Source organism: Osmerus mordax, chromosome 2, assembly GCF_038355195.1.
Source record: "Osmerus mordax isolate fOsmMor3 chromosome 2, fOsmMor3.pri, whole genome shotgun sequence".
NCBI lineage: Eukaryota > Metazoa > Chordata > Actinopteri > Osmeriformes > Osmeridae > Osmerus > Osmerus mordax.
This window is the reverse complement of record NC_090051.1, coordinates 83,008-366,910: the sequence shown is the minus strand read 5'-3', so window position 1 is coordinate 366,910 and position 283,903 is coordinate 83,008. Positions and strand designations below refer to the sequence as shown.

The window sequence follows — 283,903 nt, the reverse complement described above, 5'->3', positions numbered from 1 at the left end:
AATAAATGTTAAGTACGACTAAAAACCTTCGTTCTTGCAGTCGTCCTAAGTTTGCATTTGAATTAATTTAAATAAAGTAATTTGGTTATTTTTGTCGTTTAATACTGTCTTCCATCACATCCAATTTAAATCGCCTTCTAATTGAATGAGATAGGCTATTAAACTAATTCTGTCATGCACATAATGTCACATTACATGTGTTAGTTTTAACAATAGGCCTAGTTGTATTATGTGGACTAATATGTTTGGGACACGTGAATAGGCAATAAAGATTTGTTCTGCAATCTAGTCCTGTACAGTTCAAGTGAGTGTGTTGGTGGAGTAGGACTACATCATCTATCCAAGTCTACAGTGTCCATCATCACGTTCCACTTTATGAGCGCGTATTGGAATGAAAGATTTGTAGTTCTGCCAGTGGCAGCTTACTTCAATAATTGTGCAACACTGCCATCTGCTGACACGTACAACGTTGTTTAGGTATCCATTGATGCTATTATGCGGCCTGTAAGCATAGGCTACATCTACTCAGACGAGAGACGTACTTTCCTTTTTATAGTTTAGGCCTACTATTTATTAGCCAGGGGAGTCTGTTGGCTGAGCGGTGAGGGAATCGGGCTAGTAATCCGAAGGTTGCCAGTTCGATGCCAACTGACGTTGTGTCCTGGGGCAAGGCACTTCACCCTACTTGCCTCGGGGAATGTCCCTGTACTTACTGTAAGTCGCTCTGGATAAGAGCGTCTGCTAAATGACTAAATGTAAATGTAATGTATTTGAACTATATGAGATGTTCACACAAAAAACATGAATATGTCATTTGAGCATGAGAAAACGTATGAGATTCCTGAACGTTGAACTCCACAAGATGCCAGTGAAATAATTCGCAGATTGCTCACTTCATTACAATAGTGTTGGTTGTAATTCACGGTGTCAAACTTTTAGGCTAACAGAGATCAGGTATATGTTTTTCCAAATAGACTAAATACTACGTGTGTTACCGGTCTCTCCTTTTGGCTGTTCAGAAATAAACCTGGCGGTGGCGCTATTGCTTTATACGCCTGGTGATGGCAATGGGTGACGACCGGCGGGCCAACCATTCTCTCCATGGTGAAATGGTTTCACCCAAAAGGTATAACAACCAAGGGTTGCTATAACACCATACATGCGCGCTGGAGCTGGAAGAGGGCACTTACAAACCTCCAGTAATGCGAAGTCAAAGCAAGTTCATACACCCGAAAACAGCCGCAACTGAGAAAAAGGTAATTCAATCTTCTGTATTTCCACACCCATCTTTTACTTCACTTGTGAGGAATATCTCTGGGATTTTGTCTAGTTTTTTCTTTATCAGCTCAAATCGGTGACATTTTAAAGTTGAGAAGTGGAGATGAATTCTACCGGATTCAACCAAACGGACAGTGGGCTGTTCAACAAGACAGAGGATATATTTTGCTGTAACTTTTCGTCGGTGGTGACTGATAACGGCTTTGTGGCGACAGCGCCGGATGAAAGAAGTCTATTTATCATGAGAGTGGTCCAAATAGCGGTGATGTGCGTGTTATCTCTCACAGTGGTGTTTGGCATCTTCTTTCTGGGCTGCAACCTTCTCATCAAATCAGAAGGAATGATAAACTTCTTGGTGACGGACAGAAGACCATCTAAAGAAGTGGAAGCAGTTATTGTAGGGGCATATTGATTAAGACTGCTTTTGCAAAGTTGTTATAAAAACTGTCCGCTTGAGCGAACACGCCCGACGAGGAGTTCAACAAGAGAAGAGAGAAAAGAAAACGGTCAAGTAATCACATTCGAACCTTTATCTGATTTCTGGTGTAAAGATTGTCAGTTGTTGAAAACAGGAAACATTTGGAATTCAGATCAGTCAAGTTTCTGAATTACAGGTTTTTCATGATAATATTTTTCAGATGCTGAAGTTTAAGAAAAAGCTCATTTTCAACGACATTCACATCTTCATGAATTGTCTTATTTAAGATCTTATTCTTTGTAAACGTTACGCATTCACACATCCCTGTACGCTGTGTAGAGGTCATGTAGCACATATTGTCACGCAGTAGCTTATTCCCACGATAGTGGCAGATGCCCTTTTTACTGCAAAATGCAGCCGTGTTGAATATTGTGGGGCAGATGAATGTTGAAATTGCACGTTGTATGTGTTTTTGCATACAATATGCAATAGTATTTAAACCTGTAAACCAATTGTTTCCTAATGAAAATTGTACATTTCAAGAGTGTGTAATTGCATGGGTGGTAGAGATAAAGTAGATCTTGTTAATTGGAATAAATTAATCCTGTAATTAAAACTCTTTTAAATTCAGTACTGGTTTATTTTAGAGCATTATCATAAATAAAAAAGCCCTCAAAATCAATGTTCCTTTGACAATACACAGCCTAACACACTACGTCACTTAAACAGATGAAGCTTGTTGCCTGTCGTAAAACATTTTTTTTTACTTGAACTAAGTCTATATTTATAGTTCTTCTGCATATTTCTTGTTGTAACATTTATATATGAAACATGTAGCATGTGACTTGTGTGAAATATAAATTGTGTGACAGAGAGTAGTGCCTTGCACCATGCAGACTACCAGACCTGGGTAACCTACCTGAGGCAAGGCTCTCCTGTGGAGAAGGCCCTCTCACAGGGTCACAGGTCATATTGATCATCCTGTGACGTAAGTGACGAGTTTGTGGCACGTATGGGACTCAGCGGGACATGCAGTGTTGTCATGGGATTCACACCCTGAGAGTGTATCGATCTGCAGACTGCAGGCTGGGCCCTACCCCCATGCCCCCAGGCATGAATCAGGTCTATTCATGGGAGTGTTTTCAGAATGGGATTGCATTTTGCAATCTTTGACCCGATTCATAATATTAAAAAGCACAGCAGATGTGTAATTAAAAGCAACTCACATCACATTGGTGTTCAAGGTATGAGGTCAGCCGCCTAACATTTTAGTCATTACGTACGCTGTAGAACATGAGGGGTCGTAATGTGTCAATATTCTGCCTTTGCTCATCTTTTTTTCGTTTGCATCCAGTTATTTAGATTTTACATTTTCTATTCTCCGGGGAAGTTTTGCCTGTGGGCATTCAACCATTTTGAGTCCTCTTTCCCCTCAGCAAAAGCATCTGTTGTGTTGGGGTCGTGGTTCACCTGGCTGCCCACGCCCAAGGGGAGATCCTTCCTCCAGAAATGCTTCATCCTGTCAGCCAGGACAAGACCCTGCACAATCTGCTGGAGTCTGATTGGCCACCTGTGCTCCGCATGCGGAGGTAAATGGTCTACCGTCGACTCCCTCCAAAACGCTCCTGTTCACTCGCCTGCTGCAGAGGGCAGGCCAAGCTGGTAACCCATCACAGATTAGTGAATTGCATTTGACAAGACCCTCTGCGATGTGTTGTGACGGATGGTCAGTGTTCGTGCCTGCTGTACCTGTGACTGCATGACCAACCATCAAACCTGCTGTACCTGTGACTGCTTGACCGACCATCAAACCTGCTGTACCTGTGACTGCGTGACCGACCATCAGACCTGCTGTTCCTTTGACTGCGTGACCGACCATCAGCCCTGCTGTACCTGTGACTGCGTGACAGACCCAAAAAATAAAACGTTTTTATTTGAATATATATGTTACATAGGTTGGTACATCTGTTCATTAAGGTGTTGCATTAGCGAACCAACCGAAATCCTCTGAGTCAGACATACATTGAACAGACCACCACAGCTGTCACAGCTGCACCTGGGTGAAGAGATTCAGCACTTGAAAGTAGTTGAGGTAGATTAGATATGATAACACAGGTTTCTTTAATAGAACTCACTCCTTGTCCACATTGCAGTGGGTGGACCAAATCAAATGCACCCAAAGTATTTGGAAGTAGTAAAATGGAAGTAGTAAAATACCCAAAGTATTTGGAAGTAGTAAAATGCCAGGAAAGTCTGCAACATAGTAGTACTGCCAAACACTGTACCTGTCATGTTCTGCTGTCCATGAGGATGCACCAGGAGGAACTCTCTTTTACAGACGCATGATCAGCACCTGTGTAGATTTTATGGTTACATTACCCTTAATAAGTTAGTGGCTGGAGTAAACAGCTGGTAGGAAACTGACCTTAGAGTACCAAGCTTGGTGGGCTGAATCTGTTATTAAATAAATACATTCAATTATAAAAATTAAATAAATACTTTTAATTAATGTTCGGTCTGTTTGACCAACAGACTATTTTCACTGTTGAATTACATTCGGTGTTAATAGTTCAGTTAATTATCTATTTAGAGAGAGAGAGTCCCCAAATAACTGGCGCAAATGTTACCACACACAAACACGTTCAGTAATTATGCTCTACTTTTAAAGCTTTGCTTATGTCTATACTAGCAGTGAATTATTTTGATTTATTTTAAGTCGAGTCTCTCCAAGGGCAGACAGCAGACTGCAGATCAGACCTATTTCTACCAATCTGTGACAGGGTGTGTACGCATGAACATCACACTGAATAGATAATCAGTGAAGAGGCTCATACTGAGATCCCATTTATAGCCCCTTAACAACCCAGACTGGGAAGAAAAGTTGGACGTTTTGTTTTTACTGTCTCCCTTTCAGTTTCCCTTTCAAACACCGATAATAACCATGTTTCCCTGAGGGCATTGCATTGTTGCACTGGTTATTTTCCTGTAATTTTTTTCCTTGTCATCTTTGAATATTTGTTGTTGGTTTTGGTGCAGTAGTGAAGCCCTGTGACACTACCTGTGAAAGACTCAAAGAAATTAAACTTAATAGAATGTTATACAATGAGCGTTGAAAGCAACTTTGCATTTTTATATTTTCTTCATGATGCTTTCAACAAAGTGGAGCCTCTGGTGGAAGTAATTTCACCACCTCCTGTTTCGGGGAAGACAAAACCACAGCAATTCCACTTTATTGATAGAGGACTTTATTGATCAAGGACTTGCTCATTTGACAGCCACATCTATTATGCAGTGATGGCGCTGCTGAAAGTAGTTTTAGGTCAAAACAGCAGGCTGCATGATATTCAGTGTTTTCCCCAAGCACAGTGTGATTGTTTCATTAACGAGCACTGGGAATAACTCCCAGGATCGTCTCACTGCCAGTTTAATATCCCGCAGTGAAACACATTCCCCGTGCTCCAGCTCCCAGTCTGCATTGCAGGTGGCAGCCTGGAACACAGAAGGCCTTCTACTTCCTAGTTTCTTTAGATATGCCAGATTCACACCTCATGAAGTTTTAGACTTTTGATAAAAACAGATCTGTATCATGACACTGTTGATCAAACAAGATAAATATTCACACTCATCCTGGACAAGTTTAATGTAAATTCTTTTGTATTTTAAAGAGGAAAAACAACTGCTGGGATGAACAAGTACATCAATATGAGTAAGACCAATTTTCTGTACTGCTCTGTAAACGGTTGATAGACAGACACACCAGATTCCAATCCACAGCAAAGCTCTCAGAGATTAGTGAGATAAGTGCCCCAGACAGTCAATTGTACCTCCGGCACTTCTACTGTGGACACACACACTCGCCAGCCAGGTCTATGACTGCCTGCTCCCTCAATCTACCGGGGATCCTCAGCTGGATTTCAGCTTCTAAACAAAGATGGGACAGAGTAATGCTGTTTACACAACGACAAACGTCCACGTCTGTGAACTTTATATTTTTCTCTAAATGGAACACAGTGTTTGGAATGCACTAAAGATGGGTATATGATTTTAAATAAAAGAACATTTATAAAAATATTTCTGGACAAGAAATGTATTGTCTAATGTGGGATTACACTCAAGACAAAGAATCACAAGAATCTTGCTTAAAGAACAAAACATCTCAGCCCGGCGAATGACATCCCAGTCTCTGCTGAGCAGCGAGGCTGAGCCCAGCGGCGGGCCAGAGATCTCCAGACTCAGCTGTGCGATGCAGGCTGCTCCACAGACAGAGTGTCTGCAGGGTGTTGATTATAGGCTAAAAAAGGCCCTGGGACTAGAGGAGCTCTCTCTGTGCTGATTGGCTGAGAGTGGTGCTGGTTGGTGGAAGTATGGTGGATGAGCTGGATTGCCACTGACAGCTCCAAATTACAGCATGACACAATCATCTCTCCTGGTACTGGGGCTAAGGCTACACCTCCCAGGGGCCAGTCATCTCTCCTGGTACTGGGGCTAAGGCTACACCTCCCAGGGGCCAGTCATCTCTTCTGGTACTGGGGCTAAGGCTACACCTCCCAGGGGCCAGTCATCTCTCCTGGTACTGGGGCTAAGGCTACACCTCCCAGGGGCCAGTCATCTCTTCTGGTACTGGGGCTAAGGCTACACCTCCCAGGGGCCAGTCATCTCTCCTGGTACTGGGGCTAAGGCTACACCTCCCAGGGGCCAGTCATCTCTCCTGGTACTGGGGCTAAGGCTACACCTCCCAGGGGCCAGTCATCTCTCCTGGTACTGGGGCTAAGGCTACACCTCCCAGGGGCCAGTCATCTCTCCTGGTACTGGGGCTAAGGCTACACCTCCCAGGGGCCAGTCATCTCTCCTGGTACTGGGGCTAAGGCTACACCTCCCAGGGGCCAATCATCTCTCCTGGTACTGGGGCTAAGGCTACACCTCCCAGGGGCCAGTCATCTCTCCTGGTACTGGGGCTAAGGCTACACCTCCCAGGGGCCAGTCATCTCTCCTGGTACTGGGGCTAAGGCTACACCTCCCAGGGGCCAGTCATCTCTCCTGGTACTGGGGCTAAGGCTACACCTCCCAGGGGCCAGTCATCTCTCCTGGTACTGGGGCTAAGGCTACACCTCCCAGGGGCCAGTCATCTCTCCTGGTACTGGGGCTAAGGCTACACCTCCCAGGGGCCAGTCATCTCTCCTGGTACTGGGGCTAAGGCTACACCTCCCAGGGGCCAGTCATCTCTCCTGGTACTGGGGCTAAGGCTACACCTCCCAGGGGCCGGATCATGTAGAGGGAGTTGTGTGCATGTGTGTGTGGATATGTGTGACTGTGTGTGTGTGGATATGTGTGACTGTGTGTGTGTGGATATGTGTCTGTGTGTGTGTGTGTGTGTGTGTGTGTGTGTGTGCTAGTCTGTCTCCAGTCTGTTAGTCTCCCTCCAGTCTGCTAGTCTGTCTCCAGTCTGTTAGTCTCTCTCCAGTCTGTTAGTCTCTCTCCAGTCTGTTAGTCTCTCTCCAGTCTGTTAGTCTGTCTCCAGTCTGTTAGTCTCTCTCCAGTCTGCTAGTCTGTCTCCAGTCTGTTAGTCTCTCTCCAGTCTGTTAGTCTCTCTCCAGTCTGTTAGTCTGTCTCCAGTCTGCTAGTCTCTCTCCAGTCTGCTAGTCTCTCTCCAGTCTGTTAGTCTCTCTCCAGTCTGTTAGTCTCTCTCCAGTCTGCTAGTCTCTCTCCAGTCTGCTAGTCTCTCTCCAGTCTGTTAGTCTCTCTCCAGTCTGCTAGTCTCTCTCCAGTCTGTTAGTCTCTCTCCAGTCTGCTAGTCTCTCTCCAGTCTGTTAGTCTCTCTCCAGTCTGTTAGTCTGTCTCTGTCTCCGGCCGTGCCAAATGAAGTTGTGTCCTTGGGCAAGGCACTTCACCCTACTTGCCTCGGGGGAATGTCCCTGTAGTTACTGTAAGTCGCTCTGGATAAGCGCGTCTGCTAAATGACTAAATGTAAATGTCTCCAGTCTGCTAGCCTGTCTCCAGCGGCTAGTTTATGTCGTGATTCGAACACTAACCCTGACACCAGTAATTGTTTAATGATGAGTTAATGATAAATCCCTGCAGACTGGTGTTGGAGGATAATTCCATGACCTGTCGTCAGCCTCCGCTGGGCTCTGGGCCTGGTCTGAGTCACAGCCAGTGCTGCTGTGTTGTTGATTGTCTCTTAAATATCACATTTTACATTTTACATTTAGTCATTTAGCAGACGCTCTTATCCAGAGCGACTTACAGTAAGTACAGGGACATTCCCCCGAGGCAAGTAGGGTGAAGTGCTTTGCCCAAGGACACAACGTCAGTTGGCAAGACCGGGAATCGAACTGGCAACCTTCGGATTACTAGCCCGATTCCCTCACCGCTCAGCCACCTGACTCCCAACCATCCACCCCTGAGCGCACGTCAACAGACCCATAATCCTTTTTGTGTGTGTTGTCATAACTTTACGGATGTTCCTTATCAGTTGTGGTTTGAGACAATAAGTTACCAACTCCCAAGCTGTACTCACTTCCTGAGAACGTTCGTCGGAGGGGACAATAATGATATCAACACAGAGTTTGTGTGAATATTTCTGAAACAGATCCTTGGTTTCCAGCCTCTTTTATGGTTTTTACATACTCTACATGCTAAGTCCTCTCTCTACTCATGATTCTGAGGTCAGCTGTAAGCAGGAGTCAAGTTCAGCCAGGCCTTCAGACCAATTAGAACTCAAGTTGCTCAAAAACAAAAAATCTGTTTTTGTGTGTCAATCCATTTCAATCCTGGTGTCTTAGTGTTCAGAGTTTTACTGACCATCTGGGTCTGCATTGATCCAGCTACATCCTCACAATGACCTCATCACCTACTCTTTACTTTGAGAGGAATGTTTCTGCATATAAACAAAAAGGTCTAACTTCTCAGACTGGATGTAAACCCAGTGGAACCTTGTGATGCTCCTCAGGGGGTCATTTTGAAATCCACTTTACGAGACCAGCTGATGATTGAATGTTCAGTAGTGTTTATCTTGTCCCAGCAGAGGTCTGTTTATAGTTTTCAGGGAACATCAGCCAACTGTTTACTTTCTCTTCCTCAGGTGGTTCAGGACGTTTCTGAGCTTGAAATGGAAATAATGAAAATACTCATGTTCCAAAATGCAGAAAACAACCTCATATTCTCAAATTAAATGTATTTATACCAGCAGCTGTCCTCACCTCCCCTAAAGTGCAGAATCCCTTTCATAAGAAACCCAAAACTGATCTCATAGCCTATTATACAAGTCCTAAACTGATGATTGAAAAGTTACCAACTTTGTTGTTTTAGTAAAATTGGAATCCTGAAGTTCTTGGCTCAGCAGCAGAGACAGGTATCAATAATGCATGCTCGGTTTGAAGACCTGCTTATCAGACAGTGTCTTGTTTAATAGAAATCTGCATTATTTATCCTCAGCTTGTCTCAATGTGCAGGTCCTCTGTCTTTCTGCTCTTTCTGCACCCGTTTATGGATGATTAATCACTGGTGTCGTCCAGTTCTCATTAAAATATTATAATTCTGTTGTTGTTCATGGTGTTGTTGTGCGTAGCTAACACTAAAGGCACTGTCATCTTTCAGTACAGACCTTCCATTTGATGTGTCAGACGATTCATTATCTTTTCAAATTGAGACAAGCTGAGGAGACCTGGGCAATAATAAAAGATAAAACCGTTGTGTTCCATCACACTAGCAATAGTTTGTTCCTTGTTTCTGTCTGACCCCATCAGGCTGAGATGGCTGGCAGGTATTTGGACAGATCTTAAAGCCCTTCTTGGTTCCTCCTCTCGCCACCCTGGGCTGTACTCAGAGCTGTCAGACTGTCAACATGACTCAGCTGTGTTGGAACATGTTCTCCTCATGCAAGCGGTTCTCCTCATGCAAGCGGTTCTCCTCATGCAAGCGGTTCTCTGAAGCGTGTCCTTGTAGAGGCGGCAGTGCCGGCGGCAGGTTCCTAGTCGTGAGTGGTGACAGGGTGTGTCGGTGTGTTCCTAGTCGTGAGTGGTGACAGGGTGTGTCGGTGGGTTCCTAGTCGTGAGTGGTGACAGGGTGTGTCGGTGTGCTCCTGGTCGTGAGTGGTGACAGGGTGTGTCGGTGGGCTCCTGGTCGTGAGTGGTGACAGGGTGTGTCGGTGTGCTCCTGGTCGTGAGTGGTGACAGGGTGTGTCGGTGTGCTCCTGGTCGTGAGTGGTGACAGGGTGTGTCGGTGGGTTCCTGGTCGTGAGTGGTGACAGGGTGTCGGTGGGTTCCTAGTCGTGAGTGGTGACAGGGTGTGTCGGTGTGCTCCTGGTCGTGAGTGGTGACAGGGTGTGTCGGTGGGCTCCTGGTTGTGAGTGGTGACAGGGTGTCGGTGTGCTCCTGGTCGTGAGTGGTGACAGGGTGTTGGTGGGTTCCTGGTCGTGAGTGGTGACAGGGTGTGTCGGTGTGCTCCTGGTCGTGAGTGGTGACAGGGTGTGTCGGTGGGCTCCTGGTTGTGAGTGGTGACAGGGTGTCGGTGTGCTCCTGGTCGTGAGTGGTGACAGGGTGTTGGTGGGTTCCTGGTCGTGAGTGGTGACAGGGTGTGTCGGTGTGCTCCTGGTCGTGAGTGGTGACAGGGTGTGTCGGTGGGCTCCTGGTTGTGAGTGGTGACAGGGTGTCGGTGTGCTCCTGGTCGTGAGTGGTGACAGGGTGTCGGTGTGCTCCTGGTCGTGAGTGGTGACAGGGTGTCGGTGTGCTCCTGGTCGTGAGTGGTGACAGGGTGTGTTGGTGGGCTCCTGGTCGTGAGTGGTGACAGGGTGTGTCGGTGGGCTCCTGGTCGTGAGTGGTGACAGGGTGTGTCGGTGTGCTCCTGGTCGTGAGTGGTGACAGGGTGTGTCGGTGGGTTCCTAGTCGTGAGGGGTGACAGGGTGTGTCGGTGGGCTCCTGGTCGTGAGCGGTGACAGGGTGTGTCGGTGGGCTCATGGTCGTGAGTGGTGACAGGGTGTGTCGGTGGGAGCGGGGCTCCGGCCCCCAGACTTCTGTTTAACACCTCAACTCCTCACTCCCCACAGAGCCTGCATGTTGAGGCTAACCCTAACCTTAACCCTGCATGTTGAGACTAACCCTGCATGTTGAGGCTAACCCTATGCATGTTGAGACTAACCCTAACCCTGCATGTTGAGGCTAACCTTAACCCTGCATGTTGAGACTAACCCTGCATGTTGAGGCTAACCCTGCATGTTGAGGCTAACCCTAACCTTAACCCTGCATGTTGAGACTAACCCTGCATGTTGAGGCTAACCCTATGCATGTTGAGACTAACCCTAACCCTGCATGTTGAGGCTAACCTTAACCCTGCATGTTGAGACTAACCCTGCATGTTGAGGCTAACCCTAACCCTGCATGTTGAGACTAACCCTAACCCTGCATGTTGAGGCTAACCTTAACCCTGCATGTTGAGGCTAACCTTAACCCTAACCCTGCATGTTGAGGCTAACCTTAACCCTGCATGTTGAGGCTAACCTTAACCCTAACCCTGCATGTTGAGGCTAACCTTAACCCTGCATGTTGAGGCTAACCTTAACCCTAACCCTGCATGTTGAGGCTAACCCCAATCCTGCATGTTGAGACTAACCCTAACCCTGCATGTTGAGAACCAGAATCAGAATCAGAAAGGGATTTATTCGCCATGAAAGTTTGCACAGACAAGGAATTTGCTTTGGCAGGAGGCCCTGCATGTTGAGACTAACCCTAACCCTGCATGTTGAGACTAACCCTAACCCTAACCCTGCATGTTGAGGCTAACCCTAACCCTGCATGTTGAGGCTAACCCTAACCCTGCATGTTGAGACTAACCCTAACCCTGCATGTTGAGGCTAACCCTAATCCTGCATGTTGAGGCTAACCCTAACCCTGCATGTTGAGGCTAACCCTAATCCTGCATGTTGAGACTAACCCCAATCCTGCATGTTGAGGCTAACCCTAACCCTGCATGTTGAGGCTAACCCTAACCCTGCATGTTGAGGCTAACCCTAACCCTGCATGTTGAGACTAACCCTAACCCTGCATGTTGAGACTAACCCCAATCCTGCATGTTGAGGCTAACCCTAACCCTGCATGTTGAGGCTAACCCTAACCCTGCATGTTGAGGCTAACCCTAACCCTGCATGTTGAGACTAACCCTAACCCTGCATGTTGAGACTAACCCTAACCCTGCATGTTGAGGCTAACCCTAACCCTGCATGTTGAGGCTAACCCTAACCCTGCATGTTTAGAGTAACCCTAACCCTGCATGTTGAGGCTAACCCTAACCCTGCATGTTGAGGCTAACCCTAACCCTGCATGTTGAGACTAACCCTAACCCTGCATGTTGAGACTAACCCTAACCCTGCATGTTGAGGCTAACCTTAACCCTGCATGTTGAGACTAACCCTAACCCTGCATGTTGAGACTAACCCTAACCCTAACCCTGCATGTTGAGGCTAACCCTAACCCTGCATGTTGAGACTAACCCTAACCCTGCATGTTGAGACTAACCCTAACCCTGCATGTTGAGGCTAACCTTAACCCTGCATGTTGAGACTAACCCTAACCCTAACCCTGCATGTTGAGGCTAACCCTAACCCTGCATGTTGAGACTAACCCTAATCCTGTTTCATGTGTTGTATTGTTGTGTGGCCTCAGTTCAGAATCAGACACCCATCAACCTAGCGTGATGTAACCATAGCAGACGACACACGCAACAATAGGAAGGCTGTTCAACAGCTGTTTTCCTACTCCCCCTGCTCCCCCCTGCTCCCCCTACTCCCCCACTCAGCAGGCCCCCACCCACTCACCCTTTCTTCGCCATACAATTCTGTATGGTGAAGTGGATTCCCCCTGAATTCCTATTCTCTGAAGACATCGAGAACATTGAATGTCTAAATTGTTCTATTGTTTGACCATGACCATTAGAATCTCAATGTGATGAGTATAAACATTATCAATGCTAGATCATTTTGCGACATTTTGTGGTGCTACCTTCTTCTGGAAGGAAGTCTGAAAGGGTGAGGCACGTTAATGCCCGCATGACACACAGTTTCACCAGGTGAGCAAAGTGTCTTGGAGTGAACTATGCTACCTTGGGAATTCCTGCTTAATAGTGTGCTGCCTGCGTCTGTCACAGCACATACTGTTCATCTGAGTGCCTCATGATAAAACATGAGGGTCATGACTTATTGAGCTTCCTTAAATTGCGTGACTGCAGCACCGGAAGCTGTCCTGTCCTCAGCCTCCATTACTGTCTGACTCTGCCCAACATCACTCTCTGCCTCCATCTGAACCAGGGAGGGGCTTCTTGTTCAGGACCAGGCCCTCTCCACATGCTCCTGGTCACCAGAGGAGGAGGAGGATGTGATGGGAGGAGGTGGTGGAGATGGATAAGTGTGTGTCTAGTAGTGTTGTTTTTGGCGGCCTGTTTTAATTTGAGTTTTAGTCTAGTCTTTGTGTCAAGCTGTCATTTCAGTTTTTATTAGTTTTAGTTACATTCAGAATCAGAATTTGGTTTATTCGCCATGTATGTTATACAAACACAGAATTTACTGTGGCAGGGAGGTGCAAAACACTAAACATATACAGATCTTAAATTAAGTAAAAGTACAAAAGTTTAACTATTTCTAAGAACTAAACAATCTAAGAATACAACAATTTAAATATAAAATAAAATATATATGAAAATAAGAATAGAATGAGGAGCGTGAATGGTCAACATAGTGCAATCGGATACTGAGATAAAGTGGCTTATGCATACTGAATTGCCATTAGATGGACTTATAATAGTTAAATAAGTGAATGAATGTCAATGGGAGTCCTTGGCCTTGTTGAAGAGGCCAGTAGCAGATGGAAAGAAACTGTTCTTATGGCGTGAGGTTTTGGTACTGATGGACCGCAGCTTTCTGCCAGAGGGGAGTAGCTGGAACAGGGAGTGACCAGGGTGGGAGGGGTCGGCCACAATCTTCCTCGCACGCCTCAGGGTCCTCAAGGTGTGCAGGTCCTCGAGGGTAGGCAGATTGCAGCCGATCACCTTCTCAGCAGTGTGGATGAAACGCTGCAGTCTGCTCTTGTCCTTGGCAGTGGCAGCAGCGTACCAGATGGTGATGGAAGAGGTGAGGATGGACTCAATGATGGCTGTGTAGAAGTGCACCATCATTGTCTTTGGCAGGTTGAATTTCTTCAGCTGCCGTAGGAAGTACATCCTCTGTTGTGTTTTTTTGGTGAGGGAGCTGATGTTCAGTTCCCACTTGAGGTCCTGGGAGAGGATAGTGCCCAGGAAGCGGAAGGACTCCACAGTGTTGACTGGGGAGTCGCACAGGGTGATGGGGGTGAGTGGGGCTGTATTCTTCCTGCAGTTCACAACCATCTCCACTGTCTTAAGAGCATTGAGCTCTAAGTTGTTCTGGCTACACCAGGTCACCAGGTTGTCAGCTTCCCACCTATAGTCAGACTCATCCCCGTCAGAGATGAGCCCAATGAGGGTGGTGTCGTCCGCAAACTTCAGAAGTTTGGCAGACGGATGACTGGAGGTGCAGCTGTTGGTGTACAGGGAGAAGAGCAGAGGGGAAAGGACGCAGCCCTGAGGAGATCCGGTGCTGATGGACCGGGAGTCAGAGACTTGTGTTCCCAGCTTAACGCACTGCTTCCTGTCAGACAGGAAGTCTGTGATCCATCTGCAGGTGGAGTCAGGCACGTTCAGCTGGGAGAGCTTGTCCTGAAGCAGGGCAGGGATGATGGTGTTGAAGGCAGAGCTGAAGTCCACAAACAGGATCCTGGCATAGGATGCTGGGGAGTCCAGGTGCTGTAGGGTGAAGTGGAGGGCCATGTTAACGGCGTCATCCACAGATCTGTTGGCTCAGTAGGCAAACTGCAGTGGGTCCAGGAAAGGGTCTGTGATGGCTTTGAGGTGTGCCAGCACAAGGCGCTCAAAAGACTTCATTACCACAGAGGTCAGGGCGACGGGTCTGTAGTCATTATGTCCTGTTTGCCTTGGCTTTTTGGGCACAGGGATGATGGTGGAGGACTTGAGACAGGCTGGCATGTGGCATGTCTCCAGGGAGGTGTTAAAGATGTAGGTGAACACCGGAGACAGCTGGTCAGCGCAGTGCTTGAGGGTGGCAGGAGAGACAGAGTCCGGCCCAGCTGCTTTGCGGGGGTTCTGTCTCTTGAAAAGTCTGTTAACTTTGCCCTCCTGAATGGAGAGAGTTGTCACTGTAGAGGGGGTGAGGGAGGAGGCCTCGTGGGTGGGAAGGGCAAAAACACATCCATCGTTGCAAGCCTTTGCATTACATCGCGAGCTACTGAAGCACATGGGTATGGAAGGAATTCAGTCACGAATTTATTAACTACGTTGGCCTTCAGGCAACATGTCGTTTTGGTTATTCTGAATCAACTAGTTACCGTAGACACTACCCGAATGTAGGCTACTCATCACGTATTTGGAGTAGCCTGTATATGTAGTAATATTCTACCCGCAACACAGTACTGAAGGTGTCAAATTTATTTGTGACCAGCGTCCAGGAAACTTTGTGAGGTTTCTATGATACATACATTTGTATTTTATGTCAAACAAACACACAACACTCATGTAATGCCATCATATTGTCTTTATTATGTGAAGCACTACACGTTTGTATGAAGTACTATAAACAATTATTACATCTCTTTTGAATATCCCTTTTTACAAGCAGTGTCACAGAGGGCTTCACATGTGCCCATAGAACTGCCCCTCAACTTGGGAGGAGCAATTCAGTGAGGGATCCCCTCCTCCAGAGATGGTTGGTGAAAGAGAGGTGCAGAACACAGGTTAAACATAGTTATACATTAAGAAAAGTGCCAAACACAGAAGTCCAAAGGTCAACTCGGGTCAGAGTTGGCAAATGTCAGTTTAAGCAACGGTAGCCACAGACTGGTGCCATGTGATTGGCACAACATAACAGGGAAGCCAGGTAGATGGATGGACTGGAAGGGACCGATGTCCACCAGCCGTGTGTCACACATCTTTTAAATGTCATGTTGCTGCATGTACTCTGTTCCTTCACAGAGTACATGCAGGACAATAGAAGTCCTGCCCCAATGGTGGCTTCCCAACACAAAGCAAATGAAACCAAAAGGCTGCATGTTGTACACGGGATCTTTCACTTTTGGTGAAGTTTGGAGGATAGATGTTCTTCAACTTCAGTGAACCAATTTCTTAGACTTTCTGAGGATGGTGGTGTAAAGCAATGGCCTTTGGTGTATTACGTGTTTTGCTCTAGTGCGATCGAATCCCACTTCATGTGAGCCTGCAAAATATGTTTTTTTGTCTCCATTTATTTTGTCGTTAATGGTAATGTAGTGCGTACGCAGCTTATACTTTCATATTCGCCGCAGCAAATATGAGATCCGACTTGAAAATAGACAGTAATATGTTTGTGAATTTGTGACGAATCTGGTGATAGAGGCAGACTGATAGATGCACGCACCGCTGGGAAACCAGTAGGGACACAACACCGGGATCAAATCGCACAGCCATGTCTCCGTGAAGCACAAAACCGAAGATGAAAGAAAGTCTCTTTTTCACCATCAGTAGCTGAAGTTCGTCCATTTTATTGCACAGTGAACGTACGTTGGAGAGGAAAAAACTTGGAAGCACTGTTCGGATTCTACATCTGCAAAGCCGAACTAGCGCTCCCGCTCGCTTTCCCCTTCTGCGGCGTTTCAATGCATGAGCAAAGCCTAGCGCGCCACTGGCTAGAATTCCCACTAAATCTGCCGCTGGAAGCAGAAAAGTGGGAAACAAATCCACAGGAGTTGTAGTTCTGATGTTTAGAAGTACTTCTCTTGTTAGAGAACCCCGTAAATCTTGGCAGAACACTGAATTAACAGACAAAACAAGACAAAACAGAGCGCACCTAGCAACCGAGGCAGCCATCATCGGCGCCATCTTGGATCAACACCATCATATTCTTTTTAGTCTAGTCAAGTTTCAGTTGACTAAAAGTCTTTCAATTTTAGTCTTATTTTAGTCAGACTTATCCATGACTATTTTAGTCTAGTTTAAGTCAATGAAAATTGTATTTTAGTCTCTTTTTAATTAAAACAGAAGTAGTCTAAGCAGTAATCTCGGGAGGCATGTTAATGCAAAAAACATTTGTTTAAATGTATGTATTGGTCTAGAATAAAGTATTCAAGGTCATGTTGATGCCAAATTCAGTTCAGTGTGATTGCTATGTGAATGACAAAACAAGCTACAGTATTTGGCCAACAAGGGACGCTTAGTACACATGCAGTCAGTCAGGTAGGAACTAAGAACCCACTTTACACTCTCTCACAAACACACACACACACAGCCTCATGAGTTGGCTAATAATAATAACGCGACTAAACGACAAAATAAAGTTGTGACATTTTGTCTAGTTTTTATTTTGCAAACCACATTTAGTCTCGTTTTTATTCGTCAACAGTATTGTATTATACATTTAATTATATTCATCGTCACATGACCAGCATTTACGTTGCGTCTCGTCTCGTTTTTGTCACGTGATAAAGGTTCGTTGACAACGATATTTAGTCATAATTTTCGTTGATGAAAGCAACACTAGTGTCAAGTACAACACACTGTTGTTGTTTAGGGTTACCTAACCTTAACCTTAACCCTGCATGTTAAGGACTAACCCTAACCCTGCATGTTGAGACTAACCCTAACCCTGCATGTTGAGACTAACCCTAACTGCATGTTGAGACTAACCCTAACCCTGCATGTTGAGGCTAACCCTAACCCTGCATGTTGAGACTAACCCTAACCCTGCATGTTGAGGCTAACCCTAACCCTGCATGTTGAGGCTAACCCTAACCCTGCATGTTGAGACTAACCCTAACCCTGCATGTTGAGACTAACCCTAACCCTGCATGTTGAGGCTAACCCTAACCCTGCATGTTGAGGCTAACCCTAACCCTGCATGTTGAGGCTAACCCAAGTACAACACACTGTTGTTGTTTTCCCATGAGCTCCTCCAGGTTGTTGAGCCGTTGAATGACAGGATGGAGTCTGGATCTATATGGACATTTCTGTGTGTGACAGGATGGAGTCTGGATCTATGTGGACATTTCTGTGTGTGACAGGATGGAGTCTGGATCTATATGGACATTTCTGTGTGTGACAGGATGGAGTCTGGATCTATATGGACATTTCTGTGTGTGACAGGATGGAGCCTGGATCTATATGGACATTTCTGTGTGTGACAGTGATGGATGGCAAATTCGCTGGCGAAGAGGATTCAGGGTGTGTCAAGGATATTGTGTAAGTGCATTAAGACAATGCAGACAGGAACACAGTAGATGCTCTTTTGTCTTTGAGGGAAGCAACATTTTTACTCGTTAGAAAGTGAGATTGTACCAGACAGATTCCTTTGCAGGGAGACTGTGTGGTATGTGATAAGCAGTTATACTGACAGGGGGAATTTATCACAAAACTGTGTTAGAATGAGGAGCAAGCAGGAGAGAGAGAAAGACTGAGTAAGATAGAGTGAGGCAGAGACAATATGAGAGAGAGAGAGAGAGAGAGAGAGAGAGAGAGAGAGAGAGAGAGAGAGAGTGATAACTTGTCCCGTACAAATGGTATAATCTGAGCACACAGACAGAGGGTCAGTCACAATCAGTCTCTTCCAGTCCTCCTAGCCATTATCCACAGACGCCACCTGACGAAAGTCAAACCATGTATTAGTCAATAAAACATGGTACAAAAAGTGCTTTCCAAAAATGCCATTTCATATCTGGGAATAGTCAGTGTACTAAAAGCTCTAAACTACAGGTGGAGAGAAGCAGAGACATGCCTTCATGTAGGTGTCACCACCACCACCATCCATGTCAGCTCTGTCTGAGAAGCCCAGCCTGTATCAGGGTGTGTGCATCAGAGTGTGTGAGGCCCAGCCTGTATCGGTGTGTGTATCAGAGTGTGTGTGGCCCACCCTGTATAAGGGTGTGTGTATCAGAGTGTGTTTATCAGAGTGTGTGTATCAGGGTGTGTGAGGTCCAGCCTGTATCAGAGTGTGTGTATCAGAGGGTGTGTATCAGAGTGTGTGAGGTCCAGCCTGTATCAGAGTGTGTGAGGTCCAGCCTGTATCAGGGTGTGTGTATCAGAGTGTGTGAGGTCCAGCCTGTATCAGGGTGTGTGTATCAGAGTGTGTGAGGTCCAGCCTGTATCAGGGTGTGTGTATCAGAGTGTGTGAGGTCCAGCCTGTATCAGGGTGTGTGTATCAGAGTGTGTGTATCAGAGTGTGTGAGGTCCAGCCTGTATCAGGGTGTGTGTATCAGAGTGTGTGTATCAGAGTGTGTGAGGTCCAGCCTGTATCAGGGTGTGTGTATCAGAGTGTGTGAGGTCCAGCCTGTATCAGGGTGTGTGTATCAGAGTGTGTGAGGTCCAGCCTGTATCAGGGTGTGTGTATCAGAGTGTGTGAGGCCCAGCCTGTATCAGAGTGTGTGTATCAGAGTGTGTGAGGTCCAGCCTGTATCAGGGTGTGTGTATCAGAGTGTGTGAGGTCCAGCCTGTATCAGGGTGTGTGTATCAGAGTGTGTGAGGTCCAGCCTGTATCAGGGTGTGTGTATCAGAGTGTGTGAGGCCCAGCCTGTATCAGAGTGTGTGTATCAGTGTCTCTGTATGTCCACTATGAGCCAGACTCCATCCTCCCACTCTCTGTGACACCTCTGCTCTCCCACAGTATAATACACCCTGTCTGAGGCAGAGGTGCTGCTGTGACCAGGGCAGTTACAGACAGTGTCTCGAAGTGTGTGTTTGAGAGACTGTGTGTTTGTGTGTGAGAGAAAGAGAGAGAGAGAGAATAGGTTATAAGAATGTGTATAATATGTATCCATCTGTGTGTACGTGTGTGGGAGGGTGTTGTGTGTGTGTTGGTGCATGTCTGTAAGTGTGTGTGTGTGTGTGTGTGTGTGTGTTGGTGCATGTCTGTAAGTGTGTGTGTGTGTGTGTTGGTGCATGTCTAAGTGTGTGTGTTGGTGCATGTCTGTAAGTGTGTGTGTGTGTGTTGGTGCATGTCTGTAAGTGTGTGTGTGTGTGTGTGTGTTGGTGCATGTCTGTAAGTGTGTGTGTGTGTGTGTGTGTTGGTGCATGTCTGTAAGTGTGTGTGTTATAGCAGTGAGTAAGAGGGGATGGGCGCGATTGGGTGAGTGAACTCAGTGGTGCCACACCTCAGATGTGTAACAGCTAGGGTTAGGGTAACAGCTAACAGCTGTCACAATTGATCAGCGTTGCAGCGTGCAGCGTGGTAGCGTGCAGAAGAGGCCACTGAAGAAGAGATCACCGTTGTTCTACTGTCTTGTGAGCTCATCCTCACAAATGAAAGGTCAGAAGCTTCATGCATCCAATCAGATGGCTGCCTGACAGTCACACTTTCACCACACGTGGAAACAGTCCTCAGAGACGAGTGACTAAATTAGTTTTATCAGAACAGGATTGACAAATGAACAAAGCTAATTAAAATAAAATCCACCGAAGGTGTCTTGTAGTCCCACCAGGCAGCCAGTCAGGCAGGCAGACAGGCAGGCAGGCAGGCAACCAGCCAGCCAGCCAGCCAGCCAGCCAGCCAGCCAGGCAGACAGACAGACAGCCAGGCAACCAGATAGGCAGCCAGGTAGCCAGCCAGACAGACAACCAGGCATACAGCCAGGCAGACAGCCAGCCAGACAGCCAGGCATACAGCCAGGCAGACAGCCAGGCAGACAGCCAGGCAGACAACCAGACAGCCAGGCAGACAGCCAGGCAGACAGCCAGGCAGACAGGCAGACAGACAGACAGCCAGACAGCCAGGCAGACAGCCAGCCAGACAGACAGCCAGGCAGACAGCCAGACAGCCAGGCAGGCAGCCAGCCAGGCAGGCAGACAGCCAGGCAGACAGCCAGCCAGACAGCCAGGCAGACAGCCAGGCAGACAGCCAGGCAGGCAGCCAGGCAGACAGCCAGGCAGGCAGCCAGGCAGGCAGGGCTAATCAGCCTGGTCTAAATGCAGCGGGTGGTGTAGCACGGTATTGTCTGCAGGACAAGCAGTCGTTTGAACATGTAGATGAAAGCTGCAGCTCTGCACCTGGCTGTGGGCTGGGCTCCTTTCATCTCTGTTTCGTTCGTTTCCCACCTCTTTGTAACCATTATCCAGCACACTCTCCCCAGGGAGGGGGTCAGGGTGGAACTGATCCATGCTGAGTAGGGAAAGGAAGGAAGGAGTTAAGAAGAGAGTGCTGAGTGGTGCCGTATGGATGAGGGGAGGTGGTGTTGGGTAGAGGTGGAGGAGGAGAGGGGACAATGTGGGTAAGAGGAGAGGAGGGCAGACTGGCTGTGACAGAGTGGTTAGAGAGGTGTTTAGAGTGATGACAGGCAGGATGACACAGGCAGGATGACAGGACACGGCTGCTGCTGTACTGCTGGGTCAGCACTCGTGCTCTCTGCCTATAATCTGCCCTGCAGTCCCAGGCTCGCCCGTCCAGAACCAGGGACGGGCTGTCCTATCTCTGTGGCCCTGCCTCTGACCTCCACCTCCTCTTCCTCCACCACCTCCTCTTCTGCCTCCTCCTCTTACACCTCCTCCCCCTCTTCTGCCTCCACCTCCTCTTCTCATTCCTCCCTCCTCCTCCACCTCCTCCTCCCCCTCTTCTGCCTCCACCTCCTCCTCTTCTTCCACCTCCCCCTCTTCTGCCTCCACCTCCTCTTCCCATTCCTCCCTCCTCCTCCACCTCCTCCTCCTCCTCCCCCTCTTCTGCCTCCACCTCCTCCACCTCCTCCTTTTCCACCTCCTCCCCCTCTTCTGCCTCCACCTCCTCTTCCCATTCCTTCCTCTTCCTCCACCTCCTCTTCCTGCTCCTCCACCTCCTCCTCCTCTTCTGCCTCCACCTCCTCTTCCCATTCCTCCCTCCACCTCCTCCACCTCCTCTTCCACCTCCTCCCCCTCTTCTGCCTCCACCTCCTCTTCCCGTTCCTCCCTCCTCCTCCTCCACCTCCTCCTCCCCCTCCTCCCCCTCTTCTGCCACCACCTCCTCTTCCCATTCCTCCCTCCTCCTCCTCCTCCACCTCCTCTTCTGCCTCCACCTCCTCCCCCTCTTCTGCCTCCACCTCCTCTTCCCATTCCTCCCTCCTCCTCCACCTCCTCTTCCACCTCCTCCCCCTCTTCTGCCTCCACTTCCTCTTCCCATTCCTCCCTCCTCCTCCACCTCCACCTCCTCCCCCTTTTCTGCCTCCACCTCCTCTTCCCATTCCTTCCTCTTCCTCCACCTCCTCTTCCTCCTCCTCCACCTCCTCTCCATCTTCTGCCTCCACCTCCTCCCTCCTCCTCCCCCTCTTCTGCCTCCACCTCCTCCCTCTTCCTCCCCCTCTTCTGCCTCCACCTCCTCTTCCACCTCCTCCCCCTCTTCTGCCTCCACCTCCTCTTCCACCTCCTCCCCCTCTTCTGCCTCCTCCTCTTCCACCTCCTCCCCCTCTTCTGCCTCCACCTCCTCTTCCCATCCCTCCCTCCTGCTCCTCCTCCACCTCCGCCTCCACCTCCTCTTCCACCTCCTCCCCCTCTTCTGCCTCCACCTCCTCTTCCCATCCCTCCCTCCTGCTCCACCTCCACTTCCACCTCCTCCCCCTCTTCTGCCTCCACCTCCTCTTCCACCTCCTCCCCCTCTTCTGCCTCCACCTCCTCCTCCTCTTCCACCTCCCCCTCTTCTGCCTCCACCTCCTCTTCCTCCTCCTCTTCCACCTCCTCCCCCTCTTCTGCCTCCACCTCCTTTTCCCATTCCTCCCTCCACCTCCACCTCCTTCTCTTCTGCCTCCACCTCCTCTTCCCATTCCTCCCTCCTCCTCCACCTCCTCCTCCACCTCTTCCTCCCCCTCTTCTGCCTCCACCTCCTCCTCCTCTTCCACCTCCTCCCCCTCTTCTGCCTCCACCTCCTCTTCCCATTCCTCCATCCTCTTCCACCTCCTCCCCCTCCTCCTCCTCCACCTCCTCTTCCACCTCCTCCCCCTCTTCTGCCTCCACCTGCCATTCCTCTCTCCTCCTCCACCTCCTCTTCCACCTCCTCCCCCTCTTCTCCCTCCACTTCCTCTTCCCATTCCTCCCTCCTCCTCCACCTCCTCCCCCTCTTCTGCCTCCACCTCCTCTTCCCATTCCTCCCACCTCCTCCTCCTCCACCTCCTCTCCATCTTCTGCCTCCACCTCCTCCTCCACCTCCTCTCCATCTTCTGCCTCCACCTCCTCTTCCCATTCCTTCCTCCTCCTCCTCCTCCTCCTCCACCTCCTCTTCCACCTCCTCCACCTCACCACACAATCACCAATCACAGCCCTGCCGCTCAAATAACTGAAACAGCCAGGACAGTTCATGTCAGCTGCTGTTACGTAAGACTCACACAGCCGTTCATCTCATCTGCTCCCCTGAGCAAGGATATATGAAGTCCTCTGGTCATGGCTTTCCTCATAAGTAACACTGCACTGGGTGTTTAGCTCAGCTAAACTGTATCATGACTTCTTCAGCCTGATGATTGCTCATTGTGATGTCCGTCTGTTTCTCAGAATCATTTAAAAAGTCATCACATTTCAAAGCAACATGGACCAGTGAGTCCAGATGCCACAGTTCACCCGTTTCATTTCAGAAATGAGCCAGTAAAGAAATCGATGCCCATGACTCCAAACCATTTTCCCCCACAGTGAACAGCACAGCGCCAAATCAGTCAGACACGTGTTAGCAGCTTTGTCCAGCATGCCATCCTGACATCTTCAGACACATGTTGGAAGACAGGCTTTAGAAAGACAATATCACACACTTTAGTGGAAGATCTTATTGAACCTGTAGGTAATTAACCTTTCACAATAAACTCACATGGAGACTTAGGTCTCTTTGACAGGAGAGGCATCAAGGCCGTAGCCATGGAGTCAACATTGGGGGGGACAAATGAAATTTGTTATGATAATTTCGGACAGCGTGCGCGGTTACCTGTCGTAGCGTAGCACATTTATATTTTTATATAGATATATTGGGGGGACATTTTGACCAGATTTGAAATTTGTCCCCCCCAATATGTATGATGATTACGGCCTTGCATTTATGTCCCACAGAACGAGCAGATGTAATGGGCACTCAGACATGTGAACAAGCCAAGAGAACACACTTTTACAGAGCTGACTTTGTTTTAGAATGAGGACTGTTGAGAAGGAAGAATTTTGCAAAAATTCGAATTTGCCACTGAGGACAAACTTGCTAGTTAGCTCATGCAGGTTAGACGTGTGGGAGGCAGACAGGAGCAGTCTGAACTGTGGTAGCTGCAGGTCCCTGTGCAAGGACTCCTACAGTGAGGAGAAGAGTTATACTCAGTCCCGCCCTCTCTGCCTCCCTGCCTCCCTCCCTCCCTGCCTGTCTGCCTCCCTCCCTCCCTCCCTGCCTGTCTCCCTGCCTCTGTCACCCCACCACACGCATCTGAGCATCCTGGTCCAGGCAGCTCATCAGGGGTCCATCTCCCCCCTCCTCCCTTCTCTTTACCCCTCCCCTCCTCCCCTCCTCCCCTCCTCCCCTCCTCCCCTCTATTTACCCCTCTCCCTACCTCCCCCTCTCTCTCCCTCCACCGCCCTTCCTCCACCCTCTTCCTCCCTCGACCCCCCTTCCTCCCTCCACACATGTCACACTGGGACATTATGCTGTCTGAGCTTCCGAAAGATCATTGGAGAAATAAATTGGTTTCCATGGGTTTCCTATAAATAGCTCGCTCAATACCACAGCTTTCCATGTGGGCTATTTTTACAGCGCAGATGCAATGTGGCACGGGAGACGAGTGGTGGTTAAAACACAGTATAGATCAGGTCTGATATGAGACTGACAGACAATAAGGCTAACCCATTCTCTCAGAGCACATTAACCCTAGATAACAGAGACACAACATTATAATTTTTCTTTCAAGGCGGGATGTTGAACATGTCTCTGTAGACTAATATCCTTAGACAGCTAAGTGACAGCTCTGATCCTTACAGCCCGGAGCTAAGGGCACATCGGGGATGGTGATGTAGGGAGTGGAACAAACACACACATTCTTACACACACACAAATACAAACACACTTGAACGTCAAACGTTCAAAATCAAACGTTTTTACACATACCCTTAAATATTCTTTCACACACAAATAGGGACTCATCCCTCCTCGTCCGTCAGGAGAGGACTCATCCCTCCTCATCCCTCCTCATCTCTCCTCGTCCCTCCTCATCCCTCCTCATCCCTCAGGAGAGGACTCATCCCTCCTCATCCCTCCTCATCCCTCTCATCCCTCAGGAGAGGACTCATCCCTCCTCATCCTTTTTATCCCTCCTCATCCCTCTCATCCCTGCTCATCCCTCAGGAGAGGACTCATCCCTCCTCATCCCTCCTCATCCCTCTCTTCCCTCAGGAGAGGACTCATCCCTCCTCATCCCTCTCATCCCTCAGGAGAGGACTCATCCCTCCTCATCCTTTTTATCCCTCCTCATCCCTCTTCATCCCTCTCATCCCTCAGGAGAGGACTCATCCCTCTCATCCCTCCTCATCCCTCTCATCCCTGCTCATCCCTCCTCATCCCTCAGAAGAGGACTCATCCCTCCTCATCCTTCAGGAGAGGACTCATCCCTCCTCATCCTTCAGGAGAGGACTCATCCCTCCTCATCTCTCCTCATCCCTCAGAAGAGGACTCATCCCTCCTCGTCCCTCAGGAGAGGGACTCATCCCTCCTCATCCCTCCTCGTCCCTCAGGAGAGGACTCATCCCTCCTCATCCCTCCTCATCTCTCCTCGTCCCTACTCATCCCTCCTCATTCCTCAGGAGAGGACTCATCCCTCCTCATCCCTCCTCATCCCTCTCTTCCCTCAGGAGAGGACTCATCCCTCCTCATCCCTCCTCATCCCTCTCTTCCCTCAGGAGAGGACTCATCCCTCCTCATCCCTCTCATCCCTCAGGAGAGGACTCATCCCTCCTCGTCCTTTTTATCCCTCCTCATCCCTCTCATCCCTGCTCATCCCTCCTCATCCCTCAGGAGAGGACTCATCCCTCCTCATCCCTCCTCATCCCTCTCTTCCCTCAGGAGAGGACTCATCCCTCCTCATCCCTCTCATCCCTCAGGAGAGGACTCATCCCTCCTCATCCTTTTTATCCCTCCTCATCCCTCTTCATCCCTCTCATCCCTCAGGAGAGGACTCATCCCTCTCATCCCTCCTCATCCCTCTCATCCCTGCTCATCCCTCCTCATCCCTCCTCATCCCTCAGAAGAGGACTCATCCCTCCTCATCCTTCAGGAGAGGACTCATCCCTCCTCATCCTTCAGGAGAGGACTCATCCCTCCTCATCTCTCCTCATCCCTCAGGAGAGGACTCATCCCTCCTCATCTCTCCTCATCCCTCAGAAGAGGACTCATCCCTCCTCGTCCCTCAGGAGAGGGACTCATCCCTCCTCATCTCTCCTCATCCCTCAGGAGAGGACTCATCCCTCCTCATCCCTCCTCATCCCTCTCTTCCCTCAGGAGAGGACTCATCCCTCCTCATCCCTCCTCATCCCTCTCTTCCCTCAGGAGAGGACTCATCCCTCCTCATCCCTCTCATCCCTCAGGAGAGGACTCATCCCTCCTCATCCTTTTTATCCCTCCTCATCCCTCTTCATCCCTCTCATCCCTCAGGAGAGGACTCATCCCTCTCATCCCTCCTCATCCCTCTCATCCCTGCTCATCCCTCCTCATCCCTCAGGAGAGGACTCAGCCCTCCTCATCCCTCAAGGGAGAACTCATCCCTCTCAACAAGTCTGACAGTGGTGGTCTCCCTTCCCCAGCCCCATATGGAGGATTCATTCCTGATTAGCCTCCTGCACGTGCTAGCTGATGTCAAGGAACATCACCATGGCTCACAGGAGCAACAGTGAGCACGCAATTACGGATGACATTTGGAAAAGGGCTCAAAGGGGAGCGTCTTTACAGCCACTGCCCCCGTGTCTTGCTTTCATTTTTTCAAAGACTGAAAACCCCTCCATGTCCAAACTTCCCTCTGACTTTCAAGACTTGAAAAGGTTCCTGCCTCTTCTGACAGCTGCAAACAAAAAACATGGACCATGGTTGTTAAGGTGCCAGAAAATTCTACAGCATTTCTAACAAGACTGCTGCAGGACAGTGCTCTCCTGCCTGACGAGCAGTGGTGATGTCATTTAAAAGGGATGTATTTCACTCAACAAAAATGAATGTGTGTGTGTTTGTATGTGTGCGTGTATCTGTGTGCGTGTGTATATAAATGTGTGTGTGTTTGTATGTGTACGTGTATCTGTGTGCGTGTGTATGTGCGTGTGTATGTATGTACATTTAGTTTAGGTTTGTTTTTCTTTGGTTCCTCAGTAACATCCAGTATTGATGTTGCTCGGAGGCTCATTCAACCATCTCTAGAAGTATGTGTCACCATGGTGACATGTATGTGTTTCACAGGATTCAATTTGGGAGAATGTAGGTTGAACCCATTATCATCAAATAATCATCTATTCCATTAGATGCTAACTTTAACCACTCCGAAACACTGGTTCTCTCTCTCTTTCTCTCCCTCTTTCCCTCTTTCCTCCCCACTCTCTCTCTCTTTCTCTCCCCCACTCTCTTTCCTTCTCTCACCGCCCCACTCTTTCTTTCTCTCGCCCCCCTACTCTCTCTTTTTGCTGGCTTTCAGGCTGTATTTTAGTGACAGTCCTGTCACAGCACTTCAGCAGGTCTTCACCCTGGCCTCTCTCTACACACACATCAACCCCCATCCATCCTATTCACCCACCCACCCTCCCACCACCCCACCCTACACCCTCCTCTCCCCCACCACCTACCCACAACATCAAGGCCAGCTCCACTTCCAAGCATTGTATTCACTAATGCTTTCACCTCTGTGCTGTGCTGAAAAGAACATACATTTACTTTAATAATCCCCATAAATGGGATACTGTGTTTACTCAAGAATGACAAGACTGAAGACATTCTGTGTTCTGAAAACACCAGGGAGAAGTCCAGTCACCCACACAGCAATGTGCATAGCAACAGGATCCACTAGAGACTTGGCAAATGAAAGATTTATTATAAATGCTTTATATCTTTCTCTCTATTTCACTCACACTCCCTCTCTCATGTTCTCTTAATTGTCAGATCACATAAAAAGCTAGTCTCACTGGGGAGATCACATGACTGATGTCAACACGTGAAGTGATGCATTTGTTTTCCTAGTATTTTGCCCTATGTGTCATCTCATTCGGCTAGGGAGAAATTGAGAAATTACATATCATTCCAGACGTGGTGATATCTGGACAACTCTGATGCTAGGAGCTAGTCTGGAGTACCTAATTAGCATCATAGCCAGACTATTTTGCCCTGGGTGATGCCAGTAAGTGAGACAACAATAGGACCGTGTGTCCCAAAGCAAGCTTCAGAATACTCTGCTGAGTTCTAAATGTCCATTCCTGGAAGCTCTTCTCTAATTGGTCCTCAGTGGTTCCTGAGGTGGTGACGCTCCATTGGTGGAGCTTCATCTCCAGGGTTAGAAGCAGCAGAGGATACGAGAGTGTCTGTCAGCCTCACCCCAGTCCCTCACCCCAGTCCCTCACCCCAGACCCTCACCCCAGACCCTCACCCCAGACCCTCACCCCAGTCCCTCACCCCAGTCCCTCACCCCAGTCCCTCACCCCAGACCCTCACCCCAGTCCCTCACCCCAGACCCTCACCCCAGTCCCTCACCCCAGTCCCTCACCCCAGACCCTCACCCCAGACCCTCACCCCAGTCCCTCACCCCAGACCCTCACCCCAGACCCTCACCCCAGTCCCTCACCCCAGACCCTCACCCCAGACCCTCACCCCAGACCCTCACCCCAGTCCCTCACCCCAGACCCTCACCCCAGACCCTCACCCCAGACCCTCACCCCAGTCCCTCACCCCAGACCCTCACCCCAGACCCTCACCCCAGACCCTCACCCCAGTCCCTCACCCCAGACCCTCACCCCAGACCCTCACCCCAGACCCTCACCCCAGTCCCTCACCCCAGTCCCTCACCCCAGACCCTCACCCCAGACCCTCACCCCAGTCCCTCACCCCAAACCCTCACCCCAGACCCTCACCCCAGTCCCTCACCCCAGACCCTCACCCCAGACCCTCACCCCAGACCCTCACCCCAGACCCTCACCCCAGTCCCTCACCCCAGACCCTCACCCCAGACCCTCACCCCAGTCCCTCACCCCAGACCCTCACCCCAGACCCTCACCCCAGACCCTCACCCCAGTCCCTCACCCCAGACCCTCACCCCAGACCCTCACCCCAGACCCTCACCCCAGACCCTCACCCCAGTCCCTCACCCCAGACCCTCACCCCAGTCCCTCACCCCAGACCCTCACCCCAGTCCCTCACCCCAGTCCCTCACCCCAGACCCTCACCCCAGACCCTCACCCCAGTCCCTCACCCCAGACCCTCACCCCAGACCCTCACCCCAGACCCTCACCCCAGACCCTCACCCCAGTCCCTCACCCCAGTCCCTCACCCCAGACCCTCACCCCAGTCCCTCACCCCAGACCCTCACCCCAGACCCTCACCCCAGTCCCTCACCCCAGACCCTCACCCCAGTCCCTCACCCCAGACCCTCACCCCAGTCCCTCACCCCAGTCCCTCACCCCAGACCCTCACCCCAGACCCTCACCCCAGTCCCTCACCCCAGACCCTCACCCCAGTCCCTCACCCCAGTCCCTCACCCCAGTCCCTCACCCCAGACCCTCACCCCAGTCCCTCACCCCAGACCCTCACCCCAGACCCTCACCCCAGACCCTCACCCCAGTCCCTCACCCCAGACCCTCACCCCAGACCCTCACCCCAGTCCCTCACCCCAGTCCCTCTCCCCAGACCCTCACCCCAGACCCTCACCCCAGAGCCAATGACATGGCCATCTTACCAGACGTTAATGAAATCATGTGGGAGTAAATACGCTGGCTAATGACTGGAGGTGTATAAAAAGCACCAGGGTCTGACTGCAGGAATAGGACCTGAATCAGCCTCCTTCTCTGCTTCTCGCAGCAGCTGTGCTGTGGAAATCAAATTTAACTGAGGCTAATTACAAGACCTGCTGCAATTATCTGTTCTTGGATTGTCTCTATAAAAGAGTTTGAGATATCAGAAACACTTTGTACGATCTAGGAATAATTCCTGCATTTTCTAAGATATAAAAGTCTCACACCACCTCTCAAACTGCTGGAAACAGTCCTTTGTTCGTCCAGTAGGATGAGGGCTCTGACATCTGTCTTACGCTGTTAGCTTCTGAAGGCCGTCTCTGATTACTGGCAGTTTGGTCAGATTTGACAGAAGGCAAATTACACTTTGAGACTCATGTTTGGCTGGACTGGAACCTGAGGGGAGCTTATTAAACATTCAGCAGTGACCACTCTATCTCCCTCTCTCTGTCTCCCTCTCCCTCTCCCTGTCTCTCTGACTCTCCCTCCCTCTCTCTGTCTTTCCCTCTGTCTCTCTCTCTCTCTTTCTCTCCCTTTCTCCCCCCTCTGTCTCTCTCTCTCCCTCTCTCTGTCTCTCTGTGTCACCCTCTCTCTGTCTTTCCCTCTCTCCCTCTCCCCCCCCTCTCTGTCTCTTTGTCTCCCTCACTCTCCCCCCTCTGTCTTTCTCTCTCTCTCTGACATCCAGTTTGTGATGAGCACCAGCACATGGAGAGACAACAGATGTTTTCACCCTGTATTCAGATTTGGGGTAATAGAAAAAAGGATTTTTAACTGGTAAAATGTTGCATGAATATAACCTTGAGCTTACTTTGTGGGAAATGATTTGGTCTGATCTAGTCTAGAAGCTGTCTCCAGCCCTCCACCTATTTGAATGGGCCAGTGGATGCCCCAGTCTGAACAGCAGCATCATGCATAACAGCAGCATCATGCATAACAGCAGCATCATGCATAACAGCAGCATCATGCATAACCAGGGTCCTCGTATGGAAATGAGAGTTTGAAGCTGACGCACTGTTCCTGGAGTCTGGGAGCGTTAATAACCGTTCTAATAAACAACAGCTGCCACTCAGCAGAGCAGCACGCTGCAGCCATGTCTGATCAGAGAGCACCAACATATCAAACTATTATGCTAAAAATCTAATGACAGTCTAGATACCGTACAGTACAACCAATCACAAAACATGTCCTCAATCTAGGAAAAACTCACACATTAGGCTGTGTTCACACTTGACTTCTTTTTTTAGAAAAAAGCGCTGCCTTCAGCGCCTTTTGAGTGCCTTTTGAGTGCCTTTTGAGCGATTTCAGCGCGAGAATTCTGAAACCTGAACGGGAATCATACATTATTAGCCGTTATTTTCCGTTCGTTATTTACCGCTCAGCCACTGACTCCCTGACACCTGAGTTGAGAAAATTGAACTCAAAAAGGCGTTGGGCGCTGCGCTTTTTTAGAAGTTTTTAAAAGGCGGCCGCTTTTTTAAAAGACGTCCGCCTTTTTCCTTTTCCCATAGGGTTGCATGTAAAAAGGCGCTGAAGGCAGCGCTTTTTTCTGAAAGAACAAGTCAAGTGTGGAAGTCAAGTGGATGAGCGGTTAGGGAATCGGGCTAGTAATCTGAAGGTTGCCAGTTCGATTCCCGGCCGTGCAAAATTACGTTGTGTCCTTGGGCAAGGCACTTCACCCTACTTGCTTCTGGGAAATGTCCCTGTACTTACTGTAATCGCTCTGGATAAGAACGTCTGCTAAATGACTAAATGTAAGTGTGAACACGGCCATATTTGACATTTATCAGGCAGCAGTGACATTTACAGCTACAGGTAGTGTGTTCCCACCTCAAGCACAAATGTGTCTGAATTTTGGTTATAATCATAATAAGAGCCAATGTTCACCAGGGAGACAAGGTATTATGTTTTTTATACCTATTTTCCAGCAGTCGTGCCCATGACTATCCATTGCTTTCTTCATTTAATGTAGTTAGGCCCTTCATTGATGGGATCTCACAGTAAAAGCCTTTTTCTCCTTTACGTAACAGCCTTGGTTCCTAGCGACCAGTGTTGAGAAAGTACAGATTCTGAATTTATAAGTTAGAATCAGAAATAGCACATCAAATATCACGTTCATATTAACCCTGATAATAGTTAAATGGTTAAAAGAGTTAAACAATAAGCAGTCAAAACAATTACACGTGTCCAATATAAACTCTTTCGTATGTGTGTTAGTTGCAAAGTTGTGTTTTAGTGTAGAAGTTGCTGTTGGTTGAAAATGAATGAACACTGACAGACTGTCACCAGCAATTAAACTTTAAGTCCTTCCTGGAGTAGAAGTAGAAGAACTGCAGGTGGACTGAATGCCCTAGAAAAACATGAAAGACATCAACCATTTTTTCTTCTAACTCCACTGACAAAACGGTTTGTAATAGGGACAATCAATCAAAAGATATGTTTTGGAATGTGAACATGTCCTTAATAGTCTCTGGCAATGCAAGCAAGGTTTGTTTCTCTAAGTATCGTGTCCCAGGGGAACTCGAACTCATCAAGTTTCTTCTCTATAAATGGAACAGCCTTGTGAGACACCATCATTCCTTTACTTTTCAAGATAATACTTAACGTTATTTTGTTTCTGATGTAAAAATTAAGCATGTGAGTTTCCTGATGTGCTTCAAACAATGAACTTAATCTCAGTCTAGTGAATCCCATCACTGGCTACAGCAACAGCATCCATGGTGCCTTATCTTCAAATGGTGATGATAGCAGAGGAGTTTGATAGTCTGAGAGACATTTGATCATTCATACAGAGGATTACTGAGCTCTGACATCGTAAACAACCAACACAACAGTATATAACTTTGTGGGACAGCATGGCAACACAACAGTATATAACTCTGTGAGACAGCATGGCAACACCACAGTATATAATTCTGTGGGACAGCATGGCAACACAACAGTATATAACTCTGTGAGACAGCATGGCAACACCACAGTATATAACTCTATGGGACAGCATGGCAACACAACAGTATATAACTCTGTGAGACAGCATGGCAACACCACAGTATATAACTCTATGGGACAGCATGGCAACACAACAGTATATAACTCTGTGAGACAGCATGGCAACACCACAGTATATAACTCTGTGAGACAGCATGGCAACACAACAGTATATAACTCTATGGGACAGCATGGCAACACAACAGTATATAACTCTATGGGACAGCATGGCAACACAACAGTATATAACTGTGGGACATCATGGCAGAGAAACGAAGGCTGTGAATGTAGATAATTCCTTCCTGTCATCGCAGACAAATCTCTTCTCTCTCTAATGTCATTTTCTATATCTATATATAGCTTGGAATCAAATTACTTTTCAACACATATTCCTCAATGTGCATAAGATAACACGTGGCATTGTTCCCTTATTTTTGTTTTCTAATTTAAAACTGATACACTTGTTAAGCAGATAACAATCAACTTAGTGAGTGTACAAACTGTAACCTGTCTCTGAAACAGGAAACTATGAAATAAAAATGAAACGGTGTTACCTGAAGGACCGTTTTTTTTGTATTCAAATGAAATTATGTTTGATTAAAGGGGGGCAACAACAACAAAAAGAACTTAGTGACCAAAAGTCTTTTAATTATGGTCTGTCTCCAGTCAGACTGGGGAGCCCTGGTGTCTGAGGTGCTGCAGGAAAGGTGGCTCCATATGTGAGGCCCACAGGACATGTCCAGGCTGAATGAAGGCTGGCAGAGTACTGGCTGCAGCCCAACTGTTTCCTGGAGATAAGGGAGAACAGAGCATTTGGGATTAATTCAACCATTAAGGGAGGCTGACAGTGACATTTTAACATGCTATCTAATTAACTATCTGGAATCACATGACACAGGCAGCTTCAAAAGTCTCCAACTTGTTTGAAATGTGACATGAGGGAAAACTGAAACCCCCTGCATTGTCTCTAGTTATTTCACAGGCAGTTTAATAAGGAGCTCTGTTGCAGCTATGCAGAGGACTTCATGAAAGCTAAGCATTCACGTATCAGGGAGTCAGATGGCTGAGCGGTGAGGGAATCGGGCTAGTAATCCGAAGGTTGCCAGTTCGATTCCCGGTAATGCCAACTGACGTTGTGTTCTTGGGCAAGGCACTTCACCCTACTTGCCTCGGGGGTATGTCCCTGTACTTACTGTAAGTAGCTCTGGATAAGAGCGTCTGCTAAATGACTAAATGTAATGTAACGTATCACATTCAAGTATTTTCACATCTGATTACATTGTAAGAAGTGGTTAGGCAACCACAACCTCATGACCAGAGTACATGTAAAAACAGCTTGGGAATTATAAATAGTTAATATAATATTTTTTCCTATCACCCTCATGTCCCATGAGTATTGTGATACAATGTTATGCCGTAGGCCACTCCATTAGTCATATATTTTACTCAGTTAGTGAGGCGATGCATAATACAACTCTCATCTGTAGAAAATACCTCTTCACTTGAGTTTATCATCAACTGAGGTGTTGCTGTCACAAAATAATAATAACCCTTATATTTAATCTGGAGGAATTGCATCTCAGGGTGAAATTATTCCAGAACATAACCTGACAAGAACAGAGAGAGCATTCTGTGACTTAGGGGACATGGGACCGTACGTGACTACCGCTGGCATGCAAAGCATCTGCTGTAATGAATTATCAAAGCCTGTTGAAGTGTACCCTCCCTCCCTCCCTCCCAGGGTGGCTGCCCACCTGAGCTGCCAGAGCTGAGGTTATTATTGTTCACTTCGACGGAAGGAGCCCATCAGGGCTTTTTTTTACCATTCAGTTGACGAGAGCCAAAGTCGGCCGGCTCATGGAACTTTTGGGAGCAGGTGCTTTCAACTACTAAGTGAATCATAACCAAGCATACACCAAGCTGTGTGCATCTCCCAGAGCACAGGCACTCTGTCTCCCAGGAGGCTTCCAGGCACGCCATTGAAAGGATAAGATACGGCAGACAAAATCCCTAGATAACCTTTAGGAGGAATAGAGGAGGAACAAAGCTGCAGAAGAGAGAAAAACAGGTCTCATGCCCTCATGGGAGGGAAACGGGGAGATTGCTGCCAAATGGGATTTGTCATATTCCCAGTTCATAATTACATATATTAGTTTTCAATCAAGGAAGCTGAAACACCTGAATATTATGAGCACTTTCCAGATATTAAGATTCTAGTGTTGTGCTGTGTTCAGGGATGCTCTGTCTTATGTAACAGACACACCTCCCATGTGCATTGTGGGTATTGTTTTCCTTTGCTAGACGCGGGTCTCATTAAGGCAGGAAACTACTCGCTCTCGTCCCAATTTACAGTTCACTTCCAAAAGCCTCTCAGAGGAAGCGTCTCCCCTGCAACACCTGAGGCAGCACCTGGTCTCGGCTTTCATCCAAAACAAAAATATTATTTTCAGGAAAGGTCAATTTTCTCAAACTTTGTATGTATCTCAAACAAAAGAATGCAGAATGTTTGAAGTCAAATATAATATTTTTTTTACTCTAGCCACTTGTTCTGGTAGAAAATGTCAACTTATTGTCTGTTTGTTGACCTGTCCCTGCCCCCCAGTGCTGCAGAGGCTTGCTGTCTGATGGGCAACTAAGACCTGTCCCTGCCCCCCAGTGCTGCAGAGGCTTGCTGTCTGATGGGCAACTAAGACCTGTCCCTGCCCCCCAGTGCTGCAGAGGCTTGCTGTCTGATGGGCAACTAAGGTGTTATACAGGGACAAGTTTGCAATATTATTGCTAATTGACTGCCCACTCATGTTCCGAGCACAATATTCTGGGGCCACAGTGAAAGCACTGTGCCGCATTTGGTAAAGGAAGTCAATGTGTTGATTGATTCTGTCTATTTAGGTTTTCCTTTTCCGTGAGAATAAAGATTTAATTGTTTTTTTAGTCAGTTCCTTGAGGAAAATGATAGCTGCTTCAGATTCAATAAGACTCAACACACACACACTCAACACTCACACACAGACAATCACACACTCAACACACACACTCACACACACACACACATACAATATGTGACAACTGAAGCTGCGGATGAAGAACATAACCTTGGCCGACATCACGGAGAGAATGAACTACTTGTATAATCCTGACATGCATGGGATAAACAACAAGCATTGCAGTGTTTGTTGTGAATATCTTCATGGAGAGATACATTTACCATATTAAAATATATCATGATGGAATTCTTGATGTGCTTTTAAGAGAACTCAAGCAATACATTTGGGAAATTTGCATTAGAATTATTTGTATTGCTTAAAAGCCATGACAATAAAGGGTACTTAAAGACATTAGGTTCAGGGAATATTTTAAACACGATTAACAACATCTAGCATAACACAGCACACTGCTTAACAAAAAAAATTGAAGAAAGGTTTTAATAAAACATTTAAGTAAAGTTGTGTCAACTGCAAAAGTGAAAAAAAAGACCTTTTTCAGAGGCTTGGTCCCTTTGTACACAAACTGTCTGAGAAAGCCCTGTGGTCTTATCTTAAAACGTCCAGGCACACACAAGACCATCTCCAAAACCAGACAGCCTTTGAACACTTTACAAATGGAAAGTCCTCACAAAGTCAGGATGTTCTTTCACGCAGAAAAGTTCAAAAGCATTAGTGTAAATCCAGCAACAACGCCTCTGTTCCCTGACAGGGCTTCTCTCTGGTGCTCTGCTCCAGCCGTGGCAGCACCAATCACACCCACCAGCTGGACATCAGTCTGCAGCCGTGGCAGCACCAATCACACCCACCAGCTGGACATCAGTCTGCAGCCGTGGCAGCACCAATCACACCCACCAGCTGGACATCAGTCTGCAGCCGTGGCAGCACCAATCACACCCACCAGCTGGACATCAGTCTACAGTCGTGGCAGCACCAATCACACCCACCAGCTGGACATCAGTCTACAGCCGTGGCAGCACCAATCACACCCACCAGCTGGACATCAGTCTGCAGCTGTGGCAGCACCAATCACACCCACCAGCTGGACATCAGTCTGCAGCCGTGGCAGCACCAATCACACCCACCAGCTGGACATCAGTCTGCAGCCGTGGCAGCACCAATCACACCCACCAGCTGGACATCAGTCTGCAAATGGAAAACAGTCCCTCTTCACTTCTTCTTTGAATGAGGAAAAAGAAGGGACTTGATGGGTTCAATGTTCAAGGTTATCTTTACTGTCCCTATAGGGAGAAATTGTACTGCAGCCAGGGTTTACATAAGATCAGAACCCACAGGACAACATCAATGACAACATCAGACTTGATGGAACTTTAGGGTATGCATTTACTGTGTGTGCCTGCACTGGATTACAGTCCTGGTGTTCATCACATATTACAGTATTTTACAATCGCTATTACAAGTTTTTCAATACTTTTAACAAGTTATCTCTTGGAGGTTGCTTTGGAGAAAAGCGTGTGCTAAATGCATAAATGTAAATGTAAGTTTCCTAAACACTTGACACAGTTAGCACAATTAAAATAATACAATTAAAACAATTCTTCTTGCTTTTACAAAAAATGCATACAGTAAACACAAATTTAAAATGCTTGAACTTCTTTTACACAAAAGCTCAACCAAAACCATACATTTGTACTGCACAATTTACCAATGCTTTCACACTGTATGTCTTCAACAAGGCCAAGGACTCCCATTGACATTCATTCACTTATTTAACTATTACAAGTCCATCTACTGGCTATTACAGTATGCACAAGCCACCTTACCTCAGTATCCGTTTGCACTATGTTGACCACTCACGCTGCTCATTCTTATTTTTATATATATTTAATTTTATATTTAAATTGTTGTATTCTTAGATTGTTTAGTTCTTAGAAATAGTTAAACTTTTGTACTTTTACTTAATTTAAGATTCGTATATGTTTAGTGTTTTGCACCTCCCTGCCACAGTAAATTCCGTGTTTGTATAACATACATGGCGAATAAACCGAATTCTGATTCTGAACAGATAACATCACGTTCGAAACCTAACTTATTGGCTAAAGTCAGAGTGAACAGCTGTTCATATATTTTATTCCATTGCTACTGAGAAAAAGATGGTTGAAGTTATGCAAACAAGTCACAGCTGAGTCCCATCTAGGAAACACTCAGGTGTTGAGGTTATTTCAATCGCATGACCATATGGTATATAAAGAGGACCTCTTTGGGCTGATCTTGTGTGGAAAAAGAACAATATAGAGCAACACAAAGAAAATAAGAATAATGCCTGCACGAGGGAGAGGAAAACAAGTACCAGGGCAAGGGAGAGGAGAGGGACATGGGCAAGGGAGAGAGAGAGAGAGAGAGAGAGAGAGAGAGAGAGAGAGAGATGAGTTAGAATGCATGGTGGCGTTCAAAGAAGGGCCAGAGGTAGGGTAACTGATGAACTATACTGTAAATGGCAGCTATATTGCATATTTCTGTTATCTTGCAGGAATGTCCTGTTGCAAATGAAGCCTTTACTGCAGCAATTCTCTGTCTTCTTTTTTCATAAACCTTACATTCTAAACTCAAAACTACTCTGAGATGTGTCATAAATTTTTTGTACTGAATTTCTGAGGCAAAAGAAACAAAATGTGTGCATTTACTAAACCCAACAAAACAAAAATGTAGAGGCTTCAAAAGAACCTGCAGTGCAAAACACAATATATGATCAAAATACTTTGAAAGCTGACAAATATACAGGAATGAAGTTTCGGTAATTCCATCTGATGTTAATGTTTTGGTAGACATAGTGGGTGTCATGTACGTACATTTGCGAACGTAGGGTTATTAGCGCCATGGCCAACCCGCAGATTGCGCACTCTGTGATACTTCAGTTTATGTCGTATTTACGAAACCGGCAGTTCATCGGGTAATCAGCGCCTTTCTCCGCCCACTATACCGTAAATTGCGAGCATTAAAACGCGCAATTGAATGGGCCTCCTTCTCTCTTTGTATCATGGATCAGCCACGTAAGTCAAAACAGCGAAAACAAAGATTTAGTGATAACGAAATTGATGTGCTTGTTCATGAGGTAACAGCAAATTTCAATATGATACAAGGCCGGAATTCCACACCGACAAAAAAAAAAATGCAATCTGGACCGAAATGACAAATTCCAGTAGGCCTAACTGATATATTGCATGGCTGCTTAATCTGTAACGCATAATGATTCGTGTTCACTCAACTGAAAAAGTGTGATCCTTGTGGCAAAAATCCTTTCAGATCGTCTCTTCCGCCTATGTCTTCGTCTTCGGATTACTGCTGTCATTTCACCAGGAGGCATATGCGAGGGAACCCGCGTGCATCCAGGTTTACACCTGCTTTTAAGCAGGGGCGGACTAGGGGAAAAAAGTGGGGCCGGGAGTTACTGTCAGACCGGTCCACTCAATACACGGCGCGCGGCCCACTCAGTACATCATAGATAGCATATACATTTTCTTACGTTGAACTTCGTCCGTAAGAACACATTTCAGAAGACACTTAAGAAAATTTTCCAAAAATAGGCACCATGACTGTGAATACAGATCGCGAAGTATAAAAGTCAGTCCGTGATTTTAGACTACTGAAGGTTTTAGGCCGAATCCCAATACTCTGTCCCACCCCTAGCCCTTATTTTTGCGCGTTCCGTTAGAGTAAGAGGTGTCCCAATACTCTTTTTGATCGGGGGCTAGGGCTAAGACGAAGGGGTATACACCCCTTAAAACCAAGTAAGCTCAGGAGCTTACTTGAAACCTAGGGGTAGGCCTATGTGAATACTGCCTACCTGCAACAATGGCGGACAGATCATCCAGAGTCCCATAAATGTAATATTTTCGGCTTAAATAATTGACATAAACATTATGACAGACTTGTGCTCTACACAGTCCTATACATATGTATTTGCAACCATGTTCTTAATTGAAACGTTTTTAAAAATCGCTAGTCTGCTACGCTAATGTTACATTGCTGATTTGCACAACAGTCCCGCATTTCTCTGATAGCTTTGAATGGACTCCATGCATGTCTACAGTTAATTAAACTCCATTAGCAGCGAATTTCAAACGAATTTCGTTTGATATCAGTGCCTAACACTACCCGCTTTGGAGACATCGATATAGTAACTGTAACCAAGTGGTGTCTCATTTCATAGACTATGTAGCTCTTACCCCTCAGTTTCGAGACACAAGGGCTAGGGGTAAACTAAGGGCTAGGGGTAGGGGTAAGACAAAAGTATTGGGATTCGGCCTTAGAGCAAATTGCGTTCAAGCTGTGTAATATGGAAAATAGTTGGAGGTGCTGGCGATGTCAGAGGGAGGGCCGGTTGGTGGTGGAAGTGGGCCGGTATTTGGACCATCCCAACCCCGTCGGCCCACCGGGGGATTCCCCCGGTATCCCCGGTGGCCAGTCCGCCCCTGCTTTTAAGGGGCGCAGAATTTTCACCTCAAAATAGAGGTGCACTTTCACGGGCGGTTTTTGTACATACTGCGGAATACATAATTAGGCGCACTTTACCCACCCCTCCCATCTCTTTATGAGAAACTCCCACTTTCCCCTTGACCCTCTCGTGAATGCAAATGCATGACACGGAAAAGCGCAATTTGCCATTTTCAGTTCCCGCGACAGGCAGTCTGTGCTTTTACCTCAGTGCGGCATGTTTGTACATACCTCGCCATGCTTTTACACGCAAATTGCAAAACAAATACGCCTGAAGTGGCCGCAAAAGCGTTAGTACATGAGGCCCAGTGTATTGTGTTAGTGTATTATGTATTATGTTACGAACATTTGTGTTGGAGTTTAGTTTACAATGTGTGATTTTGAGCACTAAATTAACCGTTTAGCAAATTGTGTGTTGTAGGTGTGTCGGTGCGTTAAGAGTTGAGGAAAAAATTTAAAAGTATTGAAAAAAATGTCACAGCGATTTAAAAAAACTGTAAGTGAGAGGTATTTGTTCACCCTTTTGTCCTGTATCTCTGTTTTTTTCCTGTAAGTACGGGGACATTCTCCCCGAGGCAAGTAGGGTGGAGTGCCTTGCCCAAGGACACAACGTCATTGGGCACGGCCTGAATCGAACCGGCACCGTTCTGATAAATAGCCCGACTCCCTAACCACTCAGCCATCTGACCTCTCCCTGTTGTTGTCCTCTATCCCTGTTGCTGTCCTGTGGCTGTGTTGTTGTCCTGTAGCTGTGTTGTTCTCCTGTATCTCTGTTGTTGTCCTATATCTCTGTTGTTGTCCTGTATCTCTGTTGTTGTCCTGTATCTCTGTTGTGCTGTATCTCTGTTGTGCTGTATCTCTGTTGTGCTGTATCTCTGTTGTGCTGTATCTCTGTTGTTGTCCTGTATCTCTGTTGTGCTGTATCTCTGTTGTTGTGCTGTATCTCTGTTGTTGTCCTGTATCTCTGTTGTTGTCCTGTATCTCTGTTGTGCTGTATCTCTGTTGTGCTGTATCTCTGTTGTTGTCCTGTATCTCTGTTGTGCTGTATCTCTGTTGTTGTCCTGTATCTCTGTTGTTGTCCTTTATCTCTGTTGTTGTCCTGTATCTCTGTTGTTGTCCTGTATCTCTGTTGTTGTCCTGTATCTCTGTTGTTGTCCTGTATCTGTGTACATGCAGCTATTTATGGGTGGTGGGCTAGAGGTCTGTCCTCATAGTGAACCTAGATGAGGACTCATTTGACATGCACCAATGCTTTCCCGTTAACAGTGCTTTCAGCCTTCTCTGAACATGTAATCTCCTTGGTACGTCATACCACCATGACTGTTCTGTTTTATCAAGAAGACTTGAGGAATTAAGAACACAACTAACATGAGGTGAAACATACTAGCATACAGCTAACTCTGCTACATCCACATAATACAAGATGTGTTGGATTGACTTAACTAACATGTTATCGCTCTAAAACAAAAAATGCATTATTGATTGACTGAAAGGATTTTCCATCAAGTGTATTGATTTGTTTTTCACATGACAAATCATATATCTGTAATGGAAGCCGTCTGGCAGACTTTTACACAGGCTCCATTTTGTTGCTGTCCCTGGAGGTCTGAATGTGGGTATGACGTCCTGCTTTCACTGGAATCACTCAGCCTCAACAGACGAGGGGGACAGTGACATCTCCTCTCTCCTCTGAGTGATAACCTGTCTTTAAAACCCTTTGACTCTGTCACACAAGTGAGTCATCATCATATATTCTTTGTAAGGGTCACAACACAGTGGTCTATTGGTCTACAACCCTTACAGCTTTTACCTTTTAACCACAAATGTTAAAATAGATTATAGAATTCATAATGGCTCTAGCCTGTTGGGGGTGAGAGAACATCAGACAACAGTAAAGAAGGGTTTTATTCTCATGGGCTGAATTCAACTGTACAGTACCCCTTGGAAGAGAGGAAAGATTGGAGTGTAATTCCTTTTGACAGAGGCTGTCATCCTCATGTATCTGTCGCCGGGAATGAATGCACTAGTCTTCTTTTTGCAACAAACATTTCTGTTTAAGGGATTTTTATTTTGAGATTTGGTCTTGTGTGCTTTACAGTAACACCACATTTTGATCCACAGAGCTGACAGTGTCATGTCACCAGTGAAAGTGTTAAATCTCTATGGATCACTTGCGAATGTGTATAGGTATGTGAAAAGGAGGGATGCACTTTCTATGATTAATATTCATGAAATCAGTCCCACTTTCAGAACAAGAGACTAAAAGTAGCTGTTGCTCTCCAGTAATCAGCAGCTTTGTGTAAGCTCTGCAATTGAGAACCTGAAAAAAGCAATGACACCAAAATGGTGTCTCTTGATCGGAACATTCCACTTGTAGGCATGAGTTTCTCTGAGAGTGAGTGGGTTTCAGTTTGGTTTCATCACGTATGTTTACATGTTTGGGTTCCTTTGGCTGTTCTAAAGCCTGTTCAGACAAGTAGTTAATAATTGATAACAGTTTAGATTTTCTTGATTTAACCGGGAAAGGTTCATCTGAGATAAATGAAAATTATGAAGTTGAAGGTAAAAACACAAAGAGAAAGAGATGCTTCGGTCATCAGATTGGTAAATTGCTGATGACCTGCTTTGGTGGATCAGTGGAACTGTAACTGGCACAGGTCAATATTATCCAACAGGACCAACAAGCTTTTAGACAAACACACCCCTAGTTTAATAGTTTAAAGCAACATCATCCATGGCACTGTAGCTGGGCGATGATTCAATTACATCTTACATATACATTTAGTCATTTAGCAGACACTCTTATCCAGTGCGACTTACAGTAAATACAGGGACATTCCCCCGAGGCAAGTAGGGTGAAGTGCCTTGCCCACACAACGTCATTTGACGCCAGATAATTATGTTTGTGACCACAGGACTTTTACAAGACAACTTACCTTTCCATTGCAATACAGGACATATAATCTTGTGAGGAACCATGCAGGAATTGACATCATGAACATGGACAACAGCAGGCAAGAGCTCCAGCTGGTAGTCAGATGAGCGAGCAGAGCCTGGGAGGCAGGACAGACGGGGAATCGCAGGCCCAAATCTATCGACTGGATAAGACCTGGGGGTCTCTGACAGGATGACTGTATTGTGAATCAATGAGGCACATGACAGATGTAGAGTTGAAAACGTGTGCTAGAATTCTCACATAGAATGGCAGTAATTATGAATGTGTGGTAAACAAACGTATACAATGGGCTGCCTCATGCTTCTGAATTGAAAAACCATTTCAAGACTCATTACAGGGAGGTTATTATCCAGAGGCAATGGCAGGGGATGATGGCCCAGACCCACAGCTAACATGAAAGAAAATGAAAATAGACACCAAAATCATTCTTGAAAGCTTTTATCGGATTGAAGAGCCTGTCTGTTCGCAACAATGTGCTCACATGCTCTCGAAATCACTACGGGCTAGGAACATCAAAAGGTCACCCAGTGCTTGAAACCAAGCAATGAAATGTACTTTTACATGCACATGAAGGCATAGGAGCCGATTCGTCATGTATTTGCCTTCTACTTCAAAGGGAAGACAGAAACAAGTGCCTCACATCTTTTCGACTGAGTCTTAAAACTATTTTCTTCCTTGCACTCAATTTATCCTAGAAACCCTTCAACCTTATGCCGTCTCCACAACCTGTTAAGTAAATGGATAGGGCAGCGAAACCACTCATCAGTAAATTGATCAGAATATTTCAGCATGGAGGAGGCAGTTCTGTTTCAGCTCCTCAAAACACAATGATTAACTTCATACATGGCCGGAGCAGTTTTCACTTCCAGATCTTATCATTATATAACAGTTGAACTGTCATGGGAGAACAATGTGTTCTTACAACGTCTGAGTCAAAACACTCAGGATCCAAACCCTCCCACCCATACAAAAATGATTTTGATGTTCTGAAAGAAATCAATTTATTTATCGGGTCATTTAACTAATTTTATGTCTGAACAAATTGCACAATTGTGAGGTGCTTCTTGACCTGTTTGTTTTTCGGATGTTGTGAAACAGAAATCATCAGGCTCCTGCTGATACGATCCCCAACATGGACGACAGGCTGTGCGCTGACCAACAACCTGTTAAAACTAGCTGGAGAACCGGCCATGCCAGAGTAATTGAATAAAAAATGTTCGGATACACTTTGTTGGTTCTCCGTGGGTTGTGAGTGCTGAAAACAATTCACCGCCAGAAGAGTAGGTGGCGCTGCACTGCAATGCTAGCTCGGTTATCGAAAACTTGGAGCAAATTTACAAATGAGCTGTTTCATCAATAAAATAAGCACATTTTCAGCAACTACACTGCCCATTTCTCGTCACATTTTAATTCAGATGCTGATTTACATGTACTGTTTAGCTGAAATATTAATTGTAAAAATTTGCGCAATGGCGGTCAAAGGATTCTGTTCGTCTTGTTTATCACGGCAACCCCGCCCCTGACGCAAGCGGTTCTTAATACTGACAAATCACAGCCAAAGGGGCATCCGTAACTATCCGAAATTACGACGGATATTTAGGTAATTCAGGAGGTGCACGTCGAGCTCTCCGGGGCTCTCCGAGGGCGTTCCACGTAGACAAGGGCGTTCCCATGTGTCCGTTTTTTGGAAAACGGAGTAGCATAATTTGGCCTTAAGCGAGAAGGGGCGAAGTAAGGGCTGCACAGACGTTAATTTGGAATAGACCAACCGGCCTGGGGGAAAGGGGGTCCGGTTGGTCTATTATAAGTTGAGCGGCCCTCCGGCCCAGAAGTGTTTCGGCCCACCGGGAATTCTCCCGGTGCTCCCGATGGCCAGTCTGCTACTGGTCTATGATGTACTCGTATTAGTGGGTGTGTTTTGCACTTCAAGGCCACCGTACATAACATTTAATCAGCTGCTTTCAAATGGTTTCCTTTATGGATGAAATGCTGGCTAGTTAAAGTCGCTGTAAAGCAGAACTGAAAATGAGTTTTAAATTCATCACACCACAGAAGAATGTGTTGTTAACTACCCAACCCAATTCGAATGAAAAAAAACACAGACAAGTATGTTAAATTTACATTTAGTAGGCATGACTTACAGTAAGTACAGGGACATTCCCCCGAGACAAGTAGGGTGAAGTGCCTTGCCCAAGGATACACCATCATTTTGCACTGCCGGGAATCGAACAAGCAACCTTCGGATTACTAGCCCAATTCCCTAACCGCTTAGCCACTAGACTCCCTTAGGCTTTGATCGTGAGAAAAGCAGCAGTCTTCTCTGCTTGATACTGGGGGGGCGTGTCGCCTGAAGGACTCCAAGGTTTTTTGAAAAGTTGGCAGCGTCTCTGGAGGAGGGGATCCCTCACTGAATAGCTCCTCCCAGGGTTTTTTCAAATTGTTCTCCTTTTTCTGGGAGTTTTCCTTGAGGTTTGGTTGAGGGGCAGTTCTATGGGCGTATGTGAAGCCCTCTGTGACATTGCTTGTAAAAAGGGCTATACAAATACATTTTTATTTGATAATAATTTGCATGAATGTACCAGAGCATTGGCAATTTGTTTAAAATAATGAGAAATTGCTTTTTGACTAGAAGAGATGATGTGGAGGTTGAACAAGTACTTCAGAGATGACAGAGAATTTCAATTGTGATCTGAGAAATATAGGTATCAAAGCCACTGAGAAGAATTGTCATCACCAGATACATCACGGGCACTGCACTATCTATCTATAATTCCAGGAATCTGTGAGTGTGTGTGTGCCACCATTTTTTTTCATGGGCACTGTGCAATATCTATCGTTCAAATAATCTGTATTTGTGTGTTTCACTGGTATTTTAATCACCGACTGCGTCACGGCCACTGTGCACTCGTGATTAAAAGAAGAAAAGCCTGATGCTGCAACCTAACACGCCGAACTCAGATTAAAATGCACTCTGCGCAATCTTGACGCAGCTTCTTTTTATCTTTCATTCCGAGGGAAGCCAAGACCAATCAGAACGCTCGTTATTGAAGAGTGCCCGTGCCCGGACGCTCACTACTCAGTCAACATGGTGAGTTCAGTATATTCTAAGCATTTTGTTTCAATACATGCTGTTGTTGCTATCTCTATAGTGCATATGTTAAGGTGTTTACGATCATCTACATTTCTTATGATCTCCGAGGACTAAATAATAAAACGGAAGTAATATATCTCGTCAGCTACCGGCAAGCTGGTCTAGCTAGCCTAACTAGCTAGCCTAGCCTAACTAGCAAGGTACCTACACGTCATGAGCTGGTAAAGTTCGCTAGCTGCCGCTAGCTTCCTTTACTCATCCAGCTAGCTAATGTTTGCTAGCCATGTCCGTGCTATGAAGCTAACTTCGCTAGCTCTGTATACTTGCCTTTGTAGGCTGGTAGCGTAACTATGAACATGTTGAAATAACCTAGCTAGCTCTATAGACTTACCTATGGCTTTGTAGGCTGGTAGCGTAACTACGACCATGTTAAAATAACTTGGCTGGCTTGCTTCTAATTTGCTAGTTACGTTTTCGAGCTTGCTAGCTCATTGACTGGCGCGGTAAACGAATGCTAGTAGCTACTCAATTGCTTTTGTCAATAACGAACATCGTTTTAGGGACTGCTACGGTATGACAAATTGCTAGCCTGTCCAGAGCCAATAGTGTAAATCTACGACATCTATGATATCCCTGCTTGTTAAGTAGCAATAGCGAGATATTCCAAAATCCAAACTATAATTTTATACCATATTAGACCTCCCTTGATCTGGGTAAAGGAAATCCTGGACTTGCAGTGGCGAATACCAGCCTCATTGCATATCCCTTTATAAGCTACTGGTCAAGAATTAAAATGAGGATGTCGTGACGTGAGGTCCTAAAGATAATATCAAGGCCAGTCGTGTTGGGGCCTAGATGTTGTTAATAGCTAGTTATAGTCGACACCAGTAGTATATTAGGAGTAACTGTATGAGGTCTCTTGTTCATGACAGTCTTCAGCTGATGCTAATAATGGCTCGAGCCAAGCAGCACCTTTTCCTGGTGTCCCACCTTCGGGAATGCCCCCATCTTTTGTAAGTTGGTGTTGGGACAGTCCACCATCTCTTGTGTTGCACCCTATGGCTTCTCTTCATGACATGGGTCACGTTGGGGATCAGAGCTGGGGAATCTGATTGGTTGCAATTGTTTTTTGCTGTTTTTATAATCGGCTGTGTGTAGATGGGACCACCAGGAATGCCACCTCACTTCCCCCCAATGGGAATGCCCCCCATGGGTCAGAGGCCGCCCAGCATGAGCCCCATGCCCCCAGGGATGATGCCCCCAGGGATGATGCCCATGGGTGGACCCCAGATGGGACAGGTAAGCACTGTAGCTCTCTCTTGGAAGTCGCTTTGGGTAAAAGCGTCTGCTAAATGAATAAATGTAAATGTTTGAAGGATGAGTAGTGAGGGAGTCTCCATCAGCCCACATTTGGCCATTTGGCTTGGAGTCCTTTGTTGTGTTGATCCAACAGGACAGATCTTATCCAATGGAGCGATGCAGGCCCTGGATGGAAGTGTTAGTGTTGTTAGTGTGGGCTGTGTCTTTGAGTAAAAGATTGTCACCAGTAAAAAATAAAAATACTAACAAATATTATAACCCTGGTTGTGCTAATTACTGTAAGCATACGTGTTTCTGTCTGTAAGGTGAGTGAAAGGGTGTGACGGTGTGGGGAGCGGGGAGCCAGCTGCCAGTGTAGCAGGGCTCAGGAGGGGGAGATATGCTGCTCTGCCTCCTGGTTGGTGCACAGGCTGCTTCACAGAGCTCAAACTGGCCTCCCTCCCTCCCTGTCACAGTCTCACACAGGGTATTAATACCGTGAGGGAGACAAGCCAGTGCCTCACATGAATATGTAATGATCCTCTCTCTTATTAGATGCCAGGTATGATGCCCCCCATGATGGCTGGGATGATTATGCCCCCTCGTATGCCCGCGGTGGCCATGCAACCAACAGGACCGGTAACTGCCAGCCTAACACCACTCTCCCAGCCTCACACACCACACTCTCCCAGCCTTACACCACACTCTCCCAGCCTCACACACCACACTCTCCCAGCCTCACACACCACACTCTCCCAGCCTCACACACCACACTCTCTCCCAGCCTCACACACCACACTCTCCCAGCCTTACACCACACTCTCCCAGCCTCACACACCACACTCTCCCAGCCTCACACACCACACTCTCTCCCAGCCTCACACACCACACTCTCTCTCAGCCTCACACACCACACTCTCTCTCAGCCTCACACACCACACTCTCTCCCAGCCTCACACACCACACTCTCTCCCAGCCTCACACATCACACTCTCCCTGCCTCACACCACACTCTCCCATCCTCACACACCACACTCTCCCAGCCTCACACACCACACTCTCCCAGCCTCACACCACACTCTCCCAGCCTCACACACCACACTCTCTCAGCCTCACACACCACACTCTCTCCCAGCCTCACACACCACACTCTCTCCCAGCCTCACACACCACACTCTCTCCCAGCCTCACACACCACACTCTCTCCCAGCCTCACACACCACACTCTCTCCCAGCCTCACACACCACACTCTCTCCCAGCCTCACACACCACACTCTCCCAGCCTCACACCACACTCTCCCAGCCTCACACCACACTCTCCCAGCCTCACACCACACTCTCTCCCAGCCTCACACCACACTCTCTCCCAGCCTCACACCACACTCTCTCCCAGCCTCACACCACACTCTCCCAGCCTCACACACCACACTCTCCCAGCCTCACACACCACACTCTCTCTCAGCCTCACACACCACACTCTCTCTCAGCCTCACACACCACACTCTCTCTCAGCCTCACACCACACTCTCCCAGCCTCACACACCACACTATCTCCCAGCCTCACACACCACACTATCTCCCAGCCTCACATACCACACTCTCTCCCAGCCTCACATACCACACTCTCTCCCAGCCTCACATACCACACTCTCTCCCAGCCTCACATACCACACTCTCTCTCAGCCTCAAATACCACACACTCCCAGCCTCACACACCACACTCTCCCAGCCTCACACCACACTCTCCCAGCCTCACACACCACACTCTCCCAGCCTCACACACCACACTCTCCCAGCCTCACACACCACACTCTCCCAGCCTCACACACCACACACTCTCCCAGCCTCACACACCACACACTCTCCCAGCCTCACACACCACACACTCTCCCAGCCTCACACACCACACGCTCTCCCAGCCTCACACACCACACGCTCTCCCAGCCTCACACACCACACGCTCTCCCAGCCTCACACACCACACTCTCTCCCAGCCTCACACACTGCAGCCCAGAATAGATCTTGCTGCCTGCAACAGCCTTAGCTTCAGCACACTTAACACCCTGAACGTAGCAGCGCCGCTGTTCCAGACCCAGCCACAGCTAGCTGATACCCATCTCACACGCATCACACATCTCCCTGGAGCGCTTTTTAAAATCTTTAAGTTAAGTTTTAGAATGTAATTTCTTTATTGAGCAGATGCTTTTAACCAAAGAGACATACAAGTTATAATCTATAATCTCTTCATCTGCAGGACAAGACCTCTAAGCTATACTTATTCCCCAAGTGTTTGGGTTTGGCTAATAAACATATTTAAGAAAAAACAATTATCAAAGTTTCTTATTAGTCCTGTATCTATAACCTAATGAACTAACTAGAGTTACACATTCCAGAGGTCCTTCATGTGTGTGACTTCATGAGACAGCCCAGGATGTCCTCTCAGTTGGACTCTGTACATATGAAGAGCTGTATGGTTGAAAAGTTACTAGTCGCTAAAAACCAACGTCCACTACAATGGACATCCACTGACCCGGTGCCTCGGGTATCTTACAGCTAGGGTCATTTGTTAGTGTTTTTGTGACTTGTAAAACGTGCAATTTTAGATAAATTAGGGAAACATACTGTACAAAATCCTCATGTAGTCGCTCTGGATAAGAGCGTCTGCTAAATGACTAAAAATGACTAAATGTAAATGTAGTGTCAGGGCTTCTCTAAGACAACACACAAGGGCAACAAGGAATGTTTTGGTGTAACCATAACCCCACTTAAAAATCCACTGTGGGTGTTGTCAGCAGTGCGACCTGCTAAAGAGGAGGTAGTACTGGTTAGTTTGGCAGCAGTCAGATGCTGTAGTGATGCAGAGGAGGTAGTACTGGTTAGTTTGACAGCAGTCAGATGCTGTAGTGATGCAGAGGAGGTAGTACTGGTTAGTTTGACAGCAGTCAGATGCTGTAGTGATGCAGAGGAGGTAGTACTGGTTAGTTTGACAGCAGTCAGATGCTGTAGTGATGCAGAGGAGGTAGTACTGGTTAGTTTGGCAGCAGTCAGATGCTGTAGTGATGCAGAGGAGGTTGTCACCTGTCACGTGAGGTGTCCCCAGGCCTGATGGTTGATGCAGCTGGAGGGAAGCAGCCTGGTTGTCTTAATGAGTCCTGTCAGCTTCACACACATCACAGTAGTCAGCCATGTCTCGGAGTTTGCTTAACAATGAACTACCTCTGTTAATATTGTCTTTAGAAGCCTTATGTAAGGATGGTGCCCTAGAGCCAACTGTTATCCTGTTTATGGAGCTGTTTTTAAGCCTGGTTTGACTAATGGTTGTGTTCTCTCTGCAGCCTGGAGTGGACACTGGTAAGACCTTTTCACACACAATTACTAATTAGGTGAAATCGTTTATCCTGTCAATGTTTGAATGACTAACCTGTGTTTTTCCTCCTAGCCACCACTACAGCAGGAACAGTGGTGAGTACATTTTGTACAACTTGTATATGTGTGTCGTGGTCATCAGTGGCATTAAATTAGCATATTAATTTAAATCTTTCACACACAAAGTTGTTTTGTTTAACTTATGTTACATAAAACATATACTGCATACGTTATATATGTGTGTGTGTGTGTCAGGGCTGACCGGAGTGTTAGATATGCATGTCACACAGCAGATTCAATTTTGTATTGCTTCCATTCCCTCCCTCTGTCAATAATCAGCCCAGTCTAATTCACCGTTGTTTTGTTCAGGGTACAGCTAATGGCTCTCCCCAGGACGAGCAGCCCAAGAAGGTGAGAACCTCCCCGCTCCTTCCACCTTTCTGTTCTCAGAAGCTTTGAATGCTGACAATGATTTCCCCTGGAAATCCTCCTTCATTTTGCTGCTTGCCATCCATGTGTCTGTTGTGGAGACATGTCATTAAGGCTGGTATTGTCTTCTGTAGAAGTCCCTGTGGACAGAGCACAAGTCTCTGGATGGGAAAACTTATTTCTATAACACAGAGACCAAGCAGTCCACCTGGGAGAAGCCAGACGACCTCAAGTCTCCTGCAGAAGTATGACGGTGCTACCCTCACTTGAGTCAAACCTCAGACCATCCTGTATCTCTCTTTCTCTTCTATTTCTCTCTCCTTCAGTTTCTCTCTAGCTCCATTGCTTTCTTTTTCTCCATTTCTCTCTCGCCAGTTTTCTGAGATGTTTTTGTGTTTCTAGCAAATGTTGTCAAAATGTCCGTGGAAGGAGTACAAGTCTGACACGGGGAAACCGTACTTCTACAACTCCCAGACCAAGGAGTCCAGATGGACTAAGCCCAAGGATCTGGAGGATCTGGAGGGTGAGTCAGGGCAGCGCCTCTGTGCCCCTCCTCCGGGAGAGGACCTGCTAGCCTGTCCTCCTCCGGGAGAGGACCTGCTAGCCTGTTTTAACATCCATCTCTCTGCTTTCTTTCAGCCATGATCAAAGCCGAGGAGAATGGGTGAGTAGTTTCTCTCCCCCTCCAAGTGTTCTGCGGTCTGCAAGGCCGGACATTTACTCACTATTACTCTGAAAATTGATAATAATTGCTTATTATCATCATGCCAAAACAAATGACAACCTATCTAAAGACAGGATCTCTTTTACATCTGTGTGTCCGAGGCCTGCCTCTCTTTCAAATGAAATGCTGGCTTTAGTTTGGGTAGTGTTGGCCTTGTGGGTTTGGGTAGTGTACAGGCCTTGTGTTATAACTAATACTGAGATTCGAAGGAGAGGCTAGTGCTGTTATACCTGTTAATACAATGACTGAAGGTAGACACCTAAGCACTTATCATGTTTAATACCCAGAGCATCTGTAGTTTGCTGTGTGTATTTATTTGTCCAGTGCTGCAGTACAACACAAGGTCATTCTGAGAGGTGGGATTCTGATGACACGGCAAACAGCAGCTACGTGGAACGTATAAAAAGAGAAATGTCTCCCCCTCTTCCTCCTGTCTCCCCTCCTCATCCTGTGTCCCCTCCTCCTGTCTCCCCTCCTCCTCCTGTCTCCCCTCCTCCTCCTGTCTCCCCTCATCCTGTGTCCCCTCCTCGTGTCCCCTCCTCCTGTCTCCCCTCCTCCTCCTGTCTCCCCTCCTCATCCTGTGTCCCCTCCTCGTGTACCCTCCTCGTGTCCCCTCCTCCTCGTGTCCCCCCTCCTCTTCGTGTCTCCCCTCCTCGTGTCTTCCCTCCTCCTCGTGTCTTCCCTCCTCCTCCTGTCTCTCCTCTTCCTTGTGCTCCTGCTGCAGGACTGCAGACGTCCCCGCCCCTGGCACCGTCCCCACGCCTGTCCTGCAGGCTCACGCCGCCGCCGCCATGGCAACTATGATGGAGGTGGAGAGCGTGGCGGTGAGCGTGGCCCTGCCCGTGGTGGAGGAGCACCTGACCCAGGGGGGCGTTCAGGGGGGCGAGGGCAGCACCGAGGCTCCTCCAGCTTCCACAGAGAGCACTGCCCCAACAGAGCTTCCTGCCAGGTAGGAAGAGACCACCCGCGCTGGGGCACATACACATACACGCACACACTCTTGACTCTGTCTCACTGACTGTCTCTCCCTCTGACTCTGTCTGCCTGCTGTCTGCCTGTCTTTCTGCCTGCCTGTCTTGCCTATGGTGTTCAGCACTGAGGGCTCCAAGGAGGATCGTCCAGAGATCCAGAAGAAGACATACAAGTGGAACACCAAGGAGGAGGCCAAGCAGGCCTTCAAAGAGCTCCTGAAGGAGAAGGTGAAGACCCGCCCACTGCTGAATCCAGGGTTCTGACCCCGCCCACTGCTGGGTCCAGGGTTCTGACCCCACCCACTGCTGGATCCAGGGTTTGACCCCGCCCACTGCTGGATCCAGAGTTCTGACCCCGCCCACTGCTGGATCCAGGGTTCTGACCCCACCCACTGCTGGGTCCAGGGTTCTGACCCCGCCCACTGCTGGGTCCAGGGTTCTGACCCTAAGACTGCTGTACAGCTGACATGAGCGGGTCGTGTCAGAGTCCTGTCTGTCAGCTGAACCCCCAGCTAGAGCTGCATTCAGACGTGTCCTGGCTGATTAATAACAGCTTGTTTTTGTTCATATTGTCCGGACGACATGTTCTTATTGGTTAGAGAAAATGTTGTTCTGAGGGATCGTACATCATTTCACTTCACCTACAACCCCACCTGTCTGGTGTGGCCTGTTCAGAAGGAAGGGTGTTTATGATGCTGTGAGGCACTCTTCCACCATCCCAGACTTCATGTGTTGTGCTGAGTGTTTCCCTAGGCAGCAACACTGACCACACCTCCACTACTGTGGGAAAGGCCTGGTTAGGCGCTCCCCCCCCGTCTATACTATACTTATGGTTCCAGACGCTTCCCAGTATTGTGTGTGTGTGTGTGTGCTCACGGGTGTATTTAATCAACTTCTCTCCAGAGCACTCGGAGGTCTTAGCATGATTGCTAAGTCTCAGCTCCCTGTGTGTGTGTGTGTGTGTGTGTGCACAGACACACACGTGCACGTGTGTGTCTGTGCAAGGTGGCTCAGTGGGTCTATATTTAGGTCTTTTTAATTTGGTGCACAAAGCCCTCCTTTGAGATTGCTTGCTATTTGCCTACGAGATCTTAATGGCTCTGTCTTTATGATTAGCGTTGCTGGATGAAGGCGAGGGGGGGCTGGATGAAGGCGAGGGGGGGGCTGGATGAAGGCGAGGGGGGGCTGGATGACTGCGAGGGGGGGGCTGGATGAAGGCGTGGGGGGGGCTGGATGAAGGTGAGGGGGGGGCTGGATGAAGGCGAGGGGGGGGCTGGATGAAGGCGAGGGGGGGGCTGGATGAAGGCGAGGGGGGGGCTGGATGAAGGCGAGGGGGGGCTGGATGAAGGCGTGGGGGGGGCTGGATGAAGGCGTGGGGGGGGCTGGATGAAGGCGAGGGGGGGCTGGATGAAGGCGAGGGGGGGGCTGGATGAAGGCGAGGGGGGGGCTGGATGAAGGCGAGGGGGGGGCTGGATGAAGGCGAGGGGGGGCTGGATGAAGGCGAGGGGGGGCTGGATGAAGGCGTGGGGGGGGCTGGATCAGGACCACACAGTATGTCATGCCTCACTGCCTCACTGACTTAAAATAACTGTTGACAACTGACAAGGACACACAGCGAGAGTTCTGTTCATAATGTATAACCCTCCTTCCCTCTCTCTCCGTCTCTCTCTCTCTCCGTCTCTGTCTCTCTCTTGGTCTGTCTGTCTCTCTCCGTCTCTGTCTCTCTCTTGGTCTGTTTGTCTCTCTCTCTTGGTCTCTCTCTCCGTCTCTGTCTCTCTCTCTGTCTCTCCTCCTCTGTTCATGGTAGGGGGTTCTCTCCAGCTGTTAAACTCTCTTCTATTAGTAATTAAGAAAATGCATTAACTTAGTATGGACTGGAACATCCCTGCCCACCTCCATCCCTGCCCACCTCCATCCCTGCCCACCTCCATCCCTGCCCACCTCCATCCCTGCCCACCTCCATCCCTGCCCACCTCCATCCCTGTCCACCTCCATCCCTGTCCACCTCCATCCCTGCCCACCTCCATCCCTGCCCACCTCCATCCCTGCCCACCTCCATCCCTGCCCACCTCCATCCCTGTCCACCTCCATCCCTGTCCACCTCCATCCCTGCCCACCTCCATCCCTGCCCACCTCCATCCCTGTCCACCTCCATCCCTGTCCACCTCCATCCCTGTCCACCTCCATCCCTGCCCTGCCCCTACATATCAGAACCAGATCCCCTACAGGAGCAGGGTTGGAAACCTGCATCTGCAGATGTTGGTGTTGACAGAGGCTGATTGGGACGTCCAGTGATCTGGCTGCTTTACAGGAGGTCATCAGAGAGCTGGGGGCTGTGAGGTCATCAGAGAGCTGGGGGCTGTGAGGTCATCAGAGAGCTGGGGGCTGTGAGGTCATCAGAGAGCTGGGGGCTGTGAGATCATCAGAGAGCTGGGGGCTGTGAGGTCATCAGAGAGCTGAGGGCTGTGAGGTCATCAGAGAGCTGGGGGCTGTGAGGTCATCAGAGAGCTGGGGGCTGTGAGGTCATCAGAGAGCTGGGGGCTGTGAGGTCATCAGAGAGTTGGGGGCTGTGAGGTCATCAGAGAGTTGGGGGCTGTGAGGTCATCAGAGAGCTGGAGGCTGTGAGGTCATCAGAGAGCTGGGGGCTGTGAGGTCATCAGAGAGTTGGGGGCTGTGAGGTCATCAGAGAGCTGGGGGCTGTGAGGTCATCAGAGAGCTGGGGGCTGTGAGGTCATCAGAGAGCTGGGGGCTGTGAGGTCATCAGAGAGCTGGGGGCTGTGAGGTCATCAGAGAGCTGGGGGCTGTGAGGTCATCAGAGAGCTGGGGGCTGTGAGGTCATCAGAGAGCTGGGGGCTGACTGTCCATCACCCCTCATCTTCATCCTTCTGTTTTTCACAGGGTGTCTCGTCTAATGCATCATGGGAGCAGGCCATGAAAACCATCATCAACGACCCCCGCTACAGGTATGCCCCGACCCTCACCGGTCCAGTCATTGGCCGTGTGGACACAGCCGAGCTGGGGCTGTCTGGCAGTGCTGTCTGTGAAGCAAATTAAACTTTAATGTCACTGATGTGTGACCCAGGTCGTGTTTAATGAACTATAAATGTCAGCCAGCTTCTCAGTCTCCTGATCATCATACATACCAGATCAGACTGCCTTAACAACCTACTGTGGTGTGTGTGTCTGCAGTGCCCTGCCCAAGCTGAGTGAGAAGAAGCAGGCGTTCAACGCCTACAAGGTCCAGACAGAGAAGGAGGAGAAGGAAGAGGCCAGGATCAAGTACAAGGAGTCCAAGGAAACCTACCAGAGGTTCTTGGAGAACCATGACAAGATGACCTCCACCACCAGATACAAGTATGTGGCTCCTGATATCATGCCAACGTGTTATTCCTGGAGTCACCTAGATGTGGGTTTGAATCCCCCTCAGCTCCTGGAGGGGCAGTTCCTCCCTCAGTGTGGACATCGTATCGTGGGTTTGCGTCCCAAACTCTTTGCCGGTTGCACTCCTTTGTTAAATGACCTGGTGGGTTAGGGTGAATGCTACTCTGGATGTTGTTAGTTCATGGGGTGCCCTAGTGGCTCTGGTTAAGAGCACGATGGATTCTGTCATTGATGTTGGCTCTGACATTATGATGCCTTTTTATAAAGGACTGGTCCCTTAATGCACACTGTGATGTGGCCCGTCTTCACACCTAGCATTTCCCCTGGAAGTAGTCTAGATGCCATCAGTGTACTTCCAGTGGTTCTTCACCAACCCAGGTAGTTAGAATAGCTTAGGGCCTTTGCTTTTCCTTCAGTCAAGAAACGGGTTTGAAAGCAGAACAGACTGTCAGTTTCATCCCAAACAAGTTCACTTCCTGCGAGTGGCATCCCGGTTGTGCTGGCCGTGTGTCCGGGTGTGAGTCACTGACACCTCCGCAGGGGACACAAATCCACTGTCAACCTTGACCTGAGGCCAGTTTGGCTGTCGTGGTGGCGGTGACAGGGTGAGTGACGTCACAGGCTGGGCAGCTGGAAAGAGGCAGCGAGGTCGTCTGGCTCCTGCTGTCCACCTGCAGGTCCAGAATGTTCTGCTCAAGCCCGGCTGCCTTCTACTGGTACCTCCAGCTTACACCCCCTGTTGGTGCTGAGAGACACGGTCTACACCCACTTACAGAGAGACAGACACTGGGTCTAGACCCCCTGTTGGAGAGAGAGACTGTTTAGATACTTTCATTAGTGCCTGGTATCATACTGCTCTCTTGTGGAGGGAAATGTAATTGCTGCATGAAGGGTGTCACTCAGCTCCAATTTAGTGTGTGTGTGATGCTCGACCCAGGAAAGCGGAGCAGATGTTTGGGGATCAGGAGGTGTGGAGTTGTGTTCCAGAGAGGGACAGACTGGAGATCTATGAAGACGTGCTGTTCTACCTGGCTAAGAAGGAGAAGGTTAGCCCCCTCCAGCCTTCCACCCTCCACCTAACCCCCTCCACCCTAACCATAACCCTCCACCCTAACCATAACCCTCCACCCTAACCATAACCCTCCACCCTAACCCCCTCCACCCTAACCCCCTCCACCCTAACCCCCTCCACCCTAACCATAACCCTCCACCCTAACCATAACCCTCCACCCTAACCATAACCCTCCACCCTAACCATAACCCTCCACCCTAACCATAACCCTCCACCCTAACCCCCTCCACCCTAACCCCCTCCACCCTAACCATAACCCTCCACCCTAACCCCCTCCACCCTAACCATAACCCTCCACCCTAACCATAACCCTCCACCCTAACCCCCTCCATTCTGGCACTTACAAACACACTCACACCTGTTCCTGTTCTCATGGTCTCCAGGAACAAGCCAAGCAGCTGCGGAAGAGAAACTGGGAGGCCCTGAAGAACATCCTGGACAACATGGCCAACGTGACGTACCGTACCACCTGGTCTGAGGCACAGCAGTACCTACTGGACAACCCCACCTTCGCAGAGGACGAGGAGCTACAGAGTACGCTAACACACTCGCACTCATACACACACACACACACAGACTCATGCACGCACGCACGCACACATACACACGCACTCGCACACACGCACTCGCACACATACACCTTACGCACACACCTTACGCACACTCTTCTCACACACATCCCCTGCCGCTCAGTCACACATACTCGTTAGTGGCTGTGTGTGTGTTTGTGTGTTTGTCTCAGAGGAAAGTGACTGTTGTTGTGATTGTGTCTTTATGTATATGTATCAGTTGCTTGGTGTATTAAAGTGTGTATTATGTTTGTGTTACTGGATGAATGTCTCCCCATCCACTGTCTCTTCTAACACCCTCCTCCATCCCCCCTCCCTTATCCTTCTGTCTCTCCTCCCTGCCCCTCCTTCCTCCCCCTCTCCTCTCCCTCCTCCCTCTCTTTTCCTTCCTCCCCCTCTCCGCTCTCTCCTCTCCCTACCCTCCTCCCTCCCCCTCCGCTCTCTCCTTCCTCCCCTTCTCCCTCTCCTCTCCTTCCTCCCCCTCTCCTCCCTCTCCCCTCTCGCATCTCTCTCCTCTCCTGTAGACATGGACAAGGAGGATGCTCTGATCTGTTTTGAGGAGCATATCCGTGCTCTGGAGAAGGAGGAGGAGGATGACAAGCAGAAGTCTCTGCTGAGAGAGAGGAGACGTCAGCGCAAGAACCGCCAGTCTTTCCAGGTTCTTTTAGTTACTGTTTTATCACCCTCATTTCCCCTTGGGAAGTACTTATCTATGTTAATAATAATATTAATAATGTATTTTATTTAAAGTGCGTCCTTCATTGTCGAGACAAACTCTGGGTGCTACTGGTTTGAAAAGGGGGAAAAAACGCTACAAATAGAAGTGAAGGGAATAAAAAGTACATATATATGGTTCATGTCTTATCTGACATATCTGCCCCATACCTTATCTGATCAGAAAGTCCTGTTTTGTATTGTGTGTGTCTGAACAGAAGTAATGTGTGTGTGTGTCTGAACAGAAGTAATGTGTGTGTCTGAACAGAAGTTTCTAGATGAGCTCCATGACCACGGTCAGCTGCACTCCATGTCTGCCTGGATGGAGATGTACCCCACCATCAGCTCCGACATCCGCTTCTCTAACATGCTGGGACAGCCTGGTACGAGCAGCACATGCACGCACCACGCACGCACCACACACACACACCACACACACACGCCACACACACGCCACACACACGCCACACACACACGCCACACACACACGCCACACAAACACGCCACACACACACGCCACACACACACGCCACACACACACGCCACACACACGCCACACACACGCCACACACACGCCACACACACGCCACACACACGCCACACACACGCCACACACACACGCCACACACACTGCCACATATGCCAGTACAAACTAATGGAACACAAACACGCACATTGCCACTAACGTAGAAACACACTTGCATGCATGTACACTCATATTGATAGTGACAGTTACTTCAAGTGTATACACACACACACCTGCAGAAGAAGCATGCACATTCTCAGTGATGATCTTGCAGCCTAGCTAGTGTGTCCGGGCCTGGCCTGGTCTAACTAGTGTGTGTGTGTGTGTGTGCAGATAATCTTGTGTTGCCAGAGCAGCTGTTGAATAACTTGCGGATGTTAGTTTATGGTGTCTATTCTGCAGGCTCCACCCCTCTGGACCTGTTCAAGTTCTACGTGGAAGACCTGAAGGCCCGTTACCATGACGAGAAGAGGATCATCAAGGACATTCTCAAGGTGAGAGCACACAGCTGTGTGTGTCCGTCATGTGGGAAAGCTTGTATAGCATTCTCCTGTGAGTGTGTTTGTGTGTGTGTGTAGCTCAGTTGTGGGCTTTAACAGGGAAGATAACACAATCGTGTGTTTGTGTCTGGCGACCCTTTCCTCTTGCCCCTCTATGTGAGGCCCACTGGTAATCTCTAGCAACTCTCACATGCAGGATAATAAGATGGCTTCCTGTATGGACCTGATTATTGTCCATAATAAGCTCTCTCTTTCTCTGTGCCGCAGGACAAGGGCTTCCTGGTGGAGGTGAATACTGGATTTGAGGACTTTGGTTCTGTTATAAGCTCAGACAAGAGAGCCACGACGCTGGATGCTGGCAATATCAAGCTGGCCTTCAACAGTGTAAGTGCCCCGACCAGCTGCAGCCCTGCTGAGAGCGGGCTCACAGTAACACAGTAACCCTGACCAAGGTCACAGTAACACAGTAACCCAGTAACCCTGACCAAGGTCACAGTAACACAGTAACCCTGACCAAGGTCACAGTAACACAGTAACCCTGACCAAGGTCACAGTAACACAGTAACCCTGACCAAGAACACAGTAACACAGTAACCCTGACCAAGAACACAGTAACACAGTAACCCTGACCAAGAACACAGTAACACAGTAACCCTGACCAAGGTCACAGTAACACAGTAACCCTGACCAAGGTCACAGTAACACAGTAACCCTGGCCAGGAGAGCGGGCTCACAGTAACCCAGTAACCCTGACCAAGAGAGCAGGGTCACAGTAACCCTGACCAAGGTCACAGTAACACAGTAACCCTGACCAAGGTCACAGTAACACAGTAACCCTGGCCAGGAGAGTGAAGTCACAGTAACACAGTAACCCTGGCCAGGAGAGCAGGGTCACAGTAACACAGTAACCCTGACCAAGAGAGCAAGGTCACAGTAACACAGTAACCCTGGCCAGGAGAGCAAGGTCACAGTAACACAGTAACCCTGGCCAGGAGAGCGGGGTCACAGTAACACCAGAATCTTCTGGCTTCATCTGGGAGGCCACACATTGTAAAGCCCTCCACTGTGGCTCGCATAGCAATATAACAGCGTTTGTCACCCTGGTAGCTGCTGGAAAAAGCGGAGGCGCGGGAGCGGGAGCGGGAGAAGGAGGAGGCCAGGAAGATGAAGAGGAAGGAGGCAGCGTTCAAGAGCATGCTGAAGCAGGCCACACCCCCTCTTGAGCCAGAGGCCACCTGGGAGACGGTACCTTTTTATGTCACTTCCGGTCTAGTCGTACACCTGGTGTTGTGATGTGACTTCCTGATTATTATCATAGAATAGTAAACTTGGAAAACCTTAAACTGGTTCGGAAGCCTGTTCCATGAAACGAGTTTACCGAATAAGCCCGGCTTCTGTCAGTTAGTCGTACTGGAAAAGGGGGGTCCAAAGAGTGTGTGCCAACTACAGGGGTATCACACTTCTCAGCCTCCCTGGTAAAGTTTACTCTGGTGCTGGGTTTGGCCGAACAACGCAGGTTTTGTTCTGGACTTGGAACGATGGACCAGATCTTCACTCTCGTAAGGTTCATGGAGGGGGCCTGGGAGTCTGCCCATCCAGTCTACCCTTGTTTTGTGGATCTGGAGAATGCGTATGAGCGGGTCCCCCGGGAGATTCCATGGGAGGCTGCAGAGTATGCGGCTTTGACCGCATAGTAGCCGCATAGTAGCCGCATAGTATCCACATAGTGACCTCTGGGTCAGCAGTCAAATGCTCTGAGCTATACCCATCCCCATGTTCTACCACTTAGCTACACCCATCCCCATGTTCTACCACTGAGCTATACCCATCCCCATGTTCTACCACTGAGCTATACCCATCCCCATGTTCTACCACTGAGCTGTACCCATCCCCATGCTCTACCACTAAGCTGTACCCATCCCCATGCTCTACCACTGAGCTATACCCATCCCCATGCTCTACCACTGAGCTATACCCATCCCCATGTTCTACCACTGAGCTATACCCATCCCCATGCTCTACCACTGAGCTATACCCATCCCCATGTTCTACCACTGAGCTATACCCATCCCCATGTTCTACCACTGAGCTATACCCATCCCCATGCTCTACCACTAAGCTGTAACCATCCCCATGTTCTACCACTTAGCTACACCCATCCCCATGCTCTACCACTGAGCTATACCCATCCCCATGCTCTACCACTGAGCTATACCCATCCCTATGCTCTACCACTGAGCTGTAACCATCCCCATGTTCTACCACTTAGCTACACCCATCCCCATGCTCTACCACTGAGCTACACCCATCTCCATGTTCTACCACTGAGCTATACCCATCCCCATGTTCTACCACTGAGCTACACCCATCCCCATGCTCTACCACTGAGCTATACCCATCCCCATGTTCTACCACCTAGCTGTACCCATCCCCATGTTCTACCACTGAGCTATACCCATCCCCATGTTCTACCACTGAGCTGTAACCATCCCCATGTTCTACCACTGAGCTACACCCATCCCCATGTTCTACCACTGAGCTACACCCATCCCCATGTTCTACCACTGAGCTGTACCCATCCCCATGCTCTACCACTGAGCTATACCCATCCCCATGTTCTACCACTGAGCTATACCCATCCCCATGCTCTACCACCTAGCTGTACCCATCCCCATGTTCTACCACTAAGCTGTAACCATCCCCATGCTCTACCACTTAGCTACACCCATCCCCATGCTCTACCACCTAGCTGTACCCATCCCCATGCTCTACCACTGAGCTGTACCCATCCCCATGCTCTACCACTTAGCTACACCCATCCCCATGCTCTACCACCTAGCTACACCCATCCCCATGCTCTACCACCTAGCTACACCCATCCCCATGCTCTACCACTTAGCTACACCCATCCCCATGCTCTACCACTGAGCTACACCCATCCCCATGCTCTACCACTGAGCTGTAACCATCCCCATGTTCTACCACTTAGCTACACCCATCCCCATGTTCTACCACTGAGCTACACCCATCCCCATGTTCTACCACTGAGCTATACCCATCCCCATGTTCTACCACTGAGCTATACCCATCCCCATGTTCTACCACTTAGCTACACCCATCCCCATGCTATACCCATTTGTGTTTTGATTCAGGTCCGAGAGAGATTCCTCAAAGAGTCGGCCTTCGAGGACGTGACTCTGGAGTCAGAGAGGAAGAGGATATTTAAAGACTTCATGCACGTCTTGGAGGTAACCTGCTTCTGCCTAATCCAGACATACCACGCTACGACAACAGAAGGGAAGTTATGTCACATCTAACCCATGTCCTGTCCTGACAGCATGAGTGCCAGCACCATCACTCCAAGACCAAGAAGCATTCAAAGAAGTCCAAGAAACACCACAGGAAGAGATCCCGTTCTCGCTCGGTCAGTAGGCCAACTCACCTGTCTCCCCCTACAGGACAGGAGTAATGACAGTGTTTTAGTTGTAATAATAATTCCATGAATCCTGAATCCAGCTTTTAACTGTCAGCTCCTCTGAGACTTTGAGTTGTGTATGTTGAGTGTGGGCAACTTTGAAGCCATTCGTGACATACAGTGTCAAATATATTCGACATTGGGCAGTCTGATGTAATCTTAGGTACAGGCAGGGCAATGCGTCACAAGTTATTTGCACAAATGTTCGGGAGGTCGGCAAACTTCTCCCTTTTGGCACACAGCTGCGTCGTTTATTCAAGTTGGCCTACAAAGACTAAACTTTTTGAACAAAGAACTTAGCCAACTACCCACAACGTGGCCCACACCTCACTGCGCCCTTAAAGGTGCAGCGTCCCACACCTCACTGCGCCCTTAAAGGTGCAGCGTCCCACACCTCACTGCGCCCTTAAAGGTGCAGCGTCCCACACCTCACTGCGCCCTTAAAGGTGCAGCGTCCCACACCTCACTGCGCCCTTAAAGGTGCAGCGTCCCACACCTCACTGCGCCCTTAAAGGTGCAGCGTCCCACACCTCACTGCGCCCTTAAAGGTGCAGCGTCCCACACCTCACTGCGCCCTTAAAGGTGCAGCGTCCCACACCTCACTGTGCCACACCTCACTGCGCCCTTAAAGGTGCAGCGTCCCACACCTCACTGCGCCACACCTCACTGCGTCCTTAAAGGTGCAGTGTCCACTTGAACCTGTCCAGTGCATTATTTACAAGTAGTCTGCTAAACTCCCAAATATATTTTGAGGTCGCACAGATTAAATTACATTTGGAGACTTAAGAAATGAGAAGTCAAATATGAGTAAGTACTTTTTAATTGTTCAAATAGTCTTTTTAATGGTCATTTTATATAAACTATTCATTGAATTTAAAGAAAATGTGCCATATCGTGATATGTATCGTTATCGGGATATGAAAGGATCTATATCAGGATATGAGATTTTGGTCATATTGCACAGCCCTACTGTGAACTAAAATAAATGATCAGTAACGCATTTAAAATTGGGAAAATGTGAAAAATTGCATTGCAGGTCTATTTAAGCCCCTAAATGTTCAGTTTGGGGTTACAGTGCTCCTCATAAAAAAGGTGGTCTGGAGCCCTGAGCTGGCTGAGCGGTTAGGGAACCGGGCTAGTAATCTCAAGGTTGCCAGTTCGATTCCCGTCCGTGCCAAATGACGTTGTGTCCTTGGGCAAGGCACTTCACCCTACTTGCCTCGGGGGAATGTCCCTGTACTTACTGTAAGTCGCTCTGGATAAGAGTGTCTGCTAAATGACTAAATGTAAATGTACAGGTATGGTTTTTGTCATAGTTGACCTGTAGATGGCGCTCATCCCCCCCCCCCCCCCCACTGTCCACAGGGTTCCGAGTCTGAGGAGGAGGAGTACCACAACAACAACAAGAAGAAGAAACGCTCCCAGTCCAAGTCCCTGTCTGAGCGCTCCTCCAGCGGGGAGTCTGGTGAGACAGGAAACACTCAATACCATAACACTTCCAGCCACTCCACCAGCAGTTCTGGTGCAGCATAAACACCAAACCACCTGTACATACAAGTACAAAAACACTACACACAAGTTTTTTTAAATTATATATTACCGAGGGAACAACAGGACATGCATACACTGTAGTTGATGGTTGTGTGTGATGGAGAGAAGCGCTGGGACGGCACCTGACTTCCTCCTTCCTGTGTGCAGAGAGAAGTTATAAGAAGTCCAAGAAGCACAAGAAGAAGGGAAAGAAGAGGCGACACAAGTCGGTAGGTAGTCACATGACCATCTGGACCGGAGGGGGTAGGAAGGTCAAGGGTCCCCGGGTCAGTTACTCACCCTCACCTGTGTGTGTTTACAACCCTGACACCCTCGCGCAGGCTTCCCCTGAGTCTGAGGGAGAGAAGAAGGGGAGAGACAGGGACAGCAAGCGGGAGCAGGAGAAGGAGAAGGAGAAAGAGAATGACAAGTCCAGAGGGAAAGGCCGCTCCGAGTCCAAACAGAAGTCTCCCAAAAGGAAAGCTACCAAGGAGGAGGTAGGGGCTTCTGAGGCAGGATGAGTCAGACTCCTGGCCTCGGCCGCTGGGAATATAGAGTCAAAGGAACACCCCAAAATTCAAACCATACTTCTAGAATGTTCCGTTCTAGTAAAGACAGCTTAGAACCTAAACCATTCTGGGGCCTGGATGTTCTAGGAACACCTGGTGATGTTCTAGGAACACCTGGTGATGTAGTTGTGTTCCTGCTCCTTCAGAAGATTGTGGAGTGAGGTGAGTCGTGACGTCTTGTTCTCTGCAGGGCGGCTGGGACACGTCAGGCAGTGAGCTGAGCGAGGGAGAGCTAGAGAAGAGGAGGAGAACACTGCTGGAGCAGCTGGACGCACCGTGAAACACCGACTCCCTCCCCCCCCCCTCCTGAACCTCCCTCCCCGGCCTGCCCCTCCCTCCATTCCGCCTGCCCCTCCCTCCCCCGGCCTGCCCCTCCCTCCCCCGGCCTGCCCCTCCCTCCATTCCTCCTGCCCCTCCCTCCCCCGGCCTGCCCCTCCCTCCATTCCTCCTGCCCCTCCCTCCCCCGGCCTGCCCCTCCCTCCATTCCGCCTGCCCCTCCCTCCATTCCGCCTGCCCCTCCCTCCCCCGGCCTGCCCCTCCCTCCATTCCGCCTGCCCCTCCCTCCATTCCGCCTGCCCCTCCCTCCCCCGGCCTGCCCCTCCCTCCCCCGGTCTGCCCCTCCCTCCATTCCTCCTGCCCCTCCCTCCCCCGGCCTGCCCCTCCCTCCCCCGGCCTGCCCCTCCCTCCATTCCTCCTGCCCCTCCCTCCCCCGGCCTGCCCCTCCCTCCATTCCTCCTGCCCCTCCCTCCATTCCTCCTGCCCCTCCCTCCATTCCCCCTCCTGGCATCTTTTCTCATCTGTCCACCTCATCCTACATGCATTCCCCTCAGCGTTCGTCCTCTCAGCCTTGCACACATACATGCTACACTCTCACACACACACTCTTCATAAGCTGCAGGTGAGGCAGCTGGCCTAGTGTTTATTTGGAGGGGAGGCTGGGCTGAGATGGAGAGCGTACATGGCTGTTTGACATGTCGCCACGCAGCCACCTGGTATAACTAGTGTATGAATACAAGCAGGCCTGGGGCCTTTCTGATCCCACCTTGTTCTTTTTGTTGTCTTTTCTAGTTGTACATGTTTAGTTTTTCCTTCATTGCTAATAGTTTGATTTTGGAATAAAAACATATCTCAACACCCTGTTGTTGACTGACTATGCAGGATCTGTATACTTTTCATTTAGTAGAATAGTGGCAGTTTAGTCTGACATTTATAGAATCCACACACTGGTGTCTGTTTTTTAATGATCCCTTACCACTGATGAGGGTTGGTTGGATATTTCTTCTTTCGGGCGATTGTTAAAATCAGACATGTAATAATAAACAAATTTCCATTACTATTGTCTTTGTGTAGCTAAGTGGTCGGTGGGGAGTCCACCGGCCAATGAACAAGCACATTCCTTTATAAATCACAATCAACGTGAGATAAACCATACGTGAACGAGCCTCCCCGCCTTGCCTCCTCCCATAAATGAATATGCAGATAGCCTATAAATGTTTGTCTAAATTAAAATGGCTTTACACGCAAAAAAGACATTTCACAGACTGTGAGATCGAGGTTCTAACAGAGGTGGAGGCGAGAAAAATATGTCTTGTTTTAGCGGCCTGTCATCAGGTATTAGCAACAAAATAAAGTCCTTTGAGTGGAAAACTGTCACTATTTGCGCCCTCTCTTGTTTTTAACCTAGGTATAGCACTTTGAGATTTATCTAGCCTAAATGTAAATTGCATTACAAATAAAACCATTCCTATTAGGCATGCATCGTAGTAGCGCATCGTAACAGCATGGCAGCTATATGGTTAGCGTGACATGCATTTCCTGAGTGATTTTGTAGTTCGTTTGACCCCCTCAAGTTTAACAGAAGTTATTAAGTAGTGGTGGCGGATTAAACAGTGTATCATTTCCAGTTTTTGATTTTGGCATTTTGATGTGATCATCCACATTAATGACCAAACTTTTATTTTTATGTTTTTTTGAATAGTCAACGTCAGACGTATGACAGTAACTGTAGTGGAAACTTTATTTTGTAATGTTTGGTGAGTTTCGGCACTTTTCAGTTAGAATTCGCCATGTTACAGAGCCAGACAAGACTTTGCGGACGGTCCGCACATTCTCACGTCTGCTCAAAAGTTTCCGTGACGGGCACATTCTCATGTCAAGTAGGCTACATTTTTATACATCACACCGTGTGCGTGAAAACTAGCGTATACAAGCTTTTGGTGCGTACGCAACGTTTATACATGAGGCCCCAGGCCTCTGGTAAAGTGATCACTGGTTAAGTGTGTACCATGTAGAGGCCTTACTGCAGGATCCCTCTGGAGCCAGCACAGCCACACTTCCCTTTCTTTGTATATCTTCACTGATCCCAAATAAAGCAGAAATATGCAACATTAAAAGGTATCTTTAAAAAAAGCCCACTTTAAATATGTATTTTCAGCGTATTATATTTTGGCAGTGTGGTCAAGTTCTTTTAAAGATCCTGTAAAGTAAATTCCATGTTTTGCTTCTAAGTACATTATATACGTGTGAAATGAGTTCCTGAAAGCATGTGCAAAGCGCTAAAACTTTGTCGCACTGAAATGTGGAGTTAGACCGAAGAACAGTTTCTCTTCCGTTTTCAGATCAGATTTTAATGAGCGGAGCCAAAAAATTCCCTATTTACGTCATTTGGCCCCATCTACGTCAGATCACTGAATGGCTCCTCCTGCTGTACTGTTATTATAGCTTACATCAGCTAGCTAGCTAGCTTCAGGATGTCTCCCACCACCCGCAACTGCATCTTGCCTGGATGCAAGAACTCCAGCTGCGCTGCAACGCCATTTAACGTTAAGTTCCCTGTTGATAATGAAAGGAAAAATAGGTGGATAGATTTTGTGAAGAGCCACGCTCATGGAAAGCTTCGGATCAACTCCAACAGCAACCTCTGCGCCACTGACCATTTCACGGCGGACAGTTTTAACATGGCCCAGAGACAGACGTGGTTCACCAACATACGGCTTCTCTTGCAGCGCGGAGCCGTACCGAGCATCGCCCCCCCGGCCGTTCATCCTCCGGTCGCACCTGGACCATCCACCGCCGCCACCATTACAGCTTGTTATAATTATACTACATAACTTTTCCAGAGGTATCTCTGCTATAATTAGTGCAAACCGCTAACTTGATATTAGGCTACTCGGTGTAGAATGGTATTTTGGTGAAATGGTAGCTAATGTGCTAGAAGTAGTTGGAGAGCTCACTGTCTGCTGTCTCTGCTGTAAATGTTTATCATTTATATGCATCTGTATGTTTCACTCATTGAACAAATACATTCTAATTCTATACTGTTTTGTTCGGCTTGACGTAGCGTCCATTATCTGGGTTGTAGATAGCTTACTTGAGAGAGGCGGCGCCTTCCAGCGAGGGGGCCGAGCTTCAGCTCCTTCAGGCGACACGCCCCCCCAGTCTCGAACAGTGAACATTTAATATTAATTGAAACAATAGGTTTGGAGGTGATGTAGTTAAACCGCCCCAATGGCAAGCATACTTCACAATTTCCCCAGAAAATTATACCCGATCTAGTTTCATCATATTCATTCAGAAACGTGGATCATATAACAACGTTTTAAAAGTATTTTGTAATAAGCACACAATGCCTAAAATAAATTTCTGATGAGAGAACCCAACCATGCTGGTATGATCTCGTCCAGAGGAATGACATCAGTTTCTCAGAAGCAGAGGAGAAGGAAGGCAATGCTACCATCAGGATATCAATGAAGACTACAATTCAATCATTACAACAGAGATGGGGCACAAAGCTAACTTAACTTTCACAAAGCTTTTACTTCAATTCAGGGGTCAATTCCTTATAATTCAGGGGTTGATAGAGTATCAATTCTTGGAGGACAATGTTTTACTTGACAGTTATATGAACATATATCATGATGTAAATAAAAATATATCATGTTAGCTGGCTAACTCAGATAATTACATATTTGACATATCTGGGGAAAAAAGCCTCCAGCGTGTTGCCAGGGTCTTGGACACTAGAACTAGTTAATGGTAGGCAGCCACCTAACCCTAACCAGCCGTTCTCTGGTTTACTAGTTAATGGTAGGCAGCCATCTCTGGTTTTAGCTTAGTTAAATATACAAAATGAAAAATAAAAACTAAGTTAAAACAACGTTCAGATTGTATAAAACAGGGTGCTGCAAACATTGTTTAAACAATATGTACATTATTAAATGTGTTAAATGAGAAGTAAAAAAAATGGAACCTTGTTTTTTTTGATGGTAGCAAAAAATCTGTACATTTAGAAAACTTTGTGCTGTTTGTTCACCATGGTTTTGATATGAAAAACATCAAAAACAAAAACAGTCTCTCGGGACAAGTGGGACACAAGTAACTGACAGAAAACAGTTCAGTGGTTAAATACTATACATTAAAACTTACAAGTGAGTAGATGCCACTAGCATTTAAAATAGTAAAAAGGAATCCAGTTTTCAAAGCAAGTTCCCTAACTATCCCAAAGTGCCTTTCGCACAGTCCAGCAACACTCCCATAGAACCTTTAAGCTAACCTCTCACCCTAACCAGAGAACCTTTCCTTCTCTGAGCTTGACCCCACTAGGCAGACCTGTGTGTGGCACTTGGAAATCTGCATGAGCAAGCAGTGTTGTTGAATAGGTAGTATGGATGGTTAGCTAGCTACGCTTCACATTAGCCTGGTGTCTACGTCCTTGCTCCACTCAAAAACAGTATCTCCAATGCTTCCTCTTAACTGGGGTAGTAACACTGTAGTTTCATTAATGAAAAAATACTTTTTGAATCACTTTATCCAAGACAAATCGTGTCCTCTTTAAAAAGGTCAGTAGCCCTTGAGTAAAACATTGAACAGGTGATGGGTATAAAGTGCTATTGATGCACATTGTGTATTCCAATTAGAATGGTGATAGCACCGGAATGTTGTGAGATACTATGGAATTTCATATTCAGTCAACAGCAATGGAACCTAATTTTCCGTACATTCAACACATTTCCCACAATGCATTTCTCTGATGGTCCTTACTACAGACATTTGTGTTTAGTTAAACACAGAGGGAAATATTCTATATTAAAGCCTTGTCAAGTTGTATTGCTCGAAGTAACAAAAAAACAACCACAAAATACAACAAACGGAAGACATCCGACCACATCATTTCAGGCACTTGGCTTTCTGAGGTTCCCTAGAACTGACATTTTTCTCTCTTCCCCTTCCTCTCTCTCTCCCTCTCTGCCTCTTCCTCTCTCTCCTTACTCTAATCCTTACACAGTATCAGACCACAGACATGGAGAAAGATATGTACCATAGAAGATATGTATTCTTATTTAGTTTATACATATGCTTAATCTATGACTGCTAGGCTCTCTTTCATCACTCACTTGTCTTTCATTTCAAACATCCCTCACCCCTTTCTTCACTTCCCCTCCTCCCCATCACCTCCCTCTCCCCCCAGCACATTCTCTGTCTCCTTGTCACATGACCCAGCACATCCTCTGTCTCTTTGTCACATGACCACTTCAGCATTGTTGACGGGCCGCAGGTTCTGGTCATCAAAGCGTCTCCGGACACTCCTCCTCACCGCATCAGCTCTGCGGTAAGGCTGGTTTCGAAGATCTGGGAGGATGAGGAGGAGGAAGAAGAGGAGGAGGAGAGGGGATAAAAGAGCACTCAGTCATCTTGCAGCGGCTTCTTGGATGAGCCCACAGACTTGAGTGCTGACAGCCAATCAGACAAAGCAGCTAGAGTTCTACAGGGGAGGGTCGGTGCTCGTCTTCCTCTGGGTTGTGGAAAGACACCAGCAGGAACTTTAGACCTCGCTGATCTGCAGAAGATTTCATACATTAACAACTAGCCCCTCTGGAAAATGTCTGCGAAACCCAGAGCTACTTTACAGTATGTCTGTCCCTTTATAAGACAGCTAGAAGGCTTCTTATTATATCCATGGTTACATTTTCACTTTTGTTCAACACTCCCAGAGGTGAGAAAAGAACAAGGTGTCGGTGGACTAGGACAGGGCGTTCAGTCTAGGAAGGACAGGCCTCACCATTAGACAGGCTACATTTCTGGGACTGTAGGAAGTGGTAGGTAAACAGAGGCAGGGATGGAAGAAGGGATAGAGAGAGGGGGATGGAAGGAAGGAGGGATAGAGAGAGGGATGGAAGGAAGGAGGGATAGAGAGAGGGATGGAAGGAAGGAGGGATAGAGGGAGGGATGAAAGGAGGGAGAGAGAGGGATGGAAGGAGGGATAGAGATAGGGATGGAAGGAGGGATAAAGAGAGGGATGGAAGGAGGGATAAAGAGAGGGATGGAAGGAAGGATAGAGAGAGGGATGGAAGGAAGGAAGGAGGGATAACGAGAGGGATGGAAGGAGGGATAGAGAGAGGGATGGAAGGAGGGATAGAGATAGGGATGGAAGGAGGGATAAAGAGAGGGATGGAAGGAGGGATAAAGAGAGAGATGGAAGGAGGGATAGAGAGAGGGATGGAAGGAGGGAGGGATAGAGAGAGGGATGGAAGGAGGGAGGGATAGAGAGAGGGATGGAAGGAGGGAGGGATAGAGAGAGGGATGGAGAAAGAGGTCCCAATCCAGCCATGGGGGTGTGAGTGGACAGTCTGATTATAATGGAAGGAGTGAAAGAAAGAAGATGTAAGGAAGATGGGAGGAGGAGAGGGGGGGGGGAGAGAAGGAGGGAGAGAGAAGATGGAAGATGGAACGGAGGAGAGGGAGGGAGAGATGGAGGTAATAAAGAGGATGTTTGGCAGGTTTAGTGCACATCCACTACAGGGGTGCTCTTGGAGAAGTCCCTTACCCTCAAGTGGACATTGGGAAATTTAGTAATGTTATTCTTCTTTCGGGCTGGATGAAAAGAAGACAGAGGTTAAATGAAGTGCAGCGTGACCAGACATCCCAGTCCCTCTAGTGCTTCGCAGTGGCCTGGCAAGGGCAGCGCTGAGTGGGCACAGCTGCTATGAGGAGCAGGGGGTGTGGGGCCAGGACCAGGGGCAGGCCAGGACCAGGGGCAGGCCAGGACCAGGGGCAAGGTCACAACAGGTAGGGCAGGGTAAAGCAGAGCAGGGGTGGGTTGTTCGGAGCGGCAGAACTGAGACTAGTAACTAACACAGCAGGTACAGGAGAGATCAGATGAAGAGCAAACAGATGTCTCTGTTTCCTGTGTCACGACTCAGGCTACTTTGTGCTGACCAGCTTTCAGCTTGCAAGAATAGAGAAGAAATCTAAACTTGCATGAATACCTCATTAAACAGCATGATTTTCAGAAAACATTTCTGTTTTGGAAAAAGAAAATAAGTAAAATCGAACGAACGCAAACCAAAGTGCCCGCCTCCATGCAGCCAGCCAGGAATGTAGGTGTGGATGGACTCTTGTGTGTGAGGACACACAGCAACAGTCCACAGAACACCAAGACTGTGTGGCTGGCTGGTGATTAGTGACGGTTGGAGAATCATGCTTCATGCAACAAGTTAGTTAAAGGTGACCCTGATGTCCACTGCCGGGCATCTAAGCAGAGCACAGGGTCAGAGGCAGCAGAGAATAAGGGTGCATTGTGGGTAGGGAGCAGGGAATAAGGGTGCATTGTGGGTAGGGAGCAGGGAATAAGGGTGCATTGTGGGTAGGGAGCAGGGAATAAGGGTGCATTGTGGGTAGGGAGCAGGGAATAAGAGTGCATTGTGGGTAGGGAGCAGGGAATAAGGGTGCATTGTGGGTAGGGAGCAGGAGACCGAGCAGCACAGGAGGAGGACAACGTTTCCATGGACACAGATGAACACAGAAGCGGGGTATCATGTCGATACAGAATGGTTTACTAGGTCTAGATCACACGCCTGGAACACATTCTGCTCAGCATGGAATTTTAATTTTGGAACCCTGTCTGGGGTCTAGTGTAGATATCTGTCTAGAGAGTAGAGTCTTCATAGGGCAATGATGTTTACCAGAATTTAGTGTTTCACTGTAGAACTGTACTTCTACTAGTCCACCAGCAGGTGGAGCTCACCATCCTACTGTGCACACTGCTGCTTGTCCTGTGACCAGCAACAGTGTGCCGGCATGTGTGACTGGGCAGCCACTGGGCTGGCTGCTGCATAGCCTGCTTTCACCTTCTGTGCTCCAAAAGGCTCAGGTGACGGCTGGGACATCATGGCTGCTTCAGGATATATTAGGATGCACACTCACATGCAGGTGAAAGAGGGAGGGAGCCACCACCACCCCACACACCCCCACCATGTCTCCCTGCATCCGCATGCTTGGAATGCAGGGTGGGGGACCAAACCTGCCCACAACCCATGCCAAGAGAGAGAGGGACAGAGAGACAGGGGGAGGGAAAGAGAGACAGACAGACAGAAAGACAGGGGGAGGGAAAGAAAGACAGACAGAGAGAGAGAGAGAGAGACAGAGGGAGGGAAAGAGAGACAGACAGAGAGAGAGAGAGAGAGAGAGAGGGGGGGGGGGAGGGAAAAGAGACAGACAGAGAGCAGAGAGAGAGAGAGAGAGAGAGAGAGAGAGAGAGAGAGAGAGAGAGAGAGAGAGAGAGAGAGAGAGAGAGAGAGAGAGAGAGAGAGAGAGAGAGAGAGAAAAGAGACAGACAGAGAGAGAGAGAGAGAGACAGAGGGCAGGAAAGAGAGACAAACAGAGAGAGAGACAGAGAGACAGAGAGAGACAGACAGAGAGAAAGGGGGAGGAAAAGAGAGACAGACAGAGAGAGAGAGAGAGAGAGGGCAGGAAAGAGAGACAGACAGACAGAGAGAGAGACAGGTGGAGGGAAAGAGAGACAGACAGAGAGAGAGACAGAGAGAGACAGACAGAGAGAAAGGGGGAGGGAAAGAGAGACAGACAGAGAGAGAGAGAGAGAGACAGAGGGCAGGAAAGAGACACAGACAGAGAGAGAGACAGGTGGAGGGAAAGAGAGACAGAGAGAGAGAGAGAGAGACAGGTGGAGGGAAAGAGAGACAGAGAGAGAGAGACAGGGGGAGGGAAAGAGAGACAGACAGAGAGAGACAGGGGGAGGGAAAGAGTGGGCTGAAAGAGAGAACAAAGGAGAGGGGAGCACCACCATAGTCGGGATGGAGATGGAGAGAGTAAGAGAGGAGGGCAACCTTTCAGACAGAGAGAGTCTACAAGCTTAGTAATGGTGGTCCTCATTGAGGGCGAGCTCGCAGAAGAACCAAGACCCTCGCTTGGCCGTGCGAGCGGTAAAGGGCACCGTCTTCAGCACTGCATCAAGACAACAACAACAACAGCCAAGACAAGACAAGACAACACAGAGGTCAGGAGCAGCACGTCTACAGGGTTACAGCACAGGTTAGCACACGCCCTAGTAGTAAGGCATTATTAGCAGATGCACAGCACTCATTCTAGACTGGCACACTCTACACACTTTAACACAGGTCTCTCAGGCCGCACAGCTGCTACGAACCCTGTTACTAACCCTGCAACGAACCCTGTTACTAACCCTGCAAGTAACCCTGCAACTAACCCTGTTACTAACCCTGCAACGAACCCTGTTACTAACCCTGCAACGAACCGTGTTACTAACCCTGCAACTAACCCTGCAACTAACCCTGTTACTAACCCTGCAACGAACCCTGTTACTAACCCTGCAACTAACCCTGCTACTAACCATGTTACTAACCCTGCAACGAACCCTGTTACTAACCCTGCAACGAACCCTGTTACTAACCCTGCAACGAACCCTGTTACTAACCCTGAAACTAACCCTGCAACTAACCCTGTTACTAACCCTGCAACTAACCCTGTTACTAACCCTGCAACTAACCCTGTTACTAACCCTGTTACTAACCCTGCAACTAACCCTGTTACTAACCCTGCAACTAACCCTGCTACTAACCCTGTTACTAACCCTGTTACTAACCCTGCAACTAACCCTGTTACTAACCCTGCAACTAACCCTGTTACGAACCCTGCAACTAACCCTGCAACTAACCCTGTTACTAACCCTGTTACTAACCCTGCAACTAACCCTGTTACTAACCCTGCAACTAACCCTGCAACTAACCCTGTTACTAACCCTGTTACTAACCCTGCAACGAACCCTGTTACTAACCCTGCAACTAACCCTGTTACTAACCCTGCAACTAACCCTGCAACTAACCCTGTTACTAACCCTGTTACTAACCCTGTTACTAACCCTGCAACGAACCCTGTTACTAACCCTGCAACTAACCCTGTTACTAACCCTGCAACGAACCCTGTTACTAACCCTGCAACTAACCCTGTTACTAACCCTGCAACTAACCCTGTTACTAAGCCTGCAAGTAACCCTGTAACTAACCCTCCAACTAACCCTGTAACTAACCCCGCAAGTAACCCTGTTACTAACCCTGCAACTAACCCTGTAACTAACCCCGCAAGTAACCCTGTTACTAACCCTGCAACAAACTGTTACTAACCCTGCAACTAACCCTGTTACTAATCCTGTTACCAACCCTGTTACCAACCCTGCAACTAACCCTGCTACTAACCCTGTTACTAACCCTGTTACTAACCCTGCAACGAACCCTGTTACTAACCCTGCAACTAACCCTGTTACTAACCCTGCAACTAACCCTGCAACTAACCCTGTTACTAACCCTGTTACTAACCCTGCAACGAACCCTGTTACTAACCCTGCAACTAACCCTGTTACTAACCCTGCAACTAACCCTGCAACTAACCCTGTTACTAAACATGTTACCAACCCTGTTACCAACCCTGTTACCAACCCTGCAACTAACCCTGCTACTAACCCTGTTACTAACCCTGCTACTAACCCTGTTACTAACCCTGTTACTAACCCTGCAACGAATCCTGTTACTAACCCTGCAACTAACCCTGTTACCAACCCTGCAACTAACCCTGTTACTAACCCTGCTACTAACCCTGTTACTAACCCTGTTACCAACCCTGTTACCAACCCTGCAACTAACCCTGCTACTAACCCTGTTACTAACCCTGTTGCTAACCCTGTTATTAACCCTGCAACTAACCCTGTTACTAACCCTGTTATTAACCACTGCTACTAACTCTGTTACTAATGTTACTATCTCCACTACTACCCCTGCTATTAACTCTACAACTGTGACCCAGTGTCCACCAGACAGCCTAGTTCATAACTAAATTAAGTGTGCAACTGGAGATTTTCCACTGAAGACTGGACTTGGTCTGAGGAGGAGAAGCGTTTCCTGATGAAGCAATACGGAGTGATGCGCTCCAGGCACACTCTCGCTGGCTGAACTTTGTCAGCTAAATACCTTAACGTTGGGATGAAGGGTTTTGTATTGATGTAAAAGATCAAAGCACACTGTTCATAGCCCAGACTGGTTTGGGTACAACACTGTTAAAAGCAGACATAAACAGGTAGTAGAAGATTGATCATAACACTCATCTTGAGCTGGTAGTTAGGTTGTAATTAGATTAGCTAGATCACACTGTCCAGGTTACTTCTGATCATGGTTAATGAAGCCTTGGTTCTGATTCACAGAGACCTGAGCAGTTAGGTGGCACATGGTTGTTATGCAGGATCCCATGTTAATGACTGGATGTGGAGTTTAGGAGAGGGCCTGCATGCAGCGTACCATGTGTGTGTGTGCGCGAGTGTATGTGTATTAGTGTTGTCACAGTACCAACATCTCAGTAGTTGGTACCAATACCAGTGAAATGTCACGGTATTTGTACATTTGTATTTTTTGTAATATTTGTATTTTTATATTGTAATTTACGGCAACTTATATTTTATTTTATTGAATATTTATTCAATTCTCTATTCTAATCCCACTTAGTACTGCTAGTTTATGTACCCTTAGTATAGTTAGTCCACATATTTAAATTTTAGGTATATGTTTATTGTAAGCACCTTCCTGCCAAAGCAAATTCCTTGTCTGTGCAAACTTTCATGGCGAATAAATCCCATTCTGATTCTGATTCTATTCTATACCTTTTTCGATACCAAAACAAAAAAACAAAAATAGGTTACTGAACAACTCTCATTAAACCATAAAGGACATGAACGGTGATGTATGCAAATTGATTTCTGGTGATCATAAACCGATATTTCTCAAGGTCATCTGTCTGACGCCTTAAGTATTTCCATACATAGCTCTTCCACTTTTCTTGTACACAATTTTTAGTGGAGCCCCTGCAGCAGAGGCTGCTTGTCTAGTGTTACCAATTTAATGACTGTCGCTAGATTTAGCAACTTTTCGCCATCCCTCGTGAAAACCCCCCTGAATCTAGCGACAAATCTGTTGACTTTAAGCAACTTTTCAGAGAGCCACTAGTGACTTCTGGTGAGACTTTTGGGGCAACACTGTGCTTATCAGCGTCTTATTTGGCACTCCATACTACCATAACTTCTGAACTCTAACTATTTACATTTAGTCATTTAGCAGACGCTCTTATCCAGAGTGACTTACAGTAAGTACAGGGACATTCCCCCGAGGCAAGTAGGGTGAAGTTCCTTGCCCAAGGACACAACGTCTTTTGGCACAGCCGGGAATCTAACCAGAACCGATTCCCTAATCGCTCAGCCATCTGACCCCAAAGTGTATATATATATATATATGTGTGTATATTTCTGTGTATGTGTGTGTGTATGTAAGTGTGTGTACCTGTGATGATGTCCTCAATGGCACCGTCCTTCCCCTCGTACACGTGGCGGCTGTCCTTCACCTGCTTCTTCCTCAGCTCTGCTATGAGCTCCTGCTGCTGACGCCTGTTCTTCTGGGACGGAGACTAGGGAGGTCACACACACACGCAGACACACACACACAGACACACAACATACACAACACACACATGCATCAGCTGGTGATCTAGAGCAGTGTGTTTCTCAGCTGGTGATCTAGAGCAGTGTGTTTCTCAGCTGGTGATCTAGAGCAGTGTGTTTCTCAGCTGGTGATCTAGAGCAGTGTGTTTCTCAGCTGGTGATCTAGAGCAGTGTGTTTCTCAGCTGGTGATCTAGAGCAGTGTGTTTCTCAGCTGGTGATCTAGAGCAGTGTGTTTCTCAGCTGGTGATCTAGAGCAGTGTGTTTCTCAGCTGGTGATCTAGAGCAGTGTGTTTCTCAGCTGGTGGGTCACGGACATGTGCTTCAGTTCCAGCAAAAAAACGAACTTTTATTTTTAGAAGTTACCGATCTTCCAATGTTGGCTTTTATTTTGAAAGGCGCGTAAGCTCACCGCCCGCATTGTAGAACACAATCTAAAAAGTTTGCAGGGCTCACAAGTCTCAAGCATTTCAACCAGTTCACATGCTCACATGACACACCTTCTCACACTGAGAAGTAAGGGATATATCATATATATATTGAATATATCCCGCTATATACAATTTAAGGACGGGGCACAGGTATACAGAGTCAAGTTTTCTGCCGACTCGATAGCCAATAGTTGAGAACCACAGATCTAGACTGACTTACTGCTCTAGGAAGGAGGAGGGAGGGACAGAGAAGGAGGTGAGACAGGGGAGGAGGGAGAGACAGGGGAGGAGGGAGAGACAGCGGAGGAGGTGAGACAGGGGAGGAGGTGAGACAGGGGAGGAGGGAGAGACAGGGGAGGAGGGTAAGACAGGGGAGGAGGGAGAGACAGCGGAGGAGGTGAGACAGGGGAGGAGGTGAGACAGGGGAGGAGGGAGAGACAGGGGAGGAGGGTAAGACAGGGGAGGAGGTGAGACAGGGGAGGAGGTGAGACAGGGGAGGAGGGAGAGACAGGGGAGGAGGGAGAGACAGGGGAGGAGGGTAAGACAGGGGAGTAGGTGAGACAGGGGAGGAGGGAGAGACTGGGGAGGGGGTGAGACAGGGGAGGAGGTGAGGCAGGAGAGGAGGTGAGACAGAGGAGGAGGTGAGACAGGGGAGGAGGTGAGACAGGGTGGGAGGTGAGACAGAGGAGGAGGTGAGACAGGGGAGGAGGTGAGACAGGGGAGGAGGTGAGACAAGGGAGAAGGAAGAGACAGGGGAGGAGGTGAAACAGGGTAGGAGGTGAGACAGAGGAAGAGGTGAGACAGGGGAAGAGGGAGAGACAGGGGAGGAGGGTAAGACAGGGGAGGAGGTGAGACAGGGGAGGAGGTGAGACAGGGGAGGAGGGAGAGACAGGGGAGGAGGTGAGACAGGGGAGGAGGTGAGACAGGTTACCTTGTGATCCTCCAGTTCCATCATGGCCTCCTGCTCCAGCAGCTCCTGCCTCCTCCTCTGGTCATTATCCTGCTCCGCTTGCTGATGGAGCAAACACACACACACACACACACGCACGCACACAGACACAGGCAAGCACACGCAAGCACCAACACACAAAAGTGTGCACTCAAATGCAAGCATGCGCACACATAGATACACTTTGAGTAAGTACCTCAGTGAATTTAGAGCCAAATATGTTTGTGTTTATATATGCCTACAGACACACAGATTGACCAGAATGTGCACAATTGTGTGTGTGTGTGCTTGTGGCCTGGTATTGACCTATGTGTGTGTGCTAGTAACAGGACCACCTCACCCTGTAGGCTTTGATGAAGCGTACAAACACAGGGAAGAAGACCGAGGGAGGCGTGGTCTTGGAGTTCTCGCCAAAGAACTTCACCGCCTCATCAAACGCATCCTTCAGGAAGACCACACTATGTTACACACCACTTCACACAACACGTGTGTGTGTGTGTGAGCGTGTCTGTGTGTGTGTGTACCTGTGCAATCTTGGCTTCGTCCTGCAGCTTCTTCAGCTTGGCCTCGTTGAGAGTGATGAAGTCTTTGAGGAGGGTGTTGTGTCCATGCATGCTGTACTCTCTCCTGCTCAGATCCATCCCCCTCTGTAGCTCCCGCATGTCCAGGAGAACGTTATCCAGCGACACTGAGGTCACACACACACAGGACAACGTTATCCAGCGACACTGAGGTCACACACACACAGGACAACGTTATCCAGCGACACTGAGGTCACACACACACAGGACAACGTTATCTAGCGACACTGAGGTCACACACACACAGGACAACGTTATCTAGCGACACTGAGGTCACACACACACAGGACAACGTTATCTAGCGACACTGAGGTCACACACACACACACACACACACAGGGAGGGAGGTTTATGTTCACATACTACAAACCCATCACACATATACAGTGCAGTATGTACTCTGTAGTATGCAGTATGTACTCTGTAGTATGTACTCTGTAGTATGTACTCTGTAGTATGTACTCTGTAGTATGTACTCTGTAGTATGTAGTAGGCAGTATGTACTCTGTAGTATGTAGTATGCAGTATGCAGTATGTACTCTGTAGTATGTACTCTGTAGTATGTAGTATGTACTCTGTAGTATGTACTCTGTAGTAGGCAGTATGTACTCTGTAGTATGCAGTATGCAGTATGTACTCTGTAGTATGTACTCTGTAGTATGTACTCTGTAGTATGTAGTATGTAGTATGCAGTATGCAGTATGTACTCTGTAGTATGTACTCTGTAGTATGTACTCTGTAGTATGTAGTATGCAGTATGTAGTATACACTGTAGACCCACCAGCAGCAGCCTTCTCCACATAGTGCAGCTCGTTGTAGAACAGGGACACCTGCTGGTATTTGTCCTTCACAACATTGGCAATGTAGTGCAACAAGGTCATCTTGCGGTCTGTCGACTTTGTGTCTAACAGCTGAATTAGGACAGGAGGGAAGGAAGATTCAATAAAAACGATGTTTAAAAAAGTGACACCCACCATCAGGCATAGAGAGTGACATAACACAGAGGAGAGTCTCACCAGGTCTAAACTCTGCAGCTTGAAGCCATACACTGCTCCTCTTCTACTGCTGTTCATGTAGTTTCCTAGAGCCAAGATGATCTGATAGGGAGAACACACACATGCACGCACGCACACACACGCACCCATACAGGCCAAGATTATCAGAGGGGGGAAACCTCCAATCAAAGACAGTCTAGTGTCAACCTATAAACTCAATTTCTACTGGAGCAGCTGCAGGTGAAACTTACTTCCAGAATCTTCTTCAGTTTCTGAGACGATTTTATTGACACAGATGCTGCAATGACTGCGTGGAGTTGCTGTCCAGAACAAAAGAACAACAAACCGAGTCAGACACACAACAACAACAATCAAACAATTTAGTTGGACAAGAGTAGCCTTCAACCAGCTCCCCTGCCAGAATTCCAACAGAATAAAGTCCTGTGACCTGTGGGTGAGGTAGGGGTGCTCAGGGGTCATGACCTTTAACTGAGTCAGGGGTCACGACCCTGGGGGACGGCTCTCACCGGGGTCAGCATCTGCACGCTCTCACAGAAGTTTCCCACAAAGGCCATGATGGTCATCTTCTGCATGAGCCGCTCAATCCTGGAGAACTGCATCATGAAGCGATCCTCGTCAGTCAGCACGTCCAAAGCCTTGCGTTCCTTCTCGTACTGACGCATGATCTTCACCTCGTTCTCCGTGGGTAGGAACCGCATCAGACACTCCACAAAGTCCACCGGCAGTGTGCGCAGGTCGAACCTGGGGGGGGAGGGATAGGTATAGTATACACATACGATCACAAACCCAAGCATACACACAAAACACCAGGAGACACACCAGACACACAACGTCAGTGGCTTACAGCTGGATGGCCTTGCAGATGTCCTCGGGGGGCTTGCCCACCTTGCGCAGGGTGATGGCCAGGTTCTTGGCTCGGTTGGAGTCGAGCAGCGACACCTTGTGAGGGACCTTCTGGATCACCTTAGTCTTGCTGGCGGTCACGTCGACGGCTGGGCCCTGGGCTTTTGTCTTAAACATCTCCTCAAACTCATCCACATTCAGGTCCTGCATGGGAGCGGTCAGTCATGTTAGGTTCCCCTGATGGGTTCATTGTGTGTGTGTTAATAGTAAACAAACTTTCTGGACTCAGGTTAGTTACCTGACCTGAGAGGAGGGACCAGGGATGCACACACCAGGACCATGTATGGATGGGTAGGGTTAGTATGTATGAGTTACATTTACATTTAGTCATTTAGCAGACGCTCTTATCCAGAGCGACTTACAGTAAGTACAGGGACATTCCCCCCGAGGCAAGTAGGGTGAAGTGCCTTGCCCGAGGACACAACGTCATTTTGCAACCTTCAGATTACTATCCCGATTCCCTAACCGCTCAGCCACCTGACTCCCACCTACATATAAGGAGATTTGTGTGTGTGTGTGGTGATCTCCTGTGTGTGTGTGTGTGTATGTGTGTATGTGTGAGGTGTGTGTGGTGATCTCCTGTGTGTGTGTGTGTGTGTGTGGTGATCTCCTGTGTGTGTGTGTGAGGTGTGTGTGGTGATCTCCTGTGTGTGTATATGTGTGTGTATATACTGTGGCATCAGGAGAGGACGTGTGGTAGAGGGGCGGTATGTTTCTCTCTGTGAGTGGCTACCATGCCACAAGATGGCTGACGGGAGAACTACGCCTCCCAGAATGCACCACGCCGACAGGTACAAATGCCTCAGTCCTCTGATTGAGGCGAGAGCTCAGGTGGGGGAGGGAGAGGCCAAAAGCTGGACACACACACCAAGTAGGAGAGAGCGTACCTGGCACAAACAGATGTCGATGCCAGAGGAACTTTGAGTTGAGGATACCTAATTTTATGTTTTGCTTCCTGACCTACCTTTTTTTGTTGGTGAATAAACCGGTTTATTTGTTTGAACCCACTTTTGCCTGCTCTGTCCGGTTTTGACGCACTGCCCTACACCCCGCACCGTGGTCTATCCTCTCATGATACCACAACATATATGTGTGTGTGTATGTGTGTGTGTATGTGTATGTATATGTGTGTGTGTGTGTATGTGCACGCGCGCAGGCACACTCACTTCCAGGATCCTCTCATCGTCGATCTCGTTGAACACGGTACCGTTAATCTGGTTGGGTTTGAGGGCGACCCAGTTGAAGACGGGCATCCGGAACTTGGTCTTAATAGGCTTCTTGATCTTCACAGCTGCTCAGGAAACAAGTGAGTCAGTAAATGGACTGCATTTATATAGCGCTTTTCTACCTTAGCGACACTCAAAGCGCTTTACAATGTTTGCCTCTCACTCACCCATTCATACTCTCACTCACACATACCGACGGCAGCGAGCTACCATGCAAGGCACCGGCCCAGCAGGAGCAACTTGGGGTTCAGAGTCAGAGTCTTGCTCAAGGATACTTCGGCACATGATCTAGGAGGAGTCGGGGATCGAACCGCCAACCTTGCGATTAACAGACAACCCTCTCTACCCCCTGAGCCACAGCCGCCCCAAGTCAGTCCTGGAGCCCAATGTCATAGATGACTCACACACACACACACACATACATACATACATACATACATACACACACACATTATATATATATAATGTGTGTATGACAGAGATATGGCTTGGAGAGCTAACAGCATTCCAGGCTTTCACAACACAGTCCTTTCTCTCTATCTCTCTCTGTTATATCTCTCTGGAATAGTGTGTGTCTCAGTATGCAATAACTGTGATTCAGACATCACAAAGACTCACAAACACACACACATTAAAAACACACACACACACACACACACAATGGCTAGGCATACAGGTGGATAATGCAGGAGTTAGAAACTTGGTATTTTCAGCGTGATCAGAGTGTGTTTATACAGCTCACACGTACAATACAGCACCAACCTCCCTAGCGCCACTCCAGAACCTCACCATCAGGTATCCTACTGATGAAGAACCATCAGGTATCCTACTGATGAAGAACCATCAGGTATCCTACAGCAAGTACAGGCAGCACAGAATCTTAGAAAGTTTGCTTGTGATTTTTGGGTTCTTTGCATGTGAGCGGTATTTGCGTGTGCTCATGCTTTTTACACTAGAACATATTCTGGGACTTTCAAAGTCTTGTGGGAGAATGGAGGCCAGTCAGTCTTTGATCTCAGGCATAGCTCAGTCCTGTCCAGTCAGACACCTTCCCTCCAACAGGAGCCCCGCCCCACAGGAGCCCCGCCCCACAGGAGCCCCGCCCCACAGGAGCCCCGCCCCACAAGAGCCCCGCCCCACAGGAGCCCCGCCCCACAGGTGCCCCGCCCCACAGGAGCCCCGCCCCACAGGAGCCCCGCCCCACAGGGCTGCAAACCACCGTCTGACAGCTGAAAATACCAAAGACTTTCACTTCCAAACTGTGGGGAGGGGAGATACAGAGAACAGCACGATCACATGACAGAGAGAAACCTACAGAAGAGCTTGATGGGTCCCTCTGGGTGGCAGAGAACAAGAGAGAGAGAGAACAAGAGAGTGAGACAGAGAGAAAACAAGAGAGAGAGCAGGAGAGAGAACAAGAGAGAGAGAACAAGAGAGAGACAGAGAGAGAACAAGAGAGAGAGACAGAGAGAGAACAAGAGAAAGAGCAGGAGAGAGAACAAGAGAGAGAGCAGGAGAGAACAAGAGAGAGAGACAGAGAGAGAACAAGAGAGAGAGCAGGAGAGAGAACAAGAGAGAGAACAAGAGAGAAAACAAGAGAGACAGAGAGAGAACAAGAGAGAGAGAACAAGAGAGAAAGAGAACAAGAGAGAGAGAGAACAAGAGAGAGAGAACGAGAGAGAGAGAACAAGAGAGAGAATGAGAGAGAGAGAACAAGAGAGAGAGCAGGAGAGAGAAATCATTAAGAACAAAATAATGTTTGTTCATTTAAAGAAAAAAAGTACAAATAGCAAAAAGAAATAACATCAGAAAAACCACTTATGCAGAAGCTGGTCTTTGAACATGATTAACAATCAGCCAAAACGGTCTAGAATCTACAGACCATCGGTTTTCAAACTGGGGTACACATGTACCCCTTGGGGGGTATGGCTGCTCTGCACTGTATGCCTGATGGGGGGTATGGCTGCTCTGCACTGTATGCCTGATGGGGGGTATGGCTGCTCTGCACTGTATGCCTGATGGGGGGGTATGGCTGCTCTGCACTGTATGCCTGATGGGGGGGTATGGCTGCTCTGCACTGTATGCCTGATGGGGGGGTATGGCTGCTCTGCACTGTATGCCTCATAGGGGGGCATACAGTGCCCTGTTACTGAACACCTTAACGATTAGCTGATGATTAAATTGATGTTTATAGCTAGGTGTACATTGGAATCATGGAACTGTTCTATGTTATTGAATGTTTCCTGTATCGTGAACTAGATATTGATGTCTATGTTTGTTTCAGTGATGGACTATATGAGGGGTATGGAGATAGTATCTGACCCAGGGGAATAATCACGATTCTCTGACCTGCTTCAGACTGATGAACACCCCTGTCTTAAATCTGAGACTTCTTTCATTTTCTACGACAATGTGATTCATCATTCTTACACACACACGTTCACAGGGGCACAGACACACTTACACAATACCTTGGCACAGACACACACAGAAGCACAGACAGCCTTCCTGCACACGCACACATCCATGCAGGAGGCTGGGCTACGGGCGCGTTGACCTTACCTGCTAACCCTGCGTTAAAGATGACGGTGGGAGAGCCGCAGCCTGGCAGGGGGGGTGCCGCGGGGGGGGGCGGGGGGCCAGACATGATGGTGGGGCCCGGGGGAGGGGGGGGAGGGGGGGGAGGGGGGGGAGGAGGGGGAGGAGGGGGAGGGGCTGTCAGACAATTTGGTACTGGAAGAGAGGAGGGGAAACATCACCAGATGACCAAACAAGAGAGCTGACAGAGGATGTGTGTGTGTGTGTGTGTGTGTGTAGCAGAGAGAGAGAGAGAGAGAGAGAGAGAGAGAGAGAGAGAGAGACAGAGAGAGAGAGAGAGAGAGAGGGATGGATGGAGAGACAGGGAGTGACAGAGGGATGGATGGATGGAGAGACAGGGAGAGAGAGAGAGGTTGAGTCACACTCATACCCCTTTTCCACCAACGCGTTTTGGGTGCCGGTTCGGAGCCGGTGCTTAATCGCGAACCAGTTCTTTCTCTTTCGACAGATTGAGAACCGGAAAAGTGGTTTGTACGTGGTTCGCAAATAGCACCACTTCGGAGCTGGACTAGATTGTGAACCAAGTAAGAACCTCTTGGGGCGGGGTTACCGTGACCAACAAGACCAACAGAATCCTTTGACCGCCATTGCTCTAAGTTTTTACAATTCATATTTCAGCTAAATTGTATGTGTAAATCAGCATCTGAATTAAAATGTAATGAAAAGTGGGCAGTGTAGTTGCTGAAAATTTGCTTATTTTATTGGTGAAACTGCTAATTTGTAAGTTTGCTCCAACTTTTCGATAACCTAGCTAGCATCGCAGTGCAGTGCAGACACTAGTTGGTGGAAATTTTGTATCACTGCGACATGCTCCAAATTCCACTGCAGTTACAGTAACAGTACACCGATCACAGGGTAAGGCCTGAACTAAGGAAGCCCTGACTATTCAGTAACACGCTGTGATTGGTTGAGAGCTCTGCTTACCTGACCCAGCAGCGATGGGGGGAGGGGGAGGGGGCGGCGAGGGCACCCCTGGGACCCCCCCAACGTTGTCGTGCCCCGCAGGGCCACTGCCAGTGCCATTGGACATGCCTGTGCCCCCCTCCCTTCCCGGGAACAGGGTGGGGGCCGAGGGAGGCGAGGCCAGGGCGTCTCCTGGGTTCTTCTGCATTTCCAGTGCCTGGATCTTCCTCTCCAGGTCGCCCTGCTTCTGGATGGCCTCGTCCTTCTCCTTCACCATGCGGCGCAGGGTGTGCACCTGCGAGCTGGCGTCTTTGTACACTTCCTGTCCGGGCAGGATGTGTGTGTGTGGGGGGGAGGGGGGGGGAGGAGGTGGATGGTGAGAAGGCTATCAATCCACAATTTAGTAAATCAATCAGTCTATATATCTATCCATCCATCCACAAATCCATCCATCCATGGGTTCCAGCTGTGAGGAGAAGATGGTCTAACCCTAATGCTCTCCAGGTCATTGTTCCTCTGCATCAGCTGTTTCTCCAACTCCACAATCTTAGCCATGGCCTCGTTCTCCGTGTCCAGCAGCTTCTCTGTCATCTGGGACATCAGGTCAGAGGTCAGTAGGACAGGGATCAGGTCAGGGGTCATGTCAGAGGTCAGGTCAGTCGTGGTCTACACAGAACCCATATCATCAGAGAGAGAGTGAGGGGGAGATAGAGGGAACGAGAGAGAGAGGAGAGGGAGGGAGGTTTGTGTGTGTGTCTCACATGTGACACATTCTCCTCCAGCTCCTCCACGCGCTCCAGCGCTGCATTCTTGGTCTCTGCGTCCTCCAGCAGAGCGCCAACATCAAACACGTTGTCCAGGTAGGCCTGGATCTGAACCTGCAGTTTGTCACTCTCTGTGTGTTTCAGCTTCTACACGCACACACACACAAACAAATACCCACACAAACAGACACACACACATGCAGGCACACACATGCAGGCACACACACACACACACACACACACATATGCACACACATAAACACCAGAAAAGGAGAAAAGATGTTTCCAGTTCAGTTCATCTAAGAGGAGGGCAGACAAACTTAGTCTCTCCAGCCAGGAGAACAATATGTGGAGGGTGTGTGTGTGTATGTATGTATGTTTGTGTGTGTGTCTATGTATGTATGTATGTATGTATGTGTGTGTGTGTCTATGTATGTATGTGTGTATGTATGTATGTATGTATGTATGTATGTGTGTGTGTGTGTGTGTGTGTCTATGTATGTATATATGTCCCAGTCCCAACACAAACTCTTCTCCTGTCTGGCCCCCCAGTGGTGGAATTAACTCCCCACCTCCATCAGAGATACTGACTGTCTCTCCACCTTCAAGAAAAGGCTCAAGACGCACTTGTTCCGGGAGTACAACGGTACTTAGGAATGGTTCGCTTGACCCGATGTTAGTTTCCTCAAGGATCACAATGACTCTTGCTTAGAGACTTGTTGCTCTTGTGGTTAGTGGTAACTGTTTTAAATTTTTGTTCTCGCTGTGATATATTGTTTTTATTACTATTGCTTGCTTTTTTCCACAGGTACACTTACATTTACATTTAGTCATTTTTTACACACTTGCACTTATAGCGGTTCATGTTGTTTAATTGTAACTTGTTTAACTACATGCTCTTATGGTTCTTCCCTTTGGCACTTACTTTGGTTGTTCGCAATGTGTGCTTCATGTTTTGGCTACTCGCGATGTTTTTTGGCTATCTTGTTGTTATGATCAGTGACCTATGCACTTTGTAAAGCTCTCTCTTGGAAGTCGCTTTGGATAACAGTGTCTGCTAAATGAATAAATGTAAATGTAAAATGTATGTATGTATGTATGTATGTATGTATGTGTGTGTGTGTGTGTCTATGTATGTATGTGTGTATGTATGTGTGTATGTATGTATGTGTACGCTCCCATGTTACCCAGCTCTTCATCTACCTCCACTGGCTACCCATCACGGCCCGCATCAGATTCAAGACCCTGGTACTGTCCTTCCGAGCGGTGAACGGGACTGCTCCCGACTACATCAAGGCTCTCCTCCAGCCTTACACCCCCCCCCGCCACCTACGGTCTTCTTCTGACAACCGTTTGGTGGTCCCACCTCTCAAGAGCGCCCTCTCCCAACCCAAGTTCTTCTCCTGTCTGGCCCCCCAATGGTGGAATCACTTCCCCAACTCGATCAGAGACACTGACTGTCTCCCCACCTTCAAGAAAAGGCTAAAGACGCACCAGGAGCTGTTCCGGGAGTACAACGGCACTTAAGAAATATTTGTTTGATCAGATGTTAGTTTATTTCCTGCAGGAACACAATGACACTTATTGAGGGACCTGTTGCACTTGTTGGTTAGTTGTAACTGATTTAACTACTTGTACTCGCTGTGAATTATATTATTGTTGCTTGCTTTCCTCCAGGTACACTCTAGCACTTTCGAGGATCATGTTGTTTAATTGTATCTTGTTTAACTACATGCTCTTCTGGTTCTACCCATTGGCACTTATTTGCTTTTCACAATGTATGCTTCATGTTTTGGCTACCCGCAATGTTTGGGGCTATCTCGTTGTTATGATCATTGACCTATGCACTTTTTGTAAAGCTCTCTCTTGGAAGTCGCTTTGGATAAAAGCGTCTGTTAAATGAATACATGTAATGTAAATGTGTGTATATATGTCTGTGTGTGTGTGTGTATGTGTGTGTGTATCTACTCACGTCCAGGTACTCATCAAGACACAGCTTGGTGAAGTTGTACTGCAGATGGACTCTGAAGTTCATGTCCTCCACTGAGTGGACCACGATGTTGATGAACTGCATACAGGCCACCTAGGGAACAGTGCTCCAAATGAGCCTGGGGACACACTGGTCTACAGTACTGTGACTGACTGCTTCCTGGCTGGATGTTAATCTGGATGACTATCTGATCTACCTCTCTCTGAGAGCGGTGCATCTGGGTGAGGCCGCGTACACCGACCTCTCCGCTGTCTAAAGTGAACATCTCCATCAGCCGTCTCCACTGGCTTAATGGACTTCCTTAAGAAGTTCAACGTCAGCCTAGCGAGACGCCAGCTCTGACCACTGTGTCCACTCATGCTCGTGTCAGATGCTCTCATGCTCGTGTCAGATGCTCTCATGCTCGTGTCAGATGCTCTCATGCTCGTGTCAGATGCTCTCATGCTCGTGTCAGATGCTCTCATGCTCGTGTCAGATGCTCTCATGCTCGTGTCAGATGCTCTCATGCTCGTGTCAGATGCTCTCATGCTCGTGTCAGATGCTCTCATGCTCGTGTCAGATGCTCTCATGCTCGTGTCAGAAGCTCTCATGCTCGTGTCAGATGCTCTCATGCTCGTGTCAGATGCTCTCATGCTCGTGTCAGATGCCTGGCTGCAACCCAACAGCCTGGGGGAGAACTTGTGACCTGTGGCACACAAGGCCCATTCAAACACACACAGCATCTGCTGGGTGCCCCAAGCAATCAGCAGGAATATGTGGAGGGGGAGAGAGAGAGAGAGAGAGAGAGAGAGGGAGAGAGAGAGGGAGAGAGAGAGAGAGAGAGAGAGAGAGGGGGGAAGGAGAGAGGGAGAGAGGGAGAGAGAGAGAGGTAGAGAGAGAGGGAATGAGAGGGAGAGAGAGAGAGAGAGAGAGAGAGAGGGGGAGGGAGAGAGAGGGAGGGAACGAGAGAGATAATCATGTTGGCCTAATTACTGGCACGGTTCCCTCACAGTGCAAAACTCATTCATCATGTTCAAGTCTTTTTTTCCTCCTATTTCTGTTGAAACTTTTGCAACTCTCAGAATTGTAACTTGTTGAGAGTTAGGAGCACCAGGTGGAGTGTGCTTGTCTGAATGTTACCATGAAGTCGATGTTGTTGTCCTCGTTCTTGAAGTGTTCCATCAGCTTCTCAAACCTCTGGTCCTCAGAGCACACCTGCAACACAACCCCACCCATCATCTCATCTGAAACACAACCCCACCCATCATCTCACCTGCAACACAACCCCACCCATCATCTCACCTGCAACACAACCCCACCCATCATCTCACCTGCAACACAACCCCACCCATCATCTCACCTGCAACACAACCCCACCCATCATCTCACCTGCAACACAACCCCACCCATCATCTCACCTGCAACACAACCCCACCCATCATCTCATCTGCAACACAACCCCACCCATCATCTCACCTGCAACACAACCCCACCCATCATCTCACCTGCAACACAACCCCACCCATCATCTCACCTGCAACACAACCCCACCCATCATCTCACCTGCAACACAACCCCACCCATCATCTCACCTGCAACACAACCCCACCCATCATCTCACCTGCAACACAACCCCACCCATCATCTCACCTGCAACACAACCCCACCCATCATCTCACCTGCAACACAACCCCACCCATCATCTCACCTGCAACACAACCCCACCCATCATCTCACCTGCAACACAACCCCACCCATCATCTCACCTGCAACACAACCCCACCCATCATCTCACCTGAAACACAACCCCACCCATCATCTCACCTGCAACACAACCCCACCCATCATCTCACCTGCAACACAACCCCACCCATCATCTCACCTGCAACACAACCCCACCCATCATCTCACCTGCAACACAACCCCACCCATCATCTCATCTGAAACACAACCCCACCCATCATCTCACCTGCAACACAACCCCCACCATGTAGAGACAGAAATGGGAGTCAGGTGGCTGAGCGGTTAGGGAATCGGGCTAGTAATCTGAAGGTTTCCAGTTCGATTCCCGGCCGTGCCAAATGACGTTGTGTCCTTGGGCAAGGCACTTCACCCTACTTGCCTCGGGGGGAATGTCCCTGTACTTACTGTAAGTCGCTCTGGATAAGAGCGTCTGCTAAATGACTAAATGTAAATGACACGCCGTCGTGTAAATAAGATAAATAACAAGGCCATTTAGTTTGTTTAATAAAAGAGCAAGCTATAGACCTGTTTTATAGGAAAGGTAACTTTAAACGACTTGTTTTCTGATCGGGCGCTATATACATATATATATATAGACATTTAAAAAAAATCAATAAAAAAATTGTAAAAACATTTTTTAATTACTATTATTAACTTGACCTTCCAGGGGGGGCGGGGGGTGCCGTTGGGGGGGCGGGGCGCCCCCCTAATATAATGGTAGGGGAACACAACCCCACCCATCATCTCACCTGCAACACAACCCCACCTGCAGCACAATGCATTTACACACACGTAAACCCCCCCCCCACACACACACACACGCTGTCGTACCTCCTTAAAGTTGTCGAAGGCGGAGAGGATGATTTCGTGTCCTCCCCTCACCAGACACACAGCCGCCAGCAGCTCCAGCACCAGGGCTTTGGTTCTGAGGGGGGAGGGAGGTCAGGACAGCAAACAGCATCAACTACAGTACATACCCACATCTAATGTCCCATATAAAACCTCCCTCTCATATTTTCTACCTGACAGGAATCAACAAAACCACCATGGAGTCTGTAGGACTTCTACCTGAGGTAGTCTGTCTCACTATAATGACAGGGGATGGAGCAGGTTTATAATCACACAGCACAAATGATAATGCAATTAGTCATAGCTTCTATCTAATCTAAGGATTTAATGATAGGTCAATAAATGGATCCTTCAGATATATCTGTGTGTGTGTTTGTGTAAGGCTGGGTGTCACCCTGCCCCCACCTTTCATATGATAAAATCTGGAGTTGTTGGACAGAGTCTCTGCTTGATGGGTCTCACACCTCATTGTCGCATTGCTAGTCATATGTTGATAAGTAAGGGTCAGGATATGGTGTGATTGGTTGTTCTTGTGTATAAAGGGAATAGTGAAGCATTGTTCTGTGGGTTCTTCATCTCCTGAGACCTTCTCCTCAGCTCTGACTTGTCCCATGGTAGAGTAGTATGATTTAAAACTTTCATTTTGTAACATGTTTGCCTTGTAATTGATTTCATTCATTTGCAATGTTATTAACATGCCTGGCAGCCTGGCAGCCAGTCAGTCAGCCAATCTTAACAAGTCAGCCAACCAGCCAGCCAATCTTAACAAGTCAGCCAGTCAGCCAGCCAGTCTTAACAAGTCAGCCAGTCAGTCTTAACAAGTCAGCCAGTCAGTCAGCCAATCTTAACAAGTCAGCCAGTCAGCCAGCCAATCTTAACAAGTCAGCCAGTCAGCCAGCCAACCAGCCAGTCTTAACAAGTCAGCCAGTCAGTCAGCCAATCTTAACAAGTCAGCCAGTCAGCCAGCCAGTCTTAACAAGTCAGCCAACCAGCCAACCAGCCAGTCTTAACAAGTCAGACAGTCAGACAGTCTTAACAGGCCTATCGGGGGGGGGTCATACGATGTCTTCAGAAAACTTGCATGAATTCATGTAGATCAGGGCCCTGTACAACGTAGCAGGGTTTGGGGTTAGCGAGGTAATTTCAGGTTTATCCCTGCCTGGGTTTTCAGTGTCACCACCCCTTCTTATCAGGGTAGATTGCCATGGTAGCTCATGCTGCACACTTAACCTGCTCCGGTTATGTTATAGATAACAGATCAACACGTATGAAAGCTCCGCCTACTGACCAACCAATCATCTTGGAAAATGGCTTAATCCTGAAAGTGTTCAGAGTTTTTAGAGACACTTTTGCTTTTCCCAACGAGTATCTTTGTAGCTTATGTAGCCAACCGTTATCCTCCTAAAACAGGAACTGATAAAAGCACCAAAAGCCTTGTACTTGTTGACCTTATACGATTTGCAAGGAAGCCTATTTTCCGGTTTGATTCATGTTTTATAAACATTCTTTATTTGCTCTCAAGACCATTGTAACTGTTGTAATCTTACACACCATAAGCATACACATAAGAAACACATACATTTAATGGAATACACAATTGTAATTCTAGTCAGATCTACTCGTGCCTTAATGATGGGGCAGTGATCTTGATAAACGTATGAACTTCCTTCACACAGTTGGCCCTTTTCCCAGCTGTCCTTCCTGTCTTTGGCAACAGTGTTGCTTTTACCCGTCATTACATTTTTGAATTCTTCATAAATGTTTAATAACATAATTTCCTCATCTTGTGTAAAATGTATGGCTCTGGTAGACTTGTCCATGTTTGCGATGGGTCACATGGTGCAAACCCCGCTCTTTACGTGAACGTGCTAATGGCTAGATGGGGGAAACCGTGACACCACTTATGTTAGATTGCGGTTGTTAGGCTTAGTGAAGGCAGCTAGCTAAAAGATATCCTGGGTTTGTTGAACTTCGTAATTCAGGCCTCTGGTGTGCACACAAAAACACACACACAGCACACACATGCACACACACACATGTAAGGGGTTAAATATGGGTCAAACAACCAAAACTATTCTACGGTTTAAAGGAAGAGGGGAACCTGAACAGTGTATTAACATGAACCAAATTATGCCAATATCAATGGAATTACAGTTATTTGACTCTATGGGTTAAATCAGAGCAAGAATGGTCAAACTAAGGTTAAATTAAATAGATATTTAAGACGGCTGGCTGGCTGACTTGTTGGCTGACTGGTTGGCTGACAGCCCTGTTAAGACTGGCTGGCTGACTGGCTGACTTGTTGGCTGACTGGTTGGCTGACAGCCCTGTTAAGACTGGCTGGCTGGCTGACTTGTTGGCTGACTGGTTGGCTGACAGCCCTGTTAAGACTGGCTGGCTGGCTGACTTGTTGGCTGACTGGTTGGCTGACAGCCCTGTTAAGACTGGCTGGCTGACTTGTTGGCTGACTGGTTGGCTGACAGCCCTGTTAAGACTGGCTGGCTGGCTGACTTGTTGGCTGACTGGTTGGCTGACAGCCCTGTTAAGACTGGCTGGCTGACTGGCTAGCTAAGCTTGGCTGGCTGGCTCGAAGAGCAGGTGTACATTTGTCAGTGAGTGGAGAGGCTGACCAGTTCACAGATCTCAGCAGCTTCCACACCTGCTGATAATAACTACAGGGCCAGCCTCTACCCCAGCCTCTCACCTGCTGATAATAACTACAGGGCCAGCCTCTACCCCAGCCTCTCACCTGCTGATAATAACTACAGGGCCAGCCTCTACCCCAGCCTCTCACCTGCTGATAATAACTACAGGGCCAGCCTCTACCCTAGCCTCTCACCTGCTGATAATAACTACAGGGCCAGCCTCTACCCCAGCCTCTCACCTGCTGATAATAACTACAGGGCCAGCCTCTACCCCAGCCTCTCACCTGCTGATAATAACTACAGGGCCAGCCTCTACCCCAGCCTCTCACCTGCTGATAATAACTACAGGGCCAGCCTCTACCCCAGCCTCTCACCTGCTGATAATAACTACAGGGCCAGCCTCTACCCCAGCCTCTCACCTGCTGTTAATAACTACAGGGCCAGCCTCTACCCCAGCCTCTCACCTGCTGATAATAACTACAGGGCCAGCCTCTACCCCAGCCTCTCACCGGCTGATAATAACTACAGGGCCAGCCTCTACCCTAGCCTCTGACCTGCTGATAATAACTACAGGACCAGCCTCTTCCCCAGCCTCTGACCTGCTGATAATAACTACAGGGTCAGCCTCTACCCCAGCCTGTCACCTGCTGATAATAACTACAGGGCCAGCCTCTACCCCAGCCTCTCACCTGCTGATAATAACTACAGGGCCAGCCTCTACCCCAGCCTCTCACCTGCTGATAATAACTACAGGGCCAGCCTCTACCCCAGCCTCTCACCTGCTGAAAATAACTGCAGGGCCTGCCTCTACCCCATCCTCTAGCCCAGCCTATAGCCCAGCCACCACCCCAGCCTCCACACCTGCCTCTACCCCAGCCTCCACCCCAGCCTCTATGAGGCCCAGCCTCCACTAGACCCAGCCTCCATCCCAGCACTACTAGAACTTACCTAGGGTTCTTATTGTTGAGACTAAGTGCAATTTCATTCACAGCATGAGGGTGCGACATGACCATGTTGAAGCCATACTGGAACATGACAGGAGGGATGGAGAGAGAGAACAGGCCAATTAATATACGGGGGGGTGCCTCCTTTTACATCATACAACACACTTGAGAAATGATGGGGTTAGAGTCAGACCAAACATGGCAGGATGACAAATGACATCTGGCTGAAGATGAATGGATGTGTGTTTCTGTGTGTGAGTGTTTGTTTCTGTGTGTGAGTATGTGTTTCTGTGTGTGGGTGGCATGCTTGTCTGGTGTGTGTGCATGTTTATGTGTGTGTGTGTTTACACACAGAGAGAGAGAGAGAGAGAGAGAGAGAGAGAGAGAGAGAGAGAGAGAGAGAGAGAGAGAGAGAGAGAGAGAGAGAGAGAGAGAGAGAGAGAGAGAGAGAGAGAGAGAGAGAGAGAGAGAGAGAGAGAGAGAGAGAGAGAGAGAGAGAGAGAGAGAGAGAGAGAGAGTCACCTGGTAGTTCATGATGGCTCGGAGGCACATGATGCAGACGTGGACGTCGTCCTTCTTACACACCAGCCTGGAATTCTTCAGCGTACGCCTGCTGGGGAGCGTGTTACAACTGCAACACACACGGACACACACGGGGACACACACACACAGACATCAGTTAGAATCACTGGGTTCCTACATACACAGAACACATGGACTTTGGGCAAACAACTAGAAAACAGATGCCGTTTGCAGATTGCAGCCCCCTATATCTGACACTCCAGCCCACCTCTTAAAGAAACCTTTAAGAGCAGTCCTTTAGCTCCATGACACCTTACACCAACAGCCACAAAGGCTGTATTATCTACAGCCCTGCTAGAGGGTGCAAGGCTGTCCGCGCCATTGTTTTAATTTAACTATGCAACACAAAGATATCACTTTCAACTGGTACAATAGCCAGCCGTCATTTGCATGCAGGGCAGAGATGAACTCGGCTCTGTGGAGACTAAACCAGAGGGGGCCTCCTGGTGCAGCGCTCACAATCAGAGCAGAAAACACACACACACTCACATACACACACACACACACTCACACACAAGCATAGCACTCACACACACAGGCACACACACAAAATCAGGCACTCAAACACACACAGAAACACAGGCACACATGCAAACACATACACACACACAGCTGCGTACAGCCTAGGGAACACAGGGTTTATTTTGGGCCGTCTCAAGGCTCTACCAAACAGGACTTCTGGTAAACAGTCAAACATCCTTCAGACCACAGAGCGACACTGTGATGCCACCGGGCAGTGACCTGAGTCAAGACATGGGGAAGAGAGAGAGTGTGTGAGTGAGAGAGCGGGAGAGAGAGAGAGAGAGCGGGAGAGAGAGAGCGGGAGAGAGAGAGAGCGGGAGAGAGAGAGAGAGAGAGAGAGAGAGAGAGAGAGAGAGAGAGAGAGAGAGAGAGAGAGAGAGAGAGAGAGAGAGAGAGAGAGAGAGAGAGAGAAAAAACTGGGATGATCTACAGTTCCTCATGTCCCTGTGGGTAGAAAACTGACCAATTAGAAGAGCCGCACCCTCTGTCTGGTCCTGTGTGGAGCTCAACAACATGCAGTAACACTGGCCTGTGTGGAGCTCAACAACATGCAGTAACACTGGTCTGTGTGGAGCTCAACAACATGCAGTAACACTGGCCTGTGTGGAGCTCAACAACATGCAGTAACACTGGCCTGTGTGGAGCTCAACAACATGCAGTAACACTGGCTGGTGCAAGCAGGCTGAGAATGTGTGTGTGCTCTTTTATGAGTGTCTTAGTGTCTGCGTTTTACAGTGTGTTGTATGTCTGTGTAGCTTGTGTGTGTAGCTTGTGTGTGTGGGGGGGGTTAGGGTATTTGAATTTGTGTGTGTTTGTGTGTGAAAGAGTGTATGTGTTTAGGTGTGTTTAGAGTATGTTATTTGTTCTATTGAGGCGGATGTGAAGCCATGTCTCCTCACAAACTGTTCAAATCAATCAACTCAATTCACATTTCTGATGCAGAAGGAAATGTAGGAGTCCAGGTGACACCGTGTACAGTTCCAGAATAAGTACAGAAGTAATGAGTAGAAAACACAATAGCACTGAAATATCATTAATAATGAAGGGACTGTATCTGCCTAAGACTAGACTGTATCTGTATGAATATATATCTACAGCATGCTCAAGGGAACATCTGCTGGAACACTGCCTCATAAACACTATTGAACACAAAGGCTATTATTTAGTCAAACGTCATTACAGGTAAACATCCTGTCAGCAGGTGATATAAGAACAAGCCTGGAAACCACATCTCCATATTAAGATACCAATCACGGTGAGCAACACTCAATGACAAAACAGTTCATTGTTATGATGCAACAGACAGGCCTGCTTTGACAAGTCCAGCGTTGCTCACAAACCATAAACATTCCTCTCAGGCTTCCAGCTATGTTTTCTGTGAGGTATAATGAAAGGATGGGCTTTTCCAAATAGCATCTGACTACAACACAACTAGAAGGACTACAACCCAACTAGAAGGACTACAACCCAACTAGAAGGACTACAACACAACTAGAAGGACTACAACCCAACTAGAAGGACTACAACCCAACTAGAAGGACTACAACCCAACTTATCTATGTGGACGACCCACACACTTGTAGAAGCACAAACACTAAACGTGAGCTCTACTGTACCATCTCCGTGAGCACTTCACCAAGCAGGGAGTCCTTTAGGCAGCCGGAAAAGGTTTATGAAAACACACAGGAGCATACCTTTAATGAGGAGCCACAGACACAACACAGTGACAGAGTTTTTGTATATTGGAAACATGAATTTAAGTGAATAACTAAAAGGCTAGTAAATACAAATCTATCTTAATCCTAACATCAGTGTTAAATTACCTTGACAGCTCTCGCTGAGTTTGGAGGAAACTAAAGAATCGTACAGAGTTTTAGTAGATGTATGAGAAGTCTTACATAATTGTACACATCTATATAACTACAGGCTATCGAGCATCTGAACATAGCAATGTTGAAGCACACCGGCGGCTTCACAGGAGCGCACCCCACCAGAATGGGAGATTTGTGTTTGTAAATTGGTATAAATAGGGTGACCAGACGTCCTCTTTTACCCGGACATGTCCTGTTTTCGAGACTTAAAAAATGCGTCCGGCAGGGATTCCAAAATTTTGCCTCGTCGGATATTTGTGTTTCTCTGGGTCTTTCACAAACTATTATGCCCTTAAAAGTTTTGGAAATGGTATCTCCCTTAAGTTCCACCTTCTTGCACAAGCTCTGACTGTAGAGAGAACTGTCATTTTGATCAGATAGTGCGGCATGCAATACACGACCAGCACCCAGCATTCTGTAGATACAGCTGTAACACTGATATCTCTTCTGTAGATACAGCTGTAACACTCTGATATCTCTACTGCAGACACAGCTGTAACACTGATATATCTACTGTAGATACAGCTGTAACACTCTGATATCTCTACTGTAGACACAGCTGTAACACTGATATCTCTACTGTAGACACAGCTGTAACACTGATATCTCTACTGTAGATACAGCTGTAACACTCTGATATCTCTACTGTAGACACAGCTGTAACACTGATATCTCTACTGTAGATACAGCTGTAACACTCTGATATATCTACTGTAGATACAGCTGTAACACTGATATCTCTACTGTAGATACAGCTGTAACACTCTGATATCTCTACTGTAGACACAGCTGTAACACTGATATCTCTACTGTAGATACAGCTGTAACACTCTGATATCTCTACTGTAGACACAGCTGTAACACTGATATCTCTACTGTAGATACAGCTGTAACACTCTGATATATCTACTGTAGACAGAGCTGTAACACTGATATCTCTACTGTAGATACAGCTTCAGCCAGTCTCCCAACTCGGCTACTTGGTCCCCCTCCAGACCGTAACCTCTGTGGTCAACTCCAGTCTGGACACCTACACCCCCCCCCACCAGTCGCCCATTGCTGTGTCAGCTATAGGGTTAGGGTTAGGAGATATAGGAGAGCTAACACCAGGGACACCGTGGGATCAGCTCTTCTAGAGTCTGAGGTGTAAGGAAGCCAGACACCATGAGAATGTCAGGATTAAACCAGAGTCAAAAATAGGCGGGATCTATTGGATGAGATTATGTTTTACACAGCATTAACTGTGTTTGGCGACCTAATCCCAATGAAACCCTGTTTCATTTCAATGTTTTATTACTAAATATAATAGTCCCTTTCATTTAAAGAGGCATGTTAGAGAGGGACGCAACGAGACACCAGATCACACTTCATGAAAAGGTCATGTAAAGTCAGCAATCCTTAGACGGGCGGAGAATGACCCTGGCAGCCAACAGACACTTAAGTCATTTATAGATTTTCAGGCCTTATGACTTTATAAAGGGTCTTTTCAGACATCACATGAAATGAGTGACCACATGACAGCAGGGCCTTGTGTTTAGACTGGTTCACCACCACAGTCAGTATACATCAAGCCATTGGTAGGTGTGACACATTTGTGTGTGTGTGTCTGCATACGTGTGAGTGTGTGTGGGGGTATGTGTACATTTAAGTCAATGTTCAGAAATATTATCCTTGAAAGATACAAAAATATTTGACCAACACTGAGATGTGACTGGTAATTATGATCCATCTTTGTTTTGTTTATGTGTCTCTGTTTTATGATGTTGTGTTTCTTATTATATCATTATTATATTATTTTTCTGTTTGTTTATCTAATTGCTTTCCTGGATAGAGGAAGGGTAAGGTTGTTAAGTATGAAGGGTAAGTACAATAAGCTTCAGCCTACACCTTTTGTTTAGTTTTTTGGTCATAGAATATTACGTTTGATTTAGTTTTATTGTTGATGTAATGATTTGGAATTGATGTGTGTGACTGACGTGTGTGTGTGCGAGCATGTGTGTGTGTGTGTGTGTGCGAGCATGTGTGTGTGTGCGAGCATGTGTGTGTGTGTGTGCGAGCATGTGTGTGTGTGTGTGTGTGCGAGCATGTGTGTGTGTGTGCGAGCATGTGTGTGTGTGCGAGCATGTGTGTGTGTGTGATGCTGGTACCGTAGAGTTGAGTGGCGTCCTACACGGGACAGGTTGTTGCCACTGGTGGGGGGGGTGAGGAGGGGTCCTCCTCCATGGAGGTCCTCTATGGAGCGGCTCCAGGGTTTGGTCTTTTCCACTGAGCTGTCTGTACTACTCTCAACACCATCCCCGTCAAACCTGCAACAGGGACACACTGTGTGTTTGTGTGTGCTTGTGAGTGTGTGTGTGAGCTTGTGAGTCTGTGTGTTTGTGTACTTATTCCCTAACCCTAACCCTTATTCACAATGACAGGATGATAACTGACAGGCGCGGGGGTCCAACCAGGGGATTATCAGCACGGCGGGTCAACACACTTTTACTGGCGGCCATTAAAGAGATGTGGACAGGTCCTTATAACAGCGCCAGAGAAGTGAATTACAACTTTAATTGCACTTAAAAAATGAGGCCATTGCTTCTGAATGGAAACCCTGTGACTGGTATCAACTCTTCTATGAATAGAACATATGTATACCACGCAGCAAGAAAGAGAGGGAGAGAGAAAGAGAGGGGAGGGAGAGGAGAGAGAGAGGGAGAGAGACAGAGAGGGGAGGGAGAGAGAAGAGATAGGGGAGGGAGAGAGAGGAGAGGGAAAGAAAAACTGATGATAGACAGAGAATTTGACATTTACATTTACATGTATTCATTTAGCAGACGCTTTTATCCAAAGCGACTTCCAAGAGAGAGCTTTACAAAGTGTATAGGTCACTGATAATAACAACAAGATAGCCACAAAAACATTGCGAGTAGCCAAAACATGAAGCACACATTGTGAACAACCAAAGTAAGTGCCAAAGGGAAGAACCATAAGAGCATGTAGTTAAACAAGTTACAATTAAACAACATGAACCGCTATAAGTGCAAGTGTACCTGTAGAAAAAAAAACAAGCAACAATAGTAAAAACAATATATCACAGCGAGTACAAAAATTTAAATCAGTTACCACTAACCACAAGAGCAACAAGTCTCTAAGCAAGAGTCATTGTGATCCTTGAGGAAACTAACTAAGAGGAAACTAACTAAGAAATATCTTTACAATGTACAGAGTCAGTGCCCATACCCTGGCAATAGAGAAAGGTTGCCATAGAAACACATGGTTGGCTAAAGAACAAAGGAAATGCTAACACTGTAGTTCAAATGAAAATGAAATTGAACAACATTTTCTCCTACAATGCCCAAAGTACGAAAATACTAGAAAATGTTACTTCCCACAATTTGCTTTTAGAATTACAGGGTTTAATCAATTAAGTTTAGATGAGAAGACTTGCATAGTTTTGGGCGAAGATGTAGCAACAGTGGAGCTGGCATTGTATTTAGTGTATGCCTTGCCTAGCTTGAGAGAGGCAGAGGCTCACGCTGGACCAGGTTGTTGAGGCCCCTTGTAGTCATGTTAACTTATGTGTTGTCACAATTATTACATGTATTTCTTGTTGTAATTCATTTAGGTTATTATTACAATTTTTCTTCTTCATTTTAACAAATGTAAATGTATCACAATTTTGATAGGTTCAATCTTATATGGCTTTTGCAACAATGCTCACAAATTCATGCCAATAAAGCATAATTAAATTTAATTAAAAATTAAAGGGGGTCAGATGGCTGAGCGGTTAGGGAGTCGGGCTATTAATCAGAAGATTGCCAGTTCGATTCCCGGCCTTGCAAAATGACGTAGTGTCCTCGGGCAAGGCACTTCACCCTACTTGCCTCGGGGGGAATGTCCCTGTACTTACTGTAAGTCGCTCTGGATAAGAGCGTCTGCTAAATGTAATGTAAATGTCAAGTTGAGAGAGAGAGGGAGAGACAGACAGACAGACAGACAGTCTTGGCGTGACGGGGCCGGCCCCAGTGCTGGGTGCCCCAGTGCTGGGTGCCCCAGTGCTGGGTGCCCCAGTGCTGGGTGCCCCAGTGCTGGGTGACACAGTGTTTTTGACAGCTAAGCAGTGTCGTGTGGATGCATCAGTGAATCAGCAGAAAAGGGCCTTTGTGAGCTTTGTGTCCAGGCTGCGTGTGTGAGGGCATCTGCCAGCGAGTGACTTACGTGACAGCGTACTGTGCAAAAGAAAGATATTCCACCAGAACATCCAGACCTTTGTTGTCCTCGTTCAGGAACTCTCTCACCCACCTGGTGGAAACACAGACACTGGGCTTTACTCTAAAGGACAATGTGCATTTAACAAGCTTACATCCTGTGGTAGGCTACATCTCTGTATGCAAACACCACCCTGACAGACAGATATTAATGGTATCCAGTCATTTACCAATGAGATAAACAAGGGGTTAGAGAACCGAAGAAATATATTTGCAGTTATAAGAAAACACACACACACACTAGACTACACACACACACAGGTGCATGCAAGCACACACACACACGACTACACACACACGTGCACGAAAGCACACACACCAGCTACTCTACACACACAGGTTACACTGTGTCCGCACACACAAACGTATTGAGCTCTCGTCTTCCAAGATGGAGGGAGGGGGGCTGAGGATGATCAAGGCTCCCTCCCCTTCAGCAGAGCGACAGTGAGTCCCCCATCCCTAACCTAACCCTTCAGCAGAGCGACAGTGAGCCCCCCATCCCTAACCCTTCAGCAGAGCCACAGTGAGCCCCCCATCCCTAACCTAACCCTTCAGCAGAGCGACAGCGAGCCCCCCATCCCTAACCCTTCAGCAGAGCGACAGTGAGCCCCCCATCCCTAACCTAACCCTTCAGCAGAGCCACAGTGAGCCCCCCATCCCTAACCCTTCAGCAGAGCGACAGTGAGCCCCCCATCCCTAACCCTAACCCTTCAGCAGAGCCACAGCGAGCCCCCCATCCCTAACCCTTCAGCAGAGCCACAGTGAGCCCCCCATCCCTAACCCTAACCCTTCAGCAGAGCCACAGTGAGCCCCCCATCCCTAACCTAACCCTTCAGCAGAGCGACAGTGAGCCCCCCATCCCTGCCCTAACCCTTCAGCAGAGCGACAGTGAGCCCCCCATCCCTAACCCTTCAGCAGAGCCACAGTGAGCCCCCCATCCCTAACCCTTCAGCAGAGCCACAGTGAGCCCCCCATCCCTAACCTAACCCTTCAGCAGAGCGACAGTGAGCCCCCCATCCCTAACCCTAACCCTTCAGCAGAGCCACAGTGAGCCCCCCATCCCTAACCCTTCAGCAGAGCCACAGTGAGCCCCCCATCCCTAACCTAACCCTTCAGCAGAGTGACAGTGAGCCCCCCATCCCTAACCCTAACCCTTCAGCAGAGCCACAGTGAGCCCTCCATCCCTAACCCTGACCCTTCAGCAGAGCCACAGTGAGCCCCCCATCCCTAACCTAACCCTTCAGCAGAGCGACAGCGAGCCCCCCATCCCTAACCCTTCAGCAGAGCCACAGTGAGCCCCCCATCCCTAACCCTTCAGCAGAGCGACAGTGAGCCCCCCATCCCTAACCCTAACCCTTCAGCAGAGCGACAGTGAGCCCCCCATCCCTAACCCTAACCCTTCAGCAGAGCGACAGTGAGCCCCCCATCCCTAACCCTTCAGCAGAGCGACAGTGAGCCCCCCATCCCTAACCTAACCCTTCAGCAGAGCGACAGCGAGCCCCCCATCCCTAACCCTTCAGCAGAGCGACAGTGAGCCCCCCATCCCTAACCCTTCAGCAGAGCGACAGTGAGCCCCCCATCCCTAACCCTTCAGCAGAGCGACAGTGAGCCCCCCATCCCTAACCTAACCCTTCAGCAGAGCGACAGCGAGCCCCCCATCCCTAACCCTTCAGCAGAGCAACAGTGAGCCCCCCATCCCTAACCTAACCCTTCAGCAGAGCGACAGCGAGCCCCCCATCCCTAACCCTTCAGCAGAGCGACAGTGAGCCCCCCATCCCTAACCCTTCAGCAGAGCGACAGCGAGCCCCCCATCCCTAACCCTTCAGCAGAGCCACAGTGAGCCCCCCATCCAGCTGCCATCTCAGAGCACTACCGCTTCCACAGGAACTAGCAGGATTCTGACATGAGCTGCAGACTCTCAGACCGCGGCATCCTCGCCTCCACAGCTCTCGTGGTGACATCACAACTATTTATTGGGCCTATTCTTTGAACTGGGACTGACAGGATTGTAATTATGGAGACGTGAATTTAGAAGTAAAACATAATAACACACAGGCATGGGTTACTGCTGTGAGACTGTGAACTATAAAGCTACACTTGTTAGCTGCTGATTTGGGATGGACTGGCTGCAGGTGTGTCAAGCAGCCACGTGGGAACCATTACCTGCCCAGCACAATCCTCCTGTTGACACCAACAGCTGTTGGTGATGAGGGGGACAGCCAGTGGAGCAGGCTGTTCTGGACTCAGCAGTGACACTAAAGAAACAAGCTGCCCATTATACGTTTATCATCAATAGATTTGTCTTTGTCACTTCAGAAAATAAAGGCACATTATTTACTGTTGGCACTGCCCCCCCCCCCCTCCTCCTCTTCTGTATATCTTTCTACATCCCTCCTCCTCCCCCCTTCTGTCTGTCTCTTCAGAGGATCATGCTTCATTCCATGTCTCCCCCCTTTTTCTCTCTCCTTCTATCTCCATCCCTCCTCCTCTCTCTCCCTCTAATAGCTAATACTTCATTATCTAATCTAGATTAGGTAGATTATGTATGTAATCTAGTTTAGTAACATAAGGTCGCTAAAACAGGCCAGGAGATAATCTACATAAACAATAGCTGTCCTTCAAAAAGCACATACTCTATGGGTGCCACTAGACATCCTTTACTTCCTGAGACATGACTCCATGCTCATCACATGCCGGGGTGTTCCAGTGTTGCCGGGGTGTTCCAGTGTTGTGAGCTGCCATGCGTGTGTGTCATTAAGATCCCAGGACTGTAGAGTAGTACTCCACCTCCACTCATTCCACCTCCACTCACATCACATCACCTCCACTCACTCCACCTCCAGTCACATCACATCACCTCCACTCACTCCACCTCCAGTCACATCACTTCCACTCACTCCACCTCCACTCACATCACCTCCACTCACCAAACCTCCACTCACATCACCTCCAATCACTCCACCTCCACTCACTCCACCTCCACTCACTCCACCTCCAGTCACATCACCTCCACTCACTCCACCTACACTCACATCACATCACCTCCACTCACATCACATCACCTCCACTCACATCACCCCCACTCACATCACATCACCTCCACTCACTCCACCTCCACTCACATCACCTCCACTCACATCACCTCCACTCACTCCATCTCCACTCACTCCATCTCCACTCACATCACCTCCACTCACATCACCTCCACTCACCAAACCTCCACTCACATCACCTCCACTCACTCCACCTCCACTCACTCCACCTCCACTCACTCCACCTCCATCACCTCCACCTCCACTAACATCACCTCCACTCACTCCACCTCCACTCACATCACCTCCACTCACATCACCTCCACCTCCACTCACATCACCTCCACTCACTCCACCTCCACTCACTCCACCTCCACTCACTCCACCTCCATCACCTCCACTTCCATCACCTCCACTCACTCCACCTCCACGCACATCACCTCCACTCACATCACCTCCACTCACATCACCTCCACCTCCACCTCCACTCACTCCACCTCCACTCACTCCACCTCCACTCACTCCACCTCCACATCACCTCCACCTGCACTCACTCCCAGGACTGGAGTGTAACCCTGTTCAGCGTCTCTGTGTTGTCGTAAGAGGACAGGGACGTTATCGAGCGCAGGTCTTCCTGTTCCTGACAAGGTCACATGCTCTCCTGTCAGGGCTGTCACCCAATCACCACTGACCTCGCTCCATCCCATCAGCCCCTGCACCTTCCTGCTGTCCCTCATTCTGCCTCCAGATCCCAGCATGCATCTGACCTCACTGCCACCCCTCACCCTGAGGGTTGATAAGCAATCAATCACACTTCCCCCAAAACATGACTTCCTGGAATCTGTGAATCCCAGCAGCCCGAACGGCACAGGAGGATCAGACAGCAGGACAGCACGGACACCTTCACTTTGAGATGCTGCACATCAAGTTCAATCCTGTCAGCTGTAAATCGTCTGACTTGTGGAATGTTCTCACGTTATCTGAAGAGCGATCACTAACATCGAAAACCAGAGCTCTGGAGAGGAGGAGGAGGTGGTTATCTTCAACATTAGTCTCTACATGCTTGTGTGTTTCCGGGCTTCTGGAATGCCAAGATCTTCCCTCCGACCTTCATACTGCTTCAGGCCTTCAGACATTCAAAGTTCACACAACGCTGCACAACTCACCCGATGTGATTGGTCCGTAATGAAATTTCCAGTTCCCTCAGGACTTGTGTGGACTCCTGTACTCTCCGTCTGAATTTCTGAGGAAAAACAAGGAAAGGTGTATGTCATCACGCTTACAGCTCCTCAATCACCCTAACCCTAACCCTAACCCCAAACTATGTACGACAAGCAGACATCATTTGAAGGTGCTTTGAGGCAGTGAAAGGTAAAGGCAGACAGACATGCAGCACATCTACAGTATTGAGGTCTGTGATTCCCAAACACAACAGTCGGACGAGGTTGAATGATTTATGGAGCATTTCCATAGTTGTTGTGACATTATAAATGCTATTCATCCAAGCGTGTTATGGGAGGGGGAGATTCTCTATAAACAGGTTGGGATATGGAAGATTTCATAGGGAGTCAGGTGGCTGAGCGGTGAGGGAGTCGGGCTAGTAATCCGAAGGTTCCTAGTTCAATTCCCTGTCATGCCAACTGACGTTGTGTTCTTGGGCAAGGCACTTCATCCTACTTGCCTCAGGGGAATGTCCCTGTACTTACTGTAAGTCGCTCTGGATAAGAGCGTCTGCTAAATGTAAATGTGAATGTTCTCTTATTTGCTCATGTTGTGCTTTTAATAGACCAGGGTTTCTCCTGGCTGCTTGATAGAATAAACTCATTAGAACCTAGCACACACGCACAGACACACGTACACACACACATACACGTAAACACACACACACACACACGTACACACATGTACGTGAGTGAGTACTGTATATATGTTGATACAGGGGGTCTCTTATTACTTTCATTTTCAGACAAAAAGACATGTGAATCCAGTCAAGTCCCCTTTGGCAAAACCAGCGAGCGGACAACCACCCTGGCCTGGTGACTGACAGGAGCGTAGCGCTGGCAACCACCCACCCTGACCAATGAGAGGATGCACCGCCCTGATGACACACCATGAAATCATTGCATCACAGCTGTCAACAGGGGTTTCCCCCCCCTCCCCGTATGGTCGGCTCAGACCATACGGGGAGGTTTCCACTGCGCGTCTCTATCAGGCAGGAAACAGCCCTAGGCCCGCTGCATGTGCTGGAGAAACATGGAGAGGATAGGGCTGTTCCCATGGCCCGGGTGGTGTGTGTGTGTCTGTCTGTGTGTGCCTGTGTGTGTCTGTGTGTGTGTGTCTCTGTGTGTGTGTGTCTCTGTGTGTGTGTGTCTGTGTGTGTGTGTCTCTGTGTGTGTCTGTGTGTGTGTGTGTGTGTGTGTCTGTGTGTGTCTGTGTGTGTGTCTGTGTGTGTGTCTGTGTGTGTGTCTGTGTGTGTGTGTCTCTGTGTGTGTCTCTGTGTGTGTGTGTGTGTGTGTGTGTGTGTGTGTGTGTGTGTGTGTGTGTGTGTGTGTGTGTGTGTGTGGCACATGAGGAGATGAGAAAAAGTGTTTTCATTACGGTGGAGCCTTTTGTGTGTTTGTGTAAAGCGTAGCGCAGCCCCACCAGTGCCCCTCCTCTCCTCCCTTCTACCTCCCCTCCTCTCCCCCACATCCCCTTTGCACTAAGTACTACCAGCTGCAGCATTGAACAGGGGAGAAAAAGAGAGAGATGAAAGGAGGGGGAGAGAGCAACACATTTAAGTAAAGAGAGAGAAAACAAAGATAGAAAGAGAAAAAGAGAAAAAGAGGGAGGGTGAGAGCAAACAAGAGAGAGGAGGGGGAGAGGAGAAGGAGGGGGGAGAGGAGGGGGAAGAGGAGAAGGAGGGGGAGAGGAGAAGGAAGAGGAGAAGGAGGGGGGAGGGGGGAGAGGAGGGGGAAGAGTAGGGGGGAGAGGATAAGGAGGTGGAGAGGAGGGGGGAGAGGAGGGGGGAGAGGAGGGGGAGATAAGAAGGAGGGGGAAGAAGAGGGGGGAGAGGATAAGGAGGGGGAGCGGAGGGGGAGAGGATAAGGAGGGGGAGAGGAGGGGGGAGAGAAGAAGGAGGGGGAGAGGAGGGGGGAGAGGATAAGGAGGGGGAGAGGAGGGGGGAGAGTAGGGGGGAGAGGATAAAGAGGGGGAGAGGAGGGGGGAGAGGATAAGGAGGGGGAAGAAGAGGGGGGAGAGTATAAAGAGGGGGAGAGGAGGGGGGAGAGGAGAAGGAGGGGGAGAGGAGGGGGGAGAGGAGAAGGAGGGGGAGAGGAGGGGGGAGAGGAGAAGGAGGGGGAAGAAGAGGGGGGAGAGTATAAAGAGGGGGAGAGGAGGGGGGAGAGGAGAAGGAGGGGGAGAGGAGGGGGGAGAGGAGAAGGAGGGGGAGAGGAGGGGGGAGAGGAGAAGGAGGGGGAGAGGATAAGGAGGGGGAGAGGATAAGGAGAAGGAGAGGAGGGGGGAGAGAAGAAGGAGGGGGAAGAAGAGGGGGGAGAGGAGGGGGGAGAGGAGAAGGAGGGGGAGAGGAGGGGGGAGAGGAGGGGGGAGAGGATAAGGAGGGGGAGAGGAGAAAGAGGGGGAGAGGAGGGGGGAGAGAAGAAGGAGGGGGAGAGGAGGGGGGAGAGGAGAAGGAGGAAGAAGAGGAGGGGGGAGAGGATAAGGAGGGGGGAGAGGAGGGGGGAGAGGATAAGGAGGGGGAGAGGAGAAGGAGGGGGGAAGAGGAGGGGGGAGAGGAGAAGGAGGGGATAGAAAGTTTGGGGGGTGTATACTGGAGGGATCATCCTGGAAACAAATTCATGCCTGATACAGTCTTGGGGACTTGGAATGGAACTTTTCCACCCTGGTAGTGAGCGGATTGGCTTGGAGCAGCTCAGAGGAATGTACCAAAGCAGTGGATTGGCTGGGATTTGCCGGAAGGAATGTACCAAAGCAGCGGATTGGCTGGGGGTAGAGCAGAGGAATGCAGCCAGTGACCACTACTCACACTCAGGCACAAAGTAGCAATTGTTTGAGTTTGAAGAAAAGGGGAACAGGAATGTGTCAACCATAACTCTCCCACTCTCTCTCTCCCTTTCTCCCTCTTTTAATGATTACCTCCATCCATCTTTCCTTTTTCTCTCTTTCTGCCTTTATTTCTCTCTCCTTCTCTTCAGAATCAGAATTCGGTTTATTCGCCATGTATGTTATACAAACACGGAATTTACTGTGGCAGTAAATGTCAAATCCTGTCAATCCTTCTCTCTATCCATCTCTTCAATCATTCTCTCTCTATCCATCTCACAAACGCTCAGATGACCAAAAAGTGCCAAGAAATATGCTACAGTTAGCACAACTATACAGTAATAACAGTCATAATAGTGTTAAGAACAGAAAATAATAATTTGTAAGACACAGTGACAACAAAACCGAAACAAAATCAAAACAAAATCAAAACAAAAATAACTAAAGTGAGTAGTTACAGTGAAATGGACAATACATATAATAAATAGAACGCAAGATTTTAAGGCTGGTTACAGTACACTCAGGCTTTCCCTCATTTCATGGCACTCTTTAAGAAATTGTCCATATAGGGGGGCTGTGTGTCCCTCCCCTAAGAGTACTTCCATCTTTTCATCATCGGACAGTGTGGTGAACGATGGTATAAGGGTTTCAAATTTATTAAAGAAATGCTGTCTGGTATTTCTGTAATGTTGGCAGTGTAGTAGAAAGGGCCTCCATGTCTCTACCCTCACCTGTCGTACAGTGACCACACTCTACCCTCACCTGTCGTACAGTGACCACACTCTACCCTCACCTGTCGTACAGTGACCACACTCTACCCTCACCTGTCGTACAGTGACCACACTCTACCCTCACCTGTCATACAGTGACCACACTCTACCCTCACCTGTCGTACAGTGACCACACTCTACCCTCACCTGTCGTACAGTGACCACACTCTACCCTCACCTGTCGTACAGTGACCACACTCTACCCTCACCTGTCGTACAGTGACCACACTCTACCCTCACCTGTCGTACAGTGACCACACTCTACCCTCACCTGTCGTACAGTGACCACACTCTACCCTCACCTGTCGTACAGTGACCACACTCTACCCTCACCTGTCGTACAGTGACCACACTCTACCCTCACCTGTCGTACAGTGACCACACTCTACCCTCACCTGTCCTACAGTGACCACACTCTACCCTCACCTGTCATACAGTGACCACACTCTGGATTATTTTGGTAACCAGGTTTTTTTGTGTCTGCCTTTTTCAATGGCTAGACTGTGGTCACTGATCCTGTACTTGGTCAGGATCTGTCTCTGTTTTATATCTTTAACAGTATAAAAAACATGTAGCCAATTCATAATCTCTGTTTAGGGCCCGATAGCCACTTAGTTTGTTTTGTTTTCTGGTTCGGTTGTTCCAATGTTCCAGATAGGCCTTTTTGGTTTGTTGAACACTTTGGTTTACTCTGATTTGTGATTGTAAAGCAGTGCTGATATGAGATGGGACAATGTCAGGTATTAGCTGGTTAGTAAGTCTCAAGACCAGTTGACTGAAAGGACTCTTTTTGGGGTTTAGTTCTTGGGTTTGCAGTGCTTCAAATTGCAGTATATCTTGGGGACTTGATTTGAGATGCATCCAGAATTTTAGTGTTTTTCTCTTGATGTTTATAATTAATGGATATCAACCTAATTCTGCTCTGCATGCATTGGTGGGTGTTGTCCTTTGTATGTTCAATATAATTCTACAGAATTCAGGACAGGACAGCGGAGGCAGTTATCTGAGACCCTACAAACACACCCACACACACGCACACACACACACACACGCATGCACACACACACAGATTTCCTGCTGGGAAGACAGAGGTGAGATCTAAGGGTTAGGGTTAGATAGACAGTGGGATCTAAGGCAGTGGAACAGTGCTTCCTTTCTCTTTTTCCCTTTTTTCTATCGATCTAGTGGTTCTCTCTCTCTGTATATATCTAGTGGTTCTCTCTCTCTGTATCTATCTAGTAGTTCTCTCTCTCTGTATCTATCTAGCAGTTCTCTATCTCTGTATCTATCTAGTGGTTCTCTCTCTGTATCTATCTAGTAGTTCTCTCTCTCTGTATCTATCTAGTGGTTCTCTCTCTCTGTATCTATCTAGTGGTTCTTTCTCTGTATCTATTTAGTGGTTCTCTCTCTCTGTATCTATCTAGTGGTTCTCTCTCTGTATCTATCTAGTGGTTCTCTCTCTCTGTATCTATCTAGTGGTTCTCTCTCTGTATCCATCTAGTGGTTCTCTGTCTCTGTATCTATCTGGTGGTTCTCTCTCTCTGTATCTATCTAGTGGTTCTCTCTCTCTGTATCTATCTAGTGGTTCTCTGTCTCTGTATCTATCTAGTAGTTCTCTCTCTCTGTATCTATCTAGTGGTTCTCTCTCTCTGTATCTATCTAGTGGTTCTCTCTCTCTGTATCTATCTAGTGGTTCTCTCTCTCTGTATCTATCTAGTGGTTCTCTCTCTGTATCTATCTAGTGGTTCTCTCTCTCATACCCCTTTTCCACCAAAGCATTTTGGGTTCTGGTTCAGAGCCAGTGCTTAATCTCGAACCAGTTATTTGTCTTTCGACAGCCTAAGAACCAGCTCCCAACCAGGGAAAGTGGTTCTTAAGTAGCACCAAAACATAGCTGGGCTAAAGTAGGAACCAAGTAAGAACAGCTCGCGTCAGGGGCGGGGTTACCGTGACCAACAAGACGAACAGAATCCTTTGACCACCATTGCTCTACGTTTTTACAATTTATATTTCAGCTAAACGGTATGTGTAAATCAGCAACTGAATTAAAATGTGACGAGAAGTGGGCAGTGTAGTTGCTGAAAATGTGCTTATTTTATTGATGAAACGGCTAATTTGTAAATTTGCTCCGACTTTTCAATAACCTAGCTAGCATCGCAGTGCAGTGCAGACACTAGTTGCTGCATTTTATTATAACCCTTTTAAATGAGTGAAATGACGAACACTAATGTTAGGAACTATTGAGCCTATATTTAACACAAATGTAATACACAAGCACTATACAGCAAAGCTTTATACAATGTTTTAAAATGTTGCGCTGATAATGCCAGTGTTGTCATACTGCTGCGAGTCCAGGGTATTGCGCAATAGCCAAGAAATCCCGCATCTCAACCTCGCGTTCTTCGGATTGATAAACAGCCATTAGGTGCGCTCGACATGGACTGACTTCATGCAGCGCTGCAGCCGGCTGCAGGCGGCTGACTTGAAACAATGGCAATTTTTTCCGTTCTTGTGTTCTTGCGAACTCGTTTGACGTCATCTTTCATTGCCCAAGTACAGTTCCAATCCAAAGAACACAAGTCAACAAGAACGCCAAAAATACCCGGAAATGTTCCTGATCCGCTCCTTTTATCGAGGATGCATTGGATGGTGACTTGACCAGCGAAAACGCTTCTGATTTCCCAGAAGTCCTTGCGGACTTGCAAGACCATTCTCGCAAGGACGCTTGCAAGAACGTTCTTCAAAAGAATGTACTTGCGTTCTCAGCGTTCTTCGCATTGATAAACAGCCAGTGAATTCTGGTTAGACTTTTTGTCAACGCAGCAAACCACGAGAAGCTGGAATGTCCGACTTCACAGAGACGTTTTCAACTCCGCCCCGACTGCAAGCGGCTACTCTCGCCGGTCGTTTCATGCAGCCGCAGTCCATGTCGAACGCATTTATATTTTATTTATAATTAAACTTTAAATTAGAATCCGTGCAGTTGCTCTTGAGAAAATGCGCTCGTCTACACCATAGATATATATAAAGTCTAGATGTCTTATGGTGGAGTTTCGAACGTCCGCACATGGCGGCCATCTTGCAACAGTCAACTCGCTCACCCATGACATTGTGTTGATGCTACATGCACTTTTTAAATGACCATAACTTGCTCAATTTTCAACCGATTTTTAAACAGTTTGGTTTGTTATCAACGTCAGAGATGTCGTTATGCCACTGAATACTTCTATTCTTAATTATTTTTTTATTTTTTTTATTATTCATTAGTATGCAGTGGAATAACGACATCTCTGACGTTGATAACAAACCAAACCGTTTACAAATCGGTGTAATCTGTATCTATTTAGTGGTTCTCTCAGTTTCTATCTAGTGGTTCTCTCTCTGTTTCTGTCCATCTCTCTCTGGAACAACAGTATTTCATTCTTGTGTTTGTCTGTTTTTATCTCACCTTGCTGGTGACGGCTGGGTCCAGATAACCTCTCAGCTTCTGAATGTATGTGTGAGGGGGGTTCTTCACCTGGAACCTTTCCTGTTGGGGGGGGGGGGGGGGGGTGCACAGAGAACAACACATTACACTACATTCATTACACGTGTAAAAAGTACACTCACACAAATACGTACACACAAAAACTTGTGTAAAAAGTAATACAAACACAGACACACACTCAGTCATACAAACACACACACTCTCAGTCATACAGACACACACACACACTCTCTCAGTCATACAAACACACACAGACACACACACACACTCTCAGTCATACAAACACACACACAGACACACACACACTCTCTCAGTCATACAAACACACACACAGACACACACACACACTCTCTCAGTCATACAAACACACACAGACACACACACACACTCTCAGTCCTACAAACACACACACAGACACACACACACTCTCTCAGTCATACAAACACACACACACTCTCATTCATACAAACACACACACAGACACACACTCTCAATCATACAAATACACACACAGATACACACACACTCTCTGTCATACAAACACACACACTCTCAGTCATACAAACACACACACAGACACACACACACACTCTCAGTCATACAAACACACACACACTCTCAAATACAAAGGAACACAAGCACACACATAAACACACACAGAGCCTCAAAAAGTATGACGCAGAAGCAGTCTCTTCCCGTTTCAGCAGCAGGACAGAGCAGGCCGTGCCGGGTGACTGTGTCAAACAGACAAGAGGTCGATATGACAGGGTATCTAAAGGACATGGACAGTCCAGACATGTGGCTATGCAGAACAGGTATGAAGGTCCCACCTGGTCACAGATGAGTTCCCACTTCTTCTCATTGTCGTACTGACGCAGTAGTCTGGCTTTGTCTGGAGGGAGGTTCATACAACTCTGAGAGAGAGAGAGAGAGAGAGAGAGAGAGAGAGAGAGAGAGAGAGAGAGAGACAGTGAGAGACAGAGAGAGACAGAGAGAGACAGACAGAAGGAAAGAAAGAAAGGTCATATTAATTAATGTTGATCGATGACATCTGGTTTGATGGTTTGACTTGGTAGTCAAGTTACACACTCACAAAAAGGTCAATAACTCCAAACATTTTTATGGTCTTCATTAAAGCATCAGATACACTATGTCTGCTCATGTGACACGGAGGGTGTCTCCCTCTACACCTGCAGGGAGGGTCCTGGGTGAGGGAGGGTGTCTCCCTCTAGTGAGGGAGGGTGTCTTGGAGGAGAGTAGTGTAGAGAGGGGGAGGGGGGGGGAGTTGATCTAAGTTGATCTCCACCACTCACACAATACACACACTGGCTACTGCATGCAGCACAACCTTCCGCCACCCACACAGCACACACACTGGCTACTGGGAAACAAGAGAGGAAAGTGTGGTAATTTCCAGAGTGTGCTGCTACTGGAGGTTCTGTTCTCCTCACAATCCATCAGCAGAACCTTCTATCAGGGTGACTGTTCAACCAAGAGACCCCAAGTTTGTTCCGTCGCTGGATTTTCCGAGGCTGTGTCCGGTGGGGAGGGCGCGAGGAAGATGGATGAGGAAGATCTTCAGACTGACGTCTGTGTCGCACTAGCAATGCATATGCCGGGATACCCTGCTATATACCCCGCCCTATTAGGAAGGTGTGCCCCGATTGCGTGATATGACGAGATGCTCGTGATGCGTGATGTCTCGCGTCCCCTGCATGAACCAGCTCCGCTGGTTGTTTTTCCATGACTGAGTAATAACAGGATGCAGTCTGAGTGGCGATTATACCATACTTCATGCCCGTGTGTAAACACTGTGTGTCTGTGTCTGCCACACCCTCGCTGCCACGCCCTCTCTGCCACGCCCTCTCTGCCACGCCCTCTCTGCCCTGCCCTCTCTGCCACGCCCTCTCTGCCCTGACCTCTCTGCCATGCCCTCTCTGCCCTGCCCTCTCTGCCCTGCCCTCTCTGCCACGCCCTCTCTGCCCTCTCTGCCATGCCCTCTCTGCCCTGCCCTCTCTGCCACGCCCTCTCTGCCCTGCCCTCTCTGCCATGCCCTCTCTGCCCTGCCCTCTCTGCCATGCCCTCTCTGCCACACCCTCTCTGCCACGCCCTCTCTGCCACGCCCTCTCTGCCACGCCCTCTCTGCCCTGACCTCTCTGCCATGCCCTCTCTGCCATGCCCTCTCTGCCCTGCCCTCTCTGCCATGCCCTCTCTGCCACGCCCTCTCTGCCCTCTCTGCCATGCCCTCTCTGCCCTGCCCTCTCTGCCATGCCCTCTCTGCCACACCCTCTCTGCCACGCCCTCTCTGCCACGCCCTCTCTGCCACGCCCTCTCTGCCCTGACCTCTCTGCCATGCCCTCTCTGCCATGCCCTCTCTGCCATGCCCTCTCTGCCCTGCCCTCTCTGCCCTGCCCTCTCTGCCACGCCCTCTCTGCCCTCTCTGCCCTGCCCTCTCTGCCATGCCCTCTCTGCCACGCCCTCTCTGCCACACCCTCTCTGCCACGCCCTCCCTGCCACGCCCTCTCTGCCACGCCCTCTCTGCCATGCCCTCTCTGCCCTGACCTCTCTGCCACGCCCTCTCTGCCCTCTCTGACACGCCCTCTCTGCCATGCCCTCTCTGCCACGCCCTCTGCCACGCCCTCTGCCACGCCCTCTGCCACGCCCTCTCTGCCCTCTCTGCCACACCCTCTCTGCCCTGCCCTCTCTGCCACGCCCTCTCTGCCACGCCCTCTCTGCCACGCCCTCTCTGCCTGTGAGGAGAAGCAGCTCCAGCACTCATCAGCTGACTGGAGAACCAGAGGAACCAGGCTGCAGCTGACTGGAGAGAACTGTCTCCAGGGCTACATTCTAGTCTGTCCAGACACATACCACCACTGCTCCGCCACCTTCCTCAACACATTAAACAGAACCTGACACCTGAGCACACAGTCCGGGGGTATTCCACTAACTGGAGGGTAAAATGTAAACCCTGTCAGATGCTCTGGATCACAAGTCTGGGTTAAGCTGGAGAACACCTTCACCTAGCTTCTCTTCTGCTCTGGCATGTTATGCCTGGAGCCCATTAGCTCTGCTGGCCTTGGGACAGATCTGTGGTGACCTCACAGACAGGCTGCGTGTTGGTTACTGGCTGGCTGGGTGGGTGGATGACTGGTGTTTTCTGTTTGGTGATTCTCCTAGTCAAGCAGCATTGCTCTCCAACCTCTCCTCCTGTCTCCTGCTCCTCCTGGATTGTGACACCCACTCAGTTGTCAGGGCTCTGAATTCACCATTCAATGACCTGGAGAATGTGTGTGTATGTGTGCATGTGTGACGGGTATGTAACAGATTTAGCCACGCTCCGTCACGACAAAGTATCGTTCGCCACTCGCGGGATTCGAACGCTCGACCTCCGACTTGCCAAGCGCAACCACTACCAACTACGCCCAAAAAAAGCTAGCTCTTCGTTGACACGGGTGGCCTGCTACATACCTGAGGAGTGAGTTTCCCACCGTTACACATGTATGAGGTTTGTGTGTTTATGTGTGTGTACATTCACAGTGTGTGTATTAATGGGGTGCTGGTGACTAGGAGAGGAGCAGATCAACTGGCTCTACCTGACCAGAGAAGACCTGCCTGGGCTTAGATCCACCCCTCACTAGGGACCCCTCCTGGTTAGGGGTGGATATTGAGGTATTGGTTAGTTTTGGATGTGGATATTGATTTAAACTCTCCATGCCACACCGAGCAGGCCCTGCAGGGAGAGCTGTGGAGAGGTTCCGACCGCTCTGGAGGTCCCTGGTGCGTAGCTCAGCTGGAAAAGGAAGCAAATACTTGAATATCATGATTTTCCTTCCTCGGCTGAGAGTCAATAAACCTCTAGATTCGAAGACGGACATCAATATTCCTCAGGATGCACATCATCACACTTCAGGATGCATATCATCACACCTCAGTGTGACATCATCACACCTCAGTGTGACATCATCACACCTCCTCAGTGTGACATCATCAGACCTCCCCAGTGTGACTTCATCAGACCTCCTCAGTGTGACATCATCACACCTCCTCAGTGTGACATCATCACACCTCCTCAGTGTGACATCATCACACCTCCTCAGTGTGACATCATCAGACCTCCTCAGTGTGACATCATCAGACCTCCTCAGTGTGACATCATCAGACCTCCTCAGTGTGACTTCAACAGACCTCCTCAGTGTGACATCATCACACCTCCTCAGTGTGACATCATCAGACCTCCTCAGTGTGACTTCATCACACCTCCTCAGTGTGACATCATCACACCTCCTCAGTGTGACATCATCACACCTCCTCAGTGTGACATCATCACACCTCCTCAGTGTGACATCATCGCACCTCCTCAGTGTGACATCATCAGACCTCCTCAGTGTGACTTCATCACACCTCCTCAGTGTGACTTCATCACACCTCAGGATTCTCACTTCAAAGAGTCCGCCCTCTCTATCCTGTCTGCTCTCTGCCCCCCCCTGTGCCTGGATCTGGGCCTCGGTCTACAATTTCTCTCACAGAATTTCATTTCTTAATAATCTGGCTAATCCAGTCTGCGTTTCAGACGATCTGACCGCATGACAGAAACTTTCCCAGCAGCACAGAGGCAGTGAGAGGACTGCCTAACATGTAACAACCGCTCTGTGTAACATGTCTAGTAGTCAAATCAAATCTTCTTCTATCACTATCGCTTCTTTTTAGTTGTCCTTCTCTTTTTAGTACTCTTTAACTGCAGTCTTTAACAAGAAGCAGGCAGGCCACAGCATGTGCCTACAGCTGTTTGGGTATTAACAAGCAGTAATACCAGTCATAAGAGTTTCTCAACCTTGAGGATATGATTGCCTGGTGATCTGTTCTCTCAGATCAACTTGGCTGCATCTGTCCCAGCTTCCTGCCTGTGGCAAACGTTTCTTGCTGACTCTGACATGATGAAAGTGTTCCTCTGGGCTGAGTCGTATTAACACGACATGGGGAAGAGGGATGTTGTTCAGAGGATGTCCTTGTGCAAACTCAGCCCACGCCATCAAACAGTCCCCAGCCCCCATACTGCACCAGTCTCCAGTTTACCAGCCTTGGGGATTTGAAAGCCAAATAATTTGCAGAAAGAAAAGGAACATTTGCACACATCACTTCATTATCATCATAACAGGTTCTCTATTAGAGCCAGGGGGGAGGTGGGGGGGTGGGGCACATATGCTGCCCACCTAAACACACATCCCCTCCTCATTAGCGCAGCGTGGATCCTTAATCCCTGAGCTGGGTTCTGAGGGGGCACAGGTGTCCCTTGTCTGTCCTCAGATTAGCCGGGTAATCCCCAGGACCCCCCCACTGGGCGCCACAGCAACCTCTTCCTCCTCGCTCACTCGCTCGCTCGCTCACTCACCACCACAACAATGGCAGTGTTTATGTTTGCAAAGCTGCTCAGTGGAACTTGTGCTTGACAAATGTTCGAGCCTGACCGAGTCAGCGTTTCATGTAACCTACATTACGTCCCGATTGGACAACTGTAATGTGTTGTTCTCTGGCCTCCCAATTACCTACCAAAAAAATTTACAGCGGGTGCAAAATGCTGCTGCTAGACTATTGACCAGAACAAGAAAGTTTGATCACATAACATCTACTCTTGTCTCTCTACACTGGCTCCCTATCCAAGCCAGAGCTGACTTCAAAGTTCTACTACTAACCTACAAATCTCTGCATGGATTGGCACCACTGTACCTCTCCGGTCTCCTTGCACCCTATTGCCCCGCAAGGACACTTAGATCTCAAGATGCCGGCTATCTGGTGGTTCCCAAAATTAAGAAAAAAACTGCTGGAGGTAGGGCGTTCTCATATAGAGCACCTCTTCTCTGGAACAAATTACCTGTCTCAATTAAGGAGGCTGATACTGTTTCGACATTTAAAATTAGGTTAAAAACGTTATTGTTTAGTAAATTCTACGATTGTTAAAGGTAAGTATGTGTGTATTTACTTCTATGTAAATCTGGGGTGTGTGTTTGCCTATGTGTGTATCACATGTAACTTTTAAATTGTAATTATAGCTTATATGTTCACATTGCCCCATCTGGATGTTACATCTAGATGTTACAAATAAAGTAAATCCGTTGCTGTATATTGTTACTGTTAATGTGTCTGTTACTACAGATTTCATGTTCCAACCGAGGGGGGCTGTCGCTGTCTTGGTGTGTGGGGCTGCATCAAATACCCCTTTTTTTGCTCTGTTAAATTGCTGCACCAGTCCACACTTGACCGGTGGGGATCTCAATCTATTATGACTGTAACTGTTAGCTGCTCCTGGCATTCTCTAATCCCTGCTCTCCTCTCTCTGCCCCCCCCCCCCCACACACACACATCCCTTGTGGTGTGGGGGGTTTGAGCTGTCAGCACCTGTCTGGTCGTCGGTCGGCCAACTCTGGACCTGGTCGCGAGTCTCCCGGTCCTGTCCTACATCTATAAAGTTGAACAATGGATTTTGGTGTTTCAAAACCCATCGACACTGTATGACTATGTTTAGCCTGTGTTCTGCTCTTCTCTCTCAACAACCGTCTCTAGAGGAGGGGATCCCTCTCTGAATTGCTCCTCCCAAGGTTTCTTCCATTTTTTCTCCTGTTGGGAGTTTTTCATTGTCTTCCTTGAGGGTTTAGGTTGGTTGAGGGGCATTTCTATGGGCGTATGTGAAGCCCTCTGTGACATGCATGCATGTAAAAAGGGCTATACAAATCAATTTGATTTGACCCTGATACCACACCTCTAGACCTGGTGACTGACCCTGATACCACACCTCCAGACCTGGTGACTGACCCTGATACCACACCTCCAGACCTGGTGACTGACCCTGATACCACACCTCCAGACCTGGTGACTGACCCTGATACCACACCTCCAGACCTGGTGACTGACCCTGATACCACACCTCCAGACCTGGTGACTGACCCTGATACCACACCTCTAGACCTGGTGACTGACCCTGATACCACACCTCCAGACCTGGTGACTGACCCTGATACCACACCTCTAGACCTGGTGACTGACCCTGATACCACACCTCCAGACCTGGTGATTGACCCTGATACCACACCTCTAGACCTGGTGACTGACCCTGATACCACACCTCCAGACCTGGTGATTGACCCTGATACCACACCTCCAGACCTGGTGACTGACCCTGATACCACACCTCTAGACCTGGTGACTGACCCTGATACCACACCTCCAGACCTGGTGACTGACCCTGATACCACACCTCTAGACCTGGTGACTGACCCTGATACCACACCTCCAGACCTGGTGACTGACCCTGATACCACACCTCCAGACCTGGTGACTGACCCTGATACCACACCTTCAGGGTGTTTCCTGCTTTGAAAAGGCAAAGACGGCCTTTGGCTTTTCTCACATCGCCTAAACCTTCAAGCAGAAATAGCAAAAACATATATAACTAGAGAGGGTACAATTTCTGGGGAAATTGTAGGGTGTGCTTGCTTGCGTATCCCATCCCAGAGAGGGGGCTTTCACACCTAACCTGTTTGGTCTGTTTCAATAGAACCATGCTCCGTTTTCTCTGTAAGTCCCATTCGTTTGGAGAGGTGAGAACACGCATTCAAACTCTTCTGCGGACCAAACAATCAAACCATTTAGGTTTAGTTGTGAACGTAATCAAACGTAATATATTACCTATTATAGAAAGCAAAGCAAAATGTAGTTGAATTGTGGGTTGAAAAGGATGTTGACTCTTGACAGAGACAGGGGACAAATGGAATTCTCATGGACCTGTATATAAACCTGGGTACAAGACCAACGAGCAACCCAAAAGACGTGGCCGTGCAACACCAAATCATAACAATTAAGGATAGTATCGCAATCGCAATACGCTGCTGTTGCTCCATTGTTGTTCGTTACAATGTGATTGAGTTTTTTTCACACAGCTGCAGCAGGTTTGCTCTGTTCACCTCACTGGTTTCAGCCATTTTTGATTCATCTTCCGAAACCAAAAAGTAGTAGCACCAGTGAGTCTGATGATACTGGTTGTGGTATTTAGAGTCCGGGGGCCCTCTCACCAGTGACGCACTCGCAGGCGGCTAAGCACACGTCTTGCCCCGCGTCTGGGACCGCGTCCGGGACCGCGTCCGGGACCGCGTCTGGGGGAATCCCTCTCTACACTGGGACTGTGAGCCACGTCTGTGCACAGCATCACTTCCAGAATCTGTCAGGCCAAGCATTCCTTTCAGAACCCTGTCCATTACGTCATCCCTATCTTGTGTGCCGTGCAGCAAGGCCTTGAGAGAGGCAACACTGCTGGGTGGGACCATTACAGACATGAGACAGAGGACCCTCCATCACACAACTCTTTTACTGGTGGGTAAACAGGACCGGCTCCGAGAGGCTTTGAGCTCTAACACAGGCCAGTCAGGCAGCCATGTTGGCATGTTGGGAGTTCTCACTTAGACGGCAACATCACTGGGTTAACTGGAGGGTCAGTAGAAAGCTGGGGGAAATATTTGACTGCAACACACCCTTCAGGGAACTATAGGAACACACAGTGAGTTAACTTTGAAATGAATCAGCTAATCGACTGATCCTTGGTGTCATCCTATACTGTAGATTGCATGATTTTCCTGTTGTCCAATTACTCAATCTTCAGGCCGTATTTTTCTATTTACAGGGATGGCATTGAGTGTGTGAAGAAACCTAAACATCTGCCTGATCTCTCTAGGCTGGTTCCCTGGCGTGGAAGCCCCCAACATTAGTTTGATCCCAACGTCATTGGCCAACAGTTGTAGGCCTACATCTCAGTTTGACAATAACATTAAGGCTGAAACCTGAACAATGACACCGGCTGTGTTTCCAGCGTGTGCATGTCCTTGCGTGTGTGTGTGTCTAGGGCTCCAGTGTGTATGTACATACATGCGTGTGTGTGTGTCTAGGGCTCCAGTGTGTATGTACATACATGCGTGTGTGTGTCTAGGGCTCCAGTGTGTATGTACATACATGCGTGTGTGTGTGTCTAGGGCTCCAGTGTGTATGTACATACATGCGTGTGTGTGTCTAGGGTTCCAATAAACCTGTTGACAATAGATTTCTGCCTTCTTTGGATCCTAAGAAGCTAGCGGTCACTGAGGCGTACACACCTCCCATTTGGCACCACACGTGTTGCTTCTGGCAACAGACTTGCAACCCTAACCCTCCTGGTCACTCAGACAGCCTCGTGACACAGCCCACCAGGACCCGGGCCGACGGTCGTGCGACAGTCGCAACTCCAGTCAGAGGAAGGGAGACTGTGTGTCTGTAAAAACTTCAGCCGCCAGCATCAGTGGAAGCAGAGGTTAGAAGCTGTAGCAGCACAGTGACCCTGAGGTCTGACTGCAGGCTGGAGGTAGCAGCACAGTGACCCTGAGGTCTGACTGCAGGCTGGAGGTAGCAGCACAGTGACCCTGAGGTCTGACTGCAGGCTGGAGGTAGCAGCACAGTGACCCTGAGGTCTGACTGCAGGCTGGAGGTAGCAGCACAGTGACCCTGAGGTCTGACTGCAGGCTGGAGGTAGCAGCACAGTGACCCTGAGGTCTGACTGCAGGCTGGAGGTAGCAGCACAGTGACCCTGAGGTCTGACTGCAGGCTGGAGGTAGCAGCACAGTGACCCTGAGGTCTGACTGCAGGCTGGAGGTAGCAGCACAGTGACCCTGAGGTCTGACTGCAGGCTGGAGGTAGCAGCACAGTGACCCTGAGGTCTGACTGCAGGCTGGAGGTAGCAGCACAGTGACCCTGCCTGGTTACGTGGAGGGAGCTCTGTCCCTCCAAACAGGTGCATCTCCGACAGTGGAGGAAGTATTCATATTCAGATGTCTCAGAGGCAGTACTGAGGAAACTGTCACTAAGTAAACACGCCTGATAACACACCGGTTCTTGGAATCACCACAGCAACAAAAGAACAACTAAAAGCCTCTGGTGCCATAGCACTCACACTCAGATTGGTCGAGAAGTCTGTGTGACATTCTAACAGGTGCACGCCTACGCTGTGTCCTATATTGTTTTCCTGTTTGTCAAGGGAGCCCGGTCAAGGCGAATCGTTTTATTATGAGGCCAACACAGAGGACATAAAACAAAACCCCCTCTCTTCCACAGAACTTACAGGCTGACGAATCACATTATCTACCACAGCTGTCACCTTGGACTCTGCACAGAACCTGCCCACAATGCACTTCACCATGGGGCAGCGTGCCAGTAGTCAAACCCTAACCCTGGGCTACACTACAGGCTGGCTGGACAGACAACAGGCAGGATTGTTTGGTTCTACATAAATCAGCCAGGCCGGGCCTATAGGGGCCTTGACCCCACACCTGCTCCTCACAGCAGAGGGAAAAGATGTAACAACAGGCTACTCTGGACAGCAGACCAGACTGGTGCACAGGGCGCTGGTCCACTGTGTTGTTAAAGTTCAGTCACATGATGACGACACTAGGAGACATCTGTTTGTTTGGGTTTTTTTATTCAAGGCCAGACAACGATTTGACTCGTGCTTCAACAGAGGAAGGCCAAGCCGAGAACTTGTTTAAATGACCTCAGTATCCTGGAGTCTTGAAGAGTGTAGTCTAGCAAGCCAACACTGCAGACCTGTGTGGGCAGGAGACACCAGGTAGGAAGAGAGACGCTCAGTCAGCCTGGTCCTATTCCACCACTAGACAACCAGCATTAATATAGCTTAGCTACACGTGAAGCAGGAGTCTAACACCACCAGCATTAATTTAGCTTAGCGACACGTGAAGCAGGAGTCTAACACCACCAGCATTAATATAGCTTAGCTACACATGAAGCAGGAGTCTAACACCACCAGCATTAATATAGCTGAGCTACACATGAAGCAGGAGTCTAACACCACCAGCATTAATATAGCTTAGCTACACGTGAAGCAGGAGTCTACGCCACTCGGCCTTCCGACCACACAACACCACCATGGAAAATCAAGACAAAACCAAAAACACCCCCAAAGGTGCCAATGTCCAAACTGAGAGTGCAGCGATTCAGGAGCCGAGATGATGCAGCTGATCCTCAGGCAGCAGAAAAGGGGGTTCCAGGGCCTGATGCAGGCTGCTTGGAGTACGTTACACACAGACACACCTCAGCAGGCCTTGGGATGACCCTGGGCTGGTGGCTGGTGAGGCTTTATCACTTGGCTAGTAGCACTGTGATTAAGTCCTTGTCTGCTGTGGCTTATTAGGACAAGCAACATTACTGGCCCAGGAGTACCATGTCTGACTGCTGGATGCCTCTTGGTCATGTTTGTGGCCTCTCTGGACACTGTGAAACACACATGCTCACACACCCTAGGTTCTGGTACTGGGTCTGAGTTGGGTTTGGTTCTGGGTCTGTCTGCAGTGCCAGGCTCCTTGGTGGGTCTTCTCAGAACAGCTGTGTTCCTGTGGCCTGCTGCACAATGCTCTGATACTGCTCACCCTGTGTTCCACAGAGAAGCACCATTGTCCTTGTGCTTTGTGAACAATCCACATGATAATACAGAGAGCTGTGGCTTATTCACGTTCCTGTGTGAACTTGGCTGAAGTCTAATGTGTCGTAACAAGAACCTGAAACGGTGTAAAAGGCAATCTGCCAACTTTACTGATTGAGGAATGTTGACGGTGGATAATATCTAAGATCAGACTGAGTTGACGGGATACTGACACCGGAATCCCAATAAATAACTGAAAATGAAATGCTGAAGGGCTCAATTTGAAGCATTTCCACTTCACAACAGTATCTGAGAAGAATAACAAAAAGTAGAATAGATCCTTTGGCTGCCTTTAAACAAAGCAGCTTAGATGTAATCTGAAAAGACTATTGAGAAGACCAGCTATAACAACAGATAAGCCCCTCAACCCCATATGGCATTTAAACATGTCCCAGTAACAGCCACAACAGTCTCCACTTCACTGGCCGCTCTGACAAAGTCAGCAAAGCCTAAATGAAGATGCATGACTGTGTTCAAAATAGTGAGCACATAGTGAGCACTCAGCACACTATTTCCATTTAGTCATTTAGCAGACACTCTTATCCAGAGCGTCTTACAGTAAGTACAGGGACATTCCCCCGAGGCAAGTAGGGTGAAGTGCCTTGCCCAAGGACACATCGTCATCTGGCACGGCCGGAAATCGAACTGGCAACCTTCTGATTACAAGCCCGCTTCCCTAACCACTCAGCCACCTGACTCCCTTTGAGATCCAGTCCTAGAGGGTGCCTTTTGTAGCACTGACTCATCTTCCTGTGTTGCACACACATCACAATCACAATCAGAATGGGATTTATTCGCCATGAAAGTTTGCACAGACAAGGAATTTGCTTTGGCAGGAAGGTGCATACAATAAAGTTTTCTATTCTAATATATTCTAATCCCACTTAGTACTGCTAGTTTATGTACCCTTAGTATAGATAGTCAACATATTTAAATTTTAGGTATATGTTTATTGTATGCACCTTCCTGCCAAAGCAAATTCCTTGTCTGTGCAAACTTTCATGGCGAATAAATCCCATTCTGATTCTGATTCTGATCTAAACATATAGGGACCTAAAATGTAAATATGTGGACTATCTATACTAAGGGTACATAAACTAGCAGTACTAAGTGGAATTAGAATTAAATAAAATATAAGTTGCCGTAATTTACAATATAAAAATACAAAAATACAAATATTACAAAAAATACAAATTTACAAGATACAATTTTGTAATGCAGTGCAAAAAGCAGTGTGTTTTAAGTGTGTAATCTGCCTGAGCCCTCTCCAGACAGAAGCAGTCGTTTGCAGAGAATTGGTGTTTTAGTCTCTCCGAATACAGTCGTTTAGCCTCCCTCACCGCCTTGCTAAACCTGTTCTTCGGACTCCTTGAAACTGTCTTTGTCCCCACTCCTAAACGCGGCCTCTTTCGCTGACCTCAACCTTCTGAGTTTAGCTGTAAACCAGGGTTTGTCGTTGTTGTAGCTCACCCTGGTGCGTGTTGGTATACAGCAGTCCTCACAGAAGCTGATGTATGATGTCACAGCCTCTGTGAGCTCATCCAGACTATTGGTAGCAGTCGTGAACATGTCCCAGTCAGTGCAGTCCAAGCACACCCGCAGATCCTCCATAGCTTCACTGGTCCACTGTTTTGATGTCCTCATAGCAGGCTTACAGCGCTTTAGCTTCTGCCTGTATGCAGGAATCAGGTGGACCATGGCGTGGTCAGAGTGACCCAGTGCTGCTCGGGGGACCGCATGGTATGCTTTGCTGATTGTAGAGTAGCAGTGATCCAAGGTGTTTCCTTCTCTGGTAGGGCATTTGATGAATTGTCTATATTTTGGGAGTTCTTGAGTGAGATTGCCTTTGTTAAAGTCGCCTAGCACAATAACCAAGGAATCCGTATTTTCATGCTCCACACTCAGTATCTGGCTGGCGAGCACACGTTGAGCCTCGTTGACGCTAGCCTGAGGAGGCATGTAGTTAGACGCCAACCAGAATGAATGATGCAAACTCTCGTGGCGAGTAAAAAGATCTACAGTTAATAAAAAATTATTCCAGATCAAGAGAACAGTGCTGCAGAATCACTGTCACATCTTCACACCAGCCACTGTTAATGTAAAAAAATACAAATACCACCGCCTTTCGTTTTGCCAGAGAGCACAGGGTCACGATCCGCTCTCAGCAGTTTGAAACCTGCTAGCTGTAGCGCAGTCTGGGATCAGTTCACTCAGCCATGTCTACGTAAAGCACAAAACGGAAGATGAATGAAAGTCTCTGATTTTCCACCCCAGAAGCTGAAGTTCATCCAGTTTGTTGCTCAGTGAACGCACGTTGGAGAGAAATATCCCCAGTAACACTGTGCGTGCCCCACGCCGACGGAGTCGCACCAGTGCACCGGCTCGTTTGCCTCTCCTACGACGCTTCGCTGCTAGGACAAAGCCGAGGGTGGCTTTGACTATAATTCCCACAAATTCTGCCGCTGGAAGCAGAAAAGTGGGAAATAAATCCACAGGAGTTGTAGTCCTGATGTTTAGAAGTATTTCTCTTGTTAGAGAACCTCGGAAATCTTGGCAGAACACTGAATTAACAGACAAAACAAGACAAAAAAGAGCGCACCTAACGACCGAGGCAGCCTTCATCGGCGCCATCTTGAACCTGAAGCTACTCACTTCACCTGAGAACATCCAATGGTTCCAACTTAAGCAGTGTGGCAAGCCAGCGTGGAAGACACCTCAGACACACTGTGCTCCAGGTGGACGGGTGTGTCAGTGGATTGTGTTTTAGGCTAGTTGTTGAGCTATATCACACAGCATAGTTGAATCAGAGTAAACTGAATATTGAGGACCATGGCTACAGGCCCATGCTAGGTAACCTAGGGAAACACTACAATTCACCATTCAAAGCTCCAGTTCAACCCACCTCTCTTTGATCCTGTTTTCCCTGTACAACATCCAACTGCGGTGTCACGGGTGCTATCGCAACCACGCTAAAGCTTACAGACATGCTTTGTAGTGAAAGAGATTTACAAATGCCAAACATTCACTCAGAAACTTCCTTTCCCTTTTGGTCTAACATGAATATGACATAGTTGACATTTATTTGATGAAAACTGCATCTTGTATCATGTGAAAGCTGTTTTTCACATGACAGAGGCTTTGCCATTGCTGTCCGGAGTCAAGACTAATTACAAACACCCATGTTCATTATTCCACGCAACAAAGGTAGGTAAAGGACTGATACATAGTTTAGTGTGGAACTAGAGAACAAACTCAGTCAAACTATCACCAACTTACACTCCCAGGCATTTGTGCAACTTGTGAACGGATATTAAATTCCTGCTCATGGGAAACATCACTAGGCAGTCCCCTGGTCGTAGCTTAAACAGAGAACGTTTACATTATGCCTGCTCTTCATGGTCAAGGTCATATGTGAGAATCTTTGTCTCAATTTGGCAGAGAGCCTTGTATGATATCTACACCAGGTCTAGGGGTCCTTGGTACAGGGGTCTGGTTTATTTCTGTAACAAAGACAGATGATTCAGGCAGCAGGAAACCTTGACTCTCCAGTTGTAAACGACTGATCTTTGTTGTTGATCAACTCTACTACTCTTGTTCTCCTTTTTGCCAGACAATCAATTTATAATGGGTCCTAGTGTTAAATCAACATGTAGCCTAATAAAAAGGTATTAACAGTCTATAGCCTACGTCTTAAACAGGGATAATGACCATTCAACTCAAATATACTGGTCTAGTTACCATGAATACTCCTCCTTTAGGCTTTACTAGCCTACAGGAAGAGGTTAACGAATCACGGAGGACAACTCTGTGGTCCTATATTTCTCTCTGGAGATCTCTGCCTGCCTGGGCTGCCAGCAGGCACATAAGCCTGATGAGATGAGACACACAGGTGACCACAGAAGATGCCTTATGAGACACACTGGTAGGGTTGGGTATCGTTTCAATTTGATCGACTCAAATTTGATCGGTTACAATTTTTCAAAAGTTTTGAGAAAATATTTACGAATATGATGTTCTTTTAGCTCTGATTCTGATGTGCAAATAGACACAGGAGAATATCCATTTATATTTCTGTGAAAAACTCAACTTTGTGCTTTCTATTTATTTAACAACATAGGCCTATCTTATCCTGTACTATACACTATATAGCCTAACTACAAAAAGCATCCAAAGTTGATGTCAAATTATGAGATGGAAATAAAGATGAGGGAGGGGGCGCCTAATAGGGATGGGCGGATCGATCCTAAAGTATCGATATTTTCGATACTGGCATTGTATCAAAAGGATCGATTCTCAATTTGAAATATCGATCCTACCTGGGATTTCTTTTAAACAAATGATTTTATAATATTTTTATAATAGTTGTAGGCCGTATAGTATAGAATGTTACTTAAATAAGAAAGTCAATGGGAACTATTTTTTCTTCCGCTGTGTCTGTGGTTATCATGAGTTCATCAACGGCAGCGCGCCACGCTCTCTCACTCAGAGATGCACTCGCAGATTTGAGTGCATTGCTGCGGTCATGACTGAAAGAAAAAGAAGCATAATCTGGAGTTATTTCACTCCAGTTAACAACGATGAAGCTTTATGTGACATTTTTCAAACAACAAAACGCCATTGTGGCAATACCACAAACATGACAAGCATCTAAAAGTTAAACACCCCAGGGCTCTAGAGTGCAACCAATTTGGTCGCATATGCGACCAAAATTTGTACGGGTGCGACTAAAATTTTTACTAGGTCGCACCGGTGCACCTAACCTCCTCGCATCCGCTGCCTCTCCAGGAACGAAGCGTTTGTTTCTTTTTTGACGGAACTCGCACTCATGGTTGGATCATATCGTGGTCTAAACTAATCAGAGACAGAGATGGGGCGGGTCTTTGCCTCTGATTGGCTGTGGTCCAGATATTCCTGTAGGCCTACACTGCTCCGTGCTGTGTGATTGAAATTACGACCTGAGCACCAGAGAATCAGTTATGGCAGACCTGGGCATTGTACGGCCCGCAGGTCCACAACCGGCCCACAGGCTGTTCCAATCCGGCCCGCGTGAGGTAAATCTAAAATTAAAAATAAATGTGTTGAGCGGTTGTAAATATGTAGTCCTGAAACACTAGTGATCAGGCAATTTACATATGTGCGTTTGCGCAACCTCACCGACAGGAGTTAGGTGGTTAGCCCTCGAAAATGAAAAACGAAAGGTTGATACAGAATGTAGAGTTTTTAACAAGACATGGACTTCTAAGTATCTGTTTAATGAGGTCAAAGTCAAAGCTGTGTTCTTAGTTTTGGAGAACAGGTCGCTGTTTTGAAGGATTACAATTTGAATCGGCACTAAGGGACTCAAGAAAAAAACTAACGCGAACATAATAAGAACTTGACTGATTCAGTGGGCGCGGGCTGATGGTTTGCTAGTTAAATTGCACACTCGGATCATCACCTGTCAGCTGTCCTTCGCATATCCACCTCAGACATTCAGCCAGATTTCGATGCACTTGTTCAAGCCCACTGGATTCCTCTCACATAACAAAATGAACTGCAAAAAAGTATTGCTTTTTGTATAAAGTTGATCAATTGCATATCTTTAACATACTGCAAAACAACTTTTCAGTGTTGGTGAAGATTAACTAGTTACAAATAAAATGAAACACTGATGTAATGATTATTTTAGTTTTTACTGTTACTTCGATAGTCTTTTCCTAGTTGACCAACATGTAAAATATTTATATAAATATTTACAGAATGTCCTTATTATTCTGATAACCAGTAGCAGCTAATCAAAATATATACTTTACTGCTTTTTACAATGGGAGAAAATGAATAGTGAGCAAAATTAAGTTCAAGTTATCGTTGATGCGGCCCTCCAACACATTTCAGGTTTCTCATGTGGCACCTTGTCAAAATTAATTGCCCACCCCTGAGTTACGGAGCTGGGCCATGGAGCTAACCCATGGAGCTAGGATGTTGATGCTAGGGAGAGTGGCAAGCTGGTTTAGCCAAGGCCAAAGGGCAAGAAAGCCAAATTACATCTGAAGGGCATGCGACAGCAAGGGGGGACCTGCTATAAGACTTTGAGCCATGAAATGTTAGTTCTCAGTTCAGGGAAGCACTTTTAAACAGTAGCACTTTCTATTTTAAAATGTTTTATTTTGCTTGCAATGTTTTAGTTTGGCAGCTCAGTGAAGCACTTAAAATATTTTTATATACAGTTTAATTGTGCGTCAAATAAAACCAATATTTACCTACACCTTATTCTTGTTTAAGGTCATTTACATAATATATATGAATGTATATGGAGCGCGATAAAAAGGTGACCTTGAAGTTGTGGCGACGCAAGGAAAAATTTGAGTGCACCTAAATTTTGTGCTGGTGCACCTAAATAAAAAAGTTAGGCGCACCAGTGCAACTAAGGGAAAAAGTTAGTCTGGAGCCCTGCACCCTAAAGAGCACAACGAAATAGGTACAGTTGACGCGAGCAGAGGAGGCAACACAGACACGTAATGCCTATTGCGGTTTATTTAAGCAATAAGGTACGAGAGGCAGTACTTTATCGCCAATAAAGTACGTGTTCAAGGGTGTTGTAAGGCCCGACGCGCAGCGGAGGCAAACCGTTTTTTGTGCCCCACACATTCATTTTGTCGGGTGATCATTTAATGGAAACGCTGTAAACTAGAATATTTGAGATGTAAAGTCAACCGATCACATTTACATTTACATTTAGTCATTTAGCATTACATTTACATTTAGTCATTTAGCAGACGCTCTTATCCAGAGCGACTTACAGTAAGTACAGGGACATTCTCCCCGAGGCAAGTAGGGTGAAGTGCCTTGCCCAAGGACACAACGTCATTTTTTTGGCACGGCTGGGAATCGAACTGGCAACCTTCAGATTACTAGCCCGACTCCCTCACCACTCAGCCATCTGACTCCCCGATCAGCCTGTAGCCATGTGAAAGGCTACAGAAGAAGTCTGGTAACTACAGAAGGTACACAGTCGGGACAGTCACATAGCCCTTGATGTTCGTGAGAGCTCACTGGACTTGGCTGTAGTTGGAAACAGAACCCAGCATCTTCCCAGGGAGAACCCAGCATCTTCCCAGGGAGAACCCAGCATCTTCCCAGGGAGAACCCAGCCTGGCTTCCCAGGGTATTGGTCAGATTAAAAGATAGGTAGTCTTTGGTGTTCTAATTTCATCAACTTTGGTTAAAAAAAAAGATGTAAAGGGGTAAGCTAATGTGACGGTATGTAACAGACGTAGCCACGCTCCGTCACAACAAGGTGTCGTTCGCTACTCGCTGGGCTCGAACGCAGGACCTCTGACTTGCCAAGCGCGACCACTACCAGCTACGCCAAAGAAAAGCTAGCTATTCGTTGAGGCGGGTGGCCTGTTACATACCTGAGGAGTGAGTTTCACAGGTTCACACCCATTACACTAATGTCTAGGCTACCTCTCATGATGTGACAACAATCTCTTGGGCCTTGATCATCCGAATTACACTCTCACTCAGGTAATTAACACCTCCAGCTGCCAGTGGGCATGACTGGCATGCATGCATGCAGTGGGGTTTAAATAGCAGTACATAAAACTAACTTCTGCGATTTAAACACTAAACTCTCCTAATGCTATACGGACAGCATTCTGGCATAAGGCAGCTTCTGGATTGTTGGAAAAATTGAAGATGTAACACTTTTATTATGTATAAAATTATACTGTGTTTAGCTTTCTGTGCAAAGAGAGGCCTACCCCCAAATCTGAACTCTGGGTAACACTAGGCTTACTTAAATAAACAAGGGGACCTGGGCTTGACCACTATCTTACTGGAGGGGCCATAAAAGAGTTAATCATGTGGTCAAACTTAGAGGGGTCAGAGAGCGCACACACGTGCCAGGTCTATGCAAGGGAGCCAATGAAAGAAGAGCCATGGGACATTTGCATGCATTGTTTTAGCCAATAACAGTCAAGAGCGGTTCTGTTTAAATAGGTAGCTAGCACAACATGCTAGCAGAGAAACATTGTAGCACAATGGCGTGTGATGTTTTTGTCTCCTTGTGGGCCGGCTGCAAGCAATAAAGCTTTCTTAACTTGTTCACTTGTTCTGACTGTGCAATGCTTGATAGATAAATATTTCTGACACTGAGAGGCTAAGCTAGTCAGCCAGTTGGCCTGTAGGCTTCTCCATCAACCATTAAAGCTGCAATTGATAACATTTGAAATACATTAAAATATGAACGTGAAAAATATGAAAAACAAAACCCCCAATTCTCGTCTGAACTTCTGCACTGGACTGAGCTGTTTCAAATAACTGAGGGCCTTGTTAGCATACACAGTCTGAAGGGGACTAAACTTTTTTTACAGAAAAAATCTTTCCGATTGTACCTTTAACTGCTAGGGGCCAGCGTCACTGTTGAGGAGAGGACAGTGACTGCAGGCTCATGCAGACTGGCTAGCCCAGTGGTTTTTAAAGGTGACATGACATGAAAACTTCACTTTAGGAGGTTCCCATCCCATCATCTTCTTCTTCTGCCTTTGGTCCCCCTGTGGCTAGAATTTTCGATAGGTGTAAACCAAGCCCTGGGTGTTCTTCTCCGCCTTTGAGAAAATGAAGGCTCAATTGCTCTGTTTGAAAATCTCCTCCTTGTGATGTCACAAGGAGGAAGGTTACCTCCCCTCTCTCTGCTTTGCCCGCCCAGAGAATCTGGCCCGCCCTTAAGAAACTGAGCTACTACCGTGCAAGTGTTTTTATCCTCGAGAGACATCATGGCTTGCAAACGAACGAAGCATTACATTTGCTCAGTTTGGATGTACAAAGGAAAACAAAAATCTTTTTACAGTTCCTTCATCCGAGCCTCTGAAGACCCAGTGTCTTAATTTTATTTTCTCTCTAAATTCGCCTACACAACTTCTGTTGTAGGCGCATTTGTTTTGTATGTCTGCGCCAAACACTTCAGCCACGACTGTTTCCTCAACTTGAGCTAATACAAAACTGGCCTTGCTGAAATTAAATTCTGGATCAGTACAAACTCTCCTTCGTCCAACTACTAACCTCGGCCAAGTAAGTTAACTAACGCTATATCATTTTGTAGCTTTACTGTATATGGTTACCTAGCTTGCTACCCTTAGAATGTGGCTGTAACATTAGTTCTGCAGCTAACAGCTGAGTTACTGTCGCTAATGGAAAGGTAGATAGCATCAAGTATGTGTGTGAATATACATGCTGTAACGTGAGTGAGTGTACACTTCTTTGTTATTTGGATAACCGTTCTGCTGTTGGTGTTATGGCGCATGCGATATCCGCCTTTCCCCTCATTGAAATGACTGAGTGTGTACCTCTGCAAACCAGGGTTATCAGATGAGAATGGGCAAATTCGAGGCATCTTACAGCAACGGGGCTACAGCCATTGCAATACATCAATTGTAAACATTAGCGCATGGTGCCGCCCCTCCGCTCCTCATTAGCATTTAAAGCTACAGACACCAAAACAGCGCGTTCTGAGGAAAGCTCCTTGTGGGACTGCTAGTAGTGGCTGTAATTCTGCACCAAGGCTGAATTTCGGGAAAGAGAATTCTGATACAGTATTAGGGGACCACTAAGGTCTATATAAAAGCATCAAAAACCAGCATGTCATGTCACCTTTAAGATGATGTTGTCAGGAGGGTTTTCTGAATCTGCTTTCTCTCTAATAATCACTCATCACTTTGAAACTTTCACAGTGTGAATTAAGGAATTAAAAGTAGAGGAGCACTGCTCTAGAATATTAAGTACCTTGTTAGTTTTACATTTTGGCCAGTTAAGACTGATCCTTTTCTTTGTTCAGCCGTTTGTTGGCGGGTGCCAGGTTGGAAGCAGGCAACCCCCTTGCCGTTCACAAATCATGAGAAGCAGGTGATCCCAAAAGCAGACAGGATTAGGATAGGAGGAAAAAGACTCCAATCCCCCTGGCAGCGTGACGTGAGCGCTGCCCCTCCCAAGAGTGCTGCTCCTTACACACAGCATGAGATTCAACTGCCTGACACGCATCAATTACGCCCCAACTGGAACACTGTGATACGCATTAGCGACTCTCACAAAAAAACTTCCTTCGCTGTGTAATAAGAGGTAAAAGGGTTTGGGGCTTGCGGTAAAGACTACAAGCTCGAGGACAAAAACAAAAACAAATGGAAACGTATTATATGGCTTTGGATTAGGCTACTTTCTTGTTTCTGCAAACAAGTTATAAGTGCATATCACGTGACTACATAACCTTCTTAGTGTTATGTGTTAATCGTGACCGACCTGGTCGCCTTGCGCCGCGAGATCCGCGTTTGCTGGAGCTTTAAGTCTGACTAGAGTCACGTCTGACCCACATTTGCACGACCTCACAAAACCGGGCTCTGTAGCCGTACTCGGAATGTACACTGTCTGGAGTGCGGCCATAGGAGTGTCCCTGAAGGCCGGGCGGAGGTTCCGCTGTAGGTTACTTCACTGATCTGCGATTGCGTATTTACGTTATACCTTCAGGTTAGGGTTAGTCCAAGACCATCTGATTACACCTTTTTTTATCTATTCAAGGATTTTGTACTGTACGACAGAATTGAAGTTGTTTTCAGTGACCCCGGATGTGAGTAAATCTACATCTACGAGATGAATGGGAGATAATTACATCAACCAATAATTAGCTCGACACCTGAGCAGGTGCGGCTTGGATCTACAGATTCTATTCCAGGGAACAAAAATCCAATGCTGTTCTAAAAGGATCTGAGCGACATTTTACTGCAACAGCACCAAGGTGCACACAAAAAAACTACCCGCATACTCCCTGATTGTGATTTGATAAAAAAAAAATCCAGAGCCAACTTGTTGAGTCAGGCTATGAGATTGGTTACAGTGCGTGTTGCTCATTTGCAGAAAGTCCAGTGACAGCTGTATTCTGCTGTGACGGAACACTTGAAAAACACAGTGGCATTTTCACAATATTGGAAACAATACGATTATTTTGCCATGTCTACATAAAAGGGAATTGGTAAAATAGCTTTTTCTGAAACCAACACAAAAGAACGGGCATGAGTTTGGATAGCCAGCTAGCGGTCAGGCGAACAGTCACACAAACCCAGCAGTCGTAGCCAAGACATGGATGGACAAAACAACGGTAACATATCAACCTCGTTATCATCCCAAAAATAATATTTGTGTCATGTCAACATACCAAAACAATTGCGAATCTTTCCTCCAGTTCACCTGGCTCTGGCATGGGGAGTTTCAAAGGCATGTTATGACCCCTGAAATCAGCCTGTTGGTCCATACTCCCTGCGTTCCCCATGTTTCAGCCTGGTTCAAGAAATAGTTAGCAACGAGTATGTGTCGTCCTCTTCAACTTCAGAAACCCCAGTCAAACGGAAAAAAAGTATCCACAAATTGAGCTATTTTTCCTCGCTCAGCGTCTCCTGTTTTACCCCCGCCTGGCCACTTCAGTGAAGAACACATGTGGATGAACAAGCGTACGGATCCTAAAACAGTCCACAGAATGCATCTATCCGAACAGAATGGTGTCTTGGAACTCTGACTCGAAGCAATAACCGCTCAATTCTTAGAAACATGCCCTATCCGTCTCTTGCACAATATCTGCTCCACTCCCAGTTGATAGTAATGACTATGTCCATGATTCAGGCTTCAGAAATCCCCGTCTGCTAGGAGCAAGCTAATCCCCCCCAGTGCTGACCAACTAATACAGTTAGCTAGCTAGCTAGGTCCATACCAGTATCATAGTGCTCATGCAATCACATCCCAGCCTCTACAATGAGCTCTTTCAGGGACAAGCCTCCTACTTGGGCGTGCCAAGAGACGTTGTTAGGGAGACGATATGCTGGATGAGCCCGCGGTGTTCAGAGGTAAAACTTTTTTGTTTTACTTCTAATAAACTAGTAATTCTTCTTGTGCAGCTTTATGCGCGTAGGACTCGTTCGTTTCTTTTATTATTCAGTTATTTTAATATTCAGTCAGACGATGACTATTTAGGAGAATGGGTGAACAACACAGCTATTGCAACAAAACATGCGATTTGTTTAACACTGTAGGGAAATAACTGACTATGACAACAACAAAAAAGAAACAGTCTAACAAGGGTGGAGTCCATACTATCCTAGCAAGAGAATGACATCAACTCTGTACTAAAGTACTGAGAAGTTCCAAAGTCAGCTCCTCCATCTGCACAGTGGCTTAACCCAGATCGACTCCACAGACACATCTGCGGCATAGCGCACAGGCATGACCTTTAACCGGCGTGAAATACTCCAAAAACGTTGTTTGTGTTTTTGATGCCTCTCTCTCTCTCTCTGTGCGTCCATTGATAAATAGGAAGCCATACAGTTACATTTCAACAAATATATATTTTAACAATGTAATGATGGATGGCCTTTGTATCAAACGGTTCACTTTGCTTTTGCCCCATTTATTTATAACACCATGATAAATAATGACCTTTGTCTATTTTGTTCTGCAGCACAGTCGGCTATTCTTTTTCTACTCATGCAATAATCCATTGGCTTAGGGGCTCATGACCTATTATTCATCACTGAAGTTAACACAAGGCCTGTAGTACATGAGAGTTAAGTTAACACAAGGCCTGTAGTACAGGAGGGTTTAGTTAACACAAGGCCTGTAGTACAGGAGGGTTTAGTTAACACAAGGCCTGTAGTACAGGAGGGTTTAGTTAACACAAGGCCTGTAGTACAGGAGGGTTTAGTTAACACAAGGCCTGTAGTACAGTAGGGTTTAGTTTACAAGGCCTGTAGTACAGTAGAGTTTAGTTAACAAGGCCTGTAGTACAGGAGAGTTTAGTTAACACAAGGCCTGTAGTACAGTAGGGTTTAGTTTACAAGGCCTGTAGTACAGTAGAGTTTAGTTAACACAAAGCCTGTAGTACAGGAGAGTTTAGTTAACACAAGGCCTGTAGTACAGTAAGGTTTAGTTTACAAGGCCTGTAGTACAGGAGGGTTTAGTTAACACAAGGCCTGTAGTACAGTAGGGTTTAGTTAACACAAAGCCTGTAGAACAGTAGGGTTTAGTTAACACAAGGCCTATAGTACAGGGGGGTTTAGTTGAGCATGGCCAGTCATATTCACAGTAATGAGGTTTCAACAATAACAACAATAGCAGCGTCTTCCAGACAGCCATGGTGTAGAACAGCTGGGACTGGAGGGTGACGCACACACACACTGTGATATGACTGAGCATCACGCAGAAAGATGATGGATTGTATGAAGGTGCAAGGCAAAGATGATTTGTGTGTGTGTCGTTGTGGTGTGTGTGTGTGTGTGTGTGTGTCGTTGTGTGTATGAGGGCATGAGGGCTGCAGATGGGCGCTCATCTGGCAGAGCCAGGCAGTGAGACAAAGGGAGGGGCCCAGGTGGCCCCCCCAGGAACAATGACTGAATAAGAAGCAGCCAGTCCTCCTTCAGGATTCACAACTGAAATTCCAAGTTACTGTTGATCCAATGACAGCAGGTTACCATAAAATTCTTTTTTTGCATAACAACCCCTTAATGATTGATGTCACACATGTAGGCAAAACACAATGGGCACAGTCCCAGATGAATGTCAAAATGAAATGGTGTAATATGTTGTACAGCTCCAGCTACAGGCGCACTCATTAGAGGAGTATGGGAGGGGAAGGATAACACCCAGCTGCAAAGCTCTGACGCTACAGAGCTGGACAGAGCTGAGGGTGTATTGCTCCACGAGGAAATGTTAAATGCCAAACAGATGCCAAAAATAAAGACAGCACAATCAAATCTCTGTGTTAGGAGCCTCCCAGGGACACCATTTCACAGATGTTGCTAAAATTACCCAAACGGCCAAAGGAAGCAGTGTTCTTACACTGCAGGAGGCAGAGATGGGACACATAGAGAGCATTGTGATGTGGTCACCAGTCTGACCACTGTGTCCACCTCCAGCTCCCTGCCATGGCTTCATCTCTCAGATTCAGTCCAATCAGCCTTTTAGTTTAATACATTTCTTAACAATGAACATCATTCTTACATTTACATTTAGTCATTTAGCAGATGCTCTTATCCAGAGCGACTTACAGTAAGTACAGGGACATTCCCCCGAGGCAAGTAGGGTGAAGTGCCTTGCCCAAGGACACAATGTCATTTGGCATGGACGGGAATCGAACTGGCAACCTTCAGATTACTAGCCCGCTTCCCTAACCTCTCAGACACCTGACTCCCCATTCTTAACTGTTCATTACCATTTGAAAGCCATGCCTAACAGTTACAAAATACAGAGGCAACATAGTTACTAGGTTTGGTAAACGGGGGTCAGATGGCTGAGCGGTTAGGGAATCGGCCTATTAATCAATCAGAAGGTTGCCAGTTCGATTCCTGGTCAAGCTAAATGTAGTTGTGTCCTTGGGCAAGGCACTTCAACCTACTTGCCTCGGGGGGAATGTCCCTGTACTTACTGCAAGTTGTTCTGGATAAGAGTGTCTGCTAAATGATTAAATGTAAACGGCTGTAGTGTATGAATGGTCAGTAAAATGTGTGCTTCTCCTTTCAATGCTGTTAAAGTGAAAACACAAACAGTAGCACCCTCTAGAGTACAAACCTTCACTAACCCTAACCCAAGTCACTTCACTCACCCTAACCTGTCACTTCACTAACCCTAACCTGTCACTTCACTCACCCTAACTCAAGTCACTTCACCTTCACTCACCCTAACCCAAGTCACTTTTGGATTTCAAGTATTTCAGTTTGCTTTAGGAAAATGAATTGAAAATGAAGGCTCAGTACCAAACTATATTTATTGTATACAGTAGTATTGGACAACAAGTAATGTACAAGGGAGGGAAGTAATGTACAAATGAGCAGAGAAACAAAATAATTGGATGATCTTTCTGCTAACACCACCTTCCACACATCACTAAACCTGAGACCTTCCTGCTAACACCTTCCACACATCACTAAACCCGACACCAAAACCCTCAGATTCAGATGTGTATGGAGACAGTTCTGATTTCAACTAAACAAGTCACTGGTCTGTCCCAGACAAACCACATTTTCCTCCACTCGATTTGTAAGGGTTAGGGGCCTGGAATGAAATCAGACTGTAGTTGACTATATATGTAAGGGTTAGGGGTCTGGAATTAAGTCAGATATGTAAGGCCTGGAATCAGACTAGTTTGCAAATCTTGCCCTTTTGAAGACAGGACTAATACCAATAAAATTCTTTCAGACCTTGCAAACTAGTGTCTGCAGAGTACAGCCACTGAGTTACATCTGGAAGAGACCACTGATTCAAACCGTCAGGTTTCCCTTGTATTGGGTGATAAAATATCTTTAATGCAGTTAGGATGGGTACAAGGAGGGGTCTCAAGACATGTTAGGTCTTTTCTTTTGGAAACATTAAAATAGACCTGAACTTTTTTTTCCCTTCTTAATACTACCAAAGATATTTGCATTTCAAAACACTTAGCATTTGGTCCAGACACGTTACCATTTGTTTTATTATCCAATTCGATCAAATCGGCATACTGGCTGACATCAGTGAGGTGAAGCCCCCCTATGTACATGTCTCAGTGAATACGTTGTAGGGGTAAAAAATGAGAGCACTGAAATTAGACCATTTATTCTGCGACTGCATCCATCTAACACGGGTGACTAATGACAGCACGTTGCATATGAAACCTGTATGCCAATAAAAGTCTCTCAATCTGTGATGGACAATAACTCCCCCCTCCCCCTCACATCTGTCCACAGTATGAAACATAAATACATCTTCCCTAAACATGAATCAAAAGCTGAACGCTTTCAATCTCTATGAATGTAAACCAGAAATTATTAAATGCGTGGCAGGTAATCTTACGATCGGGATAAACTTTAAAGTAGGTCACCTCTACCTCCTTATCATTGTCTGGCTGCCGTTTTCATTGTGGGTCAAATCCCAGCTTGAGTTCTGCCTGTACACCTGGGATCATCATGCATTGATGTTAATGGGACATTTAAGGGAGAATTCAAGTTAAGCATGCAGATCTCAAGTTAGGTTTGAACCCTACATGACATTATCCTGCCTCTCCATGCTAACATGTAGGGCTAGGTGCTGACGGATCACAAAAAAGATAAACTGGTGGAAAAGTGGAACAATGACTTAAATGGATTAAAAACAACAAATAATAATTGAGTGGATGCTTTTCAAGTGTGGAGTCCTCTGAACACAGGTTGGATCCAGCTTTAGGAGGCTCCACCTGTCTGTTGTTGAAATACATCAATAGTGTCTTCGTCCTCCATCTCCAGCTGCAAACACAAACACAATGTTTACGCCCCTGTTGGGCTCGGATCCCACCACAGGCCCTATAGTACAATATGCTGTGTAGAACTGGAGCATTCAGAGGTTAAGTGACCACATGAGACAAAAAGGAACAAAAGCCACATTTGGAATGAAAGGTTGCTCAGCACAGTAATACCAACCTGTGCAGGTGTGTCTGTTTCATTAATAGGCTGTCCGTCAAATCGAAACCTGATCTGTCTGATTGACAATCCCTGTCAAAGCAGAGCAAAGTCATTTTAGAGACTAAAAATAAGAGACGATATACAAATGATATGTTTCCCAGCAAAAACCCTAAGCGTCTTGCCTGTCTTTCGCAGTATGCCTTCATCAGTTTGCTGAGGGGTGTGTGTCTCTTGATTTTAAACTGGACAACAGAGCCGTCCTGACCAGCTACCTTCAGGTTGATGTGGTCATTCTCCGTCTTCACACCTTCCTGTAAGACGGAAAACAGGATGACAAGAAATCAATCAGTCGCCATAAACAAACTATACTGATAAGAGGACAGTTTTATTTTGACTCATTACTTCACACTGGCGTACTCGATTTTCATAGGAACTTGATACTAATATGTTTAGCATGTCATGTTGAAATATGTCTATACATACTAGCTGTGCACAAATTCAAATCCGTACACAGGCACAACAGTGGCTAGTTAACTAGACCCTGGAAGACTTAGTACACCTCTGCTTTTAACCCACTTTTAGTATCCAGCTCTCAAACAGAATTACACATTAGCTTGCTACCTAACTAACTTTATCAAATTGATATCCATTTTTGCACTGAAAGCTTAGTGCACGACCTGTGGTATAGATTGCAGCTAGCACTAACAGATATAGAATGTTCTAAGTATAATTCGTTTGTTCTAGCAGCAAATATATCCATAAAGCAAGTCACTTAGCTAGTTAGAATGTCTAAAAGCAGCCATGCTAACCTAACTAACCATCTTGAGGTAGCCAGCCGGCTAGAAAGCTCCTGTTGAATAGGATGCTCATCTTTTACCGTTAGCTAGCTAACGACAGCACTAGCAGTGCAGCCTAGCATCGCTAGCTACTAGAGCTAACATGTAAAATGCGCAAAAAACAGCCAGGTAGCTAACGTTTGCTAGCTACGTTGGAATCCATTCCATTTTGCGCAAAACTAAGATTGGCGCAGCTTCAGTGAATAAATGTAGAAGGTACCTCTATTTTAAGAAGTTGTCAGATAACCACATTAAATGTGGTATAACAACCAGATAGCAGGTAGTTCCTTTATTGTGTGTAACAAGCACCACATGTAGCAAGCTAAGCAGGCTAGCCTAGCAATGCTAGCCAGAAATCCGCAATTCGACCAACCTTTGTTATGTCTTTCTACCGCTCAAAAATGCGAAATAAGGCAATCATGAATATATTTTCACAAGCAGTTGAATACCAAATGTGGAAAATAAACACTGTCCAGACACAACATTTCTCACCTTCGGCTTTTCCTCAGACATTGTTATTTGTTTGCTGGGGTTTCTAGTTTAAAGACAGCGGGTTAGCCGGTTTGCTACTTAGCTAAAAATTGCGGGTTTTCACCTCTCCTGTCTTTTCCGATTGCCCAAGGCGCGCGCATAGGTGTAATTGGCTCACAGATGGTCACGTGTTAAACTTTCCTCATGGTCGTGGATATGTGCACGCGCACCCTTTCCGTGCGCGTAACAGTGACTTACATTTAATATCTTGATTGGATGGCTATAATGACACTTCATGTAATGTAAGTACATGTGCTCCCAAACCCAATACAAATGTAGACACTAAAAAACAAACAAGATAAAACAACTTGAAATGTTTCAGAAAAATGTATGTTAGACTTCGGGTATAACAATGCACTGTGAAAATATTGGGGCATACTGTTACATAATCACCTGGAAAAAATAACATTATCATCCAAAACTGAAAGTAAAGTTGAACACATTCAACAACTTGAAGAGTGTTCTTGATCTGTTTGGCAACACACACGACTATTCTTATCTTAATGCAAAGTTTCCAGTGTAAATTAAATAAGCAAGCATACTTTATGGCAACATTTGTGTACTGTATCATATCAAATACCACAAAGGAAATAAATTGTAAGACAGAAAATAGACTCACACAAAATAAACTGAATACTAATAAACACAGGTTCCGATTTTGAACGCTAACAGTTACAACAAACAAGAGAGATGCAGAACAAAATGGACAACACTATTGCATTCACTGGGAAATAAACTATAGAACATGTTTTGAAATTGAACTCCTCAGATTACAACCCATCTTCCCACTCACAATAAGAGGCTTGGCTTGCATCCACTCACAATAAGATGTCAACTTCGTGGAATGGTAAAAGAACATTACCAATACATTCTAAAAAGAACTTCCATAATCTCCCACATTAAAATGAAATGAACATATTCTCATAACTGGCATCCATGGAATGATTAAAAGCAGACATTTCCATCCATCATCCTTAGTTATCTTCAAATCGGGAGTAAGGGTTTTCCTTGGCCAGACCTTAAAATAAAAAACTGTCATCAGTAGGTAACAGTCATCAGTAGGTAACAGTCAGGATCATGTTGTTGCCAGTAGGTGGCACTAAATGCTCCCAAATTGGACCATTCTGCAATATTGCAAAAAGTGCAAGAAAACATGTATTAAAAGGTCCTCACCATATTTCTGTCTGATTTCGTCATGTCTCATCTGCATCTCTGTTTTCCTGTTTATGGAATTAAAAAGACATCTGTTTAGAAAATATGCTGCCACACACCTGCACAAGAGCACGTGCAGCCACCTGCATGCCTGAGAGCCCTAACCCTGCATGCCTGAGAGCCCTAACCCTGCATGCCTGAGAGCCCTAACCCTGCATGCCTGAGAGCCCTAACCCTGCATGTCTGCATGCCTGAGAGCCTAGCCCTAACCCTGCATGTCTGCATGCCTGAGAGCCTAGCCCTAACCCTGCATGCCTGAGAGCCTAGCCCTAACCCTGCATGTCTGCATGCCTGAGAGCCTAGCCCTAACCCTGCATGTCTGCATGCCTGAGAGCCTAGCCCTAACCCTGCATGCCTGCATGCCTGAGAGCCTAGCCCTAACCCTGCATGCCTGAGAGCCTAGCCCTAACCCTGCATGTCTGCATGCCTGAGAGCCTAGCCCTAACCCTGCATGCCTGAGAGCCTAGCCCTAACCCTGCATGCCTGAGAGCCTAGCCCTAACCCTGCATGCCTGAGAGCCTAGCCCTAACCCTGCATGCCCGAAATCACTTTGTGTCGCTCGCCTTCCCACATTGCACCACGCTCGGGGGTGTCAGAGTTGTAGTTCTATAAGGTCACTGTTGTAGTTCTATAAGGTCACTGTTGTAGTTCGTATAACGTCATGACCATGTGCTGACTTGGGTTTATGTTAGAGGAGTTGAAATTAATCAAATAATCGATGCGGACATGGACGATGCTGCATCGATGCAGTGGCCGATCATAATCGATGATAACGCAATGATGTCGCATGTTCATTTTCCGGCCACGGCATAAACATTCAAATGAAAAATAACATTCTCAGTAGCCTAACCCGTTTCATCTACACCTATGATAGGTTGTAGTCTCATCTTGGTGTCATTTACCTGACGTAATTCGTCGCGATTCGCATACGTGCCAGAGCAAAATGGCTGAAGGTGGTTGTGAGATTGTCCTTAAAAACGCTCCAAGCGTTTTAAAAGCTGAGATATGGAACTTCATTTCGGATTCTACAAACAGGCTGGGAAACACGAACTGGATACATCGCATGCGATATGCAAAGCCAGTCACACCAAAATGAAATACGTTGGGAACACTACCAACTTAAGGAATCACGTTAGCCGTTTCCATCCTGAGTTGCTAGCAACAACACCTGCCGTGGAAAATGCAAACTCTGGGCCAGAAACTCCAAGGATTGATGCAACTCTGTTTTCAATACTAATAATGCTGTCTGTTATGTTCAGACTTTGTTAAATAAAAAAGATTGTTTATATCTTACTACTTGTATGTTTGGATGAAAACATAACCATATGAAGTAATATAGAAAACTGTATTATATTGAACAATACAGTATCTTAATGCATTCCGTCAAGTCAAATATCCTCTATGGCTTTAATAGAAACATTTATTTGACGCATCGTGATGCATCGAGATATCGAATCGAATCGCTGACATGATAACCGTAATCGAATCGAAAGATCAGTGAAGATTCAGACCTCTAGTTTACGTACTGACAATATCGATCAAAATACAACTTTTACACACATGAAGCAAAGATCCAATACACTGGCTAGATGTAGCATGATGTTATCTACTAAACACACTATTTCTGGCTATTTTCTGCTGTATTTTATTCAGAGTGAAGATTAAATGTTACAGTATGCCACCGGGCACTCAGGGTAATGTTACTCTGCATGACTGAGAGCCTAACCCTAACCCTGCATACCTCCAGGCTCTTAACAGCCCCGCTACTCACCTCTCCTCCTGGCGAGCCTTCCTAGCGCTAGCTTCCCTCTCTGCCTCCTCCTCCTCCCTTGCACCCTCCTTCTTCCTCCTCCTGAAAAGATACAATCACATGAAAGAAGTTCCTCCTGTTCATAGACTGCCCAAGGGGTTGGCTTGAACAACTACACTGAATACAAAGGATCAAATGTGTGGTAAGGGCCCCCCCCCCAGGAGGGCAAATCGTAGTGCTGCCCCCCCCCCCCCCCCCCCCCCAAACGCAACACGGAGATATGATGTGGCGCGGTGGGCGCCCTCTGCTGGTTGTGCGGGAGGGTTAGTTAATGGATGCACTTGGGAAAATGCCGCCCCCCTCTTCATGCCGCCCTAGGCGGCTGCCTATGTTGCCTGAAGGAAGGACCGGCCCTGCCTCATGACACACTCCAGTCCATCCTTATACAGGGCACCAATTACAGTTTTCAATTCGCTGTCAGATCTATATATTAAGTTGACTGGTAAAACCCCAGTGCCATAACGATGTCTGTGGGACTACTGTTTAGCGCTGTGTAACACTGTGTATGTGCTGGTCTACATAGTGACATGGTCTGCTGCTTACCCAGACCGCTCACACCTGCAGCAGAAGCAGCCAACCAGAATGCTAACGATGATCAGCCCCACAATCACTGATATGGTGATGATCAGGGCCTGAAAGTTCACTGAAATAGATGGACAGAAGAAAAATGTAATATAAAACATTAAAGTTGGAGGCAACAAAGATCAAGGAAACATCAGCATTACAAACATGAAGTGGTTATGAATGTGCAAAAATAAATGTGATAAAAACTAGGGAGTCAGGTGGCTGAGCGGTGAGGGAATCGGGCTAGTAATCCGAAGGTTGCCAGTTCGCTTCCCGGTCATGCCAACTGACGTTGTGTCCTTGGGCAAGGCACTTCACCCTACTTGCCTCGGGGGAATGTCCCTGTACTTACTGTAAGTCGCTCTGGATAAGAGCGTCTGCTAAATGACTAAATGTAAATGTAAAAACTGTGTATAAACCATCTGTATGGACTTGGCTTATGTAACAGACATGGCCGCGCCCCCGTCGGAGGTACACTTGGCCGACTTTCACCCGGGATCTAACCCGCCAACTCCGACATCTCAAGCGCGACCACTACCAACTACTCCAAAGAAATGCTATAGATTCGCTGGCGCGGGTGGCCTGTACCTGAGGAGTGCGTTTAACCCTTGTGCTGCCTTCGGGTCACAATGGCCCAAAGATAAAAAGGGTTAACCTATGTACACCGAATATACTTACTCCAGCAGAGGCCCCAACGTGCATCAGACAGCGGACAGACACTCCGAGGGGGCAGGACGGTCCTCACTGGGTACTCGACACATTTTTTTGTTGTCATGCACCACAGACACTGCAGCACATGTCAAAGTAAACTTATGAACACTAGTAATAGGGAAAAACGTTGACTTTCACAATCGCTGTAATTCTCACCGTCACATTCTTCAGGCATTCGGCACAATTTGAGTTGGACTTCAGACTACATGGAGCTGGAGGTTGATGGAAACAAATTAAAGACAACTAAGATCAGTCATATTGCTACATATGTTTTTTCCAAAAGGTGACTACAAGGGCGTAGGTTAGGTCTCAGCTTTGGTAGGGACACTGAATTCCCCCTTTTTTTATGGAGCTGTACTAGGCCTTCATCATATGTACTGGACTTGTGAGCAATGAAATAATGATATTTGGGCATCCCAATTTATAGCACCTTTTAACTACCCACAAGTATAAGTGTGAATGATAACATTCATGGGTAACATTGTCTAAAGATCCCTTAAAAAACAGCAATTTAATGCAATCTTTACCAAAATTGACAAATTCAACTTCTCACCTGAACCCCTGATGCTGATTCATCACCACCCTGCTCTACATCTGTAGCTTCAGAGTGCTGTTTTTCCTGCACAGTAATTCATCAATTTAATACAGACACTAACCATGCTTAGTTGACTGCTGACATTGGTCGAGATTACAGGGATAGCCATATTACTATCCAAGGGATTATATAGGCCTACTTATTAGCAGTTAATATCACTTTTAAATTGCTAGCCTGCTGGTACTAGGCTAAACTAGCACGGTCCCATTATGTGGGTAGGTTAGCTTTATCCTTCTGGCTTCAACAAGACCAGCTGCTGCTAACACACTGGTCGAAAGATTGCAGACGCTAGAGATAGATTTAATGCTCTACTACACTAACAACTTTCAAAACATGTTTCCATTGTAGAATGGGTGGCGATGTAAGGCTAGCAGGTTTGCACTGTGTGGGTAGTTTTCCTACTAACGTTAGCTACTAACAACGACCTTGCTAGCTACTTACTCTCTGGGTGGTGAAAACACTTCTGATACATTTTCTTTTTGGGTGACATTTTCCTATCTACAAAGCACAAAAGGGTCAAGAATATCAATGCTGAGACCAAACGAAATACTAATATGAGGCTTTTTTATTTCCTGGCGTATTTAGTAGTTTACCGTGTCAGACTACTGACAGCTCTCTTTCTGCAAGTCAAGATTCACGAAGTGTTTCTGACTGCCACTTCAGCCAATTAAATTACATCATCTTGTCTCGCAGGCTCGAGGTCGCATTGGATAACTTGAAAATGTATTTTTCACTTTTCTGGGCGACGAACAATAATACAAATTAGTTTTACAAATATATTGTGCAAAATATTTTTTCGGAATCTATCCAAATTACAGCACAAAGGAGTTCGCTAAAATATTGGTGGGGACAATTTTGTCATCTTAAAATATTGAATTAAATATTAGCGTCCCCCCCTAAATCTACGCCCATGGGTGACTACATAAAAATAATGATGATAAAAAAACAGAAATAAAATCTAAATGAAAAAAAGTGTTAGCTCTGCAAACCAATGAAATCGGCAGCGGGAGAAATACGATGTCAAAAGCCGCAGGTACGTAACTGCAAGGATCCACGTGACCGTCAAGATGCAAAGACAAAAGCAACGACCACGGCAAACGACAGGTGAGTGGCACATTGTAAACGGAACGCTGAAAAGTACATGACTGAGAGCAAAGCAATAGCCAAGATAACCAGAAGTATTGTACAAAAGCATCGACTTATTTTTGGCACAAATGGTACGCTGCAGAATAACAAGAATTGCTGTGAAGTAAACGACTGAGAGCAAAGCTATCGCCAAGATCCATTGTACAAAAGCATCAACATTTTGGCACAAATGGAACCCCATAAAAAGGTAGCTTAGGCATGTCCGATACAAGCAACAATACTGTGCGTTTCACTTGTTCACCAAGCTACAGTCATGTAGGCCTACTTAACCTAATTTTCTTACGAGACAATTTAGCATTACAACACAAAAATACAACATCACTTGCACACAACTGAATGTACGGAGTCATTTCCATATGACGGGCGTGCTATCAAAACTAAACAGTTAGAGCTAGGGAGTAGTCAAGCTGTTAGCTAGATAGCGGCTGGCAAGCTAGAGCTAATGACCTCCTAGTTGACTTACTAGAAACTGGAGGCGAAGTCTGTGCTTCAACCGTTACTGAAAAGTAAAGGGCGTAGAAAACAATCAAATGCGCGGCTTTAAAAGATCCCAACATTTTCTTTATTCGAAATGAGGTTAGTTGATTGCAGTGACTTCGACCACTTGTAGCCAATAAGGAGCTGTGATGGAGGATGGAAAGTTTTGGGGCGGTTCATACATTTGACGTCAGATCCATCAACTTCGAAATACTGTTAGAAGCTGAAACCTAACCAACGGTTTAACCCTTGTGTTATCTTCGGGTCATTTTGACCCATCAGTCATTGTTACCCACTGTCGTATTGCGACAACTTTACCGCATACAAAAACAAAGTGAAAATTTTTCTGTTTTTGTATTGGGTAAAATTGGGTAAACACAACGATGGTTCGTTATGAACCTTTGGGTCATGTGACCCGAAGGCAGCACAAGTATTTGATCGGCCTAGCTACATACATTTTGAAGAAATTCATTTCTCCATGACTTGTAAATGATGCATACAAATAAATATATATATACTCAATATGTATTGTGTATATGGCTGGGTTATAAGTAAGTATAGATAACACAGACAACAAACTACTTATGAAATACAATAATTTATTAAAGAATTTTAAAATCCAGTTATAAAACATCATTTTGTGATTCGTTTTACTCCAAACAAGCAGAAATGATATTAGTTCAGTCATTATAAATGGGAAGCTATGAGCTCTGGTATAGCTGCCGGCAGCAGACCAGATTAGTCGATGAGAGAGGAGAGCCATGGATCACAGGTGGGTCAGTGATGCTGAGTGTGAGGTAAAGATTCATGCCATAGATCTGATCCACAGTTAAAAGAAGAATGAACACTTGATAACCAGATTTCAGTTAATTTGGGGGTATTATGTTTATACGTGCAGTTTTTGATAGATTTGTTATACTATACTCTCTGTATTGACTTTTGATGAGTGTGTTTTCTTTCTCTCTCTCCCATCATCAGCATGACATTTAATAAATACCCTGCCCTCCCCCAATCTTTGACACACTCAACATTTGACACAAATAATATCTTCCTTCATTAATGGATGTACAAAGCAATATGTGCTTGTTCTCTTTAAACAGTTTGTCATAAAACATTTCACTTGAGTTAAATACAGAGGACTAGTTCTATACTTGTTTCATGCAAAGAAAATCATAACTTGAAGCCAGTGCCTTTAGTGAACGTTGCTACGTTGTGGAAACAGTCATATGAGGTGCTGGGAATCTATTGGTTTGTTCAACTAAACTGTAAAAAAAAAAAAAAAAGTCATTTCACTAAAGACAGATTTTTTTTTGAGGCACATTTTACTTGTATCCCTTTGCCACCCAGATGCACCCAGGATGTCATAATCAAACACCTTTCAGTCCTCCAGAAGTGAAGTGCAATGCCAGGACTAAGACTTGCTGCCTGTCCTAAATAGCCACGGGAAGCTGTAATACTACTTAAGGCGTTAGCATTAGCGCTAGCATTAGCATTGAGGAAGGTTACCATCCCCAAGTGTGATGACAACAGTTGTGTTGCCCGTTGAAACCTGAGGGACTCTCCAAGCAGGATAACCTGTACTTATGATCAGTGGTGGAATCTACACAAAGAACATGTAAGGTTTACCTGTGTGGTTCAGCAACACTTTGGTCAACAGAGCCTTATTATGCCACTGTGAAACCATAAACAGAGTCTTATGAGGGGAGGATCTTCCAGTCAGTTCAACTTGCATCGTAATCTAATGCAGATGTGAAAATGTAGAACTGAAATGTAGGGGTGATATTTGCTAATGTAATATCCCTAAATCAAGGCTGTGTACATAACAGAAGATGTTCAGCTAAAGTGAAGCATCATACTGATGAGGTGAAGACAGCAGCCAATACTACAATATCAGGTTTGCATATGCAATGAGGAGCACCAACACCTCTCTATCAGAACAAGTCTGTGGTAGAGAGATTCTCTCTGGTGGGAATCTGCCATCCCCCCTGGGCAGTGGACGTCCGCCCCTCTTGTCTCAAGGCCTGTCTCTGGAGGACCCCGTCCTGGTGGCATCCCTCATCTTGTCTCAAGGCCTGTCTCTGGAGGACCCCGTCCTGGTGGCATCCCTCATCTTGTCTCAAGGCCTGTCTCTGGAGGACCCCGTCCTGGTGGCATCCCTCATCTGATCCAGTTGGTTCCGTAGCTGGACATGGATCTGAAACTGCTGCGCTTTTTCACAATCATGTTGATGTAGGCCTTCATGATCTTGGTGATCTCTCCCACCTGTCGTGATGCAAAATATTCACAGTCACCAGTTAGGAAAACAAGCTAATGTGCACAGTTATATAACAGTTTGAACTCTGACAGGCAATAAAAGCCTAATTTGACAAAACTCTGGAATGCTACAAAACATTTATGAGTTGCTTATTATGTCATTGTGTCATTATGTCAAGCCTGACATTTGACAGTAAGTGTGGGGTTTCAAGTAAAGGAGTTCTTGGTCTTACTCCTCCTCTTCATAGCGGTCTAACCTAAATCCTTTTTGGTTTTTAATCTTAATTTCAACAAATAATGCTAATCCTTTAATAAAAATAAAAAAAAAACGTACCTGTCTGGTTTCAAAGAACATCTCTCTCTCGTCCACGGTGATCTTATAGGTGTTGGGTTGTGGAGCGCCGAAGAAGATGATGTGTTCATAGGGGAAGGTCTCCAGTGGACGAGACTCTCCTCTCTTATAGACAGACACGTTCTCAGCGCTCACACTCAGCCACAGGTCATGAGGAAAACCTCCCTCTTTACACTGCAGACACACACGCATGCACGGACACACACACACATGCACTTGGTCAGACACCTGACTGATTATATAATCAATATATAATACATCAATATGAAAATGACAGTATCCTATCATCTTAATGGTCAGGATAAGGCCCCCTTTACCTCCACGTCGAAGAGCGTGGATCCGTATCCGTGCCACTCATTGATGATGGTCATGTATTTGAGCATAGCCTGGTGCTGGTCCAGCCCAGTCAGCCTGGACCACTTCTCCAGGATGCTGGTCCTGGTGGCTGACGTCTCCTCCTTCACCCACATCTCCAGCATCAGCTCCTCCTCCATCCTCTGCTTCTTCATGGAGCCTGTCTTCAGGCCCCGCCTCAGCGTCCCGTCCAGGAAGCTGGTTCTCCGTCGCTCCAGAGTGTGTCCTGTCTGCCCCGCCGGTCCTGCCCCGCCGGCCCCGCCCACCTTGGTGAAGTGCAGGATGCGGGTGCGCAGGCGGCCCACAGGGTAGACGGCATCCAGCGCCCAGCTGAGCCGGGTCTTGTCCCCGTGGAGGAACTGCAAGCGCAGTGCGGCCAGGTGCTGGAGGGTGTCCTCGGGTGCCGGGAAGTGTCCGCTGGTCAGGCTCTCATGTGCCTGCAGGGACAGAGGGAGGGTCAGTGGAGGGCACTAACTCGGCTAACTGATGCCAAACATGTCTGTCAGTGTGGGTGTCATCTGTGTTGAGACTGTGTGTGTTTGTGTTGTGGGACTGAAAATCTCCCATGATGCACATCTATGACCACATCACTACCAGAGTGGCTCTTTATACTAAATCCTCTCCATCTGAACATACCTACCTGTTCAAACATAAAGGCAAACTCCACTCCTTCCTTGGGCATGCTCTCCACATCCAGGAAGCAGTAGAGTTTAAAGTAGAGTCTCCACTGGCCCTCCTCCTCCACCTCCTCACTGCCTGACAGCCTGGAGACAGATCACAGATTACAATTCATTTCACTTCCCAGAAGTCTTCTTTCTCTCTTTTCTGTTTCTCTCTTATCTCATTCTCTCTCCCCGTCTTTCTCTCTCTCCCCGTCTTTCTCTCTCTCCCTGTTTCTCTCTCTCCCTGTCACTCTCTCTCCATGTCACTCTCTCTCCCTGTCACTCTCTCTCCCTGTCACTCTCTCTCCCTGTCTCTCTCAATGCAGACCTCTGGGGGAGGACCACTGACCACAATACCCATGTGAGATGACATGTAACATGACATGACAATAGCTCCAAGTTTACTTCATAGGCATTCAGTTTCAAAGCGATACATTTTGCAATATCATTGAAACAGCAGTGGTTGTCAGCTCAGAAGGGAAGTGATTTATCAGCTCTGACCTCTCAAACTTAGCGAGAACATCAGCCACAATGACACGGCTCTCCACAGCGCGGTCCAGCGTGTTGTTGTGTTCAAACAGAGCAAACATATTCCTGCTGTCCTCCATGGCCAGACCTCGGATAAGCTTCTCCACCACCTGAAGAAACACACACACAGACATTTCCATTTAGTCATTTAGCAGACGCTCTTATCCAGAGCGACTTACAGTAAGTACAGGGACATTCCCCGTGAAGGAAGTAGGGTGAAGTGCCTTGCCCAAGGACACAACGTCATTTGGCACGGCTGGGAATCGAACTAGCAACCTTCAGATTACTAGCCCGACTCCCTCACCGCTCAGCCATCTGACTCCCTGACATACACACGCACAAACATACACAGACACACACACAATCCCTGATTTTCTTCTGTACCGTCAATATGTACTATTTTATGTCGCTTTGGATAGTAGTGTGGGAGTTGACCCAGCCTACCTCCCCAGCAGTAGTGTGGGAGTTGATGGAGATCTTGCAGGAGCCTCCTCCGTGGCAGTACACAGTGGTGGTCATCTCCTGTCTGATCAGTAGGGCGGCAATCTCCTCCTGGGAGGGAACGTACTCCCTGGCCTTGGTCCTCTTCAGGGACTCTCCGATGAACAAGGCAAACTGCTCGATCTCAGTGGAGGGGTACAGCTCCTTGATCCTGGGGAAACAGAGCTCAGAAAGTTAACAGAGGAAAGAGAGAGTGTAAGAAGCGAGAGCGAGGGAGTGGAGAGAGAGTGTTAGAAGAGAGAGAGAGTGTGTGAGGAGAGTGTCTGATGAGAGAGAGTGATAGAAGACAGAGAAAGTGTTAGAAGAGAGAGAAAGTGTTAGAAGAGAGAGAGAGTGTAAGAAGAGAGACAGTGTGAGGAGAGAGTGTGAGGTACCTTTTGAGGTGGAACTTGAGATAGCGCAGGATGCCTCGGCTGGGCAGGAAGGTGCAGCTCATACAGGTGAGGAGGTGCCAGTGGGCGCGATTGGCAGAATTGTTGGGCTGGGGGACATGATTGGTCTGTTTGATCAGCTGACAGTAGACCTCGTCCCTGAGTGGCCGCAGGTCCTGGCAGGTCTGCAGGATGCCCTGGATGATTGGCACAGGGTCCGACACAGCCTCCATCTCCTGCAGAGAGTTGAAGATCTTCACCGCCTCATCCTGGAGGCTGGAATATCCCTTCTCGTTTTGCACTGTTACACAGAGAGAAAGAGAGAGATAGGAGGGGGAGAGACAGAGAGGAGAGAGAGAGACCAACCAATAGACACAGACAAACACACACACAAACAAACACAGACACACACACATAGACAGAGTGAGTGAGTGGATATTCACTACTAAAGACCTAAACCAAAGTCAGCATGATTTCATGATGATTTGACTGAATGTGTGACTCTCCAGTCAGGGTGCTGAGAGTGAACTCACAGTGGATGCTGACGTCCCCATAAGGCAGAGGTAGCAGAGGAGAGTGCAAAGGATGCTGGGTATATCTGAGGATGGGGTTCCTCCAGTAGGTCTGCTCCACAGCCTCTACATTAAGACTGCTCTCCTGCAGAGACACAAGAACAGATCAGAGATCGACTTGTAATGTCGAGCTGTACATTTTCATATTTTTGCATGTACAGTAAGCAAGTCCCACACAGTACTCCAAGAGAGACAACACAGTCTTTGAATAGGGCTGGAAGGCATCATTTGAATTGTAACACGCTTTGCGACACACACGGCACACAAACTCATTTAATTGTAAAATCACTCGACACACAGTGAGCTTTACTCTGGCTTCACTCACTTAACTACAGTGTGTGAGCCTGGCCACGGCAGGCCTCAGTACAGGACAGCTGCACACAGGAGAGGGCCGGGGTTAGCACGGTGCTACAGGAGAGGGCCGGGGTTAGCACGGTGCTACAGGAGAGGGCCGGGGTTAGCACGGTGCTACAGGAGAGGGCCGGGGTTAGCACGGTGCTACAGGAGAGGGCCGGCGTTAGCACGGTGCTACAGGAGAGGGCCGGGGTTAGCACGGTGCTACAGGAGAGGGCCGGCGTTAGCACGGTGCTACAGGAGAGGGCCGGGGTTAGCATGGTGCTACTGGCACTTAACGTGACATGAGACAAACACAGATGTTACTTAACATGATATTATGGATGCGGTAGCACAGATGTACATATTCCAGTACACACCTGTTACAGCAGTGTAGTTATGTTGATCTACTGTACTTCAAACATGATGGGTTGAGTTAGTGTTGTGGTGGTCATTTGAAGGTACTTTCTTTTGAGGCTTTTCACAAAGCATAACTCACTATATAAAATTAAATTAGCCTACCTTGATGTCCCTGATGAGCTGCTGGGTCGGTGTCTCGATGGGCACCTTGCTGTCGATGGCTCCCTGGGTGGCGGAGGCCCACCTCATGGCCTCGTTCAGCAGCTTGGTGTGGAGGCGGTATGAGTGCTTGCGTCCGTGAACGATGATGTTCCAGTAGCCTGGACAGTCAACACAGACATCCAGACAGAGCTAACGTGGTATGGCAACTCAGGAATCTTAACACACACAAATAGTGGTGCCTAGAATAAGGTGGTGCTACGCTAGCCAACTGATCACTGACCATCCTACTTATACTGTCCAGATATCTTCTACCTATAAGTTGCTGGGGTGAGGGATGCTGGGGTTTTTGGAGGGCAGCAGTTGGAATAATTAACAAAACTTGCGCTGCCTCTGTGTGGCCTGCGGTCATCCTCACCGGTGTCCTTGAAGACCTTCTCGTCAGGCTGCACGACGGAACACAGGCTGTTGAGGACCAGCGTCCCCAGCTTAGAGGAGCTCCGCTCCGAGGACTTGTAGTAGTCCAGAGAGTTGCTGGTCAGAACAAACCAGCGCTTCTTCAGCTTGAGAGAGCTGCTCTTCACTCCAGACCTCAGCTCCTTGTGCAGCCATCCTGATCGGAGGATTGAGGAACATTGAGAGCAGCACGAAACCAACCACAACAGTAATATATTTTATGGTTTACATGTAAAATGTATGGAAAGCTCATATGGAAGGCTCAGACACACCAAACCATACAAACCTTGAAGTGTGTATGTGCAGTAGTCCTACATCAACCATCACACACTCATCCCATCCCAGGCCCCTTAATATGCTGACTGTTCACACTTTTGAGGGCCGCTTTGAGTAAAATCTTTCTCTCCTACATAAATGAAAACACATTAATGGTACTGACCTCTGACCAGGAACTCCTGGCCGTCAATCCTAGAGTCTCCCTTGGGCTTTTGCAGCAGGCCGATCCAGTGGTGCATCTCCTCCGGGGTGTCAGAGTTGCAGTGGATCACCCGGTTGGCTGTGATGATCACAAAAGAGTTGGGCCTGGAGGAACATCCGTATCATGGGGTCAATGTCATGTATTCGAAAAGGAGATGCCGCAGCTTTGAAACAATAATTTTCTACTGGATGAGTATTCCTGGAGCATGTTCTTCCAGGAAAAACAGTCAATGAGATGGATGTCCAGGCAAGAGGATGTGATGAATCACTTCATACCTGTCAGGGTTGTCTGAGGCACAGACTGAGTCGATCAAACCAACATCCAGAGTTCCCTGCAACGAAACACAGACTGGTTAGTCCTGGTCCTCAACACCGTTGGTCTGTTGTGTGGTTCAGAAGCTGTAGCTCCAGGGTGGGACAGAGGTGGAGGTAATTGGACTGACCACAGCGTTCTTTGGGTTTGCCTGCTCATGATGCATGTCCACCAGCTGCTCTGGACTGGCACTGTGGACCCTGCTCAGCACGTTGAACCAGCCACTGCAGAGAGAGAGAGATGGGTAGAAAGGCAGACAAACGGACAAACAAAGTAGAATGTAGTTCCACACTGCAACTCCATACTACATCACCACTAGGGGGAGTCATATATTCAGTAAACCATCCACTGTAAAACAACAACTATCTGAAACTACCTATACTACCTCATATTATACACAAGGTGTGATATGGGTGCCTCACCTGGCATCTTCAGGAGTCTCTGCATAGATGTGATAGGTCCTTTCCTCCGTCACAATGTTTAGAGCGTTCTCCTTCTCGTGGTTGTCCACGATGTCTCTGTCAACAGACCCACAGACTCATAGCATCAGCTGAGACACTTACAGCAGACGACATCTTCTGGTGTCCAGGTGTCCCCAGAAGACCTCAGTTTGTGGTGAACATCTACATAGGTAAAGCTTCACCTTTGGGATACAGCATAAAACCTTACCAGACAAGGGACAGTTAGAAAGTAGTGAACATGTAGCTGCCAGCTTCCAAACTGTAACTGAGCAGGTCTCACCTTGCGGCCCGGATGTCGATGGTTCCTTTCAGTTTCTCCTCTCCGTCGTTCTCAAAGTACAGGAGCTTAGACTCCCGCAGGACAAACCAGCGCTGTTTCCAGTTGCGTCGGGACAGCGTGGACATCCCCCCACCCTTCTTGTAAAGCCAGCCAGACTTGAGGGCGTCCTGCTTGGCCCGGAACCACATGAATGTCTCGTCTTTCAGAACACACCAGCGTCTCCGCCAAGGGAGCATCAGACCTCCTGGAAGGAGGGGGTGGGAGGGAGGGGGAAGCAGGAGAGGGAGACAGAGAAAACAAGAGAGGGAAGAAGGAAAGAGGGAGAGAGACAGGGTGGAGAGGAGGAGATAAGAGAGAGAGAAAAAGGGGGTGAGAAAGTAGAGAGAAAGAAGAGAGGGGCAGAAGGGGGCAGTAGGAGAAGGGCTTCAGTTAGTTTTCTGACATCATATTTCACTTAGATTAAAGAAAATCATGATGTCCAGAGCCATACTGGAACACTGTAGCACATTGTTCTACAAACTGCAAATACATCACATTGTTATTTTCAGAGCCATTGTCTCCCCCACACACTTTCAGCAATTAGCATTGCTGAGCAGACTACACCACTCAAACACTGTCCAGGTCTGTGTCTGCTGTTCAGGGTCACGATCGGAGTTAGGGATGAGGTTAAGGATCAGGGCTTGGGTTCAGGGGTCATAGTCTGAGTTGGGGTCAGGGGTCAGGGTCAGTGGTAAAGTGGTGTACCCTTCATGTAGAGGTAGCTGTGGAAGTATGGTGGGGAGCTTCCATTCAGCAGACTGATCCTCCCGTTGGACACCTCCTCATCTGTGTCCACATAGCCGTCAATGTCCTCGTCACTGTCAATGAACTGACACACACAGACTTGTTAGAGAGGCAGGGCTCCGGAATCTGCGGTCTCTGCCAATATAGGTTAGGGTGAGGGAGTTTGGTGTGTGCAAGTATGTGTGTGAGTGTGTGTGTGTGTGTGTGTGTATGTGAACGTGATTGGGAGTGTGGGGGGGGCAGTCAGCAAGAAGGGACATGTTTTGAACAGATCTGACTCGAGAGGAGTGAAGATTCAAGACTAGGAGACGACTCCTCCCCAACAAAAGTCTATTGACAGATATTGTTGGAAAAGTTAAAGATGTAACTCTTTATTCTGTATAAAATGATAGTGTTTAGCTTTGTGTGCAAGGAGAGGCTACCCTTGAAATAACTCCAGGTTTATGTAAACATACTGGGCCCTTATCTTGACCTGGGGGAAGGGTGAGCATGTGTTTCAGACTAAGGCTGAGAGGATGTTTGGGGGGTTGAGCTTTTACGACACCAGAACCAGAGATTCAACTAGGGTTGATGACGCACACACGCGCCAGGTCGATGCAAGGAAGCCAATGAAAGAAGAGCCATGTGACATTTATATTCCTTTGTTTTAGCCAATGACTGTCAAGAGCGGTTTCTGTTTAAATAGGTTGCTAGCACAACATGCTAGCGGACAAACTTTGTAGCACAATGGCATGGGTTAGGGTTCTCTCTCTCTCTCTCTCTCTATTCTTCCCTCTGACTCTCCCTGGTTCCCTCCTTCCTTCTCCCTTCTAACCCTAACCCTAACCTCTCTACTTCAGGTCCTCCCTTGCCCATCCACTGCCTCCTCCTAACCCTCCTGATTTGAACTGACAGTGTTGCTTCCATGCCCTGCTGTGACTGGCAGTATCTAGGAACATATTCACACACACAGACACACACACAAGCAAAGCAAGAAAATCACAGCTAAAGTATTTCACTGTACCTAGCAGCAGGTTCATGCTTTAAAGTGTGTCATGTAGGGAGCCAGGAGGAAGGTGTGAGTGTGTTCCAGCATGTTTGTGTGTGAATGCATGTGTGTGTGATGAATGGAGTACTGTGTGCCATAAAACACATCTTGAGTAAGTTGTGGGATGAACAAGTATGTGTGTGTGTGCAAGAACATACATGTAAGTGTGTGTCAGTGTGTCTGAACATTTGTAGTAAGATGTGTGAGTGTGTGAATATTTGCAGAAAGGTACTTCTGTGTGAGCGTGAATCTAGTTAGAAGCGTGTGTGAATAGATGCACAACAATGTGTGTGTGTTTGTAAACATTAGCAGAAGCGTGTGTGAATAGATGCACAACAATGTGTGTGTGTTTGTAAACATTAGCAGAAGCGTGTGTGTGTGTCCTCACTGAGTCTGAGCTGCCCCTAAAGGAGTCCAGGCTGTTTTGTGTGCAGGAGGATTTCCTCAGCGCGTCCTGGCCCGTGGCATGGCCGTCGTTGTTGCTGGCTGCGTCTGTGGAGCTCCCCTGGTTCTCCTCATCCTGGTCGTAGTCCGACTCCGTGTCTGGCAGGATGCTGAACGATGGCTCCTCATTGGCTGACTTGTAGTTTGATGCCCTGCCGGCCTTGAAGTAGGCATATCTGTCCCCGTTGGTGAGGCCTGGGGGGGGACAGGTGGGTGGAGGGGGAGGCGGGGTGGGGGGTGCCAGGGTGGATGGAGAGGAGGAGGAGAGGTGCACTCCCTCAGCACAGTGGGCGGGGGGAGGGGGGAGGCTGCGGAGGACGTCCCTGTCCAGGGTGCTGATGGCAGGGGGAGGAAGCTCCGGAAGGGGGATGCACTCCTCAGCGTGGAAGCCCTCGTCCTCCTCCTTCTCCTCCTCCTCCTCCTCAGCGCGGGCCAGAGGGGCGCTGGAGTCGGACGGATCGTCATGGAGATTCTCCTCGCTAGACAGCGATGGCTCCAGGCCTCCAAAGTCCAGGAGCTCCAGGAACTCGGTGGCCACACGTGACGCCTCCTTCTCCAAACGGAAGATCTCCGCATCTCTCTGCTGCCGGCGCTCCTCCCTGGAGATGTCCCCTTGCAACGAGACGCCGTCCTCGTGCTGGCGCTGCAGGCGCTCTATCTCTCGCTCCAGACGCAGGATCTCCTCCATCTGACGGCTCTCCTCCAGGGAGGTGTGGGCGGGGCCAGCAGGCGCAGGCGCAGGCACAGGCACAGCCTTCTGATTGGACAATGGGTTCACAGAAAGAAGAGAAGGTGAATGGAGACAGGAAAAGAGAGTGTAAACCTTAGTCATACGCACCATCTCATTCATGGGATTTTGAGAACTTTTTACATTTAGTTAATTTAGCTTTTAGTTGCATTTCTTCAAAGAGACTCAGATACAAATAGTGCATGTAGAAAGTACAGCGAAAAATCAAGGATCAGAAGTAACAGTATTTCCATGATCAGTCAAGGACTGTATTTTACCAGGCAACAATAATAACTATAAGATTGTATGAGATGAAATTACCTTTTGACAAGCAGAATTCTTCAACAGAGAGTTTCTAAGTATAGGAACAAAGCAGGAGCATTGTTATAAGGTTTCACAATGACCTGAGTCCTGAAGGATAAAGTAATACAGGGTCTCTAAGCTTGGAGGGCACAACTGACTTTTTATTTACCTGTGCTCCACCTCTCTCCTATGTAAGTCCTCCTCTTCCTGTTGGAGTTGCAGGGACTCTACCTGCTTCCTCTTTCCGTCCTCCTCCTCCATCTGCCTCAGTCTCTCCACCTCCTCTCTCCTCCTCTCCTCCTCCTCCTGCTGTCTCCTCTCTTCCTCCAGCTTCCTCTCCTCCTCCTCCACTCGCCTCCTCTCCTCCTCCTCCTCCTCTCTTTTCCTCTCCTCTTCCTCCCTCTTCCTCTCCTCTTCCTCTCTCCTCCTCTTCTCCTCCAGGAGCTGGCGGTATCGTCGACGGGCCAGCTGTCCTCGGTGTTGCGTCTGCAGAATCAGGGCGGTGGAACGCAGGCGCAGGAACCCTCGTCTCCAGAAGAAGGCACGGTAGTTCTTCTGGATGGTGATAGTGCTGGATAGGACCCTCTGATAGTGTTTCCTGTATGGGAGAACACAGGAGGAAGACTATATTACAGTGTTTCCTATGGGAGCAAATCTGAATCTGAATCAGCTTTATTCGCCAAGTAAGTTTACACAAACAAGGAATTTACTGTGGCAGGAAGGTGCATACGATAAACATATAAGAATCTTAAATATAAAAAGTAGAACATGTACAACAGTCAAAATAATTCTAAACAATACAAAAAAAAAAGAAATAAGATAAGATAAGAATTGCAATATGACGGTTGATTTTGTGCAATGTGCAATAAGTGATAAATGGACTTTATAAATGTGTTAGTGACAGTTGGGAGTCTTTAGCCTTGTTGGTGAGGCCAGCTGCAGATGGAAAGAAACTGTTCTTGTGGCGTGAGGTTTTGGTCCTGATGGACCGCAGACTTCTGCCGGAGGGGAGTGGCTGGAACAGTGTGTGTCCAGGGTGGGAGGAGTCGGCCACAATCTTCTTTGCTCGCCTCAGGGTCCTAGAAGTGTGCAGGTCCTCGAGGGATGGCAGATTGCAGCCGATCACCTTCTCAGCAGTGCGGATGATACGCTGCAGTCTGCTCTTCTCCTTGGCCGTGGCTGTAGTGTACCAGATGGTGATGCAGGAGGTGAGGATGTGTAGAAGTGCACCATCACTGTCTTTGGCAGGTTGAATTTCTTCAGCTGCCGCAGGAAGAACATCCTCTGCTGAGCTTGCTTGGTGAGTGAGCTGTTGTTCAGTTCCGCCTTGAGGTCCTGGGAGAGGATAGTGCATCAGAGATTAGCCCAATGAGGGTGGTTTCATCCGCAAACTTCAGGAGTCATAGATGTGTTTCCCAGCTTCACGCACTGCTTCCTGTCCGACAGGAAGTCTGTGATCCACCTGCAGGTGGAGTTGGGAACGTTCAGCTCGGAGAGCTTGTCCTGAAGCAGAGCGGGGATGATGGTGTTGAAAGCAGAGCTGAAGTCCACAAACAGGATCGTGGCGTAGGATGCCGGGTGCCTCTGGGGTGGGTAGGTGTGGGGTCAGGATGGTCCAATTAACTTTCAAATCAACAGTAAAACTCGTTCAGGTCGTTGGCCAGGCAAGAGTGGGGGGCTCTGGGCTTGTAATTGATGATCTGCCTGAGCCCTCTCCAGAGAGAAGCAGGTGGACCATGGCGTGGTCAGAGTGACCCAGTGCTGCTCAAGCTGTACTGAGACAGCCATGTCTCAATACAGCTGCAGAATACCTTACAATGTTTCAGGTACAATCAATATTATATTGTTCCCTGTAGGATATGCTACTGCTACAGTAATATGCCATAGTCCCAGCCTAGGGTTGTGTATATAGTCACAGGCTGCTAGAACAAGACAGTAACAGACACTACTGGAACTCCCTGTGCATAGGGCCAGCGTGTGACAGATCTTGTGGTGGAACTGCCTGGTTAGCTAGCTGTGCCTTGGGTCAGTGTGTGGTGAGCTAAGTTAGCAGCTGTGTTTAGCTCTGAGGCTGGGACTCATCACCCACACAAATCCCCTAGGCCACACACAATGTTGCTGTACTTCTCTTCTCCGCTTTCTCTGTTTCAATCTCTCTCTACCAATCTCTCTCTCCCTTTCCTTTTTTGTCAGTTTTTCTTTCTTTCTTTCTCTCTCCCTCCCCCCCCCCCACACACACACACACAGAGACATTGTGACCTTGGACTCCACAGGAGGGGCATGGAGGCTCGTTGACGTGCCTGAGGTCTCTCTCCGCTGTGGTTCTCTGCAGATTCCTGGAGCTCCACAGTGATTAATGCTCTCGCTCTGACAGACTAGAATGGCCCTGTCTGGCCTAGCTACGGTCAGCACACTACAGACCCACTGGAAACTGGAAATCTGTTCACTCGAACCGAATGTTTAGATTTTGTCAAAACATTTGTTTGGGAAGGGCTATGAATGTCCTCCCTAGGCCCATGTCTGGAGAGACTGAACGTTGTAGATAGTTGAATGACAGTTTGTCCTCAGGTGGACGGTTTGAAAAAGGAACAATATTCACACTCAGGCATGTACCGTACACAGGAGTGAATGGGCACATGAACATATGGGCACACACACATACACACAACCTTCATGTATACACACAAGTGTAAAAACAACATGTATGTATATACACAAAACAGATACATGCACATATGCACACTGACACACACACTACCGAAGACAATCTGATCATAAATCAACATTAACATCACTACATAGACACAAAACACGACTGTAGCATACATACTCACATGCAAACACATCCTCTCCCACACACACACACACACACACACACACAGACAGGTTGCTGTCACTCACCTTGCCACATAGCGGAGTATGTGGGCTTGGATGACCATGCCGGCCCTCCTCCTCTCCTTCTCCCGCTCCTTCTCCAGCCTCTGCTCCAGGGCTTCCTTCAAGAACACCTGGGAGCACACACCACCACACAGGGGGTGGGGAGGGGGGCACACACCACCACACAGGGGGTGGGGAGTGGGGCACACACCACCACACAGGGGGTGGGGAGGGGGGAGGTGGGGGTTAGCAGTAGTTACTCTTGATAAGGGCTCCGATAAGAGACTGGTGTCAGCTCAGGGTCCCAGAGCAGAGCTGGACCACTGCTCTAACAGGCTGGATCACTGCTCTAAAAGGCTGGATCACTGCTCTAAAAGGCTGGATCACTGCTCTAACAGGCTGGATCACAGCTCTAACAGGCAGAGTCTCCCTGGCTGGCTAGCTCGTCTTCTGGCTCCAGAGCGGAGGACTTGGATTGAGACGAGGAGAGGAGTGTTGCAGTTCAGAGTCATGTCCTGACTGAGCTGCTCCTCTGCGGCTGTTGCTGCTGTGCTCTCAGCTCCACTGACGTGCAAAGGCAGAGACACACAGGGAGGCTGGGGAGGGAGGGAAGGGGGAAAGTGGATGGCATCCAGACTGCAGGCCACACCCCTCCTTGCTTGCCGAGTTTTGTTCGGCAAGTTAACCCCTCCGTGACTGCCTGCCTTCCTCCCTCCATTGGTACACTTTCAAAGTATTAACTCTACTAACTTTAATGTGTTTGTTAGTTTCAAACAGGTTCACCTTCTTAGTGTTCCTCTCCAGCCACACTGTTGAGCTAGAGGAATCTCTCTCTCTCTCTCTCTCTCTCTCTCTCTCTCTCTCTCTCTCTCTCTCTCTCTCTCTCTCTCTCTCTCTCTCTCTCTCTCTCTCTCTCTCTCTCTCTCTCTCTCTCTCTCTCTCTCTCTCTCTCTCTCTCTCTCTCTCTCTCTCTCTCTCTCTCTCTCTCTCTCTCTCTCAGAGTCGAACGTCCACACATGGCGGCCATCTTGCTACAGTCAACTCGCTCACCCATAACATTGTGTTGGTGCTACATGTATTTTTTTAATAACCATAACCAAACCGATTTTTTTACGGTTTGGTTTGTTATCAACATCAGAGATGTAGTTATGCCACTGCATACTTGTATTCTATTTTTTTTTTTAAGAACATAATTATTCATAAGTATGCAGTGGCATAACTACATCTCTGATGTTGATAACAAACCAAACCGTTTAAAAATCGGTTGAAAATTGTGGTGAGCAAGTTGACTGTAGCAAGATGGCCGCCATGTGCGGATGTTCTAGACTCCGCCGTAAGACATCTAGCCTTATATATATATATATATATATATATATAAACCCCCCGACCGCAATCCTGGGAACGCACTTCCTGGGAACGCACTTCCTGGTCACACAATCAACAGGGATATAATTACACACAGGCTGTTTCTACTAAGGAAATGCCCCCCTCAACACACACACACACACACTCTCACACACAGACACACACTCACAGACTTTAACCTAAAAGTCTGGGTTTGCTATCAAAAACCTATTGACTCAAGTGCTGGTGACATGGCAGTGCTGGTGACATGGCAGGTTAAGGATAACCATGGCCGCATGAGTGTCTGGGATTAGTGTGAAACCATCACAGCTTAGAGGATGAAGGATGTGAGAGCTACTCAATAGAGCTGTGTGGTCAATAGAGCTGTGTGGTTAATAGAGCTGTGTGGGTTAGGATGCATTTACTGAACATCCACTTCTGTTCCTTCCAAACACATACACACAGCCATTCTGCTAAACAATGCAGCCTCTCTACACCTACAGAACCATACAGCTATTTACATTGTGGCTTTATATATGTGTGTGTGTGTGTGTGTGTGCGAGTAAGAGGCCTTGGTTAAATTGTCCTGTGTCAAAAAAGTTGGTCATGTTTAAGACGTGTGTCTGCTGTGTCCTAGCTTGTCACTTATAACTGCCAATGGAATACCAACAGACTGTGGTTCATATAACTGAACTATACACAAAACGCGACAACCTATCACAGAACAGTTCAACCCTACACAGAACAGGGTATGATAGGCTGTAGTTCATTAGTTTCCAAGAAACCACACCAAAAAAACTCAGTATGGGTCCAAGTATTTATAGTCTCTTCCTGCTCCTCAAATGCTACCCCTCTCTCTCTCACTCTCTTTCTCCCTCCCTCCCTCTCTCTCCCTCCCTGTCTTTCTCTCTGTCTTTTTATCTTTGCTCTCTTTGTCCTTGTGTCTCCATAAATGGCACACTGGTGCTCAGATTTAAGAAGATATTAAAAGTTAAACATTCACTGAAAGAGAGGTGAGAGACAGTCTCTTCCCCAGTTTCTGGAACAATGACAGAGGGTTTGTTACCTAGCAAGCTTCTCCCACAGCGACAATTATTAATATCAAAGGATGATGCTGAAAAACTAATACATGCATTTGTTACATCCCGACTGGACTACTGCAATGTGTTGTTCTCTGGCCTCCCAATTACCTACTTAAAAAAAAAAACATGCATCTGTGACATGCTTGCGTGTAAAAAGGGCTATACAAATAAATGTTGATTTGATTTTAATTATAGCTTACGTAATACATCAGTTACATTTTGAGGCACTTTCCCAACTACTTTTAAATAATATAACATGTTTTGGCAGTAATTAAGGTTACAGCTTCAGTAACAATAAAGATTCAATGTGCAATGCATAATAGATTTTCCTAGACATTAATAATTTGAATATACAAGATGGACCAAAAAAATTTAACTTATAATGTACTTTAAAAGAATTTGGACTGTTTTTGCTGTATTAAAAAAAAGAAAACGTACATCCTACTCCAGAAGAAATGTTTGTTTTTCTGAGCATACTTCTTATAAGTATATCAAAAGTGAACAATTTTCAAAGCATACTTAAAAGTATAGTTCACTTTTGATATAATTTTAAGTATGCTTTGAAAATAGTTCACAGTCTGTACTGTATGTACAGACTGATAGACCAAGGAGGACTAGTACAGACTGGTAGACCAGGAGGACTAGTGCAGACTGGTAGACCAGGAGGAGTAGTGCAGACTGGTAGACCAGGAGGATTAGTACAGACTGGTAGACCAGGAGGATTAGTACAGACTGGTAGACCAGGAGGACTAGTACAGACTGGTTGACCAGGAGGACTAGTGCAGACTGGTAGACTAGGAGGACTAGTACAGACTGGTAGACTAGGAGGACTAGTACAGACTGGTAAACTAGGAGGACTAGTACAGACTGGCAGGCTAGGAGAACTAGTACAGACTGGTAGACTAGGAGGACTAGTACAGACTGGTAGGCTAGGAGGACTAGTACAGTGTGTGTGTGTGTGTGTGGGGGGGGGGGGGGTCAGATGGCTGAGCGGTTAGGGAGTCGGGCTATTAATCAGAAGGTTGTTGGTTCGATTCCCGGCTATGCCAAATGACATTGTGTACTTGGGCAAGGCACTTCACCCTACTTGCCTCGGGGACAATGTCCCTGTACTTACTGTAAGTCGCTCTGGATAAGAGCGTCTGCTAAATGACTAAATGTAAATGTCTGTGTGTGCGTACCTTTGTCTTTCCAAGCTGCCAGTCTCTTCTACTCGGGTCGTGCTGAAAGAGCAGCTCTGTGCAGCTCCTCCTCACATCATCTGCTGTGCTACTGCCCAGCAGGATCATCCTGTACCTGGGGAGGGAACACACACTCAGTGACTGGAAACATACTCAACACTGACATAATTTACAGGTAGAAGTGATTTCTCCTTGTCTCTGATGCTGCTTGCTGCGTGGCCTGGAGGGGAGGCCTCGCCTCACCTGCTGTAGAAGTCGGAGAAGGTTCTGCGGACCGGAAAGCCTGCCCTGCGGATCTTCACTGTCTCCAACATTCCAGAATACCTCAGCTGGTTGAGCACCACCGACGGGTCGAACACATTGGCGTTCTGAGGGACAAAACACCACCACAGTCAGGATTGTCAAGGAAGGGGCAGACTTAAACTTAGGCCACACCCCCGTGCTTCAGGCCAAGACAATCAGCGATCTTCCCCCAGAAGTTTGTATAGAACTGGAAAAAAACCTGGAAGGAACACAATTCTAGCATTGCCTGTGGCTGACAGCAAATGGCTGGCAGGACCTGTGTTTAAATAGAGGGGGTAGGGAACCCGCCAGAAGAGAGAACGTTTTGAATGATGGTACTTTTTGTGCTATCAGTGTTCTAGTACCACTCCACATTGCATCACCCAGACCTCTGGCACACTTACAACCCTGAGCAGGACCAGGTAACAGCACCCATTCAGCCCACAGACTTCCACACTTGTTCTGCTGTCCAAAACCAGGCCTGAATCTTCAGAGCAACGGGACAGAGCAGAGGCAGATGGAACTGTGGTATCACTAGCCACTCTCCCCTCCCACCCTCCCCTCCCACTCTCCCCTCCCACCCTCCCCTCCCACCCTCCCCTCCCACTCTCCCCTCCCACTCTCCCCTCCCACCCTCCCACTCTCCCTTCCCACTCTCCCCTCCTCTGGCCTGTTTGTTTTACTGGTCAGAAGGTATGCCATGAGGGGTGTCCAGAGGAGAGAGAACAGTGCTTGTGTTCAGAGAGGCTGTGTTGACCAAGGAGATGTTTGACTGTGGGATAATCAGCAGCATTGTTCTCTGCTCTGCGTCACACAGCTCTGCTGTTTGGGTTATCAGGTTGCACATCGGTGAACTCCGCCTCACATCCTACAGGCTGGGGTGGACACAACAGACACCTGCCTAACGAGGATGATGTGAAGGCCCAGCCTCTACCCCACGGACCTGCAGCCTCATCCCCCCCTCTCTCACCCCCCCCCATCACAAGGCTGATCCCTACCAAGGCCATTGTCACTCAGAGGACATGCACTTTGGTTAAGCTCTGCTAGATACAACAGCATTCCCTTCATGTGTCAGTCTAATGACTGAGTAATTCTACCTCAAACACATACTCCCGCATACATTCACACACACACACTCCCGCACACACACGCACACACACTCCCGCACAGACAGACACTCCCGCACACACACACACATACTCCCGCGCACACACACACACACACGAGGCTCACTCAATATGACTTCAACTCTGCTCTTTAGCACTGGTTTAAAAGGTGCATATTGCATGTTGACTTTGCATGCAGTAGATAGTTTGACTACAAACATGCACACATTCACACACAAACAACGGCTGTGTGTTTGTCCAAATACGGAGATCAGACTCTATGACAACATCCAACATCAAAACAAGTGTCAGACCTGGTGCCTCCGAGCATGTGTGTGTGTGTGTGTGTGTGTGTCAGTCTGAATGCAGCACATGCACGTCTGTCATTCTCTGGATTAACACAGAGTCATCTGAGTCAATGCATCTCGGCTGACCGGGGCCAGGTGCAGCCACATGGCCCCCTGGGTAGGGGAGGGGGGAGGAGGGGAGGGGGCTAGGCTGATAGAACATGGGGAGGAAGGGAGGCATGACAGGATGGTGTTGGGGACACGGGGAGGGGGGGAGGCATGACAGGATGGTGTTGGGGACACGGGGAGGGGGGGAGGCATGACAGGATGGTGTTGGGGACACGGGGAGGAGGGGAGGCATGACAGGATGGTGTTGGGGACACGGGGAGGGGGGGAGGCATGACAGGATGGTGTTGGGGACACGGGGAGGGGGGGAGGCATGACAGGATGGTGTTGGGGACACGGGGAGGGGGGGAGGCATGACAGGATGGTGTTGGGGACACGGGGAGAGGGGGAGGCATGACAGGATGGTGTTGGGGACACGGGGAGGGGGGGAGGCATGACAGGATGGTGTTGGGGACACGGGGAGGGGGGGAGGCATGACAGGATGGTGTTGGGGACACGGGGAGGAATGACAGGATGGTGTTGGGGACACAGGGAGGGGGGGAGGCATGACAGGATGGTGTTGGGGACACGGGGAGGAGGGGAGGCATGACAGGATGGTGTTGGGGACACGGGGAGGAATGACAGGATGGTGTTGGGGACACGGGGAGGAGGGGAGGCATGACAGGATGGTGTTGGGGACACGGGGAGGAATGACAGGATGGTGTTGGGGACACGGAGGAGGGGAGGCATGACAGGATGGTGTTGGGGACACAGGGAGGGGGGGAGGCATGACAGGATGGTATTGGGGACACAGGGAGGAGGGGAGGCATGACAGGATGGTGTTGGGGACACGGGGAGGAATGACAGGATGGTGTTGGGGACACGGGGAGGAGGGGAGGCATGACAGGATGGTGTTGGGGACACGGGGAGGCATGACAGGATGGTGTTGGGGACACGGGGAGGAATGACAGGATGGTGTTGGGGACACGGGGAGGCATGACAGGATGGTGTTGGGGACAAGGGGAGGCATGACAGGATGGTGTTGGGGACACGGGGAGGCATGACAGGATGGTGTTGGGGACACAGCCCAGCCACAGCAGAGGACAGTCACAGAGCATCAGCTCTGGATCCTCTACCTCACACTGGATCCTCTACCTCACAGTTCAAGTTTACTGTCATGTGCACGTAAGCAGTTATAGCATGCTGGATATTCATTTAGTCATTTTATTTTTACATTTAGTCATTTAGCAGACGCTCTTATCCAGAGCGACTTACAGTAAGTACAGGGACATTCTCCCCGAGGCAAGTAGGGTGAAGTGCCTTGCCCAAGGACACAACGTCATGTGGCACAGCCGGGAATCGAACTGGCAACCTTCAGATTACTAGCCCGCTTCCCTAACCGCTCAGCCACCTGACTCCCCCCTATTCAGGTCTCCCAACATTAAGCAGTTATAGCATACTGGATATTGAGGCTTCCCCTTCATTTTATAATAACCTAAACTGCTAACTATGAATACTATTGCTATTTAGTAATAAGGTAATTAATGTAACCTTCATGTAGTGTTGCCAAACTCTTTATCCGATAGCAATGAGAAATGATACCCACGCCAGGTGCTGTACCCACGCCAGGTACTGTACCCACGCCAGGTGCTGTACCCACGCCAGGTACTGTACCCACGCCAGGGTTAGGGTCTGTAGCAGAGCTGTTGTGTGGAGGTCCACAGCTACATGAGGACCACCCTGGGCCCTGCCCCTCCACCCTGGGCCCCTCCCTTCCACCCTGGGCCCCGCCCTTCCACCCTGGGCCCCGCCCTTACACCCTGGGCCACGCCCTTACACCCTGGGCCCCGCCCCTCCACCCTGGGCCCCGCCCCTCCACCCTGGGCCCTGCCCCTCCACCCTGGGCCCTGCCCCCCCACCCTGGGCCCCTCCACCCTGGGCCCTGCCCTTCCACCCTGGGCCCTGCCCCTCCACCCTGGGCCCCTCCACCCTGGGCCCTGCTATTCCACCCTGGGCCCTGCTCTTCCACCCTGGGCCCTGCCCCCCCACAATGGGCCCCTCCACCCTCCACCCTGGGCCCCGCCCCTCCACCCTGGGCCCTGCCCCTCCACCCTGGGCCCCTCCACCCTGGGCCCTGCCCTTCCACCCTGGGCCCTGCCCCTCCACCCTGGGCCCTGCTCTTCCACCCTGGGCCCTGCCCCTCCACCCTGGGCCCTGCTCTTCCACCCTGGGCCCTGCTCTTCCACCCTGGGCCCTGCCCCCCCACAATGGGCCCCTCCACCCTCCAACCTGGGCCCTGCCCCTCCACCCTGGGCCCTGCCCCTTTCCCGGCTGCTTCCACTGGGGGGAAGGTGACTGGTTGCCAACCCCTGGTGCCACAGGGTCGGGAGGTCAGAGGCCAGGCGGCTGCAGTTAGCGGACAGCCGTGACCTCTGACCCCTGGAGTTGGGCTCCGGGCTGCAGGAATGTGCTGGCCCACAGCCCTGCTGAAGAGAGGCACAAAGATAGCCTTCTCCCTGACCCGGCCCGGCTCTTCCTTCCCTAGATGAGGTCTGTTAGGAGACTAGGGATGGAACACAGAGCCAGAACAGACGGTTTGTGAATTCACTTCAACAGAAAAAATAAAAAAGTAGTAAATGACATTTAAAGTACGACCACAGAGAACAACTTTGAATCTGGGAGGAGAGGAGGGGAACATAGAGTGGAGGGAGGAGAGATAAAGTATATGTAGCCTTCTAATTTCCAAGTGTATCTAAATTTAAATTTAAATTAAATTTAGTCATTTAGCAGACGCTCTTATCCAGAGCGACTTACAGTAAGTACAGGGACATTCCCCCGAGGCAAGTAGGGTGAAGTGCCTTGCCCAAGGACACAACGTCAGTTGGCATGACCGGGAATCGAACTGGCAACCTTCGGATTACTATCCCGATTCCCTCACCACTCAGCCACCTGACTCCCTATCTGTTGACTGAACCTAGCCTGGGCTGAGAAGGACTGTCTGAGTAGCTTTCTCTGCTATGAAACGTTCATGAACTCACCTTCTCCATGTTGGGTTTGATGCAACGGACGAAGAAGGGGTTGGAGGCACTTAGAGTGGCCATCAGGGAATGGAGGGAGTCCTGGAAGAACATAACATCAACTCAACATCAGCTACATCAACAGTTCAGAACATAAATAATAATTCTACAAACAGCTAAATTTGTCCACAAGGTTAATTTGTTTGCCGTTGTCTTTTAAGTTGGGTAGTGAGCTGTAAACACAGAAGATTCCTGTTCTCAGGGTTGCTATGAGTGTTCACCCTGTTCTCACCAGGGACCCTTCACCCTGACAGCTTGTTCTCTTCTCCTTCCTCCCTCCATGGCCCCCTCCCTTCCTCTCCCTTGCCCTCCCCACTCAGACTGTCTGTCTCCAGCCTGGTCTGGCCTGGCAGAGGGGAACATGCCTCACCCCTGGTCCGCCTCCCATGCCATCAGGGGTAATCCTCAGCTTTAGAAGCTGCGCTCCAGGGAATCCTGCCAGATCTCCCCCTCCCCACTCATTCCCTTCACACACCTAGCAAGATATCCCTTCCTCCCCCCCTCCCCATACATAGTTAGGACATGTTACCCTCCAAACCGCCTCTTCACCTCCACATGCCCCTGCCCCCTAGTACACAGCCAGCATTCTCTCACCCTGTCAGACGCTGTATATCTCACTCTTATCATTCCATAACCCTAACCTTGTCTCTTCTTATAACTTCTACTAACACATACAGTTTAGTTAGATAGCTGCCCAGACATGTTGTAATGTTGTGTTGTCATGTTGACATGTTCTTGTCATGGGGCCTGTACTACGAATCAAGATTTGGCGTTAACGAGGTAACTTCAGGTTCAACCCAGGGTTTTCTGTATCACGACGGTGGATCATTGTTACCGGGGTAGATTGCCATGGTAACACATTCTGAACGCCTAACCTGGTCGGGAGCAGGTTAAGTTGGAGATCAGAGATCAACCGGCATAAAAGCCCCGCCCACTAACTCATTCCTGAGGATAATGGCGTCACCGTTCATAGAAGATCCTGTAGAGCTTAGTGCGCGGATAGTGAGAGGTGCGCTCAGAAGAGCCAGAACATTTAGAGACCGACAAAACCCTTTGGCATTCCCTTTTGAGCATCTTTATGAAAGATATAGATTCTCAGCAGAGGGAATTACGTATCTTTGCCAGCTTCTTGAGCCGTATGTTGGCAATGCGACACATCGATGCCGTGCGCTCACAGTCCCATAGACTATATGCATAGCGTTGCGTTATTTTGCTACGGGTACTTTTATGTAGTGTCATGTTGATATGTTATCCCTATTCACTGGGGTGTCTCCCCTTAATAACCCCTTCTGTTGTCCTTGGGTTGCTTTGACCCATTTTCTAATTATTTCCATATCAGAAATGTGGGTTTCCTTCAACCAAAACATTTCAAACCAAAAAGAACAATGTGTATGGTACCGTACAATGCTCTTCACAAGTTAAATAAATGATCATTTCACTACTTTCATTGAATTTGGATGTTTCATTCACTTTTATAGCTTTTTACCAAAACAATAAATAGGACATTGAAAGAAATGGTGAAAACCCCCACAAAAGAATCAAAGGCACAACAAAAAATGATTTGGGACAAGCCACAAAAAGGTATAAAAAGTTTAACAAATACATCCTCATGTGTTCTCCCTTTCCCAGGAACACAGAAAAAGAATGTCAGTGTAACTACGTTTAGTGTCATTCATTCAGTCATGTACTACCTTCTTCTCATATACTTTGTTGACTTGTTTTTTTAATTAAAAGCCTCTTATACTCTATATCGAGCCTCTTATACTCTATATCGAGCTTTTATACAGGGCCCTCACATTGTCTGCTCCAACCTGAAACAAATAAAGAACATTGTTCCTTTGCAAGGTACACTTGGAGAAAGTTGAAGGTGTCCATTTGACTACAGTGTTTCAAGGTTCATTGCTTATACCTCGTGTCTTTGTCTTGGCCTTGAAGTGGAGGCCCTAGGCTCAGAGGGAGGAAGAAGTTCCTCTTCCTGCTGAGTTTAACACCATAGCAATTTAATCAATTGAGTCATATTTGAAATGAGCACTTTAAGGACTTGTGTCTCATGTTCAGACCACCACCATTAGCAAGTCATTACAGACACTTCAATCACAGCCACACGTTCACACACTCACCATCTGTGTTGCAAGTGGTAAAAAAACTCAAAAGTGTACCTCCAAAGTGCTCTCTGAGCAGGCAGACACAATTTCCTGATCATCTAGGACCTCCACTTGAGAAAGTAAATGGCTTATTTGATCAATATTCAGCAACCACATATGGCATACATACTGGCGTATGAATATTAGTTTCACTGTCACCTCTGTATGGCACAGTGGGACAACAGTGGGTGGTGGCAGCAACACCACTGTATTTCTCGTCACTGCAGAGAACAGTAATACATTTCACTCCTACTATATTCATAAATAATTGTTGAATGAACATGGTCACATAGATTACTTGAAACATACTCTGTAGATATGCCTGGGTTTCGAGATGCTGCCACCAGGGTCTGAAGAAATGCCCCCTTCCACTCCTTGCATCATGGGGCGACCCTGATAGCTGGAGAGGGCCAGCTCCTCAGCAGGAGTGAAGTCCTGTGGAGGAGGGCCCCCCCAGTTTTCGTTGCCTCATTTTTCTTCCTGTTGGCTGCAAGCAATTTCATTGTTCTATAGGCCCTTTGTATACCAATATCCTACCAAAAGGGACTGACTCAGGCAATTCAGCCTTGTACTTTTTGGTCTTAAAATATGTGCAAGTATTGCCTACTGCTACTTACCGGTTTGAATTGTTTTTATATTTATTTTTTATTTGCTCCCACGATCGTTTGCCACTGCCAGGGTTGCAACTAAAACTAGAGAGGGTACAATTTCTGGGGAAATTGTAGGGTGTGCTTGCTTGCGTCGGTTGCACAGGGGTCCGTTTTTGAATGACATTTTTACAACTGATTTATGTATATTTTATATGAAAATGCATACTTATTATTTATAAAGATTAAATAGAATTAAAGGCATTTTTTTTTGCTGCTCATTTACAACTGAAAATACGAGTGAAGTGTAGAATGAAATAGATGTCTTCTCATTTCCCCTGCAAGAGGCAGCCTCATCGTTGAATCAAAACGAATACATTTGGCAGACCGGTGTAAAAATGGACCTAATCTCTATGACTTAAACGTCATTTTAAGTTTTTCCCTTCTCGTGATATTTTCAGGCATGTAGCCTACTCATTGCATTCATTCATTAATAAAGAACCCCCTTTGAAGATTATTCTACGACGTTACCCGGCAGTAGAAGATGGAATCGCGATTCAGACAGTCCCATCTGCTAACTGAAAATATGCCCCCCAAAACGTAAATAAGCTTGACATTTATTTAGTGGAAAATCGCTCATTCATAAAAAGCTCACTGGTAGCGATCATTGTCAGTAACAACGCAAAATGCGATATAGCCCTGTGTGGAGAAGCTGCCCCGGTAAATTGTACTACTACGGTACAGTACTAGTAGACTACTGCTGTGTTCGTCTTGGTAGCGATTGCGTTGGTTGAATTGGATTTAACGTTCCGTTGTACGGTTTAGGCTGAAATTAATTATTTTCATGAACAGATTGGCAACGTTTAGGCTGTGGCAATGAAGTTCAGGTTAGTAGTTAGATAGACTTTTGATTAAGTAATGGGAGTGCCGAACATGTTCTGTTGCCGTTTGACTTCCTACAGCTGTGTAGATGTTTTTGTAGTGTCTCGCGTAGGCTACAGCATTGCAGTGAGCAACACTGGTTTGAAACCACAGGTAATGATAATTTCACCCACAAATCGTTTACTTGTAATGTAATGTCATAATAAATCCTACAACGAAAATGTATTTGTGAGGAATGTTTATTTTAAAGATTGAAAACAGATGCATCATAGACCACTGTAGTATGTGTTGCCCGGGCAACAGAGGCTAATGTCATGATGCTAATGCTTCAGTGAAATAGTAGACTACCGTTTCCAAACGTAGATGTGGGCCTACTTCCTTAATAATATCAGCTAATATTGTACATTACATTTCATAATTGTGTTTCACATCACAAAGTAAAATGAGTAAATAGTTATCACCCTGGCCTCTTTGCTTGTGGCGTTCCTGCAGCTGCCTTGCAGTAAAACTATAGTTAGCCTAGCTATCCCCCAAGTTAACAGATGTGAAACGAATGTTCTGCTACAAGTAGTCACGCATGTTTTCGTGACGTAGTGACGTTAGTAACGTCAGTGACTGTGGCTAGCAAATTAGCCACCATTAGCTTCACTTTTCACCACAAAAACGCAATTTCTACTTAAACCATGCAACGGAACGGAAATAAAAATACAACCAACGCAATCGCTACCAAGACGAACCTTTTGACACCGCCGTTGTGTATGTAGTCCAAATATTGACTGATCCTTAGGGGGGCGAAAATAAATAAATAAATAAATATATATGTAAGAGAACAAAGGTTGTGCTCTCGCCGAAGGCTTGAGCACACCCAATAATACAGCAACAAAAGTTTAAAGTTATGGAATGCACAAGTGTAATTATGGTCACATCTTGTGCCTGGGGCAGTGATATCAATAAGTCAAGTAGCTTGCGCATTTACAGCGTTCTGCCAGTTTGGCAGCAGCGACTGTGTTGCTGTTTGCCTGTATTATATGTCTGTATTCCTGATATGTTTGTATTACAATATTTCACGCAGGACGAGTAGACAAAGTTTGTACAATTATTGTCTGCTCCTCCTGAGTGAAATATGCGGCTCTTGTTTTGTCCATGTTTGCGATTGGACATACGGTGCAAACACCGCCCCTTTTATGTGAACGCGCACGTCTCTAGATTGGAAAGATCTGGGTTGAGTTAGAGAGTTGATAACCACCATTGTGATACCGCTTATCATGATTGCGGTTGTTAGAGTTCATGAAGATGGGTAACTGAAAGTAATTCAGAGCATGTTGATCTTGATTTGTAGTACAGGGGGGGTATTCCAGTAGCCTGGTCCTAACCAGACCCTCGTACATCTCATTTGTACAGAGGGTCTGGGATCGCTCCATTGACAAGCGTTAACTTCCTTGAAGGCGGGTACTCTGTTGAAGTTTAAAACTGTTGGATCTGCCCAGAGCCACTCTGATCTGCCATAACCAATCGCTAGCGTTCGCCTTAGCCAACTCCTTCACCACTACTGTAACGGAGCTAGCTGCCGTAGCTGGAAAATCAAACTTTTCCCGAACCCCGTGGGGAGGAGGGCCACAACATCATGGCCACCAACAAAACTCAGTAAGGATTTTTCTTGCTCCGCCTTTAACTTATGGATATTCGGCAGCGTTGCCACAACCGACCGAATAGCTTCGCTCGCATCTTTCTCCGCCGCCATTACTGAACTACAACTCAAACTAGTGCACGACATCAACGTCATCGTTCTCAGCCACTCCCTCTGTTTGCTGATTGGCCCTACAAAAAATGTGTTTCTGAAAACCGACTAATACACCGAAATCCCAGACCTAGTACAGAAGCAAAATCAAAATTGAGCGGAAGTACGTAGGAGGGCAGAGCCAGGCTAGTATTCCAGGTAGCGGGTTTAACAAACTCTGAGCCTAACCCTGAACTCTGAGTTGAGTTACTCTAAAATGGGAAATTCCGAAAACTCGGTTCCAGAAAATCTGATCTGAATTTGTTAACTCAACTCTGAGTTAAGTGCGGGCATGAGAACTATTAAAATCCAACATCAATGGAGCTCCAATACTAGGATCCACTATGGCACCCGGCGACAAAAAACATTGTCCTACTTCACCACACTTCAGATATAAGTTTTATTTAGTGTTTATGGTCAATCTGAGCACATATTCCAGAAAAAAAGCAACACGGCTGTAGCAGCGTATACAATTGGCGTGGGAGACAAACTGCCAAGTCAATGCATACGTTTGAATGTAATAGCCAGTCCATACATTGAACATTTAACCCCACTGTCCGTTAATATTAGAGGAGAAAGAGTGGTGGACTTAATAAAATAGCATGTTCAATGTTACATTAAATATAAATATATAAATATAAATTAAATATAATCATATTCGACATGATACAAAGTCTAAATATCAATTGGTGCCTATTTCAACTTGTAGTAGACGTTTACCCCAACAGAATGTTTTTCATCAAAGCATAATGATGATGATTAAGATGACAAAGAGACATTGACTGCTGCTGAGAAATGGATGCAGAGAATTATGTATGGTAGCCACTGGTAGTTCTCTCTCCATGTACTTTTATTTACAGGCTTGTGTGGAATTGTCAGTTACACTGACATTATGAGAATAATGAATATAAGTGGGTAGCCTGCCCCGGACCAGGCTTGTTACCATAAGTTACCATAGTAACTGAGTTCGACCTACGTTGAGCTAGCTTTATGGAACCTTATGAACTAGAAATGAGTCCGACTAACTGACATAAATCTGGCTTATTCGGTAAACTCGCTTTATGGAACAGGCCTCTGGGAGCTGACTGTGGGCTTGTTGTGATGTTGTGTTGTCATGTTGTGTTGTGTTGTCATGTTGTGTTGTCATGTTGTGGTGTCATGTTGTGATGTCATGTTGTGATGTCATGTTCTGGTGTTGTTCTTCTCTCACCCTGAACTGGGAGCTGACTGTGGGATTGTTGTGATGTCATGTTGTGTTGGCATGTTGTGATGTCATGTTGTGATGTCATGTTGTGTTGTGATGTCATGTTCTGGTGTTGTTCTTCTCTCACCCTGAACTGGGAGATGACTGGGGGATTGTTGTGATTTCATGTTGTTTTGTCATGTTGTGTTGTCATGTTGTGATGTCATGTTGTGGTGTTGTTCTTCTCTCACCCTGAACTGGGAGCTGACTGTAGGCTTGCGTCGGGCCGTGCCCATCTTCAGAGTCTCCTCTCCGTTCCTGCCTGCTGGTCCCACCAGCTCAAACAGGTCGTAGATGAAGTCCAGCCTGTCATGCAAACACAAACACACACAAACATGTGAACATTCACACACTAATACACACGTCAACATTCACACGAACACAGAGGTACCCAGTCTGAAGGTTAGAGATGGCCAGGTGTGAATGGAGCTGACCTGCTCTCCTTCAGCATGTTCAGGATATCATCTCTGAATGTGTCTCTGTTCTTCTCCAGGATCCCACGTGCGTCGTACAGCACCTGACACAGGTACACACACACTGTTAGGGACGTCTGTTTACTGCATATGTGCATGCCCGGCCTAAACACAGGAGTGGGCCTGTGGATGTCATTAGGGATGAGACCAACACAGTAAGGTCTCTGGTGGAGCACTATGACAGTTATCCCTGATCCCCTGTAATACCACCTCACCTCCATAGTGCTGTTCAGGATGTTCCACCAGGGATAGCATCTGTATTTATATAATCAACATTAATTACAGCCCTATTCCTATTCTATTGAAATAGAGCCAGACGAGCGGGCTGAGTGGATGACTGTTGGGTTGGTTTGTTCTAAGTGAAAGATGATCCCCCTGACGTGTGTGAATCTCACACGTCTATGCATTAAGAGTCAAGGGTGAATGTGAGTACAAGGGCGATATATATATATATATAAAGGTACATCATCATATATATATATATATATATATATATATACACACACACACACACACGTGTGTGTTTCTTATATACTATGATTATAATTAGACCAATACACTGTTGTTATTGGTCCAGAGAAGTTCTCAGAAGTCTGCAAAAACGGTTGCAGACTTCTGAGAGTTCGCAGAGGTCTGCAAACGTTTTTTACGGACCTAGCAACAAGTGCTTGCCTTGGAGATGTAGCGATTGACCTTGACAACATGGCGTCTGCTCCAGATTCGTCGTGTTTGATTTGGGATTTTCCCACGTATTGTTGTAGTATATAAGAAACCAAATGTGGACTACGGTCTCGGTCAACAAACGTTTTTACAAATCTCTGCTTACAAAGGCGTTTGCAGACCTGTCAAAAAGTCCTCATTTGCATTATGTATGTTTGTGTGTGCGTGTGTTGTGCACCATACACCAAACAGTGTATGTTTGTGTGTGCGTGTGTTGTGCACCATACACCAAACAGTGTATGTTTGTGTGTGTGTGTGTTGAGCACCATACACCAAACAGTGTATATTTGTGTTTGTGTGTGTGTGTGTGTGTTGAGCACCATACACCAAACAGTGTATGTTTGTGTTTGTGTGTGTGTGTGTTGAGCGCCATACACCAAACAGTAGATCATTTAAGCCTTTCTTTTGTTCTGTTTGCCATGAAAGAGCTAACCTGAGAGGAGGACTGGAGGAGCTGAACAGCCAATCACTCCTACTTTTCCATGACGAGCCCAGGTTCTCCATGTGGTGGGATTACATGGAACACACTGAGCCCACATCTGAGTGGTGCCGTCTAATCAGATAAAGGATGTGTCTCTCTCTTGCTCTGTGCCAACCAAGTCAGCACAGCTTAGATAACAGACAGGGCTTTCAGCCACAGAGTCTGGGTGGAGGGTGTGTGTGTGGGTGTGTATGTTAGTATGTGTATGCATGTGTGTATGTATGTGTGTATGTTTGTGTGTATATTTGTGTACGTGTATGTATGTATGTATGTGTGTGTCTCCTAGCTAGCTCCTCCTGTCCTCTCCTCAGCAGTGGGGGTCATTATCAGGGGTCCTGTGCCAGGCCTCGGCCCGCCACACTCGCACTGAGGAGACATTGTCCAGGCCGGTCGTCACGGGGACAGTCTCCCTCAAAGCCAACCTTTGACTCCCCCGGTGTGAGCCAGAGTCCACCCTCCTCCCCCTCCACATCCCACTCCCCCCTTTCAGAAGTTGTTCCTATGTGAATGCTTGTTACCCTTTTTCCTGCTCCCTCTCCTTCCCTCTTTCATCAGGACTCATTTCTGTCCTTCATTCAGAACGGCTGAAAGGGTTGAGGAGGGGACGAGGGAATGAGGGAAAGAGAGAAAGGAAGGAAGAAAAGAGAGGGAGGAACCTGGTTCTTGGCCTCCCTATCTGTGGTGCAGTGTTAGGGTTAGGGGGGGAGACAGATCATGGCAGGGGGGAGACAGAGCATGGCAGAGGGGGAGACAGAGCATGGCAGGGGGGAGACAGAGCATGGCAGGGGGGAGACAGAGCATGGCAGAGGGGGAGACAGAGCATGGCAGGGGGGAGACAGAGCATGGCAGGGGGGAGACAGAGCATGGCAGAGGGGGAGACAGAGCATGGCAGGGGGGAGACAGAGCATGGCAGGGGGGAGACAGAGCATGGCAGAGGGGGAGACAGAGCATGGCAGGGGGGAGACAGAGCATGGCAGGGGGGAGACAGAGCATGGCAGAGGGGGGAGACAGAGCATGGCAGGGGGGGAGACAGAGCATGGCAGGGGGGAGACAGAGCATGGCAGAGGGGAGACAGAGCATGGCAGGGGGGAGACAGATCATGGCAGGGGGGAGACAGAGCATGGCAGGGGGGGAGACAGAGCATGGCAGGGGGGAGACAGAGCATGGCAGAGGGGAGACAGAGCATGGCAGGGGGGAGACAGATCATGGCAGGGGGGAGACAGAGCATGGCAGGGGGGAGACAGAGCATGGCAGGGGGGAGACAGAGCATGGCAGGGGGGAGACAGAGCATGGCAGGGGGGAGACAGAGCATGGCAGGGGGGAGACAGAGCATGGCAGGGGGGAGACAGAGCATGGCAGGGGGGGGAGACAGAGCATGGCAGGGGGGAGACAGAGCATGGCAGGGGGGAGACAGAGCATGGCAGGGGGGAGACAGAGCATGGCAGAGGGGAGACAGAGCATGGCAGGGGGGAGACAGATCATGGCAGGGGGGAGACAGAGCATGGCAGGGGGGAGACAGAGCATGGCAGGGGGGAGACAGAGCATGGCAGGGGGGAGGCAGAGCATGGCAGGGGGGGAGGCAGAGCATGGCAGAGGGGGAGACAGAGCATGGCAGGGGGGAGACAGAGCATGGCAGGGGGGAGACAGAGCATGGCAGGGGGGGAGACAGAGCATGGCAGGGGGGAGACAGAGCATGGCAGAGGGGGAGACAGAGCATGGCAGGGGGGAGACAGAGCATGGCAGGGGGGAGACAGAGCATGGCAGGGGGGAGACAGAGCATGGCAGGGGGGGAGACAGAGCATGGCAGGGGGGGAGACAGAGCATGGCAGGGGGGAGACAGAGCATGGCAGGGGGGAGACAGAGCATGGCAGGGGGGAGACAGAGCATGGCAGGGGGGAGACAGAGCATGGCAGAGGGGGAGACAGAGCATGGCAGGGGGGAGACAGAGCATGGCAGGGGGGAGACAGAGCATGGCAGAGGGGGGAGACAGAGCATGGCAGGGGGGGAGACAGAGCATGGCAGGGGGGGAGACAGAGCATGGCAGGGGGGAGACAGAGCATGGCAGGGGGGAGACAGAGCATGGCAGAGGGGAGACAGAGCATGGCAGGGGGGAGACAGATCATGGCAGGGGGGAGACAGAGCATGGCAGGGGGGAGACAGAGCATGGCAGGGGGGAGACAGAGCATGGCAGGGGGGAGACAGAGCATGGCCGGGGGGAGACAGAGCATGGCAGGGGGGGAGACAGAGCATGGCAGGGGGGAGACAGAGCATGGCAGGGGGGAGACAGAGCATGGCAGAGGGGAGACAGAGCATGGCAGGGGGGAGACAGAGCATGGCAGGGGGGAGACAGAGCATGGCAGGGGGGAGACAGAGCATGGCAGGGGGGAGGCAGAGCATGGCAGGGGGGGAGGCAGAGCATGGCAGAGGGGGAGACAGAGCATGGCAGGGGGGAGACAGAGCATGGCAGGGGGGAGACAGAGCATGGCAGGGGGGGAGACAGAGCATGGCAGGGGGGAGACAGAGCATGGCAGAGGGGGAGACAGAGCATGGCAGGGGGGAGACAGAGCATGGCAGGGGGGGGAGACAGAGCATGGCAGGGGGGAGACAGAGCATGGCAGGGGGGGAGACAGAGCATGGCAGAGGGGGGAGACAGAGCATGGCAGGGGGGGGAGACAGAGCATGGCAGGGGGGAGACAGAGCATGGCAGGGGGGAGACAGAGCATGGCAGGGGGGAGACAGAGCATGGCAGAGGGGGAGACAGAGCATGGCAGGGGGGAGACAGAGCATGGCAGGGGGGGGAGACAGAGCATGGCAGGGGGGAGACAGAGCATGGCAGGGGGGGAGACAGAGCATGGCAGAGGGGGGAGACAGAGCATGGCAGGGGGGGGAGACAGAGCATGGCAGGGGGGAGACAGAGCATGGCAGGGGGGAGACAGAGCATGGCAGGGGGGAGACAGAGCATGGCAGGGGGGAGACAGAGCATGGCAGGGGGGGAGACAGAGCATGGCAGGGGGGAGACAGAGCATGGCAGGGGGGGAGACAGAGCATGGCAGGGGGGAGACAGAGCATGGCAGGGGGGAGACAGTGGCCCATGACCAGAGTGTGGGACGAGGTGCCCGCATGTGTGATGTGTATGAGTGTGTGTGTGCATACTTGTAAAACATAATGTGTGTGTGTGTGTGTGCGCGTGTGTGTACCTCTCCAGCGTAGTACGTGTGTGTGTGTGTGTGTGTACCTCTCCAGCGTAGTGTTTGATCCCAAACTGGTGGTCCGTGACCCTGGGCTTCACGTAGTAGGAGTTTGCCTGCAGGCACAGGAAATGACATCAGAACATGACATCACAGATTCACCAACATGGATTCATGATAAAAGCGTTCTTGCTGAACCAGAGAGATGTGTGTCCTGGTTTAACAGTAAAGGGAAACACTACAAAGGCTAGTATGTGGGCAAAACCATTTCAACCTAAATAAAGAATGGGATTCTTAGTAGCATTACTAAAACATCTCGCTCAGTCTCTGACGAGCTACACCTTCTGTAGGAGGGGAGGAGAAGGGGAGGAGGGGTGGGAGGATGGTGAGGAGAGAGGGTGAAGATATGGGGGGGGGTGAGGAGAAGGAAGGGAGAGTGGGAGGCAGAGGGGAGGTCAGGGAGTTTGTGTGTTTGCCCATGGCTCTACTGTTTTGTAGTGCCTCATGCCTGCACTGTTAGCGCTAACGCTAACCTCATGCCTGCAGCGTTAGCGCTAACGCTAACCTCATGCAGCTTTGTGAAGAAGCTCTTTTCTCCTGCTCACAATGCTGCTGAGGCCTGGCGAGCCTGGTGATCATGTTACTATATTGTTGTGTTAGCGTGCGAGCAAGGACAGGGGCGTAAGATGCTGCAAACACCAGCTCTATTCACTAGCTATGGGACAAATGAACTCTTAGTGGGCTAAACTTTACTGTTATATAATTGTGTGTGTGTGTGCCAGGGGGGTGGTTACGGTACAGGTGTGTGCAGGCATATACAGTATTTGTGGGTGTCGGGGGGGGGCATGGAGTATGGTGTGTGTGTGTGTGTGTTGTGGGTACTGACTGCGTGCCGGCTGTGGAGTTTCTCCAGAAGGGTGTAGTCTGTGCCTTTAGGGAAGCGGCTCTCCTCGTTGATAAGAGCCAACATGCCCAGTTTCTGAAAGACAGGACCAACTGTCAGAGAGAGGGCAGCAAGACAGACAGACAGGGAGGCCAGCAGCAAGACAGACAGACAGGAAGGCCAGCAGGCAGACAGACAGAAAGGAAGGCCAGCAGACAGAAAGACAGACAGACAGACAGGAAGGCCAGCAGGCAGACAGACAGAGAGACTGGTTTGAGGGGGTTGTATGTTATCATAACTGTCTGGTCGTGACCAGACACGTTCTGTTGGTTGATACTGATTACATAAGCGCTAAATTCCATACGCTAAATAAGATAATCCCAGGATGTGTCAGTATTGATGTTCTGCCTCATGTTAGATTGGCCGCTACCTTCTCTATGAGGTCCAGGCACTCAGCGTTATCCATCCAGTCGATGGCTTCCCACTGAATCCCTTCCCTGTGGAGAGACAAAACACACACACATTCAATCCGACACACACACACATTCAACCCCACCCCCCAAGCACACGCACCAAACACAGACACACACACACACACATTAGATATAAACAGTGTGAAAGACACAATAGCCATATTGTCCGGCAGCTCATGTGATGAAATGGGGCATGTCCAAGGAGCCAGTACATCTACAGAAAAACAACCGAGCGAGACCAAACTCCAGCCAGGCTCAGGGTCTAGTACCGCGCCAGGCTCAGGGTCTAGTACCGCGCCAGGCTCAGGGTCTAGTACCGCGCCAGGCTCAGGGTCTAGTACCGCGCCAGGCTCAGCCAGACCCAGAAGGAGAACTGGCATAGGGGGAACTGCTGAGGTGTGTGTGTCACTTCACACAGACTCAGTCCCCACCTTTATCACTGTCGTTGAAACTCCTTAAAGACACAAACGTCACAACCGTGATCCTACAGCCTTCATATCCTGTGTTCCCCATTACCAAACAGGAATGACCTTTGAACTTTGCCTGATTGAACCTGAGTAGAAAGATCACCTGTTGTACTCCAGTTGCTCCAGGGAGAAGATATGCTTGTTGAAGTACTCCTGCAGTTTCTCGTTGGCGTAGTTGATGTTGAACTGCTCAAACCGGTTCACCTGGAGGGTGGAGGGGAAGGAGGTCTGTTAAGCAACAGCTGCATAGCACATGGAGAATGGAGAAAGGGCTTGAAATTGCAGCCATTTTGGTCGCATATGCCCCCGAAATTGTGTCTTTGCGACCTCAAAATATATTTGAGAGCATTTGTGTGAGTGCAAATACTCGTTATGTTTTTTTTACAAAATGCTCGCTAATTAGCCTAATACACGTGCCTGCTGTGAGCTGAGTGACCGGTCCACCGTTCTATCCAACGTTCCATAACCAATTAAACTTCATCTTTACGTTCTAAACTTTAATACAGATTTTAGATTGGTTAATATTAGCCGTCAGTCACTCTTTGTAACTGCACTCTGTTGTCACATGATAGGGAGCTAACTAGCGCGCCAATGAAATCCAGGGCTCTCAAGTCTCACGCATTCGCTAGACTCTAAGGCCTGTCTCACGCAACATCTTGTATTACTCACGATGAGAAGTAAGGGCTAACTTGTGTTATACAGAATTAAATGGCACCTACCAGCCAGTTAGAAACATCACCAGCACCCCCACCCCCCCATCCCGTCTCCCGGAATTTTTGTACCCAAACATTGACAGGTATGGTAATCTCAAGCCAAACTTTTGATAAAACTTGAGAGCCCTGTACATCTATAACAAAAAAATTTTGTTGTGGTGCTCCTTAATATTCGGTGGGTGCTCCAATTGTTTTTTTACTTTTTAAAGGTCCCATGACATGAACACTTCACTTTAGGAGGTTATTTAACATTAATATGAGTTCCCCTAGCCTGCCTTTGGTCCCCCAGTGGCTAGACATTTCAATAGGTGTAAACCAAGCCCTGGGTATTCTTCTCCGCCTTTGAGAAAATGAGAGCTCAAACGCTCGGTTTTGAAAATCCCCTATTGTGACATCACAATAGGGAAGGTTACTTCCCCTTTCTCTGCTTTGCCCGCACAGAGAATTTGGCCCACCAATGAAAAAACGAGCTACAACCATGCAAGTGCGACATTGGTTTTTCCTCGAGACATCATGGCTTGCAAACGACCGAAGCATGGCAGTTAGCCCCGCCTCTTTCTTCCTCACAGCATTTAAACGTCCTGAGGAAAGCTCATTGTGGGACTGCTCGTAGTGCCTGTAATTCTGCACCAAGGCTGAATTTCAGGAAAGAGACTTCAGATACAGTATTAGGGGACCACTAAGGCCTATATAATAGCATCCAAAAACGGCATGTCATGGGATCTTTAAAGTTGGAAACACCAGTGCCACCAAGTAAAGTGAATTTCAAGTCCTGGGTTTGTTGAGCTGCACATAACGGGGCATCAGGTCATTACTTGGAATGACTTTGGGATGACCAAGATACGTGGTTTTGTCTCTCAGTTAGCTCTCCAGGGACTGAAGCTTTAGTTTCACTGCGCCGGCCTAGACAAATCATGCACACTCCGAAAGTGTTTGCAAACACCCCCAATGTCTCACGTTGTAGTGGCCCACCTCAAAGTTCTCAAAGCCAAAGATGTCCAGGATGCCGATGGACTTGAAGTTGTCCTTCCCCCGGATCTTCTGGTTGATCTTCATGATTATCCAGGAAAAACACTGGGAGTACAGCGCCATGGCAACGGAGTCCCGCGAGTCCACCGCCTGTTAATCACACAACGGGATGGAGGGTTACCGTAGAAACCAGGTCTAAGTATCTCCATCTAGGCTGCATGCATCGAGTATTACACGCCGGCCATGGCCTGCTGCTATGGCAAACTGCTTAGTGTTCATCATGGTAGTCAGGACGATGCAAAGAACAAAGGGACTGAAGAAAATCTGAGAAGGGGGGGGGCAAGGCTTCGTCATCAGTCAGACTTAGAAAGACAACAATTTAAATTCTGTGTTTTAGACAGAATGTCCATTTATCTGTCCATCAGAAAAGGTTCGGGCGCTAGGACAGTGAGTCAAGTCTTGCTGCCCCTATGTGCCCCTGTTTACCTGGGAGGCCAGGGTGGGATGAGGCCAAGACACAACACCCCCCTACAAGACACCAGGAAACGCACAGATAAGCCAGGAGAACTAACCTGCTCACCTCGTATCTCCACCATCGCAAAGGGGAATAGTCACTGACTGCACTGAAGCTGAAACCACACAAGCTAAATACGTAAGCAGAACACAGCGAGCCAGAGGTTCCTCCAGACATTGTGTTGTTACTGAAATTAATAATAGCAGGTTTGTGTGGGTGTGTAAACAGGTAACAATGCTGCTAGGGCTTTACAGTCATTCATCAGCCCCTATCATGACGGCTGAATGTTGGGTGAATGGGACAGGGGGCAAGAGGAACCAACAGCCAGAAGAGGCTGTTAGTCCAGGATGTGAGGGGCACGCAGATCTGCAGAGGCTGCTGGCTGTGAAACAGACTGTTCTGAGAGAGACCAGAGAGAGAGACACCAGAGACAGAGACCCGAGAGAGAGACCAGAGACCCGAGAGAGAGATCAGAGACAGAGACCAGAGAGGGAGAAAGAGAGAGACCAGCAGGGATAATAGAGTGTATTAAGACACAGGAGGCTGTGTATTCCCCGAGCAGAGAGCTCTTGCTCTGAGGTCTTTGTCTTAAACAGTGAAAAGGTTCCTTGTTCTCCTCCAGTAATGACCACAAAGGCCCAGGACCTCTCTGCATAATCACCAAGAGCTATGAGACAGGGTGGGTGGAGAACTAGCGTCTACCAACCTCCGTCTGAAAGGAACATTCAATTATTCTATTTGTCCACGATGAATAGGATCGCATATATACACAAAGCTTGGAATCAGACTTTTATCGCACAAATGAGAAACAGAGCGTGGCTAGAGATAAGAAAAGAATTCTGCCCCTGTCCTCCGTCAAGAGGTCTGTTTATGCAACACTGCCCCTAGTGGAGAGCGTGCGGGTACCGCACCCATGTTCACTGAGATGGCTATCACCATCCTTTATTGTGCTGGGAATGTGGAGGACAAAAAGCAGGAAATGGCTGAGAGTCACGCTAGGATCTGAGAGGGGATGTGGGGGCGGAGGGAACCAGGGCAGGGGGACGATAGAGGGGGGGGGGGGGGGGGGGGGGAGAAGAATGGAGAAAGAGAAAAAGAGAAAGAGGGAAAGAGAGAGGGATGGTGAACCAAGAGAAGGAATGAGAATTTGTCAAATTTGCCATATATTCTTGGGTTTACGTATGTTTTTAATCCACCCTATGGTTTATGTATATTATTTATCCAGGTTGGCGTTAGTTTGACATTCTGTGCAAGATATTAGGTGAAGAACTGAGGTGGGCGTGGTGGAGGGGCCTACCTGCTCGATAGAGAGAGGGGAGCAGATCTCTTCTCCTCTCAGGATCATGGAGCGCTGGGTCAGAACTTCAGACAGCTGGAAGGAGTCCAGACCCAGTAGCTCACTCACGTTACTGACCACTACAGACACAAAGCAGAGAACAGGGTTACTGACCACTACACACTATCTTGACTGTACCTCAAGCCATCGTGCTAGTGCCACAGACCATAGCAAGTTAGCTAGAGAAAGACCTTGTTTACGTTTAGCCATGAGGACGTAAGGATGTTTGCGTTTACTCATGAGGAGGTATGGATGACACCTCACCTCCTTTAGAAGTGATCTGAGCTCCTCCGGCCATCATGAACTCAATGTTGCCCATCAGCAGCACAGCTGACAACAGCTGGAACACATCTCTAATGTCCTCCTCACTGAACCCCATCACCTTCAGGGCTTCCTGACAGCGGACAGAGACAGTAAGAGAGAGGGAGAGGGTGGAGAGAGAGGAAGAGGAGGGAGAGGAGGGAGATGGAAGAGAGATAGAGAGGGAGAGGAGGGAGAGGCCGGAGAGCGAGGGAGAGAGAGAGAGGGATAGGAGGGAGAGAGAGGGAGAGTGGGCAGAGAGAGGGAGAGCGGGGAGAGGGGGCAGAGAGAGGGAGAGGGGGGAGAGAGGGAGAGCGAGAGAGAAAGGGGGGAGAGGTGAGACACAGGCCTCCGACACACAGATGTACACATACACACTCGCAGACACACACCCACGCATAAGGAGTAAGACACAGACTTTTACACATGAACACAAACACACAAAGAGGAGAGCAAGACACTGGAGGAACTGCGGCCTTGAAACACTCCCAAAGATTGGACCTTCCTTCCTGCCTTTCTGTGAGAAATATGTGATCTGACAGCTCTGGTATCTAGCTGGTACCAGCTGTGTAGACAGAGTTTCACCATCCTATCCCTGCTCAGGAAGGGTGGGCAGAAGGGGGCATATCTGAGGGTTTTAATAGAGCCTGAACACAGAACTGGAGACATCGAGAAACAGGCTTGAGCTAGTTGTGCAGATTTTATAATGGACTCTATCGCCCTCTACTGTAATAACATGGAACATCTTGAAGATTCCGATGGTGATTCTAGTAGTTTGGAAACGTGTGGTTCCCCCTTACCATGACGCTGTTGAAGAGCTGATTGTCATCCAGACTTCTGTCCGTCACACAGCCAGACTGGCTCAGGTAGTGGTAGGACTCTGGACCCTCGGAGAGGAAGTAGACATCTGAAAGACACGCATACGCACACGCAACATGTCAATCACACACAGACACAAACACTCACACACATACATACAAACTTTGCATGAGCATGTGATAATTTGAAAACTAATAGTTTGGGCAGAACCAGTAGGATGTCTGAACCAGTAGGATGTCTGAACCATTAGGATGTCTGAACCAGTAGGATGTCTGAACCAGTAGGATGTCAGAACCATTAGGATGTCAGAACCATTAGGATGTCTGAACCAGTAGGATGTCAGAACCAATAGGATGTCTGAACCAGTAGGATGTCAGAACCAGTAGGATGTCAGAACCAGTAGGATGTCTGAACCAGTAGGATGTCAGAACCAGTAGGATGTCTGAATCAGTAGGATGTCTGAATCAGTAGGATGTCTGAACCAGTAGGATGTCAGAACCAATAGGATGTCTGAACCAGTAGGATGTCAGAACCAATAGGATGTCTGAACCAGTAGGATGTCTGAACCAGTAGGATGTCAGAACCAGTAGGATGTCTGAATCAGTAGGATGTCTGAATCAGTAGGATGTCTGAACCAGTAGGATGTCAGAACCAATAGGATGTCTGAACCAGTAGGATGTCAGAACCAGTAGGATGTCTGAACCAGTAGGATGTCTGAACCAGTAGGATGTCAGAACCAGTAGGATGTCTGAACCAGTAGGATGTCTGAACCAGTAGGATGTCTGGGTGCTGTGGTGCTCCACCTCTGTGTTCTCTGGGTACCCCAGCCAGAAGAGCGTAGAAGATGTGATAGTTCCTCTCCCCAGGGTTCTGTCTCACCACCCGGTTCTAGAACACAGAACATTTCCACCATCAGTCTATTTTCCCCTCTGATGCGTGTGAAAGATGTTTGGTTCTAAACACAGGAAGATGGAAGGGGTCCTGGTGGAGGATCAGCATGAGGAGACACACAGGAGCCGCAAAGTGTGATTTATTTTACCTTTTCTAGTAAATCTGAAGGTTTAAAGTCAAGGAGAACTTGTAACTGTAAATCTGGGCCATTCTATGATACTTCTATTATGAATAAGCAAGCAAGTGAGGATGTTATGATGAAAGGAGTTAGGAGGTGAGGAGGAAGGAAGTGAGGAGTTAGGAGTTGAGAAGTTAAGAGGTAGTAGATTAGGAGGTAGGAGATTAAATGTATGGAAGTAGGAGGTGAGGGGGTAAGAGGAAGGAGGAAGAAGGTGAAGAGGTAAGAGGTGAGAAGGTAGAGGAAGGAAGAAGAAGGTGAGGAGGTAAGAGGAAGGAGGAAGAAGGTGAGGAGGTAAGACGTGAGAAGGTAAGAGGTGAGAAGGTAAGAGGAAGGAGGAAGAAGGTGAGGAGGTAAGACGTGAGAAGGTGAGAGGTGAGAAGGTAAGAGAAAGGAGGAAGAAGGTGAGGAGGTAAAAGGTGAGGAGGTGAGAAGGTAAGAGGAAGGAGGAAGAAGGTGAGGAGGTAAGAGGTGAGAAGGTAGAGGAAGGAAGAAGAAGGTGAGGAGGTAAGAGGAAGGAGGAAGAAGGTGAGGAGGTAAGAGGAAGGAGGAAGAAGGTGAGGAGGTAAGAGGTGAGGAGGTAAGAGGTGAGGAAGTGAGGAGGTAAGAGGTGAGGAGGTAAGAGGTGAGGAGGTAGGAGGTGAGGAGGTAAGAGGTGAGGAGGTAAGAGGAAGGAGGAAGAAGGTGAGAAGGTAAGAGGTGAGGAGGTAAGAGGTGAGGAGGTAAGAGGTGAGGAGGTAAGAGGTGAGGAGGTAGGAGGTGAGGAGGTAAGAGGAAGGAGGAAGAAGGTGAGAAGGTGAGAGGTGAGGAGGTAAGAGGTGAGGAAGTGAGGAGGTAAGAGGTGAGGAGGTAAGAGGTGAGGAGGTAAGAGGTGAGGAGGTAAGAGGTGAGGAGGTAAGTGGTGAGAAGGTAAGAGGTGAGGAGGTAAGAGGTGAGGAGGTAAGACGTGAGAAGGTGAAGAGGTAAGCGGTGAGGTGAGAGGTGAGGAGGTAGGTGAGGAGGTTAGAGGTGAGGAGGTAAGAGGTGAGGAGGTAGGAGATGAGGAGGTAGGAGGTGAAGAGGTAAGAGATGAAGAGGTAGGAGATGAGAACGTAAGGAAGTGAGGAGGTAAGGAGGTGAAGAGGTAAGAGGTGAGGAGGTAGGAGGTGAGAAGATGAGGAGGTAAGGAGGTGAGGAGCTAATAGGTAAGGAGGTGAAGAGGTAAGAGGTGAGGAGGTAAGAGGTGAGGAAGTGAGAAGGTAAGAGGAGAGGAGGTAGGAGATGAGGAGGTAGGAGATGAGAAAGTAAGAGGTGAGAACGTAAGAGGTGAGGAGATGAGGAGGTAGGAGATAAGTAGTGAGGAGGTAGGAGGTAAGGCGGTAGGAGGTAGGAGGTAAGTAGTGAGGAGGTAGGAGGTGAGGCGATGAGGAGATGAAAAGGTAAGAGGTGAGGAGGAAGGAGGTGAGGAGGTAGGAGGTAAGTAGTGAGTAGGTAGGAGGTGAGGCGGTGAGTAGGTAAAGAGGTAAGAGGTGATTAGGTAAGAGGTAAGTAGTGAGGAGGTAGGAGGTGAGGCGGTGAGTAGGTGAGGAGGTAAGAGGTGAGTAGGTGAGGAGGTAAGAGGTAAGTAGTGAGGAGGTAAGAGGTAAGTAGTGAGGAGGTAGGAGGTGAGGCGGTGAGTGGGTGAGGAGGTAAGAGGTGAGTAGGTGTGAGGAGGTAAGAGGTAAGTAGTGAGGAGGTAGGAGGTGAGGCGGTGAGGATACAGTCGATGATGCATCCTCCCTGGATGTTTCCGTTCTCAGAGACGTGCAGATGGATGAACTTCCCGAAGCGGCTGGAGTTGTTGTTGTAAACAGTCTTGGCGTTCCCAAACGCTTCCATGATAGGACTGGGGAAAGGGACAAAGAGAGATTATCAGAGAGAGGCATTGAGAGGGTATTTTGAGGATATTGAGGGTATTTTGTTGTGGTTGCAGTGATGTGGTTGTGTTGTGGTTGCAGTGATGTGGTTATGTTGTGGATGAAGTTATGTGGTTATGTTGTGGTTGCAGTTATGTGGTTATGTTGTTGTTGATGCAGTTATGTGGTTGTGTTGTGGTTGCAGTTATGTGGTTATGTTGTGGTTGTGTTGTTGTTGCAGTTATGTAGTTGCAGTTATGTGGTTGTGTTGTGGTTGCACTTATGTAGTTTTCATGTTATGAGGTTGTGTTGTGGTTGCAGTTATGTGGTTGTGTTGTGGTTGCAGTTATGTGGTTGTGTTGTGGTTGCAGTTATGTGGTTGTGTTGTGGTTGTGTTGTTGTTGCAGTTATGTAGTTGCAGTTATGTGGTTGTGGTTGCAGTTATGTGGTTGTGGTTGCAGTTATGTGGTTGTGGTTGCAGTTATGTGGTTATGTTGTGGTTGTGTTATGGTTGCAGTTATGTGGTTGCAGTTATGTGGTTGCAGTTATGTGGTTGTGTTGTGGTTGCAGTTATGTGGTTGTGTTGTGGTTGCAGTTATGTGGTTGTGTTGTGGTTGCAGTTATGTGGTTGTGTTGTGGTTGCAGTTATGTGGTTGTGTTGTGGTTGCAGTTATGTGGTTATGTTGTGGTTGCAGTTATGTGGTTGCAGTTATATGGTTGTGTTGTGGTTGCAGTTATGTGGTTATGTTGTCGTTGTGTTGTGGTTGCAGTTATGTGGTTGTGTTGTGGTTGTGTTGTGGTTGCAGTTATGTGCTTATGTTGTTGTTGCAGTTATATGGTTGTGTTGTGGTTGCAGTTATGTGGTTGTGTTATGTGGTTATGTGGTGGTTGTGTTGTGGTTGCAGTTATGTGGTTGCAGTTATGTGGTTGTGTTGTGGTTGTGTTGTGGTTGTGTTGTGGTTGCAGTTATGTGGTTGTGTTGTGGCTTCAGTTATGTGCTTATGTTGTTGTTGCTGTTATGTGATTGTGTTGTGGTTGCAGTTATGTGGTGGTTGTGTTGTTGTTGCAGTTATATAGTTGCAGTTATGTGGTTGTGTTGTGGTTGCAGTTACGTGGTTGTGTTGTGGTTACAGTTATGTGGCTGTGTTGTGGTTGCAGCACCTGCTCTGGACAATGGCCTGCTCCACATGGGTGCTCCTCTCAGACAGGGGGGCACCAGCAGAGTTCTGACTCATCACTGACAGGAACTTCAACAGCAGCTTGGTGCTCTCTGTCTTCCCTGCCCCGCTCTCTCCACTACAGAGATGGAGGGAGAGAGATGGACAAGAGTTGAGGGGGGGAGGAGAGGAGGGTGGGGGAGAGTTGAGGGGGAGGAGGAGATGAGGGTGGGGGAGAGTTGAGAACAGAAGAGGAGAGAATATAAAAACAGGTAAAACAAAAGCTCAGACACAAAAACTAATTATATTGAATGCCATTTCAACAGATCCACTCCCACAATGACTAACACTGTCCCTCCAAAGAGGCCTAGGTTCACCTGATGAGCACACATTGACTGTCGTGTCTCTTCCACAGACAGCGGTAACACTCGTTAGCCACAGCGAAGATGTGAGGGGGGAGCTCGCCCAGGTGGTGCTGACTGTAGCGCTCCACCGCGGCGCAGTCATACAGACCTGGGACCTGCTTGTAGGGGTTCACCGCAGCTAGAATGGAGCCAATGTTAGTCTGGAGGAGAGGAGGGAAGAGGAGGGTGGAGGAGAGGAGAGGAAGGGAGGAGGGAGGAATGGAGAAGTGGACAGAATGGAGAGGGGTGTGGGTAGAAGGGGAGGAGGGGAATTGGAGGAGGGGAGAGGAGGGAAGGGACAACAGATACATTAGTCTGTTTATCCTGCTTATCTCTATAGGAAGTTAGGTCAGGTATAAAAACGTGCCCAACGTGTCTTCATAGAGACATTGTATCTGTGACCCAGTAGCTCCTACCAGGGCCCTAGAAACCGTTCAGCAAAGGTTAGAAACTTTTCAAGAAAACCTCAACAGTGCAAGATGGCCTAGTTTGAAAGAAATCATGCTACTATTTTAGGCTCCACTTGCACAGGACCTGGTTAAATGTGTTTGTGGGTCATAACATTGATAACGACAACAGGTTGGGCAACACTTTAAAATTAAAGTTACATCAACTACCATATAATTAAATAGCACTTCTTTTAGTAAAACATTGTAGGTACAAAGGAATTGTAAGGTAATGGTAAATGGTATTAAGTGTTAGTGCTACAGGTTATTACATATAAGAAAGCACAGTATGGGTGAGGGGTTAAGGGGTGACTGTATGTTGGAAATGGGTAGTTGAATATTGTGTTAACAAATAAACATTCATTTTAATGTTCAAATACTCCTGGGAATCCCAACTTCTCCCACACCAAGTTTCAATTTTGGAATAACTTGTTTCCTAAACCGTAAGGAAGTGTAACTACAGTTCCTATATGCTCCTACAATGTTGCTACTGTAGGTATGTAGTGACATGGTAGTCAGTGTAACCTATATGTAAAGTGTTGGTGTAGGTTGTAATGTCATTCTGATGGATAATTACTTACAGTGCAACAAGATAGATTGCTAACTAGTAAATAAATTCAGTTTATCTTCAATCTTTTGATCTTCAGTCCGATGCTCTACCCACTAAGCTATACCCACCCACCTGATAAGCTCAACTCTGATTCTAGTATTTTTTGTAAATGGCTTAATAGCTCCTAGGGACTTCTCAAATGTGAGGCAGCAGAATGAAGTCTAGGCGAAGCAGAGCTGCCTTACGTAAATGAGGTCCTGGGTGTAGCGTAGGTGGAGGTTGTGCATGATGGCGGCCTCGTGCAGCTCGTCCAGACAGGACATGTCCTCCACACCCTGGATGCTGCTGGGCTGCATGAGAAGCACCCTCTCTCTGACCTGCTGCTTCTCCTGGAGGAACACCACCTGGGCACACATACACATATACATTTCAGTGGGGTGTAGGAGGGGGGGTCAGGGGGGTGTAGGAGAGGGGGTCAGGGGGGTGTAGGAGGGGGGGTCACGGGGGTGTAGGAGGGGGGGTCAGGGGGGTGTAGGAGAGGGGGTCAGGGGGGTGTAGGAGGGGGGGTCACGGGGGTGTAGGAGGGGGGGTCACGGGGGTGTAGGAGGGGGGGTCACGGGGGTGTAGGTGGGTGGGTCACGGGGGTGTAGGAGGGGGGGTCAGGGGGGTGTAGGAGGGGGGGTCAGGGGGGTGTAGGAGAGGGGGTCAGGGGGGTGTAGGAGAGGGGTCAGGGGGGTGAGAGGGGACCCCAAGGGAAGGAAAGGCAGTGCAGTGATGCAGAGTAAGGTAATCTAAGCAGAAACTAGAAGATTTACCCCCTGACCCCTCCTCCTGACAAAAGCACCCACCCCCCCAGCACCACCTCTTAACTATACCTCGAGATACAGACCATTTATGATCATGAGTTAGTGTGTGTGTGTGTGTGTGTGCGCCCGTGACAACATGGAGACATCAATACCACAGGGGCTTTACACGTAGTGTAGCATTCATAACCTCAGCTGTTCAGTAAAGCAGGTTAATGTGTTAGCCGTCCTATGCACCTAATCTTCCAAGTTCAAGTTCAAGTCTTTTATTGTCAGATGCACAGAACAACACAGGGTCTGACTGGGCACTGAAATTCTTAGGACAAGACAACGCAAAGCAACCTGGCATAACATAACATATAAGTACACAGAACATAGATTACATCTATGATAAGCTAAAATATAGTAAACCTCCTAATATACAAGTAATATACAATATTCAATACAGTATAGGTCTCATCAGCAACAACAACGAGTCTGCCTACCGGAGGGAGGTCGGCCATCTAGAGTCCAGGGGCCTCATGTATAAAGGATTGCGCAGCTTTCATACCAGAAGATGGCGTACGGCCAAAACTCGAAAAGTACCTACGCACAGAAATATTCACATGTATAAAACCGGTCGTACGCCAAGTCCTGCGCACCTTTCCTATATAAATCACAATCAACGTGAGATTGACCACACGTGAACGAGCCACTGACCCTGCCTTGCCTCCTCCCATAAATGAATATGCAGATGGCCTATAAATGAGCTCCTGAGGTAATTTCTTTGTCTGAATTAAAATGTCTAAACACAAAATAACAATTTCACAGACTGTGAGATCGAGGTTCTAACAATAGCAGGGGGAGGCGAGAAAATGTTTCCTGTTTGTCGGTCTTTCATCAGGCATTAGCAACATAAGAAAGTCGGTGGACTGTCAGGCGCATGCGCCCTTTCTTTTTTTTTACCTGTAGCACTTTGAGATTTAGCTAAATATAAAGTGCATTACAAATACAATTATTATTATTATTAAAGGGCCGTAAATGCTGTGGGTTCGGAGAACCGGACCATGGCAGAAATTAAGAAGAAATGGTCCGATGTAAAACTCGAAATTAAGAAACGAGTGGTGGCGCATCGTAACAGCATGATTTCCTGAGTGAATTTGTCATTCGTTTGACACCCTCAAATTTGACAGAAGTTATTAAGTGGTGGCGGATTAAACAGTAGCCTATATAGAGCTAGCATTTCCCGTTTGGGTTTTGGCATTTTGATGTGATCATCCACATTAATGGAAAAAAAAAAGAAAACGTGATTTGAATAGTCAACGTCATAGACGTATGACAGTAAGTGGAAACTTTATTTTGTAATGTTTGGTGAGTTTCGGCACTTTTGAGTTAGAATTCGCCATGTTACAGAGCCAGACAAGACTTTGCGGACGGTCCGCACATTCTCACGTCTGCTCAAAAGTTTCCGTGACGGCCCGCACATTCTCACGTCAAGTAAATCTTTATACATCACACCGTGTGCGTGAAAACCAGCGTACGCAAGCTTTTTGTGCATACGCAACGTTTATACATGAGGCCCCTGGTGTGCAGTTAGCAACTTAGAGCTCAATGTCAAGACAGTGGAGGTGATTGTGGACTTCCGTAAAAAGGTTCTGACACATCCTCCACTTGTCATCAACAACTCATCTGTCACCATAGTAGGGCATTTCAAGTTCCTAGGCACAACCATCACCAACACACTAAAATGGGACAATAACATCACTCAATTAGTGAAGAAAGGTCAGCAGCGCCTGTTCTTCCTCCGGCAGCTGAGAGGACTACAGGTCCCCCATCATGGTGCAGTTTTACATGGCTATCATTGAGAGTGTGCTTACATCCTCTTACTCGGTCAGGTATGACTCTGCCTCTGCCCGCTCTAAGGCCATGCTCCAAAGAGTCGTACGGGCAGCAGAGCGCATCATCGGCTGCCCCCTTCCCTCCATCAAGGACCTTCACAGCTCCAGATCCCTCAGGAAGGCAATAAAGATCACGGCAGACCCCTCACATCCTGCCAACAGTCTCTTTAACGGTCTCCCCTCTGGATGGCGATACAGGGCCATCATGACCAAAACATCACGTCACCTCAACAGTTTTTTCCCCCAAGCAATAGCCCTCCTAAATAGCTCCTACACATGAACTTTATGGCACTTTATTTAACTTTATTTAACATTACTATTGTTGCACTACCTCCATTCTTATTATTTTGCTCATACTGGTACCATCTGTCCTTGTATTGTTATTCTGTTTTGTCTTGTTGTTCTATTTGTGATGCTATAGCCTCCATGGAGAATACCAAATCCAATTCCTAGTATCTGTATACATGGCGAAATAAAATAAAGTAAAGTATACTAAACCTCTAAATACACATAATACACATAATAACCTATACACAAGACAAGTGAAGTACAATAGTGCAATATTGCTGATAGGGCAACCAGTAGCTGAAAGTGACAGTGTGTAAAGTGACTAGTGAGAAGTGTATCAGTGTCCATATCAATGTTCATTCAGAAGCCTGATGGCCCTTCGAAAGAAACTGTTGTCCAGTCTTCATGTGCGAGACCGAATGCTGTGGTAACGCCTGCCAGAAGGCAACGGGGTAAAGAGACTGAAGGATGGGTGGTAACAGTCTCTTAGAATCCTGCCAGCTTTCTTGAGGCATCGTGCGTGGTAGGTGTAAATGTAATGTAAATGTGTAAATGTAAGGTGTCCTGTAGGGCTGGGAGCTCCCGTTCATGCAGGTGACCTTGGTGTTCTTGGGCACAGGGACAATGGTGGTCCTCTTGAAGCAGTTGTGGAGTACAGACTGAGGGAGAGGTTGAAGATGTTACTGAAGACCCCTGCTAGCTGGTCAGCGCAGACCCTGAGAGCCCTACCTGATATGCCATCTGGGCCAGGTGCCTTGCGAGTGTTATCTTTTTTAAGCAATGCCTCACCTCAGCTACAGTTAATGTAGGCACACCACTGGCTTGGCCTTCAGGTAGCTCCACTGCAGGGGGGTCACTGTCCCTCTCAAAGCGAGCATAGAAGGCATTCAACTCGTCTGGCAGTAGGACAGAGGACTGGGTCTCACTGTAGCTTCTCCCTTTGTAGTCTGTAATGGCTTTAAGTCCACTCCGCATGCGCCTAGGGTCAGAGCCATGGTAGCTGGATTCCACCTTGGACCTGTAAGACCTTTTCGCTGCTTTGATGGCCTTAAGAAGGTCGTATCTGGCCTTTTTGTACCGATTAGGGTCGCCAGAGTTTAAAAAATCTTCATTAACTGGTCTCATCTTACTGTAACCAAGGTCAAAGTTCACAGATACGTGACAAATGATCACTGTCATGTGATAATGTGTGCATCTGTGAAACTTCTCTGTACTGTCTCCTCGGCTCAGCTGTAGCCCCACACGAACCCAGTGGCCAATCACAGAGCAGCAGCAGGGACAATGGAGAGGAGCTGGGCCAATGTGCTGCCCTCTTCTGGTAGCTAGTGTAAGTACAGTAAGGATCTTCCCCAGCCAGTCTCATCTGAACAGTATTCACCTCTCCTTCTCTCCCCCTCTCTGTACTGTCTCCTCGGCTCAGCTGTAGCCCCACACAAACCCAGTGGCCAATCACAGAGCAGCAGCAGGGACAATGGAGAGGAGCTGGGCCAATGTGCTGCCCTCTGCTGGTAGCTAGTGTAAGTACAGTAAGGATCTTCCTCAGCCAGTCTCATCTGAACAGTATTCACCTCTCCTTCTCTCCCCCTCTCTCTGTGTTTATGACAATTGGTCAGCAACAGTCTCGCTCTATGCTTACAAGCAGGAGTCCAGTCACTGTGTGTGTGTCGGGGGGAGGGGTGGGGGTGAGAGGTGTGTTTGTGTGGGGGGTGAGAGGTAAGTAAATAAGTAAGACTTTATTTATATAGCACATTTCATACAAGAATTGTAGCTCAAGGTGCTTTACATAAAATCAATAATACAAGTGATAAAAGTAATAATTAAAATAGCAAATCTATAAAAACAATAATATAACTACTAAAAGTAGTAAACCCCTTCTGAGATAAAATTACTTAAATGCTTCGGTAAAAAGGTAGGTTTTAAGCTGTCTTTTAAAAATGTCTAGCGCGTTTGCTTCCCTAATATTTATGGGTAATTTGTTCCATCGTTTTGGGGCGTAATTGACAAAGGCCGAATCATCAATCTTCTTATGACTGCTTCTGGTGACCTCTAATAGGCCTGCATTTGATGATCGAAGTGTTCTAGCTGGTGTGTAGTTTATAAGGGAGTTAGCAATGTAGCTAGGTCCTTGTCCGTGTACAGCTTTGTATGTGAGGAAAAGGACCCTAAAGTCAATTCTGAAGGTAACGGGGAGCCAGTGTAAAGTAGCTAGGACAGGACTAATGTGTTCTCTCCTTTTAGTTTTGGTTAATAATCTAGCTGCAGAATTTTGAATGAGCTGTAGTCTTTCAGTGGTTTTCTTGGGAAGACCAGTGAAAAGTGCGTTACAGTAGTCCAGCCGGCTGGATATAAAAGCATGAATTAACTTCTCTGCATCATTTTGGTTTATGAATGGTCGTACCTTTGCTATATTCCTCAGGTGAAAGAAAGCTGTTTTGGTCACTTTATTAATGTGAGAGTTGAAATTCAAATCTGAGTCCAGGATTACACCGAGACTCGTCGCCTCTGGTTTAAGACAGGGGGTTAAGCCTCCTAGATTCTTAGTAAGCATCTCTCTTTTGGATTTGGGGCCACATAGTAGGACTTCAGTTTTGTCTTCATTTAATTTAAGAAAGTTATCATTCATCCATTTGTTTATTGCCAACAGGCAGTTGGTAATGGAATTGATGGCCGTTGTATCGTTGGGTTCAGTGGATATATATAGTTGTGTGTCATCCGCATAGCTATGGAAATCTATGTTATGTTCTCTGATTATTTTGCCGAGTGGTAACATTAAAAGAGAAAAAAGTAATGGACCTAAGCAGCTTCCTTGAGCAACCCCGTAGCAATTCTCATGTTTCTTGGACCTATGGTCTCCTAAACTAACAAAACTTCCTTCCTGTGATATATGATTTCATCCAGTTCAATACACTATCCGTGAACCCAATAAGCTTTTCCAGTCTATTGATTAGGATGTCGTGATCAATGGTATCAAACGCTGCACTGAGATCTAACAGGATAAGGATATACTTTATTTGCATCAGAGTTTAGTCTGAGGTCGCTAATTATTTTGGTTAGAGCAGTTTCAGTACTGTGATATTTCCTGAAACCTGACTGCGAGACTTCCAGGATGTTAATTTCTTCAAGAAAATAATTTAATTGGACTAAAACTATCTTTTCCAGTACTTTACTAATAAATGGAAGGTTTGATATTGGTCTGTAATTTGCAAGTAGACTGTTATCCAATTTGGGTTTCTTTAATAGGGGCTTTACAACAGCTGTTTTGAAGGCATCTGGGAAGACGCCAGTTCTAAGGGATGTGTTTATAATCTCTAGCACCAGACCTGAGACACTATCAAATACTCGCTTAAAGAATGTTGTGGGTATAGGATCAATATCTGAGGTTGTGGAGTTAGATTCGCTGACAATTTTGGAAAGTTCACTAAGTGTGATACAGGTAAATGTGCTCATGGTTATGTTGCAGAATCTACTGATGTCAGTTTCGACCCCACTATTAATAATACTAGCTCTGATCAAAGTTATTTTGTTCTTGCAGAACAAAGCAAGCTCTTCACATTTAACTGCTTAGAATGGAGGTGGGGCAGGGACAGTGTTTAGCAGCTGGTCAATGGTGGAGAAAAGAACTCTGGAATTTCTGGCATTTTCTGTAATAATGTTGGAGAAATATTCTCTCCTTGCTAGACGGATGGTTTTGTTAGAAGTGGTTAGTGTATCTTTGTAGATATTGTAGTGGATAGTGATCTTTGTTTTCCTCCATTTTCTCTCTGCTGCACGTCATTTTATTTTCGTTTCACTAACATTTTTATTTCTCAACCATGGGGAGGTTCTGCTTGTGCACTTCTTTTTGGTTTTCAGTGGTGCAACAGAGTCTAACACAGATAATAGTGCATCATTGAGGTTCTCTACCATTTCATTCAGAGAGCAATCATGATTAGTCGGCTCATATAGAGCAAATTGTAGAAAATTTCATCATAGCTGTATCGTCTAAATATCTTGTATGGACTAAGAATTTTTTCTGTTTTTTGTTAGTATAATGTCCACATTAAAAAGTATATAATGATGGTCTGAGAGGGGTAGATCAGTTATTGAAATATTATTGATATTTAATCCAGTTGTTATCACTGTGTTTCCGTGCCGGTGTGTTGGGTCTGTTATGTGTTGAGTTAGATTGAAACTGTTGAGGAGATTTAAGAGCTCAATAGTTCTTGGGTCTGCTTTTTTATTTACTTGGATATTTAAGTCTCCGTTTAAAACTACTTTGTCATATCTAGTGACACAGTCTTCAGAGAATTCTTGTATGAATATTGGCGAGTGCTTGGGTGGCCGATATAGTATAATAACAAAAAGGTGTGTGTGTGGGGGTGGTTGTGTGAGAGGTGTGTTTGTGGGGGGGGGGGGGGGGGGGGTTCCATGCTTTGTGTCTGAAACAACACCCTGACAGAGCTTTGTTGAGCTTGGCTGTATTGAATATTCATGTAGTGAATATTCATGTATTGAATATTCATGTATTGAATATTCATGCAAGTAGGAGGGGCAAGGCCACCTGACCTGACCAGCTGTGCAGAGATTAATGGAGTCTTACATGAGATGTGCCAGAGCACACTCACACGCACATATGCATGCAAACACACACAAACACACACGCACACATATTTACATTTATGCATTTAGCAGACGCTTTTATCCAATGCGACTTCCAAGAGAGAGTTTTACAAAATTCTGGCAGAGTGTTCCAAAGGCTGGGGGCATAGAAATTAAAAGCTACTTCCCCATGTCTCTTTGTCCTGGCTTTTGGAACTGTTAGGAGTTCAGTGCCAGAGTACCTCAGGGATCTACTGGGTGTGTACCTTGACAGCATGTCTGTTATATATTCAGGTGCATGACTATGGAGTGATTTATAGACTAGTAAGAGAATCTTGAAATCTATTCTAAAGCTAACAGGTAACCAGTGCAGTGATTTTAATACTGGTGTGATGTGCGCTCTCTGTCTTGTTTTAGTGAGGACTCACGCTGCTGCATTCTGTATTGTTGTTCAGCATTTCTATATCAGCCAGTGCAAAAAAGCTTATACTGTTACAGCATGGTGGAAGGGGATCAGAATTTTTTGGGGAATTTCTTGAGCAATATTCTTCCTAATGTTCGTTATCTTATCTCTGAAGAATGCTGCAAATTCCTCACATTTGGAGGTGGAAAAGAGTATCATCTACTTTAGGTGCAGCATTTATAAGGCTGTCTATTGTTGAAAAGAGGACCCTGGAATTGTTAGAATGGGTAGATTATCAAATTAGAGAAATGATCCTTCCTAGCATTTCTTATTGCTTTATCAAAGACTGAAAGTTGATCCTTAAAGATATCAATGTGGACCTGTAGCTTGGTCTTTCTCCATGTACGCTCAGACCTTCTGCAGGATCTCTTAAGTTTAATAGTTTCCTCATTTCTCCATGGAACATTTTGTTTGGCTAAAACTTTTTTTTTGTTTCAATGGTGCTACAGAGTCAAGTGCTGTCCTTAATTTTGTATTTAGAGTAGTACTAGATCATTAACACGTGATGGCCCCGCATCTGGGTTTTTTGTACTAGTTATGTTCATCATTACTTTGAAATTCTCAGCTGCTGCAGAGTTAAGATAGCGTTTCTTAATAAAACATTCAGCACTATTTTTAACTTTAGGTACCAGTGCTGTAAAGAAAATACAAAAGTGGTCAGAAAGAGCAAGGTCACAGATAAACGATATAACAGTTGTAAGACCCTTTGTAATAACTAGATAAAGGGTGTGGCCACGGTTGTGAGTGGGTTCAGTGATGTGTTGTATAAAGTCCATGGAATTCAAGAGATTCATAAAATCCCTGGCTTTTGAGTCGTTCCCATTATCCACATGTTAAAATCACCGGTGATAATAATCTTATCGTACATTTTTGTTTAACCAGGTTTCTGTTAAAAACATACAGTCTAATTTACGTTCACATACAAGATTGTTAATGAGAAATGTTTTCCCTGATAGTGACCTAATATTTACTATTGCCATTTAAATATTTTCTGGATATAGTGGCTCACAGGAAGGAGGAATATGCCGGGGTATAGATAGAATATTTGCTGGGCTTCTATTGTTACTATTGTATCTATGGCCTTTTTTAACTATGCGTTGGATACAGATTAAAACTGGAATAGGATTATAGGCGCATGCCATAATATTATATGAAGCAGCCTGTTCTGAGGTAGTGGTGTCATATATTGCTCTGTAGAAAACATTGACAGATTCAGATTCATTTACATAAACAGTGTTATTGGAGTTACTACCTGGGGGGCATGAGTCTGTGATGTTTTCTACAGGATGTCAGTGCCTTAGGGTGGTCCTCATGTTGTCCGACAGCAGACTGGCTCCAATCCGGTTTGGGTGGAGGCCATTATGCTTCATCAGGCTGGGCCTCTCCCAGAACAGGTCAAAGTTGTTAACAAAGTTAATGTCTAATGAGGCGCAGGTCGCTCGCAGCCAGGTGTGGAGGTTGAAAAGTCTGGACCATCTCTCAGCGCCTCTCCGGTAGGTAGGGAGAGGCCCAGAGATGACGATCCGTCTTCCTGTGTCCATGAGGGTAGTGAGGAGGGCTGTCAAGTCTGCCTTCAGGACTTCTGTCTGTCTTGCTCTGATGTTGTTTGTGCCCACATGTACAATTATGGTGCTGACCTTGGTGTAGCCGGCGAGGATGCTTGGGAGTCTACGTTAAATGTCACAGACCCTCGCTCCGGGGAGGGAGTGGACCTTGCAGGGACCGCTTGGTGAAGGGGGGATGTAGACATCTCTGATCATGGAGCTGCCAATGACCAGGGTGGAGGTTGTCACGTCAAGCGGGAGAAGTCGTCTAGGGGATTCCGACTGTGTTGAGGGCCCAGGATGGGAAGCAGGGTGGCGTGGGCGATGCTGGATGTCAGTGTGATGCCGGTGTTGCTCTGGAGCTGGTCTGCGGGGGCGTCGCAGGGCGGGCTGAGGAGGGGTGTCATCAAGCCCAGGGGGCTCCTCCTCAGCCCTCAGTGTGGTGTAGCGGTTTCCCAGTTGCAGGGGCTGGCCTGACTCAGTGTGTCGTCCCGACCAGCTTCCATCACGCTTGCTTCTGCCAGCTGTTCTACATGGCTCGGGCTGGTGAGGAGTGGAGTTTACCGGCAGGGTGGGCTTGGTCCCCACCAGTGGCCAGGGAGCAGTGGTGTGGTCTGGGTTTGTGTTCATGCAGGGCAGAGTGGAATCGAGATGTCCAGTGTGTGTGTGTATGTGTGTGAAGAGGACCCACAGAGACAGTGGAGTCAATGAACTGCTCATCCAGCTTGATCTGGTAGAGGTTCGCTAACCTGCCTTCAAGTTCCACTACCTTCTGTCTGAGCAGGAGGCAGGAGTCGCATCCAGGTGCACCACTGAGCGGAAGCATCGTGGCGATGTCAGATGGGAGGCAAAACTTGAGTTTATGTGTTTTGTTTGCTACGATGTCGCGGTGACTCGCGGTGAGGTAGTCAAACTTTAAGCTTTAGCTGGTGTTTGAACAGCTAGCAAGCAGAGTCAGAATGATGACGTGTTAGTTTAGCGATCTATACAACTCCGAGCTCACAGGAAGAAGCAAAAACCTACTGTTTGTAGCCTAATGGCTAGTAGGCTAGTCGTAGAGAACTAGCACTAGCTATCACTAGTTATCAACATGCCATGAAGCTACACTGAAATCGTGGAATAATATAGAGCTAACCAAAGCAAAACCATTTAACAAGGCACAGGTAGTAGTTAGCTAAATAATATGACGCGCATTATTTGACAACAACAGATAAAAAGTTCGCAGGTAGGTATACTATCAAAGAATACACCGAGTCATACCGAATTGAGTTAGACCGTTCTCCACTCCTACAGACTCACACACACACACACAAACAGAGATTCTTGGCTTTAGGATTAGTCTTTATCAGAGAGATTACTATTATGGATCATGCACCAGTGGAGCTGGTACTAAATATGAACAGCGAACCGGAGAAAAGAGGGATGAGATGGAGAATGAATACATCATTATTACTAGACGGCCTCTTTAGGGGAAAGTTAAGAGAAGATTTGAAAATGTTCTTTGATACAAACATAGGCAGCACTGAACAAATCTCCATGGTGTGGGAAGCCTCAAAGGCTTTCACAGGGGGATATTGATGGCTGAGGCAGCAAAAAAGAAGAGGCAAAATCTACATAAGACCCTAACTGTAATCCTAACCCTAACCCGAAACATAACCCACCGTCACATGTTTGTGTGAGCATGGAGAGCTCCCTGTACAGACACAAACAATGGCTCGATTGACTGTTAAACAGAAGTGACTCTGGATATAAACGATCCTTGAATGAGCTTTGAAGATAGATTAATTATGGAGACTAAAGCTGGAACACCTTCAGGGGATGAAAATACTTAATGAAAATACTGTTGATTACACAGAGACACACACACACACACACTTGGGCACACAAACACAGAGACAGATGGAAACACACACACACAGACATAAACAAACACACCTACAAAGACACACACATTTATACACAAACAAATCTCCAGAGAGAGCCTCTCCCCCCAGCGCCCCATGACCTCAACACACTCCTCTGAGCTAAGAAGAGGACAAACACACATGAGCAAACCCTGACAGCAACCCATAACTCACCCAGACTCAGACAGTAACACGCTTGAGGTCATGAGGTCCTTAAGTCCTGACCAAGATCCCTTCATACAGAGCTGCTTCTCTAGATCAAGCCACAGACACACACAGATTCCTGCCTTTCTAGACTACAAGGTGTTGGGTCAATCACAGGGTGAGGGGTCTTGGTGAAACGGCCAGCAGCACAGCCAGGTCCTCTTGCCATGTTTCGTGAGTTAATAGACTACTAATAGTTTCCTGTCCCGTACATAGACACTAGTCTCACCCACATACTTTTACACACACATATGAACACACACACAAATGAGCTCTCACACCACCACATGTCTGATGACAGACTGTAGTGACTCACCCCAAAGACACCCCCCAGGGGCCCCCCCAGACCCCTGGGGAGGGCCACACGTGCTCCCTCTGACCCCTGGCTCCCAGGGTGCACTGGGGCAGGAAGGAGTAGAAGGACATGACTGCAACTTGACCAAAGAGGGAGGTGGTGCCTCAAGGGTTACACACAGTCAGGGTTGCACAGAGCCAGGGTTACACATAGTTATGGTTACACACAGCGTTGACTTCCGTGCAACAAGTCAAAACACACACACACACAAGAGCAGGGAGGGAAGCAGTTTTCATGAACATAATCAGAAAGTCATAAGGAGAGGGTGAGGAGGATGCAGAGAGGGTAGGAAAAGTTTTTGTCACTGAACATAAATGTCTTAGATAATTATATATTTACCCGAGAGAACAGATGGCTCTCTCTTTTTCTCTCTCTCTTCACTCTCTCTCCCTCTCTCTCCTCTAGCCTCCAGGATCTCCCTCTCTCACATCTCTCTAACCTACATCCCTGTTCAGTGTCTCAGTCTGATTATGGTTCCAGAGAGAGAGAGCAGCTGTCCATGAGAGAAACCAGCAGAGCTCTTCCCAGTTTAGAAAACCTTCTCCATCAGCTTCAGCTTACACCACCAATTCAATGTCAATATGGGACAGATTTAGACTTGGCCTTGTGGATACCTTCAAGGCCATGTGTGAAGCCTGGGGATAGAATTGGCACAACTGCCCCTAACCCTAACCCTAACCCTAACCCTAACCCTAGGGGAGAGAGACGGGCTGGGGAGAATGATAGGTCCCTAACCCTAACCCTAGGGGAGAGACAGGGGCTGGGGAGAATGATAGGTCCCTAACCCTAGGGGAGAGAGACGGGCTGGGGAGAATGATAGGTCCCTAACCCTAGGGGAGAGAGACGGGCTGGGGAGAATGATAGGTCCCTAACCCTAGGGGAGAGAGACGGGCTGGGGAGAATGATAGGTCCCTAACCCTAGGGGAGAGAGACGGGCTGGGGAGAATGATAGGTCCCTAACCCTAGGGGAGAGAGACGGGCTGGGGAGAATGATAGGTCCCTAACCCTAGGGGAGAGAGACGGGCTGGGGAGAATGATAGGTCCCTAACCCTAGGGGAGAGAGACGGGCTGGGGAGAATGATAGGTCCCTAACCCTAACCCTAGGGGAGAGAGACGGGCTGGGGAGAATGATAGGTCCCTAACCCTAACCCTAGGGGAGAGAGACGGGCTGGGGAGAATGATAGGTCCCTAACCCTAACCCTAGGGGAGAGAGACGGGCTGGGGAGAATGATAGGTCCCTAACCCTAACCCTAGGGGAGAGAGACGGGCTGGGGAGAATGATAGGTCCCTAACCCTAACCCTAGGGGAGAGAGACGGGCTGGGGAGAATGATAGGTCCCTAACCCTAACCCTAGGGGAGAGAGACGGGCTGGGGAGAATGATAGGTCCCTAACCCTAACCCTAGGGGAGAGAGACGGGCTGGGGAGAATGATAGGTCCCTAACCCTAACCCTAGGGGAGAGAGACGGGCTGGGGAGAATGATAGGTCCCTAACCCTAACCCTAGGGGAGAGAGACGGGCTGGGGAGAATGATAGGTCCCTAACCCTAACCCTAGGGGAGAGAGACGGGCTGGGGAGAATGATAGGTCCCTAACCCTAACCCTAGGGGAGAGAGACGGGCTGGGGAGAATGATAGGTCCCTAACCCTAACCCTAGGGGAGAGAGACGGGCTGGGGAGAATGATAGGTCCCTAACCCTAACCCTAGGGGAGAGAGACGGGCTGGGGAGAATGATAGGTCCCTAACCCTAACCCTAGGGGAGAGAGACGGGCTGGGGAGAATGATAGGTCCCTAACCCTAACCCTAGGGGAGAGAGACGGGCTGGGGAGAATGATAGGTCCCTAACCCTAACCCTAGGGGAGAGAGACAGGGGCTGGGGAGAATGATAGGTCCCTAACCCTAACCCTAGGGGAGAGAGACGGGCTGGGGAGAATGATAGGTCCCTAACCCTAACCCTAGGGGAGAGAGACGGGCTGGGGAGAATGATAGGTCCCTAACCCTAACCCTAGGGGAGAGAGACGGGCTGGGGAGAATGATAGGTCCCTAACCCTAACCCTAGGGGAGAGAGACGGGCTGGGGAGAATGATAGGTCCCTAACCCTAACCCTAGGGGAGAGAGACGGGCTGGGGAGAATGATAGGTCCCTAACCCTAACCCTAGGGGAGAGAGACGGGCTGGGGAGAATGATAGGTCCCTAACCCTAACCCTAGGGGAGAGAGACGGGCTGGGGAGAATGATAGGTCCCTAACCCTAACCCTAGGGGAGAGAGACGGGCTGGGGAGAATGATAGGTCCCTAACCCTAACCCTAGGGGAGAGAGACGGGCTGGGGAGAATGATAGGTCCCTAACCCTAACCCTAGGGGAGAGAGACGGGCTGGGGAGAATGATAGGTCCCTAACCCTAACCCTAGGGGAGAGAGACGGGCTGGGGAGAATGATAGGTCCCTAACCCTAACCCTAGGGGAGAGAGACGGGCTGGGGAGAATGATAGGTCCCTAACCCTAACCCTAGGGGAGAGAGACGGGCTGGGGAGAATGATAGGTCCCTAACCCTAACCCTAGGGGAGAGAGACGGGCTGGGGAGAATGATAGGTCCCTAACCCTAACCCTAGGGGAGAGAGACGGGCTGGGGAGAATGATAGGTCCCTAACCCTAACCCTAGGGGAGAGAGACGGGCTGGGGAGAATGATAGGTCCCTAACCCTAACCCTAGGGGAGAGAGACGGGCTGGGGAGAATGATAGGTCCCTAACCCTAACCCTAGGGGAGAGAGACGGGCTGGGGAGAATGATAGGTCCCTAACCCTAACCCTAGGGGAGAGAGACGGGCTGGGGAGAATGATAGGTCCCTAACCCTAACCCTAGGGGAGAGAGACAGGGGCTGGGGAGAATGATAGGTCCCTAACCCTAACCCTAGGGGAGAGAGACGGGCTGGGGAGAATGATAGGTCCCTAACCCTAACCCTAGGGGAGAGAGACGGGCTGGGGAGAATGATAGGTCCCTAACCCTAACCCTAGGGGAGAGAGACGGGCTGGGGAGAATGATAGGTCCCTAACCCTAACCCTAGGGGAGAGAGACGGGCTGGGGAGAATGATAGGTCCCTAACCCTAACCCTAGGGGAGAGAGACGGGCTGGGGAGAATGATAGGTCCCTAACCCTAACCCTAGGGGAGAGAGACGGGCTGGGGAGAATGATAGGTCCCTAACCCTAACCCTAGGGGAGAGAGACGGGCTGGGGAGAATGATAGGTCCCTAACCCTAACCCTAGGGGAGAGAGACAGGGGCTGGGGAGAATGATAGGTCCTGCCCCCTTGTAGCGTGCCATGAGTTCAGCTTTGTCTGATCCTTTATCTATTTCTAAAATGGCCATGGGAGCCTTTCATCTGGTTGCAGTTTTATGCTTCCATGTTTGGCTGCTTATTAAGAAAACTCTTAAGACGCACTTGTTCCGGGAGTACAACGGTACTTAGGAATGATTTGCTGGACCTGATGTTAGTTTCCTCCAGGATCACAATGACTCTTATTGAGAGACTTGTTGCTCTTGTTGGTTAGTTGTAACTGATTTAAATTATTGTACTCGCTGTGAAATATTTTACTGTTGCTTGCTTTTCTACAGGTACACTCTTGCACTTTTTGAGGTTCATGTTGTTTAATTGTAACTTATTTAACTACATGCTCTTATGGTTCTTCCCTTTGGCACTTATTTGGTTTTTCAAAAGCAAAACACTTCATGTTTTGGCTACCCGCAATGTTTTGGGCTATCTTGTTGTTATGATCAGTGATCTATGCACTTTTGTAAAGCTCTCTCTTGGAAGTCGCTTTGGATAAAAGCGTCTGCTAAATGAATAAATGTAAATGGATGTGGATGATTCACATCAAAATGACAAAACCTAAACGGGAAATACTATTAAAGGGGTCATTGACTGGGTTTTTGGAGTATTTCACACTGTTCCTTAAAGTCTCCGAACAGGGTATGTATCATTGGTTGAGCTAAAAGTGGCCCGGGTGCTTTTCTATGCCCCCTGATGCATCCTGTGAAATAGCAGTAGAATGAAACGCTAGGTTTTCTCCTTTTATGGTGTGCTCATGAATATATAGATGAGCTGCGCGCTGATTGGTTGGTTTACAACGAGCGAAGCTGCGGCAACGACGCAACACGCAACACGGCCAACAGCACTCAATGAAACATCGAAGGTGGAGACTTGAAATAAAAACGTACAAATAAATCTATTGTGTCTACACAACACTTTTCAACAGATTGACTAGATATAATTTGAAATGATAATGTTAGTTGTTTCCACTTCTGTTGTCGAAGCAAACGGGATCAACTAAGGTGGGTAACGTTAGCACTACAGCTTAGCAAACAAACTATCGTGATTCAACTCAGCTTCAGTAGCTCTAGCTATCTTGCTGAAAAATAGATCTGGACAAACATGCATCTTGAATTGTAGATTTACATGACAACACGGGTTATTTACTTGAATGAAACTCAGTCAGGAACATGAAATAACGTTAGCCCCATTGCCAATAAACTAAATCATCACACATTCTACAGATGCTAGATACAGGCAGGATACATTGCTAATAACTGTTAGCGACAACATCATACTACAGCTTGCGGTTGTGATAAACATAAGGTCGGAACAGCACCTCTTTTCAGCAACAGCTGAAAGCAAATCATGCTTTACATTGTCCCAGGTTTTCAAAACTGTCCTCGGCGAAATGGTTCGAGCAAATGTGTAATTGAAGGTCGAACTGCACAGGGATATTCTCATAGACAAACATCACAGCCCGTCGAGTGTTTGGTTCCTTAGGAAGACTCTGAAGTGTTAGCATTCCCTGTACAGCCTGGAACACTGCATTTACGATGGTCCATTTTCAATATCCTTTAAAAACTTCCAAACTTTCTCCTTTGTAATTCCCATGTAAGTGCACAGAGCAGCGCACAGCTAAACTAGTGTCTGAGATCCTGGGCCAGAACACCAGAAGGCTGGTTTGTATGCAAATGTTGGGGCATGTCAAGGTGATGCTACATTTGTGCACAAATTCAGCTTTTTTGAAACCGATCGTTTTATAGCTGCAGTTTCAAGTTGTGAGATTTAGATAGGAAAGAGATGTCAATGGACTTTGAGGTTCACTGTATGTCCATTTTACCCACCGAACTGTCGTTATTCAACTATGACAAGGTAAAATCGTTTTTTCAATCAATGACTCCTGTAACTGTTTAATCCGCTACCACTTAATAAATCAAATTTGAGGGCAGACCCAGCGCCAGACATAAATTCACGGACGGGCATGCCGTTGTTTTTGGGGGGGGCACAAATTAAATGAATCTCATCATGTAACATTATCTTAATTATCTTCCAAATGAGCATTGAATGAATTTATACAGGTCTTCCCGTATAACAGATTTGATTTGGATTTGAAACAGGTAAGTCATGGACAACTAGCCTACCATTGTGCAGAACCGGCTCATACAGAAAATAAAAAGAGGAGCGTTAGGCCTCTTGAACCGCAAAGCATCAACTTAGAAACTGCCTATATCGTGTGGTATAACATTAAGCTCAATTACCTCCCAAGTGAACTTTGAATTCGTCCAACGGTACTAACATTACACATTTTGTATTGAAACAGATAAAGCATGGACAACTATTGCGCACAACCACCATAGGCATAGGCCTATACAGCGTATAAAAAGAGAGGGCTAATTGCGTTAGCCAAAATCATGGACAACATTGCGATACAAAATAAAAACAGGGTGAATAATGTAGGCCTTGGCAATCATTAACCATCTTAATCATGAGTATTAACGTTAAATTTTTATTACATTTTTGGGTGTTTTTGAGGGTGTTTGTTTTACTGTCTCTCAGCCTCGGTTCTTCAGTAAAAAAAAGAAAAAGGCTTGTTCGTCCAGGGCGGGCACAGCTAACTCTGGGGGCAGACCCGGCCCCCTAAAGCCCGCCCATAACGCCGGGACTGCTTGAGGGTGTCAAACGGATAAAGGATATAAACTGATATAAAGGAAAGGTGCGCAGGACCTGGCGTATGACCAGTTTTATACATGTGAATATTTTTGTGCGTAGGTACTTTTCAAGTTTTGGCCGTACGCCATCTTCTGGTATGTAAGCTGCGCAATATTTTATACACAAGGCCCCAGATCTGAAGGCTAACAGATCACCGTCAACCAGCCAGATCACTGACACAATTGGACGGGAAAACCCATCTCCCAGCCCTTCCATCTGACCCACAGACATCTACAGTGGATACTGTATGGAGCTATTTTCAACCACTGCTCTCTCCCTCTCTCTCTCTGTCTCACACTCCCACCCTCCCTCCCTCCCACTCTCTCCCTTTTTCTGCCTCGCTCTCTCTCCCTCCCTCCCACTCTCTATCTTACTCTCTCTGTTTCTCTCCTTCCCTCCCATTCTCTCCATCCATCCCTCTTTCTTGCCCCACCTCTCTCCTTCTCTCTACCCCATCTCTCTCCCTCCCCCGGCTGCTCTCTTTCCGAACAGGATTTCCTCCAGACACAAAGGCCTCCACACGCAGCCAAACAGAGATGTGAGTGGTGTGCAAGTTCTGAGCTGACATAGGGGCCAGTCCTGGTATACATGTTCTCACACAACCTCACTCTCCACACATCACCCTCAATATAATACAAATCTTTACGCTTGTAAGTATCTTTGAGTTGAAAGAATGAGGAAAGGAGAGGGGGGGTGGGATTGGTGAACAGAGAGGAGGAACACAAGCCGGAACCTAATGCCTAACCCCAATGGATATTCTGTAGCTTTATAGCGTTGAAGGGTTATAGGGAGGGTCCTTGGCTTTCAGTCAAAAATGTCTCATGGAAATACAGTGAACTGCACTGACCCTTGCAAGCCAGGGAGAGACTAAACCCGTTTTTAAAACTACTTCCTTGGCATGAAGTGGACTTGATGTGGGAACACATTTAACGGATTTTTTTTATTTTTTATTAAACTAGTATTTTAGTAATTAACAAAAACTTATTAGGGTTTGGTTTGGACCGTAGAATCCCTTGACCTGGTTTTCTCTCTGCGGTCAGTTTGTAGGAGCAGAGTTTGTCCCTCCTACCTCTCCGTAGTGGGTGGTGAGGACCAGTTTTCCCTCCTGGCAGGAGCTCACTGTGGAGGGCAGGAGCTGCTCCTTGTCCCTCAGCCAGACATGGGCCCCCTGCAACACAACAACCACAACCACATCAGATATGGGCCCCCTGCAACACAACAACCACAACCACATCAGATATGGACCTCCTGCAACACAACAACCACAACCACATCAGATATGGGCCCCCTGCAATACAACAACCACAACCACAGCAGATATGGGCCCCCTGCAACACAACAACCACAACCACATCAGATATGGGCCCCCTGCAACACAACAACCACATCAGATATGGGGCCCCTGCAACACAACAACCACATCAGATATGGGCCCCCTGCAACACAACAACCACAACCACATCAGATATGGGCCCCCTGCAACACAACAACCACATCAGATATGGGGCCCCTGCAACACAACAACCACATCAGATATGGGCCCCCTGCAACACAACAACCACAACCACATCAGATATGGGGCCCCTGCAACACAACAACCACATCAGATATGGGCCCCCTGCAACACAACAACCACATCAGATATGGGCCCCCTGCAACACAACAACCACATCAGATATGGGCCCCCTGCAACACAACAACCACAACCACATCAGATATGGGGCCCCTGCAACACAACAACCACAACCGCATCAGATATGGGCCCCCTGCAACACAACAACCACAACCGCATCAGATATGGGCCCCCTGCAACACAACAACCACAACCACATCAGATATGGGCCTCCTGCAACACAACAACCACAACCACATCAGATATGGGCCCCCTGCAACACAACAACCACAACCACATCAGATATGGGCCCCCTGCAACACAACAAACCAAGACCGCATCAGATATGGGCCCCCTGCAACACAACAACCACAACCACATCAGATATGGGCCCCCTGCAACACAACAACCACATCAGATATGGGCCCCCTGCAACACAACAACCACATCATTTATGGGCCCCCTGCAACACAACAACCACTACCACATCAGATATGGGCCCCCTGCAACACAACAACCACATCATTTATGGGCCCCCTGCAACACAACAAACCACATCAGACACAACCCTACTACACACAGAGCTGTCATGGTATCACAAAAGCCTGTTGAGTTTATGGGGTGAATAAAATAGCTGATATGTAGGATATTTTTGACAGGCTGCCTGAGAAACCCAGCATGAGAATGAAAAACCAGAGATGTTCTTGGAGCTCATTGGTTACTGCTACCAGCCTCTTGGAGCTCATTGGTTACTGCTCCCAGCCTCTTGGAGCTCATTGGTTACTGCTACCAGCTAGACTATCCTCTCTCTCTCCACCGCTACTTGTATTTACTGCTGTATTAACAGACAAGGGAAACACTCTCTCTGAGGGCTGCGCACCCAGGTAACACCAGTAAGAGGCCATGTCCATGACCAGTCTCTCCCCTCCTCCCCTGCCTGCTGCCACCCTTGTTTTCCTAGACTCTATCGCCCACACTGCATGGCTCATTCCCTGAACACTTCCTGTTTTCATCCTGATATTCAAATCAGCCACACAGCCAGACTGCTGTGTGTGTGAGTGAGAGTGTGTATGCAGGTGTGTGTGAGTGTGTGAATGCAACTGTGTGTCAGTGTGCATGTGTGTGTGTGTGTGTGTGTGTGGCCATATAGTAAGCGACTCAGGCATCCCCATGTTTATGAACAGACAATGTGGCGATATGGAGAAGCAATAACAGGAATCTGGGCCTTGCCGCTCACACACGATCGCATCCTCCCAGCTGTGCTAGCCTCTGTCTGTTTACATCAAGATGAAGACTCCCTTGGTTACCTCCCTTGGTTACCAATATCCCTGACCCAAGACCTACTCAGGTCCCGGTCACATTGCAAGGCTGCAAATGCTCCAGCACAGTAACCTTGACTACATCCCAGACAGACAGATGCTATCTGGCACGTCTGTCCATTCTGAGCTTCAACAAAACGTATACACCAAGTATTTGTCCTGGCACAGACCTACATGTCCCTGTCTGATACCGGACAAAGGCTATGCATCACCAGAGAGATTAGATAGAGTGAGACAGAGAGAGAGAGACAGAGAGAGACAGAGAGAGACACAGAGAGAGAGAGAGAGAGAGAGAGAGAGAGAGAGAGAGAGAGAGAGAGAGAGAGAGAGAGAGAGAGAGAGAGAGAGAGAGAGAGAGAGAGAGACAGAGACAGAGAGAGAGAGAGAGAGAGAGGGTAATGTGCCCAACAGAAAGCTACCAGATCAATAGCAACGGGTTTCACACTAGGAAACATGATACAAGGCCATCACTCCCAGTCAGCTATCCTCATTAACTATTAACAACACAGGCCTCCACGTTCTGTCAGCTCACCACGGCTCTCCAGAGCTCCCCGCTGCCTTCCCTCAGAGTCACAACTAAGATCACCACGCTGCTCTCCAGAACTCCCCGCTGCCTTCCCTCAGAGTCACAACTAAGATCACCACGCTGCTCTCCACCACTGATTACATGACAAGCCATCTGGCCATGTCGTTATCATTGAATAACACAGGGCGGAGATTTCCTACAAATCCAGGATGAAATCAATTCAATATCCGAAGCCTCACAAATCCTCGACAAAAGTGTGTGTGTGTGTGTGGGGGGGGGGGGGGTTGCTGATGTTTAGGTGAGATCTCTTTCTCTTTGTTGTGGCCTAGACCTGGTCTAAGACAAAGGACTCAGTCAGGCAGTCTAAAAACCTACTTCCACAGCAGTGGGCTTTTTCCAGACCGATAATGGAGCACAGCTAAATGTGGCTCGCCCCCTCACACACACACACACACACACACACGCACACGCACCCCCTCCAGAGAAAGTGCTGAGTAGACCGGAGAGGGGGGATGGGTAAACTGAGGCTGTGGAAAAGGGATCGAGGGAGAGGTGAAAGAGAAAGAGGTAAAGAGAGAGGAAGAGAGAGTGAGAGAGAGAGATTGAGTGAGAAAGACAGAGGGAGAGAGATAGAGAGAGAGAGGGAGAGAGATAGGGTGGGGGTACCTGATAATGCAGGTAACCCTAACCCTAATGTCTCCCTTGTCTATTAATGCAGCAGTGATTCTGAAGATGACAGAATCATTATTCATTTAAGATCCAGCCCTGACTGAGACTTCACTACTTTGAAAGGCAGGACAGTCAATTGCATTTAACCCTTCCATTTAACACTTTTCTTATTTTTTTAAGTATGTTATAGTTGAGAGCATCCGTCAACATGTGCCAACATGTCTGTAGATGCTGATGGGCAGAGAGAGAGTTGGGACCGGCTGTTATGGTGGAGGGTAGAGAGAGAGAGAGATTTGGTATGGCCACACAGAGGAAAGTCTTTTCTCGTGACCTCCACAAGGTTCCAGAGAGGAGCATTAACGTTGTTTAGTCTGTAGTTTTAAGAAGATCAGATGGTGTTACATAACAGTAAATAACTTTAAATTACAGAGCAAGGGTTGTCGTGCTGCTAATACCACTCATGTTGATGTCTAATCCTAGACTTGGTCACTCATTATTGCGGGAAGCCAGATGAGATGTGAGAAGTACACTTCTTAGTGCACTTGAATGACAAACGGATACTTCTTGCACTTCAGGAGCAAGAATACTTTTTGGTGCATTCAACAGCAAGCACCTTTCTTAGCGCACTTCCACAACAAAGAGTACCTCTTAGTGCACTTCAACAGCAAGCACACCATATAATGCAATTGAGCAGAGAAGAGGAGGATCATTGTCTTGTGGTTTCTAAGCAACTTCCACCATGCCCCTATATGAGCCATCTGACACACACTAGAAGGTAAAGAACAGACTTACAGGAAGGGATGATGTGACTGAGTCTCTCAAAAACCCATTCCTCGGTTCCTGGAGTGTATCCCAGAGAAACTGTACCAAGGACTCATCTCTGCTCTGGGAGATTAACTAGCTGTTTTCCTCACTTCACATCAGGGCCAGTCCAGTCAGAATGCCTCAGATATGAACATGTAACGTTGTGTGAAATCCACTGTTGCATCAGCTTTGGCATTATCTCTGTGTGTGTGTGTGTACAAGAGTGTGTGCGCACGTCAGCATGCGAGACAAGCTAGTGCCAGATGTGTGTCTTACAAACATAATGACGCTTAAGGCATAAGAAACACTAAGGCAGTTTCAGAGGAATATATCTATTGTTCCATCAACAGATGGTCTTCTAAACACTCAACCCCTCCCCCTGTCCTCTCCCCCCTCCTCCCCCTCTGTATCATCCCACCTCCCCTCTGTCTCCCTAGGCAGCTCTGTCAGGGGAGGAGACAAAGGAAGACCCCCCCCCCCCCCCCCCCCGTCAAACACCCCTCCCAGGAGGAGATCCCCCCAACAAAGCCAAGCTGGGCCCCTGGGGGTGTTTGGGTTAGGGTCAGCCCCACTTTCAGAGCTCTGAGCTGGGATCAGCTGGATACACTGGGCCCTGCTGACCTGGCTAGCTACAGGCATGTGTTACACCACTGTACCCGACCTGGCTAGCTACAGACAGGTGTTACACAACTGTAACTGACCTGGTTAGCTACAGACAGGTGTTACACAACTGTAACTGACCTGGCTATCTACAGGCAGGTGTTACACCACTCTTAGGCTAGGCACATCCATTCATGCTTGTCTCTGCAACCTCCAGAAGGTCACAATATGTGATCAAGTTCTATTAAATCAGTGTGTGTACTTAAGACTTTCAACCTCAGTCTTAAGTATGTAGCTCACAGACTAATCCAGATCAACTTGTATTCCCAACGCCTGTTTCGCACACAGTCAGAGAAGGGCTTTACAGACACCTACATATACAAGTAGCAGCACTAGACACCACCTTCCAAAATCTCAACAGAAGAACCTCAACTTGAGATACTCTCCTCACACCGTCTTGGTGAAACTGGAGGGTGCTGTTGCTTGGAGACTGCCTGTACACCGTGTGGCAAGCCATGGGCAGTGAACCAGCTGGGTAAGCCGAACCAGGCTGGCGTCCTGCGCCCTCTGACGGAGCCGTGATGTGATCCTGGAGCCCGGAGCTCCGGTTTCCCCACGCCTGGATAATGACCTCCAGATCAGAGATTTGTTAATTCATGAGCGTTGAATATTAAAGGGCTGACAAGCCACAAGGTGCCATGGCTCTTTCTCCCCGGACCAGCCGAGCGTGAACATCACGTACGCACATCATGACAAAAGAAAGCTGATCAACCCAATCCGGCCGGGATCACTGGAAAATTAGTCACAAAAACCCTTCTGCATTGCTGAGTGCTGCGTGACACACACACAGAGACAGAGACAGAGACAGAGACAGAGACAGAGAGAGAGAGAGAGAGAGAGAGAGAGAGAGAGAGAGAGAGATAAAAATTTAGGGAAAAAAGCAGGCAGATTAGCAGTGGGGAGGGAAGGAGGTTGGGAGGGACGGAAGGAAGGAAAAGGGTCTGGTTGGCATCTAGGGAGGGAAGGAGAGAGAGACTTATAAGCATGCAGGCAGGTAGAGAGGGAGGGAAGGAGAGCGGAAGGCAGGTAGATAGGTAGGTAGGTAGGTAGGTAGGTAGGTAGGTAGGTAGGTAGGTAGGTAGGTAGGTAGGGAGGCAGGCGGCGGTCGGTAGGGAGAGAGGGGGGCAGGAAGAGGGGGAGTGGAATCATACATGTGAGCAGCTAGGTAGGCTGGCTGTCTGTCTGGTTGTCATGTGGGTGGATAAGAGAGAGCAAACATGCCCAATTCAGGGATGTGTTAAATTCTTCTGGCTCGTGGTGAGCCTCTGCCTTGTTTTCGGCCACAAGCACAATGGTGAAGGTTGCCGTCTCCTCTAGCCCACTAGCTCTCCAGAACTCCAGCCCCCCACATCCCAAGCTCTCCAGCCCTCCAGACCTCCAACTCTCCAGACCCCCAGACCTCCAACTCTCCAGATCACCAGCCATCCAGACCCCAGGCCTCCAGTTATCTGGTCCTCCAGCCCCCCAGTATCTCCTGTCAACAGCTTCTCACCCTCCATCACTGTGGTGTTTACATTTACATGTATTCATTTAGCAGACGCTTTTATCCAAAGCGACTTACAAGAAATATCTTTTAAAAAAAGTGCATAGGTCAATGATCATAAACAACAAGAAAAATATTGCGGGTAGCCAAAACATGAAGCATACATTGTGAAAAGCAAATAGGTGCCAATGGGTAGAACCAGAAGAGCATGTAGTTAAACAAATTAAAATTAAACAACATGATCCTCGAAAGTGCTAGAGTGTACCTGGAGGAAAGCAAGCAACAATAATATAATTCACAGCAAGTAGTGTTGCATTGCACCACTCTATAAACCCTGAAACACACCAACATTACCATGACAGAAGAGTGATGTGCGGTCAAAGCAATAACCCTTAACCCTGGTCTTTAAGGGTCGTCCAACTGGGCAGTGTGTGTGTTTGTGCAAGTCTATCACTGGACTGAAATGGTACTCTGTCGCCTGCCATGTTATTGACTAAAAATAGTTTTCACAATGATAATACAACATGTTTCCCATGTCTGGAATCTAATTCTAATTCTGATTCTGATACAGAATGTATGACTTGAAGAAAAAAAAATCCAAGTAGAAGAGCCCTCATAAACTCAAACAACCCAGAAGCTTGTTGTTCTGGGCCAAAACAGGGACCCAAGCCAAAGTCAGGGATTGGTCCTGAATGCTGAGTGAGCAGATTGAGGAGGATTCTGCCAAGGAACGGGTTAGATGAACCCGGGGTAAAATGGGGCAGGGCTATGGGGTGGGGTGGGGTGGGGCTATTGTAAGGGGGTGGGGCTATGATATGGGGTGGGGCTAAGAGGTGGGGTGGGTTGTCCATAGCCAAAGATTATGGCCAGCCTGCTAACACCCAGATGTTTCTTGTGTATGGTCTTGTTTGCATGTACACACATGTACATGCAAACAATTTCATGCTCTTTGGTTCTAAATACTTCATCAACCACACCTAGCAGTAGCAGTCCCATCGCCACATTATGAACGTTTATTTATTTTTTTGCTGCTGCTGCCTGTGTATGTGCAACTGACCAAGAGATAAAGAGAGAAAAAAAGAGAGAGAGGCAGAGCAAGATAAAAATCTCGATCAAAGATAAAAAGAGAGAAATAAAGAGAGTAAGAAAGAAAGAGAGAGAGGTGCTGGATGAATGGAACAAGTGGAATATGCCACCTTCAGCATATATGCTGCTGGGAGACATGAATTAATGATTGAGGGTTTGAGAGAGATGGAGGGAAGGAGCATCTGATCAGAAATTAGCTAATGGAGGAAGACAGTCCTTAAGGGGGGGGGGGGTCCCCAATCCATGAGGGACGAGGGGAGGGGGAGGAAGGGAGGAGGAGGGAGGGGGTGCAAGGGGAGGTGGGAGGAAGAAGGAGAGGAAGGAGGGAGGGATTTGTGTACTAATTGCTCCTGACTAGTGTGAGTTGTCTGGCTCCCTGGATATAAACAGACCAGGGTGGCCTGAAGGCAGCACACTGTCTTAGCTGTTCTGAATAGCTGTTCTGTAACTACCACACAATTAACCTGGTGAAGAAGGGGGTGACACCAATCATCCCATTCCAATTCTGGAATGTTATCTTTGTTTAGCAGGGGAATGGGACTACTATTTCATCAATCTGCCCACAAATTTGTTGGACTATTTTAGCTGCTAGGTTAATTTATTGTTGAGTAAGCAGACCGTGCCTGTATTTGGCTCTCATCTCTAAATAAATAATATATCTAACCTCTAATCTGTTGTTGAAGTCAATCTGTTTCCCTGGTTTGCCGGGTCCACAGCAATGTTTAATTTCCAACTCCATTTTCAATATCAAATTCCACAATCCTTCAATCCCTCCAAAAACGTGATGTGACTGTGTGTGTTTGTGTCAAGGGATTCTAACCTGTCCCTGTCCACGCTGGCACTCTCACCTGGAGAAGCAGACAAGAGAGGGACAGATTAATGGATGGAGGGATGGAAGGAGGGATACGGGTTAAAGGGATGGGGGGAGGGGGGAGGGATGGAGGGAGCAGAGCCATAGGGATAAAGGGAGGAGGGATGGAGGGGTGGAGGGAGGGATAAAGGGAGGTGGGATGGATAAAGGGAGGAGGGATGGATGGGTGGAGGGAGAGATAAAGGGAGGAGGGATGGATAAAGGGAGGAGGGATGAATAAAGGGAGGAGGGATGATGGGGTGGAGGGAGAGATAAAGGGAGGTGGGATGGATAAAGGGAGGAGGGATGGAGTGGTGGAGGGAGGGAGGGGTGGAGGGAGGGATAAAGGGAGGAGGGATGGATAAAGGGAGGAGGGATGGAGGGGTGAAGGGAGGGATAAAGGGAGGAGAGATGGAGGGAGGGATAAAGGGAGAGGGATGGAGGGGTGGAGGGAGGGATAAAGGGAGGAGGGATGGATGGGGGTAGAGGGATAGAGGTATGAACTGGATAGATAAGGATTCATCAGCTAAATGAGCATATGGTCCACACAACAGGAACCCAGAGCATGTATGCGTGTAGCATTATCTCAGCTGCAGGCCACAGTAGCAATTCCAGGCGGGTGCTGGGGGAGGGAGACAAGAGTGCAGTGGAGGAGGAGAAAATTGGGTGGAGGTGGAAGAGGAGGGGAGTAGAGTAGGTGGAGTAAAAGAAGGAGAGGAGGAGGGGAGGAGGGAGACTCATAGACTCCAGACAGAGCTAATCAGTCATGTTATTAATGAAAACACTCATCTTAATTCATGAGCTGAGGTGATTAACATAACAAAACACTGAGCTTAAAGAGGCTGTTGCAAACTGATGCTTCCTGACAGCTATGTTTCACCATGACTTTGACTGGTTATGATGAGGAGTCAGATGTACACAGAGAGACTGTGTTCGAAGGCAGGGCTCCCTCTCTCTCTCCCCCCCTGCTTCTCTTCCCCCTCTCTCTCCTCCCTGCCTCCCTCTCCCTTGTCTCATCAGTGTTGTGATAGGATAACACAGCAGGAACGCCAGAGATATTCCAGGAACACAGACCCCAGGGACAGTGTGTCTGTGTGTTTACATGTTAATGTGTGCATGTGTGTCTGTGTGTTTACATGTGTGTTTGTGTGTGTGGTTATATATTCATGTGTGTCTGTGTGTGTTTATGTGTGTGTATGTGTGTTCATGTGTGTGTATATATGTGTTTGTGTCCACAGAACATCTGGAGCTGTTCCAGCAGGCCTATGCTCTCTAAGTGAATCTACAAGCAAGTTGTTGGTGGGGGAGGTCACCAATCTGTTTATTCCCCCTGGGTCTGTCTGCTGTCATTTCCACATGCAGGACGACACACTGGATTGGCTGCTGGAAAATACATCATAAAATTGGATAAAACTAACTAGTGAAGTTATAGGAAGCAGTTCTGAGAAAAGAAGTGTGATCATCATGTTATATCCCGTACAGATTCATATACTGTACACAAACTGTACAGTACATAACAAGCCCCAGGCCTGTCCAAACACACACACCCTCCCATGCAACCAGGCCGAAATATGAAATTCCGCTACAAGCTCCAAGGTGAGAGTTAGTTTCCAAATGTTACGATCGTTACACACACCTATTTTAACACATCCATTACCAACACAGGGGGGCTATAGCCCCCCAATCAGACAAGAGTAACTCTGATGGTGTTGTGGTTGTAATGGTACTCAGACAAGAGTAACTTTGATGGTGTTGCTGTTGTAATCGTAGTCAGCTGTGTCAGACTGCATATTCTTCTGAACCTCAGGCTGAAGCCAATGAGATGTTGCGCCGATCACAGTCCCCAGCCCTGTGGCTACCTCTGCTTAAACTGACATTTACCAACTCTGACCCAAGTTGAACTGGATTTTGGTGTTTCAACACCCATTGACACTTTCCTGCTGTATGACTATGTTTAGCCTGTGTTCTGCACCTCTTTTTCACTAACCATCTCTGGAGGAGGGAATCCCTCACTGAATTGCTCCTCCCAAGGTTTCTTCCATTTTTTCTCCTCTAGTGAGTTTTTCTGGGAGTCTTTGCTTGTCTTCCTTAAGGGTTTAGGTTGGTTGATGGGCAGTTCTATGGGCGTATGTGACAAGGCTTGTAAAAAGGGCTATACAAATACATTTTGATTTGATTTTGAAGAGCCTGGATATCTACTGATGCCAAACACATTCACTTAGGGCCCTCCCTTGCACCCAGCGCAATTGACTTTGTCAACGACGCAAGTATCATTCCTGGTTTGCACTGGACGCAAAGCGGACTTTTCCCTCCACAGAAGCACGTCGGTAAATTAGGGAATGACTTTGCTCTCCCGGTGGCGGTGCAGCGAAAAAAGGAGGCGTGTTCCGGCGCAAACGTTCCCTGGTGCTATTTTGCAGTTTCAGAAAAACAATTCCGCCACAGACCAGGAAAAATGTAGTCTAAAGTCAATGGCGCGTTATTAAGATGCTGTTTTAAGGGCGCAAGCTTGGCCCGTGCGCACTGCTGACAAAGCCAGGGTATTTTTCATTGTTTTATTGTATGGCTAGCTGTGTTACATTTCTTTCATGTCAATGATTAAAAAGATTTTAATGAGAAATCTTTATGTATGTGAACTTGATTTGGAACAACAGTGGCAATTTCCTCCCACGCCTGTTTAACCGAAGCTAATTTGGGTAGGTTTCTTCTCCAATGCCCATCAGAATCAGAATTCGGTTTATTCACCATGTAGCCTATGTTACACAAACACAGAATTTACTGTGGCAGGAAGGTGCAAAAAATACACATATACGGGTCTTAAATTAAGTAAAAAAGTACAATAGTTAAAATAATTCTAAGAATTAGAATTTAAATTTAGAAATATAACAATTAAAAAATGTATACATATATAAAAAAATAAAAATAAGAATTTGAATGAGCAGCATGAGTGGGCAACTTACTGCAATAAGAAAACTGCTCTGCCTTTCCCATACAATGTCACTTCTCTATCTTTTACGACCCTGAGGAGAACGTCAGTCTCCTCGGCGCCATGGAACAAGCGCTGCTCTTAAAGGGAATGTGAGATGACGCTCTGATTGGTTTATTGCACGTTACGCCCAAACCACACCCATTAGTAATGTAGCTACTTCAGACCAACCCATTTTAGACTTGCGCCAGGCGCAAAGTCATTTATCCCGCCGGCAAAATAGCAACCGCGTCGGAGTCCCGCCCACAATTTGATACTTGCGTTTCAGATCGTTAAAATAGGGCCCTTAGTGTCTGTATGTCTCATACAGAGGCACACACACACACACACACACATCTCAGCACAGGAAGGATGGGTGTAGGAGTTGAGACTGAGACAGAAAGTCAGAGGTGAATGGTTGAGTACCCTATGAGTCTACATGTCAGAGCTGTGCAATCGGAGGAAAATCCATCTTTTCAGACAAAGGGAGCAGATGATTAGCTCTGGTCCTGTGACAGATTAGGGTGGGCTGATACCCCCACACTGTACACAAGTGGAGGGTGTGTGTTTGTGTGTGTATTAACTCCAGACTGTTGATAGAATAGTGGTGAGTGTAATTTGTGATGTGTGATTCAACAAGGCCTTTACACAAACACACACAACCTGGCGTCTTTACACACACACGCACAGTAGTACACAACACGTACGAAGACCTGGAAAAAAAGATTTATGCACTTTAAGACCTTACTGTATAAGTACAGTAACAAAGTTTGATGCTAGTGGAGTTCCAGCCTCATATGAGTGCTAACAGCAGTCTGCTGCATGAACCTCTGGGGCTAGTTTATTGTTCTGTCTTTCCTTCCTGCGTCCTCACTTCCTTCCATACTTTCCTATCTTCCTCCCCTCCTTTCCTCTCTTCCTTCCTCCCATCCTAACCAGTGTATCTGTGGAGGGAAGGCCATGGTCTCAGATGTCTAATCCAGCAAAGCAGCTGAAAGAAACAGACACTGAAAATCCCAAAAAACTGTTCTTCCTGCTAGGGTGGGATAGGCCGTGTCGAGTTACCAGAGTTCTACCATGCTTACCCAGCATGCAATGCTGGACTCCGCCAGTGACTTCATAGACAGAGACAGGGCCGCTCCAGTGGGCTGGGAGCTATGCCTGCTTGAGGATCAGGAGGACGCGAAACCCGAGTCGACGCCTCTCTCCTGGGGAGACAAGGCCAGCGAGGAGCCTGACGGGGAAGCTAAAGGTCAAGGCCGGGAATCTGGGAATCCCCGAGCAGGAATGTCTGTGAAGTGAAGGAATTTAGAGTGCCGTCGTGGAGGGCGGGGCCCGTAGGGGAGGGCTGGTGGGTGTGAAGGTAGTAGTGAGGATGTTGGAGGGTGGGTGTGAAGGCGTGATTTGGGGTAGTTTATGACCTGTGACAGCTGTTCCTTTAGGAGAAAGATGGATGTGATACTATGTTTAGAGATGCGTTTTTGCGATCCATTATTGAAGCCTAGTGCTTGCAGAGGGTGTGTGTATGTGTATGTACGAGTGTGTGTATGTACGAGTGTGTGTGTGAGCTCTGCTTGATGAGCTGTGAGGATACATCCCTGCTGGGAGGAAGGAGGCTACAGCATCGGGAGGTCCCTATCCCTACATCTCTCTTTAACACACACACACACACACACACACTCCATGAGCACTATTGAAGGTTCAGGGGGTAGGGTTAACCAAGCCTGTCTCAGCAATACAGGAGCAAGCAGACAAGAGACATCCCACCTACACCACCATCTCAGACACACCCTGACTGAATGTGTGTGTGTGTGACTCACAGTCAGCAGACAGATGATGGCAGGATTGAGATTCTGGCCGTACATAAAGACGCAGCGTCAGGCTAATACAGGTACACACAACAACTTGAATTACATTCTGATTCCCTTGGGCATGTTTAAACCCATCCCCTAATCCCTGTTAGAGGTAAACCTCTCACTTATGTTACAACAACACACATTGGACCGCCGAGCACTCAGGCTCAGATCTGACCTGCTAGAATCCTTGTCTCCCTTTAATCTCTCTCACTTCTTTACTTGTCGAACAGATTAATTAAATCTACCAGGGGGGCTCTGCAGTTTAATCATGGCATCTTATAAATAGCTGTGGAATGTGTAAGTTTTGACTGGAGCAGCATGCATACATGACTGAGGGAGCCTGTGACAGACAAGTGTGCTGTATCTTCCCCTCACCCTGCGTGCCCCAGAACCACTCATCTCTCCTCATCCCTTCACCAGGTGGATACACCAGTCAGGAGAAAACCGGCCAGCCCCCAGCTAGCCTCTAATCACAAGTGATCACTAACATCTGATCACAACAAAAGCATTTTCCGCTGAAGGTTATATAAGAGGAGTTGAAGAGAAGGCAAGCTGACAACAGTTAAGGTGACAATAACCCTTTGTCTTGATGTCTTGACAGCTTGCCCTACTAAAACTCTTGCATAAAAAAAGTCTTGCACTTTCTCCAAACGTTGAGCTCTTTAAAGAAACAGAAAGAAAGCAGACAGCTGTAAGGTGTTGTCTCGGTTACGGTGACACCATGTTCAAGAGACGACACATCCTACGTCACAAAAATCTCCACAAACTAAAGACACAAAGCACACACACACATCCCTATTTTGACGATCTGAAACGCAAGTATCAAAACGCAAAGCGCAAGTAACTTTGTGGGCGGGACTCCGCCGCTGTTGCTATTATACCGGCGGGATAAATGACTTTGCGCCTGGCGCAAATCTAAAATGGGTTGGTCTGAAGGAGCTACATTACTAATGGGTGTGGTTTGGGCGTAACGTGCAATAAACCAATCAGAGCGTCATCTCACATTCCCTTTAAGAGCAGCGCTTGTTCCATGGCGGATTGCTATTATAACGGCGGATTTGCCAGGCGCACGCCAGGAGCGGTTCACAGCCGAGGAGACCAAAGTTCTTGTCAGTGCCGTAAAAGATAGAGAAGTGACATTGTATGGGAAAGGCAGAGCAGTTTTCTCATTGCACTAAATTGCCCGCTCATGCTGCTCATTCAAATTCGTATTTTTATATATATTTTATTTTTTAAATTGTTATATTTTTAAATTGGTTAGTTCTTAGAATTAGTTTAACTATTGTACTTTTTTACTTAATTTAAAGATCCTGTAAAGTGGACATGGAAACAAGTTTTAAGTTCGCCACACCACAGAATAATGTGTTATTAACTACCCATCCAAATTCGAATGAAAAAATAACACCGACAAGTATGTTAAATTAGGCTTTGACATCGTGAAAAAATCAGCAGTCTTCTCTGCTTGAGACTGGGGGGGCGTGTCGCCTGAAGGAGCTTAAGCTCCGCCCCTCGCTGCCTAGTGCCTACTTCCGACCCAGATAATGGACGCTATGTCAAGCCGCACAAAACCCTATAGAATTAGAATTTATTTGTTCAATGAGTGAAACATACAGATGCATATAAATGAAATGTTCCCCTGAGCTGTAACAGTAAAAATTGACACCAGAGACAGCAGACAGTGAGCTCTCCAACTAGGCTACTTCTAACACATTAGCACCGAGTAGCCTAATATAAATTTAGCGGTTTGCACTAACTCATAGCAGAGATACCTCTGGAAAAGTTATCTAGTATAATTATAACAAGCACACAGAACTGAGTGATGAACTGCCGGCGGCGGTGGATGGTCCAGGTGCGACCGGAGGATGAACGGCCGGAGCGGCGATGCTCGGTACGGCTCCGCGCTGCAAGAGAAGCCATGTGTTGGTGAACCCCCTCTGTCTCTGGTCCATGTTAAAACTGTATAAAAAATTAAAAATCTATCCACCTATTTTTCCTTTCATTATCAATAGGGAACTTAAATGGCGTTGCAGCGCAGCTGGAATTCTTGCATCCAGAGAAGATGCAGTTGCGGGTGGTGGGAGACATCCTGAAGCTAGCTAGCTGATGTAGGCTACAATAACAGTACAGCAGGAGGAGCCATTCAGTGTTCTGACGTAGATAGGGCGACATGACGTAGATAGGGCATTTTTTGGCTCCGCCCATTAAAACCTGATCTGAAAACGGAAGAGAAAATGTTCTTCGGTTTAACTCCACATTTCAGTGTGACGAAGTTTTAGCGCTTTGCACATGCTTTCAGGAACTCATTTCACACGTATATAATGTACTTATAAGCAAAACATGGAATTTACTTTACAGGATCTTTAATACCGGTAGGCCCTATATGTTTATTGTTTATTGCGCCTTCCTGCCACAGTAAATTCCGTGTTTGTGTAACATAGGCTACATGGCGAATAAACCGAATTCTGATTCTGATCTTGATGGAGATGGGAGAAGAAACCCACCCAAATTAGCTTCGGTTAAACAGGCGTGGGAGGAAATTTGCACAATTGTTACAAATCAAGTTCACATACATAGAGATTTCTCATTAAAATCTTTTTATAATCATTGAAGAAATGTAACACGCCATAAATCAAAACAATGTAACGTAGCTTCGCAGAAAGGAGACCCTGGCCTCACCAGCAGTGCGCGCGGATCAAGCTTGCGCCCTTAAAATAGCATCTGAATAATACGCCATTGACTTTAGACCACGTTTTTCCTGGTCTGTGGCGGAATTGTTTTTCGGAAACTGCAAAATAGCACCAGGGAACGTTTGCGCCGGAACACGCCCTCCTTTTTTGGTGAACCGCCCACGGGAGTGCAAAGTTATTTCGACGTGCGTCTGTGGAGGGAAAAGTCAACTTTGCGTCGAGTGCAAACTAGGAATGACACTTGCGTCGTTGACTAAGTCAATTGCGCTGGGTGCAAGATCAGGCCCACAGTCTTCTCAGGCCCCTAATCTGACACTCGCTGGAACAACAGTGTTCTCTGCTGGGGTTAAGATGAGGACCTTAACTAACCCTGAGTGCAGAGAGTCCTACCACAGCCCCCATCCAGACATCCCTCCAAACAGATGAGGATTAAACCAGGTCACACACCTGGCACTTCTGTCTCTGTGCTTTGCTGACTACATTTTGTCTATGCTTTTATCCAAAGCTATATAGAAATTGTGCTTTTACACAATAGAAGTAGGGGCCACCTTCCTCTGTCACCCTCTATCACCATATAACCTCACTTGGACCAATCATCACCTCCCATGGCTTCTCCTGCCACTGCTACGCTGACGACACGCAGCTGTACCTGTCATTCCCCCCAACTGATCTGGGGATCTCAGCTAGGATCGAGGCCTGCCTCACAGACATCTCCGCCTGGATGACCAAGCACCACCTCCAGCTGAACCTCGCCAAAACAGAACTTCTCATCATCCCGGCCAAACCCTCCATCTCCCACGATCTCTCAATCACCCTGGGATCTGCGACGGTGACCCCTTCATCCTCTGCCAGGAACCTCGGGGTTACCATGGATGACAAGCTCTCCCTCACGGCCCACATTGCTGCGGCCTCCCGGTCGCGTAGATTCACCCTCTACAACATCCGGAAGATCAGGAGATACCTGTCTGAGCATTCTACCCAGCTGCTAGTCCAAGCCCTTGTCCTCTCCAAGTTGGACTACTGCAACTCGCTGCTCGCCGGTCTCCCAGCATACGCAACCCGCCCTCTCCAGAGGATTCAGAACGCAGCCGCCTGCTTGGTCTTCAATCTACCCAGACGCTCCCATGTTACCCCGCTCCTCATCTCCCTCCACTGGCTTCCCATCATGGCCCGTATCAGATTCAAGACCCTGGTACTGACTTTCCGAGCAGTGAATGGGACTGCACCCGACTACATCAAGTCTCTCCTCCAGCTTTACACCCCCACCCGCCACCTACGGTCTTCTTCTGACAACCGTCTGGTGGTCCCACCTCTCAAGAGCGCCCGCTCCCAACCCAAGCTCTTCTCCTGTCTGGCCCCCCAATGGTGGAATCAACTCCCCACCTCCATCAGAGACACTGACTGTCTCCTCACCTTCAAGAAAAGGCATAAGACGCACTTGTTCTGGGAGTACAATGGTACTTAGGAATGATTTGCTGGACCTGATGTTAGCTTCCTCCAGGAACACAATGACTCTTACTGAGGGACTTGTTGCTCTTGTTGGTTAGTTGTAACTGATTTAAATTCTTGTACTCGGTGTGAATTTATATTGTATTATTGTTGCTTGCTTTTTTCTACAGGTACACTCTTGAACATTTGAGGTTCATGTTTTTTTATTTGTAACTTGTTTAACTACATGCTCTTATGGTTCTCCCCATTGGCACTTATTTGCTTTTCACAACGTATGCTTCATGTTTGGCTACTCGCAATGTTTTGGAGCTATCTCGTTGTTATGATCAGTGACCTATGCTCTTGTGTAAAGCTCTCTCTTAAATGAATAAATATAAATATAATACTTAGCCTACCACGTAAAATTTTAGCTAGAGCTTGAAAGTAATCAAACCCAAATATCCCACAACTCCCTTAAAAGCCACTCCTTCAAAATAAACGAACGTGTTGCTTGACTACTGCTGCTGGGAGGCAGATAGACAGGTAGCCCAATCATTGCATTAGGTCCGAATGCCGTCCAATTAGTCGGTCTGACCTTAATGCTTGGTTGTGTTTATTGGATTCCTGCGACACCTACAGACTACGGATTAATTTCATTTTACTGTCAAACCTTTGGATTTATTTTGCTGTTTACTATCAGGATGTAAAGTTTATTTCAGCAAATATTACAAAAAGTGCTTCTGAACAGCATTGCCTACCCTGCCTTAAATCATAACACAATTTTACAATATTAGAGCATATTTGTCCAATTAATATTGCTAATACACAGGTACAGAGTAATTAGTGAAGCTATCTTGGGAGCCAGGAGAAGGGGATACCCGTCTGGGTAGAGCTACAAGCTCACATTCTAACTAGTGCAAAGTGCCCGTGATGCAGTTGGTGCATCTGTATTAGCATGGTGCTTTGAAGTTAGCAGGAGGTTGATACACCATTCTTTACTAGAGAAACTACAGTCTGACCTGATTTAACTCATACAACATTATCTACAAAGGTAGAAGTACTAAACGAAACATTTTTTTTTTAACTTTCTTACCTCAGAATTACATTTTCTGCAGTAGCTTCAAGAGAGATTGTAACACAGACTGAAAAACCTCCATGTGGGATCGTAAAGGAAGCCTGAGGAAACTGAAACTGTCATTGACTCCTATCTTATCCCTGATTAATGGAATTGGTAGTGTTACAACTCTCCCCGTGTTACAACTATACCCTGTCTCCCCTACTGTCGTTCCGTTAGCTAGCCAGCATTTCATCCATAAAGAAAACCCTGTGAGCAGCTGATTTATTTGCCAGCAGTCAGCACCGCTAACCTGGCCATATTGGTTATAAAAGCGAATTTGCTTCTAAATAACAGTAGGCTATAGGGTACCCAAAAAAGTAATTGTGAAGAGCCAATTGAAAGGTTGTCCAGCAAGCTTGCGAAAGGAAGATGACTGCAACTCAGTCAACTCATGATGGCCAGTCCAGAGCGAAAAGTGCAAGGCAAACTGGCGAATAATATTTTCATTATTTTACATTGAAATGATAATCCAAACAACGTCAATCGCTGCACTGCACTCCGTTGGATTATAAAGAGGACACCTGAAAGATACGAACTTTGCAGAGTGTCCGGTTAATTCTGTGATCGTGGGAAACAAAACCCATTCTAATTTGAACACACACACACAGATTCCTGTCATTATTAGAGAGACGCTGCAGGTCAAAAGGTGTTGAGTGTGCAGGCGCTGGAGCTTTCAACATGGGCAGGCTGGGAGGTACTGGCAGGGAACATTGGGCAGGGGCATGGGGGGGCGTGGATATAGGGAGATACTGGGGACAGAGAGAATGCCATCCTTAAGTGTGTGTGTGTCTGTGTTGATGACAAAAAAGGATGAAGTTGCTGATGAAGACATAGAAATGGATAGGTAACCAACCCCTGTGTGTTCTCGGTGACTAAACACCTCTAATTAAAACAAAAACCAAGCCACGGGGGAGCGAGTGATGTCACCGAATGTGAGTCAAGGAGGTCGGAGCACGAGACAAACTACGACAGAGCGGGTTTCAGTGTGAGATTTGGATCAGACACCTTGTTTAAAACGACAAATAACTGAAATGTAGAAGTTGTGTAACGGGGTATAACTTCTCATTTGATGAACTTCCCGGTAATCCCAGCTGTATCCTCATCCTGTATAGACGAGCCCACTGTGCAGCGGACTCTCAGTAGCCTATAGTGTGCCACCGATGTAGCGTTCTAACCTCATCATAGAAATGGCCAAACTGTAAAAAAGGATTCTGAAATAAGAATAGCTGTGCCACTCGGACTCCAGACGGTGTCCACAATAACTCGTTTGAACTCAAGCGCTTGAACAGGAGGCAGCAAAAGCGTAATGAAAGAAGTCGTTAGGATGTAACAAAGACAGTCGGACTACGGGATCACGAATACTTTTAGGAATATACCATTGTTTTACAATCCACAGTGCCCAGTATGATGCGCATAAATGAAATGTCTTACCTCGACAAAGAAGGAATCCATTTCACAGAATTCGTAACCGCTAAACCCTCAGAAATCTCTAACTCAGGCTACCACACTTGCGCTGAGGAAGACGGAGTATTCCCAGAGGCTTTCCATTCTTGAGCTCAAGAAAGATTATCAATTCTCCGTGTTCTCCTTCTTTTCGAAACTTGTATTCAGTCCGGTGAAATTGCTAGTCTAAAAACGTTGATTTCATTCAATGATAAGGCTTCTGCAGGATCAAAACATTTTAAAACAAGCCCAATCACAGCTTCGACGCCGGGGCGCAGGCGAGCCCTGCTCTACTATGATCTGACCGGCATTAGTGAGACCGGCTTATTATTCAGAGAGGCGGGGCTTGAAACAATAACTCCTCCCACGGAACACACCCTAAATATAACGATCAATACACTGATTTACTAATGACAACGACGTGAGGGGTGGAGGTGGTGATCATGATTTGAATTTGGTGACGATGAGGATGACCAAGAAGAAAAGGAATAAGTCTGTCTCCCCACCTTCGAGAAAAGGCTCAAGACGCACTTGTTCCGGGAGTACAACGGTACTTAGGAATGATTTGCTGGACCTGATGTTAGTTTCCTCCAAGATTATATGACTCATTGAGAGACTTGTTGCTCTTGTTGGTTAGTTGTAACTGATTTAAAATGATTGTACTCGCTGTGAAATATATTATTGTTGCTTGCTTTTTCTACAGGTACACTCTTGCACTTTTGAGGTTCATGTTGTTTAATTGTATGTTGTTTAATTACATGCTCTTGTGGTTCTGGCCTTTGGCACTTATTTGTTTTTTCACAATGTATGCTTCATGTTTTGGCTACCCGCAATGTTTGGGGCTATCTTGTTGTTATGATCAGTGACCTATGCACTTTTGTAAAGCTCTCTCTTGGAAGTCGCTTTGGATAAAAGCATCTGCTAAATGAATACATGTAAATGTAAATGTAAGTTGAGAATTACAAGAAAGTGGATTTCTACTTTTGTTCACTTTTCATGTGATTAATCAGAACTATCCATCCATCCATCATCTGCTGCTTTTCCGGGGGTCGGGTCGCGGGGGCAGCAACCTAAGCAGGGAGACCCAGACTTCCCTCTCCCGGCCACTTCCACCAGCTCTTCCTGGGGGACCCCGAGGCGTTCCCAGGCCAGTCGAGAGGCATAGTCCCTCCAGCCCCTTAATCAGAACTATAAAAGACTTATAGTCAAAATAGGCTACCTGTTGAATTCCAAATCAAGATGTTTTGGTAAAAAAAACAGTTTGACAAGTAGGTTCTTGTTATGTTCTTCCAGAGGGAGTTGTAACACATTAGAGGGTGTCGATTTTTATTATGCTACCTAGTTTACACCTCACTGGAGTAACAAGGAACATTGTTAGTTTAAAGTGTGATGAAGACTAGCCAATACTAACTAACATCATACTAAACATTTAGTCCATAATTTACACTGCCAATATAAACTAATAATTACGTCACTCTGATAAACACATGCATCATCTTTCAATGATTAGACAGTATGAATAATAAAATAAAACAATAGTCAACAAAAGTTAAAAAACAAAACTCAGTCATTATGCTTTAATGCAATGCATGTTCATAACACAGTACCTCTCTCCTCACTAACACAGTACCTCTCTCCTCACTAACACAGTACCTCTCTCCTCACTAACACAGTACCTCTCTCCTCATTAACACAGTACCTCTCTCCTCACTAACACAGTACCTCTCTCCTCACTAACACAGTACCTCTCTCCTCACTAACACAGTACCTCTCTCCTCACTAACACAGTACCTCTCTCCTCACTAACACAGTACCTCTCTCCTCACTAACACAGTACCTCTCTCCTCACTAACACAGTACATCTCTCCTCACTAACACAGTACCTCTCTCCTCACTAACACAGTACATCTCTCCTCACTAACACAGTTCCTCTCTCCTCACTAACACAGTACCTCTCTCCTCACTAACACAGTACCTCTCTCCTCACTAACACAGTACCTCTCTCCTCACTAACACAGTACATCTCTCCTCACTAACACAGTTCCTCTCTCCTCACTTAGATCCGTGTCTGCCGGACACAGACACATTGGCAGAGCCGGTTTACATGGAAGGGTTAAGGCTAACCCTGACCCTAACCCTGACCTCCATCCATCCAGGGATGGACATGTCTAATGTCTCCCTGGATGAGCTCCAGCCTCCACAGCCTCTGTGAGATTAGGAGAGGCCTGTGGAAGTGCATTTGTTCAATTCAATCAAAAAAGGAATTTGTTGGACAGAAGTGTTTGTGTTTGGCCATAAAATCTGGTGTTAGTGTTGTTTTGATGGCACTGATATGGCATTAAGAAACAAGAGTTATGGAATTCGGTACAGGAAATCTCAAAGTGCTGCTTCAACCAAGAGCACGCATCCATGTGCACAATGCAGTACAGGGTAACCCTAACCCTCTGTGGTTGATCTGTTACAGGGTAACCCTTAAACTCACCCTCTGTGCACCGTGCAGTACAGGGTAACCCTAACCCTTTGTGGTTGATCTGTTACAGAGTAACACAAGGCCTGTGTGTTTGATCTGTTGATGATTTAACTACCAAGGGACTATAAACAGAATATGAGCTGCTGCTGGTTAGAAGGAGGGTGAGTGGATGATAAATTAACATTTGTTAACAGTTTTATAGATCAGCATTTATAGACATTAAACCATTCAAAAGTGTCACCCAATAGGCTCCAGTTAAACGCCACCGTCACAACAACACACACAATTCTCCTGAATAATCAGAAGGGATTTGCTGCAGTCAGATTTACAGTATCATTATATTGATCATATTTAATCTTCCTGGTTCTCCTAATCCTGCAACCTTCCTGATCATCTCTCACAGCACGCCAGCAGGAAGCCAGAAACAAGTGTTTTTAAGATGAGTCATCGTGGCTCAGAGCTGGGCTGCCACTCTTTGACCCTGTGAATAGACAGACACAGGTAAACCCTTTGCATGTTCCTCTGCTGTAGACTCAACATATACATATTACCACTACATTTGCACATCAGTGGTAACCAATAAGTGTTCACCCTACAAAAATTTATTTATTTGGCAATACTTTAGCAGAATTAAATAGGATAAATAAAAAACACAACTTTCCTACTGAGTCCTTTGAATTTGACACCTTTACTTGCATATCAGATTGTGGTTATGAGCTGACATTTAACGTAGGTATGAATAGCTTCTCTCATTATCCTGTCGGCTCAGGTAGTAACCTAGGGAACTAGGTCAGACCAGTGATTTCATTCTACATGAATATCTTCATTGTTTCTGTTTGTTTGTGTCCAGATATGTCTAAGCTGCTATTGCGACAAGCAAGGAATTTCACTGCAAGAATACAAAGGGCCCATGCCACTGGTGCCAGTGAGGGAGGAGAGACTTAAGCTGCAACAGAGTACTGCCAGTCTCCCTTCTCCGCCCTAACACTCACTAACCCCATCATGTGACCCTGCACAGACACGTCAGTCTAATTCTCTCTAAAGAGCCTAGATCATTCAATGTGTGTCAGCTGACTTAAATAAGCAAGCGTTGGAACATCCAAGCATGCTTCATTCAGGCGCTGTTTACTGAAAATGGTATTGTACCACTTAAACTCTAAAAAGTCTTTACCCAGGACTGACTCCTCTTCCAAGCATGGCTGAGCTCCACCTCTGCAGGACCTGCAAGGGCTGGTATGACCAAGACCCCAGGTTTGGTTATTATGCGTCATCTTATATGTCAGCCCAAACACAGAGGTCCAGTTGTGATAACAGGAACCATGACACACACACAGCTAGTGGGCACTAGACGAAGGGTCACACATGAGGACAGCCTTCACACTAGACCTATATTTACATACTGTGAGGATGGGTATAGCTCAGTGGCACAGCAGTGTGCTGCAGACCAAGAGGTCACAGGTTCCAATGCCTCCCATATGTCGATTTGGATAAAAGCCATCTTCTCTCTGCCATAAAATTAATACATCATATCATATTTAGGGTTGGGTACCCAAACCCGGTGCTAATATGGCACCAGGACCTATATAACCGGTATGTACGTGACCGAATCAGAATGCATTTTTTTGTGCCTCATTTCGGTGCCACTTAAATGCCTGAGCTGTCGATTGAAATATTTGCCCTCTAGTGCTTTGAAACGGACCGCACATGATTGCTAGTTAAATGATAGCGTACTGCATTCAAATGGTGTCAGAATAATCAGAACAATTATTTCCAGACTGAGAAAATTCACGTGAATGCAAGTTGAAACATGGAGGTCGAAGAACATAGCAGACAAAAGTGATTTTTTTGTATAGAAAAGCCTTTAATGTCATCCACCGTCGTTTTGTGGCTTTTTTAAAATCGGTTCAGGCACTATGTAGGCACCTGAACCGTTTTAAAAGTAGCGATTTGGCACCGGTATCATAAAAACCCAAACTATACCCAACCCTTATAGGGTTATAGCTAGGGAGTCAGATGGCTGAGCGGTTAAGGAGTCGGGTTATTAATCAGAAGGTTGTTGGTTCGATTCCCGGCCGTGCGAAAATGACATTGTGTCCTTGGGCAAGGCACTTCACCCTACTTGCCTCAGGGAGAATGTCCCTGTACTTACTGTAAGTCGCTCTGGATAAGAGCGTCTGCTAAATGACTAAATGTAAATGTAACCCTAATCATATTTGTATATATAAATATTAATCAATCTGAAACACTCCAGTAAAGACCTGACAAAGTGTTAGAAACACAGGGGACCCTGCTCCTGGAGGGAGATATGTGTGTGGAGATAGTGATTACTGGTCAGCATGTTTGACAAGACACACAGGCAATTGCCTGGATCCTTGGCTCCTGCAATGTCACATCAATAGAGAATGAGAAGCCCCTAATGCAGACCTGGGCATTGTAAGGCCCGTGGTGGCCCAGGAGACACTGAATTAGCTGTTGGTTATCCCTCGAAAATGTCCGCGCACGGTAAAAAACGAAAGGTTGATACAGAATGTAGAGTTTTTAACAAGGCATGGACTAAGTATCTGTCTACTGGAGTCAAAGGCAAAGCTGTGTTCTTAGTTTGTAGAGAACATGTGTTGAAGGATTACAATTTGAATCGTCACTACGGGACTAAACATGCAGACAAATACAAGAACTTGACTGATTCAGTGGGCGCAGGCCGTTGATGGTTTGCTTGCTTCGCCGCGGGAACATATTTTATCAGGGGGTGCTGGGGGGGTGGGGGGGGGGACTGGGAGTAAAGATATGCCCTGGACTCTGATCCAGACCGGCCCACCAAAACCGGCCCCAGTATACGCCACCATAGCTGCCCTGCTAATGCGAGCACATTCTGTGTTTGAGGTGAAGCTAGTTCGGGAGTTCGATAGATAATGCGAGCGCGCACATTTTTGGGCCTTTATTTGAGTGCAAAATAGTTTTTGAGCTTTGTGTAAAATAAACATAGCCATTTTTCAATTGGTAAAACCTTGTCTAGTGAAGGTGATGTATTTTTGTCTCTTAATTTTTCAGCCCCACCCTTACGTTTCTTAGCCTGGTTTTCCATTGTTTTTCTTCTCCCGGTGCTCCCGATGGCCAGTCCGCTACTGCTGGGCTGTGCCGTGGTGGTGGATTTTCAAGTCATGTTATTTTAAATTCTCGTGCTGTCAGGCGGTGCTGCAGCACCCTCAGCACCCCTAGTTCCCGCGGCCATGTTTGCTAGTTACCTCTCAGCTGTCCTTCACATATCTACCTCAGACATTCAACCAGACTTCAATGAACTTGTTCAAGTCCAAGCCAGACATGATTTCTCTCACTGAACAAGTAAAATATACTGAAAGAAGCATGTATTGTTTTTTGTATAAAGTTTATCAATTGCATATCTGTTACATACTGCAAAACACCTTTTCAGTGTTACAATGGGAAAAAGAATAGTGAGCAGAATTAAGTTCAAGTTACTGTTGGTGCGGCCCTCCAACACATTTCAGGTTTCTCATGTGGCCCCTTCTAAAAATTAATTGCCCACTCCTGCCCTAATGAAAGTCTCTCAACACCCCCCAACTCACAAAGCTAAAACAAACATTAGCAGGAGGGGACAGCACATAGCTGAGGACACACACACACTGTGTGTGTCCTCAGCTAGGCCTATTCTTTACCTGAAGAAAAAATAAACAATAGATCAATTTGGCCAACGAGGGTAATCCCTCAGGGATCAGGGAGTTGGGGGGATAAGTACTGGGGATGAGTACTGGATGACCTTCCTCTCTGACATTGTACATTCTCTGTTTTGTAATAATGAAATTAATGTTTTCACTGATGAAAGTACATCAAATTACATATCTTTATTCATTTGTATTTCTGAGGATCATGCAATAAATATTTAATCTTTGGTTTCTTCCGTGTGTCAGAGCTGCTTCAAAACCAGGGGTAGTGCTATTCTTAGTTTTGGCGTTATCACTTTAAATTTTGAACTCGCATTCCAGGGGAGATTCTGTCATTGCAGATGGCATGGTTTATTTTGGTGTGTCTTGAAGTTCTGCGGGAAAATAATTCTCTAACCCTACACACCACCAATACCTTCACACTGTAAAGTTCAGCTTGCTAGCTGCACATACAGTATCATGAGCTGAATGAACAACTCCTGGGCCCACACGCACACACACGCACACACACAACACAGTTCTGTTTTATGTTCCAGTGATTACTGTAATTTCTGGTACATCGGGTACCATTTGACATTTACATTTATGCATTTATCAGACGCTTTTATCCAGAGCGACTTACAGTAAGTACAGGGACATTCCCCCGAGGCAAGTAGGGTGAAGTGTCTTGCCCAAGGACACAACGTCATTTGACACAGCTGGGAATCAAACTGGCAACCTTCAGATTACTAGCCCGATTCCCTAACCGCTCAGCCACCTGACTCCCACCTGACTCCCTGATCATAACAACGAGATAGCCCCAAACATTGCAGGTAGCCATACATAAAGCATACACTGTAAAAAAAAAAAATTGTAAAAAAACAGGAACAATCTGGCAGTTAGGACGCCAGATTAAACCCATTAAATTACAGTAAAAATATATTTTTTATTAATATTAATTAACCGTAAAATAATTGTATTTTTCCTGTACCAAATTGACAAGATATATCTGTAATATTACATTACAGGCTGTTCTTTGCTGGTAAATATGACTTGTATTAATTGAACTTCTCTGTAAAAAAAACTGCATTTTCAATAAATAAAAATATTAATTAATCAAAAATATGATATAACGATTTAACATTTTCATTCAAAACAAATCGTGTGCACAACAATCAGCATCCAGATACTACACATATTACCGGCGCTTCAGATTACAACTGTAGCGCCAGCTAGCTGTGCGAATTGGAGAGGAATATTGCTCGCCGTATGTTAGGCATATTAGACAGGTTAGATCGCCATCTAACTGGACAACATTCACACTCAGGGTGAACACTTAATGTATCCAAACTACAGACCATCACATTACACATATCAAAACAGAACGAACACAACAACAAAACTCCAAACAATGCTTAGCTAACTAAGCATAAACCTTTAACTCTGTAGCTTTTCAGATTGCCGCGGGGCATTCTGGGTAACAGGAGCGTTGCCGCTACACTACGCTGACTATCTAATCAACTTTCCTTCGTCCTACTCTGGAGTCTTTACATTTATTCATTTAGCAGCCGCTTTTATCCAAAGCGACTTCCAAGAGAGAGCTTTACTAAAAGTGCATTGGTCAATGATCATAAACAACGAGATATCCCCAAAAAGGCTTTTGCAGGCTTTGTAGTCTTTGATATTGACTGGTGAATGCTGGGATTTCATGACGTCAACTACCCGAGCTCAGTTCACAATTCAAGGTTACATTTACATTTAGCCATTTAGCAGACGCTCTTATCCAGAGCGACTTACAGTAAGTACAGGGATATTCCCCCCGAGGCAAGTAGGGTGAAGTGCCTTGCCCAAGGACACAACGTCATTTGACAAGGCCTGGAATCGAACTGGCAACCTTCAGATTACTAGCCCGACTCCGTAACCGCTCAACCACCTGACTCCCTAGGTTCTAAGGTTCCTATGTCTAAACCAAAAATTATGTTATTAAGTTATTTGTCCGTGGGATGAAAGTAAATATCTGCAAAATAACTGTTAAATTAGCTAGTTTTGATAAACATGAAATTGAGAGTTTTAACAGAACATTTTGGTGTATTTTTAAGTAACAACATTTGGCTGTCATGTTTATGTAAAATTATAAATTTACAGTTTGCCATTGTATCTTTCTATCTGTATTTCCTGTCATTCAGAAATACAGAAAAAAAACACGTATAATTTACAGAAAAAGTGCGGTAATCTCATCTTTTTTTTTTACAGTGTACATTGTGAAAACCAAATAAGTCCCAAAGGGAAGAACAATAAGAGCATGTAGTTAGACAAGTTACAAATAAACAGCAAGAACCTCAAAAGTGCAAGAGTGTACCTGTGGAAAAAGCAAGCAACAATAATATATTTCACGGCGAGTACAATCATTTTAAGACAGCTACAACAAACCAACAAGAGCAACAAGTCTCTCAATAAAAGTCATTGTGATCCTGGAGGAAACTAACATATTATAAACAAGCGCAAACTAATACATCAGTAACACAATCTCTAAACTAAGCTTTCCACAGTAAAAACATATGTCAGAGACATAGAGCAATTAAAAAGACCACAGACATTAGAGGAATTTGTAACCATAAGCACAGCCATCAGGGTAATTGGTGTCCATGTTGTTGTGAGTCACTGGCCCTAATTGTAGTCATTACAAATGGATGACCTCCTGTTATCTTCCATCTCACGTGAGGCTGGCTCTGTCATTCCTCTGGACAATACCCTGGGGAGGGAGGGGGGAGAGGAAAATAAAGGAAGGGAGGGAGAGATCGAGAGAAATGGATCAAGGAATGGAGATAGAAAAATGTGGGTGAAGAAGAGAGAAACAGTGGAGAGAGAGAGAGGGAAGGAGAAAGAGAGTGGAAGAGATACAGAAAAAAGAGAGATGGAGAAATAGATGAAGAGAGAGAAATTTTAAGGCGGAAAACAAAAGTAAAACAGATAGCGTGGGACTGATTCAATCATCTTTGTCTGGGACAGATAGATGACTGGAGGAGGAGAAACAGGAAAAATAGATGAATTGTAACATTTAACAATATCTGCCAGCCCAAGCGATGCTATCTATTAAAAACAGGTGTAACTGGAAGCAACACAAATGTGTAAATATGGCTTACTGCACATGCTGGTGCCATAACCATTCGTTTGTGTCTGGTTGTAAAAACAAACTATAGTGCAAATATGGAGGGACACATTCTCTGTTTGTTTAGGGAAAATATTGAGACTGCCAGGGGCCAAAATGTGTTTGTCATCTGACAGTTACTGGGATAAGCAGCTGACTCAGTAAAACAAACACAAATTATGATGGCTGCTCTGATTCTATTACAGTGGTTGATGTCTTATTAATAACAATTCATTCATAATTTATGCATGTTGTATTATAGGATGACAAGCTAGGTAAACTCTTCTTCAGAATGTACCTCTGAAGAGCTGGCTGTGTATGCTGGCTGCTCCCATCCAGTACAACTATCAAGATTCAATTCATTAATTCATTCATAGACTCAAATGTATGATCCGCTGTCCTTGTCTGAATCTATCAGACACATTCCTGGAAAACAACCTGTAAACAGTCACCCATCTCAACACAAGGACAGCCAGAGCAGTCTGTCCATAGGAGTCAACTCCATCACCAAGAAGACACTTTCCAGTTACAATATAATCACCGCAAATATTCTCCCTCAGAATCACAACCGCATCTCATGTACATACCGTACATTCTCTCCTCTTGACCAATCACACTCCTCTTCCCATGCTCCCTTACCACATTGACTTCCTGTTTGTTTAGCTCCTCATGGTCCTTTGCTCCCACACTGAGTACACAGCATCACCCTGTCTGACTGCAGAGAGAATAGCTGCTTTCATTCTGGCATATGCTTTGGTATCTTTAGGGGCCAAAATTCACAGACACTAACTTCTATCTTGAGTAAATAAACATAAGAATTCTCTTTCTACCAAACTTTGTCCTTTGTTGTTGGTAATTGTGTTGAATAGTAGAGCCCTATGTTGTGTGCTGTGAGGTGTGTGTTGTGTGGTATGTGTTGTGTGTCTTACTCACTGACAAAACTCAGTATCTGAGAGAGACAGATACAAACTTAGAAAAAGAGAGACAAAGACAGAGATACAGAGAAAGAAGGGTCAATGTACCAGTGCTTAGTCCTGCTACCTTACACAACACAGGGAACTTGAGCTACATTCTCTGGCTCCAACTCACGCCACATGAATCAGCTTCGTGAATCACCTCAGCATCATAGCATAGCTGCCCCCTGACACTGGGCTTGGGTTGTCAAGATTACACTTTTAGAGACCAAGTCCTCCTGTTAATGGTTAAGAAGAGGGTTTATCTGGTCATTGACATGAGAGCCCTTTTAACCACAGAGAGAGTCTAGGTCCTCTATGACCCAATCCTTTCAGCATGTACCTTTAAACAGGGTAAACAGTTTCTTCTGTAAAGTCCTATTCTGGTCCGTTCTCAGCAGGGGGTGTGGTCAATGTGTGTGTTGTTTCCCAGAACACCTCCAGTTAGGAAAGACTGAGGAATGGAGACTAATGAAAATGGGATTAGTGTACCAATGAGGAGTTGATTTAAAAGTGTCAGCTGGGAAACACATTATAAACACATGCTAAACACATTCTAGTATTAGAAACCTATCAGCCAGTGTAGTCGTCAGTACTGTATTTGATGTGCAGGCATACCCTGTATGCCCATCTCCTTAAATTAGGAATTATATATTTGTAGGGGACAGTACATGGAGAGGGGGAGACTGTTGGTAAATTAACAGGCTGCCCTCTGTTTCCTTCAAGACTACACCACTGCCAGTTAGCATTCACTATAGGAGAGCTGTTATATCCCATGTCTTCGTGCCCATACCGACCAATCGCCAACTCCCATCCCTACACATTAAGCCTGCTCGCTTCAACACCCCAGGAGAGCTGTCACCCCAAGTCTTGTGTGTGTGTGTGTGTATTTGACTTGATATGCGTTATAGTGTTGAGTGTTGTGAGGGAGAGCTGTCTTGAGTTGCTATGTCTTGAGTTTGTACTTATTTTTTTAAGTGTTTATTTTTGTGCCTACACTCTGTGTAGTTTTTTAATTTTCCCCGGCAAGGAACAAGCTACCCATGGGTCTACTCTCCCATCAAGTAGTTAAAACCCTGTTGAAGAACACTAGGCAAGGAGCGGGTGCCGCCCATAGTACTTGTTTAGTTGGTATATAGGCAGGGTGTTTTACTCTGCTCTTTTATTTGGCACCGCTCTCCGTTCCCTTGTAACCTTGTCGAGGCTGTTAGTTTAAAATAACATTATTATTTCCATATATATCTCTATATATTATATATTATAGTTTCAATCCCGTTTCCTGCCCTAGACACACCATATCTGGGCAACGATATGCACAAGAGCCAACACACACAACCCCAACACACACAGACTCAACACACACATGTCCAACACACCCTGAACACACACACCTCTAACACAGACACCTCCAACACACACACATCCAACACACACACTTCCAACACACCCTCAACACACACACTCCCAACACACTGCTGTTTTGTAAAAACAGCAGCTTTCCTCCTGCCACAGCACTCCCTCATCACATTAATATGAATTATGTATCGTGGAAGGGATATACAAGCACTTTCACAGACATAATGAGATTACAAATGTGTTATACTTCTCTCCGTGTACAGAACCAAGGATGCTGGGTGGTGTGTCACAGCAGCATAATGAGCCACCGCTGAGATGTTTATTCTATCTGTGACTAGGATCTGTATCCATTAGGACTTAAGGGCCTTTTAGAATGGGCCTGTGAGAGGGGAAACAGAATAGGAAATATGATTAAATTGTATAGATTACACTGTATAGATAGTGATAGTTGTTACAGGAGGGTGGGACCCTGTAGAGGGCAAAATGATAATGTTAGTAAAGTGTTTGTGTGTGAATGTGTCTGTGTGAGTGTGTGAGTATGTGTGTGTGTTAAACCATGTGAACAGGTCAACAGTGGGTCTACTCAGCTGAGTGGGATAATGGAGGCTTTACCAACCCTGACACCAGCAGGCTGGTCAACTGCTGCAGCAATAAATACGCCATTGTGTGATGTTGTCCTAGTGTGCGGAATAAGACTACTTTGGGCCTATAAATACTGTGATAAGTCACTTATTAGATGGCAAGGTTCCCCGTTAACATTATTGATGTGAATTGAAGGCAAAGCAAGTCCAGTTTATTTATATAGGCCTAGCCAGTTCATACACAATGGCAATTCAAAGTGCTTTACAAATGAGCTGAAGTGTAAGTGTAGTGTGTATTTATTCAAACAAACATATAATTATGTGTAAAATAATGACAATTATTAGTTGCAAAATTATAAAGGAGAGAAATGTTCAATTTTAAATTAGAATGGACGAAAACGGACATGTCAGCTCTCAATTGTGTGTAAGAGTGCTCTTGGGTGTGCGTAAATTCTGTTCTTACCTAAGAACAAATACCAAATAAGAAAACATTGGTGAATGCCAGAATCTTCGTGAAAACTGCGTAAGTGGGATTTAAAAACAAATAAGTTCTTAAAGAACATTTGGTGAATGAGGTCCATTGTTTTGGGGGGGCAGCCCAGGGCCTCTCCTCATTTCTGGGGAATGGCCCTGACACCTTTGGTGCCAATCACCAATTGCTGTGTCTATCAGACAGACAGATCGGCTTGATCTTCACTTAAAACCATGCCTGTACCCCTCTTCGTGGGTACCATTACTACATTTGGTTTCTCTCAATCAAGAGGGAGTCAAGCGGGAGTCCAAACCCCCCTTTCTTCAAAATGGTACAGTCCAAAACACCCCTTTCTTCATAATGGTAAAAGTCCTAAACCCTCCTTTCTTCAAAATGGTAAAAGTCTCTTTCTCTTTCCTCCATGGTAAATTTCAAACCCCCCTTTGTTCTACATGGTAAAGTCCTAACACCCCTTTCTTCTCCATGGTAAAGTCCTAAAGGCTCATTAGGTGCATTCGACATGGATTGCATAAATGTAAATTACAAAACACGTATCAAAGTTGTTGTGTGTGAGTCTGGCCAATCATGAAATAGCTGTGTCGTCATTAGAACCCGTGCAGTTGCTCTTGAGAAAATGCGCTCGGCTACACAGTCGGCAGTTCTCGAATCGATCTCACGGTACTTTGAAGGCTACGTCACAGTGACCTAGCCTCGGTGCTGTCTGAAGTCGGACAAAAAGTCTGACTAGAGAGGGTACAATTTCTGCGGAAATTGTAGGGTGTGCTTGCTTGCGTCGGTTGCACAGGGGTCCGTTTTTGAATGACATTTTTACAGCTGATATTTCTGTATATTTTATATAAAAATGCATACTTATTCTTTATAAAGATTACATAGATTAAAAAGCATTTTTTTTTTCTCATTTACCACTGAATACGAGTGAAGTGTAGAATGAAATAGATGTCTTCTCATTTCCCCTGCAAGAAGCAGCCTCATCGTTGAATCAAAAGTAATACATTTGGCAGACCGGGGTAAAAATTGATCTAATCTCTATGACTTACGTGTCCTTTTAAGTTTTTCCCTTCTTGTGATATTTTGAGGCGTTTAGCCTACTCATTGCATTCATTCATTAATAAAGAACCCCCTTTGAAGATTATTCTACGACGTTACTGGCAGTAGAAGATGGAATCGCGATTCAAACAGTACCATCTGCTAACTGAAAATATGCCCCCCAAAACGTGAATAAGATTGACATTTATTTCGTGGAAAATCGCTCATTCATAAAAAGCTCACTGGTAGCAATCATTGTCAGTAACAACGCAAAATGCGATATAGCCCTGTGTGGAGAAGCTGCCCCGGTAAATTGTACTACTACGGTACAGTACTAGACTACTGCTGTGTTCGTCTTGGTAGCGATTGCGTTGGTTGAATTCGATGTAACGTTCCGTTGTACGGTTTAGGCTGAAATTAATTATTTTCATGAACAGATTTACAAAGTTTAGGCTGTGGCAATGAAGTTCAGGTTAGTAGTCAGATAGTTTCACGTATTGAAAGACTTTTGATTTAAGTAAGGGGAGTGCCAAACATGTTCTGTCGCCGTTTGACTTCCTAAACAGCTGTGTAGATGTTTTTGTAGTGTGTCTCGCGTAGGCTACAGCATTGCAGTGAGCAACACTGGTTTGAAACAACAGGTAAATGATAATTTAACTGCTTCCCAGGTGCTTAACAGCCCAGGTGCTTCCCGGGTGCTTCCCGGGTAAAAGTATTTTGAAAAGTAATTAGAAAAGTATTTAAGTATTTAAGTATTTTTGAAAAGTATTTTGAAAAGTACTTTAATAAATTACTTTACAAAAATACTTTAATACTTTTCTAATTACTTTTCAAAAATACTTTAATACTTTTCTAATTACTTTTCAAAAATACTTTAATACTTTTCAAAATACTTTTCAAAATACTTTTTGAGATGATCTTGTTGACATGGTCTCAGCTTTCTCTTAGAGCAGAAGACCTGTTGGCATGGTCTCAAATTGTTGAAATCCCATAACACACCCATGCTAAATCTCCTAAATATACAGATAAACATAAAAATACAATATACTGAGACAGACACAGACAGACAGACAGAAAGGTAGGCAGGCAGTAAACAGATTAGTCGGGAGTGTGGGAAAAAAAAGGCTTCAGAGGCTAGACATTTCAACACCACTTCAACACACTGCGACACCATCATTTGGCAGACACTTGAAAACACGCCGGGAAGGGGGGTGAGCGCCGCTTTTCAGAGGGACTCGCTCCGTGGAAGGGAGGGAAGAGGCGTGGGAGTTTTCGGAGAGGTCGCTCTCTCGGAAGTGTGGGAAAAAAAGGCTTCAGAGGGGGTGTTTCCAAAAAATACAAATCCAAAAATCCCATCCAAACACTGCACATAGAGGGGCTTCTAATGAGCAAACCAGACCAAGTTTGGGGCATGTAGGGCCTTTCTAGGCAGAGTTATGGGCCGGACAAAAAGGGAAGTCAAATATGGTCAATTTAAAACAAAATCCAATCCAAAACACGTCCGTAGAGGGGACTCTGATGAGCAGACCAGACCAAGTTTGAGGCATGTAGGGCCTTTCTAGGCAGAGTTATGGGCCGGACAAAAAGGGAAGAGAAATATGGTCGAAAATCTTAAAATCCAATCCAAAACACGCCCGTAGAGGGGACTCTGATGAGCAGACAAGACCAAGTTTGGGGCATGTAGGCCCTTTCTAGGCAGAGTTATGGGCCGGACAAAAAGGGAAGAGAAATATGGTCGAAAATCTTAAAATCCAATCCAAAACACGCCCGTAGAGGGGACTCTGATGAGCAGACCAGACCAAGTTTGGGGCATGTAGGCCCTTTCTAGGCAGAGTTATGGGCCGGACAAAAAGGGAAGAGAAATATGGTCGAAAATCTTAAAATCCAATCCAAAACACGTCCGTAGAGGGGACTCTGATGAGCAGACCAGACCAAGTTTGGGGCATGTAGGGCCTTTCTAGGCAGAGTTATGGGCCGGACAAAAAGGGAAGTCAAATATGGTCAATTTAAAACAAAATCCAATCCAAAACACGCCCGTAGAGGGGACTCTGATGAGCAGACCAGACCAAGTTTGGGGCATGTAGGGCCTTTCTAGGCAGAGTTATGGGCCGGACAAAAAGGGAAGAGAAATATGGTCGAAAATCTTAAAATCCAATCCAAAACACGCCCGTAGAGGGGACTCTGATGAGCAGACCAGACCAAGTTTGGGGCATGTAGGGCCTTTCTAGGCAGAGTTATGGGCCGGACAAAAAGGGAAGTCAAATATGGTCAATTTAAAACAAAATCCAATCCAAAACACGCCCGTAGAGGGGACTCTGATGAGCAGACCAGACCAAGTTTGGGGCATGTAGGGCCTTTCTAGGCAGAGTTATGGGCCGGACAAAAAGGGAAGTCAAATATGGTCAATATAAAACAAAATCCAATCCAAAACACGCCCGTAGAGGGGACTCTGATGAGCAGACCAGACCAAGTTTGGGGCATGTAGGCCCTTTCTAGGCAGAGTTATGGGCCGGACAGAAAGGGAAGAGAAATATGGTCGAAAATCTTAAAATCCAATCCAAAACACGCCCGTAGAGGGGACTCTGATGAGCAGACCAGACCAAGTTTGGGGCATGTAGGGCCTTTCTAGGCAGAGTTATGGGCCGGACAAAAAGGGAAGAGAAATATGGTCGAAAATCTTAAAATCCAATCCAAAACACGTCCGTAGAGGGGACTCTGATGAGCAGACCAGACCAAGTTTGGGGCATGTAGGGCCTTTCTAGGCAGAGTTATGGGCCGGACAAAAAGGGAAGAGAAATATGGTCGAAAATCTTAAAATCCAATCCAAAACACGCCCGTAGAGGGGACTCTGATGAGCAGACCAGACCAAGTTTGGGGCATGTAGGGCCTTTCTAGGCAGAGTTATGGGCCGGACAAAAAGGGAAGAGAAATATGGTCGAAAATCTTAAAATCCAATCCAAAACACGCCCGTAGAGGGGACTCTGATGAGCAGACCAGACCAAGTTTGGGGCATGTAGGGCCTTTCTAGGCAGAGTTATGGGCCGGACAAAAAGGGAAGTCAAATATGGTCAATTTAAAACAAAATCCAATCCAAAACACGCCCGTAGAGGGGACTCTGATGAGCAGACCAGACCAAGTTTGGGGCATGTAGGGCCTTTCTAGGCAGAGTTATGGGCCGGACAAAAAGGGAAGAGAAATATGGTCGAAAATCTTAAAATCCAATCCAAAACACGCCCGTAGAGGGGACTCTGATGAGCAGACCAGACCAAGTTTGGGGCATGTAGGCCCTTTCTAGGCAGAGTTATGGGCCGGACAAAAAGGGAAGAGAAATATGGTCGAAAATCTTAAAATCCAATCCAAAACACGCCCGTAGAGGGGACTCTGATGAGCAGACCAGACCAAGTTTGGGGCATGTAGGGCCTTTCTAGGCAGAGTTATGGGCCGGACAAAAAGGGAAGAGAAATATGGTCGAAAATCTTAAAATCCAATCCAAAACACGCCCGTAGAGGGGACTCTGATGAGCAGACCAGACCAAGTTTGGGGCATGTAGGCCCTTTCTAGGCAGAGTTATGGGCCGGACAAAAAGGGAAGAAAAATATGGTCAAATTTTACAAAATTCAATCCAAAACACGCCCGTAGAGGGGACTCTGATGAGCAGACCAGACCAAGTTTGGGGCATGTAGGCCCTTTCTAGGCAGAGTTATGGGCCGGACAAAAAGGGAAGTCAAATATGGTCAATTTAAAACAAAATCCAATCCAAAACACGCCCGTAGAGGGGACTCTGATGAGCAGACCAGACCAAGTTTGGGGCATGTAGGGCCTTTCTAGGCAGAATTATGGGCCGGACAAAAAGGGAAGTCAAATATGGTCAATTTAAAACAAAATCCAATCCAAAACACGCCCGTAGAGGGGACTCTGATGAGCAGACCAGACCTAGTTTGGGGCATGTAGGCCCTTTCTAGGCAGAGTTATGGGCCGGACAAAAAGGGAAGAAAAATATGGTCGAAAATCTTAAAATCCAATCCAAAACACGCCCGTAGAGGGGACTCTGATGAGCAGACCAGACCAAGTTTGGGGCATGTAGGGCCTTTCTAGGCAGAGTTATGGGCCGGACAAAAAGGGAAGTCAAATATGGTCAATTTGAAACAAAATCCAATCCAAAACACGCCCGTAGAGGGGACTCTGATGAGCAGACCAGACCTAGTTTGGGGCATGTAGGCCCTTTCTAGGCAGAGTTATGGGCCGGACAAAAAGGGAAGAAAAATATGGTCGAAAATCTTAAAATCCAATCCAAAACACGCCCGTAGAGGGGACTCTGATGAGCAGACCAGACCAAGTTTGGGGCATGTAGGGCCTTTCTAGGCAGAGTTATGGGCCGGACAAAAAGGGAAGAAAAATATGGTCAAATTTTACAAAATCCAATCCAAAACACGCCCGTAGAGGGGACTCTGATGAGCAGACCAGACCAAGTTTGGGGCATGTAGGGCCTTTCTAGGCAGAGTTATGGGCCGGACAAAAAGGGAAGTCAAATATGGTCAATTTAAAACAAAATCCAATCCAAAACACGCCCGTAGAGGGGACTCTGATGAGCAGACCAGACCTAGTTTGGGGCATGTAGGGCCTTACTAGGCAGAGTTATGGGCCGGACAAAAAGGGAAGAGAAATATGGTCGAAAATCTTAAAAACCAATCCAAAACACGCCCGTAGAGGGGACTCTGATGAGCAGACCAGACCAAGTTTGGGGCATGTAGGCCCTTTCTAGGCAGAGTTATGGGCCGGACAGAAAGGGAAGAGAAATATGGTCGAATAAAATCCAATCCAAAACACGCCCGTAGAGGGGACTCTGATGAGCAGACCAGACCAAGTTTGGGGCATGTAGGGCCTTTCTAGGCAGAATTATGGGCCGGACTAAAAGGGAAGTCAAATATGGTCAATTTAAAACAAAATCCAATCCAAAACACGCCCGTAGAGGGGACTCTGATGAGCAGACCAGACCTAGTTTGGGGCATGTAGGCCCTTTCTAGGCAGAGTTATGGGCCGGACAAAAAGGGAAGAAAAATATGGTCGAAAATCTTAAAATCCAATCCAAAACACGCCCGTAGAGGGGACTCTGATGAGCAGACCAGACCAAGTTTGGGGCATGTAGGCCCTTTCTAGGCAGAGTTATGGGCCGGACAGAAAGGGAAGAGAAATATGGTCGAATAAAATCCAATCCAAAACACGTCCGTAGAGGGGACTCTGATGAGCAGACCAGACCAAGTTTGGGGCATGTAGGGCCTTTCTAGGCAGAATTATGGGCCGGACAAAAAGGGAAGTCAAATATGGTCAATTTAAAACAAAATCCAATCCAAAACACGCCCGTAGAGGGGACTCTGATGAGCAGACCAGACCTAGTTTGGGGCATGTAGGCCCTTTCTAGGCAGAGTTATGGGCCGGACAAAAAGGGAAGAAAAATATGGTCAAATTTTACAAAATCCAATCCAAAACACGCCCGTAGAGGGGACTCTGATGAGCAGACCAGACCAAGTTTGGGGCATGTAGGGCCTTTCTAGGCAGAGTTATGGGCCGGACAAAAAGGGAAGTCAAATATGGTCAATTTGAAACAAAATCCAATCCAAAACACGCCCGTAGAGGGGACTCTGATGAGCAGACCAGACCTAGTTTGGGGCATGTAGGGCCTTACTAGGCAGAGTTATGGGCCGGACAAAAAGGGAAGAGAAATATGGTCGAAAATCTTAAAATCCAATCCAAAACAAGCCCGTAGAGGGGACTCTGATGAGCAGACCAGACCAAGTTTGGGGCATGTAGGGCCTTTCTAGGCAGAGTTATGGGCCGGACAAAAAGGGAAGTCAAATATGGTCAATTTAAAACAAAATCCAATCCAAAACACGCCCGTAGAGGGGACTCTGATGAGCAGACCAGACCAAGTTTGGGGCATGTAGGGCCTTTCTAGGCAGAGTTATGGGCCGGACAAAAAGGGAAGTCAAATATGGTCAATTTGAAACAAAATCCAATCCAAAACACGCCCGTAGAGGGGACTCTGATGAGCAGACCAGACCAAGTTTGGGGCATGTAGGGCCTTTCTAGGCAGAGTTATGGGCCGGACAAAAAGGGAAGAGAAATATGGTCGAAAATCTTAAAATCCAATCCAAAACACGCCCGTAGAGGGGACTCTGATGAGCAGACCAGACCAAGTTTGGGGCATGTAGGGCCTTTCTAGGCAGAGTTATGGGCCGGACAAAAAGGGAAGAAAAATATGGTCAAATTTTACAAAATTCAATCCAAAACACGCCCGTAGAGGGGACTCTGATGAGCAGACCAGACCAAGTTTGGGGCATGTAGGCCCTTTCTAGGCAGAGTTATGGGCCGGACAAAAAGGGAAGTCAAATATGGTCAATTTAAAACAAAATCCAATCCAAAACACGCCCGTAGAGGGGACTCTGATGAGCAGACCAGACCAAGTTTGGGGCATGTAGGGCCTTTCTAGGCAGAATTATGGGCCGGACAAAAAGGGAAGTCAAATATGGTCAATTTAAAACAAAATCCAATCCAAAACACGCCCGTAGAGGGGACTCTGATGAGCAGACCAGACCTAGTTTGGGGCATGTAGGCCCTTTCTAGGCAGAGTTATGGGCCGGACAAAAAGGGAAGAAAAATATGGTCGAAAATCTTAAAATCCAATCCAAAACACGCCCGTAGAGGGGACTCTGATGAGCAGACCAGACCTAGTTTGGGGCATGTAGGCCCTTTCTAGGCAGAGTTATGGGCCGGACAAAAAGGGAAGAAAAATATGGTCAAATTTTACAAAATCCAATCCAAAACACGCCCGTAGAGGGGACTCTGATGAGCAGACCAGACCAAGTTTGGGGCATGTAGGGCCTTTCTAGGCAGAGTTATGGGCCGGACAAAAAGGGAAGTCAAATATGGTCAATTTGAAACAAAATCCAATCCAAAACACGCCCGTAGAGGGGACTCTGATGAGCAGACCAGACCTAGTTTGGGGCATGTAGGGCCTTACTAGGCAGAGTTATGGGCCGGACAAAAAGGGAAGAGAAATATGGTCGAAAATCTTAAAATCCAATCCAAAACACGCCCGTAGAGGGGACTCTGATGAGCAGACCAGACCAAGTTTGGGGCATGTAGGGCCTTTCTAGGCAGAATTATGGGCCGGACAAAAAGGGAAGTCAAATATGGTCAATTTAAAACAAAATCCAATCCAAAACACGCCCGTAGAGGGGACTCTGATGAGCAGACCAGACCTAGTTTGGGGCATGTAGGCCCTTTCTAGGCAGAGTTATGGGCCGGACAAAAAGGGAAGAAAAATATGGTCGAAAATCTTAAAATCCAATCCAAAACACGCCCGTAGAGGGGACTCTGATGAGCAGACCAGACCAAGTTTGGGGCATGTAGGGCCTTTCTAGGCAGAGTTATGGGCCGGACAAAAAGGGAAGAAAAATATGGTCAAATTTTACAAAATCCAATCCAAAACACGCCCGTAGAGGGGACTCTGATGAGCAGACCAGACCAAGTTTGGGGCATGTAGGGCCTTTCTAGGCAGAATTATGGGCCGGACAAAAAGGGAAGTCAAATATGGTCAATTTAAAACAAAATCCAATCCAAAACACGCCCGTAGAGGGGACTCTGATGAGCAGACCAGACCTAGTTTGGGGCATGTAGGCCCTTTCTAGGCAGAGTTATGGGCCGGACAAAAAGGGAAGAAAAATATGGTCGAAAATCTTAAAATCCAATCCAAAACACGCCCGTAGAGGGGACTCTGATGAGCAGACCAGACCAAGTTTGGGGCATGTAGGGCCTTTCTAGGCAGAGTTATGGGCCGGACAAAAAGGGAAGAAAAATATGGTCAAATTTTACAAAATCCAATCCAAAACACGCCCGTAGAGGGGACTCTGATGAGCAGACCAGACCAAGTTTGGGGCATGTAGGGCCTTTCTAGGCAGAGTTATGGGCCGGACAAAAAGGGAAGTCAAATATGGTCAATTTAAAACAAAATCCAATCCAAAACACGCCCGTAGAGGGGACTCTGATGAGCAGACCAGACCTAGTTTGGGGCATGTAGGGCCTTACTAGGCAGAGTTATGGGCCGGACAAAAAGGGAAGAGAAATATGGTCGAAAATCTTAAAAACCAATCCAAAACACGCCCGTAGAGGGGACTCTGATGAGCAGACCAGACCAAGTTTGGGGCATGTAGGCCCTTTCTAGGCAGAGTTATGGGCCGGACAGAAAGGGAAGAGAAATATGGTCGAATAAAATCCAATCCAAAACACGCCCGTAGAGGGGACTCTGATGAGCAGACCAGACCAAGTTTGGGGCATGTAGGGCCTTTCTAGGCAGAATTATGGGCCGGACTAAAAGGGAAGTCAAATATGGTCAATTTAAAACAAAATCCAATCCAAAACACGCCCGTAGAGGGGACTCTGATGAGCAGACCAGACCTAGTTTGGGGCATGTAGGCCCTTTCTAGGCAGAGTTATGGGCCGGACAAAAAGGGAAGAAAAATATGGTCGAAAATCTTAAAATCCAATCCAAAACACGCCCGTAGAGGGGACTCTGATGAGCAGACCAGACCAAGTTTGGGGCATGTAGGCCCTTTCTAGGCAGAGTTATGGGCCGGACAGAAAGGGAAGAGAAATATGGTCGAATAAAATCCAATCCAAAACACGCCCGTAGAGGGGACTCTGATGAGCAGACCAGACCAAGTTTGGGGCATGTAGGGCCTTTCTAGGCAGAATTATGGGCCGGACAAAAAGGGAAGTCAAATATGGTCAATTTAAAACAAAATCCAATCCAAAACACGCCCGTAGAGGGGACTCTGATGAGCAGACCAGACCTAGTTTGGGGCATGTAGGCCCTTTCTAGGCAGAGTTATGGGCCGGACAAAAAGGGAAGAAAAATATGGTCGAAAATCTTAAAATCCAATCCAAAACACGCCCGTAGAGGGGACTCTGATGAGCAGACCAGACCAAGTTTGGGGCATGTAGGGCCTTTCTAGGCAGAGTTATGGGCCGGACAAAAAGGGAAGAAAAATATGGTCAAATTTTACAAAATCCAATCCAAAACACGCCCGTAGAGGGGACTCTGATGAGCAGACCAGACCAAGTTTGGGGCATGTAGGGCCTTTCTAGGCAGAGTTATGGGCCGGACAAAAAGGGAAGTCAAATATGGTCAATTTGAAACAAAATCCAATCCAAAACACGCCCGTAGAGGGGACTCTGATGAGCAGACCAGACCTAGTTTGGGGCATGTAGGGCCTTACTAGGCAGAGTTATGGGCCGGACAAAAAGGGAAGAGAAATATGGTCGAAAATCTTAAAATCCAATCCAAAACAAGCCCGTAGAGGGGACTCTGATGAGCAGACCAGACCAAGTTTGGGGCATGTAGGGCCTTTCTAGGCAGAGTTATGGGCCGGACAAAAAGGGAAGTCAAATATGGTCGGAAATCTTAAAATCCAATCCAAAATACGCCCGTAGAGGGGACTCTGATGAGCAGACCAGACCAAGTTTGGGGCATGTAGGCCCTTTCTAGGCAGAGTTATGGGCCGGACAAAAAGGGAAGAAAAATATGGTCGAAAATCTTAAAATCCAATCCAAAACACGCCCGTAGAGGGGACTCTGATGAGCAGACCAGACCAAGTTTGGGGCATGTAGGCCCTTTCTAGGCAGAGTTATGGGCCGGACAAAAAGGGAAGAAAAATATGGTCAAATTTTACAAAATCCAATCCAAAACACGCCCGTAGAGGGGACTCTGATGAGCAGACCAGACCAAGTTTGGGGCATGTAGGGCCTTTCTAGGCAGAGTTATGGGCCGGACAAAAAGGGAAGTCAAATATGGTCAATTTAAAACAAAATCCAATCCAAAACACGCCCGTAGAGGGGACTCTGATGAGCAGACCAGACCAAGTTTGGGGCATGTAGGGCCTTTCTAGGCAGAGTTATGGGCCGGACAAAAAGGGAAGTCAAATATGGTCAATTTGAAACAAAATCCAATCCAAAACACGCCCGTAGAGGGGACTCTGATGAGCAGACCAGACCAAGTTTGGGGCATGTAGGGCCTTTCTAGGCAGAGTTATGGGCCGGACAAAAAGGGAAGAAAAATATGGTCAAATTTTACAAAATTCAATCCAAAACACGCCCGTAGAGGGGACTCTGATGAGCAGACCAGACCAAGTTTGGGGCATGTAGGCCCTTTCTAGGCAGAGTTATGGGCCGGACAAAAAGGGAAGTCAAATATGGTCAATTTAAAACAAAATCCAATCCAAAACACGCCCGTAGAGGGGACTCTGATGAGCAGACCAGACCAAGTTTGGGGCATGTAGGGCCTTTCTAGGCAGAATTATGGGCCGGACAAAAAGGGAAGTCAAATATGGTCAATTTAAAACAAAATCCAATCCAAAACACGCCCGTAGAGGGGACTCTGATGAGCAGACCAGACCTAGTTTGGGGCATGTAGGCCCTTTCTAGGCAGAGTTATGGGCCGGACAAAAAGGGAAGAAAAATATGGTCGAAAATCTTAAAATCCAATCCAAAACACGCCCGTAGAGGGGACTCTGATGAGCAGACCAGACCAAGTTTGGGGCATGTAGGGCCTTTCTAGGCAGAGTTATGGGCCGGACAAAAAGGGAAGAGAAATATGGTCGAAAATCTTAAAATCCAATCCAAAACACGCCCGTAGAGGGGACTCTGATGAGCAGACCAGACCAAGTTTGGGGCATGTAGGGCCTTTCTAGGCAGAGTTATGGGCCGGACAAAAAGGGAAGTCAAATATGGTCAATTTAAAACAAAATCCAATCCAAAACACGCCCGTAGAGGGGACTCTGATGAGCAGACCAGACCAAGTTTGGGGCATGTAGGGCCTTTCTAGGCAGAGTTATGGGCCGGACAAAAAGGGAAGAGAAATATGGTCGAAAATCTTAAAATCCAATCCAAAACACGCCCGTAGAGGGGACTCTGATGAGCAGACCAGACCAAGTTTGGGGCATGTAGGCCCTTTCTAGGCAGAGTTATGGGCCGGACAAAAAGGGAAGAGAAATATGGTCGAAAATCTTAAAATCCAATCCAAAACACGCCCGTAGAGGGGACTCTGATGAGCAGACCAGACCAAGTTTGGGGCATGTAGGGCCTTTCTAGGCAGAGTTATGGGCCGGACAAAAAGGGAAGAGAAATATGGTCGAAAATCTTAAAATCCAATCCAAAACACGCCCGTAGAGGGGACTCTGATGAGCAGACCAGACCAAGTTTGGGGCATGTAGGCCCTTTCTAGGCAGAGTTATGGGCCGGACAAAAAGGGAAGAAAAATATGGTCAAATTTTACAAAATTCAATCCAAAACACGCCCGTAGAGGGGACTCTGATGAGCAGACCAGACCAAGTTTGGGGCATGTAGGCCCTTTCTAGGCAGAGTTATGGGCCGGACAAAAAGGGAAGTCAAATATGGTCAATTTAAAACAAAATCCAATCCAAAACACGCCCGTAGAGGGGACTCTGATGAGCAGACCAGACCAAGTTTGGGGCATGTAGGGCCTTTCTAGGCAGAATTATGGGCCGGACAAAAAGGGAAGTCAAATATGGTCAATTTAAAACAAAATCCAATCCAAAACACGCCCGTAGAGGGGACTCTGATGAGCAGACCAGACCTAGTTTGGGGCATGTAGGCCCTTTCTAGGCAGAGTTATGGGCCGGACAAAAAGGGAAGAAAAATATGGTCGAAAATCTTAAAATCCAATCCAAAACACGCCCGTAGAGGGGACTCTGATGAGCAGACCAGACCAAGTTTGGGGCATGTAGGGCCTTTCTAGGCAGAGTTATGGGCCGGACAAAAAGGGAAGTCAAATATGGTCAATTTGAAACAAAATCCAATCCAAAACACGCCCGTAGAGGGGACTCTGATGAGCAGACCAGACCTAGTTTGGGGCATGTAGGCCCTTTCTAGGCAGAGTTATGGGCCGGACAAAAAGGGAAGAAAAATATGGTCGAAAATCTTAAAATCCAATCCAAAACACGCCCGTAGAGGGGACTCTGATGAGCAGACCAGACCAAGTTTGGGGCATGTAGGGCCTTTCTAGGCAGAGTTATGGGCCGGACAAAAAGGGAAGAAAAATATGGTCAAATTTTACAAAATCCAATCCAAAACACGCCCGTAGAGGGGACTCTGATGAGCAGACCAGACCAAGTTTGGGGCATGTAGGGCCTTTCTAGGCAGAGTTATGGGCCGGACAAAAAGGGAAGTCAAATATGGTCAATTTAAAACAAAATCCAATCCAAAACACGCCCGTAGAGGGGACTCTGATGAGCAGACCAGACCTAGTTTGGGGCATGTAGGGCCTTACTAGGCAGAGTTATGGGCCGGACAAAAAGGGAAGAGAAATATGGTCGAAAATCTTAAAAACCAATCCAAAACACGCCCGTAGAGGGGACTCTGATGAGCAGACCAGACCAAGTTTGGGGCATGTAGGCCCTTTCTAGGCAGAGTTATGGGCCGGACAGAAAGGGAAGAGAAATATGGTCGAATAAAATCCAATCCAAAACACGCCCGTAGAGGGGACTCTGATGAGCAGACCAGACCAAGTTTGGGGCATGTAGGGCCTTTCTAGGCAGAATTATGGGCCGGACTAAAAGGGAAGTCAAATATGGTCAATTTAAAACAAAATCCAATCCAAAACACGCCCGTAGAGGGGACTCTGATGAGCAGACCAGACCTAGTTTGGGGCATGTAGGCCCTTTCTAGGCAGAGTTATGGGCCGGACAAAAAGGGAAGAAAAATATGGTCGAAAATCTTAAAATCCAATCCAAAACACGCCCGTAGAGGGGACTCTGATGAGCAGACCAGACCAAGTTTGGGGCATGTAGGCCCTTTCTAGGCAGAGTTATGGGCCGGACAGAAAGGGAAGAGAAATATGGTCGAATAAAATCCAATCCAAAACACGTCCGTAGAGGGGACTCTGATGAGCAGACCAGACCAAGTTTGGGGCATGTAGGGCCTTTCTAGGCAGAATTATGGGCCGGACAAAAAGGGAAGTCAAATATGGTCAATTTAAAACAAAATCCAATCCAAAACACGCCCGTAGAGGGGACTCTGATGAGCAGACCAGACCTAGTTTGGGGCATGTAGGCCCTTTCTAGGCAGAGTTATGGGCCGGACAAAAAGGGAAGAAAAATATGGTCAAATTTTACAAAATCCAATCCAAAACACGCCCGTAGAGGGGACTCTGATGAGCAGACCAGACCAAGTTTGGGGCATGTAGGGCCTTTCTAGGCAGAGTTATGGGCCGGACAAAAAGGGAAGTCAAATATGGTCAATTTGAAACAAAATCCAATCCAAAACACGCCCGTAGAGGGGACTCTGATGAGCAGACCAGACCTAGTTTGGGGCATGTAGGGCCTTACTAGGCAGAGTTATGGGCCGGACAAAAAGGGAAGAGAAATATGGTCGAAAATCTTAAAATCCAATCCAAAACAAGCCCGTAGAGGGGACTCTGATGAGCAGACCAGACCAAGTTTGGGGCATGTAGGGCCTTTCTAGGCAGAGTTATGGGCCGGACAAAAAGGGAAGTCAAATATGGTCAATTTAAAACAAAATCCAATCCAAAACACGCCCGTAGAGGGGACTCTGATGAGCAGACCAGACCAAGTTTGGGGCATGTAGGGCCTTTCTAGGCAGAGTTATGGGCCGGACAAAAAGGGAAGTCAAATATGGTCAATTTGAAACAAAATCCAATCCAAAACACGCCCGTAGAGGGGACTCTGATGAGCAGACCAGACCAAGTTTGGGGCATGTAGGGCCTTTCTAGGCAGAGTTATGGGCCGGACAAAAAGGGAAGAGAAATATGGTCGAAAATCTTAAAATCCAATCCAAAACACGCCCGTAGAGGGGACTCTGATGAGCAGACCAGACCAAGTTTGGGGCATGTAGGGCCTTTCTAGGCAGAGTTATGGGCCGGACAAAAAGGGAAGAAAAATATGGTCAAATTTTACAAAATTCAATCCAAAACACGCCCGTAGAGGGGACTCTGATGAGCAGACCAGACCAAGTTTGGGGCATGTAGGCCCTTTCTAGGCAGAGTTATGGGCCGGACAAAAAGGGAAGTCAAATATGGTCAATTTAAAACAAAATCCAATCCAAAACACGCCCGTAGAGGGGACTCTGATGAGCAGACCAGACCAAGTTTGGGGCATGTAGGGCCTTTCTAGGCAGAATTATGGGCCGGACAAAAAGGGAAGTCAAATATGGTCAATTTAAAACAAAATCCAATCCAAAACACGCCCGTAGAGGGGACTCTGATGAGCAGACCAGACCTAGTTTGGGGCATGTAGGCCCTTTCTAGGCAGAGTTATGGGCCGGACAAAAAGGGAAGAAAAATATGGTCGAAAATCTTAAAATCCAATCCAAAACACGCCCGTAGAGGGGACTCTGATGAGCAGACCAGACCTAGTTTGGGGCATGTAGGCCCTTTCTAGGCAGAGTTATGGGCCGGACAAAAAGGGAAGAAAAATATGGTCAAATTTTACAAAATCCAATCCAAAACACGCCCGTAGAGGGGACTCTGATGAGCAGACCAGACCAAGTTTGGGGCATGTAGGGCCTTTCTAGGCAGAGTTATGGGCCGGACAAAAAGGGAAGTCAAATATGGTCAATTTGAAACAAAATCCAATCCAAAACACGCCCGTAGAGGGGACTCTGATGAGCAGACCAGACCTAGTTTGGGGCATGTAGGGCCTTACTAGGCAGAGTTATGGGCCGGACAAAAAGGGAAGAGAAATATGGTCGAAAATCTTAAAATCCAATCCAAAACACGCCCGTAGAGGGGACTCTGATGAGCAGACCAGACCAAGTTTGGGGCATGTAGGGCCTTTCTAGGCAGAATTATGGGCCGGACAAAAAGGGAAGTCAAATATGGTCAATTTAAAACAAAATCCAATCCAAAACACGCCCGTAGAGGGGACTCTGATGAGCAGACCAGACCTAGTTTGGGGCATGTAGGCCCTTTCTAGGCAGAGTTATGGGCCGGACAAAAAGGGAAGAAAAATATGGTCGAAAATCTTAAAATCCAATCCAAAACACGCCCGTAGAGGGGACTCTGATGAGCAGACCAGACCAAGTTTGGGGCATGTAGGGCCTTTCTAGGCAGAGTTATGGGCCGGACAAAAAGGGAAGAAAAATATGGTCAAATTTTACAAAATCCAATCCAAAACACGCCCGTAGAGGGGACTCTGATGAGCAGACCAGACCAAGTTTGGGGCATGTAGGGCCTTTCTAGGCAGAGTTATGGGCCGGACAAAAAGGGAAGTCAAATATGGTCAATTTAAAACAAAATCCAATCCAAAACACGCCCGTAGAGGGGACTCTGATGAGCAGACCAGACCTAGTTTGGGGCATGTAGGGCCTTACTAGGCAGAGTTATGGGCCGGACAAAAAGGGAAGAGAAATATGGTCGAAAATCTTAAAAACCAATCCAAAACACGCCCGTAGAGGGGACTCTGATGAGCAGACCAGACCAAGTTTGGGGCATGTAGGCCCTTTCTAGGCAGAGTTATGGGCCGGACAGAAAGGGAAGAGAAATATGGTCGAATAAAATCCAATCCAAAACACGCCCGTAGAGGGGACTCTGATGAGCAGACCAGACCAAGTTTGGGGCATGTAGGGCCTTTCTAGGCAGAATTATGGGCCGGACTAAAAGGGAAGTCAAATATGGTCAATTTAAAACAAAATCCAATCCAAAACACGCCCGTAGAGGGGACTCTGATGAGCAGACCAGACCTAGTTTGGGGCATGTAGGCCCTTTCTAGGCAGAGTTATGGGCCGGACAAAAAGGGAAGAAAAATATGGTCGAAAATCTTAAAATCCAATCCAAAACACGCCCGTAGAGGGGACTCTGATGAGCAGACCAGACCAAGTTTGGGGCATGTAGGCCCTTTCTAGGCAGAGTTATGGGCCGGACAGAAAGGGAAGAGAAATATGGTCGAATAAAATCCAATCCAAAACACGCCCGTAGAGGGGACTCTGATGAGCAGACCAGACCAAGTTTGGGGCATGTAGGGCCTTTCTAGGCAGAATTATGGGCCGGACAAAAAGGGAAGTCAAATATGGTCAATTTAAAACAAAATCCAATCCAAAACACGCCCGTAGAGGGGACTCTGATGAGCAGACCAGACCTAGTTTGGGGCATGTAGGCCCTTTCTAGGCAGAGTTATGGGCCGGACAAAAAGGGAAGAAAAATATGGTCGAAAATCTTAAAATCCAATCCAAAACACGCCCGTAGAGGGGACTCTGATGAGCAGACCAGACCAAGTTTGGGGCATGTAGGGCCTTTCTAGGCAGAGTTATGGGCCGGACAAAAAGGGAAGAAAAATATGGTCAAATTTTACAAAATCCAATCCAAAACACGCCCGTAGAGGGGACTCTGATGAGCAGACCAGACCAAGTTTGGGGCATGTAGGGCCTTTCTAGGCAGAGTTATGGGCCGGACAAAAAGGGAAGTCAAATATGGTCAATTTGAAACAAAATCCAATCCAAAACACGCCCGTAGAGGGGACTCTGATGAGCAGACCAGACCTAGTTTGGGGCATGTAGGGCCTTACTAGGCAGAGTTATGGGCCGGACAAAAAGGGAAGAGAAATATGGTCGAAAATCTTAAAATCCAATCCAAAACAAGCCCGTAGAGGGGACTCTGATGAGCAGACCAGACCAAGTTTGGGGCATGTAGGGCCTTTCTAGGCAGAGTTATGGGCCGGACAAAAAGGGAAGTCAAATATGGTCGGAAATCTTAAAATCCAATCCAAAATACGCCCGTAGAGGGGACTCTGATGAGCAGACCAGACCAAGTTTGGGGCATGTAGGCCCTTTCTAGGCAGAGTTATGGGCCGGACAAAAAGGGAAGAAAAATATGGTCGAAAATCTTAAAATCCAATCCAAAACACGCCCGTAGAGGGGACTCTGATGAGCAGACCAGACCAAGTTTGGGGCATGTAGGCCCTTTCTAGGCAGAGTTATGGGCCGGACAAAAAGGGAAGAAAAATATGGTCAAATTTTACAAAATCCAATCCAAAACACGCCCGTAGAGGGGACTCTGATGAGCAGACCAGACCAAGTTTGGGGCATGTAGGGCCTTTCTAGGCAGAGTTATGGGCCGGACAAAAAGGGAAGTCAAATATGGTCAATTTAAAACAAAATCCAATCCAAAACACGCCCGTAGAGGGGACTCTGATGAGCAGACCAGACCAAGTTTGGGGCATGTAGGGCCTTTCTAGGCAGAGTTATGGGCCGGACAAAAAGGGAAGTCAAATATGGTCAATTTGAAACAAAATCCAATCCAAAACACGCCCGTAGAGGGGACTCTGATGAGCAGACCAGACCAAGTTTGGGGCATGTAGGGCCTTTCTAGGCAGAGTTATGGGCCGGACAAAAAGGGAAGAAAAATATGGTCAAATTTTACAAAATTCAATCCAAAACACGCCCGTAGAGGGGACTCTGATGAGCAGACCAGACCAAGTTTGGGGCATGTAGGCCCTTTCTAGGCAGAGTTATGGGCCGGACAAAAAGGGAAGTCAAATATGGTCAATTTAAAACAAAATCCAATCCAAAACACGCCCGTAGAGGGGACTCTGATGAGCAGACCAGACCAAGTTTGGGGCATGTAGGGCCTTTCTAGGCAGAATTATGGGCCGGACAAAAAGGGAAGTCAAATATGGTCAATTTAAAACAAAATCCAATCCAAAACACGCCCGTAGAGGGGACTCTGATGAGCAGACCAGACCTAGTTTGGGGCATGTAGGCCCTTTCTAGGCAGAGTTATGGGCCGGACAAAAAGGGAAGAAAAATATGGTCGAAAATCTTAAAATCCAATCCAAAACACGCCCGTAGAGGGGACTCTGATGAGCAGACCAGACCAAGTTTGGGGCATGTAGGGCCTTTCTAGGCAGAGTTATGGGCCGGACAAAAAGGGAAGTCAAATATGGTCAATTTGAAACAAAATCAAATCCAAAACACGCCCGTAGAGGGGACTCTGATGAGCAGACCAGACCTAGTTTGGGGCATGTAGGGCCTTACTAGGCAGAGTTATGGGCCGGACAAAAAGGGAAGAGAAATATGGTCGAAAATCTTAAAATCCAATCCAAAACACGCCCGTAGAGGGGACTCTGATGAGCAGACCAGACCAAGTTTGGGGCATGTAGGCCCTTTCTAGGCAGAGTTATGGGCCGGACAGAAAGGGAAGAGAAATATGGTCGAAAATCTTAAAATCCAATCCAAAACACGCCCGTAGAGGGGACTCTGATGAGCAGACCAGACCAAGTTTGGGGCATGTAGGGCCTTTCTAGGCAGAATTATGGGCCGGACAAAAAGGGAAGTCAAATATGGTCAATTTAAAACAAAATCCAATCCAAAACACGCCCGTAGAGGGGACTCTGATGAGCAGACCAGACCTAGTTTGGGGCATGTAGGCCCTTTCTAGGCAGAGTTATGGGCCGGACAAAAAGGGAAGAAAAATATGGTCGAAAATCTTAAAATCCAATCCAAAACACGCCCGTAGAGGGGACTCTGATGAGCAGACCAGACCAAGTTTGGGGCATGTAGGGCCTTTCTAGGCAGAGTTATGGGCCGGACAAAAAGGGAAGAAAAATATGGTCAAATTTTACAAAATCCAATCCAAAACACGCCCGTAGAGGGGACTCTGATGAGCAGACCAGACCAAGTTTGGGGCATGTAGGGCCTTTCTAGGCAGAGTTATGGGCCGGACAAAAAGGGAAGTCAAATATGGTCAATTTAAAACAAAATCCAATCCAAAACACGCCCGTAGAGGGGACTCTGATGAGCAGACCAGACCTAGTTTGGGGCATGTAGGGCCTTACTAGGCAGAGTTATGGGCCGGACAAAAAGGGAAGAAAAATATGGTCGAAAATCTTAAAATCCAATCCAAAACACGCCCGTAGAGGGGACTCTGATGAGCAGACCAGACCAAGTTTGGGGCATGTAGGGCCTTTCTAGGCAGAGTTATGGGCCGGACAAAAAGGGAAGAAAAATATGGTCAAATTTTACAAAATCCAATCCAAAACACGCCCGTAGAGGGGACTCTGATGAGCAGACCAGACCAAGTTTGGGGCATGTAGGGCCTTTCTAGGCAGAGTTATGGGCCGGACAAAAAGGGAAGTCAAATATGGTCAATTTGAAACAAAATCCAATCCAAAACACGCCCGTAGAGGGGACTCTGATGAGCAGACCAGACCTAGTTTGGGGCATGTAGGGCCTTACTAGGCAGAGTTATGGGCCGGACAAAAAGGGAAGAGAAATATGGTCGAAAATCTTAAAATCCAATCCAAAACACGCCCGTAGAGGGGACTCTGATGAGCAGACCAGACCAAGTTTGGGGCATGTAGGGCCTTTCTAGGCAGAGTTATGGGCCGGACAAAAAGGGAAGTCAAATATGGTCAATTTGAAACAAAATCCAATCCAAAACACGCCCGTAGAGGGGACTCTGATGAGCAGACCAGACCAAGTTTGGGGCATGTAGGCCCTTTCTAGGCAGAGTTATGGGCCGGACAGAAAGGGAAGAGAAATATGGTCGAAAATCTTAAAATCCAATCCAAAACACGCCCGTAGAGGGGACTCTGATGAGCAGACCAGACCAAGTTTGGGGCATGTAGGCCCTTTCTAGGCAGAGTTATGGGCCGGACAAAAAGGGAAGTCAAATATGGTCGGAAATCTTAAAATCCAATCCAAAATACGCCCGTAGAGGGGACTCTGATGAGCAGACCAGACCAAGTTTGGGGCATGTAGGCCCTTTCTAGGCAGAGTTATGGGCCGGACAAAAAGGGAAGAAAAATATGGTCGAAAATCTTAAAATCCAATCCAAAACACGCCCGTAGAGGGGACTCTGATGAGCAGACCAGACCAAGTTTGGGGCATGTAGGCCCTTTCTAGGCAGAGTTATGGGCCGGACAAAAAGGGAAGAAAAATATGGTCGAAAATCTTAAAATCCAATCCAAAACACGCCCGTAGAGGGGACTCTGATGAGCAGACCAGACCAAGTTTGGGGCATGTAGGGCCTTTCTAGGCAGAGTTATGGGCCGGACAAAAAGGGAAGAAAAATATGGTCAAATTTTACAAAATCCAATCCAAAACACGCCCGTAGAGGGGACTCTGATGAGCAGACCAGACCAAGTTTGGGGCATGTAGGGCCTTTCTAGGCAGAGTTATGGGCCGGACAAAAAGGGAAGAAAAATATGGTCAAATTTTACAAAATCCAATCCAAAACACGCCCGTAGAGGGGACTCTGATGAGCAGACCAGACCAAGTTTGGGGCATGTAGGCCCTTTCTAGGCAGAGTTATGGGCCGGACAAAAAGGGAAGAAAAATATGGTCAAATTTTACAAAATCCAATCCAAAACACGCCCGTAGAGGGGACTCTGATGAGCAGACCAGACCAAGTTTGGGGCATGTAGGGCCTTTCTAGGCAGAGTTATGGGCCGGACAAAAAGGGAAGTCAAATATGGTCAATTTAAAACAAAATCCAATCCAAAACACGCCCGTAGAGGGGACTCTGATGAGCAGACCAGACCTAGTTTGGGGCATGTAGGGCCTTACTAGGCAGAGTTATGGGCCGGACAAAAAGGGAAGAGAAATATGGTCGAAAATCTTAAAATCCAATCCAAAACACGCCCGTAGAGGGGACTCTGATGAGCAGACCAGACCAAGTTTGGGGCATGTAGGCCCTTTCTAGGCAGAGTTATGGGCCGGACAGAAAGGGAAGAGAAATATGGTCGAATAAAATCCAATCCAAAACACGCCCGTAGAGGGGACTCTGATGAGCAGACCAGACCAAGTTTGGGGCATGTAGGGCCTTTCTAGGCAGAATTATGGGCCGGACAAAAAGGGAAGTCAAATATGGTCAATTTAAAACAAAATCCAATCCAAAACACGCCCGTAGAGGGGACTCTGATGAGCAGACCAGACCAAGTTTGGGGCATGTAGGGCCTTTCTAGGCAGAGTTATGGGCCGGACAAAAAGGGAAGTCAAATATGGTCAATTTGAAACAAAATCCAATCCAAAACACGCCCGTAGAGGGGACTCTGATGAGCAGACCAGACCAAGTTTGGGGCATGTAGGCCCTTTCTAGGCAGAGTTATGGGCCGGACAGAAAGGGAAGAGAAATATGGTCGAAAATCTTAAAATCCAATCCAAAACACGCCCGTAGAGGGGACTCTGATGAGCAGACCAGACCAAGTTTGGGGCATGTAGGCCCTTTCTAGGCAGAGTTATGGGCCGGACAAAAAGGGAAGTCAAATATGGTCGGAAATCTTAAAATCCAATCCAAAATACGCCCGTAGAGGGGACTCTGATGAGCAGACCAGACCAAGTTTGGGGCATGTAGGCCCTTTCTAGGCAGAGTTATGGGCCGGACAAAAAGGGAAGAAAAATATGGTCGAAAATCTTAAAATCCAATCCAAAACACGCCCGTAGAGGGGACTCTGATGAGCAGACCAGACCAAGTTTGGGGCATGTAGGGCCTTTCTAGGCAGAGTTATGGGCCGGACAAAAAGGGAAGAAAAATATGGTCAAATTTTACAAAATCCAATCCAAAACACGCCCGTAGAGGGGACTCTGATGAGCAGACCAGACCAAGTTTGGGGCATGTAGGGCCTTTCTAGGCAGAGTTATGGGCCGGACAAAAAGGGAAGTCAAATATGGTCAATTTAAAACAAAATCCAATCCAAAACACGCCCGTAGAGGGGACTCTGATGAGCAGACCAGACCTAGTTTGGGGCATGTAGGGCCTTACTAGGCAGAGTTATGGGCCGGACAAAAAGGGAAGAGAAATATGGTCGAAAATCTTAAAATCCAATCCAAAACACGCCCGTAGAGGGGACTCTGATGAGCAGACCAGACCAAGTTTGGGGCATGTAGGCCCTTTCTAGGCAGAGTTATGGGCCGGACAGAAAGGGAAGAGAAATATGGTCGAATAAAATCCAATCCAAAACACGCCCGTAGAGGGGACTCTGATGAGCAGACCAGACCAAGTTTGGGGCATGTAGGGCCTTTCTAGGCAGAATTATGGGCCGGACAAAAAGGGAAGTCAAATATGGTCAATTTAAAACAAAATCCAATCCAAAACACGCCCGTAGAGGGGACTCTGATGAGCAGACCAGACCTAGTTTGGGGCATGTAGGCCCTTTCTAGGCAGAGTTATGGGCCGGACAAAAAGGGAAGAAAAATATGGTCGAAAATCTTAAAATCCAATCCAAAACACGCCCGTAGAGGGGACTCTGATGAGCAGACCAGACCAAGTTTGGGGCATGTAGGGCCTTTCTAGGCAGAGTTATGGGCCGGACAAAAAGGGAAGTCAAATATGGTCAATTTGAAACAAAATCCAATCCAAAACACGCCCGTAGAGGGGACTCTGATGAGCAGACCAGACCAAGTTTGGGGCATGTAGGCCCTTTCTAGGCAGAGTTATGGGCCGGACAGAAAGGGAAGAGAAATATGGTCGAAAATCTTAAAATCCAATCCAAAACACGCCCGTAGAGGGGACTCTGATGAGCAGACCAGACCAAGTTTGGGGCATGTAGGCCCTTTCTAGGCAGAGTTATGGGCCGGACAAAAAGGGAAGTCAAATATGGTCGGAAATCTTAAAATCCAATCCAAAATACGCCCGTAGAGGGGACTCTGATGAGCAGACCAGACCAAGTTTGGGGCATGTAGGCCCTTTCTAGGCAGAGTTATGGGCCGGACAAAAAGGGAAGAAAAATATGGTCGAAAATCTTAAAATCCAATCCAAAACACGCCCGTAGAGGGGACTCTGATGAGCAGACCAGACCAAGTTTGGGGCATGTAGGGCCTTTCTAGGCAGAGTTATGGGCCGGACAAAAAGGGAAGAAAAATATGGTCAAATTTTACAAAATCCAATCCAAAACACGCCCGTAGAGGGGACTCTGATGAGCAGACCAGACCAAGTTTGGGGCATGTAGGGCCTTTCTAGGCAGAGTTATGGGCCGGACAAAAAGGGAAGTCAAATATGGTCAATTTGAAACAAAATCCAATCCAAAACACGCCCGTAGAGGGGACTCTGATGAGCAGACCAGACCTAGTTTGGGGCATGTAGGGCCTTACTAGGCAGAGTTATGGGCCGGACAAAAAGGGAAGAGAAATATGGTCGAAAATCTTAAAATCCAATCCAAAACAAGCCCGTAGAGGGGACTCTGATGAGCAGACCAGACCAAGTTTGGGGCATGTAGGGCCTTTCTAGGCAGAGTTATGGGCCGGACAAAAAGGGAAGTCAAATATGGTCGGAAATCTTAAAATCCAATCCAAAATACGCCCGTAGAGGGGACTCTGATGAGCAGACCAGACCAAGTTTGGGGCATGTAGGCCCTTTCTAGGCAGAGTTATGGGCCGGACAAAAAGGGAAGAAAAATATGGTCGAAAATCTTAAAATCCAATCCAAAACACGCCCGTAGAGGGGACTCTGATGAGCAGACCAGACCAAGTTTGGGGCATGTAGGCCCTTTCTAGGCAGAGTTATGGGCCGGACAAAAAGGGAAGAAAAATATGGTCAAATTTTACAAAATCCAATCCAAAACACGCCCGTAGAGGGGACTCTGATGAGCAGACCAGACCAAGTTTGGGGCATGTAGGGCCTTTCTAGGCAGAGTTATGGGCCGGACAAAAAGGGAAGTCAAATATGGTCAATTTAAAACAAAATCCAATCCAAAACACGCCCGTAGAGGGGACTCTGATGAGCAGACCAGACCAAGTTTGGGGCATGTAGGGCCTTTCTAGGCAGAGTTATGGGCCGGACAAAAAGGGAAGTCAAATATGGTCAATTTGAAACAAAATCCAATCCAAAACACGCCCGTAGAGGGGACTCTGATGAGCAGACCAGACCAAGTTTGGGGCATGTAGGGCCTTTCTAGGCAGAGTTATGGGCCGGACAAAAAGGGAAGAAAAATATGGTCAAATTTTACAAAATTCAATCCAAAACACGCCCGTAGAGGGGACTCTGATGAGCAGACCAGACCAAGTTTGGGGCATGTAGGCCCTTTCTAGGCAGAGTTATGGGCCGGACAAAAAGGGAAGTCAAATATGGTCAATTTAAAACAAAATCCAATCCAAAACACGCCCGTAGAGGGGACTCTGATGAGCAGACCAGACCTAGTTTGGGGCATGTAGGCCCTTTCTAGGCAGAGTTATGGGCCGGACAAAAAGGGAAGAAAAATATGGTCGAAAATCTTAAAATCCAATCCAAAACACGCCCGTAGAGGGGACTCTGATGAGCAGACCAGACCAAGTTTGGGGCATGTAGGGCCTTTCTAGGCAGAGTTATGGGCCGGACAAAAAGGGAAGTCAAATATGGTCAATTTGAAACAAAATCAAATCCAAAACACGCCCGTAGAGGGGACTCTGATGAGCAGACCAGACCTAGTTTGGGGCATGTAGGGCCTTACTAGGCAGAGTTATGGGCCGGACAAAAAGGGAAGAGAAATATGGTCGAAAATCTTAAAATCCAATCCAAAACACGCCCGTAGAGGGGACTCTGATGAGCAGACCAGACCAAGTTTGGGGCATGTAGGCCCTTTCTAGGCAGAGTTATGGGCCGGACAGAAAGGGAAGAGAAATATGGTCGAAAATCTTAAAATCCAATCCAAAACACGCCCGTAGAGGGGACTCTGATGAGCAGACCAGACCAAGTTTGGGGCATGTAGGGCCTTTCTAGGCAGAATTATGGGCCGGACAAAAAGGGAAGTCAAATATGGTCAATTTAAAACAAAATCCAATCCAAAACACGCCCGTAGAGGGGACTCTGATGAGCAGACCAGACCTAGTTTGGGGCATGTAGGCCCTTTCTAGGCAGAGTTATGGGCCGGACAAAAAGGGAAGAAAAATATGGTCGAAAATCTTAAAATCCAATCCAAAACACGCCCGTAGAGGGGACTCTGATGAGCAGACCAGACCAAGTTTGGGGCATGTAGGGCCTTTCTAGGCAGAGTTATGGGCCGGACAAAAAGGGAAGAAAAATATGGTCAAATTTTACAAAATCCAATCCAAAACACGCCCGTAGAGGGGACTCTGATGAGCAGACCAGACCAAGTTTGGGGCATGTAGGGCCTTTCTAGGCAGAGTTATGGGCCGGACAAAAAGGGAAGTCAAATATGGTCAATTTAAAACAAAATCCAATCCAAAACACGCCCGTAGAGGGGACTCTGATGAGCAGACCAGACCTAGTTTGGGGCATGTAGGGCCTTACTAGGCAGAGTTATGGGCCGGACAAAAAGGGAAGAAAAATATGGTCGAAAATCTTAAAATCCAATCCAAAACACGCCCGTAGAGGGGACTCTGATGAGCAGACCAGACCAAGTTTGGGGCATGTAGGGCCTTTCTAGGCAGAGTTATGGGCCGGACAAAAAGGGAAGAAAAATATGGTCAAATTTTACAAAATCCAATCCAAAACACGCCCGTAGAGGGGACTCTGATGAGCAGACCAGACCAAGTTTGGGGCATGTAGGGCCTTTCTAGGCAGAGTTATGGGCCGGACAAAAAGGGAAGTCAAATATGGTCAATTTGAAACAAAATCCAATCCAAAACACGCCCGTAGAGGGGACTCTGATGAGCAGACCAGACCTAGTTTGGGGCATGTAGGGCCTTACTAGGCAGAGTTATGGGCCGGACAAAAAGGGAAGAGAAATATGGTCGAAAATCTTAAAATCCAATCCAAAACACGCCCGTAGAGGGGACTCTGATGAGCAGACCAGGCCAAGTTTGGGGCATGTAGGGCCTTTCTAGGCAGAGTTATGGGCCGGACAAAAAGGGAAGTCAAATATGGTCAATTTGAAACAAAATCCAATCCAAAACACGCCCGTAGAGGGGACTCTGATGAGCAGACCAGACCAAGTTTGGGGCATGTAGGCCCTTTCTAGGCAGAGTTATGGGCCGGACAGAAAGGGAAGAGAAATATGGTCGAAAATCTTAAAATCCAATCCAAAACACGCCCGTAGAGGGGACTCTGATGAGCAGACCAGACCAAGTTTGGGGCATGTAGGCCCTTTCTAGGCAGAGTTATGGGCCGGACAAAAAGGGAAGTCAAATATGGTCGGAAATCTTAAAATCCAATCCAAAATACGCCCGTAGAGGGGACTCTGATGAGCAGACCAGACCAAGTTTGGGGCATGTAGGCCCTTTCTAGGCAGAGTTATGGGCCGGACAAAAAGGGAAGAAAAATATGGTCGAAAATCTTAAAATCCAATCCAAAACACGCCCGTAGAGGGGACTCTGATGAGCAGACCAGACCAAGTTTGGGGCATGTAGGGCCTTTCTAGGCAGAGTTATGGGCCGGACAAAAAGGGAAGTCAAATATGGTCAATTTAAAACAAAATCCAATCCAAAACACGCCCGTAGAGGGGACTCTGATGAGCAGACCAGACCTAGTTTGGGGCATGTAGGGCCTTACTAGGCAGAGTTATGGGCCGGACAAAAAGGGAAGAGAAATATGGTCGAAAATCTTAAAATCCAATCCAAAACACGCCCGTAGAGGGGACTCTGATGAGCAGACCAGACCAAGTTTGGGGCATGTAGGGCCTTTCTAGGCAGAGTTATGGGCCGGACAAAAAGGGAAGTCAAATATGGTCAATTTAAAACAAAATCCAATCCAAAACACGCCCGTAGAGGGGACTCTGATGAGCAGACCAGACCAAGTTTGGGGAATGTAGGGCCTTTCTAGGCAGAGTTATGGGCCGGACAAAAAGGGAAGTCAAATATGGTCCATTTGAAACAAAATCCAATCCAAAACACGCCCGTAGAGGGGACTCTGATGAGCAGACCAGACCAAGTTTGGGGCATGTAGGCCCTTTCTAGGCAGAGTTATGGGCCGGACAGAAAGGGAAGAGAAATATGGTCGAAAATCTTAAAATCCAATCCAAAACACGCCCGTAGAGGGGACTCTGATGAGCAGACCAGACCAAGTTTGGGGCATGTAGGCCCTTTCTAGGCAGAGTTATGGGCCGGACAAAAAGGGAAGTCAAATATGGTCGGAAATCTTAAAATCCAATCCAAAATACGCCCGTAGAGGGGACTCTGATGAGCAGACCAGACCAAGTTTGGGGCATGTAGGCCCTTTCTAGGCAGAGTTATGGGCCGGACAAAAAGGGAAGAAAAATATGGTCGAAAATCTTAAAATCCAATCCAAAACACGCCCGTAGAGGGGACTCTGATGAGCAGACCAGACCAAGTTTGGGGCATGTAGGGCCTTTCTAGGCAGAGTTATGGGCCGGACAAAAAGGGAAGAAAAATATGGTCAAATTTTACAAAATCCAATCCAAAACACGCCCGTAGAGGGGACTCTGATGAGCAGACCAGACCAAGTTTGGGGCATGTAGGGCCTTTCTAGGCAGAGTTATGGGCCGGACAAAAAGGGAAGAAAAATATGGTCAAATTTTACAAAATCCAATCCAAAACACGCCCGTAGAGGGGACTCTGATGAGCAGACCAGACCAAGTTTGGGGCATGTAGGCCCTTTCTAGGCAGAGTTATGGGCCGGACAAAAAGGGAAGAAAAATATGGTCAAATTTTACAAAATCCAATCCAAAACACGCCCGTAGAGGGGACTCTGATGAGCAGACCAGACCAAGTTTGGGGCATGTAGGGCCTTTCTAGGCAGAGTTATGGGCCGGACAAAAAGGGAAGTCAAATATGGTCAATTTAAAACAAAATCCAATCCAAAACACGCCCGTAGAGGGGACTCTGATGAGCAGACCAGACCTAGTTTGGGGCATGTAGGGCCTTACTAGGCAGAGTTATGGGCCGGACAAAAAGGGAAGAGAAATATGGTCGAAAATCTTAAAATCCAATCCAAAACACGCCCGTAGAGGGGACTCTGATGAGCAGACCAGACCAAGTTTGGGGCATGTAGGCCCTTTCTAGGCAGAGTTATGGGCCGGACAGAAAGGGAAGAGAAATATGGTCGAATAAAATCCAATCCAAAACACGCCCGTAGAGGGGACTCTGATGAGCAGACCAGACCAAGTTTGGGGCATGTAGGGCCTTTCTAGGCAGAATTATGGGCCGGACAAAAAGGGAAGTCAAATATGGTCAATTTAAAACAAAATCCAATCCAAAACACGCCCGTAGAGGGGACTCTGATGAGCAGACCAGACCAAGTTTGGGGCATGTAGGGCCTTTCTAGGCAGAGTTATGGGCCGGACAAAAAGGGAAGTCAAATATGGTCAATTTGAAACAAAATCCAATCCAAAACACGCCCGTAGAGGGGACTCTGATGAGCAGACCAGACCAAGTTTGGGGCATGTAGGCCCTTTCTAGGCAGAGTTATGGGCCGGACAGAAAGGGAAGAGAAATATGGTCGAAAATCTTAAAATCCAATCCAAAACACGCCCGTAGAGGGGACTCTGATGAGCAGACCAGACCAAGTTTGGGGCATGTAGGCCCTTTCTAGGCAGAGTTATGGGCCGGACAAAAAGGGAAGTCAAATATGGTCGGAAATCTTAAAATCCAATCCAAAATACGCCCGTAGAGGGGACTCTGATGAGCAGACCAGACCAAGTTTGGGGCATGTAGGCCCTTTCTAGGCAGAGTTATGGGCCGGACAAAAAGGGAAGAAAAATATGGTCGAAAATCTTAAAATCCAATCCAAAACACGCCCGTAGAGGGGACTCTGATGAGCAGACCAGACCAAGTTTGGGGCATGTAGGGCCTTTCTAGGCAGAGTTATGGGCCGGACAAAAAGGGAAGAAAAATATGGTCAAATTTTACAAAATCCAATCCAAAACACGCCCGTAGAGGGGACTCTGATGAGCAGACCAGACCAAGTTTGGGGCATGTAGGGCCTTTCTAGGCAGAGTTATGGGCCGGACAAAAAGGGAAGTCAAATATGGTCAATTTAAAACAAAATCCAATCCAAAACACGCCCGTAGAGGGGACTCTGATGAGCAGACCAGACCTAGTTTGGGGCATGTAGGGCCTTACTAGGCAGAGTTATGGGCCGGACAAAAAGGGAAGAGAAATATGGTCGAAAATCTTAAAATCCAATCCAAAACACGCCCGTAGAGGGGACTCTGATGAGCAGACCAGACCAAGTTTGGGGCATGTAGGCCCTTTCTAGGCAGAGTTATGGGCCGGACAGAAAGGGAAGAGAAATATGGTCGAATAAAATCCAATCCAAAACACGCCCGTAGAGGGGACTCTGATGAGCAGACCAGACCAAGTTTGGGGCATGTAGGGCCTTTCTAGGCAGAATTATGGGCCGGACAAAAAGGGAAGTCAAATATGGTCAATTTAAAACAAAATCCAATCCAAAACACGCCCGTAGAGGGGACTCTGATGAGCAGACCAGACCTAGTTTGGGGCATGTAGGCCCTTTCTAGGCAGAGTTATGGGCCGGACAAAAAGGGAAGAAAAATATGGTCGAAAATCTTAAAATCCAATCCAAAACACGCCCGTAGAGGGGACTCTGATGAGCAGACCAGACCAAGTTTGGGGCATGTAGGGCCTTTCTAGGCAGAGTTATGGGCCGGACAAAAAGGGAAGTCAAATATGGTCAATTTGAAACAAAATCCAATCCAAAACACGCCCGTAGAGGGGACTCTGATGAGCAGACCAGACCAAGTTTGGGGCATGTAGGCCCTTTCTAGGCAGAGTTATGGGCCGGACAGAAAGGGAAGAGAAATATGGTCGAAAATCTTAAAATCCAATCCAAAACACGCCCGTAGAGGGGACTCTGATGAGCAGACCAGACCAAGTTTGGGGCATGTAGGCCCTTTCTAGGCAGAGTTATGGGCCGGACAAAAAGGGAAGTCAAATATGGTCGGAAATCTTAAAATCCAATCCAAAATACGCCCGTAGAGGGGACTCTGATGAGCAGACCAGACCAAGTTTGGGGCATGTAGGCCCTTTCTAGGCAGAGTTATGGGCCGGACAAAAAGGGAAGAAAAATATGGTCGAAAATCTTAAAATCCAATCCAAAACACGCCCGTAGAGGGGACTCTGATGAGCAGACCAGACCAAGTTTGGGGCATGTAGGGCCTTTCTAGGCAGAGTTATGGGCCGGACAAAAAGGGAAGAAAAATATGGTCAAATTTTACAAAATCCAATCCAAAACACGCCCGTAGAGGGGACTCTGATGAGCAGACCAGACCAAGTTTGGGGCATGTAGGGCCTTTCTAGGCAGAGTTATGGGCCGGACAAAAAGGGAAGTCAAATATGGTCAATTTGAAACAAAATCCAATCCAAAACACGCCCGTAGAGGGGACTCTGATGAGCAGACCAGACCTAGTTTGGGGCATGTAGGGCCTTACTAGGCAGAGTTATGGGCCGGACAAAAAGGGAAGAGAAATATGGTCGAAAATCTTAAAATCCAATCCAAAACAAGCCCGTAGAGGGGACTCTGATGAGCAGACCAGACCAAGTTTGGGGCATGTAGGGCCTTTCTAGGCAGAGTTATGGGCCGGACAAAAAGGGAAGTCAAATATGGTCGGAAATCTTAAAATCCAATCCAAAATACGCCCGTAGAGGGGACTCTGATGAGCAGACCAGACCAAGTTTGGGGCATGTAGGCCCTTTCTAGGCAGAGTTATGGGCCGGACAAAAAGGGAAGAAAAATATGGTCGAAAATCTTAAAATCCAATCCAAAACACGCCCGTAGAGGGGACTCTGATGAGCAGACCAGACCAAGTTTGGGGCATGTAGGCCCTTTCTAGGCAGAGTTATGGGCCGGACAAAAAGGGAAGAAAAATATGGTCAAATTTTACAAAATCCAATCCAAAACACGCCCGTAGAGGGGACTCTGATGAGCAGACCAGACCAAGTTTGGGGCATGTAGGGCCTTTCTAGGCAGAGTTATGGGCCGGACAAAAAGGGAAGTCAAATATGGTCAATTTAAAACAAAATCCAATCCAAAACACGCCCGTAGAGGGGACTCTGATGAGCAGACCAGACCAAGTTTGGGGCATGTAGGGCCTTTCTAGGCAGAGTTATGGGCCGGACAAAAAGGGAAGTCAAATATGGTCAATTTGAAACAAAATCCAATCCAAAACACGCCCGTAGAGGGGACTCTGATGAGCAGACCAGACCAAGTTTGGGGCATGTAGGGCCTTTCTAGGCAGAGTTATGGGCCGGACAAAAAGGGAAGAAAAATATGGTCAAATTTTACAAAATTCAATCCAAAACACGCCCGTAGAGGGGACTCTGATGAGCAGACCAGACCAAGTTTGGGGCATGTAGGCCCTTTCTAGGCAGAGTTATGGGCCGGACAAAAAGGGAAGTCAAATATGGTCAATTTAAAACAAAATCCAATCCAAAACACGCCCGTAGAGGGGACTCTGATGAGCAGACCAGACCAAGTTTGGGGCATGTAGGGCCTTTCTAGGCAGAATTATGGGCCGGACAAAAAGGGAAGTCAAATATGGTCAATTTAAAACAAAATCCAATCCAAAACACGCCCGTAGAGGGGACTCTGATGAGCAGACCAGACCTAGTTTGGGGCATGTAGGCCCTTTCTAGGCAGAGTTATGGGCCGGACAAAAAGGGAAGAAAAATATGGTCGAAAATCTTAAAATCCAATCCAAAACACGCCCGTAGAGGGGACTCTGATGAGCAGACCAGACCAAGTTTGGGGCATGTAGGGCCTTTCTAGGCAGAGTTATGGGCCGGACAAAAAGGGAAGTCAAATATGGTCAATTTGAAACAAAATCAAATCCAAAACACGCCCGTAGAGGGGACTCTGATGAGCAGACCAGACCTAGTTTGGGGCATGTAGGGCCTTACTAGGCAGAGTTATGGGCCGGACAAAAAGGGAAGAGAAATATGGTCGAAAATCTTAAAATCCAATCCAAAACACGCCCGTAGAGGGGACTCTGATGAGCAGACCAGACCAAGTTTGGGGCATGTAGGCCCTTTCTAGGCAGAGTTATGGGCCGGACAGAAAGGGAAGAGAAATATGGTCGAAAATCTTAAAATCCAATCCAAAACACGCCCGTAGAGGGGACTCTGATGAGCAGACCAGACCAAGTTTGGGGCATGTAGGGCCTTTCTAGGCAGAGTTATGGGCCGGACAAAAAGGGAAGTCAAATATGGTCAATTTGAAACAAAATCCAATCCAAAACACGCCCGTAGAGGGGACTCTGATGAGCAGACCAGACCAAGTTTGGGGCATGTAGGCCCTTTCTAGGCAGAGTTATGGGCCGGACAGAAAGGGAAGAGAAATATGGTCGAAAATCTTAAAATCCAATCCAAAACACGCCCGTAGAGGGGACTCTGATGAGCAGACCAGACCAAGTTTGGGGCATGTAGGCCCTTTCTAGGCAGAGTTATGGGCCGGACAAAAAGGGAAGTCAAATATGGTCGGAAATCTTAAAATCCAATCCAAAATACGCCCGTAGAGGGGACTCTGATGAGCAGACCAGACCAAGTTTGGGGCATGTAGGCCCTTTCTAGGCAGAGTTATGGGCCGGACAAAAAGGGAAGAAAAATATGGTCGAAAATCTTAAAATCCAATCCAAAACACGCCCGTAGAGGGGACTCTGATGAGCAGACCAGACCAAGTTTGGGGCATGTAGGGCCTTTCTAGGCAGAGTTATGGGCCGGACAAAAAGGGAAGAAAAATATGGTCAAATTTTACAAAATCCAATCCAAAACACGCCCGTAGAGGGGACTCTGATGAGCAGACCAGACCAAGTTTGGGGCATGTAGGGCCTTTCTAGGCAGAGTTATGGGCCGGACAAAAAGGGAAGTCAAATATGGTCAATTTGAAACAAAATCCAATCCAAAACACGCCCGTAGAGGGGACTCTGATGAGCAGACCAGACCTAGTTTGGGGCATGTAGGGCCTTACTAGGCAGAGTTATGGGCCGGACAAAAAGGGAAGAGAAATATGGTCGAAAATCTTAAAATCCAATCCAAAACAAGCCCGTAGAGGGGACTCTGATGAGCAGACCAGACCAAGTTTGGGGCATGTAGGGCCTTTCTAGGCAGAGTTATGGGCCGGACAAAAAGGGAAGTCAAATATGGTCGGAAATCTTAAAATCCAATCCAAAATACGCCCGTAGAGGGGACTCTGATGAGCAGACCAGACCAAGTTTGGGGCATGTAGGCCCTTTCTAGGCAGAGTTATGGGCCGGACAAAAAGGGAAGAAAAATATGGTCGAAAATCTTAAAATCCAATCCAAAACACGCCCGTAGAGGGGACTCTGATGAGCAGACCAGACCAAGTTTGGGGCATGTAGGCCCTTTCTAGGCAGAGTTATGGGCCGGACAAAAAGGGAAGAAAAATATGGTCAAATTTTACAAAATCCAATCCAAAACACGCCCGTAGAGGGGACTCTGATGAGCAGACCAGACCAAGTTTGGGGCATGTAGGGCCTTTCTAGGCAGAGTTATGGGCCGGACAAAAAGGGAAGTCAAATATGGTCAATTTAAAACAAAATCCAATCCAAAACACGCCCGTAGAGGGGACTCTGATGAGCAGACCAGACCAAGTTTGGGGCATGTAGGGCCTTTCTAGGCAGAGTTATGGGCCGGACAAAAAGGGAAGTCAAATATGGTCAATTTGAAACAAAATCCAATCCAAAACACGCCCGTAGAGGGGACTCTGATGAGCAGACCAGACCAAGTTTGGGGCATGTAGGGCCTTTCTAGGCAGAGTTATGGGCCGGACAAAAAGGGAAGAAAAATATGGTCAAATTTTACAAAATTCAATCCAAAACACGCCCGTAGAGGGGACTCTGATGAGCAGACCAGACCAAGTTTGGGGCATGTAGGCCCTTTCTAGGCAGAGTTATGGGCCGGACAAAAAGGGAAGTCAAATATGGTCAATTTAAAACAAAATCCAATCCAAAACACGCCCGTAGAGGGGACTCTGATGAGCAGACCAGACCAAGTTTGGGGCATGTAGGGCCTTTCTAGGCAGAATTATGGGCCGGACAAAAAGGGAAGTCAAATATGGTCAATTTAAAACAAAATCCAATCCAAAACACGCCCGTAGAGGGGACTCTGATGAGCAGACCAGACCTAGTTTGGGGCATGTAGGCCCTTTCTAGGCAGAGTTATGGGCCGGACAAAAAGGGAAGAAAAATATGGTCGAAAATCTTAAAATCCAATCCAAAACACGCCCGTAGAGGGGACTCTGATGAGCAGACCAGACCAAGTTTGGGGCATGTAGGGCCTTTCTAGGCAGAGTTATGGGCCGGACAAAAAGGGAAGTCAAATATGGTCAATTTGAAACAAAATCAAATCCAAAACACGCCCGTAGAGGGGACTCTGATGAGCAGACCAGACCTAGTTTGGGGCATGTAGGGCCTTACTAGGCAGAGTTATGGGCCGGACAAAAAGGGAAGAGAAATATGGTCGAAAATCTTAAAATCCAATCCAAAACACGCCCGTAGAGGGGACTCTGATGAGCAGACCAGACCAAGTTTGGGGCATGTAGGCCCTTTCTAGGCAGAGTTATGGGCCGGACAGAAAGGGAAGAGAAATATGGTCGAAAATCTTAAAATCCAATCCAAAACACGCCCGTAGAGGGGACTCTGATGAGCAGACCAGACCAAGTTTGGGGCATGTAGGGCCTTTCTAGGCAGAATTATGGGCCGGACAAAAAGGGAAGTCAAATATGGTCAATTTAAAACAAAATCCAATCCAAAACACGCCCGTAGAGGGGACTCTGATGAGCAGACCAGACCTAGTTTGGGGCATGTAGGCCCTTTCTAGGCAGAGTTATGGGCCGGACAAAAAGGGAAGAAAAATATGGTCGAAAATCTTAAAATCCAATCCAAAACACGCCCGTAGAGGGGACTCTGATGAGCAGACCAGACCAAGTTTGGGGCATGTAGGGCCTTTCTAGGCAGAGTTATGGGCCGGACAAAAAGGGAAGAAAAATATGGTCAAATTTTACAAAATCCAATCCAAAACACGCCCGTAGAGGGGACTCTGATGAGCAGACCAGACCAAGTTTGGGGCATGTAGGGCCTTTCTAGGCAGAGTTATGGGCCGGACAAAAAGGGAAGTCAAATATGGTCAATTTAAAACAAAATCCAATCCAAAACACGCCCGTAGAGGGGACTCTGATGAGCAGACCAGACCTAGTTTGGGGCATGTAGGGCCTTACTAGGCAGAGTTATGGGCCGGACAAAAAGGGAAGAAAAATATGGTCGAAAATCTTAAAATCCAATCCAAAACACGCCCGTAGAGGGGACTCTGATGAGCAGACCAGACCAAGTTTG

At 47.2% G+C, this 283,903-nt stretch overlaps 6 protein-coding genes across 9 annotated transcripts; 2 read left to right on the top strand and 4 right to left on the bottom strand.

Moving 5' to 3' along the window:
- Window positions 1–1,381: 1,381 nt before the first annotated feature.
- rprma (reprimo, TP53 dependent G2 arrest mediator candidate a) lies at window positions 1,382–1,690 on the top strand. The gene has a single exon (XM_067227652.1). The coding sequence runs from the start codon at window positions 1,382–1,384 to the stop codon at window positions 1,688–1,690; it is 309 nt and encodes a 102-aa protein (XP_067083753.1).
- A 44,324-nt stretch (window positions 1,691–46,014) lies between these two features.
- Window positions 46,015–65,595, top strand: prpf40a (PRP40 pre-mRNA processing factor 40 homolog A). Of its 3 annotated transcripts, none has more exons than XM_067255573.1 (26): window positions 46,015–46,133; window positions 47,295–47,435; window positions 47,991–48,074; window positions 50,772–50,787; window positions 50,876–50,898; window positions 51,172–51,213; window positions 51,366–51,476; window positions 51,634–51,754; window positions 51,871–51,895; window positions 52,680–52,904; window positions 53,049–53,154; window positions 55,825–55,889; window positions 56,116–56,280; window positions 57,245–57,353; window positions 57,763–57,913; window positions 58,473–58,606; window positions 58,931–59,045; window positions 59,570–59,682; window positions 59,956–60,072; window positions 60,796–60,933; window positions 62,841–62,936; window positions 63,026–63,112; window positions 64,529–64,628; window positions 64,862–64,923; window positions 65,035–65,190; window positions 65,453–65,595. In XM_067255573.1, the coding sequence occupies exons 1-26, from the start codon at window positions 46,131–46,133 to the stop codon at window positions 65,540–65,542; spliced, it is 2,595 nt and encodes an 864-aa protein (XP_067111674.1). In that variant the 5' UTR covers window positions 46,015–46,130; the 3' UTR covers window positions 65,543–65,595. The 3 variants fall into 3 exon arrangements, with proteins under 3 accessions (XP_067111674.1, XP_067111684.1, XP_067111665.1); XM_067255583.1 differs by lacking the exon at window positions 46,015–46,133 and adding an exon at window positions 47,074–47,149 and having other exon boundaries at window positions 59,591–59,682; XM_067255564.1 differs by lacking the exon at window positions 46,015–46,133 and adding an exon at window positions 47,074–47,149.
- A 5,132-nt stretch (window positions 65,596–70,727) lies between these two features.
- fmnl2a (formin-like 2a) lies at window positions 70,728–137,306 on the bottom strand. 2 transcript variants are annotated; one of them, XM_067254851.1, is made up of 27 exons: window positions 136,818–137,306; window positions 114,960–115,043; window positions 114,091–114,171; window positions 106,998–107,074; window positions 102,750–102,833; window positions 100,694–100,852; window positions 96,094–96,202; window positions 95,576–95,652; window positions 91,965–92,058; window positions 90,531–90,605; window positions 89,394–89,504; window positions 87,419–87,568; window positions 87,147–87,248; window positions 86,679–86,979; window positions 85,719–85,889; window positions 83,097–83,221; window positions 81,872–82,074; window positions 81,534–81,768; window positions 81,258–81,326; window positions 81,028–81,108; window positions 80,793–80,922; window positions 79,955–80,118; window positions 79,771–79,872; window positions 79,413–79,493; window positions 77,895–78,018; window positions 74,385–74,502; window positions 70,774–70,890 (listed from the first exon to the last, which is right to left on the bottom strand). In XM_067254851.1, exons 1-26 carry the CDS (start codon window positions 136,929–136,931, stop codon window positions 74,411–74,413), a joined length of 3,195 nt encoding a protein of 1,064 aa, XP_067110952.1. In that variant the 5' UTR covers window positions 136,932–137,306; the 3' UTR covers window positions 70,774–70,890; window positions 74,385–74,410. The 2 variants fall into 2 exon arrangements, with proteins under 2 accessions (XP_067110944.1, XP_067110952.1); XM_067254843.1 differs by lacking the exon at window positions 74,385–74,502 and having other exon boundaries at window positions 70,728–70,890.
- A 3,913-nt stretch (window positions 137,307–141,219) lies between these two features.
- LOC136956688 (small ubiquitin-related modifier 3-like) lies at window positions 141,220–143,516 on the bottom strand. Its single transcript, XM_067250635.1, has 4 exons — window positions 143,385–143,516; window positions 142,239–142,367; window positions 142,075–142,146; window positions 141,220–141,900 (listed from the first exon to the last, which is right to left on the bottom strand). Exons 1-4 carry the CDS (start codon window positions 143,403–143,405, stop codon window positions 141,838–141,840), a joined length of 285 nt encoding a protein of 94 aa, XP_067106736.1. The 5' UTR covers window positions 143,406–143,516; the 3' UTR covers window positions 141,220–141,837.
- A 239-nt stretch (window positions 143,517–143,755) lies between these two features.
- LOC136956679 (pituitary tumor-transforming gene 1 protein-interacting protein-like) lies at window positions 143,756–150,118 on the bottom strand. Its single transcript, XM_067250623.1, is given in 8 exon segments — window positions 143,756–144,441; window positions 144,597–144,643; window positions 146,407–146,487; window positions 146,989–147,088; window positions 147,688–147,796; window positions 147,877–147,932; window positions 149,925–150,100; window positions 150,102–150,118. Coding segments are annotated over 8 exon segments (630 nt in total). The 3' UTR covers window positions 143,756–144,397.
- Window positions 150,119–150,517: 399 nt separating this feature from the next.
- myo10l3 (myosin X, like 3) lies at window positions 150,518–235,014 on the bottom strand. The gene is made up of 41 exons (XM_067250611.1): window positions 234,987–235,014; window positions 215,563–215,661; window positions 196,710–196,868; window positions 195,442–195,629; window positions 195,069–195,203; window positions 193,773–193,897; window positions 192,004–192,017; window positions 191,768–191,852; window positions 190,946–191,052; window positions 190,110–190,239; window positions 189,807–189,925; window positions 187,999–188,145; window positions 186,417–186,517; window positions 185,804–185,870; window positions 185,377–185,469; window positions 184,538–184,606; window positions 180,063–180,145; window positions 179,820–179,934; window positions 172,957–173,037; window positions 168,382–168,506; window positions 168,139–168,253; window positions 164,556–164,662; window positions 161,824–162,252; window positions 161,673–161,706; window positions 160,569–161,381; window positions 159,115–159,238; window positions 158,371–158,614; window positions 158,052–158,147; window positions 157,760–157,853; window positions 157,593–157,648; window positions 157,279–157,421; window positions 156,802–156,996; window positions 156,387–156,544; window positions 155,493–155,616; window positions 154,963–155,260; window positions 154,532–154,739; window positions 154,061–154,197; window positions 153,538–153,661; window positions 152,861–153,334; window positions 152,526–152,717; window positions 150,518–152,200 (listed from the first exon to the last, which is right to left on the bottom strand). The coding sequence occupies exons 1-41, from the start codon at window positions 235,005–235,007 to the stop codon at window positions 152,096–152,098; spliced, it is 6,333 nt and encodes a 2,110-aa protein (XP_067106712.1). The 5' UTR covers window positions 235,008–235,014; the 3' UTR covers window positions 150,518–152,095.
- Window positions 235,015–283,903: the final 48,889 nt, after the last annotated feature.

What these genes read in the sequence shown, in the direction of transcription:
- rprma (XM_067227652.1), top strand. Translation starts at nt 1,382, where the DNA reads ATGAATTCTACCGGATTCAACCAAACGGACAGTGGGCTGTTCAACAAG.
- prpf40a (XM_067255564.1), top strand. An exon ending in ACCTCAAGTCTCCTGCAGAA is followed by an intron (nt 51,477 to 51,633) that starts GTATGACGGTGC and finishes TTGTGTTTCTAG; the next exon opens with CAAATGTTGTCAAAATGTCC. An exon ending in GGATCTGGAGGATCTGGAGG is followed by an intron (nt 51,755 to 51,870) that starts GTGAGTCAGGGC and finishes GCTTTCTTTCAG; the next exon opens with CCATGATCAAAGCCGAGGAG.
- fmnl2a (XM_067254843.1), bottom strand. Translation starts at nt 136,931, where the DNA reads ATGGGGAACGCAGGGAGTATGGACCAACAGGCTGATTTCAGGGGTCAT. An exon ending in ACCCAGCCGTCACCAGCAAG is followed by an intron (nt 107,075 to 114,090) that starts GTGAGATAAAAA and finishes GTTTTTCCTCAG; the next exon opens with AAATTCAGACGGAGAGTACA. An exon ending in GTCTTGATGAGTACCTGGAC is followed by an intron (nt 87,569 to 89,393) that starts GTGAGTAGATAC and finishes GTGTGCGTGTAG; the next exon opens with AAGCTGAAACACACAGAGAG.
- LOC136956688 (XM_067250635.1), bottom strand. Translation starts at nt 143,405, where the DNA reads ATGTCTGAGGAAAAGCCGAAG. An exon ending in TGTCTGAGGAAAAGCCGAAG is followed by an intron (nt 142,368 to 143,384) that starts GTGAGAAATGTT and finishes TCCGTCTTACAG; the next exon opens with GAAGGTGTGAAGACGGAGAA. An exon ending in AAACAGACACACCTGCACAG is followed by an intron (nt 141,901 to 142,074) that starts GTTGGTATTACT and finishes TTGTGTTTGCAG; the next exon opens with CTGGAGATGGAGGACGAAGA.
- myo10l3 (XM_067250611.1), bottom strand. Translation starts at nt 235,007, where the DNA reads ATGGATTCCTTCTTTGTCGAG. An exon ending in CAGCTACCTCTACATGAAGG is followed by an intron (nt 158,615 to 159,114) that starts GTACACCACTTT and finishes CCCTCCTTCCAG; the next exon opens with GAGGTCTGATGCTCCCTTGG. An exon ending in CCCACACTACTGCTGGGGAG is followed by an intron (nt 154,198 to 154,531) that starts GTAGGCTGGGTC and finishes GTGTTTCTTCAG; the next exon opens with GTGGTGGAGAAGCTTATCCG.